This window comes from Heloderma suspectum, chromosome 7 (assembly GCF_057233095.1).
Source record: "Heloderma suspectum isolate Gila_16-S chromosome 7, 16-S_ref, whole genome shotgun sequence".
Classification (NCBI taxonomy): domain Eukaryota; kingdom Metazoa; phylum Chordata; class Lepidosauria; order Squamata; family Helodermatidae; genus Heloderma; species Heloderma suspectum.
In genome coordinates this window covers 86,061,514-86,349,871 of record NC_139464.1, presented here as the reverse complement: position 1 = coordinate 86,349,871, position 288,358 = coordinate 86,061,514, and positions in this window count along the sequence as shown.

Below are 288,358 nucleotides of genomic sequence, written 5' to 3'. Positions count from 1 at the left end.
AATTAATTGGAAAATCCTTGTTTATTTTACTTATTTTAATGGGTACTATTGTCCCCGTCATCACTTTATACAGATATTCTCTAATTGACATGTTTAATAAAAAATTATGGCTCTTACTCCAGGGGTGTCCCAAATTTCCATTGGAATATTCTTTCCAATACTTTCTGTCCACTTAACCCTATAATCTTTAACCTGTTCTAGTTCTATTAGTATTTTAAAACTAATTCATAGATCTTAGATAATAAATTTTCTTTATGCCTAGGGATGCTGGAGAAATCCTTTGTGGACTCAAATAAGGCCGGATTCCCAAGGATTCAACTTGCTGAGTCTACAGTGGACCGGCTCTCCTTATCTCCACACCCACAGGCCCCTGCGCAGGATGGCTTCCAAGTTTTAAGAAGACAAGGTCCATGAATGGAAGCTGCCATCTGCGGACCTTGGGAAAATCACAGCTATAAATTGCATATTTTATGCCATTTGCAGCCATAAAGCACTTACATCTATGTAAATTGCAGCCATAAAAGCGCTTTTACAGCTGCAATTTACGTAGATGAAAGTGCTTTACGGCCACAAATGGCATAAAATACACAATTCACAGCCATAATTTTCCCAAGGTCTGCAACTGGCAGCCAAACTTGCCTTTTTAAAAGCAGAAAGGTCAGGGTGCCCCACAAAATCTGATGGGCATGAGCAGGGCTCTGGGGAACAAATGGTCTGGATTTCCTTGCAGCGCCTCCCTCTCCAGACCAGACTTCAGAGGGTTTGCCCATCCCTATTTATGCCTCATTGTCAGTTGCTCAAACCCTGTCATATCTCATAGCTGTTGGTTCAGTTGAAAATATTCAGTGATAATTGATTGAATTTTGAAAAAATCGAACCATGGAAGGGAAACAACACTTAATTTCAATTTAATTCTGAGTACAGTACTATATTACTCTGCTCCAAAAATTCTTATACCTAAGAAGGTTATTTTTCCTTCCAGATTTTATAATGTGAGCTTACTCTGCTTCTAATTTTTCTAGCACTGAATTTCAAAGGGGTTACAGGAAGGCTTAGCATATTTTTATATTGATCCCATACTCTTAATAAATTTGAAATTAACACTTTTTTGCCCCAGTTGTTCCACAGGTATTAATTCCCCATAACATTCAAACACATTTTTATCTGTTGATATTTTGAAGGTTGATGGATATTTTTAAGTGCATATTAATTTATGGATCCAAATAAATGAAGTAGTCCTCTCTCTCTCTCTCTCTCTCTCTCTCACTCTCAGGAAAGGTGACATAACTAGGTAGACTTTCCAAACAGGATGTGAAAGCAGTGCCATGAGACTCTCCTGGGAATCTGTTGTTTTTGTGGGTAAATACAGCTCTGTAATGGCTGTGTATACTGCTCTGGGCATGTATATTGGAAATTTTCTGTCTTTGACAGTGAAGCTTTATTTTTCCATGCTTTAGGCAAACACTGAAGGTGTATATGAAACTTAGCCAAGAATGCTGTCATGTCTGTCTTGAATAATTACTGAACAAATATGTTCATTCTCAGGATGCATTATTTAAAAATCATATAAAGCACACATGTCAGTAAGCCTACAGAGATCCATATTGTTTTCTTCAGCACTCCACACGTAGCTTCTTGAGAGCACTTGAATTAGGAATGGTATTGACTTGCCCACCCAAAGTATAATTAACAAACACTCAACTGTTTGCTTTTTATTCACAAAAAAGCGTTGCTAACTGCAAGGCTTGTTGTTGTTGGTCAGTCGTTAAGTCATGTCCAACTCTTTGTGACCCCATGGACCATAGCACGCCAGGCCTTCCTGTCCTGCGCTCTCTCCCGGAGTGTGCTCAAGTTCATATTCATTGCATTGGTGATACTATCTAGCCATCTCATCCTCTGCCGTCCCCTTCTCCTTTTGCCTTCAGTCTTCCCCAGCATCAGGATCCTTTCCAGAGAGTTTTCTCTTCGCATTAGGTGGCCAAAATATTTTAGCTTCAGCTTCAGTATCTGTCCTTCCAATGAGCACTCAGGGTTGATTTCCTTTAAGATTGACTGATTTGACCTCCTTGCAGTCCAGGGCACTTGTAAGAGTCTTCTCCAGCACCACAGTTCGAAAGCATCGATTCTTCGGTGCTCAGCCTTCCTTATAGTCCAGCTCTCACAGCCATATGTTGCTATGGGGAAAACCATAGCTTTGATTATACGAACCTTTGTTGGCAAGGTGATGTCTCTGCTTCTTACTATGCTGTCTAGGTTGGCCATAGCTTTCCTCCCAAGGAGCAAGCATCTTTTCATTTCATGGCTACAGTCACCATCTGCAGTGATCTTGGAGCCCAAGAAAGTAAAATCTGTCACTGCTTCCATTTCTTCCCCTTCCATATGCCAGGAAGTGATGGTGCCAGATGCCATGATCTTCTTTTTTTAATGTTGGGTTTCAAACCAGCTTTTGCAATCTCCACTTTCACCCTCAACAAGAGGCTTTTGAGATCCTCTTCGCTTTCTGCCATTAGGGTGGTATTGTCTGCGTATCTGAGGTTGTTGATAATTCTCCTGGCAATCTTAATTCCGACCTGTGATTCATCCAACCCGGCGTTTCTCATGATGTACTCTGCATATAAGTTAGGGATGTACGAAAATCACTTACCATTTCGCGGATCTGCTTTGCGGGGGGGGAGGGACGGAGCACCCAGATGGCTCTGCTCCACGGGGATTCAGCAGCCGGACATCCGGCTGCTGGGCAGCAGGGATGCAAATGGCAGCAGCCGTAGCTGCCGCCATTTGCGTCCCTGTACTTAACCGTGATAGGCTACGTAAATATTTACATAGCCTATCATAGCAAAGTAAAAAAATACGTGTACGCGAATGGTGGCGGCTACGGCAGCCGCCATTTGCGTTCGCTATTTTTTGCCGTTCTAGCCTACGTAAATATTTACGTAGGCTAAAAAAAAAAAGGTAAAGGTGTCCCCAACCAGTCGTGTCCGACTCTAGGGTGTGGTGCTCATCCCCGTTTCTAAGCCGAAGAGCCAGCGCTGTCCGAAGACGCTTCCGTGGTCATGTGGCCGGCATGACTGAACACCGAAGTGCATGGAACTCTGTTACCTTTCCCGCCGAAGCGGTACCTATTTACCTACTTGCAATTTCTTGCTTTCGAACTGCTAGGTTGGCAGAAGCTGGGACTGAAGACGGGAGCGCACTCCGTCACTCAGCATTCGGGTCTCGAACTGCTGACCTGCCAACCTTCCAGTCTGAAGTTCAGCGTCTTAACCACTAAGCCACCGCAGCCCACTACATAGGCTAGAACGGCTAAAAATAGCGAACGCAAATGGCCGTAGCCGCCACCATTTGCATACGCTGCTCCCAGCCTCGGCCAGCCAGGAGACCAGCCGCACCCGCCCCTGCCGCCACTGCTGCCCTCGCCGCCCCTGCCACCCCTGCCACCACCCCTTCCACCGCCGTCGCACCTTCCACCGCCGCCACTGCCCCACTGCATCTTCCACCACCCGCGCCACCCCCGCCACCCCCACCCCTGTCACCGCCCCTTCCACCGCCGCCGCACCTTCCACCGCCGCCACCGCCCCACTGCATCTTCCACCGCCTGCGCCACCCCCACCACCCCCGCCCCTGCCCCTGCCACCCCTGCCACACCTTCCGCCCCTGCCGCCGCACCTTCCTCTGCCGCTGCACCTTCCGCCACCACTGCCACTGCCGTACCTTCCGCCACGACTGCCGCGCCACTGCCGCTGCCGCCGCACCGCCACTGAAGCCGCCGCCGCATCCGCATCCGCCACATCCACCCCAGGTAAGTGCCGTTCCAGGGGGTTCCGCAGGGTGGGCGGGGGGGCAGGAGGCTGTTCCACCACAGATTCTGGGGGGCCGAATGCCAGTGCATTCGGCCTCACTGGAATCCGTGGCGGAATTCTCCGCCATCCCTAACGTAAGTTAAATAAGCAGGGCAACAATATACAGCCTTGTCGTACTCCTTTCCCAATTTTCAACCAATCGGTTATTCCATGTTCGGTTCTTACTGTTGCTTCTTGACCCTCATACACGCTTCTCAGGAGACAGGTAAGGTAGTCTGGTACCCCCATCTCTTTAAGAATTTGCCACAGTTTGTTGTGATCCACACGATCAAAGGCTTTAGTGTCGTCAATGAAGCAGAAATAGACGTTTTTCTGGAATTCTCTTGCTTTCTCCATGATCCAGCGAAAGTTGGCGATTTGATCTCTACTTCCTCTGCCTCTTCGAAACCCCGCTTGTACTTCCGGTAGTTCTCGGTTCACATACTGCTGAAGCCTAGCTTGTAGGATTTTGAGCGTAACCTTGCTGGCATGTGAAATGAGCACAATTGTGCGGTAGTTTGAACACTCTTTGGCATTGCCCTTCTTTGGAACTGGAATGTAAACTGACCTTTTCCAGTCTTGTGGCCATTGTTGCGTGTTCCAAATGTGCTGGCATATTGAGTGCAGCACTTTAACAGTATCATCTTTTAGGATTTTAAATAGCTCAGGTGGAACACTGTCATCTCAGCTAGCTTTGTTGTTACTAATGCTTCCTCAGGCCCACTTGACTTCACCTTTATCATGCCCATCTTTGCACAAAACATTCCCTTGAGATCTCCGATTTTCTTGAAAAGATCTCTAGTCTTTCCCGTTCTATTGTTTTCCTTGATTTCTTTGCATTGTTCATTTAAGAAGGCCTTCTTGTCTCTCCTTGCTGTTCTCTGGAACTCTGCATTCAGTTGGATATATCTTCCCCTTTCTCCCTTGCTTTTCGCTTCCCTTCTTTCCTCAGCTACTTGTAAAGCCTAATCAGATGGCCACTTGGCTTTCTTGCATTTCTTTTTCTTTGGGATGGATTGAGTTGAACAGCCTCCTGAACAATGTTACAGACCTCCGTCCATAGTTCCTCAGGCACTCTGTCTATCAGGTCTAATCCCTGAAATCTATTCCTCACCTCCACTGTATATTCATAAGGGATATGATTTAGGTCATACCTGAATGGTTTAGTGGTTTTCCCGACGTTCTTCAATTTCAGCCGAAATTTTGCAAGAAGCAGCTCATGATCTGAGCCACAGTCAGCACCAGGTCTTGTTTTTACTGACTGTATAGAGCTTCTCCATCTTTGGCTGCAAAGTATATAATCAATCTGATTTCGATATTGACCATTTGGTGATGTCTGATCCCCTTCAAGGATCACTGCCTTGTTGTGGCGAAGGGCTTGCGTAACTCAGTGACGCCATAAGCTATGCCATGCAGGGCCACCCAAGACAGACAGGTCATGGTGGAGAGTTCTGACAAAATGTGGCCCACTGGAGAAGGAAATGGCAACCCACTCCAATATTCTTGCCAAGAAAACCCCATGGAACGTATCACAAGGCTAAAACTGCAAGGCTAGTGCATTATAGAAATGGGTGTTTTCTATGCAATGAATGGCTACAATCATGAATAACTCAAAAGAGGATTAAGTAGTTCATTTTACTTTGTTTTATGACACACTGTTTGGAATGCAATGAGAAAATGCAAAAGAAAGCGCAGTGTATCTCTCAGGAAAATTATGATTGCATGTACCATGAGCATAATGTACAAGCAGCAAGAAATAATGATGTGTACAGTTGCCACTAAAATACCAACTAAAACCCCAAATCTGAAGTGATAGCTCTTCTTGCTCTGGAAAAACATCTGAGAAATTCAGAGGAAAACCAGACAAATTTTAACAAGAGGAGCAACATTGATTAGAGCAATTTCACACATCCAACCATCTTGTTATCCTACTGAATAGCATAAAATGAAATTACTTTCTTGAATTTTGTCAGTCCCACATCAAAGGCTGCAGAGCAAACAGCAGTCATGAGATAAAAGGAGAGGTCCCGTTATGGATCAGCAACTGGTTAAAGAAAGGGAAGCAGAAAATAGGAATAAATGGACAGTCCTCACAATCGAGGGATGTAAACAGTGGAGTCCCCTCAGGATCTGTACTGGGGACCACTGCTTTTTGATTCATTCCTAAATCATCTAGAGTTAGGGGTAAGCAGTGAAGCAGCCACATTTGCCGATGACATGAAATTATTCATGGTGGTAAAAAAAAGGGGGGGGGAATGAAGAACTCCAGAAGGATCACTCCTAACTGGGGGAATGGGCATCAACATAGCAAATGCACTTCAATGTAAGAATTGGGCTAAAATCTAACCTAGGGATGGATGGACTCAAGTCCATCTGTGTTGCCAGGTGCTTGCCGAGCTGCTACTGTCTGTCTGCTCCTGTTCAGGTCCCTGGATGACCTGTTGCATGGTCTTTGGGTACCTTAGTGCCCAGCAGTGGCCTGACATCTCAGCGAGCCGCCATTTTGTAGCTTGGGTTTTTCCATAAAAGTAATTTTGTGTAAATGGTGGCTGTAAAAGGCCATTTACACAACATTACCCGTGTGAATGGAGCATTTACACTAGGGCTGTGCACTGCCTCGGTATGAAGCCCAAATAACGACATGAAGCAGGCTGATTTTGAGGTGTTTCATCAAGATACAAAGTGGATCAGACAAGCAACAAGGCACCCTGAAGCGAAGTGGCTCCTCCACGAAGCACCTCATCTGCCTTGTATATTCGGAGCTCTTCTTATGCCTTCTGAGCAGCCTAGACAGGCTGTCTCCAAAATGTATCAGCTTCTGAAAGATCACACAGAGGGGCAGGAGGAGGAGGAGGGAGGGAGGAAAGTGAGAGGATGTGGAGGTGCCAAATGTATCAATTTGAGAGAGATCCGGCCACCAGGTGAGATGAGGGAAGGGGAGAGAAGGAGGGGGAGAGGAGGAGGAGGAGGAGGAGGAGAAGGAGGAAGCTTTGCTGTGAGTCAGCCTCCATTTGCTCATTGTGAGAGAGGTGGTGTTACTGGAGAAGAGAGGGCTGTCTGAATGTTATTTGGCTAGAGCAGCGGTCTCCAAAGTGGGGTGCATGCACTGCGGGCAGGGTGCAAGACGATCCATTGGGGTGCGTGAGCCGCCTGATAATACAGCAGCCTCTCACTGCCTTGACAAGCTGCCATTGTGTGTAATGGTGACAGTGGTGGTGGCGGCAGCAGCAGGATGGGATGGGAGCTGAGAGGGAAGCTCCATGGCATTTCTCTCTCTGCTCCAGTCCTAGCCACTGGGAGCAACTGCCCCAGTCTCTGCCAGGCATTTCAGCAGAAGTCTTAACCCTTCCCACTCTCTTTTGGCAGAACAAAGCTGAGGAGAAAGCGCATGCTATGGGAACTGGGTAAAACGAGGATCCATGAAATCAAAAAGGGATCTGCATGATTTCATATGATTTGCAAAGGGGAGACCCACAAAAACCACCATCTAATCACAGAGCACATCTGCCTCCATGGACTGAACCAGAAAAACCACAGATCCTCCACTCATGGATGCAGCCACTGTGCAAAAACATGGATCTTTGGCAGGGATCCTCTCAATTTCATATGATTTTTGCGTAGCAAATCCCCCAAACTACCAACATATCACAGTGCACATCTGCCTCCATGGACTGAACCAGAAAAATTACAGTGCTGCCACTTGCGGGCACAGCCATGGCATAAAAACAGGGGAAAATGGCTCCCCTCATTCCCTGGAACAAGATGGCTGCTGGTGAGCATCCATAGGGCCCAGGAGCTGGCAGCAGCAGCAGCAGCAGCAGTGGCAGCAACCCGCCCCCATTGGCAGGAGTCGGCCTCCAACCGGGCACCCTCCCCTCCTTCCAAGGAAGGAAGAGAGCGCAGTTGGAGGTAGGGATGGTGGAGAATTTCTCCACGAATCTTCGGGAGGCCGAATGCCAATGCATTCGCCCCCCCAAAATTGGTGGTGAAATTCTCCGCCGGCCCCCCACCATCCCCCGGGATGGGACTTACCTCGTGCGAATGTCCCTCTCGGCGGCGGGTCCCGGCGGCGTTTCGGCGGGGACAGCGGCGGCGGCCGGTCTTCTGACTGTCTGCCGCCCCCGCCATTGCAAAATAAAAAAGGAAAGTAAACAACACACACACCCGTGATAGGCTACGTAACGATTTACGTAGCCTATCACGGCTAGATTTCCAAAGTCAGCCGTGATAGGCTACGTAAATCGTCACGTAGCCTATCACGGGTGACTGAAAAAAAAAAAAAGCGCATACGCAAATTGCAGCGCCCATCGGGCATTGCCATTTGCATTCCTTAGTTTGGCACATCTAGTCTACGTAAAGATTTACGTAGACTATGGCGAAGATAAGGGCAACGCAAATAGCGTTCCCTTATTTTCGCCGTAGTCTATGTAAACCTTTACGTAGACTAGATGTGCCAAACTAAGGAATGCAAATGGCGGCACCCCATGGGCGCCGCCATTTGCGTACGCACTTTTTTTTTTTTTCAAAGTCACCCATGATAGGCTACGTGACGATTTACATAGCCTATCACAGCTGACTTTGGAAATCTAGCCATGATAGGCTACGTAAATCGTTACATAGCCTATCACGGGTGTGTGTGGTTTTTTTTACTTTTTTTTTTTTCGCGGCCGGGTAGACGGGGCACTCCTCCCCGGCCTGAATTTTGGCTGTGAGGGATGGGGCGCCTCCCCCCCAGCCTGAATTTCGGCCAAGCGAGGCGGAGCGCCTCCCCCCCCTCGCCTGAACTTTGAGGGGAGAACCAAAGCGCCTCCCCCCCACCAGGTAAGCGAAGCAAGCTGCGGGACCAGGTAAGTCCCTTTCGTCCATCCCTAGTCCGTGTAGGGATGTCAGAGAATTCTGCGATGGATCTCAGTGAGGCTGAATGCCAGTGCATTCAGCCCCCGAAATCCATCGTGGAACGAAGCCCCCACCCCCCACCCCACGAAAGGCATGCGGCACGAAGTCCCCGTCGCCCCCAACCCACAAAAGGTGTGCAAAACGGAGCACTTACCTGCTTCCTTCTGCGCTGCTTTGCGAATGGCGGCCGTCCTACGGCCGCCATTCGCTTCCTCTTCATAGCCGTGATAGGCTACATAAATACTTACGTAGCCTATCACAGCTAACGCAGGGACACCATTTGCATCCCTGCGGAGGCCATGATAGGCTAGATAAGTATTTATGCAGCCTATCATGGCAGGGGGGAAAAAAACCAACGTACACAAATGGCAGCAGCTACTGCCATTTACATACACTGGTGTTTTTTTCCCCTGCCATGATAGGCTACGCAAATATTTACATAGCCTATCATGGCTCAATACAGGGACGCAAATGGCGGCTCTGACAGCCGCCATTTGTGTCCCTGCAGGGCTGCCCAGCGGCCGGATGTCCAGCTGCAAGCAGCCGGAGCTTGCATGCGCGCTTTTTTTTTTTTTTTCCAAAGTCACCTGTGATAGGCTACGTAACGATTTACGTAGCCTATCATGGCTGACTTTGGAAATCTAGCCGTGATAGGCTACGTTAATCGTTACGTAGCCTATCACGGTTTTTTTTTTTTTTACACTTTGTAATGGCAGCAGCGGCAGCCGGTCGTAAGACCGGCTGCCGCCTCCGCCCCCGACGAACGGCCGACGAACCACCGCCGGGACCCGCCGCCGGGAGGGACATTCGCCAAAGATAAGTCCCATCCTGTGGGGGTGGCAGGGGGGTGGCGGAGAATTTCACCGCCGATTTCAGGGGGCCGAATGCGTTGGCGCTCGGCCCCCCGAAGATTCAGGGAGAAATTCTCCGCCATCCCTATCACACACACACAAAAACCTTTTATGTCACAATTGTATTTATTTCACTTAGGGACAAACTAAATGTTCTGTTACTCATGCATAGTGTAGCTATCTGTGATAATTTTCCTTACTCTCATGTAAGCATGTATAGCCCCAACTCACATCAAGACCACAGCATTCCAGGAGGGGAGGGGCTACACCAATGAAGCCTTTTTTCTTTTCTTTTTTAACACCCCCATGGGGTGTGTGGAATTTTGCAGGAAAATGGGGAAAGTTTTCACCCATCCCCTCAGACCACCATGGTCCTGATCCAAATTGGGGCCATGTGCACTTACAAAAAAAATAGGTAACTAAATTTTAATTTTTTATATTGCATTTATTGTCTTGTATGCTATGGTTACAATTGTTGTGAACCACCCAGAGAGCTTTGGCTATTGGGCAATATAGAAATGTACTAAATAAATGAAGAAATAAATAAATATCACACATAGTTACACTATGCGTGATTAGCAGAACATGCAGTTTGGCCCTTAGGCTGCAATCCAGTGCCCACTTACTTGGGAGTAAGCCTCTCTGAACTTAATGGGACTTACTTTTCAGTAAACATGTATAGGACTGCACTGTCAGTATATGAACAATTCTGCCCATATCTTACAACAATAACTGAACCAGTGGAGGCTGGTGGCTCCACTTTTGGTGGGGCTGTGAATCCATTCTGGGTTTCAGTCGGGACCAGCCAGAACTCTAAAGGAGCTATCCAAGGTGCTGAGCCCCATCCACTATCCCCAAAATGCATTCAGCACCTTGGATAGCTATTTTAGAGTTCTGGCTGGTTCTGACTGAAACCCAGAATGGATTCACAGCCCCACTGAAATTCGAGACACCAGCCCCCCCGAAGTGAACTGCCTGTACCTAAGACCGTGGGCTGGCCATTTATGTTCTCTCTTTTCACCTCCTTGCTTCCTTTGGATTTTACAGATTTTTTAAAGATGCAGACCACTATTTATAGCCCTTCCTTTAGGATTATGCTATTCGTATAAGAAAAATATTCTTCCAATGCTGACGGGTGAGTTGGTGCTAGGGATGTACGAAAGTCACTTACCTTTTCGAAGGGTCACATTCGCGGTGGGGGGGAGGCGCTCTGTCTGGCCGACTCCGCTCTGCGGAGATTCCACAGAGCCGCTGGCCGGGGCCGCCCGCACCCTGCAGGGACGCAAATGGCAGCTGCTGTAGCTGCCACGATTTGCGTCCCTGTATTTTGCCATGATAGGCTACTTAAATATTTATGTAGCTTATCACGGCAAAAAAACAACAACAAAACAGCGGACGCAAATGGCAGCGGCTATGGCGGCCGCCATTTGCATTCCCTTTTTTTTGCTGTTTTAGCCTACGTAAATGTTTATGCAAATGGCATCCCTGCGTTAGCTGTGATAGGCTACATAATTATTTACGTAGCCTATCACGGCTATAATGAGGAAGCAAATGGCAGCCGCGGACACGGCTGCCATTCGCAAGTCAGCGCGGACGGCAGCACGTAAGTGCTCCGTTTCGCATGCCTTTCATGGGGGGGGGGTGCTTTGTTCTGCCATGGATTTCGGGGGGCTGAATGCACTGGCATTCGGCCTCACCAAGATCCATGGTGGAATTCTGTGATATCCCTAGTTGGTGCACCTTTTCAGAGGTGCTGGGGATAAAGGTGAGCTATAGAAGATGAAAAGGTTATTAACAATTTATTGCCATGGCCACTTCATTCATTCTGTTCCCCAGTTCTATTTCTTTCTCTTTTTCTGGTGAAATTATATTAGCGCTTCTATCATTTGGAAATAAAATTCTGGTTTCACAGGTACCTTGTTAAAAGGTATAATTTATCCAAGGAACAAAAAAGGGAAAACGTGCATCATTCCCCAAGTCCCCACTTATAGCCTAATATTTCAATGTACCTTGAAGTTATTAATAAGGAAAATTCATTAGCACTAAAAAAAACTCTTCCTGCTATAAATTTAGAAATAGAAGAGCTGCATGCTCATAATTATTCTCAAGGCCATGTGCCTGCAGTGAACTTACAGAGAATGAAGGGAATGAGGGAGTCATTTTTTTTTTACCTTATAGAACAGAGTAAAGAATATACCATAACAAATGTATCTCTACTTGCTAGTCTAGGCCTAGGCCAGAGGAGTAGATGCTGTGATGAAGTGCCTAACTAAAGGTTCCTAGCCTAAGGAATATGGTAAGACTACTAGGGCTGTGCACCGCTTCAGCCCAAAGCACAAACTATGAACCAAACTGTGCCACTTTGTGCCGTTTCTGAGGCAGGGTGGAGGAGGCATGAAACTGCATGAAGTGGGTCAGGCAGCCATCTTCTTCTTCCGGTGAGACCCATTTTTAAAATGGTGACTTCCTGTATTTCCAGAAATAAATCTTGCGCAAATGGGGGCTGTCAAGTACACAACATTAGTATAGCGCATTTGATGGCTGCCATTTGTACAAGATCTATTTCTGGAAATGGAGAGAGTTGCCATGGCAACTCCCTGGAAGAAGAAGACAGCTGCCAGCACATGTTCTGAGGGCCCAGGTAAGGAACTGGGGGTGGCTAGGCTTCTGGATTTTAAAAATGGCAACTCGCTGAAAGAAGACGGCTGCCAGCATGCATCCCGAGGGCCAAAGCAAGGAGCTGGGGGCTCGCGCAGCATGGCAGGGATGCCGGTGTGTGTGTGCTGAAGTGGGATTCACACATCCAAATCCTGCTTTAGCTCTGGAGGCCAAAGCAGCTTGTGTGTGTGGGGGGGCAAATCAGCCCAAAGCAGGTCGGGCCTGCCTTGGAAGCCCCGAAGCGGTCTCAGAGGTGGGCTGGGGGGGGGGGGTTCCCTGTACAGCCCTAAAGACTACCCTTAACTGCACATCCATCTTAAGGTCAGAGTTAAGCTTATGCTTGGTAAACAAAACTTGGTTTGGACTATTGTAATGTACTCTATGTGAGTCTGCCTTTGAAAAGTGTTCAGAAAATTCAGTGGCTCCAGAATGCTTTGGTCAGTTACAGGGAGCACATGTCTCCCTTTTTACAACAGCTTCACTGGCTACCGTTCCGTTTCTGGGCACAATTCAAAGTGTTGGTTATGAAGCCCTATTTGACTTTTGATTGGACTACCTGAAAGTCTACATTCTCCCATACAAGACTCCCCAAGTTTTAAGATCTTCCAGGGAGGTCCTTCTCTTGATCCCACCACCATTGGAAGCACATTTGGTGGGGACGTGAGGCAGGGTCTTCTCAGTGGCTGCTCCCAGGCTCTGGAACTCCCTGCCAAGAGATACTAGCTGAGTCCCCTCTCTGTGGTTGTTCTATAGCCAGATAAGGCATTTCTATTCAAGCAGCCCTTTGGTATGTAAACTGGTTTGCGGCTGAAGGGTGTTTTAACTTGTTGGGTACTGTTTATTTGTTTGTATTGTTGTGACTTTAACTGTGTTCTAATAGATTGTTTTTATATTGTAATTTGAGAATGTTTTATCTCTATTTCACTATTGTTTGCCAACTTCAGCACCATTTTTTATTTCGTGTCTGGAACTTGGGCCCAAGGTGCCTATATCACCTTGATCCTACCCATCAATTCTTAATTTTGGTGTCTTTGTTGAGACATAGTAACTGAACATCAACAGTTGTGGCCATTAGTTTAGTTCTGATTTCTATCTTGCTTTCTCAGGAAGTAGATACACCCTTTGCTTGACCCATACTAGGCCTGGTTGTCAAAGAAGTGTATAATTCCAGAGTTATGGTTGTTCCAAAGGCCCTCTCTAATAAACACCATGTTTGGCCTTAGGACCCATTTTGTCTCTCTCTAGGGTTTCCAAGCATGGCAATGCCTGTCTCCATCCCATATAGTTGTCCAGGTCTTCCCTTTCATACTGGACTGTCTTCTTTTCTTTTTTTACTTCAGTCCAGTTTAATGCCTGGAACCTTAAAGTGCATGGCATTCCAGGATTTCACACACTGTGTGCCATGCAGCTGTGGAGGGGTTTTGTTGTTGTTTTGCTGCAGTGGGGCTGGCTGGCTTTCTTATTGGCTGCAGCATCTGAGCACAGGATTGGGCCTGGGGAGGAGGATGCATGGAGGAGGAAGAGGAGCGATTGGATGCCTCTCTCAGCACAGACTGCAGCCAAGGAGCAGAAGTGGGCACTGTTGCAAACCTCAGAGCGAACTGCAGCTGCTGGGTTAACCAAGTGTTCTTTTCTCTCACAGGGCACAGCACAGTTGCCACCCCTGTTTTCTTCCCTTTATAACAAACCCAGAGCTGTCCCTGTTGACAGCATGTCAACTTGCCTGACTGGTGGTTGTGGGGGTAGGTGTTTCTTTACTTCAGCCTGCGGGAGGGGGTGGTCTGGGACTGGGAAGAATTAATGATGCCTCAAGGTCGCTATTTGATTGATTACACACTGTCTTAGCTATCCCTTTAGTTATTTCTTTCCAGAATGGGGCAAGGGATTGGAGGACAGCTGCAGTGCCTGGTTCCCCCAACCAGTCTTCTAACTCTTCTTTGGCAGCAGGGATAATTACCTAGTCTTTGAATTTGTTCACTTGGTGTCTCTCCTCCTCCTCCTCCTCCCCCTCCTCCTCCTCCTCCTCCTCCTCCTCCTCCCTTCTCCTCCTCCTCCTCCTCCTCTCTCTCTCTCTCTGCCAGAGGAAGGCAACCTGGCACCTTCCTGATATCTGAGTCTATAACTCCCACCAGCCCCAGCTAGCATGGTCAGAGATTCTGAGAGTTGTAGTCCAAAACATCTGGGGGGCATCAAGTTACCTATTTCTGTTCTATGCCCCATGAGAGAGAGACACAGAGAGAGCAGCCACTGGGAGGAACTACGTTACACTATCTCTCTCTCTCACACACACACACACACACACCCTTTCCCACTCTCTGGATGCTTCCAGATGAAGCTTCCAGATGAAGGTCCATCACCCTGCCTCATTCACAGATTTTTATGGGGAGTCCAGACAACAACATCTCCCTCTTGTAATCATGAGGGTCACTACTGATGGAGCTTTAGGAGAAAACAGCTCAAGCCATCTTCTTTATGACCTTCGTACCTTCTTTGTTCAGATGCAGAGGAAACCCTTAACTGCAGAAGAAACTCACTGTTGTGATGGCAAGGGTCAGAGAAGCTAATTAACACTGCACTACCAAGATCAATGGTGGAAATAATTGGTTTTTTTTCTTTGCATACCCATAGTCAAGTAACAGGGTTATGAGGGAAGTTGATGGGAGGGTGGGGATGAAGGGGGAAAAATAGAATGAGCTGGATAATATTAGGCCTAAAGAAATGAACGTTTTGCCATACAATTGCAAAATGGAGGCTATCCATGAAAGGAATGGATTTTTGCTAATGTGACAGAGCCTGTAGCTAGCAGCATGAAAGAGAAGGAGGGTGAGCAATCCAGCTAACCTAGCCCCTCCTGTGGTCATCATTGCTGCTGCACATGTCTTAAGTTCTTCTTGCTGCCTATACTAAAACAGTCCTTTCTCTTCAATGACGTTGTTGTCTCCTATAGGCTTGGACCTTTCTACATGAGGCATTTATCATGCACTATCGTTCTCTACTCATAGTTGTTTATGGGTTCTTTAGATAATGTCATGAACTTCCAGTTTCACTTCTCTGTGTAAAGAGCATGTTAGGCAAGTTCTTTTAGAGCAGGGAAAATGCAGCATTTAGTTGGGAAATTGAAAGAAAAAACTTTTTTCACTTGTGTATTTGCACAATTCTGCTATACCACAGTGCCACCTAAAGGTTATGTAGTGGAAACACTCCTCATGTAGTGCTTGGATGTCAATTCTATGACAAATCGAAAATAGATACAGCCAATTAACAGCCTCCTGTAAAAACCTCTTCCTTTCCATCCCAGCCAACTCCTAGCATAAGAACATAAGAAGAGCCATGCTGGCTCAGATCAAGGGTCTATCGAGTCCAGCATTCTGTTCACACAATGGCCAACTAGCCATCCTATTGGATAGGGTCGTAAGGCAGACAGGTGTAGAGTGAAAATCAAGGCATCTGATCAAGGTTCTGAAAAGCAGCGAACAATTATTGTAATGATATTTCTCAGTGGTGGTGGGGAGAGGTGGCTTTTTAAGAAGTTCTAACAGTTAACCATACGAGCAACTGGAATATGAAAATTATAGGAAAAAAGACATCCATCTAAACCTTGTCTAGAGAGTTCCCGTACCTGATGAAAGACCTAGCAATAAACCAATTTGTTTCAGCTCATCCTATCCATTGGCAATATAACTTCCAGCCTTCTTGCTTTCAGCTCAGCTTCTTTTATCCCTGGAGTCTGGGGTCTCTGCAGCATTCTTTGTTCTGGCTCCTCTTAGGGATGTATGGAAGTCACTTACCTTTCCGCAGATTATGTTCATGGTGGGGGGGAGGCGTTCTGTCCCTCCCCCCAGAATCCTCTATGGGGGGGGAGGCGAACCGTTCCTCCCCTGCGGAATCCTCGACGGCCGGCTGTGCTCTGTGGTAGCTCCGCGGAGCAGCTGGCCAGGCCCAGCCCAGGCCAGAGCCATCCACAGCCAGATTTCCGGCCGCGGAGGGCTCTGGGTAAAAACAAACAATCGAACTGCGTATGCAAATAGCGGTGGCTAAGGCCGCCACCATTTGCGTTCCTTATTTTTTGCCGTCTTAGTCTACGTAAATATTTACGTAGACTATTACGGCGAAAATGAAGGGGAACGCAAATAGCACAGTGGGCGCTATTTGCGTCCCTTTTTGATTTGCCATTTTAGCCTACGTAACGTAGGCTAAATCGGTGAATTTAAAAGGACGCAAATAGCTCCTGCTACGCTATTTGCGTTCCACTTTATTTTCGCCGTAATATTTCGCCGTAGTATTTTCACTGTAAGATGGCAAAAAATAAGGAACGCAAATGGCGGCGGCTGTAGCCGCCGCCATTTGCGTACGCGTTTTTTTTTTAGCCCAGCCATGATAGGTACATAAATCTTTACGTAGCCTATCACGTCTCTGTAAACAAAAAACAAAAAAAACCCTCCAGACTGCAATTGGTAGTGGCGGCAGCCAGTCGGAAGACCAGCCGCTGCAGCCACTGCCACCCGGAACATCCGCCCCAGGTAAGTCTCGTCCCAGGGGGGATCTGTGGGGGGCGGGGGGCAGGCTGTTCTGCCACAGATTTTGGGGGGCCGAATGCACTGGCATTCAGCCTCACCGAGATCCTTGGCGGAATTCTCTGACATCCCTACGTCCTCCTTCTGATTTCTCCTGTCCCTCTATCTGCTTCACTTATATTCACTAGTCCAACTTCCCTGCCCATTCCCTTAGCCAATCAGAATGGCAGTAGCATTTTGTTAAATTTCTAGTTCCCATAGCAACTCCTGTTGTGCCTTCCGTGCAAGAACAACTTCTAAGGAGAAATCAACAATTTCATAATTAGGAATGAAATGAACACAAAATGGCTGAACAGTTTTATTCCTTCAGAGCATCAAAGGTTATGCAGGTAAAGATAGCAAAATATGAAGTAGAGATTAATAATTGCAGGTATTTTTTTTTAAATCTGCCCAGAACATAATGAATAAATCTCAATATAAAACTATTGAATAACATTATTTGAATAACATTAGGGTGTGGCAGAGGGAAGGCTGAACTAAGTTCCAAGGTTCCTGACACCTGATTCAAATCGTGTGAGTTATGAAATTATGGAAATATTATTATTTAGATAAAATGGGAGAAATGTCTAATTTTATTCAAATGGTGCACAAGGAAATATATATTCTCATCAGATAGAAGTTATGATAGGCTGCAATCCTAACTATGTATTCTAGGGGGTAATCACATTGAAGTCAATTGATTTTACTTCTGAGTAAACATGTTTATTTGCTTTTGTCTTTATTGAACTTTTGGAGTGCCCAATAACTGGAGTTCTCTGGTGTGCAGGCAAATTTGAAACATAAAACACAAACAATAAACAATGATAAAGATGGCACATAATAAAATTGGGAGAAAACCAGCAGCAAAGGGTGAAAACAATGCAGCACATAAAACTTCAGTAAAACTAGCTGTTCAGGCTGGTAGTGAACATTCCACTTGGTGAGCTGCCAACCTTTTGGCTGGCAAATGTGCTACACTGAATCCAGGGTATGAAGTAATGCCATTGCCATTGCAGTACAAACAGTGGAGGCTGGTGGCTCCGATGTCTGGGGTGGTAAATCTGCTCTGAGTTTCAGTCAGAACTACTTAGATCTCTAAAGGAGCTATCTGAGGTGTTGAACCCTAACCCCAAAATACGTTCAGCACCTTGAATAGCTCCTTTAGAGTTCTGATTGGTTCTGACTGCAACCCAGAGCAGATTCACTGTTCCACTGACATCAGAGTCACCAGCCTCCACTGAGTGCAAACTATAGTAATATATAGCCTTATCATTAAAGATTATGTGCAGGCTACCAGGCCTCTGAATGTGGACTGTGGGGCTGTCCTCTGCCACAGCCCTTCTCACCAGACCATGCCTCTGATGATGCTTTAGCTGCCACAGTCCATGGTTAGTTTTCTGAGCTCCCATATTTCCCTGCTAGCCTGCTTCTGGTCTCTTTCCTTCGATTGATTGATTGATTGATTGCATTTCTATACCACCCCATAGCTGAAGCTCTCTGGGTGGTTTACAAAAGTTAAAACATTAAATACAATATAAAAAGTGTAAAAGCCATTTACAAAAAAGCACATAAAAGCAAATGAACAATATACACAAACAACGTATAATTAAAAACAACGTTGAACTATCAGACATAACTAAAGACACATCCAGGACCGATTAAAACTCTTCATGTGCTTCCAAATGCCTGGGAAAAGGGATAGGTCTTAACCTGGTGCTGAAAAGATAAAAATGTTGGCACCTGGCGGACCTCATCAGGGAGCTTTTTCCACAGGGAGCTTGTTATCCTTTGAAAAAGTAAGTGTGTCCCCCCCAATTCTACTGGCACCAATGTGGGTTACTATCTCTAACTGCAATGTGATGGGGTGATTCTGGGGTGGGGGTCATGGCTGGGGAGGGAAGGATTAAATCACCCTTTCCCATGCACTGCAGTTCTGATCAGGACCTGTTCCCCCTGTTCTTACTTTTGAGTAAAGAAAACACACACACATACAGAGTTGCACACTACATCTTTAATGCATTGTGTAGTTTGACCCTGAGTATCTCTGTGGAGAAGGCCCTGTACAGTAATATCTGTAGTACCTCGTTTATTTGAACATGGTGTACTCCACATCCCCTGTCTTGCTCCAGGAAAAATGAAGGTTGCTCATCACAGCAAGAAGGGGACATTGCAGAGACATGAACACCTGTATCAGATGTTAGTTTCTGCCTGTGGTGAAGGAGCAGGAAGTGTCATGTACAACTTGCATGAGACCCTTACCTGGTTTTCTCACTGGAATGTAATAGCTGAATAGGCCCAAAGAACAGAGTGAGCAATAACAATTAATGTCCACAACCAGGCAGGGTACATATGCGTACACTTCTCTGTCATGAATCACAACCTTATAATAGTTCACCAGTGTAAAACAAGTATGTGTCTTCCTCACTCAGACAAAGTTCATGCTACAGCTGTGCACAATTGGCATCTTGAATTTCTCCACCTTACTTGTGGTCAGAGAAATTCAGGAGACAATGTCACTGAATTTCTCCAGGCGGGGAGGAGAAATTCTCAACACTTTTTCCAAGGTAGGGCTCCCCTTTGGCGGGGCTTGTAGTACAGCTTCTTTCTTTTGGGGGTTAAGAGTTTTGGGGAGTTTTCATGCTGAAGCAGCATCAACAGTCTTGGCAGTTTGTATCCACCGCAACGCAGGTGGGGGCGGTGTGGGGGCACCTCCAGCGATGAGGTGGAGTTAGTGCTCTGTCAAAATCTGTCCTCCAATTTCCTCAAAGTTTTCTCCCCCTATGAAAGAGGCTTCCATTGTTCTGCCTCATTCAGGATGTTTTATTAGGTGTGTATACGGATGTACGAAAGTTCCGCCATGGATCTCGGGGAGGCCAAATGCCAGCACATTCGGCCCCCGAAATCGATGGTGGAACAGCCTGCCACCCTCCCGCCACCCCCCCGGGATGGGACTTACCTGGGGATCTTCCTGGCGGCGGCGGCGGCGGCTCCGGCGGCGGTTCAGCAGCGGTTTGGCGGCGGTGCAGCAGCGGTGCGGCGGTGGCTGGTCTTCCGACTGGCTGCCGCCACCACCATTTCCAGGTTTTTAAAAAAAACCAAACGTGATAGGCTACGTAAATATTTACGTAGCCTATCATAGCTAGATTTTAAAAAAACACCGTGATAGGCTACGTAAATCTTTACGTAGCCTATCACGGCTGACTTAAAAAACAACAACACGTGTACGCAAATGGCGGTGGCCATGGGCGTCGCCATTTGCGTTCCTTATTTTGGCATGCCTTAGTCTACATAAACATTTACGTAGACTAAGACGGCGAAAATAAGGGGAACGCAAATAGCGTAGATGCTACGCTATTTGCATTCCCCTTATTTTCGCCGTCTTAGTCTATGTAAATGTTTACGTAGACTAAGACGTGCCAAAATAAAGAACGCAAATGGCGGCGCCCATGGGCGCCGCCACTTGCGTACGCACGTGTTTGTTTGTTTTTTTAATCAGCCATGATAGGCTACATAAAGATTTACATAGCCTATCATGGCTGACTGCAGGGACGCAAACGGCAGCGGCTATGGCCGCTGCCATTTGCGTCCCTGCTAGCCAGCAGCCGGATGTCCGGCTGCTGGCAGAGCCGGCCGGTGACCCCACAGAATCACAGCCGGCCGGCCAGGATTCCGGGGGAGGGGGAAGAATGGAGTGCGTCCCCCCTGGCGAGGATTCCGGGGGGAGGGACGGAACGCCTCCCCCCGCACCATCAGCATAATCCCCAAAAGGTAAGTACTTTTTGTACATCCCTAGGTGTGTACAGATTACTTACCCCATTCTGCTAGGGCTGTCCCCTGGGGGGGAGTGATCCAGCCCTCACCCACGTAATCCTTCCCGGCCAGCTCCGCTCCACAGGGAGCCGGTGGAGCCACCGGCCGGGACCGCCTGCAGCTGGACTTTCATCTGCTGCTGGGCTGCGGCCACAAATGGCCGCTGCCATAGCGGCTACCATTTGCGTCCCTGCAGTAGCCGTGATAGGCTACGTATATATTTGCACAGCCTATCACGGCTAAAGTAGAATGGAAATGGTGGCCGCAGACCAGGGCAGCCATTCACGGGGCAAAGGTAGGCTCCGCCCCGGGGGGATTCTGCAGGGTGGCGGGTGGGATTGCTCTGTTCTGCCACGGACTCCGGGGGGCTGAATTCTAGGGGTGTACAAAACCCCACTTACCTGCATCCGTGGGGGGTCTGCCGGGGGATGAGGTGATCCATTCCTCCCCCTGGAATCCTCGCCGGGGGGGGGGGCGATCCGTTCCTACCCCCTGGAATCCTACCCGGCCGGCTCCACTCCGTGGCGAGTCCGTGGAGCCGCTGGCTGGGGCCGCCAGCCGCAGCCTGACTTTTGGCCACGGCCGGGCTGCAGCCACAAATGGCGTCATGCGTAGGGGACGCCATTTGCATCCCTGCTTTGCTGTGATAGGCTACATAAGGATTTATGTAGCCTATCATGGCAAAAAGGGAGGCATGCAAATGGCATAGAGGATACCATTTGAGTCCTTCCCTTTGGCCGTGATAGGCTACGTAAATCTTTATGTAGCCTATCACGGCCAAAGGGAAGGATACAAATGGCATCCTCTATGCCATTTCCGTGCCTCCCTCTTTGCCATGATAGGCTACGTAAATCTTTACATAGCCTATCACGGCCAAAGGGAGGTATGCCAATGGCATCCGCTACGCAGGACGCCATTCACAGCCACAGCCCAGACAGCGGCCAGCAGGGGCTGGATCCAGACCCGCTGGAGGTAGGTAGGATCCAGTCTGCACAGACTTCACAGAATGGCAGGGGGGGGGATTGCTCCATTCCACCACAGAATCCGGCCTCACTGGAGTCCGTGGTGGAATTCTGCACCCTCACTACCGGATTTTAAAGAATCCAGCCTCACTGGAATCCGTGGTGGAATTCTCTAACATCCCTATGTTTTATAATGTATTTTGTCATGTTTTTGAGCTTACCTAATCACAGCTAGCCTCTGAAAAAGCCTTATGGGAGGAATTACCTCATGGAACCATAAAATGGACTTTAATTGAAGTGTAGGAAGTTGAAGAGGCTACAGGCTGCCAGAGAGATGATTGTACAATGATAAACAGGACACTTGTGCTCACTCCTCAGTCACCTCTGAGGTAAGGTAAGCACAAGAAACTAGGGATGGCGGAGAATTTCTCCACGAATCTTCAGGAGGCCAAGTGCTGATGCATTTGGCCCCCCGAAAGTGTTGGGGAAATTCTCTGCCAGCCCCCCGCCCCGCCCCGGGTTGGGACTTACCTTCGGCGAATGTCCCTCTTGGCGGCGGGTCCCGGAGGCGGTTCGGCGGCGTTTTGGCGGGGTCGGGGGCAGGGGCAGCGGCCGGTCTCCTGACCAGCTGCCACTGCCACCATTACAAAATAAAAAAGTACAGTAAAAAACACACACACACCCGTGATAGGCTACGTGACGATTTGGGTAGCCTATCATGGCTAGATTTCCAAAGTCAGCTGTGATAGGCTACGTAAATTGTCACGTAGCCTATCACGGTTGACTTTGGGGGAAAAAAATGCGCGTATGCAAATGGCGGTGCCCCATGGGCACCGCCATTTGCGTTCCTTATTTGGACAGTGGTAGTCTACGTAAAGATTTACGTAGACTACGGCGAAAATAAGGGAACGCTATTTGAGTTGCCCTTATTTTCGCCGTAGTCTACGTAAATCTTTATGTAGACTAGACGTGCCAAAATAAGGAACACAAATGGTGGCGCCCATGGGGCGCCGCCATTTGCTTACGCGCTTTTTTCTTTTTCCCCAAAGTCACCCGTGATAGGCTACATGACAATTTACGTAGCCTATCACGACTGACTTTGGAAATCTAGCCGTGATAGGCTACGCAAATCGTTACGTAGCCTATCACGTGTGTGTGTGTGTGTTTTACTTTTTTTTTCATGGCCGGGGAGACGGGGCGCTCCTCCCCGGCCTGAATTTCGCCGGCAAGGGATGGGGCGCCTCCCCCCCCGGCCTGAATTTCGGCCCGGCGAGGCGGGGCGCCTCCCCCCCTTGCCTGAACTTCGGGGGGAGAACCGAAGTGCCTCCCCCCCACCGCGAAGCAAGCTGCGGGACAAGGTAAGTCCCTTTCGTCCATCCCTACAAGAAACCCAAACCTAGCCCGTGAGAATTTCTCCGAGATTTCTTCACCATTGAATTTCTTTTCAAAAGCAATTTCTCTTCTGTCAAATTGAATGAGAATGGTCAAAAACATGTGGGAGAAATTTTCGGCACAGCACTAGTTCATACCATCCTGGACCCATTTTATTTGAAAAGGGTGTTTGAGTTCAGTGAAAATTTCCTGTAACTTACTCAATAGATGATACTGGATCTGCAGTAGGCTAATAAAATCTTTCACTGAAGTGAGATTTTGCTGGGCTTTTTAAAATGCTGTCCCTAAAAGAATCAACTCATTTTTAAGAACCTTAGGTCTAATATCATCTGATTGAGACATTAGTTTCACATTTACAATCTGACTAAAATAGAATATTTTGGTGGCTTTTTCATGAAGGTGTATGCAAGCTGGCTAAGGGCATAAAAACAGAAAATAAAAGTTCCAAACAAAAATGATGAGATATAGTTATTTGCAAAATCATAGACTTTAGAAAAAATAAACAGCTTTACATGGATTGGAAGAAGCAATTTAAGCTGTGCAATTCCTATATTGTTTGTTAATATCAAATAAGACACTTAGCTCAATTCCAGACAGCCTATTTTCTTTTTAAAAAAAGGAAACGCCATCCAAACTGACATCTTGTAGGCTAAATTCCATCCCAACAGGAATTAAAATCACTGAGTCATTCTTAAAAAAAAAAAAAAAACCTTCTAAAAAGCAAAGATTAGAATAGAACAGTGCTAGGAGCCAGGAGGTATAGCTATAATTAGTTTTTAAAGAATGTCAATGACAGTAAAATAACAGGTTTAATGCATGCTAGCAAAATAGAAAAAAACTTAACTTCCTTCTATAGTAATGTGTAGTAGTGATAAACTGACCAAACAGCTGATGATTAATTTACTATTTAATTTGTTTTTCCTTCCTTCAAGCAACCCAGGTTAGTTTTAGCCTCAACCCCATGAGATAGGTTAGGATGAGAGGTAGCAATTTGCCAAGAGCCACCCAGAGAGCTCAATAGTTGAGCACAAATTTGAACCTGGGTTTCAACAACCTCGCCACTGCACCAGATTGGTTCTCTCCAATATTAAAGCCTTTGTAGATGTGAGTTTGTACGAGGGGACAAAATATGACTGTGTCTCTCCGTGGCATGTCACAAAACTCTGGAGGTCAAAAAACAACAGTTTTTGTGAGGCCCTATAAACTGCAAACATGAACACAGAGACTGGGTTTGCATGTCACAATAAGCCACAGTAGGTTGTGAGCCATGTTTGTTTCAGAGTGGCTTGTTGTGTTGTCTGAACCTGGCAGGGTGGCTTCAGCATGGTTTGTTAACCACACGTAAGCCACCCCTGAGAATCCATGGCTTCTTGGGTTGCTCAGGATGGCTTGTTGTGATGTCCTGGCAGGATGGCTTCAGCATGGTTTGTTACATGGGCTACAGAGTCACCTGGAAAGAGCAGTGAAAAACCTGACTGCTCTGCATGATCTTGCTTGCCGAACTCTGCATGGCAACAGCCTGGCTACTGCCGCCTGCCTCCCTCCCTCCCTCCCCCCCTCCCTCCCTCCCTCCCCCCTCATCAGTGCCCTCCACACCCTCTTCCTCTAGTTTCATGCTTCGTTTGACAGTGACTGGCTTGACATTTCTCTTCCTAGCAGAGCTATGCATGTATGCATGATTGACTTACCTTTGGCGCATGTGGCCCCAATTCAGGACCATGACAAGTCCTGTTTTCATGCTGAAATTCCCCCCCACACACACACACTGGGGGGGGGGTAAAAAAGGGGGGAACCCTCACACATAGCTCTGCTAGGAAGAGAAACATTACTTGTCTTTGCCTGCAAGGAGCAGTCAAGGAGGCTTTTTTAAATAAAGAATTGAAGGGATTGCTTGAAACCCTCTGGTCTTCAGGTCTTCTTCCCACTGACAACCAACTGTCAGCAACTAACCGACCCCTCACTAGGGATGCTGGAGGAATCTGCTGTGGACCCAAATGAGGCTGAATTCCGAAATCCAAATGAATCCGACCAGCACAGTCTGCAGCACACACCCCTACCTCCACATCCTTGGATTTCGCACGTAGTGGCTCTCCGTCTTTCTAAACGGTGTGATAGGCTAATGGCAGCTGCAAATGGTGTAAAATATGCCAATTCTGGCCATAATTTTCTCACAATAGGCTAATGGCATCCACCATTAAACTATCATACCTTCTAGGAAGATGGAGAGCCACCCATGAAGTCTGGTGGAAGCTCCAGGGCTCTGGGGAAATCTGTGGGGCCCCAAGTGGCCCAGATTTTCCCATGGTGGATCATTCCCAGACCAGATGTCATGGGGTTTGCCCATCCCTACCCCTGACTAACTGACCTTTAAAAAAATCTCTTGGCCAGATCCTCTGACCAATAACGTTCTTACCCTCTGTCAGGGCCCTCATCTTCTGGTTGTCATTTAGTGACCAAATCAGACTTCTTCTTTTTAATGGACCTTCTAATCATCAATCAGATTTGTTGACCTTTGACGAATCCTAGGGATGTACAAAAGTCACTTACCTTTTCGCAGATGTGATTCTCAGGGGGGGGGGAGGCACTCTGTCCTTCCCCCCGGAATCCTGCCTGGCCAGCTCCACTCTGCAGAGGTTCCGCAGAGCAGCCGGCCAGGGCTGTCTGCAGCTGGAGTTCCAGCCGTGGACTGGCTGCTGCGGACGCAAATGGCGGCCACTGTAGCAGCTGCTATTTGCGTCCAGCCAGGCTGCCATGATAGGCTACGTAAGTATTTACGTAGCCTATCACAGCAGGCAAAAACAAACAAACAAACAGCATACGCAAATGGCGGCGGCTACGGTGGCCGCTATTTGCGTTCCCTATTTTCCGCCGTTTTAGCCTACGTAAATATTTACGTAGGCTAAAATGGTGAAAAATAGGGAACGCAAATGGCGGCTACCATAGCCGCCGCCATTTGCATACACTTTTTTTTTGCTTGCCGTGATAGGCTACGTAAATACTTAGGTAGCCTATCACGGCAAACAGCAGGCGCAAATGGCGGACGCGGCAGCCGGTCGAAAGACCAGCCGCCGCCGGAGCTGCCGCCGCTGGAACATCCACCCCAGGTAAGCTTTGTCCCAGGGGGGAATCCGTGGGAGGGCGGGGGGGGGGGAGACTGTTCCGCCACGGATTTCAGGGGGCCGAATGCCAGTGCATTCAGCCTCACTGAAATCCGTGGTGGAATTCTCCGCCATCCCTAACAAATCCACTGTTGTACTATGTGCCTGACACCTATATAAACAAACAGTTTGTTTCCCTAGTCATTTTCAGACCATCAGCTTAAAGCCTCCCTCCCATAGCAACCATAACTAAGGCAGTTACTTATGCAACTACTTATGCCCAATACACAGTAAGTAGCAAAGCTGGACTTCTGGTCTACTTAGACACATTATAACCTCACTCAGAGGCTACTCACAGAAGCTAAAGAAACAGATAAAAAATACAGTGTTTCTTCACAGGCACTCAGTCATTGCAGATAATCTCCCTTGCCCAAAAATGTATGATAAGAATGAGGCATACATGTCATATTTAGCTCCTACCTCTCCAGTTTGCTGAGAACGTGTTTTGTCCTAAACTTGGACTAAATGGGAAACAAATCTCTGAAAACATGCATCTCACTGAAATCTGCATGTGGAAAAAAATCAGTGTAGTTATCATGTGATGGAAGTGTAATACATTCCATGTTGGGAAACAGATAGCATACACATGCTTAGCTCAATAATGTTTCAGGCTTGAGTAAAAAGTTAACAAATATCACATTTTCACAATGCATGATCCCTCACTTTTTCCTAAAAAAACCATGAACATGACTTATTGCAACTGGTAAATGTCCAACAGATCTACTTTTATACTGCCATGCCTTCTGTCTTTGAAATATATTGCTCTTTTCATTTCTTTTCCAAATAAGCATATAAATCCAGTTCTTCCTCCGTTGCAGCTGAGATATTGATTTCAACTTCTAAATCCAGAAAGCATCTTTCTCTTCTCTTCTATTTTATCTATTACTTCCTCTCTTTAATTACAGCACATGATCTATTGCTTGGAACTGAAGTTGGACCACCGAATATTTCAAACTATTAACATGATGCAACCCTGGGGATGTTACCTCATTATTTCTCACAGCACGCCTGTGCTCTAACATTCTTATTTTTCTCTAACATCCCTAGTGGTGTCCTCAGTTAAAATTAAACCACATAGACATTATATTAAGTGAGAAACATACTATGATAACTCAAACAAAATATAATACAAAACTCTCCACAATTGAAGATGATGGACTATATCCCTCATAGTAATATAATTCCATTACGTATAGCCTCTGCAGAGATATTGTCATGACATGGGGCCTTGGGTTAGAACAGCAATTTCTCTCTGACTTTGTATGTATCCTTTTGGACTTATTTTTGTCTGCATAGTGTTCCCCACAATGCAGATAGTCTAGTGCCTTTTCTGGACTTATATAGCCATAACAGTATGGTTGGGAGAACCACACAGACCTCATAGTACATGTGTGAAGCCCTCTGAAAGCTTCTCATGCTACATTTAGTGGGCAAGATGTAGTCACTGTCTACACTATGTGGATTTGCAATGATGCATAGAAAGAAACCTGATCTATCACAGCAGTCCACTGAAGTCTACAGATATAGAACACAGATCAATCACCTGGACTTTAGGCTCCTAGTGTAACATAATGTTATGGTATTCTAAAGGATATGCTAACTTCTTGTGAAAGCCAACACTGGAACAAGCGGCAAGCATTTGGTATTGTCAAAGCAGATAGCGCTGATAATCACTGCCAGTTGCTAATGAAGATCTGTATGATCATTGCCTATTAGGGATGGACGAAAGTCCCTTACCTGTCCTCGAAGCTTGCTTCGCGGTGGGGGGGAGGCGCTTCACTTCTCCCCCCAAAGTTCATGTGAGGGGGGGGAGGCGCCCCATCCCCCACCGGTGAAATTCAGGCTGGGTAGAAGTGCCCCATCTACCCGGCCGCGAAAAAAAAACAAAACAAAAAAACCACCCCCGTGATAGGCTACATAACGATTTACGTAGCCTATCACGGCTAGATTTCCAAAGTCAGCTGTGATAGGCTACGTTAATCATTACGTAGCCTATCACGGGGTTTTGTTTTGTTACTTTCCTTGTAATGGCAGCGGTGGCAGCCTGTCAAAAGACCGGCTGCCGCCCCTGATGAAAACCTGACGAACCGCCGCTGGGATCTGCTGCCGGGACCCGCCGCCGGGAGGGACATTAGTGAAAGGTAAGTCTCATCCCGGGGGGTGGCGGGGGGGTGGCGGAGAATTTCACCGCCGATTTCGGGGGGCCGAATGCATTGGCACTCGGCCCCCTGAAGTTTCGGGGAGAAATTCTCCCCCATCCCTATTGCCTATACAAAATTTTCTTAAAGGAAATAATAAAAAATGTACTTAACCATAGTCTGAATTACTCTGATATTTGTTGACAGATACCAGCATGTTTTGCCTATCTGTTATTTTTTCATAGAGTGTCACAATCAAAGGTTAGCCAAGACTTCTGAAACAGCAAAGCTCAAGCTAGGGATGGGCGAATGAGCAATGTTTCAGATCGCTTGGATCCTCTGAACATTGTCTCACCACTTGCCTCATGCCCAATTTGTGTTTGTGTTTGCAATCACTACTCACTCTGCATGGATGGGAAAACTGTGCAAATTGAGCATTGGTTGAATGTGAAATTTCTGCAAATTCCCCCAAATTTGTGCAAATTTCTTAATTTGTGCAACTTTCCTCCATAGACTAAAACAGGGCTTTCAGTCTGCTGGGGAAATTTGCAGAAATTTGCACAAATGTGAGCACATGTCCAGCGATTTGCAAACATTTTCAGCATAGGCTTGCACTTGCGGTTGTGCTCACATTTGGGGGTTTGAACAGGGCATGCTCACATGTTCTGTGCGCAAAACCAAAATTCTCATACATCCCTATTTCAAGCTCTTCCAGGCTTTCCAAATTCCACCTTGAAGCTCATTCCAACTTGTGTCTGCATAAGATTGCACATTTCGGTGTTTTTTTCTTTTTGCATGAAAATGTATGTGTATTTTCATGTATATTTCCCCAACTACTGTGTACATTTTAAAAATGTATACCCCCCCCCAATTGACTGTGTGTTTGTGTGCATTTTTCAAATGTGTGTATTTTTCATTTGCATTTTTTTTTGTTCTGCAAATTGCATCGCAAGCTCGGAAATGTATGGACTTCGACCACAGATTGTGTTCAGGGCCATGTTTGGTTTCAGGATATGTGACCTGACTGTATTCTGGTCAAAAATGAATTGAAATTGATCATACATCCCTACAGCAAATGGAATTATTGGTTGACTTGTGGAACTCTAAGACCACGCTAGAACTTGAGCAGGTAGGTAATGTTTTTTGGTGCTTTCTGTCTTCATAGCCATTACTATCAGAACACAGATACAAAGTTGCAGCTTTCAATTTGAGACGTCACTTCAGATTACATTTACCTTATTTGATCTAGCTAGTTATTTTTACAAGACTAAACACTGTTTGTCAAAATGACATAGTAAAATGGTAGAACTATCAGATATCAAATCAATTGTCATATTGGTTCAAGGAATTAGTTGTTCTCCAGTGACCTATCTATAACAGATAGGGCAATGCCAGATGTTTCATAGTAAAGGACTAAAATAAGCAAGATAAGAATGGTACACATATTGTGTATTTCAATTATTAAAAGCAATTTATATAATTATTTCAGCAATCATTTCAACAGTCCTAGAATTATCATCATCATATTGAAGACTACAAGCTGAGGGTGAGAAAACTGTGTCTTGCTTGAGGCTCCTAGTGAATTCATGGTTGAGGTGAACTCTAAGCTAGGGTTGGCCAAACACCACTGTGCTCACCTCAAAAATCTAATTGGGTTTTGTGAGCATTCCTTGAAATTTTCCTCCCAAACCTGAGAAAGTTTGTGAGTACTTGCTAGGAATCCGCAAAACACACAACTCCTGCCCACAACTCTTCCAAAATCACCAATCCCTTTGATCAAGTTCTGTAGTGATGTGAGCAGACAGGTATTTGGCCTATCAACTAGTGAACCAGGCTACCTCCTGCCACTGATTACCTTTCCCCCCCATTTGCAAACACATTTTTGAAATGTGTGTGTGTGTGTGGGGGGGTGAGACTGGCAGAGGAGCACTAGCAGATGGGGTGGAAAGCAAGCCCCAGACTCAAATGGAGTTGGATTGGACTCAAAATAGGTCAGACGTTTTCAAGCGATCTGAGGGTGCTCACTCATCATGACAGAAGTGGCTGCTGGTGTCCACTGGGACTGGTGGGAAGAAGATAGGGGAGCTAATAGCAGGCAGAGCCAGGGGTAGGCAGAGCCTGGGGTCATAATAGGTAAAGCCAATGGCAGGTATAGGTAGGGATGGCAGTAGCGGAGCCTATGGTAGGCAGAGCCAACAACAAGTGGAACCAACTAAATCTAGTCTTCTCTCCATCTTCCTCCCCTGCAAAGGGCACTAAGGACATGTAAGCAGTGCAATTACTTATCACCCCACTGCGGGAAGGAGGATGCTAGACTAAATGGACCTTCAATCAGATCAGAAGCCGTGTGTGTGTGTGTGTGTGTGTGTGTGTGTGTGATTGTGTGTGTGCGTGTGCGTGTGTGTGCAGAGAGCGAGAGCAATCGAGAGAGAGCAAGATCCTGATTGAAGGGGGGGGGTCTAATTCCCACAACAGACAAAACCACTCCTTTGAATCCACCTTTCTCTGCTCCAACAGAAACCTGTTTCGCAGAAAGGCAGCCTGAGGTTTAAATAATTGTTTAAAAAGAGAGAAATGTGCACAAGCCCAAAGGAGTGCTGGAGACTTGTTCAAGTAAGCTGGCTGACAGCAGCACCCTTCACTTGGAAAGGTTGATGGAGGCTGAGTGGGAGTTGGGGGCGGCTCTGGCAGGCAGAAGGGCATCACCCTGCCTGCCTTTAGCAATGGACAGTCCCTGAAAGGCAGCTATATGGAATGTCAAGTTCAGAGGCTGGATGCCACTGCATGCCAGTTGCTAGGTAACAGCAGAAGAGCACTGTTACCTTTGTGTCCTTGTGACTGTAGGAAACAGGGTGTTGATCTGGATGGACCCTTGGTCTGATCCAGCAGGGGTCTTCTTATGCTTGTTCCTATCCTTTTCAAATACCGGCTCCATCCCTAGTTATTGAATCAAGAACATCCAAGCTCATAGCTCACATTTTAGTCCCAATGCAGGCATCTGCATGCAACGTGGTTACAGCAAAACGTAAAATGGGACATTCCCGATCAGCTGAACACACTATAAGCCCCTATGGAGACCTTAATGCTCAATGCGCAAAAGTCTCCAAGGTAGCTGGGGACATGGGGACATTTGGATTGGGGCATTGTCCTCACATGCATCCTGTCCTCCATTTTGCTATAACCATGTTGCAGGCAAATGCCTGCATAGCACTCTTAAAGCAGTACAATATACCACTTGCGGGTGGATGGGGGGGAGAAATGACGAGACGACACAAATAGATTTTGGGATAAAATGGGGCCACACTTATTGATAGATTACAAGCTGCGAAGGAAGCACCGGCGGGCATGCAGCAAACAAGAACGACATGACAGGTGTTGAGTGAGGCATTCATCGTCTGGGGTGAGGTGTCCACCATCGCCCCCCCAAACAGACATACCCAATTTTGGGCTGGGAGGCCTTCCCCTGTCACCCCCCCCCTCGAGCCACAGAACCCAAGTGGGTTGTTTACCTTAAAGCTACAGGTGGCTGTGCGGAGAACCTAGTGTTCTTAGTCCATGCTGGGAATGCCCGCTAGGGGGCGCTTGCAGCTGTTATGCTGCTTATTGCCAACACGTATTGTGTATTGTATAAATTGGCTCGGGGTTCAGAGAAGCTGTCTGATCCAACCATTGGGTATGCCTGTGTGCTGTGAGTTACCCAATAAAGTACTCCTTGTAAGTAAACCTTTGAGTCTGATGTATCACTATCTTGGCACCTCTAACCTAAGAGTTCAACGCCCACGGCAGGGGTAGTACATTAATCTATATGAGATTATACTCACATTTATCCAAATATTAATGTGAGAAGTGGACCTTTCCTGGCTCCCAATTTGCTTTCCTTCATTGCATAGAGCATCTCTCAAAGCCCTTTGCTTTACTTACCCAGTTTAGTGTACTACTGGATAAGAGACCTCCATCTGTTCATAGGCATTTTTCCTTGATATGATCAAGCTGCAGAAGATCCATTTCCTCACGGAGAGAGTCAGTGCTACGTGGTGACTCACTCAGCCAAGAAACAATTGGCTTTCATGGTATGCCTTTATGTCAGTTGAAGATGTGAAGGTGAGGTAAAGACACCATTTTGTTTCTCTGATTGGTGTTTTTATGGTATATCACATTCTTTCACACATTTGCACTCCATTTTTGAGGCAAAAATAATGGAGGAAGTTTAACTTTGGGGTTTTTTTAAACTTAAAATAGTTAAACGGCACTTTAAAAAAGCACCTACTTACCACAGCAGCACTACTGGCCAGTGAGTGCAAGAGAATGGAAGCAGTCTTCAGAGAGTTTTTAGCACATTGCTTCATGGCAATCCAAATCCAGGAATGAACACCAAAGCTGTAAACTCTTTTAGTATTCTCTGATAGACTGTGCTCCCAGAACTGCAGGCATTTGGGGAGGGGATAGCAAGAAAAAGGCATTATCACATACAGCTGTTCAGTCACACTTGACGACATCTTTTTAATAACTAGGTGTAGCTCACCCTTGGCTTTAATCTTTACAGGCTAAGGAGAAATGAATAGCACTATTCTGAGTAAGAGCAAGTTGGCTGATAGAAGATACTAAAGTTTCTTCAGGAAGGCATTTTCAGTTCTGGCTGGCTCTAAGGCTGAAGCAGCCCTGAGCAAAATGCTGCCTCATGCCTCTTTCTTTTCTTGGCCCCCCCCTGGTGGTTAGCTTAAAGCTGCCAGTTCATATTTCCTTCAACACTATACTGAGTGCTGCATCATGGGAAATTTTTTAAATGGTGGCTGCCTGGCATGGGTGCACTGGGGCAGGCATCAGTACCAGCATAGGGCCCCAGCATCTGCTCACGGTGCTGGGTGGTGATGCTGGGTCTACAGGTTGGTATGTCTTTTTGTAAGTACACAATGTTCTGCTGCTTCCCCATGCTGACACACTGCCTGGGTTCACACACAACACAACAAGCTAGTGTATGGGTTGAGTATGGGTTATCATTAAGTTGTGGGTTGTTGTTGAATCATGGGTTATTTTGTTGTGTGAACCCAGCCATGCTAATAAACCATGGTTTGTTAACCACAAAAAACCTACAAAGAGAATCTATGATTTGTTGTTGGTTTGTGAACTGTGGGTTGTTCATGGTTAACAATTCATAGTTTGTTAGCCTGGCTGGGTTCACACAACCATCCACAATTCAACAGCAACCCACAATTCAACAACAAGCCATACTCAACCCATTCAGCCTGTACTCTGGCTTGTCGTACTGTGTGAACCAGGTCAGCTTAGTATGTAGCTTGAAGAAAATGTTAAGGTATGCTGATGTGGAGAAGAAACATTCAAAAAAGGGTTATGCCATTCTATCACAGCTTGCCAACTTCAACCCCTAGAATCCCTGAGGGGTTAGGCTGGCTACTTACACATCCCCCCAAAAGAGGATTTACTCCATCAAAAGAGAGGACAAAAAAAGGACAGAGCTCTTTATAATTCTTTCATATGCTAATTTATATGTATGTATGCAAATTCCAAAATAATTACTAGAATTTAAATAGAAATACAATACATCTCACCACAGTGAGTGGGGAAGACTGTGACTAGGGATGGACGAAAGTCACTTACCTGTCCTCGAAGCTTTTTGCGGTGGGGGGGAGGCGCTTTGCTGCTCCCCCCACGAAGTTCAGGCTGGGGGGGGAGGCTTCCCACCTCGCCCGGCCAAAATTCAGGCCGGTGGGGAGGCTTCCCGCCTCACCCGGCCAAAATTCAGGCCGGGGAGGAGGCGCCTCGCCTCGCCCGGCCGCGAACTAAAAAGTTTTTTAAAAAAACAACAACGCCCCCGTGATAGGCTACGTGACGATTAACGTAGCCTATCACGGCTAGGTCTGCAAAGTCAGCCGTGATAGGCTACGTTAATCGTCACGTAGCCTATCACGGGTGACTTTAAAAAAAAAAAGCATGTACGCAAATGGCGGCCCCCATAGGGAGCCGCCATTCGTGTTCCTTATTTAGTCACCGTAGTCTACGTAAATCTTTACGTAGACTACGGTGAAAATAAGGGCAACGCAAATAGCGTTGCCCTTATTTTCGCCGTAGTCTATGTAAAGATTTACGTAGACTACAGTGACCAAATAAGGAACGGGAATGGCGGCTCCCTATGGGGGCCGCCATTATCCATACGCGCTTTTTTTTTTAAAGTCACCCGTGATAGGCTACGTGACAATTTACGTAGCCTATCACAGCTGACTTTGCAAATCTAGCCATGATAGGCTACGTTAATTGTCACGTAGCCTATTACGGGGGAGTTTTTTTTTTCTTTGATTGGAATGGTGGCGGCGGCAGCCGGTTGAAAGACCGGCTGCCGCTCCCGCCCTGGACGAAGACCCGACGAACCGCCGGGCGGACCCACCGCCGGGAGGGACATTCGGCAAAGGTAAGTCCCGTCCCGGGGGGGCGTGCGGGGTGCAGGGGGGTACGGAGGATTTCTCACCGAAACTTGTTCGGGGGGCCGAACACATTGGTGCTCGGCCCCCCGAAGTTTCGGGGAGAAATTCTCCGCCAACCCTAACTGTGACAAGGTGACCTTCATGTTCAGGTGTTAACTGTGGTATAAATGGAAGTGTAACTAGGACTTAGAAAGTCTTGGATCCTAAGTTGTACTCCATTCCACCCCCAAAGAAAGAAAAGGGCTGTGTTCTCCACACTTCACCAAGGGCAGGTCTGTGGTGGGGACAAAACCCTTGAGAAGCCTTGTGGCACCTTAATGATTTACAGTTCTGTTGTACACTAAACATCATGGCACAAGGCACCAGGCCCTGACAAGGGTTGGGGTGAGAATGTGCGTACCTCAGATCTTTCTTTCTTTCTTTCTTTCTTTCTTTCTTTCTTTCTTTTTCTTCCTGATTTTTCTTGGTGGGGCTGGGGAATAAGTAGGCTTAAATTCACATTCATAGGGATGGGGGACATATCCAGGCAGTAGGAGAGGTGCTTTGAATTCCCATGTCCCCCTTTCCAGTGTTTCGACTCATTACCTCTTTTCCTTGAAAGGTGGAGAGTGCTTCCAGATGAAGCACTCCTAGCACTACCAATTGGAAGGTGTTGTGCAGCTCTTCCATTCCCCCCCCCCCCTTAATGGATTTACTGCAGCAAGAGAAAAGATGGAATAAGTTGTGGGAAAACAGGGGATGATTTAGGGATGTCGGAGAATTTCTCCACGAATCTCTGAGAGGCCGAATGCCAATGCATTTGCAAATGCGCATGCGCATACCCATGGGCACCGCCATTTGCGTACACGCTTTTTTTTTTTCAAAGTCAGCCATGATAGGCTATGTAAATATTTATGTAGCCTATCATGGTGTTTTTTGAAAATCTAGCCGTGATAGGCTACGTAAATCTTTACGTAGCCTATCACTTTTTTTTTTTTTAACTTGGAAATGGCAGTGGTGGCAGCCGGTCGGAAGACCGGCCGCCACCACCGCCACCGCCGAACCTCCACCAGGACCCACCGCTGTGAGGGACGTTCGCACGAGGTAAGGGGGTGGCGAGGGGGGTGGCGGACCATTTCTCCACCAATTTCGGGGGGCCGAATGCCAATGCATTCGGCCTCCCGGAGATTCATGGAGAAATTCTCTGACATCCCTACTCAAGACACACTGGAGCAGTTCCCATGCCATAGTGGGAGTGGAGCAAACTCAAAGCCATCATAACCTCCAAGGGCATTTTTGGCTTACAGAAATGCAATTTTGTTCTTAAATGCAATTCTATACAGACATGGACTTTTTGAATTACAGTGTGTCATTTGAGGCAAGATTTTACTGGGAAAGAAAACCCTAGCTCTCTATCTCCAATAGCACAGTTAATTTCTTGAGTGGGTGGGAATGTTTCTGATCTCACTTATGTAAAGGAGTACCAATAGCTGATTTATGTTTAAAGTAGGGATGGTGGAGAATTCCACCACGGATTTCAATGAGACCGAATGCACTGATATTCAGCCCCCCGAAATCTGTGGCAGAATGGCCTGCCCCCCTGCCCCCCCCCCGCGGATTCCTCCCGGGATGAAGCTTACCTGGGGTGGATGTTCCGGATGGCGGCGGCTCCGGCGGCGGCTCCGGTGGCGGCAGCGGCAGCGGCTGGTCTTTCAACCGGCTGCCGTGGCCGCCATTTGCATCCTGGTCTTTGCTGTAATAGGCTATGTAAGTATTTACGTAGCCTATCATGGCAAGCCAAGCGAAACAACAAAAACAAATGACATACGCAAATGGCGGCAGCTATGGCAGCCACCATTTGCATTCCCTATTTTTCGCCATTTTAGCCTACGTAAATATTTGTGTAGGCTATTACGGCGAAAAAAAAGGGGAACGCAAATAGCGTAGTGGGCACTCAGCGACCTCCCTGCTCACCCTGCTCACCGAGCCACCCTTCTTGTCTACACCAAGGACTCTAGCAGTCAAGCCCTTGTGCTTTATGTGCACAAGGGCTTGACTGCCAAGTCCTTGGCACGACCAGCCCCCAGGGTGAGAACACTGGCATGCCACTGAGGCCCTTCCTCCTCATGCCAGCTGTCAAGGGCCTCCCCATGCCAGCTGGAGGCAGGACGGGTCCCGGAGCAGCCAGCCTGCCCACACTCTCACCCTGGCTGCTGAGGTGCTGCGGTGCTCCCAGCCAAGCTCCGGGGCACTTGGTAGCTGGGTCTGTCAGCGCTCCAGGGCTTGGCGAGCAGGGTCCAGGAGGTTGGATGGGGGGAGTCTGTCAGACTCCATCCCTTTTTCGGACTCCCGTGCCATCCTTAATTGTCTTTGTATATTTTTGTGAGCCACTTGGGGGGCCTTTTTCACCAAAAGGTGGCATAGAAATAAACTAACAAGACATAACATAACACCTGTACAGTAACAGATTCATTAAAATTTCAGGCTTCAACCCAAAGAACCCAAAATGGGAAAGGTCTCTGGCCTGACTGAGGTAGAGTTCAGATTTTATAAGCCCCTTCCCAGCCAATGTGAATGTCAGCAGTCCCACTCTAATCCTGCCTTGTTTAGGATAGGGATGTCAGAGAAATCCATCTGAAAGTCAAATGGGATCGAATTCAGACACATCCGGTCCATGGAAAACCCCCCCCCCCCCAGAATGGGGCGCCCTGGTCTACTTACACCAGAGCTCACACAGACCTTTTTTTTTTTCTCCACCGAAAATTTTATGCAAGTATTTACAAAGGAAACTTCGCAAATCAGGATGAAAGACAGCGAAAGGGATTTTACGAAACTATTTAATAAATACACAGTTTCCTGTAGGGATGTATGAAAGTTCCACCACGGATCTCAGGGAGGCCGAATGCCAGCGCATTCAGCCCCCCGAAATTGGTGGCAGAACGGCCCGCCACCTCCCCGCCACCCCTGGGATGGGACTTACCTGGGGTGGATCTTCGTGGTGGCGGCAGCTCCAGCGGCGGCTCCGGCGGCGGCTCCGGCGATGGTGTGGCGGCGGTGGTGCGGCGGCCGGTCTTCTGACTGGCTGCCGCCGCCGCCATTTCCAAGTAAAAAAAAACAAACGTGATAGGCTACGTAAAGATTTACATAGCCTATCATGGCTAAATTTTTAAAAAAACACCGTGATAGGCTATGTAAATGTTTACATAGCTTATCATGGCTGATTAAAACAAAAAACAAAAAAACACATGTACGCAAATGGCTGCGCCTACGCTATTTGCGTTCCCCTTATTTTCGCCGTCTTAGTCTACGTAAATGTTTATGTAAACTAAGACGTGCCAAAATAAGGAACGCAAATGGTGGCGCCCATGGGCGCCGCCATTTGCGTACGCGCGTGTTTGTTTGCTTTTAATCAGCCGTGATAGGCTACGTAAACATTTACGTAGCTTATCACGGCTGACTGCAGGGACGCAAACGGCGGCGGCTATGGCCGCTGCCATTTGTGTCACTGCTAGCCAGCGGCTGGATGTCCGGCTGCTGGCGGAGCCAGCCGGCGGCTCCGCAGAATCTCTGCGGAGCACAGACGGCCGGCCAGGATTCCAGGGGGGGAGGAACGGAGCGCCTCCCCCCCAGCGAGGATTCCGGGGGGAGGGACAGAACGCCTCCCCCCGCACCATCAGCATAATCCCTGAAAGGTAAGTGATTTTCGTACATCCCTAGTTTCCTGCGACGACGCGGCTTTCTTTCGCTGGGAGGGACGGGGTCACGAACTGCAAGTAGCCTGCCTGAGGCTGAGTCACAAAGTGCATGTAGCCTCATCTCTTTTTGTATTGTCTGTGAAGGTTAGGTCAGGTTCAGGTGAGGTCAGGTGAGTGAGATCCCTCCAGGCCACCCCCCACCCCACCAGGAAGATAACGTCATTGAGGGGAGGGAACTCATCAACCATTTTTCCCACTTTCACACATAGGATGGCAGTGTGTGAGTGTCCAGCAGCTTCAGTTGCTCCAGTCCAGACTAGAGACCAGAGGCGCCACTGCTGCAGACAGAGTGTCTGTGTCCAGCAGCTGCAAGGAGTGTGTTTCTGTGTCCCCCCATTCTACGGCACTGCAGTTCAACCTATATTACAGTGAAGGTATGTTCTTTCATATGTTTACTTTACCTGAATATGCCCCTATGCTTAGTGATTTTTTGGTGGGTTGGAGGAGCAGGGGGAACTGGGAAGGCATCCTCCAGCAGCCTTTGTTAGGCCTGCCGAGAAGGACTCCATCCTCCTGGGCTTTCCAGGATTAATCCATGTGCTTTTCAACTCCATGTGCCCCTATGTACTTAGTGTTTCTGAGTGGGTTGGGGCGGGGGGAACTGGGAAGGCATCCTCCAGCACCCTTTGTTTCGGCCTGCCTTGAAGGACTCCATCCTCCAGCATCCTGTGCGTACTGTAGGCTTGTGTTTTTCAGGCTGCATGGATGGACTACATCCTCCATCCTGGGCTTTTCAGCCTAATCTGCTGTACAATATGTCCCTATTTAGTTAGCATTGGATGGCTGTATTGGTGTGGAACTACTTTTACACTGCACTATATCTGCGATTGTAGGCTGTTCACATGATTTCAGCTTTGCCACATGCATTTATGTCTCCTTCTGCCCAGAGACATGAACATGGAGAAAAGAGGAACCCATAGTCAATCCAGCACTCAAAAGAGGCGTGGACGCCCGGCAAGAACATACACCACTGAGGTTGCATTTCAGCGGTATTTTAATAATGAGATGGAAGTGGAGGAAGCCCAAGGCGTGACCAGCAGTGACAGCAGCCCCAGCAGTAGTCCACCCCGCACCCGTAAGCAGCGCACACCACCAATTACCGCCATAGAAAGTGGCACAGGCACAGCCGGCCACAACTCTAGAGGAAGAGGAAGAAAGTTCATGGATGGTGAGTGGAAGGGCAGTGTCTCCAAAGCGATGAAAATGTTCCCAAGGAGACTCTACAGCGGCGGAATTAAAGTCAAGATATCTACATCATTCCAAAGGATGAATCTGGTAAGACTCTGTCATCACAGGTGCTTGTAAATATCTGGATACAAATAAATATCTTCAAATATTTGAATAGTCCCTACATTAGCCTTCTGCAACCTGCAGCCTTCCAGATGTTTTGGGCTACAACTCCCAGCATTTTTTACCATTGGTCATGCCGGCTGGGGCTGATGGGAGTTGAAGTCCAAAACCTTTGGAGGGAACCATTTGGGGAAGGGATCTTCTGCTTCAACACCACAAAGCATACACAACTATTTTACATTCATTCATATTCATTGCTGTGAACATATTTCATATTATTAAAATGTTATATGGTACTCCAGTATTAAAGAAAACCCCAACTCTTTAAAAGAACTGCAATAATTTCTCAAACGATACACCTTTTCAGTGGGAAAACACTTCAATGTTTTGTTCTTGCTTTGTTTCCAAAGCCATTCATCATAGTTTGCTGTCTTGTTTGGCCTTGATCTCTTTTAACTAGAGCTGCAATGTGAATTGATTAAGCAATTACATTTCTGAGGATGTTTTTTAAAACAGGGCCTGACTACTAGGCACTACTCCCAGGGGACCACAAATGCACCCCGGAAAAAGGCAGTGGGATTTGCCAAGTATGTGCTCAGGACCAGCCCTATTATTAGGTAGCAGTGAGGTGTTGGGGCACAGAACTGGGGGTGCTCCTCAGACTGCCTTGTACCTCCTCAGCCAGCTTGTTGTCCTCTGGCATGGTGGAAGAAGCTCTCCCATTGTCACTGTTCAAATAAGATTCAGCTATCACTCTATTAGAGATGTACGAAAGTTCTGCCACGGATCTCGGGGAGGCCGAATGCCAGCGCATTTGGCCCCCCGAAATCGGTGGTGGAACGGCCCCCCCCCACCCCCCTGGGACGAGACTTACCTTGGGCGGATCTTCCTGGTAGCAGTGGCTCCGGTGGTGGCTCCGGCGGCTGTTTGGCTGTGGCAGCTGCGGCGGCCGGTCTTCCGACCAGCTGCCGCTGCTGCCATTTCAAGTAAAAAAAACCAAAAACATTTCAAGTAAAAAAAAAAAAAAAAGATTTACATAGCCTATCACAGCTAGGTTTTAAAAAAAATGTGATAGGCTACGTAAATGTTTACGTAGCCTATCACGGCTGACTTTAAAAAACAAAACGCACGTACGCAAATGGCGGCAGCCATGGCAACCGCCATTTGCGTTCCTTATTTTGGCACATCTTAGTCTACGTAAACATTTATGTAGACTAAGACGGTGAAAATAAGGGGAACGCAAATAGCGTTGCCCTTATTTTTGCCGTAGTCTACGTAAATCTTTACGTAGACTACAGGTACCAAATAAGGAACGCAAATGGCGGCTCCCTATGGGGGCCGCCATTTGCATACGTGCTTTTTTTCCCCCCAAAGTCACCCATGATAGGCTACGTGACGATTTACGTAGCCTATCATGGCTGACTTTGGAAATCTAGCCGTGATAGGCTACGTTAATCGTTACGTAGCCTATCACGGGGGTGGTGGTTTTTTTTTCCCCACAGCCGGGTAGACGGGGCTCTTCTACCCAGCCTGAATTTCACCGGCGAGGGATGGGGCGCCTCCCGCCCGGCCTGAATTTCGGCCGGGCGAGGCGGGGCGCCTCCCCCCCCCTCATGAACTTCGAGGGGAGAAGCGAAGCGCCTCCCCCCCACCACGAAGCAAGCTTCGAGGACAGGTAAGGGGCTTTCATCCATCCCTAGACGGAACGCCTCCCCCCCAGCATCAGCATAATCCGCGGAAAGGTCAGTACCGTTCGTACATCCCTAATTACCGCCTTCTTTGCCTCATCTTCCAAAGACCTCACGCAAAGTGGTCCGGGTGAGAAGGGCACAAAAGGCAACTTAGCTTAGAGGCAAATAGCGTTGCCCTTATTTTCGCCATAGTCTACGTAATCTTTACGTAGACTACAGCGACCAAATAAGGAACGTGAATGGCGGCTCCCTATGGGGGCCGCCATTAGCCGTACGTGCTTTTTTTTTTTTTAAGTCACCCGTGATAGGCTACGTGATGATTAACATAGCCTATCACGGCCGACTTTGCAAATCTAGCCATGATAGGCTACGTTAATTGTCACGTAGCCTATCATGGGGGCATTTTTTTTTTTAAGTTTTATTGGAAAGGCAGTGGCGGCAGCTGGTCGAAAGATCGGCTGCTGCCCCCGCCCCTGACGAAGACCCGATGAACCACTGGCCGGACCCGCCGCCGGGAGGGACATTCGGCAAAGGTAAGTCCCGTCCCGAGGGGGGTGCGGGGTGCAGGGGGGGTGCAGAGAATTTCTCCCCGAAACTTGTTCGGGGAGAAGTTCTCCGCCAACCCTACAAGTAATCAAACAAAGTCTTATCTGTGTGTCACCGTGCAATGAGTATCCGTCAGTGCGAGCAGCTGACTGACTCGGAGAACAGCGACATTGGCCCTCACAATGCTCTCCTCAGGGACACACACAGCAGCATCAGCAGTAGCATCAGTGGCGTTGTTCAGTCCTGGCTGGCCCCCTTAAATCTAACAGTGGGCTGTGTAGCAACAGACAATGCCTCCAACTATCTAAAAGCAGCCGGCATCACACAGCTAAACCACGTTCAGTGCGTTGCGCACTGTTTGAACCTTGTGGTGCGTTCTGGATTGGGCAACGCATCTCCTAAAATAGGCAAGCTACTTAAGGTGGCCCAATCCATTTGCACCCAGTTCAGGCAGTCCTGCTCAGCAATGGAGGCAATCGGCGCCATCCAACGTAGCCGTGGCCTTCCAGAACACAAATTCATTTTGGATGTGTGCACACACTGGAACAGCACATTGCATATGCTTCAGAGACTCTGTGAGCAGAGAGCAGCTATAAACGACTACATTACTGAGAAACAACACCACTCCAAATTTTTTGTCACACCACATCAGTGGCTCTGGATGCAAGACCTGGTGGACATTTTAAACATATTCAATGAATGCACAACGCTACTGAGTGCACACTATGACACTCTGGGCCAAGTTCTACCTGTGCTGAAGATTATAGAGGGGGTGCTGAGAAAATGCCATGCTGGCTTTGTGAGCGCACCAGTGCTGTAGGCAGTCAAGTCCCCAGTCCTGCAGTTAGGCTTGCTGAATTCCTTCTGCAGGAGCTGGGCACCAACAAACACATCATTTCAATGAGGGGGGACATGAAATATGTTGCTGCCTCATTCCTTGAACCATGGTTCCGGGATAGCACAACAAGGGTGGTGCTGCAAAACCAGAACCCTGACTTCCAAGGTTTAAAAACCTATTTGACAGAGAAAGTCATGGAGTGCTGCCAGAGAGATGTTGTGGATGAGAAGGAGCTGGGGAAGAGTGAGGCTAGTAGTACTACTACCTCCCCTGAAGATAATATCTGCAGCAGTAGCACCATCACCAGCAGGAGGGGCGATGATGATGACGCCACAGCAGCTGCACCACCAACATGACTTACAGACACAGGGGCATCTTGTTGAAAGTTCTACCTGTACTCCTCAATGGCAGTGGAGCTCGGTGTAAGTGGAAGCGGGCAGGGGGAATGTGCCAAAGCAGCCAGGAAAGGATCAGCTTATGATGTGGCTATCCAGGAACTGGAAGCTTATTCCAGAGAGAGTTTCTCGGGAACGCAGAGCAGCCCAGAGAGTGATCCTCTCCTATACTGGGAGACAAAACGTGGCGTTTGGCCAACATTGAGGTAGGCTGGGGCTTTCTGACTGGGCCAAAGTCACCCAGCGAGCTTCCATGGTTGAGTGGACTATACCCAGATCTCCAAGCTCTCAGATGAACACTTGCTCATGAGTTGACTTGAGTGCCAATGTCTTGGTAGAAAGGTGGGGTGGGTGGGGTGCAAAAATTCAGCAATCACTACATGAAGAAGGATGACATGCACACACCGAGAGGCTGGTCCTGTTGCTGCTAGGCTGGTGCCAGTCCCCTGTGTGTACTGTGCAGAGACCGGCAGCAGCATTTCCCTGGAAATGGACAGCATGTCAGGGTGTAATATGAGTTGTAGCCAGGCCTGCATAATCCTATGCATGTGGTTGTACAGGAAAAAGCAATGCAGTTCCTAGCATCTCTTCAACCAGCCAAAGTGCTTGGAAGATGATGGGACCTTTTTCTGTCCAAGTTCAACAAGCATAGGATTGCAGGCTAAATGTCAGGATTTGTTTGTTTCCACATGAGACCACAAAGAGATAGCTTCATTTTCAGTACATATCCTTGTTTTCATACTTAGTTAAGCTTGATGATGGGATGGGATGGGATAACTATAACTTACCAGGCATATGCCTCTGCGAAAATGGGGGCTGGCCTGTCTTGACCCACACTCTGTGGATGCACCAGTAGTAGGCGGGGGGATTGGACAGTGGTGCCCTCCTCTCGGCAGCAGCAATCCCCTCTCTGATGAAGGACTGCTTTAGTGCCTTCCATTTGGACCACAATTGTCCCGTCGTGCGATGGTGGCCTGCTCGCTCCATCCTCCTCTTTATCTGGGCCCAATAAATTTCATTGCGGCAGGAGCAGCTGCCAAACAACGCTGCCACCGCCTCGCTGCTCTGAATGTTGATGAGGAGGGCCTTGGTCTTCTCATGGTCCCACCTCCTGCCAAGCACTGGTGCAGCCATTTTAGAGCAGCCACACTACTACACACACAAACACACACACACCAGACAGCCACACACAACCACAACTTAACTACACACACACAGACCAACCCAGACAAAAACACCACAATGCACAACTACACACACACACACAGACCAGACAAAACCACCACAATGCACAAACAACACTGATACAAGGAAATCCACTAAGCACCACCACTAACACACAACCACAACCACACAACAGAACTCCATCCACAAATCACCACGCAGATGCAAACGCAGATGCAGACAACATTCAGGAAGTTAACAGGAAGTTGACAACAGATTTTGCGGAAGCGGAGCTGCAGCCCCATTTTTTTTTATTTGGGAGGCGGTTAGGTAAAGTTAACAAGACCAGTAAATGCGAGGAACATCAAGCACAAATACACAGAAATTAATAAAATCACAGTCCCTGTCCTTGTCCGAGAAAACAAGACAGCGGGGGAGCGCACAGAGGGCGGGAAACATTCCGGGTAGCAACAAAAAAAATACGTAAATAATTACGAAAATAGTGGGGAAGTTCCAGCCAAGGCAATCACAACAATGACGAGTGCGACGGAAGTTACGGGGGGATTCCCCCCAAGGGAGAAAATACAAATACATCAGCAATCACAACAATGGCGAGTGCGGCGGAAGTTACATAGGTTAAATTCCTGCCGACGGAAACTACATAAATATTTGCGACGAATACTCTTTCATAGGGATGTACGAAAGGTACTTACCTTTCGCGGATTATGCTGATGGTGGGGGGGAGGCGTTCCATCCCTCCCCCTGGAATCCTGGTCAGGGGGGAGGCGCTCCGTTCCTCCCCCCCTGGAATCCTGGCCGGATGGCTGTGCTCCGCAGCGATTCTGCGGAGCCGCCGGCCAGCTCCACCAACAGCCAGACATCCAGCTGCTGGCTAGCAGGGACGCAAATGGCGGCGGCCGTAGCTGCCGCCGTTTCCGTCCCTGCAGTCAGCCATGATAGGCTACATAAATATTTACGTAGCCTATCACGGCTGATTAAAAAACAAAAAACAAAAATGCGCATATGCAAATGTCAGCGCCCATGGGCGCCGCTATTTGCGTTCCCCTTATTTTCGCCGTCTTAGTCTACGTAAACATTTACGTAGACTAAGATGGCAAAAGTAAGGGGAACGCAAATAGCGTAGATGCTACGCTATTTGCGTTCCCCTTATTTTCGCCGTCTTAGTCTACGTAAATGTTTACGTAGACTAAGACGTGCCAAAATAAGGAACGCAAATGGTGGCGCCTATGGGCGCCGCCATTTGCGTATGCGCATTTGTTTGTTTTTTTAGTTTGCCGCGATAGGCTACGTAAAGATTTATGTAGCCTATCACGGTGGTTTTTTTAAATCTAGCCATGATAGGCTACGTAAATCTTTACGTAGCCTATCACGTTTGTTTGTTTTTTTTAAACCGGGAAATGGTGGCGGCGGCAGCCGGTCAGAAGACCCGCCGCCGCACCGCTGCCGCACCGCTGCCAGAGCTGCCGCCGGAGCCACCACTGCCAGGAAGATCCACCCCAGGTAAGTCTCGTCCCGGGGGGACAGGAGGGGCAGACCATTTCGCCACTGATTTCGGGGGCCCGAATGCGCTCGCATTCGGCCTCCCTGAGATCCATGGCGGAATTCTCTGACATCCCTAGTCTTTCACGGAATGGCGGAACGGGACAGGCGGCTGTTGGGTGCGGAGGATTTTTCAACGTTTGCTGCGGATTTATTTACGTAACTTCTGAGGCGGAAAAAAACCCCAGAGTATTTCAGGGGTTTGCGGACAGCGGAACGGGACAGAGGACGCAAACTGCAGAAGTCAAGCGGGACGGTACAAGCACAATTCGTACATCCCTAGTTTAGGAACCCTCCCAGAGTGAGATGGGCTATGGATGGAGGGTGAGCATTAAAAAAAATCCTATTTGAAATATTCAAATGCTTTTTTGAGAAATAAAAGGAACTATTATTCACTTATCTTCTAGATGCCATGACATTACACAGGGAAGTAGTACTTATTAGGCACTTCTAGAAAATACGTAATCTAAATGGATCTGTCTCCATCCTTTATAGGGGAGTTAAACTTCATTGTGCAGTGCCAGTGTGCAGATTATAAGTCCATGACAGAGCACTAGGGACGCATAAGAAATTCATCTCCGTTCCTTTTTTATCAGGATTTATGCAGTTTGCACCTCCCGAACCAAACTTGGACTCCAGCTCAATCTGCAGTCTAAGTCCGAGCTTGCATTTCCGAGCTTGCAGTGTGATGTGCAGACCAAAAATATTGCATCCTACAGCATGCGTACATTTGATAAATGTGCATGAACAAATGTGTACATTTGAAAAATGCACACAAATATGCTTTAATCAATGGGAGAAGAATGCGTACATTTCAAAGATGTGCACATTTGGAAAAATGTGCAGGAAAATGCACACAGATTTTTATGCAAAAAGAAATAAAGTTCACAGTCTGAGATGGACTCAAGTCAGAACAAGTTTTGCGATGAAATTCAGAGAACGTCAGTGAGCTCAAGGTTTGCGGATTCACACATCCCTATAAAGCACGTTTGCCAGTTCAGTCCCTGGCACTGGTACCTCATAGCAGGTCTTGGGAAAGACTCCTCAGTTCCTGAGAGCAAGACCCCAGAGAGCTTCTGCTGGTCAGAGCAGACAGTTCTTGAAGTCCTGAAGCAGAACAATAGCACAGTTTTCTATTTACCTTCTTCAGTATTTTCAAATGACTATTTGCAGTAAAACAACAGAAAATCATGGCACAGGATACTCTATATTTGGCAATTATGACCTCATCTGGCCACAAGAGACTGTCCTTCCAAACCCAATTTGTTAGCTGCCTTTATGCTCTGAGGCACGTCTAATGTAGCGATGGATGTTCCCATTATTCATTTAAAAGCCAACTCGGTTGGGATTTTATGAAGTTCTTTGGCCTTAATACCATTTTGTGGTAATGAGCTCTACAAGTTAATTAAGGGTTAATTAGTAATTTAGCAATTAATAATTCAGGGATGCCTAAAATTGAGCTTACCAATAGCACTGAATTCCTCAGCATTCGTACAAAGGGAAGGGTGATTCAGAGTCTCATGTTTAATTTACCCTTTTGTTCTCAATTTGACAAAGATTTCCTTTTAATCTGAATAGTTTCACAAAATTATCTCTAAATTATCTTATCTTCTGAAGCACCACATGATGTTAATGACCAATATTGCAACCTCAGTCGAATTAATGCCATCAGCAGTATGTTTAAGCATTTCATGTACTTTTGCCCAAAGGGGATTCCATGTAATAAGAGCTGATGCAGCATAGCAGCTAAAGCTGAAACCCTAAACACACTTACCAAAGAGTAAGCTCCATTGAACTCAGTGAGGCTTATTTCCAAGCAAACATGCAAAAGATTGTGTTGTATTTGTATGAGCCATAAGCCAGGAAGTCCCCATTTCAAAGCTCACCTCAGCTGTGAACCTTCTCCTTGGCATTTGGATAGCCATTGCGTTGCACCCAGATTTAGTCAGAGTGGACCCATTGAAATCAATTTTAGCCATGACTAATGTATGTCTCATGGATTTAGTCATAGGTAGAGTCTCCTGTACATATGACTAAATCTGGATCCAACCCATTATCTCTCAGCCTCCGTTCCTCCTCATCTTTCATATGAGTGATACTAATACTTGGCTGTGTTCAAGATTGTTGCATGGATTACAGAGATTCGGGATGCATGTGTATCCCTGTGCTTCCCCCAAAGCAATCAAAGCTTGGTGGGTGTTCCAAGCAAATGTTGCAATGCTCTTGAAGATGCTTGAGAAAAGCCTTGAGCTGCCACCACCTCTGCCTCCCATTTCCTCTGCCTTCCCTTCTCCTGCCCAAAGGTGAAGAAAAGTTCCTTTGGGAAGGAGAAGGAAAGGCAGAGGCAATGGCAGTGGCTGCAGGCTCTACCAATCCCTGGCAGAGTGTTGTTGTTTTTTCCGTTGGTAAAGAACTGAGTTCTAATTAAGGGTGCACGAAAGTCACTTACCTGGTCTCGCAGCTTTTCGCTGTGGGGGGGAGGCACTTCGGTGCTCTCCCCCCGAAGTTCAGCCCGGGGGGGGGAGGCTTCCCACCTCGCCCAGCCGAAATTCAGGCCGGGGAGGAGGCGCCTCGCCTCGCCCGGCCGAGAAATAAAAAGTTAAAAAAAAAATGCCCCCGTGATAGGCTACGTGACGATTAACGTAGCCTATCACGGCTAGATCTGCAAAGTCAGCCATGATAGGCTACGTAAATCATCACGTAGCCTATCACGGGTGACTTAAAAAAAAAAAAAAGCACGTACGCAAATGGCGGCCCCCATAGGGAGCCGCCATTCACGTTCCTTATTTGGTTGCTGTAGTCTACATAAATCTTTATGTAGACTACGGCGAAAATAAGGGCAATGCAAATAGCGTTGCCCTTATTTTCGCCGTAGTCTACGTAATCTTTATGTAGACTACAGCGACCAAATAAGGAACGTGAATGGCGGCTCCCTATGGGGGCCGCCATTAGCCGTACGCGCTTTTTTTTTAAGTCACCCGTGATAGGCTACGTGACGATTTACGTAGCCTATCTCTCCCGGAGCGTGCTCAAGTCCATATTCATTGCATCAGTGATGCTATCTAGCCATCTCATCCTCTGCTGTCCCCTTCTCCTTTTGCCTTCAGTCTTTCCCAGCATCAGGGTCTTTTCCAGAGAGTTTTCTCTTTGCATTAGGTGGCCAAAATATTTGAGCTTCAGATTCAGTATCTGTCTTTCCAATGAGCAGTCAGGGTTGATTTCCTTTAGGATGGACTGATTTGACCTCCTTGCAGTCCAGGGGACTCATAAGAGTCTTCTCCAGCACCACAGTTCGAAAGCATCAATTCTTCGGCGCTCAGCCTTCCTTATAGTCCAGCTCTCACAGCCATATGTTACTACTAGGAAAACCATAGCTTTGATTAGACAAACCTTTGTCGGCAAGGTGATGTCTCTGCTTCTTACTATGCTGTCTAGGTTTGCCATAGCTTTCCTCCCAAGGAGCAAGCGTCTTTTAATTTCATGGCTGCAGTCACCATCTGTGGTGATCTTGGAGCCCAAGAAAATAAAATCTGTCACTGCTTCCATTTCTTCCCCTTCCATATGCCGGAAGTGATGGGGCCAGATGCCATGATCTTAGTTTTTATTAATGTTGAGTTTCAAACCAGCTTTTGCACTCTCTTCTTTCACCCTCAACAAGAGGCTCTTTAGATCCTCTTCGCTTTCTGCCATTAGGGTGGTATCGTCTGCATATCGGAGGTTGTTGATAATTCTCCCGGCAACAGTAAGAACCAGACATGGAACAACCGACTGGTTCAAAATTGGGAAAGGAGTACAGCAAGGCTGCATATTGTCGCCCTGCTTATTTAACACAACATTAACACACACAATAACCTCCAACCAGAAAGAGGCCACCATTGAGCATGTCCACATGATATGCCTTCATTATGGGTTTCTAGTGGTGCAGCACCAACATTTATCTGAAGGAGATCAATTTTTGCTTGAAAAGATGCTGAAGAGTCTAATATGTGCAAAATAACCATTTTTGTTGTGTCATGGTCAGTTTTAAGTCTGGGGAAACAGACCACAAATAAGCTAAAGCCACTTTCCGCTGCCATGGATGTACAAATAGGGATGGCGGAGAATTTCTCCATGAATCTTCGGGAGGCCGAGTGCCGATGCATTCGGCCCCCCAAAAGTGTTGGGGAAATTCTCCGCCGGCCCCCCGCCCCCCTGGGATGGGACTTACCATGGCCGAATGTCCCTCTCGGCAGTGGGTTTCAGCGGGGGCGGGGGCGGCAGCCGGTCTCCCGACCAGCTGCCGCCGCCGCCATTGCAAAATAAAGAAGTAAACAAAAAACAAAAAACACACACCCGTGATAGGCTATGTGACGATTTACGTAGCCTATCATGGCTAGATTTCCAAAGTCAGCCGTGATAGGCTACATAAATCGTCACGTAGCCTATCACGGGTGACTTGGGGGGAAAAAAAAAGCGCGTACGCAAATGGTGGCGGCCCATGGGCGCCGCCATTTGCGTTCCTTATTTTGGCACGTCTAGTCTATGTAAAGATTTACGTAGACTACGGCGAAAATAAGGGCAACGCAAATAGCGTTCCCTTATTTTCACCGTAGTCTACGTAAATCTTTACGTAGACTAGACGTGCCAAAATAAGGAATGCAAATGGCGGTGCCCATGGGCCGCCGCCATTTGCGTACGCGCTTTTTTTTTTTCCAAAGTCACCCGTGATAGGCTACGTGACGATTAACGTAGCCTATCACGGCTGATTTTGGAAATGTAGCCGTGATAGGCTACGTTAATCGTTACGTAGCCTATCACAGTTTTTTTTTTCCACTTTTTCTTTCGCTGCCGGGGAGACGGGACACTGCTCCCCGGCCTGAATTTCGGCCAGGCGAGGTGGGGCACCTCCTCCCCCTCGCCTGAACTTCGGGGGGAGAAGCGAAGCACCTCCTCCCACCGCGAAGCAAGCTGCGGGACAAGGTAAATCCTTTTCGTACATCCCTATGTACAAAACAGTCCAGTTCCTGGCTTCTTTCTGAGATCCTGCATGTCTACCTTACTGTCAGATCATTTTTTCCTACTTTGGATTGGGACTGCAAGCCTTAGCATTCCCCATTAGAAAAAAGATGTGACATTGCTAGGGAGAAGGTCAGGAGTGGTGTATACAGCATTGCTTTCCCATCAGCCTGTAGTCCCAGTCCTTGGCAGGAAAAGATATTCTGACAGGGGTTAGGGTCAGCCATGTTTAGTTTTACCTTTGCCTGCCCAAAGATAAGCTTCACCTTCAGGTAGAGGAAAGGGAAGTAGGGCTGTGTTCCCCTCACCTCCAGTCTTTCTCTAAAACAAGTGGGGACAGTCCCATTTGTAAGGGCCTTGAAGGCACTGGAGGCTGGGGGCTCTGATTTTGGTGGGGCCGTGATTCCATTCTGGGTTTTAGTCAGAACCAGCCAGAACTCTAAAGGAGCTATCCAAAGTGCTGAACCCAGTTTGGGAATATAGTTCAGTACCTTGGATACTTCCTTTAGAGTTCTGCCTAGTTCTGGCTCAAACCCAGAATGGAATCACAGCCCCACCAAAATCAGAGCCACCAACCTCCACTGCTTGAAGGGTTGAGCCAGCCCTGAAATGATGATATATGACATCAGCCCTCCTCAACCTGGTGCCTTGGAGATGTTTTGGACTTCAACTCCCGTCAGTCCCAGCTAGCAGGGCTAATGGTCAGGAATGCTGGGAAGTGTAATTCAAATCAACTGGAGGGCATCAAACTGGGGAAGCCTGTGCAACCTGCTTTCCATACTGTGAGTGCTTTGTACTGTTATACACCGCAACAGCAAGCCTCCCTAAGGGTCATTTCGCACATTATGATTTCCTTACATATGGAGATGTTCTTAGTAAGAAAACAGGTGTTTACAATAATGTGTGATGTATGGCAAGAGCATAGTTTGTGTGAGAAGTACACCATTTGAACAGACAATTATTTCCCAGTAGGAAACTGCATTGTCTGAAATGTCCCTATATCAAAGAAGGGGAAAGCTTTTCAGTTTCCTGAAATGTAGCAGAATTTCCCAACTGTTGGCTATTATTAAATTCTCCTGAATCAAGAAAGGTTCCGGCTACCAAACATATTGTCAAACTCAAGCCAAGAATGAACTCTCAGGTAAAATTACTAAAGAAGTTGTGATGGTTCAGGATCCTGAAACAATAAGGATTAATTTGTGCAACAGCCTTGTGGTCTCTGAGTTCATTCATCTCTAATCTCTACACATTTAGAAAACAACAACAGCATGTGGTACTCTCCTCTTGGACTCTACTGTTCCAGAATGTAGGCGGGTCAACAGACAAAGAGCTTCTCTATGTGAGTGATTTATTGCACATTCATGATTGGTCACTCATGGAAGTCTGCGGCTTGTACACAACATCATTAACCTCCACGTTAAGTCCCCCATGCTTTCCCCCTTTTACCCCTTCATTATCCTGCTTTCAAAAAGCTTGGAAATAAGCTGTAATAAAAGTAATGGTGCGATATCAGCAGTGTGTAATGCCAGTGTAGCACTATAATTTGGCCACTAGGTGGCACTGTTTCATTGACTATATAGAGCAGTGCTGAGAAAGGAAATTTTCAGTTCCAAATCACATTTTCGCCGTCTAAAGAAGCCCATCGTAAACCTGGAAAGACTCCAGAAAAAGAAAGCCCCAGCAGGATGCAGGATTTTTGCTTAATGCAGAGAAGCCCAAATAATGCAATCCCCTTCCCTGCATTCAGAAAGGGTGCAGTGCTAGAAATGTGCCAACTGCTCTTTCTGAAAGTATAGATTGGCTTTTAAGGTCCAATTATGTGCATCTATTCAAAAGTAAGACCCACTGAGTCCAGTGTGACTTGCCTCCAGGTAAGTGAATTTAGGATTGCATTAATTATTGCACTTCTCAGCGGCTCTTCCCAGGCTCTGGAACTCCCTGCCAAGGGAAACTAGGCTAGCTTTATCTCTGGCAAAGCAGACATCTTCTTTCAGGCAACCTAAGCTGATTTCCTGGTGGAGTGGGTTTTAATATGGTGGATGCTCTTATTTCTTTCTTGTTGAAATAAATATTTACGTAAATAAATATTTACGTAGACTACGGCGAAAATAAGGGCAACGCTATTTGCGTTGTCCTTATTTTCGCAGTAGTCTACGTAAGTCTTTACGGAGACTACCCGTGCCCAAATAAGGAACGCAAATGGCGGCGCCCATGGGCGCCGCCATTTGCGTACGCGCTTTTTTTTTCCCCCCAAAGTCAGCCGTGATAGGCTACGTAAAGATTTACGTAGCCTATCACGGCTGACTGCAGGCCAGGGACACAAACCACCATTTGCGTCCCAGCAGGAGAAGAACTTTTGCGGCCGGAGAGGCGGGGTGCTCCCCCCCGGCCAGAATTTCAGGGGGAGGGACGGAGCGCCTCCCCCCCACCGCGAAGCAAGCTGCAGGACCAGGGAAGTGACTTTCGTCCATCCTTAGTTTTAGCCACCTTGAGAACTTCTTTTAATGGAAAGGCAGGATATACATTTAATAAATTAATGAAATAAATAAGAATCAGGCAGTGTAGAAGTGTAAATGGTACCAGATCTCACCTGTAATAAGCTCCATGAGCCCCAGATAAACTCCCTTGAAATTTCAAAATCCTCGCTGCTTATGCATAGCCAAACTTTTGACCCCATTCCCTTTCCCCCAAAGTGAGGTGTCTTCTCCTCTGTAGAGACATAAGGGGAGGGATGTCAGAGAATTCCGCCACAGACTGAAATGGGATTGAATTCCCTTCAATCTGGGCAACGGAATCTTCTGGGGAATGGCACCATGAGGTCCTGCGGAGCCAGCAGTCATGCGGCTATTTTTTGGTCATCCACACAGAGTTGTGAAATTTTCGTAAATAAAAACGCAAGGTAGTATATTTCGATAATAAATATATAACTTTAAAAAAAAGATGAATTGTTCTCACCGCCTTGTTTGTGGGTGTTCTTTTTCAATTGAAAACTTTCAGCCAAAACACTTCCTTCTCCTCGGGGCTTCTCAAAACAAGGCTGCCCTAGGTGTGCCTGAGTGATGCACTCTTTGTTTAAAGCAATTCTGTTGAAAGAAAGAAAGAAAGAAAGAAAGAAAGAAAGAAAGAAAGAAAGAAAGAAACCTTTTAAAATGACCATGCCCGTCTGGAGCCCTGCACAAGTATTATTCTCCCTGCTAGGCTTTCTATTTACACATCAAGCCTTGTTGGTGACATTGTGAGGCTAAAATAGAGAGGAGAACCAACTCTGTGCATGTCTACTAAGAACTAAGTCTTACTGAGTTCAATCATGCAACTTACTCCTACACATGTCAGCACCCCATTTGCCCCCAGCTCAGCTTTGTATTTCCACATCCAGCTCATTAGCAAACCTCCTGTTAGTTATCTCAGAAGACCCTTGGGTGAATGTGGGGGGGGGTTTCCAGGGAACAGCTGGATGGAGGGAGATTACACACACACACACACACACTAGAAGAATATAGTTCTTCATATTCCCTGGTAAGTTTATTCCTCATTTTGTCCATTCCCTGAGCATGTGCAGAGTGTGCTTTTTATTCAAACAAAGAGAAAGTTGCTCTTTCCCTTCATGCTGCATTTGTACAAGTGTGACTGCTTCAGAAAGAACTTTCCATTATACTGTCTCTTTTTCTTCATGAGTTTCATAAGAGAAGTATGATGTAGTGGTTAGAGTCCAGCCCAAAGTCACCCAGTAAAAAAAAAAAAACGTGATAGGCTACGTAAAGATTTACGTAGCCTATCATGGCTAGATTTTTTAAAAATACCGTAGACTACGGCGAAAATAAGGGGAACGCAAATAGCGTAGTGTCTACGCTATTTGCGTTCCCCTTATTTTCGCCGTAGTCTACGTAAATGTTTACATAGACTAGACGTGCCAAAATAAGGAACACAAATGGCGGCACCCATGGGCGCCGCCATTTGCGTACGCGCGTTTTTGTTTTTTGTTTTTTACTCAGCCGTGATAGGCTACGTAAACATTTATGTAGCCTATCACGACTGACTGCAGGGACGCAAATGGCGGCGGCTATGGCCGCCGCTATTTGCGGACCCGGCCGGCCAGGATTCAGGGGGGAGGGACGGAGCACCTCTCCCCCGGCCAGAATTTTGGGGGGGAGGGACAGAGCGCCTCCCCCCCGGCCAGAATTTTGGGGGGAGGGACGGAGCGCCTCCCCCCCACCTCGAATCACATTTCGTTAAAAGGTAAGTGACTTTCATACATCCCTACGTGCTGCTCACCAGACCCCAGCCAGATGCCAATCCTGCTCACCACATGGTCTGCAAGTTCCTGTTAAGCAGCGCAAGGCCTCCCAGTCCCTCACCGAGTTGCCATTTCATGCACAATGGTGGCTCAGCCTTTTTCATAAATGCCCATTTTACACAAATGGTGGCTATAAAGTGGCCCACTTACACAAGATTACAGGTGTTAATGGTCTATTTAGACCATTTACCCTAGGGCTGTAGGGTACACCTGGATTCACTTCAGAGGCTGATTTGGATCTTCTGAATCAGCCCTGATTCTCTTCCGACCAATTTGGACATGATCCAATTCGCTTTGGATTGGGATTGGAATTATTTGTATTTACATTTTCCCATTGACTTGCATTGGAAATGACCATAACTTTTTCAGTTTTTAGGATAAATACATGAAATTTGGTGACCTGGCACCCACAGTGGGGATGACTGAACCTGCAAGCAAGGTTCAGTCAGGCAAGTTGGCCTGTAAGTTTTTGTGCTAGGTGCAGGTAAAATTTGCTTTCTTCAAGGAAATCTCTCAAAACAAAGAGCTATAATTCTTCAGTGCCTCCACAGAAGTGCATGAAATTTGGGTACCTGGCAGCCTTATGGAGTTGACTGAACCTGCCAAACATCAGACAGTTTGGTTGCATAGTTTTTGTGTTAGCCATGCATACAATTTCCTTTTGTCAGAAACAAAAACAAAAGGTAAAAAAACTGTCAGCCACACAGGGGATTCGAGATCCCAATCAGAAAGTGTTTAAGGTAACAATTCGGAGGTCACTATCCCTAACCTCTGGTGTCGGGGTGTGTTTTGGGGGGGTTGTTTGTTTTTTGAAGGGTTTTTGTCTGTCTTGAATCTGCCACTGACCTGAGGCTCTCATTGAGGGAAGAAAGAGAAGTTAAACATCTCCTTGGCTGCAAATTGCAATACACATTACCTGGAAAAATCACACTGTCTGAACTCAGTGGGGCTTATTTATTAATTGCACTGCTGCACTTTCTCCACTTCATATAATTTTATAAACCTCCCCCCTTATTTACATACACACACAAGAACAAAAGAAAAACAGATACAGAAAGAAATAACTACCTACAGGATGAGGGGTGAGGGAAAGGGAAGTAACACTAAAGCCTAAGAGAAGAGAAAAGGAGTTGTTCCTTTTTTGTATTCTTTGATTATTTATAAGAATATAGATTGTTGAAAAATGGGAAGGGAAGGAATAGTAATTGAGAAGGTGGGGAGCCAAAGAACAAACAGTACAAAGCCAGGAAACAATGCTGGGATAAACAGCCCTAGAGATGTCACTTTCCAAGGCTCAGTTCCCCCCTGCTAAGCCACCCCTCTCCCCCTCCCTTCTCTAGCATGTTGTTACATTTGATCAGACAGCTTGCCTGGGATTTAGAATTGTCCAAAGCAATCCGAGGCACTTCAGATCTCTCTGACCTGCTTTGGACTGCTTCAGGCTTCTCCAAACCAGCTTCAGATTCAGACTGAAGCAGTCCAAATCACGCTGATTAGCTTTGGAATTCAGGATTCGAACCGAAGCAGTGCACAGTCCTAATTTACATCTGTAACTTTGCATAAATGGGCTGCTTTACAGCTTCCATTTGCATAAAATGGCCCTCTACGAAAAAGGCCAAGCCACCATTTTGAGGCTTGGCAAGGGGATGGGGATCCCATCTGCTCCGCGCCTCCCCCCCGGAATCCTGCTGGCCGGCTCTGCTCCGCGGGGATTCCGCAGTGCCACCAGCCGGCTCTGCCAGCAGCCGGACATCCGGTCGCTGGCTAGCAGGGACGCAAATGGCGGCGGCCGTAGGTGCCGCCGTTTGCATCCCTGTAGTCAGCCGTGATAGGCTACGTAAATCTTTACGTAGCCTATCACGTCTGACTTTAAAAAAACAAAACAAAACACGCGTACGCAAATGCCGACAGCTACGGCCGCCGCCATTTGGGTTCCTTATTTTGGCCTGTCTTAGTCTACGTAAATATTTACGTAGACTGAGATGGCAAAAATAAGGGGAACGCAAATAGTGTAGCGGACGCTATTTGTGTTCCCCCTTATTTTCGCCGTTTTAGTCTACGTAAAGATTTACATAGACTAAGATGGGCCAAAATAAGGAACGCAAATGGTGGCGGCCGTAGCCGCCGCCATTTGCGTACACGCGTGTTTTTTTTTTAAAGTCAGATGTGATAGGCTACGTAAAGATTTACGTAGCCTATGATTTACGTAGCCTATCACGTCTCTTTTTTTTTTAACCTAGCCATGATAGGCTACGTAAATCTTTACATAGCCTATCACGTCGTTGTTGTGTGTTTTTTTTAACACTGGAAATGACGGCGGCGGCAGCTGGTTGGAAGACCGGCCACCGCCGCCGCCTGGAATATCCGCCCCAGGTAAGTCTCGTCCCGGGGGGGGATCCGCAGGGGGGGGCGGGGGGGCAGGCCGTTCCGCCACGGAGTTCAGGGGGCCGAATGCACTGGCATTCGGCCTCACCGAGATCCGTGGTGGAATTCTCTGCCATCCCTACCTCTAGCACAACAGCAAACACTGTTGGAATTGCACTAGAGGTCGTTTATGACCATTAAGGTTAACATACTTTACCTTAGTGCTGGCACTGAATTAGATACTGTCCCATATTTGGAAGAGAAAGAATTTGAGATTTCAAAAAACTGAATGTGGGAGAAAGCTAAACTGACAGATTAATGCATCCCTAGTTGCAGGTGGCAGAGGGCAGGGATATGAGAAGAATCAAGGCAGGTCTGCTCAAGGTGGGCTGTGCTTGCTTTGATTCTTTGATTTTGCTCAATAAATGTGAGCAGTGTTGCTTACATAGTTGATATGCTGCATCAAATGTTCACCCACCTCTCGTCCTCAATGAGCACATGACAGCCATGAGGAACACTGCTTCCCAATCCCCCTAAAACTGACCATGCTGAACAGAAAATGGTGAATAGACATGGGTTCCATTCCATAACTTGCATATCAAAGGTAGGGGTTAATTTCTGGCCAGTAGAGGTTATCAGAATGTGGCTTAAAAACAGTGCTTTTTGCCTGCTCATAATATCTTGGCATGGGGCCAATTCTAATTCTGAACAGCTTTGGCAATAACATTTTTGCATACTAATCACAGTTTATGCAATTCATTTTGAAGTGCTTGGTTTCCAAGCATTTGTTTTATTAATTTTGTTAATTTCTTTACAATCTCAGGTTTGCAATTAAATGAATGGTTCTAAATGAGTGGGCAACGTCTTTCTCAAATCAGTGCAGCATCTGTAGCATAGAAAATCAAGCTCACTGGCCATACAACAGATCAACTGCACAGTGATAATAGCATTCTGAACCATGTGTGTGATTTGCCATTGCAAAATGAACAAAAAGCTTTAATGCTTACCAAGATTGAGACAGGCTGATCTGGCTGATGGTGTCGGTCAACATGTGTTGCTGAAGAAATGCTGGACTTCCACAGACTTGGTGTAATCCTCTTGACTTTTTTGGAACAGAAGTGAAAAAGGTAAATTGACTAAGGAGGCATCAATATTCAACTTTAATTATCGAATGAGAAAAGTTGTGACAGAGTTGAGGGACACCAAAGTTCTCACAACACTGTCATCGGCTAGTGATTTAATGGCAATTGACAGCATTTGTCATCTCAAATACCTTACAAAGTCCTAGAGATATGCCAGCCCCAGGGCTAAACTTTGAGAAAATGAACACTGTGACAATGCATTCAATTATCATAAACAGAACATGATCAGAAAGATATAAACTTCTGTTTTCAGGTTGATGAATCTTGATAAGATATACACTGCTCATGATGAAGATTTAAGTGCTGATATTGCCAGTAAATTAAAGACACCATGCTCCCCAAAGATAAAGTGATTGCAACCATTCCTGGTTCCAGGGCCCAATTTAAAGGATGTGATGTGCTCCTGACTCACCAAATCTGGTTATGCAGGATGGTTAGGTCTTTCAGAACCCTGGACAGATCAATGCTGGAACTCCCTCAAAAAGAGCTGTTGTCTCAGCAACATGCAGAGACCTTCTGAAGCCCTATGAAGGCTGGCAGATGTGGACTTGCTGTTAACTCTACCCCTTCTCGGGAGCTGTCTTCTTCTTAGGGATGTCAGAGAATTCAGCGACGGATCTCGGTGAGGCCGATGTCAGGGTGGACACTGAGCCCATAGAATCCCAAAGTAGTTCCAATTCTGAGGAAGAGGAGTCACTCCTGGGAGAGGAGCGCGCTCCTCTTTCCCAGGGCCAACAGCTGACGGAGATTCCTCCCACCGGCATTCCTAGCTTAGATAGCAGTCCTGGGAGTGACAGAGTGCGGGAAGCAGACTTGATGGATGTGCGTCGCTGACGCAAAGAGCGGCACCAAATGGAGGGCGCAGAAAGGAGGCGTAGTGCCCGGTTGGCGCGCAAACAACGGTTGCGCCCAGAGGCTCCAAGGGAAAAGGGGAGGGACTCTCCCTAGCCCTTAAGTTCAGGGTCTGCCAGTGATTCCCTTTCAAACGGGGACCAACTGTTCCAATTTAGGGCATAGGTACTCTGCTGCTCATATCTAGTTGCTAACAGTAGAGTTGTTAAGTTATATAAGAGGAATAAAGCTTTGAAAAGAATTCCTTTGTCTGTGTCTGGACTTGGCTACTGGATTAGACTAAGAGAGGCCTCCAAGGAGCCCTTGACAGCCGAATGAGTGAGGCCCCCGAAATCCATCGCAGAACAAAGCCCCGCCCCCCCACCCCACAAAAGGTGCACAGGACAAAGTCCCTGCCGCCCCCACCCCATGAAAGGCACATGAAACGGAGCACTTACCTGCTCCCATCTGCGCTGCTTTGCGAATGGTGGCTGTCCTGCAGCCGCCATTCATTTCCTCCTCTTCATAGCCGGGATAGGCTACGTAAATACTTACGTAGCCTATCACGGCTAATGCAGGGATGCCATTTGCATCCCTGTGGAGGCTGTGATAGGCTACGTAAGTATTTACGTAGCCTATCATGGCAGGGGGAAAAAAACCCCGGTGTATGCAAATGGTGGCGGCTACCGCCATTTGCGTACGCTGGGGTTTTTCCCCCCTGCCGTGATAGGCTACATAAATATTTACATAGCCTATCATGGCTCAATACAGGGACACAAATGGCGGCAGCTACGACAGCTGCCATTTGCGTCCCTGCAGGGCTGCCCAGCAGCCGGATGTCTGGCTGCGGGTGGCCAGAGCCTGCCAGCGGCTCCGCAGCTTGGCCGCGGAGCGGAGCCGGCCGGGCAGGATTCCGTGGGGAGGGACGGAGAGCCTCCCCCCCACCGCGGATTGCCTGGCGCAGAGCCAGGTAGGTGTTTCGTACATCCCTACTTCTTCTTAAAAGAACATTGTCTGATTCTGCAGCTGCTGGCTTCTGTGGTGTGGAGAAGGTTAGGGGTGCCCTCTGAATCTGAAGAGTCTAGTAAATCTACATCCTCTGTACTGGAAACTCCCAGAGTAGCAGATGATGGGCTACGGTGAAACCACCTCCTTCTCTGGGCCAGAAGGGGCAGGGAATGGAGGCCAGGGAACATGACAATAACCACATGTGCTGTTGACCCCACTGCACTGGGCACACTTTTGGCCCCACTCCGAGATATCCATGTGTTGACCTGGGTGTCTGAGCTGTTGAGGTTTATGCATGAGCAGTTGTCATGCATAGGCTTCCACATGAACAGGATCCCTTGCATAATTAGGAAGGAGGCTATATTGCCATCTCAATGTGTGTCTTTTGTAGGACTTTCTGCTTGCAATATTTCTCAGATATGGACAGATCTCTTTCTTTTACTCTCAGAAGAGCCTGCTGGAGAGTTTCTAGAGAGTATCCACTATCAGAGCACTGCTGGCCATGCAAAGCCCCCACAATCCCTGCCTGTAAATGACCACTTTGTGTGGCCATGAGAAGACCTGGCTGCAAATGCTTGCACTGGAGTCAATCCTAGACACATCAGGGGCTGGGTGTGCGGGAGGAAGGTGGGTTCAAATTCAGATTGACTCAGAAATGAGGGGAGCTGTCCACCCAGAGTTAATAGTACAGAAGTAGACTGCAAGACCCAAGGAAAGGTGGCTACTTCTTTTAAGGCTTTCATTTTCTCAGAAAGGAGGCAGAGTCTGTGATAGACAGCCAGGGTGGCAGGGGATCTAAGAGCTCAGTTGGTCTCAGAATTTATTGGAGCAAATTGCTGGAGCCTGGGAATTGAACTGAGTACCGGAGCACCCATCTCAGACCATGTTTTTCTTTCCCTGCTTCTTGACCATTCTGCATCTCCTGACTGCTTGTGAGATATAAGCCCTTTACTGATGGTGGCCGCCATGTGTAGACAAAACACATGGTGGGGAGCTGCACCTTCTAGGTCTGCCCCCAATGTCCTGTCCCCTGCTGGCCCTATCCTGAGGTCCATGATTTTGGTGTGATGTCTAAAAACCGGGGCCTATCAGCATATACCTGTACTACATGCACAGATTCCCCCTTTCAGATATTGTGCCAGAAGACAGGTGGATCAGAGTGGCATGAGATGGTGTGAGTGGGGCCATCCAGTGTGGTCCTGTCCTGCTGTTTTCCAGTCACAGATTAAATACATGGAGGTGGCTTATCAAGCAGCCAATCCCTTTTGGCAACCCCAGATTACCTCTGGATCAGCTCAGCCTGTCCATGCCATAGTTTGGCCAATCTGGGACTAGCAAATACTGTTTGGCCACATGACAAAGGCAACAGGGAAAAGCCACAACCTGATTTAGTACCCCAACCATTTCATTATTTTTGCAGCTTCGCCCTTTGGGTGGGCTTTGGTACTGGGAAGAACTTCAGTTCCATCGCTGTTCATAATATTTCCATAAAATTTGGTTACAAGTTAATGCCATTGGCAGCTTCCCTCCTATGCCAAATAGTAGTTCCAGAGGGCTTTGTGATTTTCATTGAGACTCTGGCATAACGGGGAAAGGTTTTTAAAAACCACAGTCCTGATCATGACCTCCACCCCTCAGTGTTGGCCATTTAACATTTTAAAAACATCACACATCACCAAACTATTTTTTTTTTAACTCAATGTGTTGTATGGGCCTTAATTTCACTACACGTTTCATGTAGCATGTCATTTGGTAAATGGGGAACTACTGAAGTAATTTTTAAGGTGCCATCTATCACATAAGGTAAATCAATGATGTAAGGATTATACAAGCTTTAGTATCATTTTCTTTAATTAATGACTTTATTTTGTGGTACAGTTGTCTGATGTTGTCTTTCTCTAGAGTTCATGGGAACTTCTTTACCCAAGTGGAGTGCTTGCACCAAATAGATTCATACTGATCAGTCTTCTTGAGTAGCTAAGCATGCATCAAGTTAAAAACTTCCCACTCCTTTAGAATTCTATATTGTAGTTAATTAGAGACAGAGAAGGACTGAAAATAGGATCTTAAATTGGTCTCTGTTGCATTCTATACTGAGGAGGTTGATGATGAGGCTTTGGACCAGCTCAGACTCCTCCAGGGCAGAATGGGTACCAAAAAAGTCCCACAAGAACAACGCTTGAGAGTCTGATCCTAATGAACCTTAACTAATTAAATCTTCAGGCTGCATTTTTAGCTAACCCAAATCTCCGCTCAAAAAACCTCTCATCTCTGCCCACTTAAAAAAGAATAAGAATAAGAACATATGTTTACTGAAAATCTAAGAACATAAGAATGCTCTGATCCAACAGGGGAAATGGTTTATCTAGTTTACCCTTCCCTCTATTTCCATCAACTGCAAAGCCAAACAAAGATAATATGCCTGTCTATTAATTCAGAAAACTGAGGCACATAGAAAATATGATCATGGAAAGGAATATGCAAAGGAAAGTAAGATGCCTGCTTCCTGCATCATCTCACTGGCTCCTGATTGAATGAGAATGCTGGACTGTATGGGCCCTAAGCAATTATTATTTTCTTAACATGGACATTGGAAAAAGCAGTAACTACAGAACGGAATCAAATTCTACAGTTCATTGACTATAATTGCACAGTGTGTATGACCATATACATAATTACTAATCTGAATGGGAGGTAAACCTAATACGTTTTTCACCTAGAAAAATTCATCATGAGTATACAGATCTTTCCTACAACTACCACATATGACAATATTTCAATTAAGTAATAAATTTCTAATGCACTATGGGTGTAAGAACATTGGCTACCTAGCTTTGCCAAAAGCTAATATGCTCTTGAGATATCCTAGGATATAGACACATGATAAGCATTCAGTGCAAGTCCATAAAAGTTGCATTAAAATTATTTTCAAAGGGCCTCAGTCCTTATAATGGGGATGTTACCTGCAGTACAACTGTCCCATTAAATCAGGATTCTGCCAAAGAGTAAGAGTTCTTAGTAAATATACTTTCTAGTTATGATCATTCTCTGACATCAAATACCAGACCTTTTATCTGCTTGAAGGTTATTAATAAAAGAGGCTGTCATACTGTTAGAACAAGTAGTGAAATGGCCAAAAAGAAAAAGTTTCAGGATTTCTGTGCTAAAGGTAAAAAATGAGAGCCGCCCTGATAAAAGATAAGAAAAAGGTGGACAAGAATTCTGCACTTAGACTGATACCATAGTACACCACTTATTCAAGCAACTTATTGTTGAAATTCATTAGAAAGAAGCATAACACGACGTGGAATTTATCTGAAGATCATGATACTATCAGTTTAAAATATCTGCCAGGAACAAATGAGATGAAATATAAGAAGTTTAAAAATGGCATAGTAACATCTGAATTGAGTCTTAGGAGGAAAGTTCAAAGAAAAGCTGAGGTTTCATACTGGGAATTGTTTTATACTGACCTAGCTGGGTTAATACGAAGTATCAGTTTGGAGAAGGTAGTTTTGTTTAGATTATATATGTCTACTCAGAAGTAACTCCCATTGAGTTCAGTGAGGTTTACTTCCAAGTAAGGATGTATAGGATTGCAGCCTTAGAGATAAAATAGATGATGATGTAATTCCTACATGTAGTGGGACTACTGAGAAATTCCCCGAATTTTAATTCTTTCAACTAAAGCATTGGTCACAAAACAAATGGAAGGGTGAGCAAGCAAGAAAGGAAAGAAGACCTGAACAAGGAATTTTGAGTGAAAATAAAGGCATGTCGAAGTTGTATCAATTGCTAGTAGATAACAGTTGCCCAAATACAACAAAAAAGCAACTTTAGCTTGAAAGGGAACAAAGGTTTTAATAGAAAAATTGGTGATAAGATTTGGCTGTGTATCTGGGGAAATGGAATGAGAATTTCCCCATGCTTAAACTTATTGCGAGATGAAATCATCACATGAATACAGTGTCCATCCATGGAGACTTGTTTATGTGAGCTGCCTGGGATCCAGAGAGCCCCTTGCATAAGTGGGAGGCAATTCCACTCACAGAAGTGGGGGATCCCTGATTCTCATTGGTTCACATTCATACCATGACACATTAAATGTCATTATGGAAAGTCCTCCAGGGGTGGTTTTTGGGGAGGTGCAAGAGGCTGCAGTGGGAAGGAGGGAGCAGAAAGTTGTGCATGAAAGCTCCTCTTACGATTCTCTGGATAGTGACTTCTCATGAGAAAATTCACTTGAGGCTACCAATATGAATTGCTGACTGGGCAGGAAGGCCTGGAGCCCTTTCTGGAGAGCATCACAAGGCAGCAGTGGATGCACGGGGACTGTTTAGTTTAGCACACTTGGCTGATGATATCATGGCCCATACCTGTACTGCTGCTAGGCACTCGCCATTCAACAGCTAAGTCCCTGCATTGTCCTGAGCCCATGTTTCTATGGATATTTTTACAACATTCTCCAGTAAGGCCACCAGGCGCCTTTCCCCACACAGTGACTCTCAGAAGCGTGGATGATGGTAGCCTCCAGTAAACAGTCTCATGAGCTGCCATGGTATCTGGACCCAAGCATGCATATAGATATATAGATATGAAAGAAATAAAGACATGGCAGGGCCCTATGCACTCTCAGAAATGGCTATAAAGACTTGGAGCACTTGAAAAGAATTTGAGACCCTCAGCTGAACTACAAACAAAAAAGGACAAACTATAGAGATTACTAGAGTATGTAAAATAGCATTACTGTTTCAGGAAAGAAAGAAAGAAAGAAAGAAAGAAAGAAAGAAAGAAAGAAAGAAAGCAAGCCCATGAGACACACACACTGCACACCAAGGAAAGGCTATGATGTGTCATATATTTCTACCTTGAGATCAAAACACAAGAGCGCTTGCCATCCTTGTGCCTGCCATTCATATTCTTAAGCACTGCCAATAAGCCCTTAAGACAAGCAACTCACTTGTAATGTACCAATTTCTATGCTTGTGGAACACGAACTGTTTCTTGGTGATAACATTTTATTTAATTATGTCTGTGAGCATCATAACTTATATTGATGAACTTGGATTTGTGTAGTTGTTTAAGCCTATAATGAACTAAATGTTACACAGAATACAATTTTCCTCTTCATTTACTTTAATTTATTCTGGTTGTAAATGCTGTCGCTTCCATGATTACGGAATAAATCTCACTGTACGATCAATTACTACAGTTAAAAAATTAGACTTAAGAGTTGTTTTGTAATTATGGACAGCTTTTGTGCCATTAGATCTCAGCATTATTTTTCATAAAACATTTTTTTAGTCCTAATGACACACATCATTAAAGTTAACACCCTGAGACCTTTAATATGAAAGCTTGTCAGAATATTACTTGTGTCTTAATTTGTTTTTGTTTTTTTTAAGTACATGTTAAATTGTATGTTTTGGCACATCCCAGAGAAAGAGGAGCATGCTTAAGACCACTTGAAACCAATGCAGAGTTAAACAGGTGTTTTTTGTTACTTAAGTGCACATCACCTGGGTCACAATGTACTCAGTATCATCAATATAAAATACTTTTAAGGTCCATTGACTTCATGGAGAGATTTAAGTCCTCAACTTTCCCACTTGAATTAATGGAGCTTTAGTGGTTAACTTTGGCAGTACAATACCCATCTTCTGGATTTTGCATGCCGCTGAAGACTTAGGAGAATGTCTCTACTTTTATCAGATCAGAATGTTAGTAGCAAGGGTAGGAGGTGCCCCTTCCTCCCTATAGACCTGGGTCTCTAATGTGCCTGCAGACTCCTATGTTGGTGCCCTCCAGGCTCCCTGTTTTTGCTGATTATTATTTTATTTCTTAAGATTTTTAATTACTTTCTTTTACAGGAGGATGACCTGATGCAAAGCAAAGGTCTCCCCTCCAGTGCCATCTTTACTGGGATTCAAAAGAGTGGCATTGTGTTTTGGAGCTCAGCATGGGCAAGTGACCTTTCTTTTAGTCTCACCAGTTTGCTTTGTAGGAAATGAGTGTTTTGTGACTAGCCATGCCCAACATGGCAGCCATTTTATGAGTAGGCAAGCCCCCATGCAACCATTTTGTGAGAATGCCCATGACATTCTCTTCAAATTCCAAATATGCCCACTGACCCAAAATGCTGGGGGGGGGGCTGCCATAGTGGATCACAAGGAGAGCCAGATAAAACAAGCCTGTTCCTAACATGATTATAACTGGCATGATTATAACTTTCCTATGGTGTGGCACTGGGTGACAGACAGCAGTGCATCCCACTTTCCACTCACTGCCTCGTTTAAGATAGATTTATGTAATTCCAGTTGCAAGAGCTTTAAATGGAATCTAATTAGAAACATTCTTCCAGTTGTTGTTTTTTAACATCTTAAGGGAGAGATCACTGCTAAGTAAACTTGAAGGTCATTACTGAAACAATATCGCTCATTCAAAGAAGTCTTGTGCAACGGATTCTCATGATGCATTTCATGAATACTATACAGTTGCATTTTCTGAAAGTTTTTATTTTCAGATGGCATTCTCAACATCATAACCATCATAGCATGTCACAACATGGAATGGGAGAGAATTTCGGTGAGTTCATGTTTTGATAAGAACTTGCCAAAAATGTGCTTATTTCTTCATAAATGGGAAGCGAAGGACATGTGATTTAAATAATTTGAATGTGGGAAGAAGCAAAACTGACAGATTCATGCATCCACACAGAGGGCTTTGAGTGCTTAGCTCTTCAAGGGTTGGGTTTGAATCCCTGTGCATTCAACCATCTTTGTGGTGCTGAATTAGGTTGCCACCTCTTTTTTCTGACAGGCTTCATGACAGGCAGGTACTAGGGATGTACGAAAGTCACTTACCTTGAACGAAATTTGATTCGCGGTGGGGGGAGACGCTCCGTCCCTCCCCCCCCGAAATTCTGGCCGGGGGGGGGGAGGCGCTCCGTCCCTCCACCCCCGAATCCTGGCCAGCCGGGCCGCAAATGGCGGCAGCCATAGCCGCCACTGTTTGCGTCCCTGCAGTCAGCCATGATAGGCTACGTAAATGTTTACATAGCCTATCACGGCTGAGAAAAAAAAAAAAAAACCCCACGCATACGCAAATGGCATTTGCATTCCTTATTTTGGCACGTCTAGTCTACGTAAACATTTACGTAGACTACGGCGAAAATAAGGGGAACGCAAATAGCGTAGACGCTATGCTATTTGCATTCCCCTTATTTTCGCCGTAGTCTACGTAAATGTTTACGTAGACTAGACGTGCCAAAATAAGGAAAGCAACTGGCGGTGCCCAGGGGCGCCGCCATTTGTGTATGCACAGTTTTTTGTTTTTGTCTTTTACTCAGCCGTGATAGGCTATGTAAACATTTATGTAGCCTATCACAGTATTTTTTTAAAATCTAGCCGTGATAGGCTATGTAAATCTTTACGTAGCCTATCACGTTTTTGTTTGTTTGTTTGTTTTTTTACTGGAAATGGCGGTGGCAGCAGCTGGTCGGAAGAACCGAACTGCCACCGAACTGCCGCCAAACAGCCGCCGAACCGCTGCCAGAGCCGCCACCGCCAGGAGGATTCGCCCAAGGTAAGTCCTGTCCTGGGGGTGGGGGGGGAGACCATTTCGCCACCAATTTCGGGGGACCGAATGCGCAGGCATTTGGCCTCCCCAAGATTCGTGGCAAAATTCTCTGACATCCCTAGCCAGGTACACAGCACGGTCTTCTCCATACTGGGAATAGCCTTGACAATTGGATTCGACCTATGCAGATGGGTGAGAATTTCATGTGTTTTTTGATATGAACATACAAAAAATACAAATGTCTTCATAAACAGGTCAGAAAGAGCTTGAGATTTACAAAATTCAAATGTGGGAGAAAGTGAAACTGACAGATTCATCCATCCTTAGTCACAATACATTGCAGCATAGAAAAGCACTTGTAACTTGATCTGCAGCTAACACTACATTATCATTGAGTGGAAAGACCGGTCTTTGCAGTTCCTAGACTCTAGAGGACAGCAAATGCAGCCCATGCTTGTTTTGTTGTAGAATGTGGCCGCCCTATTTTACCCTAATTGTACAGGGTTTGTATTTATTCAGAGTTTGCTAAGTTTCTGGAAGGAGCCCTTGCCTTGCTTCCGGATGTTGTGCTGTGCTTTTGTCCTGTCTTTTGAAAATTGTACCTTGTGTTCCTTTTGCAATCGCTGCCAAAGCTCTCCTGTTCTTGTGCCACATTTAACTTTGCACCTTGTATGTTCACATATACTGAAGTACTAAGCTGCTATATGGAACCTACATCCTTACTGCAAAGTTACTGGATTGCCCAGCTTGACATAATTATGTGCAAAACAGCTGAAGACATTCATGCCAACCAGATGAATGTATGCATATCATTCATTCATTGAGTTCTTGCAATGAGTTCTTTAACTTAGCTGCATTCAGTGAAAATGCATTCATACAAATTTAATTGCCCAACAACCACAGTTCTTATACACCAATCCTCAGTAATGAAACTAATAAATCTGAAGAAAGGTAGGTTGGGATGATAAGGCTTCAGTACACACTTATCTGATGGTAAGTCTCATTGAAGTCTATTGGCCTTACTTCTCCATAAATATGCATTGAACTACCCTGTAAATAAGGAAAACACGGCCTGTGGTAAATATTACCCCCCAAATCATATACATTTAATTCATCCATTCACACCATCCTGTCCATATTACTTCACATGCTGTAGGTACTAATGTTGCAAAATCTATTAACTGATCACTTAAATCTATCACTGATCACTTAAAAAAGGAAAATGGAAATTAATATACATTTGAACAAACCTGCTGTCTTAATATAAATAGGTCTGCCCTCTTGATATTTCATAGCTCTACAGAAGAAATAAAAGAAAATTATGCCCCATATATTAAATTTATAGTACCCAACCTTTCAGCATTCCAGAAAATGATTTAAATGTCTCAGAAACCAGATGACAAAGGCAAATCTTTAATTCCTGCTGAAGTCTACTCTATTTTTGAGTAAAGTTCTCTGACTTTAAAAGCCAAGATCCCCTACCTAGTCTGTTGGAGAGACACAGATTAGATGGTTCCCTCAATTTACTTTCTCCTCTGTATTTTCACTGAACCTAGTGGGATTTGAGCTGTTAGTGAAAAGTCACAATTGTCCTTTGGCTTTTATGGTAGAAACTTACCCATTCGAGAAACATCATGTTTGTTATGAAGAGGGATGGCAGAGAATTCTGCCACGGACTCCAATGAGGCCGGATTCTTAGAATCCTCCCACCTCCCAGAGTCCGTGGTGGAACGGACCACACCACTCCGCCACCCCATGAAGTCTGACCTGGCTGGATCTTACCTGGCACTGCCAGGTCTGGGTCCAGCCGGGTCAGGCCACTGCCCCTGTGCAGATGCAAAATGGTCTCTGGTGTAGCCTATCACAGCCAAAGGGAGGCACACAAATGGCGTCCACTATGCCGGACGCCATTTGTGTCCGTAGACCAGCTGCTGCCGGAAGTCCAGCAGCGGCTGGCCCTGGCCGGCAGCTCCGCGGATCCAGCCAGGGAGGATTCCAGGGGGAGGACTGGATCACCTCCCCTTCCCCCAGGCCTCCCACCAGATGAAGGTGAGTGGGGTTCGTACACTCCTAGTTACGAAGTTCCTTTGAACCACTATAGCTTCTTACAATTATATTCTATGGCATGAATTCCTCAAATTCTTCTATTTACTAAACTAGTTCATTAATACTCTATAGCGTTAAACTCTGAAAAGAAAAAAATGTTTGAGTGTTGGAGCCAAACTGCACATTCCTGACTTGGATTCCTGCATTGAGCAGGGGGTTGAACTCGATGGCCTTGTAGGCCCCTTCCAACCCTACTATTCTTTAAAAATGAAGTTATGTCTTTTTTCTAGGGCTGCACTCTGCTTTGGTTCTGGATCCGAATTTCAAACCAAAGCAAGGTGATTCGAACCAAATCGGTCTGGATCCAAATTGGATTTGGATAGGTCTGAAGCAGGTCGGATCAATCTGAAGAACTTTGGATTGCTTCAGACCGATCCAGACAATTCTGAACGCCGGACAGCCTGTCTAGGAAATGGAACAATTTGCTTAAGATTAGGGAGGGGGAGAGGAGGAGTTTGGAGGGGAAGCTAAGGCTTGGCAAGTGACATCTCTAGGTGCTAATAAGGCTGAATGTTTAACCCCACAAGTCTCCAGTCACAGTGGTGGAGGAGGGGTTGTATAAAACAGGAGATTCTGCTTTTGTTCCAGTGTGAGAGAGAGTTGGTAGGAGGCCAGTTCTTTATTATTGGACTGTGCTAGTGCAGCAGTTCCCAGTACCTACCCAGCCTTTTTCAGTTGCATTTCTTAGTCTTGCTTTTCTCTTAAATCCTACTTCTAGATTCTTTAAATACCCTTAAATTTCTTCCCTTTCCCTTAAATCCTTCTTGATTCTTTAAAAAAAATCTATCTATCTATCTATCTATCGTCTACCATCTATCATCATCATCTATCTCTTCTAGTTGTTAGGCTTCAATTTGTTTCCTTGCTTTACTGCTTGTTCTTTGGCTCCCCACCCCCCACCCTTCTCAATTACTATTCCTTCCCCTCCCATTTTTCAACTCTTCATCTATATTCTTATATTTTAAAAAATACCCCCCAAAACCAACCCACCTTTTCTCTTCTGTTAGGCTTTAGATAGATACTTAGTGTTACTTTTATTTTCCTCCCCACCCCCCTTAGCTTGCATAGGTAGTTTTTTTTCTTTCTCTATCTGCTTTTCTTTTGGTCGTGTGTGGGTGTGGGTGTGTTGTGTGAGTGCACCATACACATTGTGCACAAGCAAACAGTGTGTGGCCAAAGCAGTACACGCAATACACTTATGAAGCATCTTAGGGGTGCCACCAACCATGGTGCTGCTCTTCGCAGGGGCAGAGGTGGGTGGGGGCAAGGTGCTGGTGTGACCAGCAGCACTGGTAGCCCAGCTGGCTCACCCCCAGTCTGGATAATGCGCCCTGTCCTTTGGCAGCAGCAGCAGCCGGAACCCAGTCAGAGCAGTGCCCAGAGGTCAGTGTTTCAGGACACTTGTGCTGGCGGCAGCAGCAGCCTGGCAGGAGGCACATCTCCTCCGCCTTCTGTAGCGGGAGAGGGGAGTCCCCTGGTGGACATCATGCCAGAGGTGTCGGATGTCCTCAGCACGGTGGATGGTTGGGAGGAGGAGATCCTCAAGGTGTAGGTGAGGACCAACAGCAGGCAGAGGCTCACTCTCCACCACCCGACGCCTCCTCCATTGTTACACCCGGCTCCTTCTGAGGTGACCGCTGAGACTGAAGGCAGGCAGTCTCAGGCTCCACAGAAGCAGCAGAGCAGCATCATGTGGGACCACTTTGAGGTAGGAGTGGATCCCAGCACTGCTGTCTGCTGCCACTGCAGTGGGACTATGAGCAGGGGGAAATGGCCAGGGCACTACAGTACCAGCAGCCTACTCCTGCACCTAAGGAGGCAGCACCAGTCAGTCCTGATTGGGACAGAGGCCCCGAGGTCCCAGCAGACAGGTGGCAGCAGGGGCAAGCAGGGGACTGGAGGTGCTGGAGCTCCTGCAAGCTCTCCATTTCCCACCCCAAGAGGCTCAGGCAGGCCACCATGGAGGAGATGGAGTGGGGGAAGTATGGGGCCACAAGTTGGAGCTTCCAATGCCGTACAAGATTGCCAACTGCATCAGTGAGATGGTGGCATTGGACGACCAGCCATTCAGTCTCATTGCTAATGAGGGGTTCAAGAGGCTGATGACACTTGTGTTCCCACACTACAAGCTGCCATGTCACACCACCCTTAGCAGGTGGGTAGGGCCGTCCCTGTACTGGGCATGCAGGGAGAGAGTGCTGGTCCGTCTGTGTCAGGAGGAGGCATAGATAGTGCACTTCACCTTGGACATTTGGTCCAGCGAGGGTGGAGCATACGCTTTCTTGTCCCTGATGGCTCCCTGGTGGGCAGCCACAGGGATGGTAGCAGCCTGCACTTCTGGCACTGGGAAGGAAGGGAATTGCTGGGCCCTCCTTCACACACAAGTCATGGACCAGTCCCACACAGCAGCCTCTGCTACCCATGTCCTCCCACCACGCCACCCTCAGCACAGCAAATCAACCCTGAACAGGTGAGACACTCTTCTTAGCCTGTGCTACTGATTCCTCCACTGCAAGGGGGACTGTGCCAGCCATGAAAGTGTCTCTCTCCCTTTCTCTCTGCCTGCCTGCCTGCCTACTCAGTGCCTGTGTGCCCTCCTTGCTGATGCTGCCGCTGTCCTCTTCCGCTGCCAGCTTCTGCCACCCATACCATGCTGCACAGTTCCCCCACTGCCTGGGGGACTGTACCAGCCTCAAATGTGCCTACCTGAGTGGTAGCTGGCTGGTACTGCTAGTGGCTATGACTTAGTTCCCTGTAAGATGCCCCCCCTTTTTAAAGCAACACTGGGAAACTTTTATCTGTGGCAAAAGCCAGTTGCTTGTTTTTACCAGGGCGGGGGGAGACTGTTGCTTGTTTGCCTGTTCTTGTTTTCCCTTGTGTACATCAAAGGACCACGAGAAGAATATGATCAGGTTAGGCTATATGCTTTTTTTAAAAAGGTCGCTTCATCTTGCCCTTCCTTTTACAAATGGGAAAAAGAGCTGTCAAAATGATCAGGGGGCTGGAACAACCCCTCTATAAGAAAAGGCTTCAATATTTGGGCTATTTAATTTAGAAAAAAAAGGCAAATAAAGGGGGAGGTTTATAAAATTATATGGATTAGAGAAAGTGGAGCAGTGCAATAAATAAGCTCCACTGAGTTCAGTGTGACTTACTCCCAGGTAGGGATGGCAGAGAATTCCGCCACAGATTCCAGTGAGGCCGAATGCACTGGCATTCAGAATGTTATGTCTGATTTTACTCTTAGGCCAGTTTCCAACAGGGCCATTGTGCAAGTGATCCCTACTGCTGATTCCATTGCATAAGTGGGACCCACCACTTGCACAAGGGAGAGTTAGTACTTCTTATAGGCCCTGAAATGTATAGAAACACTCATTTATGGATGGGGACAGATAGATAGAGCTCCCTTATGCGAACTCTGCTGACCTGCCCTGTTCCAGAAATGAGCATTTCTGCTTATTTCAAGTTGCTCCCGGAAGTGCTAAATTTCTGTTGCACAAGTGGTGGTCCTCGATTGCACAACAGAATCAGCAGGGGGCACAGTGGCCCACTGGATACTTTGCATTGAGCTTTCCCCTGTGCCACCAAACCAAAATATAAAAGAGAGAGAGAGAGAGAGAGAGAGAGAGAAGTGTCCCCCTTTAAACAACCAGTGCTTCAAAATTATAGGTTAAATATTGTTCTCCTTTAATCAACTAAAGTAGATATTTCCAACCCATGGGCTGAGGAACACTGCATGTGAACGGTTTGCTGTGCTATGAAAAATTAACTAATAGAAGGCTGCTGTGATCACAAAGTGCCCATCCACCAAGAAGGCTACTTCTTGCATCTCTGTGCCTTATACCAGGTCCATCAAGCCAAGTATTTGTCCATCAAGCCAAGTATTTGTCCATCAAGCCAAGTATTGTCATCTCCATTGGCTACAATATTGGCTGCTAGCCATGATGGTTTTACATTACCTTCAATATTGGAGGCAGTATGTTTCTGTATACCAGTTGTGAAAGAAGGTGCTATTGCACCCTTGTGAGCTTCCCACAGGCATCTGGTTGGCCACTGTGTGAATAGAATGCTGGACTAGATATTTATTTAGTCCGATCCAGCACAGTTCTAATGTTCTTACGCATTTTGACTGGCAGGTTCTTGGACAGAGGCCTTTTCCAACACCCGAAACGTTTTTAACTGGAGATGCCAGGGATCAAACCTGGCTCCTACTGCATGCAAAGCAGGTGCTCTGCCATTGAGATATGGCCTCTCCCCACACACAAGCTCTGGCTTGCTTCCCAACCAGCCTCTGCAGGAGATGGATAGTTGTGTTGTGTCCCTACATTGGGAGTGATTGGCAGAATTACCCATCTTCATAGGGGGCTTCCATTGTACCCCGGTGCAACTGTCTACTCTAGGCAGTGACAGGAGCATGCCCAACACAGTGATTCATGCAGAAACACAGGGTGTGTATGGGGGGGAGGCTTCATTGTGGCCCTTATTTCTTCATACTCTAAAAGTAAACCTGGGGGTGGGGGGAGATGTAAAAGTCTCAGGTGCCTTTAATTTTAACTCAGAAAGAAAATGCTTCAGCTATCAGAGGTTTGGAGGACACTGAATTGACACTCAGTCCTCAGTCCTCTTTGCAAGGGGAGAAGAGCAGGCGATTGGTGGGAGGCTCCAGCCGCCTGTCAAGCCTGCACGGAGACCATGCAGATTGGACAGGCATGAGGGCAGGACTCACCCTCCAACTGCGCCCTCTCCCTTCCTTGCAAGGAGGGGAGGGTGCCTGGTTGGAGGACAACTCCTGCCTCTGCTCAAGCCTTCAAGGGTTCCTTGCTTGCAAGGAGCCCATGAAGGCTTGAGTGAGGCCAGCAGCAGCAGCTTGCAATGAAGGTGGACTGCTGCCATTGCCACCAGGGGAGCTGCTGCTGCCAGCAGCTCCTAGGCCCTCTGGATGCACGCCAGCAGCCATCGTGTTCTGAGCAATGGGGAGGAGCCATTTTTTAAATGGCAACTCCCTGTATTTCCAGAAATACAGGGAGTTGCCAGTTTAAAAATGGCTCCCCCGCCCTCCAGAACAGCAAGAGGGCTGCTGGCGCATGTCCAGAGGACCCAGGTAAGCAGCTAGTGGCTGGGTGGTGGCATGGCAGCTGGGCCTCTGGAGCGCTTTGATGAGACCCAATTCACTTTGGGCCGCTTTGGGTCCCCTCCGCCTCAACTCGGAGGTGGCCCAAAACAGCCTGAAGCACCCCACTTCAACTTGGAACTCGGGCTTTTGGCCAAAGCAGTGCACAGCTCTATTTTTCATCCCCATCTCTTCTGAACCCCCTTCCCCCCATTTAGCTGCTGTGGGTCCCATATATCTTTCTCTTTTCCATTCTAGTGGGATGTAGCCCTATTTGCTCTAAAGCAGAAGCTGAATGAATTGTTTACACTTGGTCAAAGAGGTCTGGCCCAGAGTGTTATTTTTCAGTAACAATGGTGTTTTGGGGTGGGGGTGGGGGTGGAGGGATGTTGCATTCTAAAGTACACATATTCACCAACATATTACTGTGCACAAAATATTTTTCTCCAGATAGTGCAGTGGGGGGCAGGGGGGATGTCCATCATGAGCTGCTGAGTTTCTTTAAGTGTACCTTCAACTTGGTAAACCTACCTCACATAGTTGCTGTGAAGATAAGAGGAGTATTTGTCAGTTGCCCTGAGAGCACTTGTGCAGAAGGGCAGGATTAAAAAATAAAAATAAAGAAATTACATTTGTATCCCGTACTGGAGCTCACTGGCCAAAGAATGTTTAGTTGGCACCATCACCATGCTATCCTTAGGGTATGGATGTCACAGTGAATACTGAACGGTGAAATCTTACATGTGCTCACGCCAATCCAGCTAGGGAGCATATGCACAGGGGAAGCAGGCTTCTGTGACCACAGCCTTAGCAGCTCATCAATGAACCATGTGAGCAAATGGCTACTGACAAGGAGTTCTGCCCTGATCCCACTTCTGGGATCATATCGCTGTTAGGGCACCAGTCACCTCTTCCTCTCCAAACAACTGATCACCATTTATTTCTTGGCATGAGTACAATGCACATCCCTAGTTCCTGACTGGGGGAACTTTTAAATCTGGATTGGTAGGGGGTAGGGGGAGAAATGTGTGGTGATGATAAACATTGACAAATGTATAACATTTAACTGACAAAGTGCATCTTCTAGGATAAAGAGGGATAATGGTGGCTGGTTGGAATAGAGATAAGAAGGACGAGAACTGCATGAAAAACTTGCTTGGTAAAGACATTCCAAGAGTGTGCTTAAGTTGACAATGAATAAAAAGTAGAAGAACAAGATGAAGTTTATAGTTCCTTTTATTTCTTTGAGGGTTTTTAAAGAAAATACTTAACATTATTTCTGCAACTTTACTGGTTTTCTTATGGTTTACTTCCCTACTTCAAATATATATAATTCTTAATATTGATGATTGCCCTAATGTGTGACCCCCTGCTGGATGCCCAGAGGAAGGCAAAAAACCTCCAGGAACTCTGGCCAATCTGCCCTGGAGGAAAATTCCTTCTGGACCCCATAAGTGGCAATCAGTGCTACCCTGGGCATGTGGGCAAGGGCCATAAGCAAGCAAACTTTTGAGTGTGCTAGGTAGGGGAAAAAGTGTCTCTGTTTCACATTTTAATGCAAATCTACCTTATTTGCACTTCCCCATCCAATGCATAGACTGAAATCCAGTTATCCTTCAATATTAGCACTTCTCTGAATTTTGCAATTCAATTCTCCAATTAAAAATGCATACAAAAATGCATAGATTGGGGGAAATGCACACAACAATGGATATATTAAGCAAAATTGGATACAAAAATACAATTAGGGGAAATGCACATGAAATGTATACTAATTTTCATGTGAACTTCGAAAAAAAATTGCAAACTGATGCTGAAACAGAATGAAGTGAACTTAAGTTTAGGAAAATAAGAAACTGAAATTTACAAATTCATCTATCCTATTCCCTAGCTGGTGCTATGTCTTGCTGCTTTCCCATGCAGAGTTCTTCTGATGTCCTCAGGCTCTATTATTGTCCTCTGTGGAAAGCTATCCAGTCTAGACAGTGCAATGTGGAAGTCATATCTTCTTAGTTCAGGCAGCCAATAGCTGCAGAACTCCCTGGTGAGCAGATCTGAGCACAGACTTCAGAGGGCCCAGAAGGCTTTTCATTCACTAGCAACCTTGGCAAACAGATATGCTGGTTCTTCCTACACTTTTCTTACTGGCTGTGGTCAGCTCTCATAAGGATGCAAATTGATAGCATTCCCCCACCCTGACCACTAAAATCTTGCTTCTCTTAAAGAACTGGACTCACAGATTCTTGTACTACCCTCCACCCAGCAAAGTGGCCTATATAGCCTCAGTCCCTAGCAGCAGCCACCATGCCACCAGCTGCACAAGAGGTGAGCCTTCTTCCTGGAACTCCAGCCACTGTTGTAGGGTTTCCAGATTATGTCCAGGCAACATCTGTGTTTTCCCTTGTTGGGTATCTACTAGCCTCTTTTTCTGTCTTCTCCCATCCATCAGAGAAATACTGAATGATGCTATGCTGTTCCTTTCATGTTTGATTCAACGGAGCCGGGGGAGAAATCCTTTTAGCAATTGTGAAAGTTTGTCCTATTATAAGCTATGACTAGAGTCTTGGAGATCCAGGATCCAGTCCTATACACACTTACTGAAGAATGAATCCCATCAAATTAAATGGAATTTACTTCTGAGTAATTATGCTTAGGATTGCACTGTTATATTCAAATATAGTTTGGACTTTCTTTTCATGGTATCTTGGGATAAAGAAACTTATTTTTTATCCTTTTTATCCAGTTTTAGAGATGTCTTCATTTCTTCTATGTTTGAATGCCTAGGGATTCTGATTTCCTGATGATTACACCTATTTTTTAATCTATGGCATGATCTGCCTTTGGATTTGAGCATTTGTTTGTTTGTTTGTTTCTTTGTTTGATGTTATGCCTAGTTTTGCTTAAGCTCTGTAGTGCTTTTACTGGAGAATAGATGGTTGGATGGATGGATGGACGGATGGATAGATTATATAAGAAATGGAGGATTCTTTGGAAAGAACAATGACACAGTGGTGATATATAGTCAATTATGCATATCATGAAGTCAGTCAGAATGAAAGCAAGGTTTCTAAATGGTTAAATACATTTGCCCATCTTCACAGCCCCCATCTTCAAAAACTGCCAAGAGAGGTGCTTTTTACAGTTGGCAACAACTCTGGCAAAAGCCCATTTTGTACCACCCAGTTTGACTCAGTCCTAATATGACCATCTGATGTGCTATATTATTGAACTGTAAGAGATTTGGCAGCAGCAAAAAGAATGTATTTTGGTGAGGAGTTATTCCTGGTTCAATCTATCGGACCTAGAAAAAGAACTAGAAAATAAAATAAAACATTCAACTTGATTATTTTTGTAGAAGGTGGGGGTAAAAATATCAGAAATAAACATTAAAGTATTACCTTACCATTCCTTCAGCTGGAAATGGTGCAATACTTTCTGGCTCTCCTAACAAGGCTGCCCAACTTTTAATTCCTATTCCAGATTCTTTAAGAGCTTCACTCAGAGTTACTCAGCTGGCAGCATCCAAATTTATAGATGTTTCATGCCTCAGGGTTTTTGTCCGCAGAGAAATAAGTTCACTGATCATAAGCTGGATACTTTGAGAGGAGAAAAGCATTTCTTATTTCATGATGGAAGTGATTTGTTCACCCCAAGATGGTATACAAACTTTTGTCTCTCTACTGATTTTGTAGATTGTACTCAGGAAGGTCACTGGATCCATTCCATTTCCAGAAATTCCAAAATGCTCATCACCTGTGCATTCACGGGCTGTGGTGTATTGATTGATAGCAGCATTATTTACAACCTGAATGCTAAAACATGGAGTTGGTTCATGGCTATCAGTGGGCCCTCCCAGTCCCATTTTGCCCCTAGACACACATGGGAACACAAAGATAACAATGCTCTTGAGGATGTAATTTCCCTTGCCACCACATAACCAGAGCCAACCTCAAAACATCAGAGATTAAGGGCTAATACAGCACAGGCTTTTATGTCCAGGTCCCACCTCACAGGTTATACATTTATTAAATCCATGCCTCTACATTACTGCAAAGATTCCTTCTGCTTAAGTGGATGGGAGATCACAGCCCATGTTTATGCACTAGCAGGGAAGATGGTGGCTGTTTCTAGGCTCCACAAATATTCATTTCTGCCCACAGTTGTCTGTGCTAATATGCTTTTGCTTTTTCCTACTAGCGGACAGCATAATACAGTTACAAAATTCTTAAGCTGTGACTTGTTGCCCTCCATTTAGATCAGATACACAGGAACTTTTTCTGGTGGGGGGACAGATTGACTCCCCCACCAGACCCATCTCAGACTAGATGATCACTGGACATGGGCATGGGCATGCCATGCTGAGAGATGCACAGAGTTCCATGCCTCTGTCTGCATGGATAAAAATTCTTGGTTCTAAAGGAAGCAAAAGCCAAGTGTAGCCAAATGTGTACCCTGGACTTTATGAAAGCCAATTTTAATAAACTCAGTACAATTATCAGTAAGGTCCCATGGCAAGTGACTCTAATGAGAAAAGGAGTCCAAGATGGGTGGGAGTTTTTTAAAAAGGAAATTCTAATGGCACAATTACAAACAATTCCAACAAGAAAAAAAGGTGGAAGACAACAGAAGAAGCCAATGTGGCTTCACAAAAAGCTTAGAGATGACCTGAAAACAAAAAAAGGACACATACAGGAAGTGGAAGGAAGGCCAAGCTACAAAGGAAGAGTACAGGCAGATAGCACAGAATTGCAGGGATGGCGTCAGGAAAGCTAAAGCTGAGAATGAGCTGAGGTTAGTGAGGGATGCTAAAAGCAACAAAAAGGCTTTCTTCAGATACATGCATAGTAAAAGACAGAGGAAAGAAATGGTGGTTCAACTATTAAATAAGGATGGTAAAATGATAACAGATGACAAGGAAAAGGCAGAAGTGTTCAATTCCTACTTTGGCTCAGTCTTCTCCCAAAAGAGGGTCTATGACCCCCCTGGCAAAGGCCAAGTACAGGGTGAAGGGGCAGGATTGTAGCTTGAGATCGATATGCATATGGTCAAGGAACACCTAATTACTTTGAATGAGTTCAAATCTCCAGGGCCAGATGAACTGCAACCTAGAGTAATAAAGGAACTGGCAGAAGAACTCTCAGAACCACTGTCTATTATCTTTGAGAAATCATGGAGGACGGGTGAAGTGCCAGATGATTGGAGGAGGGCTAATGTTGTCCCTATCTTCAAAAAGGGCAAAAAGGAGGAACTGGGAACTGCAGACCAGTCAGTCTGACATCAATCCCTGGGAAAATTCTGGAGCAGTTTATAAAGCAATCCATCTGTAAACACCTTGAAAACAATGCAGTGACTAGTCAAAGCCAACATGGATTTGTTGTCAAGAACAAATCCTGCCAGACAAATCTGATCTCTTTTTTGGATCAGGTTACCTCCCTTGTGGACTGTGGGAATGCTGTGGACATAATATATCTCGACTTAGCAAAGCTTTCAACAAAATGCCCCATGACATCCTGGTGAGCAAACTAGCTCAAAGTGGGCTAGATGAAACAACTATCAGGTGGATCCACAGTTGGCTACAGAATCGGACTCAGAGAGTGCTTATCAATGGGACCTTCTCAAGCTGGGGAGAGGTAACGAGTGGGGTACCGCAGGGCTCAGTCCTGGGCCCAGTGCTCTTCAACATTTTTATTAATGACTTGGAGGAGGAGGTGCAGGGAATGCTGATCAAATTTGCAGATGACACAAAATGGGGTGGGACAGCTAATACTTTGGAAGACAGAAACAAAATTCAAAGTGATCTTGATAGACTGGAGCGCTGGGCAGAAAACAACAGAATGACATTTAATAGGAATAAATGCCAAGTTCTGCACCTAGGAAAAAGAAACCAAATGCACAGTTACAAGATGGGGGATACATGGCTCAACAACATTACAAGCGAGAAGGATCTTGGAATTGTTGTTGACCACAAGCTGAATATGAGCCAACAAAGTGATGTGGCTGCAAAAAGGCAAATACTCTTTTGGGCTGCATTAACAGAAGCATAGCTTCCAAATCCCGGGAAGTACTAGTTCCCCTCTACTCAGCACTGGTTAGGCCTCATCTGGCGTACTGCATCCAGTTCTGGGCACCACACTTTAAGAAGGATGCAGACAAACTAGAGAGGGTTCAGAGGAGGGCAACAAAGATGATCAGGGGACTGGAAACAAAGCCCTATGAAGTAAGACTGAAAGAAATGGGCATGTTTAGCCTTGAAAAGAGAAGACTGAGGGGAGATATGATAGTGCTCTTCCAGTACTTGAAAGGCTGTCACAGAGAAGAAGGCCAGGATCTCTTCTCAATCATCCCAGAGTGCAGGACATGGAATCATGGGCTCAAGTTATAGGAAGCCAGATTCCGGCTGAACATCAGGAAAAAATTCCTGACTGTTAGAGCAATACGACAATGGAACCAATTACCTAGGGAGGTGGTGAGCTCTCCCACACTGGAAGCATTCAAGATGAGTTTGGACAGCCATCTGTCAGGGATGCTCTGTCTTGGATTCCTGCACTGAGCAGGGGGCTGGACTCGACGGTCTTATAGGCCCCTTCCAACCCCACTGTTATATGATTCTATGACTCTGCTAGCGTGGGGAACAGTGCCTGCTCTTCCCTGTGCTGGCATTGTCCTGGGCTTCACATGACTCCTGGGGTCCTCATGTGGGCACTGCATGAAGCCTAGGACTCTGCCAGGATCTGGAAGAGCATCTGGTCTTCTTGGCATCAGCAGGGTCCCCCGCACCGATCCAATGTAACAGCAGGGGTTCCGCACCCATTTTAGTTGTTCTCCATGCTGAAAGAGGCACAAAGTTCTGTGCCTCTCTCTGCATGGATATTGGATAAAGGGACTCTGGTGGCATGGGGAAGAATAGCCACTCTTTCCCACACTGGCAGACTCCCAGGTTTTATGTGGCACCTAGAGTACCTGTGTGGGTACTGCATGAAGTGGCTTTGCTACCCACATCTCCACTGTTATTTCTGATCTGTCAGATTGGAGATAACAGCATGGATTCCTTCCAGGTCAGCTTCCTCCAGGGAGCAGGGCTTGAAGGCCAATCCCCTCCCTCTGAAGGAACCCCAGAGACTCTGCAGGCCAGATCAGCAAGTCAGGCAGGTTGGATTAGACCCACAGGCTGGGTGTTCTGCACCACTGCTTTAGCCAAAGGAGATCTATTTGACTACAAAGTAAGAATCATGTCTGTTAACAGGAATGAGTGTGCTGTGAGATGCATTCCTTACCTTTAGATACTTCACTATATTCCTCCTGAATTGTTATGGGCCACTCCTTTCTCATGGGGATTGACAGAACACAAATCAACCATCTCTTTCTAGTTTCACCTTCTAGATTGAAATAAACATTTTAAGGGCACAATCCTATCTAGATAGGCATCCGCCTCCAAACTCAGAGGCAGCTGCCTTTCCAAAGCAGAGCAGGAAAAGCACAGAGGGGATCGTTCCTTCCGCACTTCTCCTGCCCTCCGTGCTTCTCCTGCCCTGCATTTTCAGCTAGACAGCCAATTGCGGCTGTCTAGCTGTGGGAGGATGGAGTGGGGAAGGAGGCTGCTGTACGACACATTGGATGTGTCGTACTAGCATTTCCTCCCTCCCTGCCCCAGAACGCCCCCAGACACGCCCCTCTTGCAAGCGCGGAGGACGGGGCTGTTCCGCACTGCCTCAGAGGCAGCACAGAATTGGTGGGAGGTCAGTTTGAGGAACAGAAAGGGAGGGAGGAACAGAAAGGGAGGTGGGGTTGCACTGTATGTGAAAAATACATATCTCTGCACAGAAATACAGGAGGAGGAGCTTGGTAGCCCCATCGAGAGCATCTGGGTTGAAATAAATGGAGCAAAGAATAAAAGGAACCTGGTGGTCGGAGTCTACTACCGGCCACCCAATCAAGGAGAAGCCAAGGATGAAACTTTTGAAAAGCAAATAGCCAATGTTTTAAGGAAGCATGATGTAGTAGTAATGGGGGACTTCAATTTCCCCGATATTTGTTGGGAGACAAATTCTGCAAAACATGGCCCCTCCAGGAAATTCCTGACTTGTGTGGCGGATAACTTCCTCCTACAGAAAGTAGAGGAAGGAACTAGAGGATCGGCTATCCTTGACTTGATCCTAACCAACAGAGATGACTTAGTGGATAAAGTAGCAGTTACAGGAACTCTGGGGGAAAGCGACCATGTTGTACTTGAGTTCTTGGTTCTAAGGGAAGCAAAAGCCGAGTGTAGTCAAACGCGTACCCTGGATTTTAGGAAAGCTGATTTTAATAAACTCAGAACAATGATCAGTAAGGTCCCATGGCAAACAATGCTAGCGAGAAAAGGAGTCCAAGATGGGTGGGAACTTTTAAAAAAGGAAATTCTCAAGGCACAATCACAAACAATTCCAACAAGAAGAAAAGGTGGAAGACAACAGAAGAAGCCAATGTGGCTTCACAAAAAGCTTAGGGATGACCTGAAAACAAAAAAGGACACATATAGGAAGTGGAAAGAAGGCCAAGTAACAAAGGAAGAGTACAGGCAGGTAGCACAGAATTGCAGGGATGGCGTCAGGAAGGCTAAAGCGGAGAACGAGGTGAGGTTAGCGAGGGATGCTAAAAACAACAAAAAGGCTATCTTCAGCTACGTGCATAGTAAAAGGCAGAGGAAAGAAATGGTTGTTCAGCTATTAAATAAGGATGGCAAAATGATAACAGATGACAAAGAAAAGGCAGAGGTGCTCAATTCCTACTTTGGCTCAGTCTTCTCCCAAAAGAGGGTCTATGACCCCCCTGGCAAAGGCGAAGTACAGGCTGAAGGGGCAGGATTGCAGCTTGAGATCGACAGGCATATGGTCAAGGAACACCTCATTACTTTGAATGAGTTCAAATCTCCAGGGCCAGATGAACTGCATCCTAGAGTAATAAAGGAACTGGCAGAAGAACTCTCAGAACCGCTGTCTATTCTCTTTGAGAAATCATGGAGGACCGGGGAAGTGCCAGATGACTGGAGGAGGGCTAACGTTGTCCCTATCTTCAAAAAGGGTAAAAAGGAGGAACCTGGGAACTACAGACCAGTCAGTCTGACATCAATCCCTGGGAAAATTCTGGAGCAGATCATAAAGCAATCCATCTGGAAGCACCTTGACAACAATGCCGTGATTACTCGAAGCCAACATGGATTTGTCAAAAACAAGTCCTGCCAGACAAATCTGATCTCATTTTTTGATCAAGTCACCTCCCTTGTAGACCGTGGGAATGCTGTAGACATCATATACCTCGACTTCAGCAAAGCTTTCAACAAAGTGCCCCATGATATCCTGATGAGCAAACTTGCTCGAAGTGGGCTAGATGAAACAACGATCATGTGGATCCACAGTTGGCTACAGAATCGGAGTCAAAGAGTGCTTATCAATGGGACCTTCTCAAGCTGGGGAGAGGTAACGAGTGGGGTACCGCAGGGCTCAGTCCTGGGCCCAGTGCTCTTCCACATTTTTATTAATGACTTGGAGGAGGAGGTGCAGGGAATGCTGATCAAATTTGCAGATGACACAAAATTGGGAGGGATAGCTAATACTTTGGAAGACAGAAACAAAATTCAAAGTGATCTGGATAGACTGGAGTGCTGGGCAGAAAACAACAGAATGGCATTTAATAGGGACAAATGCCAAGTTCTGCACCTCGGAAAAAGAAACCAAATGCACAGTTACAAGATGGGGGATACGTGGCTCAACCACACTACGAGCGAGAAGGATCTTGGAATTGTCGTCGATCACAAGCTGAATATGAGCCAACAATGTGATGTGGCTGCAAAAAAGGCAAATGTTATTTTGGGCTGCATTAATAGAAGCATCGCTTCCAAATCCCGGGAAGTACTAGTTCCCCTCTACTCAGCACTGGTTAGGCCTCATCTGGAGTACTGTGTCCAGTTCTGGGCACCACACTTTAAGAAGGATGCAGACAAGCTGGAGAGGGTTCAAAGGAGGGCAACAAAGATGATCAGGGGACTGGAAACAAAGCCCTATGAAGAGAGACTGAAAGAACTGGGCATGTTTAGCCTTGAGAAGAGAAGACTGAGGGGAGATATGATAGCACTCTTCAAGTATTTGAAAGGTTGTCACAGAGAAGAAGGCCAGGATCTCTTCTTGATCATCCCAGAGTGCAGGACACGGAATAATGGGCTCAAGTTACAGGAAGCCAGATTCCGGCTGAACATCAGGAAAAACTTCCTGAGTGTCAGAGCAATACGGCAATGGAACCAATTACCTGGGGAGGTGGTGGGCTCTCCCACACTGGAGGCCTTTAAGACGAGGCTGGACAGCCATTTGTCAGGGATGCTCTGACTTGGATTCCTGCATTGAGCAGGGGGTTGGACTCGATGGCCTTGTAGGCCCCTTCCAACCCTACTATTCTATGATTCTATGAGTTCTCTGGGAACCAACCTCGAAGCGCAGGCTCTGAGGTCGGTTCCCAGAAAACAGGATATCTATGGCCATCTAGCCACTGTCTAGCAGCCATAGGATTGCTCCCTCTGTGCCTTAAAGAGTTTCAGTACAAACCTCATTTAACTTACTTGCAGTCACATCCTGCTTGTTCTCACTTGCAATCTCATCCTACTTGTTCAAGCACACCACACAAACATAGAAAAGAGTTACAGATATAACGAGAGAGATGCTGAAATACTTATCTGGCTTGTGCTTTGTTAAGTTGCAGTTTGATTAACTTTTCTCCTTTTTTTTTCCATTTTGCTTTGGAGGTCCTACATGCCTCTACTTTGGAGCTGACTAATGGTCAGAGTACAGATATCAGATCTATAGATATCTCTGGATGCATCAGATTTTTTATCCATCCTAAAACTGAAAAAAATACACCTGATTAAATTGAATGCTACTTAAGACTCCTTGAGAAAGGGCATTTCTTACCTAGAGGTGAAAAATGATTCACTTTGCAAAATCCTGTTGTATGAGCTTCAGATCTTTTGGTCTCTCTAGGGATGTCAGAGAATTTCGCCACGAATCTCGGGGATGCTGAATGCCAGCGCATTCAGCCCCCCGAAATTGGTGGTGAAACGGTCTGACCCCCTGCCCCCCCTGGGACGGGACTTACCTTGGGCAAATCCTCCTGGCGGCAACGGCTCCGGCGGCGGTGCAGCGGCGGCGGAGGCAGCTGGTCTTCCGACCAGCTGCCGCCGCTGCCATTTCCAGTAAAAAAAACACAAAAAACCAAAAACGTGATAGGCTACGTAAAGATTTACGTAGCCTATCACGGCTAGATTTTTAAAAAATACCGTGATAGGCTATGTAAATGTTTACATAGCCTATCACGGCTGAGTAAAAAAAAAAACCACGCGTACGCAAATGGCGGCGCCCATGGGCACTGCCATTTGCGTTCCTTATTTTGGCATGTCTAATCTACGTAAACATTTACGTAGACTACGGCGAAAATAAGGGGAACGCAAATAGCGTAGCATCTACGCTATTTGCGTTCCCCTTATTTTTGCCGTAGTCTACGTAAATGTTTACGTAGACTTAACATGCCAAAATAAGGAACGCAAATGGCGGCGCCCATGGGCGCCGCCATTTGCATACGCACGGGTTTTTTTGTTTTTGTTTTACTCAGCCATGATAGGCTATGTAAACATTTACGTTGCCTATCACGGCTGACTGCAGGGACGCAAACGGTGGCAGCTATGGCCGCTGCCATTTGCGGCCCAGCTGGCCAGGATTCGGGGGTGGAGGGATGGCGCCTCCCCCCCCAGCCAGAATTTGGGGGGGGAGGGACGGAGCGCCTCCCCCCCGGCCAGAATTTCAGGGGGAGGGACGGAGCACCTCCTCCCCACCACGAATCAAATTTCATTACAGGTAAGTGACTTTCATACATCCCTACTCTCTGTACACAGACACTAAGCTGCAATGAACACTTATTGTAAGGACATCATCACAAGAAAAATGTGTTAATTTATTATAAATATGACCAAGGAAGCTAATAAATACAAAGCAACAACAAAATAATTAAAAACAGCAAAATATCACATTCAAAAATTGCATTTAAGATGTCAGAAGAGATATAAAATGCTTACCTTTCATTCTTGAGAGCAAAGGGCAACATGTATGGCTATTAAAAATTCATTGATTCATTAACTTCACAGCCTTCAATAATTTAAACATATAGTTTTATTCCATTCTCAACAATTTTATTATTTCTGGTGTTACTCTACATTTGACTGTTAGCAGCTTCAGAGAGGTAAGTTGTGCAGTTCTTTCACTGGGGAAAATTTCCCCCTTTCCACTTCCAAACAGCAGTCCTAGCTGAGTGAACAAGTATCTGATAATCCTTTAGAGTCATTGCAATTCTCACCTGTGCTATTCAGCTCTATTTTTATTTTAGTCTTGGCTGAAGTCCAACGATAAGCATATTGCTTGGTCCTTTTTCTTTGTTGCTATCTTCTTGAACATTTCAAGAGCATTTTGTTGACTCTTCTCCCACCTCATCCTTATATTTAGTTATTTATCTGTCACCTCTGTATCTGGCACATCACTGAAAGGAACTTAAAACAAAACCAATAAGTATAAACCACTAAAATCATACTTACAATAAAAAAGAAAGTAATAATGAGTGGTAGGCCATGCTCGTCGTCAGTTAATATCAAGGCCATTTTATTGCATTCAAATTCCCCATAGTATTCTGACAAAGACTCCTATGACGCCTTAAATATTAATAACTGTATTGTGACATAAGCTTTCATGTGACAGATCCCATTTCATTAGATGCACAAAGTGGGCACTTAAATGAACAGATGCACATATATTGCCTGTGTACAGAGAAACGGGGGGAAAGGGGGGTTACAAAGATTGTTATGATGTTATTTTTGGTTCTTTATTCATCTAGAGAAAATGTTGTCTTCAGGAATGATATAACATTGTAATGACAAAAAAGATACCTACAGTTATAATATCAGATAAGATAAATATGCATTGCAACTGGCTTCTAAAGCTACTTTTCTCTCTGCTCTCAATAAACAGGGGTGAACCTACAACTCCCATATGCCCTCGCCGTTGGCTATGCTGGCTAGGGCTGATTGGTTGTAGGCCAAAACATTTAGAGGGTCACAAGTTGCCCACTCTGCTATAAACAATGATCTGATATCTCATTAATCTGGCAATGAGGAAACTTAAGCACTCATCTGATCAGCTGCAACATTCTGAGTTGGGAATGGTGGGGCTGATTTCCATTTCTTTGGTAACCCAAAACAAGATGTTAATGTTTACTTATCCCACCTAAATAGTCTAATTCAATGTGTGTGTGTGTGTGTGTGCGTGCGAGAGAGAACGAGCATATTTTTGTGGTGCTACTCCCTATTGTGTGTTACAGTCTTCCTTTTTCCTCTAAGTCAACAGGAAACCAGGCTCCATCTTCCACATTTGTTTACACTAGGAGCTTGACCTATGGAGTCAGTCAGGGGAAATGCACTTGTAGCCTCCACTGCCCACTCACCCACCTCACCAGAACAATAACTACATCACAATAGACAATCACATCACATAGCACAATCACCATATCCTGAAAGAGTAAAGGGACATTTCCGCTCCCAAGGATTTGTAATGGACTGAAGTCTATCATTTCTGGCTAATAACCCCAGAAGTTGGCAATAAATGAGAGGCACTTACATGTGGGGCACTCACATTTCTAGATATGGTTTCCATCAATACATCTTATAGATAATGTATTACTCTACCAAGACAGCTGTTCTTCCTCCTCTAAGAACAAATGAACGCCTTTTACTTTTTCATTTTACTTATGAGAACAAAGCAGGTGTCTGTGTATCTGCCTCATAAAAATGAAATAAATAAATATTCTTTTTTAAATATCCATTTTTTTTTACATGGGAAGCCCATTTAGTACAGAGAAGTTAGGGTTTAAATACTTTTAACTGACAAACCATCCATCTTTTCACTAATTCTCTATGCAGCTCAATGTCAATAAGTGTTAAGTATTATCATAAAGGACTGCCAACTGATCAGAAGTAGGGATGTATGAAAGTCACTTACCTTTTCGCAGCTTGGCTTCGCTGTGGGGGGGAGGCGCTTCGCTTCTCCCCCCAAAGTTCAGGCAAGGGGGGGGAGGCGCCCCGCCTCGCCCAGCCGAAATTCAGGCCGGGGAGAAGCGCCCCGTCTCCCCGGCAGCGAAACAAAAAGTAAAAAAAAAAAGACCCTGTGATAGGCTACATGACGATTTACGTAGCCTATCATGGCTAGATTTCCAAAGTCAGCCGTGATAGGCTACATAAATCGTCACGTAGCCTATCACGGGTGACTTTGGGGGGAAAAAAAGCGCGTACGCAAATGGCGACGCCCATGGGGCGCCGCCATTTGCATTCCTTATTTTGGCACGTCTAGTCTACGTAAAGATTTACGTAGACTATGGCGAAAATAAGGGCAACGCAAATAGCGTTTGTGTACATGCTTTTTTTTTTCCCCCAAAGTCACCTGTGATAGGCTACGTGGCGATTTACGTAGCCTATCACGGCTGACTTTGGAAATCTAGCCGTGATAGGCTACGTAAATCGTTACGTAGCCTATCACGGGTGTTGTTGTTTTTTTTTTACTTTAGTTTTTTTTTTTTTTTTGCAATGGCGGCGGCAGCAGCTGGTCGGGAGACCGGCCACCGCCACGTCCCCGACGAAACGCCTCCGAAACGCCGCCGGGACCCGCCGCCGGGAGGGACATTCACCAAAGGTAAGTCCCGTCCCGGGAGGGGCAGGGGGCTGACGGAGAATTTCCCAACCACCTTCGGGGGGCCGAATCCATCGGCGCTCAGCCTCCCGAAGATTTGGGGAGAAATTCTCCGCCATCCCTAGTCAGAAGAAGTAGCACCACCTAAGCTGTTCCCTTAATGGCAACTTGATTTGCAGCTTTTCCCAGAAAGGAGAATAAATAAGCATCACATGCTAATGCCTGCAGCTCAAGCTGCTTTTAAAGGTGCAGCAGTAGCGGCTAGTAAAAAAGATGGCACCCTTAATGGCCATTGCGAGCGGAGATGGGTTAAAGAAGACGCAGACAACAAGCTTGGGTTGAAAATTGGGCCACATTTATTGAAATAGCTGCAAAGGGGTAACTAGGACGGGGATCTAACTGTGTCAGCGGCTAGCTGGCACTTCTTGGGAGAAAACATACCCAGCCTGAGGGGTGGCGGTGATCTCGCCATCCCTCCGGACTGCCCCTTCTGGGGGAGGTAGACCTTCCGGTGTCACCCCCAACCCGGTGCCGCACAACACCTGGGTGGGTGAGTAGGGTTGGTCTCCCAGGCAACCCTTATCCCCCTGCTGAGCCGCACAACCCGTTCGGGGGGCCTCTGGCATCACCTGTCACCATAAGGTGCCTCTGCATGCACACCATCCCTACTTTCCTGTTTTTGCCCATCCTAGCCGCCACAGGAGTCACAAGCCTAGAGCTTGTGAAACTCCCCCCACCTGCGCAGAAGAACTTCCCACAGGCCCCTTTGCAGATCAGACAGACATATGTTATTCACTAAATGAGACAGGCGGACACCATCCTACCTGTAACGCTCCCTCCATGTCCACAGAATTCCCTGGCGGGTGGTGCATCCATCACCTCATTCACCTGGCCATAAGCCATTTCTCTGTGCACTTTCGGACGTGCCCTGCTACTGGCAACGTCGTTCCATTCCTTCCCATTGATCCATGGGAGCAGTAAGAGCTGCAATAGGCTCCTTCCGGCCAGGTATGCCAGACCACCTGCATCTCAACCAAGGCCTGTTCGATCAGGTCCTCGCCTGGCTTACAGCCGAAGTCATTCCTCTCAATGTGCAGCACCTGGACCTGCGGAGGAAGACTAACAAACTTGGTGGAACAGAGTGAGGAGGGGACTCCCACCGCATGCCACGCCTATGAAGCCACTGGATCTCAATGTGACAGGGTGACAGAAGCTGAAGTCTGAAGACGACATACAAGCCCTTCATGCAGCTCCAGACATCATAATGTGCATAAGAGCACCCGTACCGGCATACGCTGAGTCTGCTGGTCTAAGGAATAAGCACATTAGGGCAAGCAAAGCGAAAATTGTGTCAGGGAGAAGCGGACAACTCAGGAACGCAGGCCGAAACGCTGTGAAGCCCCATTTTCAAAATGTCATAACATGCCTGAGAGACAAACCTCCAGCGGCTACCATGGAGACTACTTTAATGTAACAACAGTGGGTTCTGAACTGCAAATTACCTAGGCCTAGCAAGGTAAAGCTAATGTAGAAACTGCCCAATTGCCCTTAAGTCAACAGTAAACCGCTGAAGTGATAAAACGGAGGCCCCTCCTCAGACCCGTGGCATTCCATAAAACCCATAAGGTGCTGACAGGGCATAATCCGTTGACTTGCGTTTGGCCGTGGGCCAATGCCGTGCACTTGCCAAGTCAACCGATCAGTTTGATCACCAAGTATGTGAATGGGTTACATTGGGCTAGACCTGAAGCATATCAAGGCCCTCCGGGACAAGTCGGCCTTGCGAGCCCAGACCAACCCTGAATTCCGTGAAGGGAGCTATGTGGAACAGGGAAATGTGTTATTGGAAAGCTCACATGGAGGGCCCTTACCCCCGGAGACCGAAAGGGGGTATCCGGAGAGAGAGGGTGATTAATTTACTAATGCAGGCAACAACTGTGCCCAACACTATCTTGCATGCTGAACCCTAAACTCTGACATGGAGTCAGTGAAACCCACCTTTGTGGGCCGGAAGACTAAATGGCCAGCTTGCGACTTATGGACCCAGATAGTCTGCTGTTCCTTAAGGAGGCGTGACATTGTGGCCAATGATCTATAGATAAGGGCCATGAGTCCTATTGCTGAAGCTTTGCCTAATGCATGGTACCCCCACCTGCTCTGTCGCAGGTGGCTCCTGTACGGAGAGCCATGGAATGCAGGCTGGCATACCTGGCTTCAGTATCCCGATCTCCCATAGTACTGCAAGGATGGGATCTGGGAATGGAGCACCCTCGGGGCTAAGGCCCAGAAGACGTTGACCTAATTTCATGACAAGGCATCAACAATTGGGTTCGCCTAACCCGGCACATGGTGGGCCCAGAACCAGATGTTGTAACACTGACTCTGAAGCGCAAACATACTGACACATGACATGACACTCCAATTTCAGGAGGATGGAGATTGAATAACATGGTCACGTTGTCATACCGAAGGGGGGGGGGGGTTACTGATTTGTCTATAAAGTTATCCCAAAATGTGCTTGGCGGGGGCAGCAGGTATTGGATTGGCCTCACCGAATATTGATGTGGGAGACAGGCCCTCAGCCTTTGTGACCTAAGGGGCACCAAGGTAACAGGAAAGGGGAGCAATACTTGCATTAGGTCAGAACATTGACCACCGTCTTAGGACTCCATGTAGCACATGCCTATCAGGGACCCGAGGCCGGGATCCCAGATCAAGACAGCTGCCTCATCGAAGAGGTGTGTCGCACTGAGCAGAGATGATCAGGGATCTCGTGATTAACTGACTGGCCCTCAGGGAAGAGAGGTTATGAATCAGGATAAACTCCCTAGAGGATTTCCTGGGCAGCATTTCGAGAAAGGAGATCCCTAGAGTAGCTAACGGGGTGTGGAAAAAAAAAGGGGGCGGGACAAGAGGTGCATGAGAGCTGACTGCTACAAGGGAGCACTCACGACAGAAACTGGACGTGTCCTGGGAGTATGTGCTCCTGGGGCTTTATTCCCAGCACAGATATCAGTGCTGAAGCAGCGGACCCGCCATAGGCCGAGGGCCAGTGCAGGAGACCACCTGGTGCATGTGGCCACTGCCAGATCTTCTGCAGAACCCGGCCAGGAAGGAGTCAAAATTGGAGCGAAAGGTCCTGGTCCAACAGGTCCTTGCACGGAGAAGGGCAATGGCAGCCCTCCTGCGAAGGCCTCAACATAAGCTAGTCACACACCTCCTCAGGTGAAAGTCATTACAAGAAGGAGAAGCCCTGGTGACAATACAACTCACCGGATTAGCGTAGGGATCTGATATTCCCCTTACATGGATGCCCAAGCGGGCGGGGGCAGGCAAGGGATCCGAAATTAATCCAGCAAAGCCCTGTAAGATGCTGCGTTAAGCGGCTGGGGTTACTGGGGTGTGACTGATGGAGCTGCAAGTGGCCCGGGCGTCGTATAGGGAGATGACATTGGGAGGGACAGCCGCCCTGGGGAGGTAAGCTAAGGCGGCAACCCCACAGCCCTGAAGGTCACCCGTCTGGACAACTGGGGTGAGGTGCAGTCATCTCACCCATATCCAGGGCAGCCGTGTCCGGGTCCCTGGGAACAAGGGAGGCGATGCCACTTGCAGTGCTCCTGATGGAGATGCCCCATGAGGGTGGACCGCCTCCAGCTGTGGTGTGTCGCCTGGGTGAAACCCCAAGAAGGAGGATGTTGCTTGGATTACTGCTGATGGAGATGCCGCAGGAAGGTGGACTGCCTGCAGTGGTGGAGTGCTACCATGGTGAACCTGCGAAGGCGAGGTGGAGGCCTCAATGGCGTCCGGGTGCACTGAACCCAGGGACGAGCTGAAATAGAAAGAAGTAACGAGCGTTGGGTCTGCTGTCGTGTTCACTTAGGCTGGACCGCTATGGGTTTCTTAGGCCTGGCTGGGGAAGGGGGAAGGGATCCCCGAAGAACGCTCAGCAGCTTCCAGACGAGCAAGAATTGCCACCAGAACCGGGTCTGTTTCATCATCAAACTCAGAATCGGGCCTTGGCAGCGAACTCTTGGGGAGGGGAGGCAGGGCCCTACCATTCCAGAGTCCTACCCTTCCCATTCTTTCAACCTCGGCCCTTATTGGGGGGCATGATGTAGAAAGTGAGGTAAGCTTGGAACGACATTGGCAAGAAGAAGCAAGGGCACGGGTGCCTGGACCCGGTCCAACACACCAACCACCACCTCTAGAAGTAAATGCAGCAGGGGTCAGCGCACATAGCAGGAGGTTCCTGTGGGCTATTCACTGGACACCCTGGGCAACAGGCAGCAGCGCCGCCGCTACCACCAGACAGGAGGGGCACCCTCAGTGTCTGGCAGTGGCTGGAGAGGTGAGCGCAAAAACATAGATCCTCTCTCTGTATGTCTCTGTGTGTTCACATTTAAGACACCGTGTGTCTAGCCATTAACCTTAATAGCTTATAGGGCAGGGGTGGAGAATCTGTGGCTCCCCCAATGGCTCTGCAGGGGTTCAGATAGGGGTTTTCTAGCCCTACTTGGAAATGCCATGGACTGGACCTGGGACCTTCTGCATGCCCAGCCGGGACTCCAGACCTAAACGATGCCCCTGGAAAGGAGTCTAGAACCTGGGCCTCTCAAGTCCCAGTCCAGCACTCTAGCCACTACAACACAGTGGCTTTGAAGGGGGGCGCAGTTGCTGCCCGCTGCAAGTCCGGCACCCAAGAGGCGCAGCAAGGGCCCGCGGCCACGGGAGCTGCTCTTGAGCGCGGGCGCCCCCAGGAGGTTTTCGGTTTTGTTTTGTTTTTTGGTGTTTGTTTGTGTATTTGGGGGGGGGATGCACGTGCTGCCGCCGCGAGCGCCCCAAGATCACAGGAGGCAGCGATAGCCGGCTCTGATTTGCTCGGCGCCCAGGCCCGTGCGACCGCCAGCAAGGACAAAGGCGGGGGGGCTGGCACGTCGCCACCACAAGTGCCGGCACCCCTCAAAGCCGGTAACTGCCTGCAGCCACTGGCGCCACGCATGAGCGTGCGCCGAAAAAAGGGGGGGTTGGCTTTTTTTGTGGCTGAGTTCTCTGACATCCCTAGCTGCAAGTCAGGCCCTGTGGCATGCACAGCTCTGTTCTCCAGCCTGGAACATTGGAAGGTGCCTTATACTGGGTCAGACCATGCCCCATTTTTTTTTTTTTAACAATGGCTCTCCAGGGATTCAGGCAGGATTCTTTCCTAGCCCTGCCTGGAGCTGCCAGGGATCAAACCTGGGACCTTCAACTTGCAAAGCAGGTGCTCCCCCCACAGAGCTGCAACCCCTGGTGAGGAGGGGCAGGTGCTCGGCTGCCGGGAGCACGGGCGCCCCAGCAGGGGAGCGCACTAGGAGGCGCCCATGCACACACGCCCCCCGCCGCGAACTCCGGCAGCCCCGGGGCCGCAGCAGCGCAGGCGCGCAGCAACCGCCCAAGGAGGCGGGGAGGGCGCTCAGCCCCCAGGAGCGTGGGCGCCCCAGCAGGGGAGCACACTAGGAGGCGCCGCGCCTGGGCACGCCCCCGCACAGCCACCGGTGCTCCCGACAGGCGGCAAGCGCCGGCCGAGGGGGCGGTGCGCGCACACGCGCCCACGCCACGAGCACCGGCAACCCCAGGGCCGCAGCGGCATAGGCACGCGGCAACCGCCCAAGGAGACGGGGCGGGAGCTCGGCTGCCGGGAGCGCGGGCGCCCCAACAGGGAAGCCCAATAAGAGGCGCTGCACACGGGCGTGCGCCAGCACAGCCGCCGGTGCTCCCGTCGGGTGGCAAGTGCCGGCCAAGGTGGCGCCCATGCACACACGCCCCCCGCCGCGAACACCGGCAGCACCGGGGCCGCAGCAGCGCAGGCGCGCAGCAACCGCCCAAGGAGGCGGGGAGGGCGCTCAGCCCCCAGGAGCGCGGGCACCCCAGCAGGGGAGTGTCCTAGGAGGCGCTGTGCCAGGGCGCGCGCCTGCACAGCCACCAGCGCTACCGACAGGCGGCAAGTGCCGGCCGAGGGGGCGGCACGCGCACACGTGCCCCCGCTGCGAGCGCCAGCAACCCCAGGGCCGTGGCAGCGTAGGCACGCGGTGACCGCCCAAGGAGGCAGGGCAGGCGCTCGGCCACCGGGAGCGCGGGCGCCCCAACAGGGAAGCCCACTAAGAGGCGCCGCGTCCGGGCGCACGCCGGCACAGTCGCCAGTGCTCCTGTCAGGTGGCAAGCGCCGGCCGAGGGGCCGGCGCCCACGCACACGCGCCTCCCGCCGTGAGCGCCGGCAGCCCCGGGGCCGTGGCGGCGCAGGCGCGCAGCAACCGCCCAAGGAGGCAAAAACAGGGGGCAAGTCTCTGCCAGAGAGCTGCGCGCAAGGAGCGGGGCAACAGACGCCTCCCCCGGGTGAGTGCTGCCATCGCAGCTGCCGTCGCTCCTGCTGGCGCGACAAGCGCCGGCCGTGGAGGGGGCGGCGTCCGAACACGTGCGCCTCCGCCACGGCTGCCGGCAAAGCTGGAGCCTCGGCATGCGCGCCGAGCCTTCGTGACCAAGGAGGAGGGGGGGAGGGTGTGCTGTCGCCAGATGCATGCTGCTGGCACAGGTGACGGCCCTCCTGCCAGCGCAGGGCTGAGGCTGGGGTGGCACCCGAGCACGTGCACCCCAGCCACGAGCACTGGCAACCCCAGAGCTGCGGCAGGTGCGCCGACCCACTGCGGGAACCGAGGAGAAGGAGGGGGCAGGCGCGCTTCCCCTGCACGTGCCTGGGCCCTCAGCGCACACTGCCACAAACGCCAGTGCTCCCGCCGGTAGGGCAGGCACCGGCCACGAGGGAGGCATGCGGGAGCGCGTGCACCCTGCTGCGAGCGCCAGCACCTGGAGCCACGGCAAGCACCGGCGTGGCAGCGAGGTTTTGGGCACGCAGATTGCACGTGGAGTTCAAGTGGCTGGAACGAAGACGACGACGACGCCGGTCTTGGTGTCCTTCGTTGTTTCTCGGCGGAGCTGTAGTTCTCTCTAGCTGCGTTGAGCCAGAGAGCTGAGATTGGGAAGGGAGCTGAGTTTAAGGCAACTCAGCCTGCCCCTCCTTGCATGGTGGTGCCACTGGGGTGCACCAATCAGAGGCCCCTACGTCTTGTCACCCCACCCGCCCGCAATGGCCCCCCCCTTTCAGCCAGAAGAGCTGGCAACGGGGTGAGGGCATAAACCTCAACAATGGTGAGTTTAACTAGGGGTGGACGAAAGTCACTTACCTTTTCTCACAGCTTGTTCGCGGTGGTGGGGAGCGCTTCGCTGCTCCCCCCGCGAAGTTCAGGCCGGGGGGGGAGGCTTCCCGCCTCGCCCGGCTGAAATTCAGGCCGGGGAGGAGGCGCCTCGCCTCGCCCGGCCGCAAACTAAAAAGTTTAAAACAACAACAACAAGGCCCCCGTGATTAGATCTGCAAAGTCAGCTGTGATAGGCTACGTGTATCGTCACGTAGCCTATCACGGGTGACTTTAAAAAAAAAAAAGGGCGTACACGAATGGCGGCCCCCATAGGGAGCCGCCATTCGCGTTCCTTATTTAGTTGCTGTAGTCTACATAAATGTTTACGTAGCCTACGGCGAAAATAAGGGCAACGCAAATAGCGTTGCCCTTATTTTCGCCGTAGTCTACGTAAACATTTACGTAGACTACAGCGACCAAATAAGGAACGGGAATGGCAGCTCCCTATGGGGGCCGCCATTATCCGTACAAACTTTTTTTTTTTTTTTAAGTCACCCGTGATAGGCTACGTGATGATTCACGTAGCCTATCATGGCTGACTTTGCAAATCTAGCCATGATAGGCTACGTGAATCGTCACGTAGCCTATCAGGGGACGTTTTTGTTTTTTTTCCCTTTTATTGCAATGGCGGCGGCGGCAGCCGGTCAAAAGACCGGCTGCCGCTCCCGCCCCGCTCGAACACCCAACGAACCGCCAGCCGGACCCGCCGCCGGGAGGGACATTCAGGGAAGGTAAGTCCCGTCCCGGGGGGGGGCGGGGGGGCGGAGGATTTCTCCCTGAAACTTGTTCGGGGGGCCGAACACGTTGGCGCTCGGCCCCCCGAAGTTTCGGGGAGAAATTCTCCGCCATCCCTAAGTTTAACTGTCCTCCTTAGCAACTGTAACCAAGGCTTCTGTTAGCAATCAGGCCTCTAACCTCGGTAGAGGGCTGAGGCGTAATCTGCTACAGGTTTAATTCATGTTTCAAGCTGAGGTATTTAACCATATTACAAAATGTATAACCAATCATAACTCTGAACACCTGTCCTTTTACATATAATAGTAACAACAACAACAACAACAACAACAACAAATGGTTTCTTCACAGGCCCAGAGTCATGCCAATTATAAGAGGCTTTTTCACACACACACACACACACACACTAGGGTGTGTTAAAGTTTGGGTAAAAAACATGTGAGAAGGAAGTGCCATGGTCCTGTTTTGAATGGGCAGCCGTGCATGCTTTTACATGAGAGTAAAGAAAACTAGCATACAGAGCTACATGAAGTTAGCATAATGTAAAGTTTGGCCCTTCAGAACTCAATGGGAGCTATTGAGCCACCCCTTCATTTGCATGTTCATTTGCTAGCCATGACTCTAGGCTAAAGACCCCCAAACGCATGTGTTCCTACTTTACCCATGAACTAGGGCAAGTGGTAACATATCACTATTCTTTGCATTTCTTCTCCTTTCAGGTAGTGATAATGAGTAAACAGTTAATACCTAGCTCACTTTAACAGTGTTTTTGTTCTGCCCTGTGGGATATCTACTAAGGGAAATTGAAAAGAGAGGCAAAGAAGAGGACAGAAGTCAAAAGGAGGGTCCAGGAGAAAAGCAATACGTGGATGTAGACAAAAGGCTGTACTAAATTCAATAGACCTCATTCACGAATGAGTAAGTTTAGAATCATTCCCTAGATGTTTAAGCCACAATCCACGATCTACGACAGCAATGAATGCATCTCATTGTCTTCAGAAAAGACTTCTTTAGATAAAGCTATTCTTGGGAATAGGGGAGGAATCTGTAAAATGGCCTGATTGTGATGCAGAAAGACTGAAGAGATATTTAAAATGTACTTATACTGGTCTTTCAGAAGAAGAAAAAATCTGCTCCTTGCTCCCTTTCTTTAGAGCTGAGCTACATTCTGAGATGAAGAAAAACAATGGCCCTGCAGTTTATTGTATAAGGGTAAAATGTCTAGATGAAGCAGCTACTGGTGCATCCCTACAAGATAACAGGAAGTTGGCAGTAGAGCAGGTTCAACCTGTTTCTGATGGTTTATTTATGTACAGGATTTATATACCGCTCTACATTGAATAAGATTGCCCCTTCATGGATCACTGCCTTGTTGTGGCAAAGGGGCTTGCGTAACTCAGTGAAGCCATAAGCTATGCCATGCAGGGCCACCCAAGATGGAGAGGTCATGGTGGAGAGTTCTGACAAAATGTGGTCCACTGGAGAAGTAAATGGTAACTAGGGGTGCACGAAAGTCACTTACCTGGTCTCACAGCTTGCTTCGCGGTGGGGGGGAGGCACTTCGCTGCTCCCCCCGAAGTTCAGGCCGGGGGGGGGAGGCTTCCCTCCTCACCCAGCCGAAATTCAGGCCGGGGGGGAGGCTTCCCGCCTCGCCCGGCTGAAATTCAGGCCGGGGAGAAGCGCCCCGTCTCCCCGGCCGCGAACTTCAAAAGAAAAAAACAAAAAACGCCCCTGTTATAGGCTACGTAATGATTAACGTAGCCTATCACGGCTAGATCTGCAAAGTCAGCCGTGATAGGCTACGTTAATTGTCACGTAGCCTATCACGGGTGACTTTGAAAAAAAAAAAAAAGCGCGTACGCCAATGGCGGCCCCCATAGGGCTATTTGCGTTGTCCTTATTTTCGTCGTAGTCTACGTAAATCTTTACGTAGACTACAGGGACCAAATAAGGAACGCGAATGGCAGCTCCCTATGGGGGCTGCCATTAGCCGTATGCGCTTTTTCTTTTTTTTTTAAGTCACCTGTGATAGGCTACGTGACGATTAACGTAGCCTATCACGGCTGACTTTGTAAATCTAGCCGTGATAGGCTACGTTAATCATTACGTAGCCTATCACAGGGGCGTTGTTTTTTTTTTTTACTTTGCTTGTAATGGCGGGGGCGGCAGCTGGTCGAAAGACCGGCTGCCACCCCCGCCCCTGACGAAGACCTGCCGAACCACCGCCGGGACCCGCCTCCGGGAGGGACATTCGTGAAAGGTAAGTCCCATCGCGGGGGGGTTGCGGGGGGCGGGGGGGTGGAGAAGTTCTCCCCGAACAACCTTCGGATGACTGAATGCGTTGGCGCTCGGCCCCCCGAAGTTTCGGGGAAAAATTCTCCCCCATCCCTAAATAAAGAATTTTTGTAGACTACGGCGAAAATAAGGGCAACGCTATTTGCGTTGCCCTTATCTTCGCCGTAGTCTACGTAAAGATTTACGTAGACTACAGCGACCAAATAAGGAACGCGAATGGCGGCTCCCTATGGGGGCCGCCATTTGCGTACGTGCTTTTTTTTTTTTTTAAAGTCACCCGTGATAGGCTACGTGATGATTAACGTAGCCTATCACGGCTGACTTTGCAGATCTAGCCATGATAGGCTACATTAATCGTCACGTAGCCTATCACGGGGGCGTTTTTTTTTTTTTTTAAAAAAACTTTTGAGTTCACGGCCGGGCGAGGCGAGGCGCCTCCTCCCCGGCCTGAATTTCGGCCGGGCGAGGTGGGAAGCCTCCCCCCCGGCCTGAATTTCGGCCGGGCGAGGCAGGAAGCCTTCCCCCCCTGGCCTGAACTTCGCGGGGGGAGCAGCAAAGCGCCTCCCCCCCACCGTGAACAAGCTTCGAGGACAGGTAAGTGACTTTCGTCCACCCCTAGTTCTAACCAACATCAGTGCCTGCTTGACATCAACAGGCAGGGAGTTCCACAAAGAGGGAGCCAATACACTGAAGGCTCTACTCCAAGTGGACACCAAACAGATCGTAGTTCCTTGCAGAACTATCAGAAGTGCCCTATCTGATTATCTCAGTGACTAGGCAGGCTGGTAAGGGGGAAGGTCCTCTCTCAAAGATTACCAAGAAGAATCTGTTTCCTGTCAGTAAACTAAGGTTGCCAGATTATATTCATATAAAAAGGCTATTCCTAACATTACAGCCCCTATTTATTTCTATTATTTGTCATTTTTCATACTTGAATCTCAAATTTTTAGTTACCTTGTGTTACTATTTTTCTGACCCAGAAATTAATCTCTTTGTTAAGATTAGACTGTAGAATCCCACACTGTCGAAGAACATAATGGATGTCCCTTATTCCAGAATACTTCAACCACAGAGTATTCCTTGTTTTAGAAACTAGAAATGATGGGCAGGAAGAGCAGCGTCAAGCAAATCGATTTTAGAAAGTTAACTGTAAGCATTTTTGTAAATCATGGTTATATAAATAATATGTAATGGGCTTTTAAAATTAATTAAAAAACTTCAATCAATGTTAAAAAAATACAGGAGGTGGGAGTACTCTGAGCCACTTATCCAGTATCACATATCAGGGTTCTCAGTGCTCATAGAGAAGCACTGTGTCCCCAAAGGGACTGGAATCCAAATGCTTTTTTGTGGGTAGTGCAAAATGAGAGCGTGCAGCTGGGATGCATATCATTGGTGCTGGAGTGCATTCCAATAACACTCAGATTGCACTAGATGCCAGCCAGACCTGATGGCATGCGTATGGAGGTGACAGATGAGCACCTGATTGAACTTCACCGCCATCACCACGATGCAATCATGACAGCATCTAGGATTAATAGGTTAGAAGGTTAACCTTCTAGGGAGGTTGGGATATTATTAAAGATTAACAAATCTGTCAGTTTCACATTCTCCTATATTCATTTAAGTTCTTTACATCCTGATTATGAAGGAATTTGCACATTTTAGTAAATTCTTATCAAAAAAGGAATCAAACAAAATCCTCACTCATCTGTGTTAATCTGGTACTAAAAGGGTTAACAAAGAGTAAAGAGGGCTGATTTAATCTGGGGGAGGCCTACAAGAAGAGCCCTTAGAAGGCTCCAGACTTGTAACTAGGGATGGACGAAAGTCCCTTACCTGTCCTCGAAGCTTGCTTCACGGTGGGGGGGAGGTGCTTCGCTTCTCCCCCCGAAATTCATGCAAGGGGGGGAGGTGCCCCGCCTCGCCCGGCCAAAATTCAGGCCGGGTGGGAGGCACCCCATCCCTCACTGGCAAAATTCAGGCCGGGTAGAAGTGCCCCGTCTACCCAGCCACGAAAAAAAAAAAAACCCCACCCCCGTGATAGGCTACGTAATGATTTACGTAGCCTATCACGGCTAGATTTCCAAAGTCAGCCATGATAGGCTACATAAATCGTCACGTAGCCTATCACGGGTGACTTTGAAAAAAAAAAAGTGCGTACGCAAATGGCGGCCCACATAGGGAGCCGCCATTTGCGTTCCTTATTTGGTCCCTGTAGTCTACGTAAAGATTTACGTAAAGACTACGCTATTTGCGTAGCCCTTATTTTCGCCGTAGTCTACGTAAATCTTTACGTAGACTACAGGGACCAAATAAGGAACGCAAATGGCGGCTCCCTATGGGGGCCGCCATTTGCGTACGCACTTTTTTTTTTCAAAGTCACCCATGATAGGCTACGTGACGATTAACGTAGCCTATCACGGCTGACTTTGGAGATCTAGCCGTGATAGGCTACGTTAATTGTTACGTAGCCTATCACGGGGTTTTGTGTTTTTTTTTACTTTCCTTGTAATGGCGGCGGCGGCAGCCGGTCAAAAGACTGGCTGCCGCCCCCGCCCCTGACGAAGACCTGACGAACTGCTGTCGGGACCTGCTGCCGGGAGGGATATTTGTGAAAGGTAAGTCCCATCTTGGGGGGGGTGGCGGGGGGTGGCGGAGAATTTCACAGCCGATTTCGGGGGGCCGAATGCGTTGGCACTTGGCCCCCCGAAGTTTCGGGGAGAAATTCTCCCCCATCCCTACTTGTAACCAGCTTCATATTCCAGACTCTTGACCCCTGGGCGAGAAGACCGTGAAGTTTGATTCTATGCTAAATGATGTTATTTCACTAACTGAGACTTGAACTGAGATTTTGCAGGACTGTGTTTGAAGAAGGGGGAAAAATGCAGCTGTCTTTACAAGCGGCTTCACCGAGCTTGCTCAAGGCCACGGCATGCTGGCAGAGTGCCTAAGTGAGATGAACAGCAGAACTGAGCATGCTCAAATGCCTACTGAGAGGAGGAAAAGTACTGTTTTGACTTCCCGTGGTGACATCTGCTGATAAGAGAATGTCCTTACTCGATGCTAGTTGGGTGGGGAAGTGTAGCCCTGAGCATGAGCGACAACTAGGAGGAGGCGTTTGGGCAGATATGACCCAAAATGGCCAAATATAACGAGGAGTTCAAAGAAGATATACCAAAGAGAAATGCGTCAATCAAGATAGCATGCCCAGACTTGGGGTCATATGTTGGGACATTTCAAAGTAGTTTGTTTGTAATGGTGCCAGACACATGAAATTATGGGAGATAGATGGGACACCTTGTTTCTGATTGGTGAGCAAATGCTCTAACCACATGCACCACATTTTCTATTGGAGGCTGATTGTCTCATTGCTCCTTAGGCCCCACCTTTGACCAGAGCAGTGGTATAAAAGCCCAGGGAATGGGAGCTCCGGGATGGTGCTTTTTGTTCCTGCTCCTGCTCCACTTCCCTCTTTCTGCCGTGCCACCACCAGATCCATGGATTTAGGTAACTATGGACCTCTTTAGACTCTTAGACTTTGGAACTTAAGGTGATTTCTGAGTTTGGGACTTGGAGTGTTTTCTAAGCTTGGGACTTGGAGGTTCCTGTCAGGAAAAAAAAGATGGCAACAAGGTTGAATACACAGTTTCCAAACTCAACTGAACAAAATTCTCACCCATCGCCAGATGATATTTACTGTTAATTCTTAAAATTTCAGAAAGCCAGTGGGAGACACCTGGACCAACACAAATATTTGACATTTACTGATGCATTTCAAGGCCAATCAAGTGCCCTGATGAATGGCCAAGTATTATCTCGATTCTAATAATTTGTCAGTAAAGGTAACATTTACCATGAAATGATGATAAATGTCAAAACCTACATCAGTCAATCACTCTTTATTACGGTCGAATGACCAAAATAGCACAATAATCAACATAAAACATGTTGACCAATAACAGGAAATAAGACTATATATGTATAAAACCAAAAAATTATAAATGTTCTAGACATTTCAAAACCTAAGTTTTATAATGTAATAATTTCCAGCGTTTACCAGTATGCCATAAGATCATATGCCTCCATCCTTTACAAGTACATGTTGTCATTTAGCAGGACAGGCTGAATTACTTTTCAGAAGTTTTTTTTCTGCATCGTATTGTATTTTAAAACATTAAGGCTGCAATTTTATGCCCACTTACATAAGAATAACTCCCATTGATATCAATGTGGTTTACTTCTCAGTAGACATGTATAGGATTGCACGGCAAGGATCTGATAACAATAAGTTTGATAACAGTATGCAATTCATATTATTGTATTACATAGGGAGGGAACATGGGGTGGTCTAAGGAGGAAAGCAAAGCTAAGATTTCATCTCTTCTCTGCTCATTTTCATGCAAGCCTCATTGATTTCAGTGGGAGAGTTGTACACTTGCTTAAATCAATGAGATTCAGAAGTGCTTAACTCAAGCATAAATGGTGTTATATTAATACAATGGCATTTTGTGGTTGATGTAATAAATAGGTAAATAAACCAAATAGAGCTTGATGATGCAATTTGTAGTTTGAACTGTCTGCAAAGTTCTAAAAGAGAAACTTGCATCAAGAAGTGATCCAAACCTTTCCCCATTTTCCTGTGTTTACAGTAATTGTCTGCTTCAGATTGACCAAAAAGTCTTTTCAGAAGGAAAGAAATTGCTCAATGGTGATACAGTAGGAATTTTAAAACTAAACAGATGTGAGGTGTTTCTTTCAGTTTCAGCTAGAACATTTCTGTGAATTCTAATTGGCCTTGTCGTAGAGCCGGGAGCAGCATCTGCCCTACTGCTGTTGTTTTCTGGTGCTGAGCAAGATTAATCAATCTCCATCTGACACAATTCCTCCAGCACCACATATATCTGAACAACAAGACAAGCCACTTGATACAGAGATTTCTCTTTCCTGCAATGCGAGCTGCCAACAAGATCAAGGATTCTGGCCTCTTTCAAGCAGAATTTTCCGAGAGGCATCTAATCAGAAAAGGAGTATTGGTCTTTCCAATACTAATAGAATCTTTCCAATACTGATAGATTAATCTGATAGAAATTCATTGTTCTATTGTCAGGCAAAAGTTACATGCACTCTTATGTTGTTGTTGTTGTTGTTCAGTCGTTCAGTCATGTCCGACTCTTCATGACCCCATGGACCATAACACGCCAGGCCTTCCTGTCCTGCACTCCCTCCCAGAGCATGCTCAAGTCCATATTCATTGCATCAGTGATGCTATCTAAACAATATTGTTCTTTACAGCATCGGATTTTCTTTTCACCACCATACACATCCACAGTTGAGTGTCCTTTCGGCTTTGGCCCAGCCACTTCACTCTTTCTGGTACTACTTGGAAATTCCCTCTGCTCTTCCCCAGTAGTATATTATTGGACACCTTCCGACCTGAGGGGCTCATCTTCCGGCGTCATATCTTTTAGCTTTGTGATACGTTCCATGGGGTTTTCTTGGCAAGAATACTGGAGTGGGTTGCCATTTCCTTCTCCAGTGGACCACATTTTGTCAGAACTCTCCACCATGACCTGTCCGTCTTGGGTGGCCCTCCACGGCATAGCTTATGGCTTCACTGAGTTATGCAAGCCCCTTTGCCACAACAAGGCAGTGATCCATGAAGGGGGCACTGTCATGTAGAGAGTGCCAAAAGCTTGAGTTGATTAGTTGGGGGGTGGGGGCATCCTCCAGCCAGTGAATAATTCTGGACTGTTTATGCTCCAGTGGGATCCTATCAGGGACTAAAACCAGTGCCAGACTTGGCCTTTGGAAAAAGTGCTTCCTGTCAGTTTGAATGGTCTCTCTAAAAATAGGGAAAGCGTAAGTCATAGAATAATATAAATATGACAGAGATATTCCATTTTGGTATCGCATCACAGGATAGGAGTATCAGGCATCAAATGTCATCTTTGAGGAGCAAGAGAACAGCTATCTACTTAGTGCTTGTTAGGTATCCACTCATGGTATTTATTTCAACTCAAAATAGTAGGGATGCACGAAAGTCACTTACCTTGTCTCGCAGCTTGCTTCGTGGTGGGGGGGAGGCGCTTCGCTGCTCCCCCTGAAGTTCAGGCCAGGGGGGGAGGCTTCCCGCCTCGCCCGGCTGAAATTCAGGCCGGGGAGAAGCGCCCCGTCTCCCCGGCCGCGAACTTCAAAAGAAAAACAAAACAAAAAAACACCCCTGTGATAGGCTACGTAACGATTAACGTAGCCTATCACGGCTAGATTTGCAAAGTCAGCAAAAAAAGAAAAAAAGAAAAGAAAAGCGCGTACGCAAATGGCGGCCCCCATAGGGAGCCGCCATTCGCGTTCCTTATTTGGTCCCTGTAGTCTACATAAAGATTTACGTAGACTACGGCGAAAATAAGGGTAACGCTATTTGCGTTGTCCTTATTTTTGCTGTAGTCTACGTAAATCTTTACGTAGACTACAGGGACCAAATAAGGAACGCAAATGGTGGCTCCCTATGGGAGCCACCATTTTTTTTTTTTTTTTTAAGTCACCCGTGATAGGCTACATGACGATTAACGTAGCCTATCACGGCTGACTTTGCAAATCTAGCCGTGATAGGCTACGTTAATCATTATGTAGCCTATCACAGGGGCGTTGTTGTTTTTTTTAGTTTTCTTGTAATGGCGGCGGCGGCAGCCCCTGACGAAGACCTGCCGAACTGCCGCCGGTACCCGCCGCCGGGAGGGACATTCGTGAAAGGTAAGTCCCATCCGGGGGGGGGCGGGGGGGAGAATTTCTCCCTGAACAACCTTCAGAGGACTGAATGCGTTGGCACTCGGCCCCCCGAAGTTTTGGGGAGAAATTCTCCCCCATCCCTACAAAATAGGGACATTTCACTTTGGTTTTAACTACTAGGTACTCTGAAGCTCTAGCAGACTTAGTCTTTATCCACACATCTTTCCAGGCAGCAGAGGAACTGTGCTTGTGAACTTGCTGAACAGATGACTAGTGCTGTTAGCTTTGACAGTGCTAGTCACATGTTGGAGCGCCTTTTAAAAAGAAAATTTGGAACTGCGTCATGATATGTGGCTGTAATTCGATTAGGGATGTCAGAGAATTTCGCCACGAATCTCAGGGAGGCCGAATGCCAGAGCATTCGGCCCCCCTGAAATCGGTGGCAAAACGGTCTGCCACCCCCCCCCCGGGACGGGACTTACCTTGGGCGAATCTCCCTGGCGGCGGCGGTGGTCCGACGGTGGTTCGGCGGCGGCAGCAGCTGGTCTTCCAACCGGCTGCCGCCGCCGCCATTTCCAAGTTAAAAAAAAAAAAACGTGATAGGCTACGTAAAGATTTACGTAGCCTATCATGGCTAGATTTTTAAAAAATACCGTGATAGGCTACGTAAATGTTTACGTAGCCTATCACGGCTGAGTTTTAAAAAAACAACAACATGTGTGTACGCAAATGGCAGAGCCCATGGGCGCCGCCATTTGTGTTCCTTATTTTGGCACGTCTAGTCTACGTAAACATTTATGTAGACTACGGCGAAAATAAGGGGAATGCAAATAGCGTTCCCCTTATTTTCTCCGTAGTCTACGTAAATGTTTACGTAGACTACACGTGCCAAAATAAGGAACGCAAATGGTGGCGCCCATGCGCATCACCATTTGCATATGCGTGGTTGTTGTTTTTTTTAACTCAGCCGTGATAGGCTACGTAAACATTTATGTAGCCTATCACGGCTGACTGCAGGGACTCAAACAGCCGGCAGGATTCGCGGCGGGAGGTACGGGGCGCCTCCCCCCCAGCCAGAATTTTTGGGGGGAGGGATGGGGCACCTCCCCCATGGCCAGAATTTCAGGGGGGAGTGATGGGACGCCTCCCCCCCGGCCAGAATTTCGGGGGGAGGGACGGAGCGCCTCCCCCCACCGCAAATCAAATTTCGTAAAAGGTAAGTGGCTTTCGTACATCCCTAAATTCGATATGCCAACTTCACCAAAGGAGGTTATTTTCCACCCTAGCTTTCCCCCAAATTCATAACTCATTTGAATATTCAAAGAGATTTTATTACAGGCTAAAACCCTAACAGGTAGTTATGAGAGTTGTTTCTAATAAAATGTAGCCATTATACAATAAATTTAGTTAACCACATGACTCCTGAATTAAAATTCACTGTTCGTCTACTCAATATTGGATAGTGACCACGTGAAGGAACAGAACTGTCCTACATTTTTGCCTTTTCCCCTCTCCTACACTCCTACACAAACTCAGAGGCGGCTGACTATCCAATGCAGGGTAGGTGAAGCATGGAGGGGATCCTCTCCTCTGCACTCTGGCTGCCCTGCATTTGTGGTTAGACAGCCGATTTTGGCTGTTTAGCTGGGGACCTTGGAGCAATGGGAGGCAGGGAGGCCACACAGTGCATAGGTAGCATTATAACAGCACTTCCGTGGTCCCCGCCCCACCACCAGGAACACCCCCTTTTTGCCTGCTTTTGTGCTGCATTTATGAGTACGGAGGCAGGGAAGAACCTTGCTGCCTATGAGACAGCAGGGGAGGGGGCAGGGAATACAGTTTCTGGGAAGTGAGCTCAAAGTCCTGGCTCCGAGCTCGGTTCCCAGAAACTAAAAAATCCTATGGCCCTGTCTAGCGGCCATAGGATTGCTCTCTAAAAGATTTTTGTAATAATGGTGGTGGTGGTGGTGGTAAACTTTTAAACTTTGTTGTTTGAAACCTTGTGATCTCTTTTATTATTTATTTATTTATTTGATTTGTACCCCGCCTTTCTACCAAAAATGGCACTCAAGGTGACTTAGAATCACTGATAAAAACAACAATAAGCAATTACATTAAAAACAGAAATTAAAAACAATTCAAATTCTTTTCTCATTCGGTTACCCACCTCATGTCTAATAGCCAACCCCCACACTACCTAAAAGTTGACACTTGAGATCCAAGGAGTTTGAACACTGGTGTAATGGAGGCATCCAGAAGGGAAAAAAGATTTCCTCCTGGTAGCAGCAGAATAGGCCACTGGAAGGGAAGGGCAAAAGGACCGGAGCACACTATTTTTCCTGGGTTCCCTTCTACACACAGAACAGGGCATTGACAGTCCAAAAATCTTTTCTTAAATGTTCATGCAAGTGTTTGTATTCAACAGGAAATATGCCATTCAGTTATATTAGATCACTTCCCCCTTTTTTTGGTACTCTGTGTCCAATATGATAATTGCACTCTGGAGGAAAAAAAAATAAAAAAAAATATTCAAAATATTGACATTTCTCTCATTAAAGCTCCACAGGGCCAGGAAATGCTACTTCAGTATAGCCACACCATAGTTAGCACAATGTGAACCCCACAATGTGATGCAGATGGTGAAACAAATTCCTTGTGGGGATTGTAAAGTGAGTAACCTCTAATGATGTGTTTCAAATTGTAAGGGAAGGGGCTTGTAATTGAAGCAACAAGCTTCAACATGTACCTCCCTTGTGCCTCTTTGTCTTCCAGTCTGTTGATGAATTTTGGAGGAGGAAGGAGCTCGGAAGACCTGGGTTGTTTATTGGAACCAAAGAACAGATGTGTATGATGAGCATCTGGGGTAAAATAGAAATGTGTGCAGCTATATATTACACAAGAATTTCTTCCCCTATCATTCTCAATTAGCTTTTGGAAAGCACTGACTACAATGTCACCAGCTGCTTTCCCAAACAACTATGTGCTCTCTGGAAAGGGAAGCAGACCTTACACAATGGCTGCTGCCTGACATTTCATTCTAGCACCTTCAGATAAGTGCTGTTAATCCTGCCTTTCTTTGAAAGCCACGGCCATCTAGTTCCTAGTTTCTAATCTACATTATTCTTATTTATGCAGCGGAATATAAAAACATTACATCAGCTTTCACCTGTTGCATGAACTGATGCATGTCTTCTGCCCATGGCAGAAACTTCAAAACATCCTTCCTAAATTGGGGGACCAGATGCCAAAGAGGTCCTGTGCCTTTAAGAGTTGTGTAAAAGAGGGATTTTCAATGGAACCTGTCTGTCTATTGTTTTTGTGGGTATGGGTGTTATGTGGTGGTTGTGTCATTAACATTTGTCTGTATGGCTGTGTACTAGGTGTGTACAGGGCTATGTGTTTTACAGGTGTACGCTAGTATTTCGACACAAGAGGTGGACTTGATCATGGGTAGGATGGAGATTCATATCACCAATTTTCCACTCTTATGATTGATTGATTGATTGATTGATACTCCTATCCTGCCCGTCCCCTTGTCAGGATCGAGCCTGAGTCCCTGGAATGTACATTTCTGGACTTATTTCTTCTACTGCTTCTACCCTACCTGTAGCTTGTCAACCAGCTGCAGCCTGATCAGCTGCTATGAATATTTCCCATGCTTTCAGGGAAATGCATTATGCATGCAGGCTTTGCCTCAGGAATGCAAGCTGCCTCTGCAGTTGATTTCAGGCTCCAGGCATGACTCTGATGTTCCATCCTTCTTTGCCCCATAGGGCCCTGCCTCCTTTACCTACTTGACCCACCTGGTCTGAATCTTCATTTGCTTCACTTCCTGGAGAGCTAGAAACATGTCTTCCAGACCCTACTTTGCCTGCTTTGCCTGGAGTAACTTTCTGGAACATTGGGGATGTCATAGGGCTGGGTCTCCAGTGTGATGGCCATAGATACCAGTGTGCTCACAGACCCCTCTCTTGGCACCTGCCAGGCTCCCTCCCCATCTTTATTTTTATTTTATTTTTAAAGATCTTTTAAAATAAAAAATGGCATGCTGCAAAGTAACGTCTCAGCCTTCAGCACCATCTTTGTTTCCAAGAATGCCTCTGTGCACCATGTCACTCAGCCTCAACAGTCTGTCTTCTGTGAAATGAGTGTTCAAGTAGAAAACTGTGGATTCAAAAAAGTGGTTTAGTGTTTTGGAGCTCAGAGACCCCACTTTTGCCTTGGACTTACATTTTTCAGCAAGTTCCTCTTCTTTTAGCCTCACCAGTTTGCCCTCTAAGAAATGAGTGCTTTGTGACCAGCCATGTCCACCATGGCAGCCATTTTGTGAATGGGCAAGCCCACTATGGCAGCCATGTCATGAGCAAGCCCACAACACTCTCTCAACATTCCAAATGTGACCACTGACCCCAAAGGGTTGGGGACCCCAATCCCAGTTTGTGGTATCTCTTGCGTTTCATTCCTAAGACTAGCTTTAGAATACAACTCCAGGGCTCAGTCCTGTCAGTTTGCCCTAAGCTAGAATACTTGCAAGCTCAGAAAGCCTCAGTTGGCACAAGTGCAGCAGCAGTGCTCAAGTAACCATCTTATGCTGATGTAGTAAAGTAGAAGCTGTGAATGTAGAAGCATAGGGAATACAATGCTACCAATGTGTTGTCCCACTGGATGGACATTTCCTTGACATGCCACCTTCATTAACTTGGGCTGAATCTACACATAGCAGTTTTACCATTATCATACTGCAGTGATAACTACTGGTACCCATTGGTGTCATGTGCACCAATAGTTATCACTGCACTATGATAACAGTAAAACTGCTATGTGTAGATTCAGCCTTGGTTCTGGTTACCAGCCATGAGCATAGGATTGGACCATGTAAAGCCCATACCATTTAAATGTTTGACAAACTTTGGATTCATTCACCAAAATAGAATATTACCCTAATGACTGGAATCTCACCTTTCTAAGATGGGAACCAAAAGATTGTACCCAATAGTTGCATCCAGTGTTCGTCTAACTTAATCCCATCATTTCAGTGGGTCTTATCTAAATAGAATTAACATTGGATACAACCAAATAACCAAAAGGAAACTACAGCAGTTTATAAGCTTCAGGCTCTGCCAGTATAAAGGAATTTGTAGTTCCTGATTGCTTATGTGGTAGTGAGCCAGGATTCCTCCCAAGATCAATTACCCTTCCCCTTGCTTGTGAGGTGGGCGGAACTGGCAGTGAAATAGGGGTGGATCCATGCCATCATCAGGGTTTTGTGGCAAGCTCCTGTGAGGGTGTTTTGAGTAGTGGAAGTTATGCTTGCAAACCCAGTCAGTTTTTGAGACAAGCATTCCCTACTTCTAATGTATTGATCAGCATACAAGTAATCAATTTTACACAGTATGAAATGGCTAGGTGGTGGGAAGGGATGCAGATCAGAGGCAGAGTGCATGCATTGCATGGATTATCCTAGGTTTAATCCTTCACATCTCTGTTTAAAAGATCACAGGTTAGCAAAGCTGGAAAAGATGTTTGCTGGAAGCTCCAGAGATGTTGCTGTCATTCATGCAGGCAGTATATGCTAAATGAGCAATTGGCTTGATTTAGTATAAGGCAGTTCTTTATTATAAACAGAGAAGTGCTTTCTTGGTTATGTCACCCTGTTTGTGGAAGGCCCTCCCCCTGGCGCTGATCTTCCAATCATTTTGGTGCCAGATTAAAACATTTCTGTTTGCCTGGGAATTTTAAGTTGGTCACCCTGTTCTACCATGTCTGTCTGTCTGTCTGTCTATCGTCTGTACACATACACACACACACACACAATTCTTAACGTTTAATGTTGTTTTATTGTTACATTGTCTTGCATTCTGTGGTTGTATGGCCATATTTGGGTCACCACCCTAATATTTTTTGATGTATGGTAGTTAATAAAAATCCTAATAAATAAACAAATAAATATAGTTCCAAAATCCAAATAGTATAACACATTCATTAGACCATGTGGAGAAGCTAGCTTAGATGGGACCCTCTATTCTAGGGTAATCCCACCACTAACAACAAATGTGGAGGAACGTCTCTTCTTACTGGGGTATTCCTACTGCTATAGCCACCACTTGTGAAGGATCACCCCTCACACCAAGCAATCTGTCCCTTCATTTCCACTGCCGCCATAAAACTTCACCCCTTTTTTAATATACACCTTTTCCCTGAGCTAGCTGGTTATATTATGTTGTACTTTGTGGTTTTAATTTTTGTGAACCACCCAGAAAGCTTCAGCTATTGGGCAGTATAGAATTAAATAAATAAATAAATAAATAAATAAGGTGTGGGGCAAACTGATCAGAGGTATGAGGAAAGTAAACAAAGAAATATAGTATATTATTAAAATGGAATAAAACAAGAAACCTTATTATTTAAGGTTGCTGTTAATTTATGAATGTTTTTCTATAACAATACTTTTTAAAAAAGGGCTTCTCTATTGTTATTGTTACCACCAATCAGGTGTTAGAAACTCCAGTACCTAATCCTAACCAAACTGAAGGCAATTCCTCCATCCCAGTTAATTCACAGGCCTAGCATTGATGGCTTAAAAGGTAATCTTCTCTCTGGTAGGGTTTGACTTCCACCTGGAACCTTTAAGGCTGTTACCAAGCTTCCCCTGAAGTCCTCAGTTTCGTCCAGCAGCTGCTCTATCTTCAGACCACCGCCACCAGCTGACCGTCAAGCTTCAGCTCTTTCCACTGAAGGCTGCTCCAGGAGTCTTCCTCTCTTTACTTGCAGACCTTCTTCACCTTCTGCCTGGGGTGCTCTCAAGTAGGGATGTTGGAGGAATCTGTCCAGAGGCTAAAGTTTGCCAGGCTTTTAGCAGCTCACCTCCCCCACCCTGGACTTTGACTCATTTCGACTTCAACTCATTTCGACTTTGACTCATTTCGACTTCGACTCAAAGAGAAAAGTGCCAAATTCTTTGATAGGGCTAGCTTTTGTGGCAGCACATTAATAGTCAATTACCTGCCATTTTAGAAGAGCTTTCTGTGATGTGAACAATCAGAGTTTTTTCTCTCCTCAATCCTGCGTTAAAGTTAAAGGTATCATCTGTGTGATGAAAATCCACCTTTGATATGGACATGATTTGCCCACAGGTCACCCAACATAATGAGTGTTTTTCACTAAATTAGCATTTCATTACTCATTCCTAACTCATTGAATATACAGGTCAGCAAATGCAAGCCATAACTATGGGTGTATGCTTGTTTCACCCACAGTTAAAACTTTAATTCCATTAAAGACATGGTTGGTTAACTTTCTATACTCCATTATTGTCATGGCAAATGCTATGTATTATTAAAGTTTAATACTTCTAACTATTATGGAACAACTAACTCTTCAGAGTCAGCATAACCAAGTGAAGAACTGCTAAAAAAAAGATGCCCCCAACCAGTCATGTCTGACTCTAGGGTGTGGTGCTCATCCCCGTTTCTAAGCCGAAGAGCCAGCGCTGTCCGAAGACGCTTCCGTGGTCATGTGGCCAGCATGACTGAACACTGAGGTGCACGGAACGCTGTTACCTTTCCCGCCGAGGCGGTACCTATTTATCTACTTGCAATTTCTTGCTTTCAAACTGCTAGATTGGCAGAAGCTGGGACTGAAGATGGGAGCTCACTCACTCTGTCACGCAGCACTCGGGTCTCAAACTGCTGTCCTGCCGACCTTCCAGTCTGCAGTTCAGCATCTTAACCACTAAGCAGTTGGTAAACTTGAGTGGATTTGTGTGAGCTTGCATGTGTGTGCATGTGTGTGGTGGAAATGACATATTCCTGATGAACAAAAAGACACCACAAGTATCACACACACACACACACACACCTTCTATTGTCATATTCCTGAATACTAGGAAGAGCACTAGTAATTAAATATGGGAAGTGGGTTCTGTATATTTCAATAGTAAATCATTCACTTCAAACTACAGACCATTTTCTGCTTCAACCAAAATTTAATGAAACTTAGCAGCAGTAGCAACACTGCTGTTAAGGTAAAATGAATGGTTTTGTTTCACATTACTGTGTTCAGGAAACCATGTAAGTAGGCTTAGAAGATGTTCTCATTAATACTGCAGAGTTTCCATTTAATAGAAGACTAACACTTTTAAATCCATGGCCCCAAGGTTTCAGCTATTGGTTGTATCCAGTGGACCCAGGATAGCTAAATCAGATAAATGTGTAGATAATGAAGAAGAAGAAAAAAGAAATGTGTGTGTGCATGTATAAAATCCGTTCTCGAGATAATCGTTGAATTTTAGAAATATGATTAGTTGGGTTTACATGCTCCTCCTGCTGCTTCACACAAGTAATTTGCCCTCTTTGAGAATTCCTCCTCTCTCACTTTATTCCTGCTCTGAAAACTTCTACAAAGCCAGAAACTTCAACAACCAGAGGCCAGAAAGGAACATACAGGGGAATATCTGAGGGAAGGAGAATATTTGTGTTCTAGCAGCCCTCTGTTCTAGCAGCAGTCGCCTTCCCACGATTTGAACACTCCAGCAGTAGCCAGAGACCCAAGTGCCTTGCCTCACTTCAGCAGAAACATCAGTGCCTAACAGTGCTGTCCCCTACATGCCTAGACAGAAGTAAGCCCCATTGAGTTCCATGGGACTTATTCCCAGGTAAGCGTCTGTAGGACTGCAGCCTAAGTGGTACACACTTAGGGATTGTACTTCAGCAGGGATCAAGGGGAAGATGTCAAGGTTGACTTCCACACTGGCCTTCAAAAGTTTTACCTCAGTGGGTACTAGACAGTTAGGCTTAATCCTGAACAGTATCTATGAGGTTTAACTGATTTTTCTGTTCACTCTTTTAGGGAAGCTTACAGAATCCAGTTCTTCCAGATTCCTTCCTATAATTAGTGTTGTGCTTTATTAGATACAAGTGGGGGCCCACAACAAAAGGTTCCTTGAGTGTGTAGGTGAGGCAGCCTACCACATCAGAAGTGGGAGCTTTGAAGGCATGAATCAGGTTGGCTGACAGCCACCTTGATCTGTGCCTACGAGGGCTCTCGGGCATGCCTCCCAGTGCTGCAGCAGCCTCCTCCCTGAGAAGGGAGTGACAGGAACACTGATTGAGCAGGAGGAACCAGGAGGGAGGCAGGCGGGTTGGTCAGTGGTCTAATGTCCTCTGTGCATTCCTTGCCTCCTTTCTTGGTCTGCATGGAAGTGTACACACGCACAGTCTGTATTCCCATTTTGCAGGACTTTTCCTTTCACTTTAAAGAATTGATTTACTTCTGCAAACCTCAAGGTTCTTCCAAGTCTGCCAGTGCCTCCTTCTTGTGTGAGGGTGGGCTGGGTGGCATTGCTTTGGCTACATAAGCATCAGCAGCACTCCCCCTTCAACAATGGAAATAGAAGGAATTTGGGAAGAATGTTTAGCAGAGTCTAACTGATGGATATATAAATCTGTAGCTCTTCTAGTGGTGTATTTCCTGAATATGGAATAATAATAATAATAATAATAATAATAATAATAATAATTTAACAACAACGTGTCTGTGTATTGTTTATGCATCTATGTTGTATGACAGATTGTTATAATATCATAAAACAAAATAGCATAAGATTATTAAAACTAATAAATAAAACAATTAGTTGAAGCAAAGTTCAAACACTTGATCCCTGGTGGATGTCAGTACTTAAAAAACTGATGATTTCTTTTAACTGTCAGGAAGTTTATGGGTATCACATTCTTGTTTGTTTGTTTGTTTATTAAATCTTCCTGTGTTTATCAAGCACGGATTTGCATTTACTTTTCTCTTCATACAGTCAGGGCCAGAAATATTGGAAGAAGGATAACTGTTTTGGCAGTTGGCCTCTGTATACCACCACATTGAAGTTTTGAGCTGAGAACCACCTAGCAAAATTGAGAGTCGTGCAAAATTAGAGAAATAACTGTGTTCCAATCCACATATTAGTCAAGGTGGCAAGGAACAGGTCAGCTAACTGACCTGTTCTTTACCACCTGGATCTTGAGCATGCCTGGCTCATATTCAATATTAAATATCTGGGTTACATTTTTTAGGACTTTAAATATAGATAGATGATAGATAGATAGATAGATAGATAGATAGATAGATAGATAGATAGATAGATAGATAGAGATAGTCAGGGCCAGAAATATTGGAACAAGGATAACTGTTTTGGCAGTTGGACTCTGTACACCACCACATTGAAGTTGAAAGGAAATGCACCCAGATGGGAGCAAAGTCAGGACTTTCAGCTATAATTCAAGGGGCTTGACAAAAGTGGGACACTGCACAAACCATTCAGGAAGTACAGCCAGTGGCATACACGCACCCCCATTGTTGGTGGCTCATACGTAATGGAACGAATGCCTGACAAGCAGCTGCATGGCCAGGTGTGGCCTGCTTCCTGGGTACCCCATGACCAATCAAGCAGATAAAAGGCCTGGAGGTGGTTCTGACTGTTACATTTGCATTTGGTAGCTGTTCACTGGAACTCACAACATGAGGTCCAAAGAGGTGTATATGAGAGTGAAGAAAGCCATCATTAGGCTGAGGAAACAAAATAAACCCATCAGAGAAATAGCAAATACTGTGGGAGTGGCCAACACAACAGTTTGGAACATCCTGAAAAAGAAGGAATTAACTGGCAAGCTCAGCAACAGCAAAAGTCCTGGAAGACCATGGAAGACAACTAAAGGGGATGACCACAGAATTCTGCTCATGGTGAAGAGGAACCCTTTCACAACATCTAGCTAGGTCAAGAACGCTCTTGAGGAGGTAGGCATGTCATTGTCAACATCTACAGTCAAGAGACGGCTTTATGAATGTAAATACAGAGGCTTCACAACAAGGTGCAAACCACTGGTAATGCTCAAGAACCAAAAGGCCAGATTGCCAGCAAATACCTAAAAAAGCCTGCCCAGTTATGGAATAAGATTCTTTGGACTGATGAAACCAAGATTAACTTGTATCAGAATAATGGGACGAGAAAAGTATGGAAAGGGAAAGGAACAGCTCCTGATCCAAAGCATACCACATCATCTGTCAAACATGGAGGAGGCAGTGTTATGGCATGGGCATGTATGGCTGCCAATGGAACCAGGTCACTGGGGTTTACTGATGACCTGACTGCTGATCAAAGCAGAAGGATGAATTCTGAAGTGTATAGGGCTATACTTTCTGCTCAGATTCAGCCGAATGCTGCCAAACTGATAGGACGCCGCTTCATACTGCAGATGGATCATGACCCAAAACATACAGCAAAAGCTACCCAAGAGTTTCTCAAGGCACAGAAGTAGGATGTTCTTCAATGGCCAAGTCAGTCACCTGATCTCCACCCACTAGAGCATGCCTTTCACTTACTGAAGACAGGACTGAAGGCGGAAAGACCCACAAACAAGCAGCAGCTGAAGGCAGCTGCAGTCAAGGCCTGGCAAAGCATCTCAAGGGAGGAAACTCAGCATTTGGTCATGTCCATGGGTTCCAGACTTCAGGCAGTCATGGACTGCTAATGATTTTCATCCAGATATTCAAGGCGATCCTTAAGTTTGAAATGATGTTGGTTTGTTCCATTACTTATGAGCCACCAACAATGGGTGTGCGTGTATGCCACTGGCTGTGAATGGTTAGTGCCCCACTTTTGTCGAACCCCTTGAATTACAGCTGAAAGTCCTGACTTCGCTCCCATCTGGGTGTGTTTCCTTTCAACTTCAATGTGGTGGTGTACGGAGGCCAATTGCCAAAACAGTTATCCTTGTTGCAATATTTCTGGCCTTGACTGTATATTCCCCTACAGTTATGGCTCTTCAACCAGCTTCTCTTTGGAACACAATTCTTTCATTAGCTCTCTTTATATCCTCTACTTATTCTGCATTCTAACATTTTCAATGTTATCACTGGTGGCTTTAAGAGACAAGAGGAAAGGGATAAGAGAGATGTTTAAATAAGCAATGATAATATTGGTTACTAAAACAGTGAAAGTCTGCTCTAGGTTTGTGCTTTGACCCACCACTTGTTTAATTTCAACTTTATGTGGGCTAGAAACATTCTCATTTAGCAGCTGTACTTTCACTGCAGGAAGATGATGATCAAAAAGAAGTTAAGGCATATGTCAAATGTCTCATACTTCCCAGAAAGCTTCTTTATCAATCTTTCACTTAATTATTCCTGCACTATGTATTTTTAATTACGCCCCCCCACCCTCTCACAATGAATGAAAATGCAAGTTCGAATTTCTTAGTAAAGTGAGTTATTGAAAATTGCATCATAGAAGTACTTGAACATTCCATTAAGCCCTGAGGGACATTTTTCTTCAGGGGAAAGAAACTCAAGTTATTTTTATGATAAATCATACATTCAGTGGTTTGAAAAGTCATGTCATTAATACTTTCCATGTAGGCCAACCACTCTGGATTTCCATTTGGTTTTTTTGTTTGGTTTTTTAAGTACACCTCAGCTTCTTAATTAATATGGATCTATTTCACTTACACAAAGCAGATCTTCTGCCTATTGAGATTCACCTCACTATGCTGATAATAAATCCTTTATTTTGTATACACTATAGTCAAGTTTATTCAAGCAGCCGAGGTAAACCATTTTTACATATGAACTTTTAGCCAATGGGTTTTTAATGCACATCTACTTTATGATCCATTCTGTGCTGCAATGTCAAAATGTCTAAAGCATCCAACAGAGAAGTGCATTTCTGCCAACTAGTGTAATCTAGTAATATTTGTCCTAATCTAGAGACCTGTGAACATAAAACTTGCCCATTTAGAAGGAAAGCCACATTCTTTTAAATGTATGGCATTTTGTGCATATAAAGGAATGTGCATTTGGAATATGTTCTCCATTGAAATGAATGGTGAAGGAACTCTGGTGTGCATCAGAGCTCCTGTAGCCACAAGTGATTACTGCCTTAGGATTCTTATCTATTGCTTTTCTACATCGACACTGAAGGATTATTCTAGTACCCTTGAGGTCATAGAGAAATGCTTCAAAATGAGGGGATGGTATCAGAGAAAGATCTCAATACAGAGCAGTTTAGACAAGGCTTCTGCTTTATGCAATTGAAGAAAGTTCAATGCCATATGCAGGTTTATATCCCATTCTCATGGTTATTGATTTCTTTCTCCATATTGGTCTGCTAAGGCCACCCTTCCTAGCATCCCCCACTCTGTACCAATCTTTTTTTAAAACCCCATCATTGTATGTCATCCAAATCCTTAGAAAAACTTAATTTTGTGAGGAAAGTTAATTAAGAAAATTCAATTAATTAAGAAAATCATGGTAATCAAATTAAGTCTTTGATTGCCATGATTTGGATTTTTAATGCAATATATACATAGTCCAAGTGACACTCCCAACTACTGAAGTCTAGATTGACCAAGTTGATGATTTTAACCCTTTTCCTAGGAAGGTTGCCCCGGATTGACAATATCAAAGCCCACACAAGCTGATAAAATATTGTTTCAAAACTAAAGGAACCAATATTTACCAAACATATGAAGTGGCCTTACCTGACTCAGACCATCAAGCCTAGCAACATCTTTCCAAGATTTCAGGCTTTCCCCACTGGAGATGCCAGAGAGATGCATCATAGGTTGAGCTCTTCTTCCTTTTCATTATCAGAGGGTAGAACCTGAGGTTAATTAGTTAAGGTTACCAGTAAATAAAGAAAAGCAGATACTCTTCACTAAAACATATACATTAAAAGCTCCAGCATGCTTACACTGTTTGCATAACTGTCCATTTTAAATGCCAGAAAGAAATCATATGAAATCATATTTTTAATCCCCCCACCCAAGACAGGTCTTTGAGGTTGTCTAAAGGATTCACACTATGAGGGGTGGGGCCAGAGCTGGATTAACCACAGGATACAGTGGATCCTGGCCTCTCCTCTCCTCACGCCCTTCCTGGAGACGCTGTGGATGACCTCTACAGGGTCATCCAAGGTTGCTTTTGTGATCTCAGAAATCAGGCACTGCTGTTCTTTCTGCGGCGGACGAAGGATCAGATCTCAAAATCCCCCTCCCAAAGTTGTAGGAGTTTATACAGATTTGGGAGGGGGAATCTAAAAAATCCTATTTCCCTGAGACACTTTTTAAGGGACCATAGGATTGCACCCTAAAAGAATAAAACTTTAACAATAAAAAACAAGAGCATTAAAACAGTAAAACATTAAAACAACTACATGATTTAAAAGGGTAACAAAACAATCCTACGGCTTCTCAGAGAGTGTCCGAGGAGCCATAGGATGTTGCATATCCCACCTCACCCCAGGCTGTACACACAACTACAAACATGGGGGCGGGAATCCAAATGTGGATTCTCTCTCTCTCTCTCTCTCTCTCTCTCACACACACACACACACACACACCACCTGCCCCTCACAGCTATCAGAAGAGCTTCCTCAAAAGAGTTTGGGGAGGGTGAAAAGGGGGCATTTCAGTGGGCAGGGAGGGGAGAAGCCTGGATCTACTCCATTGAACAGCCTCTCTGAGTCTGTTGCCATCCCTGCCCACTGTGTGGTAAGTCAGCTAGTAAGTCGAACTTTTAACACTGGAGGAATGGGAGGCTGTAAAAGAGTCCACCTTATTCCTGCCCTGCCTGGCTCTTGCTAGCATGGCTTTGGATAGACAGAGGGCTCTGAGATCAGAGTCCTTTCTCTATTGAGTGTCAGTCTCTTAGAGCTCAATCCTATGCATGTTTAGACGAAAGAAAGTCCTACAACTCCTAGCTATGCTGGCTGGGGAATACTGACAGTTGTGGGACTTTCTTCTGTCTAAACATGCATAGGATGTGCCCTTAGGATTGTGGTCTAAATTAAAAAGATGTATCTTCCCACCCTTTCTAAAAACCAAGGGAGAGTGTGCCAATCGTATAAGGGAAGTATGCCAATCGTATAAGGGAAGTATGCTTGCCCAAACAACGTTTCCATAACCTGTGGGAAAAGCATGTGTTTTATCAGGCTCCAAAGGAGCTGAGGTAGAATAAGTTTCTTTAGGATTTGGGGAAGGGCTGTAGCTCAGTGGTAGAGTATATGCTTTGAATACCGGTGGCACCAGGTTCAGTCCACAGCGTCTCCAGGAAGGGCTGAGAAAGGCCCTGGTCTGAAATCCTGGAGAGCTGCTGCCAATCAGCATATTGTAGTCTAGGTGTAGGCAAGCTGGTGCCTTCCAGTTGTTTTGGACTACAATTCCCATAACCTCAACTATTGGCCATGCTAGCTGGGGATTATGGGTGCTGTAGTTCAAAACATCTGGAAGATGCCAGGTTGCCTGTTCCTGCTGTAGACAAGATTGAGTTAGGCTGCCTTACATATGTTTCTCTTATCAGCCTTGGTACAGAACCTTCTATCACAGACAGGTAGGAGCATACCTGTAAGGTTAATGGCAGCAGGACCTCTCTTCTGAAAAGGATTTAGATGGAAGGCTTGTAGTGCATTTCCAACTTTATTTTCTATACTGAAGTTTTGACAAACTTGATGGATTTTTGTTTAGAACAACACTGACAAGGATGATTAAATTATTATATTCTGGAGCAGATGATGATATATTTTCCTGGGGAAAAAGTATGCTTTTTGCTGTTCAATATTCTGCCAGGTCTGTTGAAAGAAGCTTTTCCATTTAAGCCTTCAAACAGTGTTAAAAGGTGTCACCATCCTGATAATTATGTTTTCAAATAAATTTAACATACTGATTTCCTTGGGGATGGTATTAGCCAATTTATCATTCAGGAAGGACCTGAATGCAACTTATTTGTGCATTCTGAGAATATATATATATGGCCCTGCAGTATGTATGTGTGTGTGTGTGTATTTATATATATATATATATATATATATATATATATATATATATACACACACACACACACACACACACACAGCATGTTTCCCCAAGCAGCTAAAAGTTCCAGGAGCAGCATTACCAGGTTTAGTTTCTATTACATGGAAGAACACTGTAGACCTATGGCAGCTTTCTAAGATTTGCTTTATAGACAAATGTGCAGTCAGAGCCTAAGTGACAAAGTAAGTGGCTAAGGCAAACTCTTGCAGTGCAGCCGATACACCACCCACATTAGATGAATTCACAGCTAGAGATTGGTGAGAATTTCATTTCTATTTGGTTTTTTATAACAATGTACCAAAATTCACAACCTTCTCCATATTCAGGACAAAAAGAACTTGAGATTTTGAACAAATGAAATGTGGAAGAAAAAGAAACTGACAGGTTTATCCATCCAGGCCCAAGGCTTTGAGTGCTTTTGCCTGAGTTTTGAATCACTATGTATTCAATTATGTTAGTGCTGAATTAGGGTTGCCGCCTGTTTTTTCTTGCAGGCTCCTCATCTTAAACGGTTGTACAGCAGGCAGGTCTCACATGGTCCTCTCCATGCTGGGAATAGCTGGACCTATTGAATTTGGCTGCTGAAGAGCATTTCATTTTAGTTTGCTTTTTTTATATTAGAATTTACCAACATTTGCCAAGTTCTTCATATCAGGAGAGAAATAACTTGAGATTTTAAAAAGTCAAATGGAGGGAAAAGCGAAGCTGACAGATTCGCCCATCCCTACAGTCACAGTTGTCTGCCTGCCTGCCTGCCTGCCTGCCCGCCTGCCTCTTTCTCTTCCTAATTCAGCTGTTGTCAAATTACTGTTTCTCACACACAAGTTGCCAAGGACTCATCAAGGACCCCAGGCCTGAAAATGAAGTGCTCATTTCAAAGGCCATTAACACCCATAAAAACCATAAACATTCTTCTGTCAAATCTCTGGTTCTAATGAGGCAACATTTTAGGGCAAAACCGTAGAGATCACAGTAAATTCACAACACTATGGGCCAGTTCATATGATTGCAGTGAGGGAAAGAAGCCATGGTAGCTTATTTCCCCCACTGTGCATGCTGGCCAGATTTCCTTAATTACCCTCGCGGGTGCAGCTTGCCATGTCATCCGAACCTGGGCAGCGTGGCTTCTTTGGGGGTGGGGGAAGCAACCCTCAAATAATCCAACAGCCCTTGGGGAATTTGAGGGTTGCTGCCCCCTCAAGCAAGCCATGCCACCTAGGTCCAGATGGTATGGTATGCTGCGCCAGTGAGGGTAATTCGGGAAATCCAGCTGGCAGCAGGGTTAAGAAGCCACCATGACTTGTTAACCATGCCAGTATCGTGAGAAACAGGTTTATGTCTGTGTGCGTGTGTGAGGAAAATGAAGCAACCAAACAGGGCTGCAAACAACTAGGCTTCAGATCTCTGAAGGATTCTACCAAACATTAAGTAATATGAAAATAAGTGAATGATAAAAACAAGATAGATCTAACCAGTGGAGGCCACGTCAATGTGGTGGTGTACGGAGGCCAACTGCCCAAACAGTTATCCTCGTTCCAATAATTCTGGCCCTGACTGTATATATTCAGGGCCAGAAATATTGGAACAAGGATAACTGTTTTGGCAGTTGGCCTCTGTACATCACCTAGGGATGGCGGAGAATTTCTCCCCGAAACTTCGGGGGGCCGAGCGCCAACGTGTTCGGCCCCCCGAACAAGTTTCGGGGAGAAATCCTCCGCACCCCCCCGCCCCCCGCACCCCCCCGGGACGGGACTTACCTTCACCGAATGTCCCTCCTGGTGGCTGGTCTGGCCGGCGGTTCGGCGGGTGTTCGAGCGAGGCGGGAGCGGCAGACGGTCTTTTGACCGGCTGCCGCCGCTGCCATTGCAATGAAAGAAAAAAAAAAAACGCCCCCTGATAGGCTACGTGATGATTCACGTAGCCTATCACGGCTAGATTTGCAAAGTCAGCCGTGATAGGTTACGTCAATCGTCACGTAGCATATCACGGGTGACTTTAAAAAAAAAAGAAAAAAAGAGTGTACGGATAATGGTGGCCCCCATAGGGAGCCGCCATTCCCCTTCCTTATTTGGTCGCTGTAGTCTACGTAAATGTTTACGTAGACTACGGCAAAAATAAGGGCAACGCTATTTGCGTTGCCCTTATTTTCGCTGTAGTCTACGTAAACATTTACGTAGACTACAGCGACTAAATAAGGAACGCGAATGGCGGCTCCCTATGGGGGCCACCATTTGCGTACGCGCTTTTTTTTTTTTTTAAAGTCACCCGTGATAGGCTACGTGACGGTTCACGTAGCCTATCACGGCTGACTTTGCAGATCTCGCCGTGATAGGCTACGTGAATCGTCACGTAGCCTATCAGGGGGCGTTCTTTTTTTTTTTTACTTTCGCGTTCGCGGCCGGGCGAGGCGAGGCGCCTCCTCCCCGGCCTGAATTTCGGCAAGGCGAGGCGGGACGCCTCCCCCCCGGCCTGAATTTCGGCTGGGCGAGGCGGGAAGCCTCCCCCCCCGGCCTGAACTTCGCGGGGGCAGCAGCGAAGCGCCCCCCCCCACCGCGAACGGCCTTCGACGAAAGGTAAGTGACTTTCATCCACCCCTAACATCACCACATTGAGGTTGAAAGGAAACGTACCCAGATGGGAGCGAAGCCAGGACTTTCAGCTGTAATTCAAGGGGCTTGACAAAAGTGGGGCGCTAACCAATCAGGAAGTACAGCCAATGGCATACACGCACCCCCATCATTGGTGGCTCGTAAGTAATGGAATGAATGGCTGACAAGCAGCTGCATGGCCAGGTGTGGCCTGCTTCCTGGGTACCCCATGACCAATCAAGCAGATAAAAGGCCTGGAGGTGGTTCTGACTGTTACATTTGCATTTGGTAGCTGTTCACTGGAATTCCCAACATGAGGTCCAAAGAGGTGTCCATGCAAGTTAAGGAGGCCATCATTAGGCTGAGGAAACAAAATAAACCCATCAGAGAGATAGCAAAAACATTGGGAGTGGCCAACGCAACAGTTTGGAACATCCTGGAAAAGAAGGAATTAACTGGCAAGCTCAGCAAAAGCAAAAGGCCTGGAACACCACGGAAGACAACTAAAGGGGATGACCGCAGAATTCTGGTCATGGTGAAGAGGAACCCTTTCACAACATCTAGCCAGAACACTCTTGAGGAGGTAGGCATGTCATTGTCAACATCTACAGTCAAGAGACGGCTTTATGAATGTAAATACAGAGGCTTCACAACAAGGTGCAAACCACTGGTAATGCTCAAGAACAGACAGGCCAGATTAGCCTTTGCCAGCAAACACCTAAAAAAGCCTGCCTGGTTCTGGAATAAGATACTTTGGACTGATGAAACCAAGATTAACTTGTACCAGAATGATGGGAAGAGAAAAATATGGAGAAGGAAAGGAACAGCTCCTGATCCAAAGCATACCACATCATCTGTCAAACATGGAGGAGGCAGTGTTATGGCATGGGCATGTATGGCTGCCAATGGAACCGGGTCACTGGTGTTTATAGATGACCTGGCTGCTGATAAAAGCAGCAGGATGAATTCTGAAGTGTATAGGGCTATACTTTCTGCTCAGATTCAGCTGAATGCTGCCAAACTGATAGGACGCCGCTTCATACTGCAGATGGATAATGACCCAAAACATGCAGCAAAAGCTACCCAAGAGTTTCTCAAGGCACAGAAGTAGGATGTTCTTCAATGGCCAAGTCAGTCACCTGATCTCAACCCAATAGAGCATGCTTTTCACTTACTGAAGACAAGACTGAAGGCAGAAAGACCCACAAACAAGCCGCAGCTGAAGGCAGCTGAAATAGGCCCGGCAAAGCATCTCAAGGGAGGAAACTCAGCATTTGGTCATGTCCATGGGTTCCAGACTTCAGGCAGTCATTGACTGCAAAAGATTTTCATCCCGGACCAGGTAATAAAGGTGATCCTTAAGTTTGAAATGATGTTGGTTTGTTCCATTACTTATGAGCCACCAACAATGGGTGTGTGTGTATGCCACTGGCTGTACTTCCTGAATGGTTAGTGCCCCACTTTTGTCAGACCCCTTGAATTACAGCTGAAAGTCCTGACTTTGCTCCCATCTGGGTGTATTTCCTTTCAACTTCATTATGGTGGTGTACAGAGGCCAACTGCCAAAACAGTTATCCTTGTTCCATTATTTCTGGCCCTGACTGTATATTCATATTTCCATTCCACAGGCAAGGAAACACAGATGGCAACATATGTGGAATGACTGCACACTGACTTAACAATAGAGAACAATTGAGCATCTCGACCACAAAGAGTAAATCAACAGAGGAAAGGCATCAGGCTTTAATCTGTGGAAAACTGGTGTTGTACATCTTATAAAATAAAAATCTTCCTCCTCCACAAGATTCCATTTAATTCCCTTCCCACCTCGTTAGTGTGTGTGTGTGTGTGTGTGTGTGAGAGAGAGAGAGAGAGAGAGAGCATTAAAAACAGTAAATGAGAGAGTTTTCCCTCTCAACAGTTAGCCAGCATTCCGTGGCCATTGACCATATTCATTCCTCATTTGGGATGTTTTTGGCATGCTCCGCCGCTTTGGGGTTTTCTTCCTAAAGATGGTTTTTATATACCTCTGCAAACTTTGGGGTTTTCTGCTGATACCTCCCTCTTGTGCATGGATGGTGCTGTTGATTATGTAGATTTGTTATTAGTATTATACACCGTCAGAGCAGCCAGGTAGCCAGCCAGATGGGTGGCTAATAAATCAAATAAATACATAAATAAAATAAACATCGGCACTCATGCCTGAACACCAAACTTAGAGGGAACGGTGGCAAATTCAATTTCAGTGAAGAACCCAGGTCCCAGCTTTCACCTGTGACTTTTATCCTTTCTCTTCCCTCCTCTCCTCTCACCAGGGGAGCGCACCTTTCTTAATGGCCCAAGATAGGAGTGTGGCAGCATCAAGAATGCTCGACCTCCCTGCAAAGCCACAGGGCAACCCTCCCTCCCCCACCTAACATACGCAGGTTTCTTGTGTGCCTCTAGGAAGGGAACAGAATGGCACAACTAGAGCGTTTCAGGCAAAGATGAATGAGCAGCCAGCGGTATGTTCCCAATATCATTTGGTAAAGACACCTTACTTTTCAATGTGATGTCGTCTTGTCCTGTTCTGATGATTTTCAATATGTCAATGCAAAATGAACACAAACAAAGAAAAAAATGGCTGTGGTGGTGACATGATGAAAAGCACACCACATAGAGCAGCTTTTATGCAATTGCAATCCAAGCAGTCATCACACTGATCTTGGCATAGGTGAAGATAGCTAACACACTTCCTGTTTGATACTTTCTTATGCAGAAACACTCGTGAGTAGCAAGCCCTCAGCTGCACCCTCATTTCTGGCACTATGTCAAACATTTCAGAAACTAGAACCAGGGTCTCCCACGTGGTACCCATGGGCACCAATGTACCCCCGGACACCTCTCTTGGCGTCCACCAGCCTGCCTGCCCCTCCTGTTTTTTTGTTGTTGTTTTTTCTTAAGATATTTTTAAATTTAAAAAAATTTAACAGAGAGGCTGGCTTGCAGCAAAAAAAAAGTGCTGCCCCCCCCCCCAATGCCATCTTTATTTGGGTTCAAAAGAGTGGTTTTTGTTTTGGAGTTCAGACCCCACCTCTGCCTTGTACTTAGGTTCCTGGGCAAATTATTTTTCTTGTAGTCTCACCATTTTGCCTCCTGGGAAATGGAACCTGAGCACACTCTGGGAGAGAGCAGAGGACAGGAAGGCCTGGCGTGCTGTGGTCCATGGGGTCACGAAAAGTCAGACACGACTTAACGACTGAACAACAACAACCACCTTGGCAGCCATTTTGTGAGAATGCCATGATACTCTCTCAAAATTCCAAATGTGCGCACTGACCCAAAAACGCTTGGGGGGGGGGGCTGATCTAGAAGGACACAGTCGTTACCTGTTAGCTCTATACTCTATGCAATTTGGGCATATCTGTAGAAAAGGGGGGTCCAAAATATGTTGCAGCATGGAGTGTTTCCCTTCAGCCAGCCAGCCAGCCAGCCAGTCAGCCAGCCATGTCCTCTGTCAGGATGCTCCATTCCATTTCCCTTCCATTTTTCCTTCAACAGGCAGGCAGCATTTGATGACCATGGAGCATGCTTTGTTCCTACTGTGCTGTTTTGGGGTTCCCCCTTAGATTTTCCCCCCTAAATATTTTTGTTCTTCTGCAAATCTTGGGGTTTCCCTGAGCCTGCTGATATTTCCCACTTGGGTGTGAATGGGATGGTACCATTTTGGCAACAGAAGTAATAATATTTACCTCTGAACACCAGAAATGGAAGGCATGATATGTGAATTTGTCTTTTGTCTTTTGAATATGGCTATTTGCACTGAACAAATTTATTATCAAACTGCACAACATATATTTTTAGAATTGCATCTAGAAACTAGAGAGCCATAAAGATTGCTCTGTTATGAACTTGAGAATGAAAGATGACACAAGACTTGATTGTTCTACTAAATGCCCTTGGTTCCAAGTAGTGCCTTCTTTCAAAATGAAATTCTCCTGTAACGATCCTCTGATATTCCTGTCAATGATACATCTACGCAATTGATTTTGTAGTGTTCTTGGCTTTTGCAACATGCTTTCTTGGCCATCCATCTTTTCAATTCTAGGAGACCTCTAATATATTATTGGTTAGATGGACTTTCCCCACTCTTCTAAAGTTTAAAAAAAACCCATCAGAATACTTTGGGGGATAGTTCACTTTCTAAGTTTCTTCTCTTCAACTTTCATCTCTATATTTTAAAGAGTTTTTTTAGTGTTATATTAGAAGTTCCACTCTTCCTTACCTAATTGACCATTAGTACTATTATGGGTGCAGAAGTTTTATATTAGATGGAATTTCATATTCAAAAATTAAAAGCATCTCATAAGAACTATGAATAGAGATAACACCTTTCTGAACAAGAAATTGATTTCTAATATTTGACTTTATAATTATTGGCAATATAAATCCATGTTCTATTTTTCTGCAGTAGTCTTCTGAAGCAAATTCTATATTTCTCTCTTTTTCTCTCTCTTCTTGTTGTGTCATCATTATTTTCAGGCTAGACAGATTGTAGGGGTAAGAGACCAAAGGATATAGGAAGCATTTCTGTCTGATATAATAAGACATAAGAGAAGAGTTTTGAAGGCAAGAAAAGAATTATATATATATGGTTTAACTACGCTTTAGTCTTCATCATAAGGTATCTGGTATATGGAGCAAAATTTGCATTCATCTATGGCTGCTAGCTTGATTCATAAATGACAGGGACAACTTACTAGAGGTGAGATTAATGGACTGTAGTCCATGAATCATGGTTCCCTATCTTCCTGGGCTGCCAGTAGTGAAAGAGCAATACCACTACAGCTCCGTTGCACTTGGCTTGAGGATACACCAATCAATGAATGAAAGGGAGGGGTGAAAGCAGAAAAACAGGTGAAAGAGAGGTGTGAAAGCAGAAAGCACCAAGCTCTCCTTAGTGTGGTGATAACTGACACAACTTATCAGTGAAGTAGTCTGACCTGGTTAACCACTGAAGCTAGATATGAAGACGTTTCCCAGTTAGCCACTGAAGCTAGACATGAAAAAGTTTCCTAGGAGAATTCATGATGTTTGGTGTTTTAGCTGTATATCCTCATAGTGATTGTTCTGTTATCCCTAATGCAGTGTGTGAAGGAAAACTGGAGCTAACCCCAACGTCCCTGCAAGGTAGGACAGGCCAAACCTGGCCTCAAGCCCCCCAAAACACCCAGTAACCACCCTCTCCTGCCAAGAGGCACTGAATTTAGTACTGAGGTTGAACAAAAAGGATCCAACTTGGAGTTGGATAACTGTTTATTATAGGAAAAGGGATGGAGGGGCGGGGAAAGTTAGAGGTGGTAAGTTGTACAGAGGATTACAAAGCTGAAAACTTGCAAGGAAAACCAAAGCATACACAGAGAGCCTTTATACCACACCCTCAAGCAAAATAACCAAACTAGCTAGCTTATCCTTTTACATATCTAAGTACAGGCCTCCAGGAGGATAGCATCCAGCTGACATCATACGGAGGGAGACACCATACCTCTCCCTTGACCTCCTTTTAAGGCCCAGCCCCCAGCAACCCAGGGCCGATTACTTTTAGCCAATCACCAGCGCAGCCCCCAAAGGACCACCTTCGCCCAGAAGAGGTAGGATTTTCCCACCAGACCCAGCTGTTATCTATTAACAGGGATTGCACATGGCTTTGCGCAACAGGGCCAAGGAGCTGTCAGATAGCACACTATTCCAGGTGGATGGCTGGGGTGTGATGCCTTGACCAACAGGCTGTTGGTCTTGACACAGGGTCTGGGAACCTTTTTCAGCCGAGACACCAAATTTCCGTTTGGGAAGGGTCTTGGGGGCCACATTCCAGCAGCAGGCAGGACTAAGGGCACAGGACAGGGACAAGGACCCATGTGATTCTTACCAATTTGGACATTTTCTCACCAAGCATACAAATGACAGCTCAATTCTATGCATGTCTACTGAGGAGTAAGTCCTAGTGCAACAGGTCCCATGCCTGACATTTCTGTTCTTTGGGGGGTATTTAAAGTTTTCTTGCCTTTGAATACCCTCCAGAAGAAGTTTGCAGGCCAGATGGGAAAACCCCCTGGAGTCGCATTCAACCCATTGGTTGGAGGTTCCCCATCCCTGCCCTAATGGATGCGAAGAGGGGTTACGAAAGCAGCAGCACCACTCCTACTTCTCCCCATGTGGGTATGTTTTTGTAACACGGTGCTTGGAGAAGAGTAGTGGGAAAGGGGCTCCCCCTTTAATGCACATTCACAGCTTTTGTTTTGTCTTAACAACTTCAGTGCCTAATTTGTAAGATTGTGTTGCAACACTGAACATTCACTGATAAGGCATCTCCAGTGCTGCAGTTGATTTATTGGCTCTGGAGTCCAACCCACTGTTGGATTGCATTTGTTTCCTCCTTTTTGGTTTTATGTCATCAGCTAGTTGTACATTTCTTTGGTTCCTGAGATGGATAGTAAAGTTGTATCACAAATTGTAGGAAGGAACAGTAATTCTGTGCTCCTTGGATTGCGAGCTGTTCTTCAGACCATGAATCTTTGCAATGGAGGACCGGTATACGTTTGAATACTTGCTACTGGAGGTCACACAGAATACATTCGGTAAATGTATTTTAAAAGTCACTACCAATTTAGTCCGGACAGATTTTTAGAACGTTGAGTAAAATATTTCTTCACGCATTTACATAATTTCAGAATTTATGTTGAATGACCCTTAGGGTCTTCTCACTTTACCAATTTCAAATGACTGTGACTTCATTAACTTATACATATGTAAATGATAGCAAATCAAGAGTAATAAAAGTTTATGCCAATCATTACAGAAACTGAATAGCTAACATCCCATTTTAGATATACCATAAATATTTTATTTAGCTTAGTCACTCTTCCTGGAATATATCTTAGGAACATATCTTTAGATATGCTAACAAAATGCAGAACTATTACTGGAAATGAATAAAGTATATAGTCATGGCTAGTACATAATGAATCAACCTATGTATGGTCATGATGCTTTTGACAGCTTCAATAGATTTCTTTAAAAAATAATACCTCTGATTGGAGATTTCTGATAATATTTGATTCCTGTTACAATAGAAATCAGTGGAAGCTAGAAAAATTTGATATGTCAGTCATTTTTTTTTGCTACTGTGTGGAACAAATGCAAATATAAGTAAAAGAAGTTAGTATCTTTGAAGCATCTTGTTAAAATTAGATTATTCCAAGCATCTAGAAAGTAAAGAGTGAATAAATGGTACAGATTAAATACTCAGTTTGAAGAAAAGGAAGTAATAATAAAATAAGCCACTGGTTTGTAAACCCAGTGACAATACAACCAACAGGTTTCCCTGTTCTCTTGGGGCTCAATCCAGAGATGATTAAGGTGTTCTATTTTGGGCTTTCTCCATGTGCCAGAAGTTATGGAACTATAGGTGTTTTGCTTATGAGCCACACACAATGTTCCATAAACTTGACCATCCATCTAGGAAGCACTGTAGGAAATGTCTGTACACTCTGGGTGGAATTGTACAACTGGGTGGAATCTGTCGACATAGCGGCCACTTAAAAATGCACCATGCAACAGCTGTAGCCACACAGAGAAGTTAGGGGTATATACCCCTCCATATGGCATGCATCTGTCAAAATCCCACAGAGACTTTGCCAAATTTGTTTTAAGGTAAAAAACCTAATAACAGTGTATGGATGTGATGGAGAAATACCAGCAGAACCATCTGTAGCCTTCAGCCAAAAGATATGCCCAAGATTACCATCCCCCCACAAATGGTGAGTGTGGTAATGTTGGGCTTACTACATGTCCTGAAGCTAAAGAAAATCATGTATCAATTGATTTGATGTGTACCCCATCTTTCTATCAAGAAAAATAGTGCTCAGTGCAGCGTACAATCACCAATAAAACTTTATCAAACAATAATAAAACAAATACATTGAAACACAACTAAAAATGCAGCAGTAACAGAATAAAAACTGCCTCCAACCCAACAGATCTGCTTACATGCCAAAGACTTGCTTGAATAAAAAGGTATTTGCATGCCAACAGGAGGACATCAGAGAGGGAGCAAACCTAGCCTTTGGGGAGGGAGTTCCACAGCCTGGGAATGGCCACTGAGAAGGCCCTCTTTCATGTCAACAACACCAAACACACCGCTGAAGGTGGCGGTCTTGAAAGAAGGGTCTCTCCTGAAGATCTTAAGGCCTGGGCAGGTTCATATGGGAGAAGATGGTCTTATAGGCCATAACCAGCACTTTGAATTCTGCCCGGAAACAGACCAGAAGCCAGTGAAGCTGTCGTAACAAGGGAGTCACATCCTCCATGTAACCAGCCCCAGTCAACAGTCTGGCTTCAACATTCTGGACCAGCTGAAGTTTCTGATATAGGGATGCACGAATCCCTTACCTGTTCCAGTCGGGGCATCTGCTGGGGGGGGGGGGAGGCGCTCCGTCCCTCCCCCCGGAATCCTCGACGGGGCGAGAGGCGATCCGGTCCTCCCCCACCCGGAATCCTGCCCGGCCGGCTCTGCTCTGCAGCAGCTCCGTGGAGCAGCCGGCCAGGGCCATCCGCAGCCGGACTTCTGGCTGCGGACGGGCTGCTGCGGATGCAAATGGCAGCCACCATAGCAGTTGCCATTTGCATCCTTCCAGGCTGCCATGATAGGCTATGTAAGAATTTATGTAACCTATCACAGCTAACCCCCTCCCCCCAAAAAAAACAGCGTACACAAATGGTGGCGGCTACGGTGGCCGCCATTTGCATTCCCTATTTTTCGCCGTTCTAGCCTACGTAAATATTTACGTAGGCAATTACAGTGAAAAAAAGGGAACCACAAATAGTGTAGTGGGAGCTATTTGTGGTTCCCTTTTTTTCACCGTAATTGCCTACATAAATATTTATGTAGGCTAGAACAGTGAAAAATAGGGAACACAAATGGCGGCCGCCGTAGTCACCACCATTTGCGTACGCTGGGGTTTTTTGGGGGGAGGGGGTTAGCTGTGAAAGGCTGGGTAAATTCTTACGTAGCCTATCACAGCTGCAAGGATGGCAATGGCGGCCGCGGCAGCCCGGCCGCGGCCGGCCAGGAGACCAGCTGCTGCCGCCCGAATCCGCCGCTGGAACTGCCACCACCGCCACATCCACCACATCCGCCCCAGGTAAGTTCCATCTCGGGGGATTCCGCGGGGGGGGGGCAGGAGGCCGTTCCGCCATGGATTCCAGGGGGCCGGATTCTAAGAACTCACGGACTCACTGGAATCCGTGGCGGAATTCTCTGCCATCCCTATTTCTGAACAGTTTTTGAAGGCAGTCCTACACAGAGCACATTACAGTAGTCCAAATGGCATGTAACTAAGGCATGTGTGACCATGGTCAGTTCAGACATCTCCATACACTTACGGCCAGTGCACAGAAATAGTATTCCATGTGAGGATTGCATGATGAGTGGTTTCCACTCTCTATCTCATGGGCGGGGAACTCGTAGCCCTCCAGATATTGTTGGACTCCCACTCCCATCAGCCCCAGACAATTATCAGGGGTGATGGGCATCATAATTCAACAACATCTGGAGGGTCACGAGGTGTACTACTCCTATTCTTTCTTTGATTTCCAGCTGATTATAGTGGTGCAGTGAAGTTGAGCCTTTCTCAACTAGGTGCCCTCCAAATGTGGCCTGTTGTCCAAAGGCCATGCTGGCTAAGAATGATGTGAGTTGTAGTCCAGCATATCTGGAGGGTACCAGGTTGGAGTAGGTATATATGAAGCATAACAAGTAATTTGGACTGGAAGAGAAGAAACACATACAATGCAGCAGGGGCAAGGGGTATGTTTTAAGAATGGTAACAGTAAAATGAGTTATTCTTCCTATCCTCTTCACAAAATAATTCATTCATTTAAGAACTAAGATTCCAAGTGAAGTGTATGTTACTGTTAGATAACAGTCAGCTCTGTTAGATAACAGTCAGCTCAGAGGGGCTTTTGAAAAGAAAAATAAAATTGATTGACTTCAAAGTTATAGAGAACCTTATCCTTTTACACATCATATTTCAAAATGTGTTTAAATAACAGAACAAAGCAGCTTTTTAGAAAAAGGGTTTCTGAAGAAGAGAAAACTACATAGGTTCTTTCTTCAAAATGAAAATATCCTGAAAAATGTCTAATCAGTTGGTTAGCAATGGTATTATTATGAATTTATCCCAGGTCATTTTTCAGTTTACAGAAGTAGAGCTACTTAGAAATATCCACCCAAATCCCCAATGCTCTTCCAGATTCATTCAGTGTTCATGAAAAGCTCTGAGTAGTAACCCACCCCCAGTTCTAAAGCCTAGTTGTCACTGAGTTAGCAAACCTGTGTCTGGGGCTGGGCTGTACTACTTTAGATGGCAGATTGGAGTTCACATACTACAATACTCCTCCATTTAAAAACTAAAATAATCAGTCTTCCATGAAGAAACCTGATGACATTGACAAGATAAAGGAATAGAAGAAATCAGAAACTGCATAGACAAGAAAAATAAATTAATTGGCGAGCTAATTCTTACTCAAATGTACGTTAGTTCAGTGACTTACACCAAAAAGCATAATGGTTCTTATGTGCAATGGAATGTACAGGACTCTTCTGGAGGGGAGCAGCAGAGATGCCCAAACAAGTGACAACACAGACAAAAGGAAACACAAACACTATCTCATTTTACAGTGCATTCCAGGAGGGAGCGATTGGCATAGCGGATGCAGACATCAGATCAGGTAGGACTTCGGTTTGTCAGGTTTTGCACATACACATTGATGACAATACTTAATGTATTGTTTAGCCCAGCCTGGTGTCCTCCAGGTATGTTATACTACAGCATGCTGGTGATGATGGGGTGATGGGGTTGTAATCCAACACATCCAGAGGGCACAAGGTTGGGGAAGTTATGGGAAACCCATAAATAGATATGGCTTTTAACCCATATCTATTTATTGCATTTCTATACCGCCCAACAGCCAAAGCTCCCTTAGATGCAGTTTTAGATGTAGCTTCAGAAGGTGTAAACCTGGGGAGATATTTTGCTTCCCGTCTTGTCAGATGCTCCTGTGGATTCCAGCAAGCTTTAGGTTATATGAATTGATGGCTTGTGTCTGATGGAGTAGAATTTCATAAGGGACAGAGTGTTGGGGCTTGGCTTTGTCACAGCAGGGGTTTGTTTGTTTGTTTGGCTGTGAGAGCTGGACTATAAGGAAGGCTGAGCGCCGAAGAATTGATGCTTTCTAACTGTGGTGCTGGAGAAGACTCCTACGAGTCCCCTGGACTGCAAGGAGGTCAAATCAGTCAATCCTAAGGGAAATCAACCCTGAGTGCTCATTGGAAGGACAGATACTGAAGAAGAAGCTCAAATATTTTGGCCACTTAATGCGAAGAGAAAACTCTCTGGAAAAGACCCTGATGCAGGGAAAGATTGAAGGCAAAAGGAGAAGGGGACGGCAGAGGATGAGATGGCTAGATAGCATCACCAATGCAATGAATATGAATTTGAGCACACTCTGGGAGAGAGCGCAGGACAGGAAGGCCTGGCGTGCTATGGTCCATGGGGTCACGAAGAGTCGGACACGACTTAACGACTGAACAACAAATGAAGGCGCATTCAATGTCATGTGAACTTCTACCAGGAGAACTGGAACAGCCCTGATCAGTTACTAGTTCACCATGTCATGGAGAACTAGGGATGGCGGAGAATTTCTCCACGAATCTTCAGGAGGCCAAGTGCCGATGCATTCGGCCCCCCGAATGTGTTGGGGAAATTCTCTGCCAGCCCCCTGCCCCCCCCCCCCGGGAAGGGACTTACCATGGCCGAATGTCCCTCTCGGCAGTGGGTCCTGGTGGCGTTTCGGCGGCGTTTCGGCGGGGGCGGGGGCGGCGGCCGGTCTCCCGACTGGCTGCTGCCGCCGCCATTACAAAATAAAACACACACGCACACACCCGTGATAGGCTACGTGATGATTTAAGTAGCCTGTCACGGCTAGATTTCCAAAGTCAGCCGTGATAGGCTACGTAAATCGTCACATAGCCTATCACGGGTGACTTTGGAAAAAAAAATGCGCATATGCAAATGGCGGCGGCCCATGGGCGCCACCATTTGCGTTCCTTATTTTGGCATGTCTAGTCTACGTAAAGATTTATGTAGACTACAGCAAAAATAAGGGCAACACAAATAGCGTTCCCTTATTTTTGCCGTACTCTACGTAAATCTTTACGTAGACTAGACGTGCCAAAATAAGGAACGCAAATGTCGGCGCCCATGGGCCGCCACCATTTGCATACGTGCTTTTTTTCCCCCAAAGTCACCCGTGATAGGCTACGTGACGATTTACGTAGCCTATCACGGCTGATTTTGGAAATCTAGCCGTGATAGGCTATGTTAATCGTTACGTAGCCTATCACGTTTTTTTTTTTTCCACTTTTTCTTTCGCGGCCGGGGAGATGGGGCGCTTCTCCCCGGCCTGAATTTCAGCCGGGCGAGGCGGGGCGCCTCCCCCCCAGCCTGAATTTCCGCCTGGGCGAGGCGGGGCGCCTCCCCCCCCTCGCCTGAACTTCGCGGGGAGAAGCGAAGCGCCTCCCCCCCACCGCGAAGCAAGCTGCAGGACCAGATAAGGGACTTTCGTCCATCCTTATGCTTTATGATTTTATAACAAATTTTATTTATGAACTAGAAAAGGTATGTTTAATTCTTGGCTCTAGTGTAAATATCCCCAAACAGATATACATCCAAAAGTAGTCTGGAACTACTTACTTGGAGAATTTCCCTTTCAACCCCTTTTATAGAGTTCCTGCATTGAGCAAGGGATTGGACTCGATGGCCTTGTAGGCCCCTTCCAACCCTACTATTCTATGATTCTATGATTCAATAAGTATGAGTGACCAGAAAGTCACTGAGGGTGGGAATGATATCTCAATGTTTCCTATTGAGTATCTTTCTTAATAAAGCCCAGTTTCCTGAACTGAGTGGTGGAACTAAGATCCGCTCCTTAATATTTTATCTTAATAAGCTGTGTTGTTTTAGCATATGTAGGCCACATCTAAATCCAGGCTTTTCAAAAAGCCTAAAATCTTTCTTTTCTTTTCTTTTTTTTTTGCGCATTTCACTGAGCTCCTAAATCCATTAACATTCAGTAAGACCCACTTAATATTGCTTCCATTGCGATGATTCAAAGGACTGAAGAAAGGGAGGAGATAAAGGCTGAAGAGAATAAGCATTAAGCAAAGCACATTTTATCTGAAAGCTAGGAGGAAACTATGCAGATTTATCATGTATGAAAAGTAGAAGGGCAAATCACCTACACAAAATGAGTAGAGATGAGGAACAAGCAGATTCCCTAGTTGTGCTTTTTGCTTCCATTGCTTGGTTCTGCCCCATGTTCTACTGTTTTCTGATTTTATATGAAGATGGCTACTTAATTTTGGAATTGGTGCATGCACAGCTACTTCCATTTATTTACAATATTCTTTTTCCTCTCCAAGGAATCCACATGCATAAGTAATAATGTGAACTGAGTGTACATTTTTTTTTTCATATCTGCATCAATAAAAAGCATGAATCTGGATGGGGAAGGAATCATAGAGCTCACCCTGCAGAGAATTACAATGCATATGGGGCTGTGCATTTACATGTGGAATAACTGTTATTTTCCAAAAGGAGACGCAGGTTAAAAAAGATGTGGAGAGTATTTTAATGTGCATATTCACTCGTGTGCATGATTTACAGGGAAGAAGAAAAATGTGAAGGAACATAGTCATCACCTGAATATCCACTGATATTTAGCAAGCCCAGAAATCCCATCACAAATCAAGGCCATCTATTTATAGTTCAACTGGTACCATTCCTCACAATACAGAAGAGTTAAAATAAGACATAAAACAGCATCAACAAGGGGCAATCTATGGCAGATGATGCACATGCATACAATCAATAGTTCATGCTTACACAAATCTCTTCTCTTTCAGGCCTACAAGTACAACATTTGCCACCTGATAAGTAGCATCCTTCCCGATTCAACAGTAGAAAGACAACCTTAACCAAATCACCAGAATGCACTAGCTCTAGAAGCTGGTCCTTTGTAAATGTTTCCCTTGCTCACTATGTAATAATATGCTGACTCAATCATCTGTGCCTGCAAAGACATTACCGATGTTCAGTGGACATAGTCTGACATCTGCACTCAAGATATTGGGTGGACTTGGAAGTAAGAATAAACCAGGATGTAACATTATGGGAATGGGCCTCGCCTCCTGCTAGTCTTGTGCATTCCCCTTCCCTTCTCCTATTCCAGCATGGCCATGAGGAAGAGATTGGAAACTTCTGCTTCTGTTTTAGATTAACTGCAATTTAGCATGTCATCCAGACCTTAAATGGTGAACAATCTCAATGATAGTTAGTGAAAACAAGCTAGCCTCATAAACTATGGGATGGTTTGAAGTTGCCTTGTTTCCACTAACCATAACTATGATTAACCACAGTGGGTTAGTTTTCATGGTCAAGCTGTCCATGATGGGCTCCAGCACAGCTGGGTGGCCATTTTGAATATTCAAGCCATAAACATGGTTTGTTCTGTCATCCAAATACAAACAGCCCATGGTTTCTGGGTGGTTTGTTAACCATGCCAACAACCCACCCTCACTGGGTTTGAATGACATGACAAGCCACAGTTGCAGCTGGAATATTCAAAAGTCACTCAGCATGTACCACAACCCACTGTGGCTTAAATAACCAGGTTTGCATCATCACCACAGCTTACCATGGCAGGTCAGCATGTCCAGGTGCAAAAGACATGACAAACTCCAGTGAAAGTTTCCAAAGTCCTCTTTGTGGCCATACAGAGGATGTGAGGAACACATGAGTGCGGGGGGGGGGGGGGATCATTCTCATAATGTTAAACTATGGAGCAGGAGGAGGAGGAGGAGGAGGAGGAGGAGTTTTCTATATAGAGTGAGTCAATCTATCAAGATAACTTTAAGACATGGTTTTAGTGAGACCTAACTGCAGTGAAAATGTTGCTGTCTGAAGATGTGCTACATCCAAGCTGAGGATTGGTATCAAGTTCCTGCATCCCGTTTATGGTACAGCCTCCCCAGAGAAGCTAGCTTGACACCATCTTTATGGTGTTTTGGCACTAAGTAAAAAAAAAAATTATTCACCCAAGCCTTTTAAATAACATGTGTTTTTGCCTGGGCTGCTCAGCTCAAAATCCTTGCTTTACCTGGGTTGGATCCAGATTTAGTCATATTTAGAATTAAGTTGGTCATTGATTTCAGGGCCTACTCTAAGCATGACTAAGTCTGGATCCAAGCTGCCATGTTTTAGTTTTAATAGTTTTTGGAGAGAGCAATCCCATCCGGATCAACAGTTGCCTCCGACCCCAGGGGTGGCTGCCTATCCAATGCAGGGTGGGAGGAGTGATGAGGAGTGGATCTCCTCCTTGCTCCCCCTGCCCTGCTGTCATGGCTAGATAGCCGATTTTGGCTGTCTAGCCACAGGACCTCGGAGTGTGGGAAGCGGCGGCTGGACAACACATAGGAAGTGTTGTACCGGCATCTTTGACCTCCCCACCCTAGCCCACCCCAAGGAACACCCCATTTTTCCCACTCCGCACCGCTAGGAATGTACGAAAGTCACTTACCTTTCTGCGGATTATGTTGATGGGGGGAGGCATTCCGTCCCTCCCCCTGGAATCCTCGACAGGGGGAAAGGCGATCCATTCCTCCCCCCTGGAATCCTCTACAGCCAGCTGTGCTCCGCGGCAGCTCCGTGGAGCAGCCAGCCAGGCCCAGCCAGGCCAGAGCTGTCTGCAGGCGGATTTCCGGCCACAGAGGGCTCTGGGGAAAACAAAAAAACAAACAAACCCACGTACGCAAATTTTGCATCCCTTTTTGATTCACCGTTTTAGCCTACGTAAATATTTACATAGGCTAAAACGGCGAATCAAAAAGGGACGCAAATAGCGCCCACTATGCTATTTGTGTTCCCCTTTATTTTCGCCATCATAGTCTACGTAAATATTTACACAGACTAAGACAGCCAAAAATAAGGAACGCAAATGGCGGCGGCCGTAGCCGTCTCCATTTGCATACACGGTTTTTTATTTTTTTTTAAACCCAGCCATGATTGGCTACGTAAATCTTTACATAGCCTATCACGTCGTTTTTTTGTTTTGTTTTGTTTTTACAAGACTGCAAATGGTGGCAGCGGCGTCCGTTCGGAAGACCAGCCGCCGCAGCCGCCGCCAAAGCCACCGCTGGAGCTGCCGCTGCCCGGAAGATCCGCCCCAGGTAAGTCTCGTCCCAGGGGGGATCCGCGGGGGGGCAGGGGGTGGCAGGCTGTTCAGCCACAGATTTCGGGGGGCTGAATGCACTGGCATTCGGCCTCACCGAGATCCGTGGCGGAATTCTCTGCCATCCCTACGCACCACTCTTCCAAGCACGGAGCATGGGGCTGATCTGGACTGCCCACAAGGCAGCGCAGGAGGGGATGGAGCTCAGTTCTCCAGGAACCGACCTATCCTATGGCCATCTAGGTGCTGACTAGTGGCCATAGGATTGCGCCCTTATTGTCCTATACTGTATTTATTCAGCTGTCACTCCATGATTAGAAACATGATTAATTCAGAACCACAAGAATCCATAGTTGAGATAGTATGGCAATGAAAATCCTTTATTCTGTCCATATTGTTACAGGTGTCAAGGAGTATGGGCTTTGACACATTCTCTGTTATGGAATACAGAGTTCAACTCTCTAAGGCAGGGCTGGTGCCCTCCAGGTGTTTTGTCCTGCAACTCTCATCCACTCCAGCTGGCATGGCCACTTATCAGGGATTATGGGAGCTGAGTAGAGATGAACAATTGCTGCAACATTCAGAAATACAGTCATAAAGAACACCAAAAGAAATGTGAGATCTCTTGTTAAATACACAAGGGATGTTTACATGGGCAGAAAAGCTAAGGGACATGCATGGGAGTCTGAAGCATATTTATTCAGAAGTAAGTCCCACTGGGCATAATGGAGCTTGCTCCATAGTATGAAGTGTGTTTAGGATTGCAGCCTTAGGATGTAAAGGAAGCAACTGTTGAGTTCTGTGGTATTATCCTTATGAATAAATTAGCACAGTATGTTCATATTCATCAAAGAAAGGACATAAATCCATCAATTACACATCTGGCCTCCTTTTTTTATCTTTTGGAATATCTTAAAACAAGATATATCTCTTAAGGGTTTTATTTTCATAAGCTTTTCATAAGCTTTCATAAGTTTCATATTGTAAATTGAATAAGTAAATGAATGCATCTCTATATATTTTCTTTTAAAATAAAAAAGAGAAGCAAATAAGGACATCACATATGATGCAAATTCTGAAAGTCAGATACAGAAATAAAACATTGTTGAGTCTCAGGGTCAACCAGGCTTTGAACTAGTTGTCATCTGGCTGAGATGCTGGTGTGCTTTGTGATAAGCTGCTCAGGGAGACTGAAGCAATACATGCTATAACATTTTGTTTTCAGGTCCCACTTCTATTGATTGTGTTAGCCGTTTCATGGATCCTTTAGAACAGGGGTGCTGAATCCCAGGCCCAGGGCCCAAATCCAGCTTACCTCGGGTCCCACTCTGGCATTAGGGGATTCCCCAGATGGCCTTGCACCATTCTCCTGACCCCACCCACTCTCCCTAGACCACCCATCATTTGGTGGGTTCTGTCATGGCCCCGCTGGAAGACTCCTCCTTGGAAGAAGAGCTGGAAGACTAGGAACCACCTGCCACAAGCAATGCCCAGGATCTGCCAGTAGACCAAGAGGAGTTGGGGCCCTCAGGGGTGACTACCATGAGGGCATCACCTGTAGAGGACAAGGACTCTGCCTCAGAGGTAGAGATGTACGAATCCCCTTACCTTCAGTCCACAGGGGGGTCCACGGGGGGGGGAGGTGATCCATTCCTCCCCCCCGGAATCCTTGCTGGCCAGGTCCGCTCGGTGGTGAGTCCGCAGAGCTACCAGCTGGCTCCATTCCACAAGCAATACGGCTGCCACTGCCATGCCATATCGCTGCTGAGCAGGAACAAGAAGTGATCCGGATGCAAACGGCATCCGCTACTCCGTTTTCGTCCCTGTTTTTCCTCACGATAGGCTATGCGTCTGTATTTATGTAGATATTTACGTAGCCTATTGCATGGAAAAACAGACATGCAAATGGCGTCCACTAAGCCGTTTGCATCCCTGTTTTTTCAAGCGATAGGCTACGTAAATATCTACATAAATACAGACATATAGCCTATCGTGAGGAAAAACAGGGACACAAATGGCATAGCGAATGCTGTTTGCATCCGGATTACTTCCTGTTTCTGCTCAGCAGTGATACAGACGGCAATGGCAGCCGTATCGCTTGCGGAACAGAGCTGCCGGCGAGGATTCAGCTCCGCGATGGTCCAGTGGGAGTAGGGATGTCAGAGAATTCCGCCACGGATCTCGGTGAGGCTGCATGCCAGTGCATTCGGCCCCCCAAAATCTGTGGCGGAACAGTCTGCCACCCCCCTGCCACCCCGCGGATCCCCCCCCCGGGACGAGACTTACCTGGGGCGGATGTTCCAGGCGGCGGCGGCTCTGGCGGCAGCTTCGGCGACAGCGGCTTTGGCAGCTGGTCTTCCGACCGGCTGCTGCCACCGCCATTTGCAGTCCTGTCATTTTAGGTGTTTTTTTTTTTACAGAGACATGATAGGCTACGTAAAGACTTACGTAGCTTATCACATCCCGGTTAAAAGAAAACAAACGGCATACGCAAATGGCGGCAGCTACAGCGTAAATATTACGTAGGAATTTGCGTTCCTTATTTTGGCACATCTAGTCTACGTAAAGATTTACGTAGACTATGGCAAAAATAAGGGCAACACAAATAGCGTGCCCTTATTTTCGCCGTAGTCTATGTAAATCTTTACGTAGACAGACGTGCCAAACTAAGGAACACAAATGGTGGTGTCCCATGGGTGCCGCCATTTGCGTACGCGCTTTTTTTTTTTTTCAAAGTCACCCGTGATAGGCTACGTGACGATTTACGTAGCCTATCACGGCTGACTTTGGAAATCTAGCCGTGATAGGCTACATAAATCGTTACGTAGCCTATCACAGGTGTTTGTTTTTTTACTTTAGTTTTTTTTTTTTGCAATGGCGGCGGTGGCAGCCGGTCAGGAGACCGGCCGCTGCCCCCTCCCACAACGGAACACCGCCGAACCGCCGCCGGGACCCACCGCCGAGAAGGACATTCGCCGAAGGTAAGTCCCGTCCCGGGGGGGGCGGGGGGCCGGCGGAGAATTTCCCAACCAACTTCAGGGGGCCGAATGTGTCGGCGCTTAGCCTCCTGAAGATTCGGGGAGAAATTCTCCGCCATCCCTACTGTAGCTGCCGCCATTTGCGTATGCCATTTTTGTTTTGTTTTTACCCAGCAGCCACTGCGGCCAGAAATCCGGCTGCGGATGGCCCTGGCCTGGCCAGCTGCTCTGTGGAGCCACTGTGGAGCAGAGCCAGCCATCGAGGATTCCGGGGGGCAGGACCAGATTGCCTCCCCCCCTGTCGAGGATTCCGGGGGGAGGGACAGAACGCCTCCCCCCCACCATGAACAGAATCGGTGAAAAGGTAAGTCACTTCGTAAATCCCTAGGTGGGAGCGGTGAATGGGATCATTCCGTCACAGACTCCGGAGGCCGAATTCCCTGGTATTCGGCATCATTGGCATCCATGGTGGAATTCTCGGACATCCCTACTCAGAGGTGGAGGCAGAGAAACCCTCCATGACCTCGGGAGAGATGCTGCCTGAAAAGACAGGCACTCAGAAAGAGTGCTAGACTGAGCCAGAGGCCTCCTGGTAAGATAAGGTCTACTTGCACATAGGAAGCTTGCTGACAAGGAGGACCTTTTCAGCTGCAGTTGTGACACCTATAGAGTAGATGGTTAGTCCCCTAAGCAAAGTCCTCACTGAGAGGGAGGGCTGAGAGAAGAAACAAACAAACAAAAATAGTTTGGTCTGCTGGGAAGCTGAATGCTGGAAATTATGATTATGGGTGCTTATCATCTTGTATAAGGTAAACTGAGCTGCTATTTGCATACAGCAGAATTGCAATGGGATGGGGAATAATTTTTTATATATCTTTGCTATTTGTTATAATTCTATTATTATTGCAGGGCCAATACTTTGAATTACAATGTTGGAGTTAGAAATTGTGGATTGTCCTGTGGACTGAATTTTTAAAAACCTACAAAGGAGACTACTACAATATTCAGCATCTGGAGAACCAACGACACTTTGGGACTGGCCTACCATGCAACCAAGAAATTCGTATTTTTGTTTGAACTCAGAGGGTCTAATTGCTGCATTAATTTCTATTGGGGAATCGTTGCATTTTGGTGTGAAATTTAATTCTTACTAAATGCATGTTTGTTCAATTGTATCTTTACAAGTTTTATTCTGATTAAGCCCCACAGGACTCACAGTCACTAAACAGCTCATAGCTGAGGCTTGGGTGTTGCTCTGACAGCCGCTGCATTAAAAAAAGCAGTGTAGGGGCATCTCTACACTTCCAGTTTATTGCACATTCATTGTGCAATAAACTGGCCAGTCACCAATTCAGCCACTCACTGAATTGTGTGGGTCCATTACATGACGTTGTCATTGTTCAGTCATTATCCCACCATTTCTGCCCACCTATCCCATGTTTTCCTCAGAAAAAAATGTGATATTTTTCCAAATATATGCAAATGGAGAGCCATGACCTCCCCGTGTATTTCTCCCCTAGCGCAAATGAATGGCTGTGCGTTGGCAGCTGTGGGTGGTTGTTTTGGGTTGTTGGGGGTGCAGTCATGATGGTGAAGGTGGTGATGGGCTGTGGGGTGTGTCGCTTTCCTGCGTCTGTGCCATTTTGGGTCCTTGCCATTTTGGGTCTACAGAGTTCCGAATAAGATGGCAGAACAGCAGTTCAGCAGAGCGTGCCGTCCTTCTAACCTTCTGGGATGCCCCCTGCTGTGCATTCCCAGCAAGTAAACTGCTGAGTAAATGGCAGAGATTGTCAAAAACACTGAATGGGAAGGGGGGCCAGGGAGAACGTGGGGGGGCTGTCTGCATGTAAGTTCCCATCCACCAGTAAGGGGAGGGAAAGGGGCAGGAACCAGAGAGGAATTATCGCTATATCACGAGCGCATTTAATGCTTCTCTGTGGAAAGGTGGTGATGCCTCTGAGTGGTATCACCACCCCTGTGAGAAGGAAAGAAATGAAAAATAATGCGACAGGGACAGCCATCTAAAGATAACGGCCCAGTCCTGCAATGATACTGGATGGGGAAAGAACTGGCACTGATGTGGAATTCTCTGCCTGTGTGATGGAGCCCTAAGGCTGAGAGAGCTGCAGGAAACAATATTGACCAGAACTTGAATCCAGCTTCCCTGGCCTCAACTGATTCTTTGTGTGAGTACTTCTGGACTGAACTCTGACTATCCTTCTGCTTGTTTGTTGTCTGCTGCATTTGCCTTGGGACTGTGTTGCCTGTTACCTGGACTGGACTCTGACCCTTCTTCCTTGTCTCATCTGTTGCCTTGGAACTTGTTTGCCTGTGACCTGGACAGTTGAGACCTTGCTTTTTGCCTGATTCCTGGTTGTGCTGACCACCATGGTAGGGATGGACGAAAGGGACTTACCTGGTCCCGCAGCTTGCTTCGCGGTGGGGGGGAGGCACTTCGGTTCTCCCCCTGAAATTCAGGCGAGGGGGGGAAGGCACCATGCCTCGCCCGGCCAAAATTCAGGCCGGGGGGAGGCGCCCCATCCCTCACTGCCGAAATTCAGGCCGGGGAGGAGCGCCCCATCTACCCAGCCATGAAAAAAAAAAAAAGGAAAGTAAAAAAGCAACAACACACACCAGTGATAGGCTACGTAACGATTTACATAGCCTATCACGGCTAGATTTCCAAAGTCAGCCATGATAGGCTATGTAAATCGTCACGTAGCCTATCACGGGTGACTTTGGGGGGGGAAGCTCATACGCAAATGGCGGCGCCCTTGGGGCGCCACCATTTGCATTCCTTAGTTTGGCACATCTAGTCTACGTAAAGATTTATGTAGACTATGGCGAAAATAAGGGCACGCTATTTGCGTTGCCCTTATTTTCGCCGTAGTCTACGTAAATCTTTACGTAGACTAGACATGCCAAACTAAGGAACGCAAATGGCGGCGCCCATGACGATTTACGTAGCCTATCACAGCTGACTTTGGAAATCTAGCCGTGATAGGCTACGTAAATCGTTACGTAGCCTATCACGGGTGTGTGTGTGTGTTTTTTTACTTTACTTTTTTATTTTGCAATGGCGGCGGTGGCAGCTGGTCAGAAGACCGGCCACCGCTGCAGCCCCCGCCGAAACGCCGCCGAAACACCGCCGGGACCTGCCACCAAGAGGGACATTCGCACGAGGCAAGTCCCATCCCGGGGGGGCGGGGGGCCGGCAGAGAATTTCACCACCAATTTCGGGGGGCCGAATGCATTGGCATTCGGCCTCCCGGAGTTTCGCGGAGAAATTCTCCGCCATCCCTACACCATGGTATTGAGAATATTGCAACTTCTTCTACAAGTTACAGGAAGGGGACAGTGTTGCAGTTAGTTAATGCATGGGCATAGCTAGCCTTAGGATCTCTATAGCCTACAGCGTGGTTCCTCCTTCCTGCTGCTCCCCTTCCCATCTCATTCTCTCTCTGCCTTCCACCATTACTGGGAGCACATGGCTTGCTCTCTCGCTCTTGCTTGTATAAAGGAAAACAAAATGGATTGATCAAACTGCTTTTGAAAACTTACGCTGTACCTGCATCTTATGTGCAAGAATACTTGTGAGTAAAGCTGTTTTCTTTCTTCACTAAAGAAAGGTATGGTCTCTTTTTAGCCTTTTGTGTGCCTGTGGGTCTGGTAAATGCCATTCTGCCTTTTTGTTTTTCTGACAACAGGCAACAATAGCAAATAAGTCCCATCACTTGGAACTTTTGGACCATTGAACCTGCAACTGCCAGGCTCAGACTATGGAAATGTGCCAGTTTCTTGGCCTTTGTGCAATGTTTTCCCCATTCTAAAAGGGTTTTTGTCCCCACCCCTTTTGCCTTCAGTCCCACCCACCCACTGGAATGAAACCTTCTCCAAAATGGAATTTGGCCTTTGGGCACAAAGAGGTTCAACATCCCTGCTTTAGAAGGAATAGAGGGGAGGGGGTGGAGAGTTGGTGTGATAGTGTGATTTCTTTTAGGATCTGTTGTTCATTCCCTCTATTATTTGGCTGCAGATTTTTATTGCATTACACATCATTGTGAAAATAAGCCCCTACTTTTCAAATATAGTGGTTAAAAAGTATTGCTTCTGCAAGTGCTAAGTAGGGATGGTGGGGGCACCCAATTCCATCTGAGAATCCAGCAGAACCCCCCTGCCCACACCCCTGGCCCCTGCTTGTTGAGCCCCTGCCCATGCTTGCGAGTGGCCCACACTCACACCAGTGGCTTCGTCGAGCTCTGTGGTCACAATTTTTTGAAAAATGAAATGGTGATTGCAAAAATGTGCATATTTGCATATGCATGAAAATGTGCATTTTGCAAATGTGCACTTTGCATACATGTGAAAATGCATATTTTTGCGAAAGCGGGCATTTTTGCGCATATGCCAATATGCATATTTTTGCAATTGCCATTTTATTTTTTAAAAAATGGCGACCGCGGAGCTCAACAAGGCCTGGGTACAAGCATGGGAGGGGCTCGAGTGTGGTCTGGGAACCAGCGAGTGGGGCAGGGGCTGGGTGGGAGCCCAGAGAATTCAGACAGGGGTGGGTTCAGACATCTCTAGTGGTAAGCATAGGCACCCCACCATGGATCTTCTTATTTGCACTCCCCATTTGAGTTCCCTGTTTCATGCCCCACACTTCCGCTTCTCCACAGAGAATTCTCCGTTCAGTCTTAGGTCTAACTAGCCATGACACTGATCACGTCATCATTTATGTGCAGCCACACATTTCTTCAACAGTGTGAGCCCAGACTGTTAAGTTTACTTTGTATTCCACTGCTGCTACTGGCCACTCACGCTTCTCTTTGTAAATCCGAAGATGAGCCTCCAAAAGCCCAGATGATGCCCCAACTTCCTTTACAGCAACTTCCTTACATGTGTCCATCATACCCATCCCTCCAATAATATCATTTGCAATCCTATGCAGACTAACTGGGAATATGGCCTGTTTAATTCAGTGGAGCTTATTTCTGAGTAGACATGTGTAGAATTGTGCTGTCAGCATCATTTCCCAGAAAGCTTCAAGCCATGGCTGAGGGTGGTTTCCAAACCTTTCTTTCCCAGCCCAACCCTTTCTTCCCCTCTAACCAATATACCACACTGTCTTGTCTTTCCACCATGAACTGTTCATCTACAGTCCATGGAAATGGCTCTCTGGAGGTTTTTAATGCCATGGGGAAGTGTGGGCTGGTTGTGTTACTGGGGGGCTGGTTGCAGTAGAATCACAGCAAATGCCAGGGACTGTAAATAAATGTAGAGGAGCTGAGGAGGACTGGTGAGCAAGCAGAGTTCTTCTTGCCCAATGGTACCTCCACCTCATTTCTGGCTCCCCCAACCCTTTTCCACAGCTCCGACTATCACCGCTTACCCTGTTGGGGGTTAGCCTGTTATATGATGCACTGGCTGGGTAGTAGGTACTCCTGGCGAGAGTTTATGATTCCCCTCCATGTTGTATCCTCACAACTGCCCTGCGAGGTAGGTCACATTGAAAAATAGTTGGGCAGCAATCTGATACAAGCTGACCTGGGACTAAGCTCCACTGAACTCAAAGAGGCTTACTTCTGAGTAGGCATGTGTAGTCTGTCTCCAGCTTCAGAGAAGGAGATCCCCTGCATCCTATGGTCCCTCAGATGTTGTCTAGGGATTCTGCCCTTACTATAAGCTTACGACATGAATCAAAAGTCAGTGGCCATGTCAACAATGGATGTACTCATGAATACGTATGCTTGCTAACTTGCCATCTGAAGCTTCTTGACAGTGAAAATGGTAAAATGAGACAGTGCGTGACATGGGCAGGTACTGTGAAGACCCCAAAGAGCCTGATAAGGTTCCAGCACCCTGTATTCGACAACCCTCTCATAAAGGACTTCTTTTTCTTTTTCATTTTTGAAAGTGTGTCCATAGCAACTGCTTCAAACCATGCGATTAATTAAGTCTACTTAAATCTTATGCTTCTAACATCTGTTATTTCAAGAACACTATAAATGCCTTAAATAAGGAAAAAAAGTGGGAGTGTTTTGCCAATATTGATTATCCTCACTGCTGCACTTTGTAAATGACTGACAAACATGAAAGAAGCCACTTGAAAACAGAATACATATCCATGCAAAACAAAAACCAGAGACACAGTCAGAACTATTTCGATCGAACAAATGATAGCATATAATTAGTTCATTTAGATTTAGCTCACTTTGTTTTCATACAAATTCACAAACGTTTTGTCCAACGTTGTCAGAGAATATTGTAGATGTGAAATGGCTTGGGCTATTTCATTTTTATATTTGTTGCAATAATATACAAGGAAAGCTGTATGTGGGCTGAGATACCAGCTCCTGTATATTTGATTTATGGAATGCTTATAAACAAGAGTCCTTTTTAGCAAATTACTGAGTGTATCTGCAAAGCCTCTGCTGTGATAATTTATATGCATTCTCAAGTAGATGGATTTAAAAAATAAATAAATCTGGCATCCATTTCTGAAAATGTTTAAGACATCATCAATAATAGAGGTATGCTAATTTCACAATGCTACTATTTTTATTTCCGTCACCTCCTTGGTAATATCCATTTTCTTATTAGTCCACTAGAGAGGAATGGAGAGTAGGAGATCAGAAATGTCAAGCCTGTTTATCAAATGTAACTAGAGGTGAATTTTAAAATCTGCATTAAATGTGACACCAGCATTAAATACATTTTTAGAAGTAATATTTAAAGTTATAAAAGGTTAATAAAAATAATAATAAGAACATACTTTTCCTGTAGAGGAAACTCATTTCTTTCTCTCTTCTCTGAACATGTCAGAATTGTGGTCAGCAGCACAACGTTTGATAGTAGAAAATTAGAATAGCTATATGTAAACTGTGCTCAGTCCAATGATCGCTTTCAGGCATGACTGCTCCTAAGTAGAAGAAAGAGAACTGCAGCAGTCCATGAAGGCCAGGATGATATACCTACCTGGCCATGCTCAACCAATTGGCCTTTTGAGGCTTCTTCCCCAGAATGATGCAGCCTTCCCACCCTCTGCTCTCACTGCTCTGAAGAAGCATCCCAAGGTTTTATTTGAGGGTCCTTTGAAGTTTGGGTTCCTTTACATTTTCTAAAGCAGAACCATTTCATGTCCTTGATTATTTCGACATAGCTGGTTCCACACGTTACAGAGGACCTGGTTGAAACAACTTTCCTGTGGTTAAACCTCTCCATGTATCATCCTTAAGAGCTAAAGATACCCGTGAGTTCCAGAATTGTCCAGATTCTGTGCTGGATCTTGTGGATCCATTCAAATTGGGCCCATTTCAGATAGATAGAGTAGCTGGATGTTTAAAATGAGTGTAGAAAGAGACCAATCAGGCCCCCACCACAAAATATGTGTGTATGTTTGGGGAAGGGGTTCCTTCAGAGCTCTCCCATCTCAAGGCTGGAGCCAATCCAGAGCAAGTGAAGGGGTGGGTGCGTCATATTTATCTGTCCCTTCTTCCATCTCCTGTTCTGGCCATTCCAATCCATTCTTCCTCCCAGCCAGCTTCCCGGGGTTTTTTCCCCTCCTCTCAACTGTCAGTCAGGATTTTGTGGAGATTTGGCATGCTCAGTCCTCATTGTGCTGATTTTGGAGGTTACCCTGAGACCTCCTCCTTCTTTGTAGCTGTTGATTGTGGCTACATATGCAATGGCACTCTGAGAAGGGTCATTAGCATTTAGGACTGGACAATGCTAGGCCTGCCCAGAAGCCTCTATTAAGCCCTAGTATGTGGCAGTGACACCACTGCTATATGCCAGGCCTGGAAGCCTCAGACCCTCCTTCAGCCTCCTAGATGCAAATTGGGTCCTCTCTATCCTTTCTTCACTAGGGCAGGGATGGCGGAGAATTCAGCCATGGATCTCAGTAGGGGTGTACGAAACCCCGCTTACCTGGCTCCGCCGGGTTCCGCAAGTGGGGGGAGGCGATCCGTTCCTCCCCCCGGAATCCTGCCTGGCCAGCTCCGCTCCGTGGCCAGGCCGCGGAGCTGCCGGCCGGGCCAACCCACAGTGGGGCCTCCAGCCACTGCCAGGTTGGTGTGGACGCAAATCGTGTCCTGAGTAGGAGATGCCATTTGTGTCCCTATGGTAGCCCGTGATAGGCTATGTAAATATTAACGTAGCCTATCATGGCTAAAGCAGGGACACAAATGGCCGGCCAGGGAGGATTCCGGGGCGAGGGACGGATCGCTTCCCCCCACCACAGTTGCCAGGTAAGGGATTCGTACATCCCTACTTTTTACTAATACCCTTTTTTTAAAACTGGTCCCCTATGCCATTTGCATTCCTGTTTTATCCATGATAGGCTACGTAAATATTTACACAGCCTATCACGACTAAAACGGGAACACAAATGGCATCTCCTACGCCATTTGCGTTCCCGCTTTAGCCGTCATCCCCAAATCCAGATTTCCGCCTGAAGTCCGTGGCAGAACGAAGCCCCCCCGCCCCACCACCCTGCGAAAGGCACGCGAAATGGAGCAGCTGCCTGGTGCTGTTCACGCTGCTTTGCGAATGGCGGCCGCGTCTGCGGCCACCATTCACTTCACGGTTTTTCCCATGATAGGCTATGTAAATACTTATGTAGCCTATCATGGCTAACACAGGGATGCCATTTGCGTCCCTGCAGAGGCCGTGACAGGCTACATAAATATTTACGTAGCTGTAGCTGCCACCATTTGCATTCCCTTTTTTTCGCTGTGATAGGCTACATAAATATTTACATATTTACACCGCGGATGTCATGAAACGAAACAGGTGAGTCGTTTCATACATCCCTATGCTAGGGATGGATGAATCCATCAGTTTTAGTCTCAGTGTCTTATTATTTCCAATCTTAAATTTGTTTCATCTCAAACTTTGAGAACTTCACTAGTCTTATGTTCAGTTTGGCTCAAACATTGGGAACTTTTTTTTTTTTTTTGGTAGCTTGCATGAAAATTCATAAGTACTGTTGTGCACATATCTTCTAATACATGCCCTTTGGGATTCATTTTGCCTAATGTACCTATTCTTTGCAAGCAATTTTCCTATTATAACGCCTTATGGTTTGTTCCCCAAACATACACATTTTGGTACATAGTTTTTGATTGAAGAACTCCACCACAAAATTTGAAGAAGTATGAATTTTGAAGGATAGCTAAGTTTTGGTTCAAATAGCTCTTTGAATGTGCAAAATTAGGTAAGTTTGCATTAAAATCTGAAGAAATTTCTCCCCCATCCTTATTCTTTATCCAGACTTTGCGGGACTAAGGGCCAAACTAAAAGTTCTCTCTAGAATGCATTGTAAAGCTATGTGTGTTAGATCTCTTTACCTCTGTGTAATCATGCATGGCCCTGATTCAAATCAGGACTACAGTGCTTCAGGAGAGGAGGCTTTAAGCTCCCTGCCCCCATTTTCATTCCAAAATTCCAGAAAAAATGGCTCAAATCCAATGGAGCTGTGTGGAACGGTGCAATCCCCCCGCCACCCTGCAAAACTTCCCCGGGACAGATCCTACCTGTTGTAGGCCGTCCACTGCCCTCATCTGTGGCTGCAAATGGCAGCCCCGGTCTGCGACTGCCATTTCCCTCACTACTTTAGCCTAAGTATTTATGTAGCCTATCACGGCAAAGAGCAAGGACACAAATAGCATCCACTACGGCGTCCCTGCTCTTTTCGTGATAGGCTATGTAAATATATATGTAGCCTATCATGGCTAACGCAGGAATGCAAATGGCGTAGCAGCCACCATTTGCATCCCTTCTACGGGTGTACAAAACCCTGCTTACCTGGCTCCGCTGGGGTCCGCAGGTGGGGGGAGGCGATTTGTTCCTCCCCCTGGCCCTGGAATCCTCGACAGGGGGGGGGAGGCAATCTCTTCCTCCCCCCTGGAATCCTGCCCAGCTGGCTCTGCTCCGCGGCCAGTCCGCAGAGCCACTGGCCGGGCCAACCCGCAGCAGGGCCTCCAGCTGCTGCTGGGCTGCTGCGGATGCAAATGGCGTCCTGCATAGGGGACGCCATTTGCGTCCCTACACTGGCCCATGATAGGCTATGTATATATTTACGTAGCCTATCACAGCTAAAGCAGGGATGCAAATGGTGTCCCCTACGCCATTTGCGTTATCACTTTAGCCATGATAGGCTATGTAAATATTTACATAGCCTATCATGGACTGGTGTAGGGACACAAATGGTGGCCTCTACGACAGCTGCCATTTGCAGCCGCAGCAGCCCAGCAGCGGCCAGAGCAGTCACCGCCACTGCCACAGCCGTTTCATCTGCTGCCGGAGCCACCGCCAGGTAGGCTCCATTTTGTGGGGCTTTTGCGGGGTGGTGGGGCGGGTTGCTCTGTTCTGCCACGGATTCCAGGGGTCCCAATTCACTGGAATTCGGCCTCCCTGGGATACGTGGTGGAATTCTCTAACATCCCTAGTCCCTGCTCTTTGCTGTGATGGCCTACGTAAATATATACATAACCTATCACAGCTAACACAGAGATGCAAATGGCGGCTGCTACAGCAGCCACCATTTGCAGCCTCCTCAGCCCGGCAGCGGACAGAGGTCCGGCTGTGGGCGGCCCCGGCCAGTGGCTCTGCGGACTCGCCACGGAGCGGAGCCGGCCAGGGAGGATTCCGGGGGAGGGACGGATCGCCTCCCCCCACCACAGTTGCCAGGTAAGGGATTCGTACATCCCTACTTTTTACTAAAACGCTTTTTTTAAAACTGGTGCCTTGGTATGTTATTTAACAATGCATGCACAAGTCTAAGGCCCCTGATTAGGCACATGGCTACAGTGGGGTTGGAAGTGGCCTATAAGACCATCAAGATCATCCCCTTGCTCAATGTCTTGTATTGGGGAAGTGAAATAGATGTTCCCTCAAACACAGTGTTTAAAACCAAAACAAAAAGCATCAGAAACATTCTCTGTTAGCAAACCCAAATGTGCAAGGTGCTTGATTTATTGCTGGGTATAAAACAAAATAAGGTCTTTTTAATGTAAAAAAAAAGTACCTATATTACGTTTCCCGCTGTTATGAATAATGCAGCTTTTAGTCCCTCCAAATTATCATGGAAATTTCATAGAGCTGGCACTGAATGTAGTGAGCATAGAGCGTTGCTGCAGGAATTAGCCCTGAAGTGTTGTGGATTCTTGCAGCCCCCGACAACTGTCTGAATGTAAATGTAATATATATTTTTATTCCCCCAGCTGTTTGCTTAACCACCTGGTCTTATATAAGTTAATGAGAATCAGATTTCAAATGGGAATGCTAATGCTCATCTCTGATACAGGAGTGAGATGAAAAATCTCACTGCACGCCTGCCAGAAAATGTTTAACTTGGGACTTTATTGTGCACTGAATATGTTCTGGATTCTCCCTCTTCATCCTTGTCTCTCTTTGCTTGCATCATTCCCAGAAGACACAATTTGACCTTAATGTATGTCAGTCACTTTATTTGTATACCACCTTTCCACAGACAATGTGTACAAGGCGGTTCACAAGTAAAATCATAAAAACAGTAACAATATCACTATCCATGGTAGATCAATATTAAAAATAAATGGTTCCATATCAAAGCAGTAGTAACAACAATAGAATTAATCTATGAAATTCATACTGTGGTGCCAGAGATCCCATGAACACAACTCCACTCATGGGATTCCCATTGGAGGAAGTGAGGGAAGATTATTTTTGGTGATTTCTCTCCTTCCCTGTGCAGGTCCCTGAAAGGCTGCCAAGAAAAGTTGGAGGACCCTTGGGAATGGCATAAAAGGCAGTAAGTAGTCTGCGGGGGGAAGGAAGAACAGGTGAAAACTGCCTCTCCACACCTTCTTTCAGCAGGAGCTTCCACCAGAACTCAGTCTCTTTCATGAAGAAAAGGAGCCAGTGTGATGTAGTGGTTAGATCTTGGACTGGGAATCGGGAGATCTGGCTTCAAGTCCCCACTTGGCCATGAAGCTCACTGGGTAACTTTGGGCTAGTCACTGAGTCTCAGCCTAACCTACCTCACAGGCTTCTTGTGAGGATAAAATGGAGAGAAGGAGGATTATGTAAACTACGTTGGGTTCCTTGGAGGAAAAAAAAGTGTGATATAAATGTAATAACAAATAAAAAATTCACAGAAGACACAATCTGGATCTAGTTCACACAGTGCCATAGATGGTTTATGTGGACTGCTATCAACAATCATTCTACAGTACAGCATATTTAAATCAACACAGATCTTGATTTCTGTATGATTTCTATATGATTGTTAGTTCTGCAAAGATCTGTCTTAATGGATGGCAATATTTAGTTTTGGTTCTGACATATATATTACACTTTCTGGCCTTTTGATGCATGGGTTTTTTTACATTATTTCTTCAACTATTTTTATAATAAAAACTGTTATTAAAAGGTAACAATAGATCTGTTACATTAAGAAAACAATACATTTGCTTGATTCATTATGCTATCCCATTTGGCTGCAGTCCCTAGCTGACACATGACCATTGGCTTGGCCCCCAACCACATATCACAACCAGGAGCAATAAATGGAAGCTATGTAGTCCTAGTATCTACTAAAAGCAGGATATCACATAATAAATCTCCAAACAGAGTTACTAGTGTGGGAATAGTACACTGTCTGTTTCAGGCTTGTTATTTCATAGAGAATCAGAGAATCATAGGGTTGGAAGGGGCCTACAAGACCATCGAGTCCATTTTGACAAGGAACTGGTTGAGGCTGGTTACGTTCACTAGCTAGGAGCCAAGGTAGAGCCAGTTTCAGGGACAGAGAGGTCAATGCTGCACAGTAAATGATCTCTTTACATTTAATGAATAATGTTTAACCAAAAGCTGCGAACATGGTTACAAGGGCTGATGGAACCAAGTCAAGGATACGATGCTGCTCTCTACAGACATAAGACAGTGAACAAGTTTAAGCAAAAAATATCCTATGATAAAGGGCACAGGACATTGTGGACATTGAACCCCAAGGATAATGTTTGTATTTTCAGTGGTAACTCCTGGGTGTCAGGGTGGACACTGAGCCCATAGAACCTCAGAGCAGTTCTGATTCTGAGGAGGAACAGCTGTCCGTGGGAGAGGAGCGCGCTCATCCCTCCCAGGCCCTGCAGCTGGCAGAGATTCCTCCTGCCGGCATTCCAGACATAGATAGCGGTTCTGGGAGTGAAAGAGCATGGGAGGAGGGCTGGCTGGATGCTCGATGCAGACGCAAAGAGCAACGAGCTATGGAGGGTGTGGAAAGGAGGCGTAACGCCCGTTTGGCACGCAAGCAACAGTCGCGTCCAGAGGACCCAAGGGAAAAGGGGAGGTACTCTCCCTAGCCCATAAGTTCAGGGTCTGCAAGTGATTCTCATTCAAACGGGGACCAACTGTTTCCAACCCAGGTCATAGGTTACTCTGCTGTTCATAGCTTAGTCGCTGGTGATAGAGTTATTAAGTTGTAAAAGGAATGAAGCCTTGAAAAGGATCCTTTGTCTGTGTCTGGAGTTGACTACTGGAGTAGACTAAAAGAGGCCGGCTAGGGCCCCCTGACACTGGGCTCAGAAAGCATGTTTTGTGTGAGCTGGCACCATGACCTTACTGATGGGATTATTTAGTAATGATGCCTGCTGTTAGAAAGGCAACCAGCACAGAAAAAACAAAAGGCAAAACAGAATGAGCATTTACCAGTCCCACATACACACAGAGGCTATCTTAGAATAATGAAAGGAGACCACACCCTTCTTTAGTGAAGAAAGGTAAGATATGTTTACTCACAAATGTTCTTGCACAAAAATATAGGTACAGCATAGAGTTTCAAAAAGAAGTTTGTTCAGTCTGTTTTGTGTTCCATTACACAGGCAGGAGTGAGAGCAAACACAAGTGCTCCCAGCAATGGTGGAAGTCAGAGAGAGAGAAAGAGAGAGAAGGGGTGGGGGGAGGGAGGGAAGGAAGGAAGGAAGGAAGGGGAGGAGCAAAAGGAAGAAACACACTGTACGCTATAGAGATTCTAGGGCCAGCTGTGGTCAAAATACCCATGAACTAACTGCAACACTGCCCCCTTCCAGTAACTTGCAGACAAGGTTGCAATATTCCCACCCACACTTACGAAGTACAGTCTCATGATGGACACTCCTATCGCAGCAACAGAAGACATTTGCTACTTGTTCCTGAGTCATGAGAGGAGGATAGGATGAGAGGTCAGCAGGAAGCTACAAACAAAGTGAATCAGGAAAGTGTCTCGGGAGACAGGATGGAGGAACAAAAAGAACTAGGGATGCCGGAGAAATCCTCCATGGACCCCAATGAGGCTGGATTCTATTGAATCCAGCCCATGAAGTCCGTGGAGGATCGGATCTCTTACCTCTGCCTCCCCGCGAAGTCATCGCTGGCCGGTTCCTGCCTGCTGCCGGTTCCGAAGCCCCAGCGATACGGCCACCATTGCCGTATCGCTGGCTGGACTGACAGACTGCAGATGCGAATGGCATCCACTACGCAATTTGCATCCCTGCTCTTTGACGTGATAGGCTATGTAAATCTTTACATAGCCTATTGCATGAAAAAACAGGGACACAAATGGCGTATTTGCATCCCTATTCCTTTGTGCGATAGGCTACATAAAGATTTATGTAGCCTATCACATCAAAGAGCAGGGACACAAATGGCGTCCGCTATGCCAGACGCCATTTGCATCTGCAGTACGTCAGTCCAGCCAGCAATACGGCAATGGCGGCCATATCGCTGGGGCTTTGGATCCGGCTGGTGGCTCTGCGGAATTGCCATGGAGCCAGCCATCGAGGATTCCAGGGGGAGGGATGGATCGCCTCCCCCTTGTGGACACTCCCTGCCGGAACAGCAGGTAAGTAATTCGTACATCCCTAAAAAGACCCATGACTATAGAGGAACCTGAAATAGCTTCGCATAGATCAAACAGAATGCACAGAACACTAGAAAGACTCCCTGAGCAATGTTGATGTTAAAAGTTAATAGCACACTTATTTGCTCTTTTTAAAAGGGAGATGTAGGAATACTGCACAGACTGGTTGTGTATCTGTTGATTTTCACAGGGAACTGGTTGAGACTGGTTACTCCTTAGCGAAGAGACAAGGCAGAGCCAGCTTCAGGGAGAGAGAGTGCCATGCAGCACAGTAAATGATCTCTTTACAGTTTAATATTGTCATGTCTTTAAAGAATCAGAAGTTAACCTTCTTCACAGAGAAAACAGTGCAACTAATTAAAAAGCTGTGTGTTTAACATGAACAGAGGGGTCATGTGAATCAGTCTTGGAATGCAGGATCCATTTGATGGGAATTCTTATGGGGACACCATGAACTGATATCAAAGCCAGGCCCACTTGCTATCACTATCCTTGATAGCAATCTGCAATTCGCTATGCCCTTTTAGGCTGCAAGCCTTCTTATGTAAGTCACAGGCTGCAGACAGATATTATACAATGCAGTATCTCCCACGCACAGCAGCCATATTTGATAGTTGATTCCAGTCCCAATCCTGCAATTATCTGTGCTTACTGATATGATCTTTTCCTGGCACAGTTCCTGACTTTTATTCTTAACGTCTTCCCCTGATATTACAATTTATTAATTTAAATGTATAATCTATACTATTTCAAAGACCCAAGGATTAGCATATTGCTCACCTTTATTTCCATTCATCCCTACAAATAACAAAATGAGGGTGGTCACCATTATTATTATTTCAGAAAGAGAGGCCCTTCTTATTTTCTCGCCTGTGAGAGCAGTCAGGTGGGTGATTACACGTGAGATGGCCTTCTCTGCAGCGGCCCCACACTTTTGGAACAAGCTACCATCGGAGGTCCGCCATGCTCCATCATTGCAGACTTTTAAGAAGGCCTTGAAAACATATTATTTTACCTTGGCCTTCTCATGATATGACTGCTATTGTTGCTGTTAATGCTGTTAACATGATTGTTGCTGGTTTTACTTTTGGCTTGTATTGTTTTTATTGTTTCTATGTTTTTATCACTTTTAATATTTTAACTGTTTTTATGTATTTTATTGCTGTAAGCCACCTTGAGAGGGCTTCAGCCATGAAAGGCGGCCAAGAAATATTTAAAGTAAATAAATACATACATTTGTATACCACAAAATAGCTGAAGCTCTCTGGGAAGTTCACAATTCAACACACTATTTTTAAACAATACAAACTACAGCATTAAAACATTGTACAACATTACAACTAGGGATGTCACAAGTGCCCAGTTGGGTCTGGGAGGCCAGTAGGCTTCCCTGCACCTGGTCCCCATTCTCCAAGCCATGAGGTGTTGATGGACCCGGTTGCCAAGCAGCTGGGAGCAGCCCAGAGTCCTCATTGTGGTGTGCGTGCCAACCTCTCTCTGCATCTCCTTCTTGCAAGGGGGAGATGGCAAGAGCGGTTGTCATGCGCACAGCAACGAGGACACAGGCTGTCTAGTCCTTGTGCACACAATGGTAGCTGTGGGGACTCTGGTGGCCACCCTTATGTGCACAAGGGCTTTATGGGCATAAGGGCTTGACTGCCAGAGCCCTCGTCACACAGAGAAGGGGCGGCTGTGGGTGTGCAGCTCTGCAGGGGGTGGTGATCCTTCCTCCCCTCTCATCCTAGCTACTGCAGTCAGTGGCAGCACCTTGACAGGAGGAGGAGGAGGAGAGGAAGGCCCATCTTGTCTTCTTCCTGTCAAGGTATTGTATGTGCTGTAGCTGGAGTGGGATGGGGAGAAAGGAGCGTCACCCCTGCCCTCCAAGCTGCATGCCTGCACCCATCCTTCCGCTGTGCAAGTTGCCATTATACATAAAAATGGCTGTGCCGGCCATTGTGCACAAGATTTAATTTATGAAAAATAGTGAGTCACCATTTTAATGTATAATGGTGACTTGTGCAGAGGGCAAGTAGCTCTCATGGCTCAGGGGGCGCGGTGAGCTCGGGGACTTGATAGGTGGATCTGAGCTGCGTAAGTGGGAGCAGAGGCTCGTTGAGCCCCCAGCCAACCCGGATGGAGGTGAGTCCGTCCATCTCTAATTACAACATTAAATCATAGAATCATAGAATAGTAGGGTTGGCCTACAAGGCCATCGAGTCCAACCCCCTGCTCAACGCAGGAATCCAAGTCAGAGCATCCCTGACAGATGGCTGTCCAGCCTTGTCTTGAATGCCTCCAGTGTGGAGGCATTCATGAAACATAATCTAAAATGAAACATAATCTAAAAATGGTTGAACATAGAAAATTTAAAAACAGTTTAAATAGTTTTTAGAAAAAGCTGTATGGATGAGGAATGAAAGACAGATTCAAACTTGCAGAAGTAATACTTGCTATAGCCATTCCTGGACTCCTGTCCTTCAGATTATAAGGAGATTTTGCATTTTTTAATGTTTCCTGACATCTAAAACTCCCTGTGTGTGGAGAGCTAGCATCAGTGAGAAGGACAGGCAACCCGCCACCTTCCTTATATGTTAGCAGCCCACATATAAGGAATTTTCTCCATGGTAGAACAGTTGAACACATGATTCATGATATACACTCTGAAGTTGTACAGTCCAAATGCAATTTTCACAATGCTTCAGTCGTCTGTAGTGGAACTGCAGTGCCACCATATTGAGCTGCAGTCCAGTAGCCAGGTGTCCTACTTCATAGACAACAGTCCTCTATTCGAAGGACAGTCCAGTCCAAGTCCAGTTTAAACATAAAGAACCATCTGAAGGGAGAGCAGCAGGGACCTTGAAGTTGCCCATCAACACTCAGCACCTGAATAGGAGACTGAGCAGGCACACAGGTCACCTGGTCACAGACTTCCACACTATGGTGAGATGTATTGTATGTCTATTTATTTAAATTATCATTTCTAGATTTGCATCTATACACATAAATTAGCATATGCAAGTGCTATGCAAATTGATGTCCTCTTTTTTGGTGATGCATACAAGTGGCCACCCTAAGCTACAGCTAAACTGATACTCCAGTTCAGGCCCAAGCCTGTTTTTCAATCTACAGGACCAGCTGATTAACATTCTCAGCTATAGCCATGTTCTGGGATTGATCTTCTTTCTGGCCTTGTCTCAACCCCAGGCTATGGCATTCTACTCCTGGCTGGGTCCTGACACCACCAAGTGTGTATTGCAAGAAAATATTAGCAAGAAAAATGTTCCTTTCTCATTATTTATTTATTTATTTATTTATTCTTCTTCTCCATTATAGTTAAAACCCAGCCACACCAGGCATGTGGGCCCTTGAGCGAGCAGAGCACAGAAGTATGCGATTAATTTTAAGATGAAAGCAGTTCCATTGAAATCAATGACATTATTAATTTGCCTATTAGTAGTTGTTTCCAGTGAAAAATAAAGCCCACCAAGAGGTAGAGGCTCCAGGCTGTAAGAAAGGCATACATGTCTGCTCTCAATCAGAACAATCAAAGATTAGATAATTAGAAAATTTTGCACAGGGAACATTCTCTATTACTTAGCATATCATTATTTAAACAAGGCACATACTATGTATCTAAAAGGAAGAATGAATTATTTAGAAATCTCTCATTTTACAAATAATGTGGCCATTTGACTTCAGTTCCAGAATTATGTTAATAATACAGAAGAAGTTTGCTGGAATCTTGTTGGAATCTCTGCACATTTCAGAGCTTTTACAAGGGTTTTCAGCATAATGCCTGGTAATTGTGTCAAGATTATCACCAGTGCTAGAATTACAAAGCCTAGAATTTATGGAGGGGTTAGTTTAAAAACATTGTCTCTTGCCTTTTCATCAAAATCTAGTTTCAAGGTACCTTACAATTTACTTCAAATTATACATGAATTTACACAACCTTAAGCAATATATCCTAACACTTAAAACAAGACAAGCTAACATCCAGCATATGCCAAGGAACAGCATTAAAGGGTAGATGAAATGATAAGCAGGGTAATATTATTTGCCAGGAAAGTCTTGGGAGAACTAGATAGTTTTAGAATGACACCAGTAAATAATGCCAGCACTGGGTGGATTGCCTGGGGAGCCAGTTCCACAACTGGGGTCCTACCACCAAATCAGTTCCATCCAGGGTTGGCCAGAGACATTTTGCTGCCTGAGGAGGAGCAGCAAATGCCCACCTTCCAGCCCTCCCTCCCACCCCGTTAAGGTACCTAACAACCCTGAACATGAATAAAGTTGGTTTAAAATGAATGTTTTATTTCAAATAAGAAACATAATCCACACTATTAGTGTCAAATATGTTGTTGTTGTTGTTGTGTTCAGTCGTTCAGTAGTGTCCAACTCTTCGTGACCCCATGGACCATAGCATGCCAGGCCTTCCTGTCCTCTGCTCTCTCTCGGAGGGTGCTCAAGTTCATATTCTTTGCATCGGTGATGCTATCTAGCCATCTCATCCTCTGCCATCCCCTTCTCCTTTTGCCTTCAATCTTTCCCAGCATCAGGGTCTTTTCCAGTCACTTTTCTCTTCGCATTAGGTGGCCAAAATATTTGAGCTTCAGCTTCAGTATCTGTCCTTCCAATGAGCAGACAGAGTTGATTTCCTTTAGGATTGACTGATTTGACCTCCTTGCAGTCTGAGGGACTCGTAAGAGTCTTCTCCAGCACCACAGTTCGAAAGCATCAATTCTTCAGCACTCAGCCTTCCTTATAGTCCAGCTCTCACAGCCATACATTACTACTGGGAACACCATAGCTTTGATTAGACGGACCTTTGTCAGCAAGGTGATGTCTCTGCTTCTTATTACGCTGTCTAGGTTTGCCATAGCTTTCCTCCCAAGGAGCAAGCGTCTTTTAATTTCATGGCTACAGTCACCATCTGCGGTGATCTTGGAGCCCAAGAAAGTAAAATCTGTCACTGCTTCCATTTCTTCCCCTTCTATATGCCAGGAAGTGATGGGGCCAGATGCCATGATCTTCGTTTTTTTAATGTTGAGTTTCAAACCAGCTTTTGCACTCTCCTCTTTCACCCTCAACAAGAGACTCTTGAGATCCTCTTCGCTTTCTGCCATTAGGGTGGTATCGTCTGCGTATCTGAGGTTGTTGATAATTCTCCCGGCAATCTTAATTCTGACCTGTGATTCATCCAACCAGGCGTTTCTCATGATGTACTCTGCATATAAGTTAAATAAGTAGGGCAACAATATGCAGCCTTGTCGTACTCCTTTCCCTATTTTGAACCAATCGGTTGTTCCATGTCTGGTTCTTAGGGATGTACGAAAGTCACTTACCTTTTCACGGAATCTTTCGTGGTGGGGGGGTAGGCGCTCTGTCCTTTTCCCCGGAATCCTCAATGGGGGGAGGTGATCCAGTCCTCCCCCCCCCCCCGGAATCCTTGACGGCCGGCTCCGGGCCGTCCGCAGCTGGATTTCCGGCCACGTATGGGCTGCTGCGGATGCAAATGGCGGTCACCGTAGCGGCCTCCATTTGCGTCCAGCCAGGCAGCTGTGATAGGCTACGTAAGAATTTACATAGCCTATCACGGCTAACCCCCCCCCCCAAATACCGAGCATACGCAAATGGCGGTGAAAAATCAGCAAATCAGCGAAAAATGAGGAATGCAAATGGCGGCCGCCGTAGCTGCCGCCATTTGTGTATGCTTGGGGTTTTTTTGTGGGGTGGGAGTTAGCCGTGATAGGCTATGTAAATTCTTACGTAGCCTATGACGGCTGCAAGGATGGCAATGGCAGTGGCAGCAGCCTGGCCGTGGCTGGCCAGTAGACCAGCCGCTGCCGCTGCCACTGCTGCCACCACCACCAAATCCACTGCATCAGCCCCAGGTAAGTGCCATCCTGGGGGGATTCCGCAGGGTGGCGGGGGGGCAGGAGGCCATCCTGCCATGGATTTCGGGGGCCGAATGCACTGGCATTCGGCCTCACTGAAATCTGTGGCGGAATTCTCTGCCATCCCTAGTTCTTACTGTTACTTCTTGACCCTTGTACAAGTTTCTCAGGAGACAGGTAAGGTGGTCTGGTACTCCCATCTCTTTATAGGAATGTCAGAGAATTCCGCCACGGATCTCAGGGAGGCCGAATGCCAGCGCATTCGGCCCCCCAAAATCGGTGGCGGAATGGTCCCGGGACGGGACTTACCTTGGGCAGATCCTCCCGGCGGCGGCAGCTCCAGCGGTGGTTCGGCGGCGGAGGTGGCCGGTCTTCCGACCGGCTGCCGCCACCGCCATTCCATTTAAAAAAGAACAAAAACAAAAAAACGTGATAGGCTAAGTAAATATTTACATAGCCTATCACAGCTAGATTTTTAAAAAACACCATGTTAGGCTACGTAAATGTTTACGTAGGCTATCACGGCTGATTTAAAAGAAAAAAGAAAAAATGCGTATGCAAATGGCGGCGCCCATGGGCGCCGCCATTTGCGTTCCTTATTTTGGCACGTCTTAGTCTATGTAAACGTTTACGTAGACTAAGACGGCGAAAATAAGGTGAACGCAAATAGCGTAGTGTCTACGCTATTTGCGTTCCCCTTATTTTCGCTGTCTTAGTCTATGTAAATGTTTACATAGAATAAGACGTGCCAAAATAAGGAATGCAAATGGCGGTGCCCATGGGCACCACCATTTGCGTATGCGCATTTTTTTCTTTTAAATCAGCTGTGATAGGCTACATAAACATTTACGTAGCCTATCACAGATGACTGCAGGGATGCAAATGGCGGCGGCTACAGCTGCCGCCATTTGTGTCCCTGCTATCCAGCGGCCGGATGTCCAGCCACTGGCGGAGCCAGCCGGCGGCTCCGCAGAATCCCTGCGGAGCGGAGCCGGCCAGCCAGGATTCGGGGGGGGGGAGGGATGGAGCACCTCCCCTCACCACAAATGTCACCCTTCAAAAAGGTAAGTGACTTTCATACATCCCTATCTCTTTAAGAATTTGCCACAGTTTGTTGTGATCCACACAATCAAAGGCTTTAGCATAGTCAATGAAGCAGAAATAGACATTTTTCTGGAATTCTCTTGCTTTCTCCATGATCCAGCGAATGTTGGCGATTTGATCTCTAGTTCCTCTGCCTCTTCGAAACCCAGCTTGTACTTACTGTAGTTCTCGGTTCACATACTGCTGAAGCCTAGCTTGTCGGATTTTGAGCATCACCTTGCTGGCATGTGAAATGAGCGCAATTGTACAGTAGTTTGAACACTCTTTGTCATTGCCCTTCTTTGGAATTGGATGTAAACTGACCTTTTCCAGTCTTGAGGCCACTGTTGAGTGTTCCAAATTTGTTGGCATATTGAGTGCAGCACTTTAACAGCATCATCTTTTAGGATCTTAAATAGCTCAGCTGGAATACAGTCATGTCCGCTAGCTTTGTTGTTAGTAATGCTTCCTAAGGCCCACTTGACTTCACCCTCTAGGATGTCCGGGACAAGTTCAGTGACTGCACTTTCATGGCTATGGGGGACATTCAGTTCTTTCCTGTATAGTGTATTCTTTCCACCTCTTCTTAATCTCATCTGCTTCTGTGAGGTCCCTGCCTTCTTTGTCCTTTATCATGCCCGTCTTTGCACCAAACGTTCCGTTGGTATCTCCGATTTTCTTGAAAACATCTCTAGTCTTTCCCATTCTGTTGTTTTCTTTGATTTCTTTGCATTGTTTATTTAAGAAGGCCTTCTTGTCTCTCCTTGCTATTCTCTGGAACTCTGCATTCAGTTGAATATATCTTCCCCTTTCTCCCTTGCTTTTCGCTTCCCTTCTTTCCTCAGCTACTTGTAAAGCCTCATCAGGCAGCCACTTTGCTTTCTTGCATTTCTTTTTCTTGGGGATGGATTGAGTTGCTGCCTCCTGAACAATCTTATGGATCTCTGTCCATAGTTCCTCAGGCACTCTGTCTATCAGGTCTAATCCCTTAAATATAGTCCTCACCTTCACTGTATATTCATAAGGGATATAATTTAGGTCATACCTGAATGGTTTGGTGGTTTTCCCTACGTTCTTCAATTTAAGCCGAAATTTTTCAATAAGAAGCTCATGATCTGAGCCACAGTCAGCTCCATGTCTTGTTTTTACTGACTGTATGGAGCTTCTCCATCTTTGGCTGCAAAGGACATAATCAATCTGATTTCGATATTGACCATCTGGTGATGTCCATGTGTAGAGTCTAGGGATGGCGGAGAATTTCTCCACGAATCCCGGGGAGGTCGAATGCCAACGCATTCGGCCCCCCGAAATTGGCGGTGAAATTCTCCGCCCCCCCATCCCCCCCGGGATGGGACTTACCTCCCTCGTATGTCCCTCTCAGTGGCGGGTCTCGGCGGCGGTTCGGCGGGGGTTCGGCAGGGGTGGTGGCCGGTCTTCCGACCGGCTGACACCACCGCCATTGCAAAGTGAATTTTTTTAAAAAAACACACACCCGTGATAGGCTACGTAATGATTTACGTAGCCTATCACGGCTAGATTTCCAAAGTCAGCCGTGATAGGCTCCGTAAATCATTACGTAGCCTATCACGGGTGACTTTTGAAAAAAAAAAAAAAGCTCGTACACAAATAGCGTTGCCCTTATTTTTGCTGTAGTCTACGTAAATCTTTACATAGACTACCCGGGCCCAAATAAGGAATGCAAATGGCGGCGCCCATGGGCATCGCCATTTGCGTGCACGCTTTTTTTTTTTTCAAAGTCACCCGTGATAGGCTACGTAACTATTTACGTAGCCTGTCATGGCTGACTTTGGAAATCTAGCCATGATAGGCTATGTAAATCGTTACGTAGCCTATCACAGGTGTGTGTGTTTTTTTAAAAATTCACTTTTTTATTTCGCGGCCGGGGAGACGGGGCGCTTCTCCCTGGCCTGAATTTCAGCCGGGCGAGGCGGGGTGCCTCCCCCCCGCCTGAATTTCGGCCGGGCGAGGCAGGGTGCCTCCCCCCCGGCCTGAACTTCGGGGGGAGAACCGAAGCGCCTCCCCCCCACCACGAAGCAAGCTGTGGGACCAGGTAAGTGACTTTCGTACATCCCTAGTAGAGTCGCCTCTTGTGCTGTTGGAAAAGAGTGTTTGCTATTATCAGCGTGTTCTCTTGGCAAAACTCTATTAGCCTTTGTCCTGCTTCATTTTGTACACCAAGGCCATGCTTGCCTGTTCTCCCGGTGATTTCTTGACTTCCTATTTTGGCATTCCAATCCCCTATGATAAAAAAGGACACCTTTTTTTGGTGTTAATTCTAGAAAGTGTTGTTGGTCTTCATAGAACCGATCAACCTCAGCTTCTTCGGCATCAGTGGCTGGGGAATATACTTGAATTACTGTGATGTTGAATGGTTTTCCTTGGATTCGTACTGAGATCATTCTATCGTTTTTGAGATTGTACCCCAGTACTGCTTTTCCCACCCTTTTATTGACTATGAGTGCTACTCCATTTCTTCTAAGGGATTCTTGCCCACAGTAGTAGATATAGTGGTCACCTGAATTAAATTCGCCCATGCTTGTCCATTTTAGTTCACTGATTCCCAAGATGTCAATGTTCAATCTTGCCATCTCATGTTTGACCACCTCCAGCTTACCTTGATTCATTGATCTGACATTCCAGGTTCCTAAACAATATTGTTCTTTACAGCATCGGATTTTCTTTTCACCACCAGACACATCCACAGCTTTCAGGTTTGGCCCAGCCGCTTCACTCTTTCTGGTGCTACTTGGAAATACCCTCTGCTCTTCCCCAGTAGTATATTGGACACCTTCCGACCTGAGGGGCTCATCTTCCAGCGTCATATCTTTTAGCCTTGTGATACGTTCCATGGGGTTTTCTTGGCAAGAATACTGGAGTGGGTTGCCATTTCCTTCTCCAGTGGACCACATTTTGTCAGAACTCTCTGCCATGACCTGTCTGTCTTGGTGACCCTGCATGGTGTAGCTTATGGCTTCACTGAGTTACGCAAGCCCCTTTGCCACAACTAGGCAGTGATCCATGAAGGAGAGTGTCAAATATATGGCCCCCCAAAACCCAGAGAACTAAGGCAGGACCAGAGATTGGCCAATGTGGTCATATTATGCCAGTACTTTTCCAGCTGCGCTAGCTAGGGATGTACGAAAGTCACCTTTTCGTAGCTTGGCTTCGCGGTGGGGGTGGAGGCGCTTCGCTTTTCCCCCCGAATTTCAGGCAAAGGGGGGGAGGCTTCCTGCCTTGCCCAGCTAAAATTCAGGCCGAGGGGGAGGCTTCCCATCTCGCCCGGCCGAAATTCAGGCCGGGGAGAAGTGCCCCGTCTCCCCGGCCGTGAAACAAATGTAAAAAAAAAAAAAGACCCCGTGATAGGCTACGTGACAATTTACGTAGCCTATCACGGCTAGATTTCCAAAGTCAGCCATGATAGGCTACGTAAATCATCATGTAGCCTATCATGGGTGACTTTGAAAAAAAAAAGCACGTACGCAAATGGCGGCGGCCCATGGGTGCCACCATTTGCGTTCCTTATTTTGCCACGTCTAGTCTACGTAAAGATTTATGTAGACTACGGCGAAAATAAGGGCAACGCAAATAGCATTCCCTTATTCTCGCCGTAGTCTACGTAAATCTTTACGTAGACTAAACGTGCCAAAATAAGGAACGCAAATGGCGGTGGCCATGGGCCGCCGCCATTTGCGTACGTGCTTTTTTTTTTTTTCAAAGTCACCCGTGATAGGCTACGTGACGATTTCCATAGCCTATCATGGCTGTCTTTGGAAATCTAGCCATGATAGTCTACGTAAATCGTTACGTAGCCTACCACGGGTATGTTTTTCTTTTTTTACTTTAGTTTTTTTTTTTTGCAATGGCGGTGGTGGCAGCCAGTTGGGAGACCGGCCGCTGCCCCCGCCCACGACGAACCGCTGCCGAACCGCCGCTGGGACCCGCCGCCGGGAGGGACATTCGCCAAAGGTAAGTCCCATCCCAGGGGGGGGGGATGGCAGAGAATTTCACCGCCGATTTCGGGGGGCCGAATGCGTTGGCACTTGGCCCCCCGAAGATTCGGGGAGAAATTGTCCGCCATCCCTAACACTAGCTACCAGTCCATGTCCAGGCCCAATTAAAAGTGCTGGCATTAACAATCAATGCCCTAAATGGCTTGGGGCCAGGTTATCTGAAGGACTGCCTCCTCCCATATGTACCTGCCCAGACCCTAAGATCATCTTTAGAGGTCCTTCTCCAGGAGCCCCTGCCAAAGGAAGTGAGGTGGGTGCCTACCAGTGTATTGGCCCCAGGAGTGTATTCAAGTCACCTGTAGTGTTAGAGGGGCCTAGAGATCCATAATGCTTGCTTAAGTTCATTATTAGTGCAATTCCTTGCTAGTAAGCCTCTGATCATGTGAAGATGAGTCAAAGGGCCAATACTGCGACATAGCACATTCCATACTAATTAGTGAATCAAGATGTGCCTGGGAAGCTAAGGTTGTTTGTCTTAAAGCTGCAGGTAGCTGTGCTGAGAACTAAGCCCTGCTAGTCTATGCTGGGAATGAATGCTAAGGGGCACTTGCTGCTGTTATGCTGCCTCATTGTTAACATGTATGCTATAAAACCCATGTTACCCCATGGTTCTGGGTTCAGAGAAGCTGTCTGATCCAACCATTGGGTATGCCTGTGTGCTGTATGTTACTCAATAAAGTACTCCTTGTAAGTCGTCGTCGTGTCGTGTCCAGACCAAACTCCGCTCTGCCAAAATGTAGCCACTGCCGCACCACACTGCGGTTCGATGAGGTGGTAGAAGGATTAGCCGGCACAATGCACCATTACCAGGGTATGCCTGATTGTACAACAATCTTCAAGGAGGCTCCTTCCATGTACCCCTCCTTGTAAGTAAACCTGGGTCTGATTTACCACCACTATTTTGGCACCTCTAAATTAAGAGGTCAAAGCCTACAGCCAGGGCAATACAGTAAGGAAGAAGACCTTTGCTGCTGTGGCACCCCAACTGTAGAATGAGCTTCCTAGACAGGATCGCCTGGGACCCACGTTGTGCTCTTTTCAGCACCAGCTGAAGACCTTTTTAATTTCCCAAGCATTTTAGCATTCTAGTCTTTTAGCTCTACCGTTTTAAATCTGCTATTGTACTTTAAATCTCTGCACTGGTGCTAGGTTTTATTCTGGTAGTACTTTTATACTTTATATATTTATAAGCTTTTATATTTTATATTGTATTTTATGCTGCACCATATAGCTTTAATTTTTGTGAGGTGCCCAGAGAGATTTGGTTATTGGTTGGTATATCAATGTAATAAACATAAATATTTGCCCTCAGCTACAGTACATCCTATGGGTTTGCACATGCCCCACTCCTTTCGCTGCATTTACACATGAGAAATTATTTTTATGAAATGATCCTATCCATGTTTATTCAGAAGTGCCAACTCATTTCAATAACATTTGTTCTCCATAAGTGTGCATAGGAGGTCTGTAATATACTTCAGGCTGTACCTGTGAGTCATTCCAAAACCCATTCTTAATCCTTGCCCAAAAAAGCCCCCTTTCTTACTCTCTTCCCTCCTCCCATTATCCCAACAGTCTCCCTTCCTTTCTTACAATCCCATCTGGCTCGCAAGTAGTGACAACCCAGAGTATGGGTTGTCATTGAATCGTGGGTTGTCATTACATGCAGACCCTGAACTATGCTTTCACTATGGGTTGTTAACCATGAACAACCCAGAATTCACAACCCAACAGCAAAACATGGGTTCTCTTCCTGGGTTGTTCATGGTTAAAAACCCATAGTTAAACCATAGACCTGGTTTGCATAATCACCATAGCTTAAACAAGCCATGGAAGCTTGTTTAAGCTGTGGCATGTGCTGGGCACAATTTGAATAATCACCACACAGGCATGGCTTGCTATGTCATCTGAAACTTGGTGACATGGCTTGTTGGAAGGTTAAACAACCCTAAAATAACATGAACTACTGTGGATTGTTTAAGCCAAGGTGATCATGCAAACTGGCCCATAGTTAGAGATGGGCAGATTACTCACTCAGTTCCAGCCTGGGACATCCGCTGGGGGGGGGAGGCGATCTGTCCCCCCCCCCCAGAATCCTCTCTGGCTGCAGCCGGACTTCCGGCCACTGCTGCTGCACTGTGGACACAAACGGCAGCCACTACGCTGGCCGCCATTTGCGTCCATGCCTTAGGCCGTGATAGGCTACGTAAGTATTTACATAGCCTATCATGGTCTAATGCAGGGACGCAAATGGTGGCTGCTACGATGGCTGCCATTTGTGGCCGCAGCAGCCCGGCAGCAGCTGGAAGTCAACCCGCTGCCGCATCCACTGCCAGGTAGGCCTGTTCCGGGGGGGGACTTCACGGGGTGGTGGGGGGATTGCTCCATTCCACCATGGACTCCGCGGGGGGTGGATTCTAAAGAATCCAGCCTCACTGGAGTCCATGGCGGAATACTCCAACATCCCTACCCATAGTACAGGGTTTGCATGTAATGACAACCCATGACTCAATGATAACCCACAATTCAATCCATACTCTGGTTACATGTGAACCAGGTCAAATACATATTTCACATATTCTTTCTTTCTCCCCATTACTCTGACCTGGTTTCACATCATAGTAACCCATGGTTTATTTAACCTATGGGTTGTTGAATTCTGGGTTGTTGTGATGTGCGAATCCAGCTGCCAACAAACCATGGTTTGTTAACCACAAACAACCCAGAAGAAAAACCAATGATTTATTTTTGGGTTGTGAACTCTGGGTTGTTTAAACCATGGGCTGTTGTTACATGTGAACCCAGAACTGTGGGTCATTCATGGGTTGTTTTGCCAAGCTACCGAGGCAGCAGGCAAAAGTGGTCTAAACATCCAGCTGCTCTATGTGCCAGTACTACAGCACTACAAAGGCATTTGGGATATAGGAGGGAGTGGGTCAAGGAGGAGGCAAACAAACAACCCAAGGATTTAAAAAAGAAACCACGGTTTGTTCAATCACCTGCCAGACTAACCCAAAGTAGGGCAACAAACCAAGGGTTAACCATGGATTAAATAAACTCTGGGTTAGTGCTGTGGGTAAACCAGCCCCCTCCCTCCCTCCCTCCCTCCCTCACACACACACACACACACACACACACTCACATAGAATCATGCATTCCATTCATCCAACATCCACTATTCCTTACCCATAGGCACTAAAATACATAGATTAGTATCTCCACTTCACTAGAAGTTACCAAAAATTGAGTTACGGAAATGAAAGACAAGGATGTCTATTGGAAACAATGACAGCTATTCATGGGTTCATTGGAAATAATGGGGCCTCTATGACAAATTTTTCTATGTATTTTATTTTTGACCATTTGTTGGCAGGAGGGGGAAAAAGAAATTACGTCCAAAAATTGGTGAATGGGGTGAGAATTTTGGAGAAATTTCTCAGCATGCAGGGCTTCAGTGTGCACCTTACTGTAAGGCAGTGGCTGAGGGACATGTGTGCACTGTTTGTTTTACATTTGTTCCATTCTGTGCTTCATAACTTCCCTGGGTGCTTGTGCTTCACAGAAAGCCCCCTAGAGGGCTTAACCAAAGACCCCTTGGGACTTCCCAGTGCTGCTGCTTACTGAGTTCCTGAAAGCTGAGCGAGACATTTGGGGTTTGGTTTTATTGTTTAAAGAACTTTTAATAAGAACAGCAACAACTCAAGTCAACTTTCAGGATACTCAGTGCTTACAGTCTGTGCCACAAGACAATCAAAATTCTGCACACAGAAAAGCTGGATTCCACAGCCTGTAGAAATTATGCAATTTGAAAACACCTGCATCTTTCCTTAATTTGCAAATCCTCTTCTGCTTCTAGTGGTCACAGGGAGTGATAAAACAGTAAGCTAGGCCCAGGCAAACCTCACCAGAAGCCTCTCTCCAGGTGTCATCAGGCCATTAATGGAATGCCCTCTCCAGAGAGTTCTGTCTGTCTGGAGCCCTTTGTGGATAGGTGGGGGGTTTACCATTTAGGCACCAGGTTGAGGCCCATTTTTTATTTCCCAATGTTAGATAAAAAGTCCTTGCTTTCGGTTTAGAAGAAAAGAATGCCAGGCAGGCAGCAGTGGATCCAACACTATTTTATTGAACGTTTTGCAAAACGGGTGCAGAGCAGTCTGGACCCCGAGGCACGTGTGCAAAAGCCCTTTATATCATATCGCTTCTAATGTTCTTACCAGTAACTAATGAAACAGTTAGTACATCAGCTCACTAAGTTAATATCCAATAAACAGTCACTATCAGCTTACCAAGCTGTTAGTCATGAGCGCGTCAGTATGATTCCCTTTTTGCTCCGCCTATATTTTCCCGCCACTCGGGCTCTTACGTAACTTGAGACGCCAACGATTATGGAGTCTCCTTTTTTTTTCTAACACCAAGGGTTTTAGAGTTTTATAGCATTTTTTAGTAAACCGTGAGGTTGGATTTATCTGCCATGAGCTTTCGCATAGATCATTTTTAATTCTGTTATCTGGTGATTTACTACTTGTATTGCTGGTTTTGCAGTTAGTCGTCTGACCTGCTGCTCTGAGTTAATTTTATTTGTTGTTATACTTTGAATGGAATTTTGGTTTTATGGATATTCATTTTTAGCTGCTTTGGAAATGTGCTTATAAATTTAAAAATGAGATGCAAGTCAAAAGAAAAAAGAATACATAGGGCTGGCTCCAGGCTTGAAGGGGCACTCAGCATTATTGGCTTTCCTGGCAGGCAGCAGCTTGAAGACACTATTTACATTTTCCACAATGCCCTAGAGAATCCCAATATTGTGTTGTTCTAGGGCATTAGAGTCACCATTTTAATATCCCATAATGCCTTAACGTATTTGGCATTTTGAGAGTACGTCATGGGCATTCACACAAAATGGCTGCCATGGTGGGTGTCTTGCCCTTCATAAAATGGCTGCCATGGTGGGCATGAGCAGTCACCAAAGTCAAACTGATGAGGCTATGAGAAAAGTAAGTTGGTCAAGAATTTAAGTACAAGGCAGAGGTGGGATCTGAACTCCAAAACACAAAGCCACTGTTTTGAACCCAAATAAAGGCATGCTGGAGGGCGGCACTTCACTTTGCAGCATGCCAACCTCCCACTTCAAGAAAAAATAAACATCTTAAGAAATAAAATTAAAATCAGGAGGGACAGGGATCCTGAGGGGTGCCAAGAGCGGTGTCTGTCAGCACATGGATGCCCACGAACAGTGCGTTGGAGACCCCAGCCCTAGAAAGATGCTATGTTGGAGGCACTCTGGGGCATTGTAAGAGATTTCAGTGGTGGCTTCAAGCAACCCAGTGCTCACTGGACAGCTGGAAACAGGGAAGGGCAGGCATCAGCAGTGATAATTACTGGGGCCCCAGCAGCTGTCTAAGGGTGTTGATATTGGCCCTGAGAATATAGAAATCCCCTGTCATGAGCCCTAGAACTTCTGCTCAGTCATCCTTTTGACTTCGGAGATTTACCAGGCATTTCTTTCAAGCCTGTCTGTGTAGAAATGAGTACCCTTGTTAAAAAGATATGCTGAAATAGAACCGTCAGGATGCCAATTTGCAGGCCCACTACTTAATTCCATCATCTGCAATGTGATCACAGAATTGCAAAATAATAAATATGCACTACTACCCATCTATGGTCCCCCGCCCCCCGTGAGATGCCATTTTATTGATTACGTTGCAGTGGCTTCTTTCAGAATGCCTTTCAGGAGGTGACAAATATCAGGAGGGAAAATGACCATTTTCGTTTCTTTGGTAAAGAAACCAGCCCTTCTCTTTACCTGGTAACCTATGAAGTATTTTGCCTGCCTTCAAAAAGATGTCACTGGAAATAAAAGGTATTTCTTTCAGCTGTTGAACCTGATGGGATGGCTCTATATGTATTTTGATTTTATTCCTTTTTTACTTGCAGGTCCAATAGATTTTAGGATATACTCAATGGGATAAGATCACATTGTATTAGATCTTTATCTTTCTTTATATACTGAGCTAGCTTTTTCAGTGGTTGGCATTTTCCTTTTTCTCTCCTAAGGGGGTAACTTTGTTCCTTAGGTGTTACAGATGAGTATTGATTTGATTTTGTGTCTTTTCAAGGACAATCTATCTAACTGGAACTCTCAGTTCAAAAACCGATCTCCTTTTTCAGTGGGTTTGTTTAAGGAGTGCTACATTATTGAAGGGGCCACGGTGGCTTAGTGGTTAAGACGCTGAACTGCAGACTGGAAGGTCGGCAGGTCAGCAGTTCGAGACCCGAGTGCTGTGTGATGGAGTGAGCTCCCATCTTCAGTCCCAGCTTCTGCCAACCTAGCAGTTCGAAAGCAAGAAATTGCAAGTAGATAAATAGGTACCGCCTCGGCGGGAAAGGTGACAGCGTTCCGTGCAACTCGGTGTTCAGACATGCCAGCCACATGACCACGGAAGCGTCTTCGGACAGCACGGGCTCTTCGGCTTAGAAAGGGGGATAAGCACCATACCCTAGGGTCGGACACGACTGGTTGGGGACACCTTTACATTTTTACATTATTGAAACATGAAAATTGGTAGTTTCATGCCTACAATCAAATTTAAGGACACTTTCATTTGGTTGGCTTTGTTTTTGTAAATCATTTTTTGCATTATGTTCCTTAGTTTATGTATTTCCCACTTTGATTAGGGGGAGATTTTCATATTGTTCAGGCCACTTTACATAGATTTTGTATCCTAGTGAAGTCACTTCTTTTGGGCTTCTATCTCTAGTTTTTGATGGAAAGACACTTCTGTGGCACCCTATCATCCATCAGTTCCATCAAACACCAAAACATTAGGGTAGGATTTCCTCTTCTCCCTTCTACCACCATAACCCCCAGTTGCCAATAGTTTCTTCTTGTAAAGCACCTCCCCAGCCATAAGTGGATTTGAAAGAATGTTGTTTTATTTTTTATTTATTTTAAAAAAATTATACTCCACCTTTCAGATTTATAGACTTCCAATACTGTGAGGGGGGAGTTAACAAAATAAAATATAGAATATTAAAATAATATTAAAATAGCAGAACTGGCTAAAACAACATTAGCAAACAGCAGCAAGAAGGAATAGTATGTAGCCTTATCTTTGATAATCTCTCTCTCTCAAAGTATTTTGAAACATTGGCACAAGGTTATTTATTTATGTTTTAAAAAATCAAAAACATAATGTATATTCTTATACTTACAGCAGAATCCTATACATGTTTACTCAAAGGTATGTCCCACTGAGTTCAGTGGGGCTTTCCCACACTCCCAGCTAAGTGGGTATAGGACTGCAACTTTAATATTTTATCGGGAGTAGCATCCCCACAGGGTCAGTTTCCTTCTGAGACAGTTGATATGCTCTAAATGAGGGGTGGGAACAGGTGGTCCTCCAGATTTTGTTGAACTGCAACTCCCATCAGCCCTAGCCAATGGTGAGAGGTCACGGGAGTTGCAGTCCAGCTACATCTGGACAGCCATTCATTCCCTATCCCTAAAGAGACTGAAAAAAGAGGTGCTTCTTATGATCCAGCAAATAGTAAAACATCTCATTTCAAACATTTCACTACTTGCAGCACTGCACATATTACCTTTGCTGTCCAAGGTCATGTGTGGGAAACTAGTCGGAAATGTTAAATAAGAATGAATGTTCAGAGTAAGACCTCTATTTTTAAAAAAGAGCAATCACCTCTTTTTGAAGCCTTTTTTAACAGAAGAAACATAGCACCAATGCAACAGCTGTGTGTGTGTGTGTGTGTGGGGGGGACATTGGAGACCACAAATCTAAGTTATTCAGCTGTAGATTTAGGCACAATCCTTTGCACATTTACCTGTGAGTAAGCCCCATTGAACATGGTGGAGCTTACCTCCAAGTAAACATGCATAGGAGTGAACTGATAGGCTGCTAATTAAAAAGCAGTTCAAAGAATGCAGACATTAAGGTTAAATACAACGTCCTTCAAGTGCATGTTCGCTCATACAATGTGACTTCCCCTTGTTCTCCTCCCCCTGCAGCTCCCCAAACACCCCACAGATTGACTCCAGAGGATCCCCCATCTTCCTGAAGCAGATATGGGGGTCTGCAGGGAGGAAATCTGCCCTGCCAGCAGTGTCCATTCCACTGGACCCCATTGGATCCAACCCTAACAGCTGAAGAAATTATTATTGATGGTAAGATGGAGTGCTCCCTTTGTAATGATCTCTTGCTCATTCAGATAAGTTATTTTCTCTCACACACACTCCCATCCATCCATCCATCCATCCTGTAGTTGGACTTCTTTCTTCACTCTAGGTTTTGGCAGAACTTTACTCCAACGGGAACTTTCCTCCCAGCACAAAGAGCAGCATCTGGAGAAGATTTTATTGAGATTATAGGGGGAGGAAAATTTTAAACTCCCGCTCCTGGAGCACTGCGGCCTCGATCCTGCTGGCCTGGTGGAGGAATCCTACACTGGCTATTTCTATTTTTTAAAGATGCGTGTTATATTATATGCACTAGCACATTTAATGTCACATGAAGTGTGGCCCTGAATGGCAAATCATGTCTGAGTACGGGAGGAGCCTCGAAACAAGTGTTATATGGGCATAAACTCTCCTAAAAGAAACAAGTCATGAATCTCACTGAGGATGTAGAACTTTTGAGCAGGCCTAAGTAAGTTCTTTGGATTCCAGCTATTGCAAATATTGCAAACTTCCGTACAACTAAAATTATGGCCAATATACTGTAATTGCCACCTGTCAACAGGGAACTAGAGAAACTTGTCGCATTAATTCTATCTGTGACCTACCTAAGCCAGTCGGAGTTGTGACTTGTCAAAGTGAATAAATACAACACCACCCTAGAACTACTCAGAGAGCTGTATAAATTACTTTTCATAAAAATATAAATATATAGAAAAAATGTTGATTCAGATTTTAAATCATTAATGCTTTCTCACATTTGAATACATTAATTAAATCTAAGCTATAAATTTTAAACCGCCTTAAATAGCCTTTTCAGTTTTATGGATTTTACAATTACTGAAACAGTTGCTATTAGCAACAGATCCCATTTTAAGCCATAACAAGCATCTTAGATGCATTGAGAGACTAAATTCAATTGAAATCCTAGCCAAACATAAGATTTGGCTTTCCAGTACTGCCTTGCAGAGTGGTGCTTACTAAATCTCTTTACAGCATACATAGTTATTCATCATTTGGTTCAGAAAAAAGGTAGTTGCGTTTACATAATAAATACCATAATACCATAAGTATTCAAATGCAATCCACATCTGTAAATAGTGGAATAATATTTATACCACATTCAGCAACAAGGAAAATTTCCCATAATTTCAAGGTTGGAGTCCATAAAGGATAAGGTTCATTATAGCCTACCAGAATAAAATGCTTCAAACACGTTTCGATTGCAAACCGATATATCCCACTATACCCTTCTTCTTGGAGATTTTTTTTCTTCTTGGAGATTTTTTTTCAGGACAGCTGATGTCACACTCTGGACACATATTGAAAGATTCACAAAAAAGGCTCATCATATGCAAATCCACTTTAAAAAAATTGTGGAGCTCAGCGTTAAAAAAACGGACGTGCAATCAGGCTTTTCTCCGCAGTCGATGTAGGCAGGAGTCTCTCTCACTTGACCAGCAGTCTGCTAGGAGAAAGACTGCCAAGGAGATGAGAGAACTAGATGCAATTGGCCCCATATTCACAAGCATACCAGAGCCATGTGGGATACTGTCAGGACTGAGCTGTAGGCAGAAGACAGAAAGGAGCTGGGAGTCGGGAGCTGAGAGAGGGAATCAAAGCTGAGGGACCAAGCTAGGAGCCATAGCCACAATTGAAACAGGAAGACTACTGTTCAGGCAAAGGATTGGCCCATACAGGAAGCCTTTCATAGCCCTTCCTGTCTAGTAGGGTGCAGTGGTCAGCCTGAATGGACAGGGCCAGTGCAAGGCCTGTAAATACTCAGCTACCATGGGAGATGCTCCAACCTGCAGTCCTGTGGCTCACTACATGGGGCAGCTGCACACAGCTGAGGTGTCCTAATTCTAGCTGGTGCCTTCTGACAGAGAGCTCCAGGGGGACCTGTTTGGCTCAGCGTGGGTCTGCAGAAAAGGTGCTATGTGGCGAGGTTCTGTTATTCCCATATTCTCTAGTCCATCCAGACCAAAGAGTGTTACTCATCAGTATTTGCCCAGGAGTGCATGCACTGAACAGTATTGCTTCTGATGGATGCTTGTTCTAATCTTCTAAACTACCAGAATCACCACTACTATTAGTGTCATTTGTTCCTATCAGTTATGAGTAAGGAAAGAGATTGAGGTTGACAAGACCTTTGCTGTCACAGAGGGAGAACAGTAGGATGGAACAGTCACATACGGCTGCAGCACAAATGTTGACTAACTAGTGCTTAAAGAGTTTCATCCCCACCACTATCCCCAGCAGCAGCAGCAGCCATGGTTGTCTCTTAATAGTAGAAAATCTAAACTTCCCCATCTCCCTTTAGGGCTGAGACAATTTTTTCTCATAGGAGTTTTTAAATATACCATTTTCATCACTGCAGTTTCTGACACACATGGCAGACCTTCTCTACATTTGCCCTTCTGTCTTTTTCTTTCACTTACATTTATTCTAGCCTGGTGTCTGAATCTGAGAACATTGTTCACTGATAGATTAGAAGGTTTCAGTACTCAGAGTGCTCTCAGCTCAGAGGGGAAGATATCTGTGTGGATCTGCCAAAGCACAGGTGGGCAAACTTTTTCAAACTGAGGACCAAGTTGTCCTGTTTTGACCGTAGCAAACTCTAACTGCAGTGAAGTCAGCAAACATTCAAGCCTACAGGTGGTTGCCCAATGGGCTTCAAGCTTTGGTGGTCTAAATCCAGGGAAGTCAGAACATAGGCAGTCAGTTAGACAATGAGGATCAGGCAACAGTAGGAGTGGTCAACATAACAAGCAAGAGGTCAAACACATTAAATCAGTTGGGTATATTATGCAGTCCAGAAGCAAGGTCATTAGGCAGTCCAAAAGGTCAGGAAACAGAGCATCACTCACAGGGCACCATTCAGGAGACAAGGCTAAAGCGGGATGGACAAAGTTGTTCCAACACTGGTGGGGTTTTCCCTGAAGGCTTTTAAGCCCAAAGCCTGCTGGACCCCACCCAGAGCTCACCTGCAGTAATCAAAGCCCCTTTCCACAGCCTTTCTCCTGAGGAGTCCCTTTCTCCTGAGGAAACCTTTTCTGGAGGTGAGCACTCCTTCACACAGGTGCCCTAGTAGCCTGTCACTTGAGGCAGCGATGCTCCTGGAGGTCAGGGGGTTGCTCAGCCTCTGCCTCAGAGGCAGAGTCCCTTTCTCCTGACAGGGATGGCCCTGCAACCATCTGAGGGCTCAGGCTCCTGTGGATCTGGTGGGAGTCCTTGGACTGGGGTGCCCTGGGCTTCTGGAGCTTCTAGCACTTCCTCTGAGGAGGAGTCCTTCAGTGAGGGCATGACACCCAGTTGGGGCATGACATGAATTCCAACCAATCTGTGAAAGGTCTTGTGGGCTGCATTACATCTGTGGGTGGGGGCAAAAATGTGATGTTACTGATTTTAGGTCTATTTGGAAGTAAGCAGGATTGAATCATTCACCAGAACTTTCAAATAGAATACAAAGCTTCTGCATATCTACTCACAAGTAAGCATGTCTACGCAAAACACAGGGCATAACTCTGTATGTCTACTCATAAGTAAGCAGGGCTGAATCACTCAACAGCTTCCTCCCCAGGCCCTGCCCTCTTTCCCCTGCAGGCAAAACCTGTAATCTCTGATCAGCAGCTGATCGGAGACAAGAGCTTTTCCCTGCTGCACAGTAACAAAGGCTCCCTTTCTCACTCCATGATAGGGAAATCTCTGATCTGAGATGGAAATACAAACTTTTCCCTGCCAAGAGATGATGTGGAGCCTGGGATAGACACTGTTGAGCCAGATGGGGAACCCCCACAGGCTGTATTCAGCCTGCGGGCAGCAGGTTCTACATCCCTGCTCCAGAGGAATCACCTAAAAGTAAAATGATACCAAATTTTCTTGTCTTAATGCTGATGCTTTATGATCTGACCAAACTCAAGAACTTCCTGAAATTTTACAAATTTGGGAAATTAGAATTTCAAAGGCAAATGGTTAAAATGTAAGTGAGAATTGAAAGCCTGAGACCATTCAAAGGGACTCTCTCTAAAGAACCTGGAAAAACACATGTTTTCAAAAACATAAACCTGAAAGCCAGTGGCAACATGCGTAGAACGGATTTATACAAGCCATTCTGGACAACATGAGGGCAAAACTGTTCATAAGCGCTGCAAAAGAAGCCAAGTGAAATGCAAATGAGCAGAAAAAAGGCCCCGTTATATAGTAGAACCTGACTGAAAGCTAAATCATGACCACAAGACCTGGGAAATCCACCTTTTAGAGAGGAAGAGGAGTAGATTATGAACTCTAGCAACTTAATTCAAAGCTGGTGAACAGGAAGTCCACCTGTGTTTGTGTGGAAACAAATGTTGCACTGCAAGAACCAAAGCTAGAGAGACTATTCATTATAGCAGATACAGTGAGAAATAATGGCTGTAAAACAAGGATTCACCGTGATGAATACCATCGTTAAACACAAAATAATGATGCTCACAAAATGTCACAGGTCTGGCTTATTTACTGTTGGGATTGACAGGCAGTTTCTTGTCTCAGTTCTGTGTCTGCTATATTTCCAAAGTATTTTTCAGCCAGGTGAAACCTAGGTAATTAAAAAATCATATGGCAATTAGTGCCCCAGCATTGTCATGTTCTAGCAAAAATAAATCATACTTATGGGTCTGACTCAAATATGCTACTATAAACAGCATGATAAAGTGTGTTATATAGGGCTAGTGCTAAAACAGATTTGTTAAAAGAGGAATGCTGGGACTACCAGGCCAATAACAGATGCAAGTGAACTGGAAGTTTTCAGTGACTGGACGCAAGAGGAGATTGGTGGATACTAGGGATGTTGAAGGTACCTGACTGGGTCTGGGAGTCCATCGAGCCCCCACCACCTGCGAGTCCTGGATTGCACCTCCTGAGTCCCTGTCCTTTCTCGCCCCCTGCTTGCGACTGCTCGTGCCCTCCTGGACTCACTGCGATCCCGTCCAGTGAGCACCCACCATTTTCCCACCTTTGTTTTCTGCATAAAAAAGCAAGTTTTAAAATGTGCATATTTAAATATACGCAGTTTGGGGCCAGGAAAACTTAGTACATGCAATATTAGAGGTATATCGCACTCAGGTCATGGGTGGCCTAAGCGCAGGTCCAGGGGTGGTGCAAGCAGGGGGGGTGCTTCAGCAGGTGCCCAGAGAACCTGAGCTGGGATGGGTTCTCACATCCACATACTACAATGATTTGTCATAAGGGGCAGAGATTATTGAATTATTATAATGGAGAACTTTAGATTTAAATGAATGGAATTTGACTTCAGCGCTGTATACAAAGATATTCACTAAAGAATATGCATAGGAACTGACCCTAGTGTGCTTCAAATATACCATACTGCTGTCATATTTTTGTCCATTTTTATCAGAAAATCGTGTCTATCCAACTTTTTATTTTTCCATTACTGGGATTTATTAACCCCCTTCCCGCCACTCCATGCACATACCCAGGAACAATTTTGCTTCATTACTGTTGAGAAGATCAGGAGATATTTCAGCAAAGTAATGAATGAATTTTGCAAGAAATAGAATTTCCATTCTAAAATCTTTATATACTCATTCTGTGTCATTAAGGTTTTTGAAATGTCCTAAAATGGCTACAAATCATGTTGGTCATTTTTGAAAGCCATCTGGTGGATTAATACTATTCAGGGATATAACAGAGTTCAAGAACAAAAAAGATTTTCTTTCTTTCTTTCTTTCTTTCTTTCTTTCTTTTGAGAAGCATTTGTTGTGAACATGATTCTATTTTTAAAAAATTGGAGTTGACCTTCTGCAACAATCCATCACTCCCTCTCAAATATTGATGGCTCTCCCAGCTCCCTGTTGGCTGAGAGGCCACTACATAGTCCTCTTGGTATTACATGCAACCATGTAGTAGACATAGATAAAGGGTTGGATCTGGATTTAAGCAGGATCAACTGCACTGGCAGAAGTGAACTTTCCCATCCCTCCCTAGAGTAGCCCCTCTACCCCCCTGAAAATGTTATACAGAGAGTCAGGAGACCATGCTCAATGGGGTGAAATGTGGGATGTGGGGGAGTTGGATCCCCAAAAATTGGTTGGAGGGACCTTCCATGATTGGACTCGTCCTCTTGTGGAAGGTCCCTTCCTCTCACAGAACAGAAGGTAGATCCTGAATCCAACCCAAAGACTCTCCTGTGATGGAGGATGTTTGCATTCTCTTTGGGTTCAGACCAATGAACATTTAGTCTTCAGTGGAGTGTCAGCTGGCTCAGTTCTGGGATCATGAGAGGAAATGGAAACCCTCACACTATAGATAATTTAAATACTCATTGGTTTGTGAGTGTGATGTTGATTCATATCAGGAGCCTAAGATGTTCATTTTGATGCGATGAGAATCATGTGAGGCAGAGAGTGAGGATGAGCCCATTGGTTCTACCTCCTCGGTCCCATCCTCATCACCTGTCTAGTATAAATGGGCTCATCCTGCCCTCCCTCTCACACGCTTCTAATCACATGTTAGGTGAACTTCTGAATAGGGCTAAACTGATATAGTATTCTGCTGATAATATCACACGGTAACATGTTTTAGTCAGAAAAGCCTACTGTTTGTGCAGCATTTGGGTTATAAGAGGAAAGACAAATGGAAAGGAGCACAGGAAAGTAAAACTTACAGTCAGGGTAGATAGGCTAGTGGCAGCCATGTTTATTTATCTATGTTTCTGTCCACTTATAAAGTGTGTGTGTGGGCGGGTCCTGCTTTTTATATGAAAAAGTGAAGGGAGCTTAATGCTTGATTTCAGTGGGTCTACTTTAAGTATGTCCAAGTCTGGATCCAACTCCTGGTATTTCCAATGTTTCCACAACAAGCAGCCAGCCAGCCACCTGTTTTGTCTACTACTAGCATCATTTTTAAAAATGATACTTCTTGTATGTCTTAATTTTAAAAAATACTATACTAGTTTCTTGGTTTAGTATTAAATGTATTTCTATTTTCCTCTATGGTCCAATTGACTATGTGAGTTGCTTCTTAAAATTCCACTGCAGTTCTTGGATCGACTCTGTTTACTCATTTACTAACTATATGCTTTGCATAAAAATTAAACTGATTTGGACAGTTGCATGAGTAAGTGTTTGGGTGCCCAGTAATTCTAATCCTTGAGGTCATTAATGATTCCTCACAAGAAAATACAGATCCACAGAAGTAAAGCATTGTTTTCTTAATGTACTACAGAAAAAGCCATAGCACACTTGTTGACTACTTTTGAAAGAGAAGGTCAAAATGGTAATTTATGTGGTGGTGGTGGTGATGGGGGAGCTAAATAAGATGGCTTAGGGATGGCAGAGAATTCTGCCACGGATCTCAGTGAGGTCGAATGCCAGTGCATTCGGCCCCCCGAAATCCATGGCGGAACGAAGCCCCCCCTGCCCCACCACCCTGCGAAAGGCACGCAAAATGGAGCACCTACCTGATGCTATCCTATGTATCGTACAGCAGCCTCCTCCCCTGCTCCCCACCCCCCGCAGCTAGATAGCCAAAATCGGCTGTCTAGCAGAAAATGTAGATCAGGAGAACCATGGAGGGAATGATCCCCTCCGTGCTTCTCCTGCCCTGCATTGGATAGGCAGTTGCCACCGAGTTTGGAGGCGACCGCCTACCTAGATAGGATTGCACCCTAAGTGCATCACTGTTGGAAGTCCGTCCCAAGGGAGGCTCCCTTTCCCCCTCTCGTATGGCCTTCCACTGGCAAACAGCTTTCCTTTTAGAAAAGTCCTTGAATTATACATTTGTCAGACTTCTTTTCAATTGTTCTGCTAATGATCTGTTTAATGCTATGCCTTTGCTGTTGTGGTTTTGTTCTGAGGTGAGTTCTAAATGATTTTGTATGGGTTGTTGTTGATTTTATCGTTCCCTTGTTACTGTTTATGAGATTTTATTCTACTGCTTTAGCTTTTTAAATGTTTACTTAATTTTACTTTAATTGAACTTGAATTTATTAACCACCTTGAAGTCTTGAGAATATTTTTTTAAAAAACAACCATGCACATAAACAATTTTGAATGATTATGAACACTGCAGCATTTTTTGCACACCATCTAACTAGGGATGCTGGAGAAATTTGAAATGGACTAAAATGAGCTCAGATTTCTAAGAATACATCCTGCAGAATCCGCTGCAGAGCGACCCCCTCAGGCCATGTGGAGTCCGTGGACTTTCAGATTACTTTGTTACTTTCTTGTAATGTACGCATATTTATCTGTAGGAAAATATGCACATTTCTGCTGAGGAAAATGGAATGTGGGATAATACGCTAAATGTTACGTACAAAGGTAAATTATGCAAATTCTTACAGAACCTCTTATGTAATTATTTGCGTATTTTCCCGCATGACGAAAAAAATATTCCATTTATTTATTTATTTATTGTTTCATTTCTATACCACCCAATAGCTGAAGCTTTCTTTGCATCCATCTGTGAGCGGACGATGGAACAAAAGGCACCTGACAATCCGCGAAACACAAGATGGAGTGGATTTTACACAGTCCGTACATCCCTACATCTAACACACCTAGGCTCCTTTGCAGTTTACACACACAGAGAGAAAAGCAAAGACCTGTTGTAAAGTGCTAATTAGCTTTCAAAGAAGCTGAGCTGTGCTGAGTAGGTCAGCAGTGTTACAAAATGCCATTCTGTCCCAGGATAGACCCAAGCACTCCTGTGGGGGCAGGTCGCATGGCAATACATTCCGTACATATCAGATGTGCACAGAAAAGCACTGGAGGCACCCGGAATAAAGTACTATACACAGGAATCAACGCAGTTGCATAGTACATGGTACTGTGTCAATAATACTGTTCATCTCAACGGGAGGTAAGTCCAGGAAAAGTAGCACTTGTAAGTGTTAATGTAGCAATCTTGCCATAGGAATTGTAAGCAAGCGTCCAACTTCTGACATGATGACTATACAAGACATCACTTTCCAGCACACTGAAGTTTACCAGTTCATTTCTACATAGCCTGAAAAGTGCTGGTGAATGTAGATGGTTCTGGCCCATTGCATTTGTAATGTGACTGCTAAAGACTGGCTCCTTACGAGCTGAAATTAGAATTACAGCTTATTGACAGCAGTGCAGGTATAGAAGTTTTTATTCATTAAAAAATAATACAAGTACAAATTGAATGGAAATGAGCTGGAACAAGAAACCAACAGACACATACTCTTACCTCAAAAAGGTGGAGAGGTCCAACAATATAGAGAGATTTACTGTTTAAAGCTAAACTACAGTACAGATTCTCAGTGGCAAACGATCCTTGTCCCAGTGGTCCCATTACTAAGTGATGACTATGACTCTTATTCTCCTCAGGATATGTAATAGGAAACCCCTTAATATGGCATTAATTCAGAAAGTGGGTAAATTAAGGTTTTGTTGTTAGCTTTATAGAGTTTTGATGCAGCTCTTGGTTTCAGTGACTCATCACAAGCCTTGTGGGACCAAGACACAATCTGAAGGGAGCTCAGGCAGCTCAGTCCACATTGGGGATGGACAAACAAAGCCCATGAACCTTATAGAACCAGCTGAGTGGTGGAGCACACACTTTACATGTGGAAGGCTCCAGGCTCAATCCCTGGCATCATCTCCAGTTAAAGGGCTAAGGGAGCAGATGATGGAGAAGACCTCTTCCTGAGACCCTGGGGAGCTAGGATTCACCAGCTGATCATTCACTAGATGATGGATACAGCAGAGAGCTGTTATCACATGGTGCCCACTTATAAATGTTCTGCAAGTTGCATGTGATCATTTGGGGAGCTGATTGCCTCTTGGGTGAGTATGCAGGCATATGGTGAGCTGAATTTTCTGAAGTCCCTGTGGTCCCTCATGTCTCAGTGCCTGCAAGATGATGGTAAAAATCACCTGATCACATGGTTACAGCTCCCCACAAAGTTGCACTTATCTGCCTCACAGTGGATTTTAACACCATCATGTTTAGAAATTTGGCTTTGTATTTTTATCTACATCAGCTTAATATAGATAGGCTTCCCACACTCTTAGTTTTGTGTTAAAATCCCAAACCACAACTATTGGTTTCTTTATAGATATGCTGAAAGACTCCTGTCTAGTGAGAACAACCCAAGACAGTGGGTCACAAGCTGTGCAGGCTTGGACTAGGTAGTGTGAGAGATTAATTAAAGTCATGCCCATAAAATATTAGAGAACTATCAACATAAACTTCTGTTTTCAGCAGATCCTGACAATGGGAGGCCAAAGAGGGCAAAGCAGAATGTGTGTATGTGGGGGGGGGGGTGCAGTGGAGCCAAAGAAACAAGATCTGAACAGATGTCAAGAAGTCTTTTTCACGTAGAGAATTATAGAAGTGTGAAGATGCCTCTGAGGCAAGACTGTACTGAGGCAAAACTCCAGGGTCATTAAAGAAACAATTATGTACCATCATGGGGAAGTAGTACACTAAAGAAAATTAGCTTTAATAAGTCAATTGGCTCTTACTAATTTGCTGGAAGACTTTTCTCTTCTTAAATCATATTTATTTGTTTAGGTTTGGGGATATAGTGTTTGCTTACACTGTGAGTAGGGAAATGCAATGAGATCTGGAGTGAAGAAGCATGAAATAAATATACATATATAGTAGAAACTTGGTTGATAATAGATTCTCTGCAGCTAAACATATGGGCTATGCTTCATGTGCTCAGCATTGAAATAATGGCTGATGTTATAGACAGAATTATGATAACATTATATGCAAGCCTACCCTATACACTGCTTTGTTTATCTAGCCTTTTGATTGTGCCAGATTTCACTACCATCCCTGCTTCTCCATGGTTATACCTCCACCCCCACCCCACGGGAGAAGCATCTGCTGCCAGACATTTTATCACCACTTGACTTGAGACAAGCTGACACTTCCCAGAAATCTTCCAAAACCTGCATATCAGCATTCCTGAGGGTCAATCTCCAAGTTTTGTTAACTATGTAGCATGCAGCTCTCTTTGTTTTTATTTTACTCAAAAGTAAGTGGGAGGGCAATCCAAATTGGGGGGATCACACTTACTTTTCAGTACAAGATAAACAGAAAGAGTGTTATGTGCTATATATTTAATGTAACATGTAGTTTGACCCTGAGTCTCAGTTTAATGTATCCTCACTCAACCCAGGGCAAGTGTCAAAGGCTGGTATCATTGGGTTCTTTCTGAGACTCATGCCACGCTGGGGAGCTCACTGACAGTCCTGGAACAACAACAACTCCCTCCACCTCCCTGTTTCTGCTAGTTTTCCTGACCTCTCTGAGCGCATCAAGCTATGAGAGAAGCAAGGAGGAGCAGTGACCTCCAAATGCCCTTGTCCTACTCCAAGTCTCCAACTAGTTTCAGTTCTCTGCTATGCAAAACACAGAGCTGATTACAATACAGAAATTGAGCAAGCAAAAGCCAAGCACAATTTTACCAGGCAAACATGGATTTTCCAGAAAGTCGTCAGAAGAGTAGCCAAGGTCAAACGCGCAGGTTATCAGTTAAGCAGAATCAAAGTCCAGAAGGCAGCATCAGGAAGGTCCAAAGGTCAATAACACTCAGGTCCAAACACAAGTCAAGGTCAAGCAAACAAGCTACCAAAGACAAGGAGCTGAAGAAACACTGTTGTTTTCAGTAAAGGCTAGAATGATAATGCTATGGATGGGCAGATCACTTACCCCATTCTGGATAGAGGGGTCTGCGGGAGGGGGAGGCGATCTGTCCCTCCCCCTGGAATCCGTCCAGGCCGGCTCGGCTCCTTGGTGATCCTGCAGAGCTGGCCGCCAGCTCCGTAGCACTGGCAATACAGCCGGCCGCCATTGCTGTGCTGTATCGCTGTGCTAAGTCAGGATGCAAATGGCATACTAGATGCCATTTGCGTCCATTTTTTCAAGTGATAGGCTACGCAAATATTTGCATAGCCTATCGCGTGAAAAAGCAGGGAAGCAATTGGCATCCAGTATGCCATTTGCAGCCATAAAGGTCTTAGTTTGAGCTAAATGCAGCCATTTCTGGCTGCGTTTACCTTAAACTAAGACTTCTACAGCTGCAAATGGCATACTGGACGCCATTTCCATCCACAGTCAATCCTCTCAGACAGCGATACGGCAATGGCAGCCATATCACTGCCACTTCAGAGCTGGCCAGCGGCTCCGCGGAATTGCCACGGAGCGGAGCCAGCTGGCCAGGATTCCAGGGGGAGGAACGGATCACCTCCCCCCTGCAAGCAGATTCCCCCCGGAGCAGCATGTAGGGAATCCGCCCATCCCTAACTATGCCAATTGCGTCCCTGTTTTTTCACGCAATAGCCTACACAAATACCTACATAAATATAATTTGCATAGCCTATAATTTGAAAACAGGGACGCAAATGGTGTAATGGATGTCATTTGCGTCCAAACTTAGCACAGTGATACAGCGACGGTGGGTGGCCGAATCACCCGTGCTGCAGAGCCGGCAGCCGGATCCGCAAGATCACCATGTGGAGGAGCCAGCCTGGATGGATTCCAGAGGGGCACAGAGCTGAGTGCTTCATTCCGCCATGGATCCCAATGGGGCCGGACTCTTGGAATCCGGCCTCATTGGGATATGTGGCGGAATTCTCTGACATCCCTACATAATGCATATTACCAGATCTGAAAGAGATGCGGGTACCAGACCACCTTACCTGTCTCCTGAGAAACCTGTATGATGGTCAAGAAGCAACAGTAAGAACCAGACATGGAACAACCGAATGGTTCAAAATTGGGAAAGCAGTACGACAAGGTTGCATATTGTCACCCTGCTTATTTAACTTATATGCAGAGTACATCATGAGAAATGCTGGGTTGGATGAATCAGAGGTCGGAATTAAGATTGCTGGGAGAATTATCAACAACCTCCGATATGCAGACGATACCACCCTAATGGCAGAAAGCAAAGAGGATCTCAAGAACCTCTTGTTGAGGGTGAAAGAGGAGAGTGCAAAAGCTGGTTTGAAACTCAACATTGAAAAAACGAAGATCATGGCATCTGGCCCCATCACTTCCTGGCATATGGAAGGGGAAGAAATGGAAGCAGTGACAGATTTTACTTTCTTGGGCTCCAAGATCACCACAGACGGTGACTGTAGCCATGAAATTAAAAGACGCTTGCTCCTGGGGAGGAAAGCTATGGCAAACCTAGACAGCATAGTAAGAAGCAGAGACATCACCTTGCCGACAAAGGTCTGCATAATCAAAGCTATGGTTTTCCCAGTAGTAACGTATGGCTGTGAGAGCTGGACTATAAGGAAGGCTGAGCGCCGAAGAATTGATGCTTTTGAACTGTGGTGCTGGAGAAGACTCTTAGGAGTCCCCTGGACTGCAAGGAGGTCAAATCAGTCCATCCTAAAGGAAATCAACCCTGAGTGCTCATTGGAAGGACAGATACTGAAGCTGAAGCGCAAATATTTTGGCCACCTAATGCGAAGAGAAAACTCTCTGGAAAAGACCCTGATGCTGGGAAAGACAGAAGGCAAAAGGAGAAGGGGATGGCAGAGGATGAGATGGCTAGATAGCATCACTGATGCAATGAATATGGACTTGAGCACACTCCAGGAGAGAGCGCAGGACAGGAAGGCCTGGTGTGCTATGGTCCATGGGGTCACGAAGAATCGGACATGACTGAACGACTGAACAACAATATTACCAGAGCCTTCTGAGCCATACCGCAAGTTCAGCTTCAGTACGTTACAAGCCTTACTCCTGAGGAGTTCTGTCCTTTTGAGGAGTCCTTCTTTGGATTCTGGTATTTCTTCTTAATGGAGCCCTGCAGATTTTCCTCCTAGGGTAACAACACTCCCTAGGACTGGGGTAGGGGGTCACTCACCCTCTATATCTAAAGCAGAGTTCCCTTGACCCATGGTCCTCTCCTCTGAGGGCCCAGGCTCCCCCAGATCTACTTAGATGATTGGTTCCATGGCATCATCTGTCTCTGGAAGCTCCTTGGAGGAGGAGTCCCCCATCAGAGGCATGACAGCCCTGCCCTCTCTGCATCTCTGGTAAGTGTAACTAATTGGGCCCAGAGCGACAGGCAAGCAAATGAGCTGTGACAACTGCCACAAAAAGGAGGAGTTTCGAATACTCCACTGAGAGGCCCACTCCAAGCATTTTGCAGAAGGGCATCCCAAAACCTAAAGATGGTATTGACTCAGCCACAAAGCTTCATAGGTGACCTTCAGCCTGTCATTCTTTTACATTCAAACCACCTCTTCCATTTAGAGTTGGTACCATCTCCCCAGTGAGAACGACAAGGTTCAACAAACATCCTATTCAGTCAGGTAAACTGTAGAGTGGGGGTGCAGAATCTCAGGCCCAGGATCCCAATCTAACCTTCCTGGGGTCCCAATCTAACCTTCCTGGGGTCCCAATTTGGCCCTCTGGGGTTCCCCAGAAAGCCACGCCCCCTTCTGTGGCCTCACCTCCTTCCCCTAACTACCAAACATTTGGTGGTTTCCCAAATTTTGTGCAGCTTTTTCCCATTCTGAAAAGGTTGAAATGCTTCTTCTAAGACATAGTTACAGGCAGTAAGAGCTGTAAGCTACAACGTGCTGGTATTTTTTTTAGCTCCAAATTTAGCCTGTGGTGCCACCCACCACGAGAATGCAGCCAAAATGGAATTCAGCTCTCAGGCTGAAAGAGGTTCAACACCCCTGCTCTAATGAAAACATTTCACTAGACATTTTAGGTAGGGGTGTACGAACCCCACTCACCGTTCTGGTTCGGGATGTCCGTGGTGGGGGGGAGGCGATCCGTCCCTCCCCCCAGAATCCTTCCCAGCCGGCTCCGCTCCATGGTGAGTCCACAGAGCCGCCGGCCAGGCCTGTCTGCAGCCGGACTTCTGTCTGCTGCTGGTCTGCAGCCACAAATGGCATCCGGCGTAGCGGACGCCATTTGCATAGGGATGGCGGAGAATTTCTCCCCGAATCTTCGGGAGGCCGAGTGCCGAGGCATTCGGCCCCCCAAAAGTGTTGGGGAAATTCTCCGCCGGCCCCCCGCCCCCCCCGGGATGGGACTTACCTTCAGCGAATGTCCCTCTCGGCGGCGGGTCCCGGCGGTGGTTCGTCGGGGGCGGGGGCGGCGGCCGGTCTCCCGACCGGCTGCCGCCGCTGCCATTACAAAATAAAAAAGTAAGTTGAAAAAAAACACACCCATGATAGGCTACGTGACGATTTACGTAGCCTATCACAGCTAGATTTCCAAAGTCAGCCGTGATAGGCTACATAAATCGTCACGTAGCCTATCACGGGTGACTTTGGAAAAAAAAAAAGGGAACGCTATTTGCGTTATTTTCGCCGTAGTCTACGTAAATCTTTACGTAGGCTACCCAGGCCCAAATAAGGAACGCAAATGGCGGCGCCCATGGGCCGCCGCCATTTGCGTACGCGCTTTTTTTTCCCCCAAAGTCACCCGTGATAGGCTACGTGACGATTAACGTAGCCTATCACAGCTGACTTTGGAAATCTAGCCGTGATAGGCTACGTTAATCGTCACGTAGCCTATCACGGGTTTTTTTTGGGGGGGGTTGTTTTTTGTTTACTTTTTCTTTCGCGGCCGGGGAGACGGGGCTCTTCTCCCTGGCCTGAATTTCGGCCGGGCAAGGCGGGATGCCTCCCGCCCCTCGCCTGAACTTCGGGGGGAGAAGCGAAGCGCCTCCCCCCCACCGTGAATCACCCCTGCGAAAAGGTAAGTGACTTCCGTACATCCCTACATTTGCGTCCCTGCTTTAGCCGTGATAGGCTTTGTAAATATTTACATAGCCTATCCTGGCAAATAGCAAGGATGCAAATGGCATCTTCTACGCTATTTGCATCGCTCCTCTTTTCGTGATAGGCTATGTAAATATTTACGTAGCCTATCATAGCTAAAGCAGGGACGCAAATGGTGTCCGCTACACTGGACACCATTTGCAGCTGCAGACAGGGGCAGCGGATGGCAGTGGACGGACCGGACCAGCCGGCGGCAGGTAGGGTCCATCCGGGGAGAATTTTGTGGGGTGGCAGAGGGGAATGGTCCATTCCCCCACGGACTCTGGGGGGGCAGATTCTAAAGAATCCAGCCACATTGGAGTCGGTGGCGGAATTCTCCGCCATCCCTAGCTTTAGGACGTTTTAATCATTGCCAAGTTTTTCTATATAAGGGCACAATCCTGTGCTTGTTTAGGCAGAAAAAAAGGCCTACAACTCCCAGCCTTTTCTCTGTCTAAACATGCATAGGATTGTGCCCTAAGGCACTTTGAGAATAGATTATCAAAAGGTGATATATAAGTATTCCAAATTAATAATAATAACACAAATCAGTAGGGTCTCTGAGTGCATCACTTCACAGAGAAATGTAAACTGGCACACTTAAGGGGTGCCATTAAAGAGAAAGCAAATTCTGCCTTTTATGCTTGGTGTTGGGCGACTGAGCCTGCACTAACAAGGAGCCTACAGATGGTTGCACTTACAATATACCTTTGTGCATGGCGCTTAATAAGGTACTTGCAGTATACAAGCTCTCCTTCTACACACATCTACTACCCAGCACATAGACAAGGACTTTATTAGATTGTTAATAAAGTCCAAATGTGACCTGAAATGCAATAGTAATGAATAACTAATCTGGATTTATCCATCATATGGAAAACGATATCTTGGAGGGGGCGGGCTGGATTCAATAACAACATTTTATCTATTGTAGCTGAAAATGTATGGGGAAACATTTTGCTTTTATTCATACGATGATAAGGGTAGCAAGCTGCGGTAAGGCTTTACATCATTGTGGCAGAACTTGTCAGTCACACATCATCAACTCTGCATCTGCTACAAATGAAAAGATTTCATGGGGAGGGGAGAAAAAGCTGTAGCCTTCCAGCTGATCATGCTCCATTCTCCTTTCTCTGCCCCTAAACAGGAAGCCAAATGTTTTCAGTACAATAATCCATTCACCATTTGAGTTTGTTTGTTCACAAATTAACAGAATATGCAGAGATATGTTTGCTATTCAAAACTGTTTGAAAGGCCTTTTGATGCAAACAAATTTCAGAACAGCAAGTTACTGTTTGCTTTCCCCCCACACACAAAAGGGGGGTACAAAAACAGTCCAAGCTAAGCAGCAGCCCATTCCTGGCAACTGAAGTCTTGTTTCTCATTTGCCAAAGCCCTGCCCCTGACATAACCAACTGAGCCCAGTTTGAACATTAAAAACATTATTTGGAGTAATTATCTTTCCATCAATGCACCCAAGAATGTTCCCCCCTCCTTCACAAGCTGGCTTGCTTCAAATCTACCTTCTTCACATTTGACCAGTTGTGAAGAAATAGCCAGAAAGAACTCCTGGTATAATTCACAAGGTTAAGGTTTTATATTTCTTTATTTGCAATGACTTATTTCCCTTGAATGTTAAGTCCCAATTATCAATTAATGCTAGTTCATACCTCTGAATTATGCTTGCTGAGGAACAACAGTATGAGAGAGCTATTCTAGGGATGTCGGAGAATTTCTCCATGAATCTCTGGGAGGCCGAATGCCAATGCATTCGGCCCCCCGAAATTGGTGGGGAAATTCTCCGCCCCCCCCCCCGGGATGGGACTTACCTCGTGTGAATGTCCCTCATAGCGGCGTATCCCGGCGGTGGTTCGGCAGTGTGGCGGCGGCCGGTCTTCCGACCGGCTGCCACCGCCGCCATTTCCAAGTAAAGTAAAAAAAAAAATGTGATAGGCTACGTAAAGATTTACGTAGCCTATCATGGCTAGATTTTCAAAGTCAGCCGTGACAGGCTACGTAAATCTTTACGTAACCTGTCATGGCTGACTTTGAAAAAAAAAAAGCGCGTACGCAAATGGCGGCGCCCATGGGCGCCGCCATTTGCATTCCTTATTTGGGCACGGGTAGTCTAAGTAAAGATTTACATAGACTACAGTGAAAATAAGATGTCCTCTTCATCATAGGGGATTGGAATGCTAAAGTAGGAAGTCAAGAAATCACCAGAATAACAGGCAGGCATGGCCTTGGTGTACAAAATGAAGCAGGACAAAGGCTAATAGAGTTTTGCCAAGAGAACACGCTGATCATAGCAAACACTCTTTTCCAACAGCACAAGAGACGACTCTACACATGGACATCACCAGATGGTCAATATCGAAATCAGATTGATTATGTCCTTTGCAGCCAAAGATGGAGAAGCTCTATACAATCAGTAAAAACAAGACCTGGAGCTGACTGTGGCTCAGATCATGAGCTTCCTGTTGAAAAATTTCGGCTTAAATTGAAGAATGTAGGGAAAACCACTAAACCATTCAGGTATGACCTAAATCATATCCCTTATGAATATACAGTGGAGGTGAGGAATAGATTTCAGGGATTAGACCTGATAGACAGAGTGCCTGAGGAACTATGGACGGAGGTCCGTAACATTGTTCAGGAGGCAGCAACGAAATCCATCCCAAAGAAAAAGAAATGCAAGGAAGCCAAGTGGCTGTCTGATGAGGCTTTACAAGTAGCTGAGGAAAGAAGGGACGTGAAAAGCAAGGGAGAAAGGGGAAGATATATTCAATTGAATGCAGAGTTCCAGAGAATAGCAAGGAGAGACAAGAAGGCCTTCTTAAATGAACAATGCAAAGAAATCGAGGAAAACAACAGAATGGGAAAGACTAGAGATCTCTTCAAGAAAATTCGAGATCTCAAGGGAATGTTTTGTGCCAAGATGGGCATGATAAAGGACAAAGAAGGCAGGGACCTAACAGAAGCAGATGAGATGAAGAAGAGGTGGAAAGAATACACAGAAGAACTATATAGGAAAGATCTTAATATCCCCGATAGCCATGATAGTGCAGCCACTGAACTTGAGCCAGACATCCTAGAGAGTGAAGTCAAGTAGGCCATAGGAAGCATGACTAACAACAAAGCTAGCGGAGATGACAGTATTCCAGCTGAGCTATTTAAAATCCTAAAAGATGATGCTGTTAAAGTGCTGCATTCAATATGCCAACAAATCTGGAACAGTCAGCAGTGGCCACAAGACTGGAAAAGGTCAGTTTACATTCCAATTCCAAAGAAGGGCAACGCCAAAGAGTGTTCAAACTACCGCACAATTGCGCTCAATTCACATGCCAGAAAGGTGATGCTCAAAATCCTACAAGCTAGGCTTCAGCAGTATGCGAACCAAGAACTACTGGAAGTACAAGCTGGGTTTCGAAGAGGCAGAGGAACTAGAGATCAAATCGTCAACATTCGCTGCATCATGGAGAAAGCAAGAGAATTCCAGAAAAACGTCTATTTCTGCTTCATTGACTACACTAAAGCCTTTGATTGTGTGGATCACAACAAACTGTGGCAAATTCTTAAAGTGATGGGAGTACCAGACCACCTTACCTGTCTCCTGAGAAACCTGTACGAGGGTCAAGAAGCAACAGTAAGTACTAGACATGGAACAACCGAGTGGTTCAAAATTGGGAAAGGAGTACGACAAGGCTGCATATTGTCACCCTGCTTATTTAACTTATATGCAGAGTACATCATGAGAAACGCCAGGTTGGATGAATCACAGGTCAGAATTAAGATTGCCAGGAGAATTATCAACAACCTCCGATATGCAGACGATACCACCCTAATGGCAGAAAGCAAAGAGGATCTCAAGAGCCTCTTGTTGAGGGTGAAAGAGGAGAGTGCAAAAGCTGGTTTGAAACTCAACATTAAAAAAACGAAGATCATGGCATCTGGCCCCATCACTTCCTGGCATATAGAAGGGGAAGAAATGGAAGCAGTGACAGATTTTACTTTCTTGGGCTCCAAGATCACCGCAGACGGTGACTGTAGCCATGAAATTAAAAGACGCTTGTTCCTTGGGAGGAAAGCTATGGCAAACCTAGACAGCATAGTAAGAAGCAGAGACATCACCTTGCCGACAAAGGTCCGTCTAATCAAAGCTATGGTTTTCCCAGTAGTAATGTATGGCTGTGAGAGCTGGACTATAAGGAAGGCTGAGCGCCGAAGAATTGATACTTTCGAACTGTGGTGCTGGAGAAGACTCTTACGAGTCCCCTGGACTGCAAGGAGGTCAAATCAGTCCATCCTAAAGGAAATCAACCCTGAGTACTCATTGGAAGGACAGATACTGAAGCTGAAGCTCAAATATTTTGGCCACCTAATGCGAAGAGAAAACTCTCTGGAAAAGACCCTGATGCTGGGAAAGACTGAAGGCAAAAGGAGAAGGGGACGGCAGAGGATGAGATGGCTAGATAGCATCACCGATGCAATGAATATGAACTTGAGCACACTCCGGGAGAGAGCACAGGACAGGAAGGCCTGGCTATGGTCCATGGGGTCACGAAGAGTCGGACACGACTGAACGACTGAACAACAACAACAATCACGGCTGACTTTGAAAAGCAAGCCGTGATAGGCTACATAAATCTTTATTTATGTAAAGATAAATATTTCGCCCAGAATTTCGGTGGGGAGGGATGGGGCGCCTCCCCCCCGGCCAGAATTTCAGCGGGGAGGGGCGGGGCGCCTCCCCACCTGCCAAGCATTTCAGGGGGAGAAACGGAGCACCTCCCCCACCCCTGAAAAAAGCTGCAGGACCAGGTAAGGGACTTTCGACCATCCCTAGCTATTTCCCGTATGCCCTGCTTTTGGGCTTCCCAGAGGCAGCTGGGAAACAGGATCTTGGACTAGATAGGCCTTTGGTCAGACCCAACAGGGCTCTTTTTACGTGTGTAACCATATGAAAGAAGTACTGGCTTTGGCCTGAGCGAGCTGTGCTTCCTGGGAGGAATTAAGAAGTGGTTGAGGGCAACAGCCTCCGCTTCTGGCCTGAAGAGAGAGAGGACACAGCCTGAGACAGCTCAGTGGAAAAGCTTTGTTTAAATAAAACTCAGGTTTGTTTGGAAGGCTGAGTTTGTGGGGTGCAGTACACCAGCTTCGAAACAATGTTCTTATCTTCTCACAGAGATGCTAAAACTCTGTCTGGGCTGTACCACTTCAGACTGCCGCTGGGAGTCTCTGATGATTAAATGCTTCTTCATACAAAATAATCCTCTCTTTCCAGTTAATGATATGTCAAGCAGAACAGTTATTAACTAGCATCATCCTAGTTTTCTATGTGGAGTGACTACTGTTGTGGGTGTTTTTTATGGAGGAATGTCCAATCATATGCCCCACCCCAGTCTGAAATGTTAAGATTTTACCACCTCAGTCCAAACCATGCCTCAGAGGAGCAAAACCTAGTACACACATTCAGAACACTATTTTCACATTTCATATTCAAAAACTACTCTTGTACACATTAGACTCATGTATATGGCCAAACTAGTTCCATATATTAATTTTCTTTAGAAAAGCCAAAGTAAACAAAGCCAGGGAACAAGGGGGATAATATACATATACCAAAATTCTGTCTTGCAATTGTCAATATATCTGTGAGTGCATTTTGCTCCTTAATGAGCTCTCTTCAGGCATTCAAACTCCATGCAAAGGTGGCCCATAAGTTAGGGCAGGCAGCGGGGCTGATCCCCAGTTTTGACCCTCTGTCAAACTCCCAGCCAGACATTCAAACTGATGTGTTGTTGTTTTTAAAGCTCTTCTTTTCTTTTCTTTCTTTGTTGTGTTCTGGTGATGGAATTACTGCTCCAACCTCTGTGTGTTTTTCCAGAGCGCATGTGTAAAAGGAGCAGAGTTCTGTGCATGCTCCTTTTTTCTCTTTTGCTCTGGCCACCTGCTCTAATCCTCTGGCATCCCAGGCAGGTTGTCGGTCCTCCTGCACTGCCTGGATGCCGTATATGGTCATACCTTGCTCCTTTCGCTGTCCTTCTCTACAAATTGATTTAATGAATTTGACTTAATGAATTCGCTTCAACCCCTCTTACCTCCAATTAGATAAAGACTATATATTAGCGATGTCAGAGAATTCCACCATGGATCTCGGTGAGGCCGAATGCCAGTGCATTCAGCCCCCCGAAATCCATGGCGGAATGAAGCCCCCACCCCCCCACCCCATGAAAGGCGCGCGAAACGGAGCACTTACCTGTTACCATCTGCGCTGACTTTCGAATGGCGGCCGCAGCGCGGCCGCCATTCGCTTCCTCATCATAGCTGTGATAGGCTACGTAAATAATTATGTAGCCTATCACGGCTAACGCAGGGACACCATTTGCATCCCTGCAGAGGCCATGATAGGCTACGTAAGTATTTACGTAGCCTATCACAGCAAGCTAAAAAAAAAAAGCGTACGCAAATGGCAGCGGCTATTGGTGGCTGCCATTTGTGTTCCCCTTTTTTCGCTGTTTTAGCCTATGTAAATATTTACGTAAGCTATTACTGCGAAAAAAAGGGGAACGCTAATAGCGTAGTGGGCGCTGTTTGCGTTCCTTTTTTTTTTCCGCCATAATAGCTTAAGTAAATATTTACGAAGGCTAAAACAGCAAAAAAAAGGGAATGCAAATGGCGGCTGTTGTAGCCGCCGCCATTTGCGTATGCTGTTTTTTTTTTCCTGCAGGCTGCCCAGCCGCCGGATGTCCGGCTGCGGGTGGCCCCAGCCGACAGCTTCGCGGAAACTCGGCGGAGCAGAGCCGGCCGGATTAGGATTTCGGGGGGATGTGCAGAGCGCCTCCCCCCTACCGCGAATCACCCGATCGAAAAGGTAAGTGACTTTCGTACATCCCTACTATAGACGCCATTCCCATGACTGGGATAAAGAGTGGGATCTCTCCGCAGTTCAGCTCAGCTACAGAGCAATCGGTATCCCCATCATGATGCACTGGCTGGGAGATTTAAACCTCCCCACCCAGTGTGTCAGGATGGGGATGAAAATGCCTCCCTTATCTGATCTGCATGAATCAGCAGGGGAGTGGGTGCGGCTGTCTGTGAAGCTGTGTGTGAATGTAAGGATGAAGGAGGAGTGAGAGAAAGAATGGTGTGTGTATGTATGTGTGTGAAAAATGCCAACATTGCTTCTGCTCACTTTGGAGGGTGGCCTCACCCACTCCTGGCAAACATCCCTCCCTCCCCACCAGGCTCATGGGCACCAGCCACACCGATCCCATGTAAACTGTGCTCAAGGAGGGAAGCAGGGATGAGTGTGCTACCCCCACCCCCTCCATCATTTTTCTCATCACCCTCTAGAGAGGAAGGGCAACTATGTGCAGCAGACAAAGAGTTCTAAATCTCTGGGAGATTCTCCATGGATAGACAAGGCTCTCCATTGCACACAGCCACCCTTCATGTGTAGAGTGCAACAAGAATGGCAATGGAGGTGGGGGCGAGGGAGATCTGGCATGTCCCCACTCCTCCTCCTTGTGGTTACACCAGATTAGAATGCCTGGACAGAACTGTTGTCTAGTTAAATTCCAGGCCAGGTATGAAAAAGCACTATGACTTCAGAAAAGGATTTGATTCGCGTTGTGTTTGCCTGTGTTCCCCCCACCCAAAAAGATATGTGTTTATTTGCTCCAAAAATATCCACTCACAGATTTTATCTGGAATTCTTGTAACAGATTTGCCTGAAACAAAACTTCCTTTTTATGGAAGTCATAAAAAGAGGCAAACAATTGTTTTATCATTTATCAAACAAATATAGTATCGACATGGAGTTGTCACAAAACGCATACCTGCATAAATAGCAGTCATATAATGTCATTGTTATTCTCAGCGTTGATCCATTTAGGGCACAATCCTATGCATGTTTAGACAGGAAACTATCCTACAATTCCCAGCATACCCCAGCAAGGGTTGCAGCATTAACGTTTACACTTAAGGCGTCCATTCTAGAATCATTTAAGTCCCATTGAATTCAGTGGTGTAAGTTAGTTGCCACTAGACTCAGTCCCATGAGTTTAAACCTCACCTTCCCTGTCATTTCTCTTCCCTCTCCCTCATGCTGCTCAGCAGATGGTTGCAAAAGAGGTGAACAACTCCTGGGAGTGTGTGTGTGTGTGTGTGTGTGTGTGTGTGTGATGAAAGAAAGAGACAGGGATGTATGTAAATGTTTATGGGGTGTGAATGGGATTTATATTTGTGTGTGTGAATGGTGTATGGGTGCGTATGTGTGCACAAATGGTGTGTGTGAATTTTTAGCTCTGGTCCTGCCCATGACCTCTCTGTGGCCCCACCACTGTGAGAATGTAGTGGGGGAGGTGGGGGACACTTCACTCTGCTGTAAACTCTTACTGGCTTTGGAAGACAATCTCTGAAATGTATCCAAGATCTGTTACTGGTTTCAGAAGAACCCATTGCGGCTAGGCAAATGGATCCCTTTCCCCAAAACTTCACCAATCATTTTGCTGATTGAGAAGTAAAATGAAGCATTTCAGTGATTTGGTTGACAAGAACCAAAGCATGGTGCAAAATTACTGGCAACAGTGATCACTCTCCCAGCCCTCGCTCTGATTTAGCTTCATGACCATCCCCTATGAATATGTCTGAAGCCAGAAGAGAGTGAGGACATTACTTGTTGTAATGGAGTCTAGTGGGTAAAAATAAATTCATATGTTCTTTAAAAAATGGGACCCACAAGTAGGGATGGGTGAACCCACCGACATGGGGCGGGGGGGAAACGCATGGAAATCTGGGCCACTTGGGACTTACTGGATTTCCCCGGAGCCCTGGTGCATCCACCAGATTTTGCTGCATGACTTTCCGGCTTTGAACAAGGCCAGATATGGTTATGGTAGCTGCCATTAGCCTATCTCAGGAAAATTACGGCTGTAATTATGCCATTTGCAGCCATAAAGCACTTACTTCTATTTAAATTGTGGCCATAAGCACTTTACAGATGCAATTTATGTAGAAGTAAGTGCTTTATGCAAATGGCGTAATTACGGCTGTAATTTTCCCGAGATAGGCTCGTGGCAGCTGCCATTAGCATATCTGGCCTTGTTTAAAGCTGGAAAGATGCCCTGCGTGGAATCTAGATAGGGATGTACGAAAGTCACTTACCTTTTCAAAGGGTCACATTCGCGGTGGGGGGGAGGCGCTCCATCCCTCCCCTTGAAATTCTCTCCGGCCAGCTCCACTCCGCAGAGATTCCATGGAGCCGCCGGCCGGGGCCGCCCACAACCGGACATCCGGACGCTGGGCAACCTGCAGGGATGCAAATGGCCTATTTACGTAGCCTATCATGGCAAATAAATATTTACATAGCCTATCATGGCAAAAAAACAAACAAACAGCGAACACAAATGGCAGCGGCTACGGCAGCTGCCATTTGGGTTCCCTTATTTTTTTGCCATTTTAGCCTACATAAATATTTACGTAGGCTACTATGGCAAAAAAAAAAAAGGAACGCAAATGGTGGCCACTACGCCATTTGCGTTACTTTTTTTTTTTTTGCTGTAATAGCCTACATAAATATTTTCGTAGGCTAAAACGGCAAAAGAAAAAGGGAACGCAAATGGCAGCCTCCATAGCAGCCGCCATTTGCATTCCCTTAGTTTTGCCGTGGTAGGCTACGTAAATACTTATGTAGCCTATCACAGCTTCCGCAGGGACCCAATTAGCGTCCCTGCATTAGCCGTGATAGGCTATGTAAGTATTTTCGTAGCCTATCATGGCTATATGGAAGAAGCCAGTGGCAGCTGCAGACGCGGCTGCCATTCGCAAGTTAGAGCGGACGGCAGCAGGTTAGGGATGGCGGAGAATTTCTCCCCGAAACTTCAGGGGGCCGAGCACCAACGTGTTCGGCCCCCCGAACAAGTTTCGGGGAGAAATCCTCCGAACCCCCCCGCACCCCGCACCCCGCCCGGGACGGGACTTACCTTCACCGAATGTCCCTCCCGGCGGTGGTCCGGCCGGCGGTTCGGCGGGTGTTCGAGCGGGGCGGGAACACCCGCTCGGGGTGTTCGAGTGGGGTGGGAACACCTGCTCGGGGTGTTCGAGTGGGGCGGGCTGCCGCCATTGCAATAAAAGAAAAAAAAACGCCCCCTGATAGGCTACGTGACGATTAACGTAGCCTATCACGGCTAGATCTGCCAAGTCAGCCGTGATAGGCTACATCAATCGTCACGTAGCTTATCACGGGTGACTTTAAAAAAAAAAAAGCGCGTACGGATAATGGCGGCCCCCATAGGGAGCCGCCATTCCCGTTCCTTATTTGGTCGCTGTAGTCTACGTAAAGATTTACGTAGACTACGGCGAAAATAAGGGCAACACTATTTGCGTTGCCCTTATTTTCACCGTAGTCTACGTAAAGATTTACGTAGACTACAGCGACCAAATAAGGAACGCGAATGGCGGCTCCCTATGGGGGCCGCCATTAACGTACGCGCTTTTTTTTTTTTTAAGTCACCCATGATAGGCTACGTGATGATTGACGTAGCCTATCACGGCTGACTTGGCAGATCTAGCCGTGATAGGCTACGTTAATCATCACGTAGCCTATCAGGGGGCGTTTGTTTGTTTTTTTTAAACTTTCGTGTTCGCGGCCGGGCGAGGAGGGAAGCCTCCTCCCCGGCCTGAATTTTGGCTGGGGCAAGGCGGGAAGCCTCCCCCCCGACCTGAATTTCAGCCGGGGCGAGGCGGGAAGCCTCCACCCCTGGCCTGAACTTCGCAGGGGGAGCAGCGAAGCGCCTCCCCCCCACCGCAAACATCCTTCGAGGACAGGTAAGGGACTTTCATCCACCCCTACAGCAGGTAGGTGCTTTGTTCTGGGCTCATTTCGCAGGGGGGCGGAGGGGCTTTGTTCCTGCATGGATTTCGGGGGGCCGAATGCACTGGCATTCAGCCTCACCGAGATCCATGACAGAATTCTCTGACATCCCTAAATCTAGAGGATGTGCAGGTAGGGATGGTGGAGAACTCCTCCACGGACTCCAGTGAGGCCAGGTTCTTTAGAATCTGGCCCCCTGGAGTCCATGGTGGAACAGACTACCCACCACCACCACCCGAAATCCCCCCCGGAACGGACCTACCTGGCAGCTCCAGCTCCGGCGGCTTTGGTGGTGGCGGCGACAGCAACGGCAGCAGCTCCAGGTCATCTTCCAGCCACTGCCAGGCTGCGGCCGCAAATGGTGGCTGCTATGCCGGCCGCCATTTGCTTCCCTGCCAAGCCGTGATAGGCTACGTAAGTATCTACGTAGCCTATCACGGCAAAAGGCAGGGATGCAAATGGCGACCGCTATGGCATTTGCGCCCCTGTTCCTGGCCGTGATAGGCTACATAGATATTTACATAGCCTATCATGGCTTGACAGGGACGCAAATGGCGGCCGGCGTAGCAGCCGCCATTTGCAGCCACAGCCCGGCAGGAGCCAGAAGTCCGGCAGCTCTGCAGTCTTGCTGCAAAGCAGAGCTGGCCGGGGAGGATTCCAGGGGGGAGGGATGGATCGCCTCCCCCACCACCGTGGACTGCCGGCCAGAACAGGGTAAGTGTTTCGCACACCCCTACGTGCAGGTGAGTAGGGCCAACCTGCTGCAGACTTGGCAGGACGGATTCTTGGGAATCCAGCCTCATTGGAGTCCACAGCGGATTTCTCCAGCGTCTCTAGCCACAAGCAGCAATCCCCACAGCCACCAGAACTATGAAAAAGGTGGTAGCAGCAAAATAGGTAAGTGGGAGCAGTTTCATAAACCTTTGATGCCCTTCCTCTTAAGCTTCACTTTCAAGCCAAGAAAACTTCTAAAAAGAATTTATAGCTCAGTTCTAATTGTGGTTGCCACTTACTCCTATGGTAAAAATTAAAGTGAAGCACTTGGGATATTGTTTTTATGATGGGAGATATAGTCCCCTGACACTGGGTGGCCTGGCCTCTATGGAGAGGGCTTCCATAGGGTGCAGCAACACTCTATGTCTAGAACACATACAGATACATTGCTTCTCCCTAAGCCTTGTAATTTATTAGTTACCACATATTTCATAATGATGGGCATTTGCACATATATAATATGTGGTACAATGAAGGGTGTTCTGAAGGATACAGCCAGTCCATTGGTTCTTTGTGCACAATCCATCCTACTGTATAAAAGGAAAATTAATACAGTTATGAAATATGTATGACTTCTTATGAGATATGGGGGGAAACCTGCAGCCTCACCAGATATAAGTAAGAGACCAATCCTATGGCCGCCAGACACTGTCTAGACGACCAAAGGATTTTTTGGTTTCTGGAAACTGAGGTAATCTGACGATTCTGACCTCAGCTTCCAGAAACCATGCCCCCCGCCCCCTCGTAGCTGGCACAGTTCTTTCCACGCCACCACTATCTCCATGCTCATAAATGGAGCAAGGACAGAGCACAAGGGGGGCGGCCCTGGGGGCAGGGAGGAGACTGCAGAAGCCGCTTTAGACAGCTTCCTATTGGGTCTCCAGGCCCTTTCCCTCTCCCTCCCTGGAGCCATGGCTAGAGACACAAAAACTCACATCTAGCCACAAATGCAGGCTGGCTGGGGCATGGGAGAGAAGATCCCCTCCATGCTCCAACTGCCCTGCATTGGATAGGCATCAGCCTTCGGGTTTGGAGGCTGACGTCTGTCTCAATAGGACTGTGCCCTAAAACAATTATTTAAGCTGATTTATTAAACTCTTCTCAAGATTGCCATTTACTTATTTATGTTTGTATCTGGCAATATCTTTAATCCTCCAACCTTGACTGAAGAACCCATTTCCAGATCAACAATCCACCATCTTCAGCAGGGCTGGGGAACCTCTTTCAGCCAAGGGCTGAATTACATTTTGGAGAAGCTCTCGGGGGCTGCATTCCAGTGCTGGGTGGAGCCAAAGGCAAAGGGGGGCCAGGCCAGAATACCAGCATGTTTTAGTTTAACAGCCTTACTGCCAGTAACAGGCATATCAACCTTTTTGAGTTTTTCTACATGATGCATTTATTGTGCATTTGTCATTCCCTACTCACAGTTGTTTATGGGTTCTTTAGATGACATTGTGACGCTCCAGTTTTGCTTCTGTTTTTAAACAACACTTTTGCCATGTATTTTTAGAGCAGGGAAAATGCAGTATTATTATTGAAAGTGAAAGAAAAGTTTTTCCCACTTGTGTAATTGAGCTGTTCTGCCATACGACAGTGCCAGTTACAGATTATGTCGTGAAAAGCAGGAAAGGAAACACTTTTTGACCAGGTTCACTCAATCACCACAGCCCATTGTTATTTATTTCAGTGGGTTGCAGTGCCCATGGGTGCCAGGCTGCTGATGGAAGCTCCCTACCATGGCTTCTCATGTCATCCAAACCAACCCACAATCCCATAACAGGCTATGGATTCTGGGTGGTTTGTTAACCACCCTAACAGCCCACCCTTGCCAAGTTTGGATGACATGAGACGCCACCCTAGGGATGCTGGAGAAATTCGAGAGGGACTAAAATGAGTTCAGATTTCAAAGAATCCAACCTGCCAAATCCACTGTGGACCAGCCTCCTCAGGCCACACAGAGTCTGTGGACTTCCGGATCTTTTTCTTTACTTTCCTGAAATTATAGGAAATATGCACGTTTCTTCTGAGACTAGCAAATATATTCAGGGAAAAGTTGAATGGAATGGGGGACAATACGCTAAATGTTACGTACTAAGGGAAATTATGTAAATTGTTGCGAAGCCTCTTACAGAATTGAGTATTTTTCCACAACAAAAAACAATTCGAATCCCTCTGTGAGTGGACGATGAAAGAAAAAGCACCTGACAATCCATGAAACAGAGACAGAACAGATTTTACACAGTCCATGCATCCCTAGCTGTACCTGGCAATGGTAATTAGGGAAATTAGCCAACATGGCTGGCATCCGCAGGGGTGGTTAACAAGTCACAGTGGCTTATAGCTTATTAACCACCTTTGTGTCATGTGAACTGGCCCTTGTAGTGCTCAGATAGCAATTCTGTGATGGGACTGAAAGTGGCTACAGTGGAATAACAGCCTCATCTAGAAATGCTCTTAGATTGTGAAAAAAACTGCACAAAAGCCAGGAAACCACCGAACAACTGGCTGTTGAGAGGAAGGGGGTGAGATCATTTGGGGAGTCCCTGGAGAGCCCCGGATCAACAGTCTTATTTTCCTTAGACCTGTTTTATTGTGCAGGATTAATTTGCCAAGATGCAGAGTGTGTGTATGTGTGTGTGTGTGTGTGTCTAACTATATCTCCATACACACACACACCCTATCTCTCTCTCTCTCTCTCTCTCTCTCTCCATATATATATATATATATATATATATATATATATACACACACACACACACCCCATATCTATCTATCTATCTATCTATCTATCTATCTATCTATCTATCTATCTCCAGATAGATAGATAGATAGATAGATAGATAGATAGATAGATATGGTTTTTCCAATAAATATGGTGTGTTCATTTGATACTGACAAAATCATTTTGATAGATGTTGTTTCTTTTCCATTTTTCAAATGCCTTGCTACCGTCTTAAACTATCTCAGGCAGGGGCTTGAACGTTTTACAAGTAGTTAACAGGAAACACAACTGACCTCTCTGTTTGTGATCTCTGTGTGGTTTCCAAAACAGGCTCACACCTCTTCCTCAAAGGGAGATATACTGGCCCATGTATGGGGGAACTATACACCCACCTTGAAGAAATGCTGCTGCCCTCAGCTCCTCCTTTCCAAGAGTACGGGTTCAACTCAACTCTGAGGAGGTTGTGGATAGCGTAGCAACTTTGGCTCTCTAGACACTTTCTGTATTTTCAGTGAATGAACTACATTGTAGATGCATAATTCTCCATCCCTTTAATCATGAAGGAAGGAATCCACCCTTTGATTGTTGTTCATACTTGGCAGTTAAACCTGGCACAATTTCATAGAGCTACAAACAGAGGTTTGTGGGCCTTTTGAATTGTAATTAATCCAATGCACTCTAATTCATGAAATTTCCAAAGTAGGTGAAGAACAACATGTTCTAGCAGTAGTTAATAATTTAAATAATTTAAACCATATTACCTTCATTAAACAGTGCTGTTAACTTAGTATAGGCAGTTGTTCTGTACATATTGAAACTCAGTAATTATCTCTTTAGACATTTTATTTGCAAGATCAACAATCACTAATGCATGGTAGAAGTTTGCTGCAGCTTAGAGAAGGAGAATACTTCTTGCAGTAAACTGGACTGGGTTGTACGGGAACTTTTTTTTTTTTACATCAGATCTCAAACATACGGAACGTGCTTGCTATATGCTCTTAGGGAGCTATCCTATGACCACTAGACAGCATCTAAGGGGCGGCCCTAAGGTATTTTGGATTCCCTGATCCAAGGTCGGAGACAGCGCTCTGACCTCAAAGGCGGGAATCAGAGCTCTGACACCCCTCCTCCACCTTGCAGCTGCAGCAGAAAGAATCACACCAGCTGCACTCTGAGGTCAGGAACTTGACCTCAGAGAATGGGAGAAGGTGTCATTTCAGTGGACAGGGAGGGGAGGAAACTGGAGTGCCCAGGATATGAGTTATCCTGAGGACTCTTCAGCTTCCTTCCCTCTCCCTCCAAAGCACCTCAGCTAGATGAGCAAAAAAGCCCATCTACCCAAAAATGCAGGGGAAGAGAACAGGGAGGAGAAGATCGCCTCCACCACTCCTCCCTCCCTGCATCAGATGATTGAGAGCCCCTGAGTTCAGGGGCTTATGATCATTGAGTGTACAACCCGTAAGACTGCACCCTCAATCAATAGTTTCATAATTTGTTCCAGGAGTCTGTGGGAAGCTTAGTAGAGGGTACCTCAGTGAGAAAATTAGTCATGACTGATAAGCTTGCCTATGTCTTCTGGTCTTCTCATTCAATGGAAAGGAATGTGGTGAAAGAGACTGCTGGATGCCTTCCAGGGCATAATCACATCATGTTGGGTGACAATGATGTCTGATAGGCTTGACCAGACTTCTGTGTGAAGTGACTTTGCACCTGAGGGGTGGGAACAATACTACCAAAACATACCAGTGTATTGGAGCTTGAAGCCCTTACTGCCAGTAACTAAGCTTTAGGAGAGACATTTCAATCTTTTAGAATAGTGGGGGGAAATGCACAAAAGCCAGGAAGCCATCAGTCAATCCATCAGTGATCAGGAGAAAGAGGGTGTGGTCATTTGGGGATCCTAGAGAGCTGGACTTGGAACCCCAGGTAGGCCAGATTTGGCCCCCAGGCCTGAGGTGCTGCTATAATTCCTTCTCCATGTTCATCACCACTAGAGATGAGCAGAACCCGCTGGTTGGGTTTCATAATTAATTTCATTATAGTAATTAATTACGAATTGGCTACTATATTTGTGTGTCTTCAGCATTCTGTGGTCTGAGCATGTTTTAAGATTGGAATTTCGGTCTTCTTTGTAATGTTCTATTGCAGAAGTCTGTCACAAGCTAGGTCTCATGGGGGTGGTCCCTGACGGGTATTAAAACTGGACTAACTAGTTCTGTATCTCCTTCCAGTCCAGGGCAATAATATTCCCATTAGCTTATGTGGACCATTTGATCTCCTATCCTTAAAAGACAGTTATGCTTCTAAGGGCACAATCCTGTGCATGTTTAGACAGAAAAAAAGGTCATGGCTGGCTGGGGCATGCTGGGAGTTGTAGGCCTTTTTTCTGTCTAAACATGCATAGGGCTGTACCTTAGATAATGCATTCCGACTGGACTTCGCTCCCTTAAAATTCCTTTGTCTACCCAAGCAATTTAAATTTTAAAAGAAGACAATTCTTTTCTGGCTACAACATATTTTCCAAAGCAACAGGATAGCATAATCCTCAGTGTATTTACTCAGAAGTTAGTCCTACTGTGTTCAATGGGATTTATTTCAAAATCATTGTGTATTTAGGACTGCAACTATATGCCACTTACTAGGGAGTGAGTCCTATTGAAGTCAGTGGGATTTACTTCCAAGTAAATATGCGCAGAATTAGGCTACATGAAACATTGGGTAAAATTACTGTAGAAAGTCTGTCCATCTTTCTGCAAGGGCAGCAGCCTCTCATCACTTTGGTGGTGGTGAATCGAGCTTTGAATTGATTCAAATAAAATACTGAGTACTGAATCGAGCTTTGAATTGATTCAAATACTAAGCACTGAATCGAGCTTTGAATTGATCCAAATACTGAGTACTGAATCAAGCTTTGGTTTGTTAGGACCAAACTACATATCACCTTAACTGCCTAGTTGTGCCCTTGAATGCAAGCTTCTTTTTCAGAAATTGCTAGCACAGGGCTCCCAGTCTGGATCAGCAGAGGGGGGCGGGGGCATTACTATGATCCCAATCTGGATGGGAGAGCATGTCTGCAATTTGCTTTCCAAAAACAGATCCTAATAATGTTCTAGTATTGTATTGCTCTGTTGGATATTTAATTAGAGATTGTTTTTTATTCCTTTATTATTGTTGTATTTTTGTTTTTGTTTTTATTTTTGTTTTGTTAGCCAATTTAGGTATCTCCATTTCAGAGAAGGAGAATAGGGTATTAATCCCTATATAAATAAATATCTTTATTGTTTCTCAGTCCTGGCACACAAAAACACATATATCTCCCTCCACCAGTTCAGGAGCTCCAGGGTAAGAAAGAGTTGACCCTCAGACTGTAGCAAAGAGCAATTCTTTATTGCAAGAAGGTTTATCATTTTATTTGACCAGAGGGCTTAGATGAGGCCTTATCTGTCCCGTTAGAAAGAACATTTGGCTCTACTTGTAATATACGTATTATTTATATCAGTGGCTGATCCAATTTGTCACTGTAGTTTATCTGCCACTCTCTTTCCATGCAGGCTACTGTCTGGGACCTTTGCCTGAACTCTTTTCAGAATATTAGAAGATTTGTTGCAGCACAAGGGGTATGGTCTACCTAGAGGAAAGCCCATAAATCATCAGATTTACAGATTACAAATGTACAGCGTTTCTTAAACCTATCTTTGATCTCTCTCTTTCTCTCTCTCTTCTTGCTTATGGGTATACTTAAATACTACAGCTTCATGGTATCTAGGAGCACTTTGTGTCTGATGGTCATTTTAGCATTTTCACAGATATAACTTCACCTGGGCAGGGTTTAATTTGAGCCATCACACATCTGACTTTCCTTAAAAATCTAATGTCAGGTCCAAGCTCTGGAATATGTTAGTCAAGTACAGAAGAGAGGGCATGTTCAGGGAGCCTCACCATTCCTCGGCATACTTGCTCAGTTTCGTCACTTTAACAAGCCCGTGCAGCTAGGGATGTCAGAGAATTCTGCCACGGATCTTGGTGAGGCCGAATGCCAGTGCATTGGGCCCCCCGAACTCCATGGCAGAACGGCCTGCCACCCCCCTGCCCCCCCGCAGATCCCCCCTGGGACGAGACTTACCTGGGGTGGATCTTCCGGGCGGCGGCGGCTGTGGCGGCGGGTCTTCCGGCTGGTCTTCTGCCATTTGCAGTCTTGTGTAAAAAAAAAAAAAAAAAAAAGTGATCAGCTATGTAAAGATTTACGTAGCCTATCATGGCTGGGTTTTAAAAAAAACAACCACCTGCGTACGCAAATGGCGGCGGCTACAGCCGCCACCATTTACGTTCCTTATTTTTGGCCGTCTTAGTCTACGAAAATATTTACGTAGACTATGATGGCGAAAATAAAGGGGGCCACAAATAGCGTAGCGGGCGCTATTTGCGTCCCTTTTTGATTCACCGTTTTAGCCTACGTAAATATTTACGTAGGCTAAAACGGTGAATCAAAAAGGGACGCAAATAGCGCCCACTATGCTATTTGCATTCCTCTTTATTTTCGCCGTCATAGTCTACGTAAATATTTATGTAGACTAAGATGGCCAAAAATAAGGAACACAAATGGCGGCGGCCGTAGCCGCTGCCATTTGCGTATGCGGGTTTGGTTTTGTTTTTTTCCCAGAGCCCTCTGCAGCCAGAAATCTGGCTGCGGACGGCTCTGGCCTGGCTGAGCCTGGCCGGCTGCTCTGCAGAGTGCAGCCGGCTGTGGAGGATTCCAGGGGGGAGGAACGGATAGCCTCCCCCCCCCGTCAAGGATTCCGGGGGGAGGGACGGAACGCCTCCCCCCCCCCCCCGCGGAAAGGTAAGAGACTTTCGTACATCCCTACGTGCAGCGCAGTCTTAAAGGTGGCTGCTCCCAAAGAAGTCCAACTGAGTCCAGAGTTAGTGTTAACACAGGGTTGTCCACTGGGAAATCTGGTTCTTTTTTTTTGCTCAACAGAGTTCCGCAGCGTGTATGGCTCAATTTGTGTTTGTGAACCTGAGCTGCAGGCTTTCCCCTGATCTCAGGAACTTTTTTTTGCACATTCAGGTTCCACAATGTGTGCAAATCTCTGAGCAACTTTGCAAATCTCTGAGCAATTTGTGCAAATTCAAGCTCAATGTGCACAAATTGCCCAGAAATTTGAGCAAATTGCAGAACCTATGGGAAAAATGCACAAAATGTCCAGAACAATCCACAAACTGGCCCAACCTGCTGCAGACTTAGTCAGGTGCCACAGTGGGAACTGGATTATTCTGACGTCCCTAATATTGGGTGATATTGTAATTCCATAAGGGTGGCCAAGGGTCCTCTTTTACAGAAGATAGATCTATTTGAAGGGCTGCCACAGGACGGTCCCCTATTTTGAAGGCATCTTCTATTTGAAGGGCTGTCCAGTCCATGTCCAGTATAAATATACAGAAGCATCAGATGGAAGAGCAGGGCCTTGAAGTTGCCCATTAACAGTGAGCACCTGGGCAGCAGACTGAGCAAGGCACACAGGTCATCTGGTCACAGTCTTCCACACTATGGTGAGATGTACCTAGGGATGGATGCCCATCACCACATCTGGGTTCTCTGGGTGCCCATTGAGCCCTTGGCCCAACTTGCACACCCCCAGACCCATGCCCGAGCCACCCCCAGACCCATGCCCGAGCCCCGCTCACTGAGCCACTCACACTCACCCCAGGCCCATCCAGCAAGCTCTTTTGTGGAAAGAAATGGTGATCATGAAAATGTGCACATTTGATATTACACAAAATGGTGCCATGAATGACTGATGTATGCAAGATTGCAGGTGTATATGGGCCATTTATGCCTGTAATCTTACGTATATTGGCCCTTCATGGAACCATTTTGCATAAGATCAAATGTGCTCATTTTCAAGATCACCTGTTTTCACAAAATGGCAATCTCAAAGCTCGCTAGACAGGCCTAGGGTGAGCATGGGTGGTTTGGTGAGCGCGGGGGGGATCTCAAGTAAAGCAGGGGGCTCAGCAGGTGCAGCTTGGGTAGGGATGGCAGAGAAATCTGCCACGGACTCCAATGAGGATGGATTCTTTAGACTCTGGCCCCCCGGAGTCCATGGCAGCATGGACTGCTCCCCCCACCACCACCCCGCAAAGTCCGGTCGGGACGGACCCTACCAGGTGCCAGCCGGTTTGGGTCCGCCGTCTTTGGTCCGCAGCCATCCACTGCCAGTCTGAGGACACAAATGGCATCCAGCGTAGCGGATGCCATTTGCGTCCCTGCCTTTGGCCGTGATAGGCTACGTAAATATTTACGTAGCCTATCACGGCCAAGGGCAGGGACGCAAATGGCATCCGCTACGCTGGATGCCATTTGCGTGGCAGCGGATGGAAGCCTGGCTGCAGACAGGCCCAGCCAGGGAGGATTCCGGGTGGGGGACGGATCGCCTCACCCCCCCTGCGGGCCTCTTCAGCGGACTGGTAAGTGGGTTTTGTACACCCCTAAGCTTGGGGCAGTGGGGGGGGAGTCCGCTGGACTCCCAGACCCGATTAGGCACCCGCACCATCCCTAGATGTACCATATTATTTAAATCATAATAATTATTTCTAAATTTGCATCTATGCATATAAATTAGCATATGCACATTTTATGCAAATGGTGTCCTCTTTTGTCTTCTTTTGGTGATGCATATCCTCTTTTTGGTGATTCACAAGTGTCCACCCTAATGCTCTTCCTCTATGCACATCAGGGTAACATGGGAAGCAAGCATTCGATATGGAAACCTATATATGCTGAGGTTCAATTCGTAAAATTCTCCCTCCTCAGTGGAAAAAAAGGAGCAGGGAGAAGATACCTGTCTTAACCGTATGTGAATACAGAACTCTGCACAGAGTACCTGCCTCACTTTAGGCACATGGAGTGTGGGGGAAAGAGCCCCATTTCACAGCAATGCATACAGGATTGTTGTCTAAGAAACTGTGTGAGCTCAACCAATGTCCTCCACAAAAAGAGTGTATGAACAGTACACTAGTAAGCTTTCCTGAATATCTTCTACTTGTGGCTCTCCAGATGTTTTGGCCTACAGCTCCCATCATCTCTCACCATTGACTATGTGGGCTAGGGCTGATGGGAGCTGTAGGCCAAAACATCTGGAGGTCACCAGGTTGAGCACCTGTGCTCTACTAGAATACCTAACACTGACTTGGTTCCTAAGTCCTTTGAATGGAATTATACTCATGGAATGGGGCTTTCTTGTCTTCCCCTTCCTACTGGAGCCCTTGTGCCCCCCTATCCACACCTAAAGGTTGGAGGATCCTCCAGAACAGAATGGGATGAAGCATGGAGATGCTGGCTGAAGTAGGATGGGGGAATCAGCAAAAATCAGGGACACTCCCCTCTTGCACCAGTGGAAGTGCCTTTCCAGTTTTGATCCAGCTCACTGTTCCCTTCCATGTATGAATGCCACATTAATAACTGTATATTTCCATACATCCATGTCAGTAGATGTGAGTTTCTTGCAAATGCGAAACAACAGCATTGCTCATTTTAGAAATTAAACTGTGCATTGCACCAGAGGAGATATTATGAATGGTTATGGAGCAAGCCAAGATGACAATAACTCTACAATAAGTTGTAGAGTTTTAGTGGGGTCAGTAATCAAAGAGCAATTATTATACACACTGTTGTGCTAACATAGGCCATGGAAAAACCCAGTTTTTATTAGCTAATGATTAGTTCAGCCCTAAGATCCAAATATTTTGTATAAGTGGCAGATTAATAGCAAGACTTGACAGAGTAAGCTCATTGTGATTCTCTAATAAATAATAAATGCTGGCAGAATTCCACAAAGGCTTTTATTTGGTAACCATAAACTACCCTCTCAATTTTAGCTGCTTCAGAATGTATGAAGGAATATATATATTCCTTTCCACAGTGTGATTCATTGACCAAGGTAGTCTGCAGTAACACTAGGGCAAAGTTCATGTTAACTAGGGATGGTCGGACCCATCTCCATCCAGGGCAGGGAGAGCTCGATGGGCTTCTCCCCCCTGCCCCAGCTCATGTGGCCTGGACCTGCTCAGCGAGCCCCCCTGCTCTCCCTGCCCGCCTGCCAAGCCACTCCTCCTCTCCATGCCAAGGACTCCGGTAGTCAAGCCCTTGTGCTTTATGCACACAAGGGCTTGACTGCTTAGTCCTCGGTGCAGCCAGCCCCCAGTGCTCTCTCCAGCACTCCCAGCCACTTGTTGAGCTCCGGGGCATTGAGCGGCCAGGTCCATCAGGGTCCATCAGGGTCTGGGAGGCCAGATGAGGGGGAGTCCATTGGACCCCACCCCCTTTTTGGACTACCGTGCCATCACTAATGTTAACCTTCAAGGAAAGCCAATACCTCACATTGGTTTGATCCTGAAAGAACATATGCTTCCAGGCTTCAACATGAAATAGGGCAGGACCTGTGCTGCCAGAATTGTTTGAGGTTTAGCACCTTTGTCAGCACAAGAGGCAAATTATTTCTGTGGATAAACCACAATCTATATTCTATGAGTAGGACCCAACAGTTTAATTACCTCAGTACTAGTATTTCTGGTACACTGGTGATGTTTGATCTTCAGACACTGCCTGTCAGAATGGGGGCACTGGGATGCATTAAAAAAGCACCAATATTTTAAGCAGAAGTTTTGAGAATTGTCCTGTCTTGCCATTTCTTTTTTGAAACAGTTTTGTGACAAAATGTCTTGCTGGCCCACTGTTCAACCCAACTTATTAGTTTTCCACTTTCCTCAAAGAAATGGATATATGTGCCCAGATGCTTTTCATTGGGACCACTTTGTGACTAAGACACATTCCCTATCTCAAAGCTGCTCATTTTTAATCTTAGCTTATTGAAATGCTGATGTCATTATTCCTGCAAATTGGTGGTTGAACTGATGGAAAGTTCTTTTGTCCTTTTAGTGTCTTAGGACTGTGGATCTATTTTTGCCCCAAGTGATAATGAGATGATTTTCAGTATCCATTTTGTTGTTCTCTTCATATAGATAGGGGTATGTGTGTGTGTGTGTGCGCATGTGTATAATAAGACTGTGTCTTCAAGGAACCCTTTCACATTAACGTGACTGGTGTGGAATTTCTCTGTATAGCAGAGGATTCTAAAATATGCATAATCAGTTCATGTGGATCACTAGCCAGTCATACTGTTTCATTACTTGTTGTTCAGTCGTTCAGTCGTGTCCAACTCTTCGTGATCCCATGGACCATAGCACACCAGGCCTTCCTGTCCTCCGCTCTCTCCCGGAGTGTGCTCAAGTTCATATTCATTGCATCAGTGATGCTATCTAGCCATCTCATCCTCTGCCATCCCCTTCTCCTTTTGCCTTCAATCTTTCCCAGCATCAGTGACTTTTCCAGTGACTTTTCTCTTCGCATTTGGTGGCCAAAATATTTGAGCTTCAGCTTCAGTATCTGTCCTTCCAATGAGCACTCAGGGTTGATTTCCTTTAGGATGGACTGATTTGACCTCCTTGCAGTCCAGGGGACTCCTAAGAGTCTTCTCCAGCACCACAGTTCAAAAGCATCAATTCTTCGGCGCTCAGCCTTCCGTATAGTCCAGCTCTCACAGCCATATGTTACTACTGGGAAAACCATAGCTTTGATTATGCAGACCTTTGTCGGCAAGGTGATGTCTCTGCTTCCTACTATGCTGTCTAGGGTTGCCATAGCTTTCCTCCCAAGGAGCAAGCGTCTTTTAATTTCATGGCTACAGTCACCGTCTGCGGTGATCTTGGAGCCCAAGAAAATAAAGTCTCATTGCTGCCCCATGTTAATCAAGAGTGCAGCCTAGAACACACCTAGTCCTTTCTCATTGTTGTGCATTTCAGTGGAAGATAAGTAATGGCAGGATAGTTCTCTTTCAGCCATTATTGATCTTATCATTGTGGAACTCCTGATGATTCCCCACAACACACTTGGAAAGAAATAAAAGACTGCTTCATCCTAGGAGGCTAATTACATACTATCTGTTTCTAACTCAGTGTTTATAATGTTTCCTTTTATGTCGATTACTGATCCTTAAAAAAAACAAAACAAGGTCACAGAAATGCAAGATATAATTATGATGCCCAGAAGGCTCAGAAAATAGGATATGTGTGCTTTTAATAGTTGTGTAGAAGTGAGAATTTTGGTAGCTGTAGTATGTCAGGTCTGAACTTCCCTCTTTAATACAACTACTAAAGGTGAAGGAACCCTGTTCTTTTATTGCACTAGATCATCTTAGGTACATATCCTCTGCTCCCATAGGTAGGTTTGATTATTGGTTAAATAGGTCCCAACCCCCAAGACTCTCTTTTGTCTTGCATTCATCCTAGGATAGAGACATGTTGCTTCATCTTTTAGCCAGCAGAATTGCTTTCCCTAGCAGATACACTCTTTGATCTTCCCAACTACATCAAAGGTTGGAAGATTTGGAGCAAGCTCTCTGCTCATGCACTCTCTCCTCTCCTCATGTACTCATAAGACACTTGAATTTTGATCAGATGTCTGAACCAGCAAATGGTGGTTTGAAGGAGCCCAATTCCATGTAACTATTTGGAAAGACCTAATTAGTACTTCCTAGCTAAATCTAGACTTGTGGGCCTTTGGAAGTGTGTTTAGCCCTACAGTCTTAAATATCTATTTTGCTGTATGCCAGTCATTATTTTAACATTATTTCCTGCTTGGGGATAGTTTTGTTTTTATGTTGAATCATTTGTTAATGAAATGCATCTTTGCACTATTTTATCTCTCCAGTTCACCACTCCAGAACATGTTTGGTTGTGGAGCAGTATATAAATGTTGTTAAATAAATACATTTTAAAACCCTTTAAAAACAAGCAAAACCCCATGGTTTGGAGGATTGGAAAACTTGACATCTGGATGTATCCCCATCTTTGGATCAATTTATTCTAGACATTAGACTAGCTATTTCCTGTTCTCCCACTGTTCAGATATGGCAAAGTGGACGTGCTGAATTTCCCAGCGTTGAGCTGATACATCTGACAAGTTATGTGGGAGCAAAGTTATAGTGAAAGCAGAGTATAAATGAGGAAGATTAATGGTTTGTTCTTATTGTTTTTCATTTGGTAATCTCTGTCATTATGGATTTTTATTGAGTATGTACTTATTGGTTTTTATTTTATCTGTTCTGTATGGTTTTTCTCTTCTATGTTGCCTTGAGGGGGTTACATCCTTAAAAGTGGCCTAAAAATAATTTTAGATAAAAAAATTCAGCTTTTAGAGCTTTCCTATAGCTAACGGTGATTTATAATTATCCAAAATACATAGCATGTGCTGTTTCAATGAGGTTTCCACCAGAGACATTTCCACTTGTCTAAGTTGAAGATTTTTAAACATTCTTCTAAATTAAGGCCAAAAGAGGAGCTATTCAGTTTGTATTTTTTTATATTATGAAATGGGTGCTATTTGAAAAACATTCTGCAACAATGTGCCTGGGATTAATTTGCAAAAATACACATTTTTGAATATCTAAAAATAGCGTTGCCAAGCAACAGAGTAAAAATATGAAACTATATCACTTGGAGGAGGTAAACTGCTTGTATGTTCTAAAAGCATATTCAAATGAATTCTGTCCTATAAACCTAGGAGTCATTTCTGGTGTCTTCTTTTTTCTTTTCCTTTTTCTAGTGTGTTATTTTCAGCTAGGATTCATGGTGCAGGCCCTTAAAAGCCTTTTCATTTGTGAAATGCTTGTTACGTCTGTCATGAATATGATTTGAAGATATTGGGAAAACGTTTGAAACAATGCCAATTTGCGTTTCATTATTCATTACACCACTGTGTTTGTATTAGTATTCTGCTGGGCTCTAGAGTAATATTGAGCAGTAGTTTTAGAGATGTTTCCAGATCTAGTTTATTCTCTTAAGCTTATGCCTTTGCACACACACCATTTCCTGAGGGACAGAGTGATATTGGCAGGCCAGCAGAAATGGTAATTGTGTCGAAGAAACACAGCGCATGATGAGGTGCTATAGTGGGAGGCAAAAAGAAAGTGCAGAGTTTAATTACAGTCTGCAGATCTACAAACTGTGAAGAAGGAGAAGCCTCTACTACGTATTTGGCATTGATTTGTGTGAGCCATTATTAACTTTGCAGCAGGCTCTTTAGCGTGTAGATAAAGCTTTCCGTAGTTAGAGTTGCACCTTTTTTTCCTGTACTTCTGTGCTCAATGCCCCCAACTGCTAAAATAAGTGTCACCTAACCAGTCAGAGGCTATTATGCAAAGAGAGAAATGGTGGGTATTTTTCTATATCTGTTGGATGGAACAGGCATAGAGTTTGGGGAAGGGGGCACATTCCTAGTCTCTGTTAAAATAAACTCAGAAAAAGCCAAGCTCTAGCCCTATCCTGATTCTATCAACAGGAACTGAGTCATACCTGCTGGCCCCACCCCTAGCCTCCATGAGTTGATTGGCATGCGTAATCTGGTATTCCACATTTTGCAAGATACCTGATCATGTAGAAGAGAACATTTGTTGTTGTTGTTCAGTCGTTCAGTGGTGTCCGACTCTTCGTGACCCCATGGACCATAGCACGCCAGGCCTTCCTGTCCTGCGCTCTCTCCCGGAGCGTGCTCAAGTTCATATTCATTGCATTGGTGATGCTATCTAGCCATCTCATCCTCTGCCGTCCCCTTCTCCTTTTGCCCTCAGTCTTTCCCAGCATCAGGGTCTTTTCCAGAGAGTTTTCTCTTCGCATTAGGTGGCCAAAATATTTGAGCTTCAGCTTCAGTATCTGTCCTTCCAATGAGCACTCAGGGTTGATTTCCTTTCGGATGGACTGATTTGACCTCCTTGCAGTCCAGGGGACTCGTAAGAGTCTTCTCCAGCACCACAGTTCGAAAGCATCAATTCTTCGGCGCTCAGCCTTCCTTAGAGTCCAGCTCTCACAGCCATACATTACTACTGGGAAAACCATAGCTTTGATTAGACGGACCTTTGTCGGCAAGGTGATGTCTCTGCTTCTTACTATGCTGTCTAGGTTGGCCATAGCTTTCCTCCCAAGGAGCAAGCGTCTTTTAATTTCATGGCTAAAGTCACCGTCTGCAGTGATCTTGGAGCCCAAGAAAGTAAAATCTGTCACTGCTTCTATTTCTTCCCCTTCTATATGCCAGGAAGTGATGGGGCCAGATGCCATGATCTTCGTTTTTTTAATGTTGAGTTTCAAACCAGCTTTTGCACTCTCCTCTTTCACCCTCAACAAGAGGCTCTTGAGATCCTCTTTGCTTTCTGCCATTAGGGTGGTATCGTCTGCATATCGGAGGTTGTTGATAATTCTCCCAGCAATCTTAATTCCGACCTCTGATTCATCCAACCCGGCATTTCTCATGATGTACTCTGCATATAAGTTAAATAAGCAGGGTGACAATATGCAGCCTTGTCGTACTCCTTTCCCAATTTTGAACCAATCGGTTGTTCCATGTCTGGTTCTTACTGTTGCTTCTTGACCCTTGTACAGGTTTCTCAGGAGACAGGTAAGGTGGTCTGGTACTCCCATCTCTTTCAGAATTTGCCACAGTTTGTTGTGATCCACACAATCAAAGGCTTTAGCGTAGTCAATGAAGCAGAAATAGATGTTTTTCTGGAATTCTCTTGCTTTCTCCATGATGCAGCGAATGTTGGCGATTTGATCTCTAGTTCCTCTGCCTCTTCGAAACCCAGCTTGTACTTCCGGTAGTTCTCGGTTCGCATACTGCTGAAGCCTAGCTTGTAGGATTTTGAGCATCACCTTGCTGGCATGTGAATTGAGCGCAATTGTGCAGTAGTTTGAACACTCTTTGGCGTTGCCCTTCTTTAGAATTGGAATGTAAACTGACCTTTTCCAGTCTTGTGGCCACTGTTGAGTGTTCCAAATTTGTTGGCATATTGAGTGCAGCACTTTAACAGCATCATCTTTTAGGATTTTAAATAGCTCAGCTGGAAGACTGTCAACTCTGCTAGCTTTGTTGTTACTAATGCTTCCTAAGGCCCACTTGACTTCACTCTCGAGGATGTCCGGCTCAAGTTCAGTGACCGCACTCTCATGGCTATCAGGGACATTCAGATCTTTCCTGTATAGTTCTTCTGTGTATTCTTGCCACCTCTTCTTAATCTCATCTGCTTCTGTTAGGTCCCTGCCTTCTTTGTCCTTTATCATGCCCGTCTTTGCACAAAACGTTTCCTTGAGGTCTCCAATTTTCTTGAAGAGATCTCTAGTCTTTCCCATTCTGTTGTTTTCCTCGATTTCTTTGCATTGTTCATTTAAGAAGGCCTTCTTGTCTCTCCTTGCTATTCTCTGCAACTCTGCATTCAGTTGGATATATCTTCCCCTATCTCCCTTGCTTTTCGCTTCCCTTCTTTCCTCAGCTACTTGTAAAGCCTCATCAGACAGCCACTTGGCTTTCTTGCATTTCTTTTTCTTTGGGATGGATTGAGTTGCTGCCTCCTGAACAATGTTATGGACCTCCGTCCATAGTTCCTCAGGCACTCTGTCTATCAGGTCTAATCCCTGAAATCTATTCCTCACCTCCACTGTATATTCATAAGGGATATGACTTAGGTCATACCTGAATGGTTTAGTGGTTTTCCCTACGTTCTTCAATTTAAGCCAAAATTTTGCAAGAAGCAGCTCATGGTCTGAGCCACAGTCAGTTCCAGGTCTTGTTTTTACTGACTGTATGGAGCTTCTCCATCTTTGGCTGCAAAGGACATAATCAATCTGATTTCGATATTGACCATCTGGTGATGTCCATGTGTAGAGTCGTCTCTTGTGCTGTTGGAAAAGAGCGTTTGCTGTGATCAGCGTGTTCTCTTGGCAAAACTCTATTAGCTTTTGTCCTGCTTCATTTTGTACACCAAGGCCATGCTTGCCTGTTCTCCCGGTGATTTCTTGACTTCCTACTTTAGCATTCCAATCCCCTATGATGAAGAGGACACCTTTGTTTGGTGTTAGTTCTAGAAGGTGTTGTAGGTCTTCATAGAACCGATCAACCTCAGCTTCTTCGGCATCAGTGGTTGGGGCATAGACTTGAATGACTGTGATGTTGAATGGTTTGCCTTGGATTTGTACTGAGATCATTCTATCATTTTTAGGATTGTACCCCAGTACTGCTTTTCCCACCCTTTTGTTGACTGTGAGTGCTACTCCATTTCTTCTAAGGGATTCTTGCCCACAGTAGTAGATATGATGGTCACCTGAATTAAATTTGCCCATGCCTGTCCATTTTAGTTCTCTGATTCCCAAGATGTCAATGTTCAATCTTGCCATCTCCTGTTTGACCACCTCCAGCTTACCTTGATTCATTGATCTGACATTCCAGGTTCCTAAACAATATTGTTCTTTACAGCATCGGATTTTCTTTTCACCACCAGACACATCCACAGCTGAGTGTCCTTTCGGCTTTGGCCCAGCCGCTTCACTCTTTCTGGCGCTACTTGGAAATTCCCTCTGCTCTTCCCCAGTAGTATATTGGACACCTTCCAACCTGAGGGGCTCATCTTCCGGCGTCATCTCTTTTAGCCTTGTGATACGTTCCATGGGGTTTTCTTGGCAAGAATACTGGAGTGGGTTGCCATTTCCTTCTCCAGTGGACCACATTTTGTCAGAACTCTCTGCCATGACCTGTCCGTCTTGGGTGGCCCTGCACGGCATAGCTTATGGCTTCACTGAGTTATGCAAGCCCCTTTGCCACAACAAGGCAGAAGAGAACATACATGCATACAACGTGTACACATAGACATAGGGTTGGATCCAGACTCAGTCATATATAGAATACATCCACTGGTATCAATGGGACTTAAGTTAGGCATGACTAACTAAAGTCCCATTGATTTCAGTGGGTCTACTGGATCCAACCCCTAGGCTCTTTGAACATAGAGCCAATCAGCGTGTGAAGATTAGGGACTGTGTCTACTGCCCTGATCTCTGTCCACAAATTGCTTCTGCTCACTGACCCGGTTTGCACAATCATGGCATGGTTATCAAGCCTTGGTGGCTTGTGAACCCTGCCACCATGCCAGCTGGATTTCCCTAATTACCCTTGTTGGTGTGGCTTGCCATGTCATCCAAACCCATGCAGCATGGGTAGTTCGAGGGGCAGCAACCCTCAAATAAACAGTGAACTTTTGTTAGGTTATTTGAAGGTTGCTGACCCACCCCCCAAAAGCCATGCCACTGGGGTTTGGATGACACGGAAAACTGTGCCAGCAAGGATAATTGGGGAAATCTGGCCAGCATTCAACAGGCAGGTGTGGCAGGGGAAATAAGCCACCATGGCTTATTTCCCTTGCTGTGTCATGTGACCTGACCCACTGTGTTTGGTTAACATTAAGTCATTGTTAATGTCAACATTGTTAACCATGGTCTGTTTCTGTAACCATGAATTGTCTTGTAGTCAAGCAAGCAATCAGTGGCTTATTTTCCCTATTTCTGGCTTGTTTCTCTCCTGCCCTTTTTGCCAACCTTCAGAGCAGTTTCATTTTCAGGCTGCTCTTGCCTCTTGTTTCAGAATGGTCAAAAGCCAGGAATAAGCTAACTGCTGCGTACAGTCATCACAACAAGACATAGTTTAATTAAGCCAGACTTTGTGAGCAACAACAAAGCATGGCTTCTATTTGTGGTTTGTTGCTGGTTAACAAACCATTGTTTGTTTGTAGGGTTGGGTTCGGACACAACCACAAGCCAGATTTCAACAAACCATACCAGGGCTTAGCATTACATGTGAACCAGGCCATTGTCTGAATAGGGCTTCTACTGAAACATTTTCCTTTGACTTGCTATTCAAGTGAATGCTTGCTAGCAGTAGCAGCATAACAAAATTTCCCTAAAACTGATGTCAAGTGGAACAATTTGTCTGCTTGCATGCAGAAATTTATTTAAAATATTTATACCCCATCCCCATTCCCATATTATATTCCCATGCCCTGGAAGTGACTTACAATATTTTGTTGTTTATTCGGTCAGTCGCTTGCTTCCGACTCTTCGTGACTTCATGGACCAGCCCACGCCAGAGCTTCCTGTCGGCCGTCACCACGCCCAGCTCCCCCTAGGTCAAGTCAGTCACCTCCAGAATAGCATCCATCCATCTTGCCCTTGGTCAGCCCCTCTTCTTTTTGCCTTCCACTTTCCCTAGCAATACAATATACTTACAATATACTGTATTTGAAACCCACAAAAAGAATGTTAGAGTCCTTCACAGGGCAGGACTCCCTCAACTGGGCTGCTGCTGCTGTCACTCACAGAGTCTGCCAATTCTGGCTCCAGGCAATGAATGCAAGAGACTTTGGGAGGAGGCGAAAGTGTTTACAAGACTCTACCCAGTCTTGTTTCAACTGTCCATAATGATTGTAGTTCATTCTTCCAGTGTAAGAATTGGCTCCCCATGAAATTGTGTCAGTTCCATCCATGCCAATAGCAATACCTCTGTTTTAGATGTTTGAGATGATGCAGTTTGCTTGCTTATTTAAAATACATATATCCTACCTTTCTACCTGATGACAGGTATCCAAGGTGGCTCACAATAAAACAAAATAGACACACAATAAACTTAAGATTTAAAATAATTAAATAACCAGGGAGTGATCAACATCACTGCAAGAAATGCAAAATGGTGGTTGCCAGCCTGAACACTCTCTTCCCCAAACCCTTTCCCATCATACAGAAAACTAGCAGGTTGAAGTTGGCTACAGGCGCTGATGCAAGATGAATGGGCCAATTGCATATGAGCCTCTCTGGAAGCCCTGTTTATTTTAACAGGTGTTGCCTACTGGGAAATGAAATGATGTGCCGTATCCTAAAAGGAGACATGGAAGGATAAAGCCTGGCTGTCAGTTATGTGTTCTAAAAGCTATTTATTATTTCTCAATTTGTATTTTTTCAGTCAGTCAAACCTTCTCTAAAAAAAAAATTAAAAAATGCTGGAGCTTTTATATCAAGTGGTTGTTGGTTTCCTTGATGTTAGACCAAGGTCTATGGGTTAAGTCTTCTCTCTTAGGAAAGGCCTTTGGACAGGCATCAAATGACGCTACATTTTCTATCATATATCTATAGATATATATCTATATTTATAAACAACAACCTATCTCCAAAGATGTGAAAATATCCCTGGGTGGCAAATTCACACTGCTGAAATAGAAACCCTCTTACTTGTTGGTATGGATGTGGCATTCTTGTGTGGACATGAAAGCACTGCTTTATAGTTGCTGTGTTCTGCTGGTCGACAGGCCTCTCTTCTCGTCTCTTTCTTGCCAGGGTTATTTCTCTAGTTTAAAGGTTCATCTGCCTTTGAGAGAACAAATACGCTGCTGGAAATTAGCCAGGAGGAATCTGAGGCTCAATGGAGCTCTGTGTTAAAAGAAACAGTAAGAGAGGGAGAGAAAAAAAAGTCCACCCAGTGTTTCCTCTACTATTTTTGTCTCTTTGGAAGCAGAACTCAGGACCCAGGTGGCCTAATTCTTACTTACACTAAGGCCCTTTTAAAATTGCTACAACTTTAAAGCTTCTTTACATTCCCCATTGAAACAAAGAGGTTTCAGTGTAAATCGAAATGAGTTTTAGAAAAAAAAATTCTTCTCCTCTTTTCACTCCCTGTCTTATTACGTTCATTAGTGACATGGTAGTGAATCGTAAACGCTGTGCTTCTATTTTTATTTTTGTTAATCAGGGATATTTTACTGTGATAAAAGAAACTTATATCCCAATTTAATAGTTGCAGAGGTCTCGTTCATGCAAGAGCTGACTGATGCATGACTTACTTAGGGAATGAAACAGCCCCAACCAGTGATATGTAAGATCCAATATAGGGTTCCACAGGTGATACAAAAAGACCATTTTTCTCTTTAGTCCAGCACAGGGATACTACCCTATACACCACTTTTCCTGGCAGGATCTCTGCACTTTTAACTGTTCATGACAGACAGAAATTCAACAAATGCAGCTTTCCTAAAATGGAGAGATATAGGAATTAATGCATCAAATATTCCTGGGAACCAGGGACTCTGGCGGGGTGGGGGGAGGGGAGAGATAGTAACCAAAATAGCATGACCATAGCCATTTACCCTAGAAAAAATGTCTGCTCTGGAATATAAATTGTATTATAAAACAAATCTCCAGATGGGCAAAATTCTTGCTTTCAAAGAATTGGAGCTCAAGTTTCATTGGGCTGTTTACTCAAACAGTAATTTTCAAACAGTAGATTTTCCTAATTACCTTCACTGGCATGGCTTGCCATATCATCCAAACCCAGGCAGCATGGCTTTTTGGCGGGGCAGGTAGAAGCAACCCTCAAATAACCCAATAACAGTCCATGGGTTGTTAACCACATCATGATCATGCAAACCAGATCAATATACATAGAGAAACAATAGTTAATGTGCCTAGAAAGACAATAGAATGCACCATTTTCTAGACACTTATTATGTTTCCTGTTTTTCTTTTAGTAGGTTTTTTTTTTCAGGGGGAAGGTGACAGTGGGTAGGGCTAGATTAATTCTGGATTAAGTAGCACAGGCATTTCACATTCAATGGATACTATATAATTGGTAATTGACTGATCAATGGAAATTTCGCTTGGGGCTATTTTTTTCTGGATGGAACCAAAGGAGGTAATGTGCAAAGCTATCACTAATGTAGTGAACAACATCTGTAGGAACAAAATTAGAAAACTCCAAGGAAGACAAACCCAGCTAAACAAGACATGAATTATACGGGGGGGGGGGGTGGAGCAAGCACAATATCTTAGCATTTCTTGCAAGAATCTGATTGCTAGAGTTAAGTACTCAACATTCGGCTTTATAATTAAAGAATAAGCCTCTTTAGCAAAGGCTTTGATAAAAGATAAGCCCCAGCTTCTAGTATGAAAATGCTAGCCTGCGTAAACATTAATCCATTTCTCTTTCAGTGTGGAGATGTGTGTTATTAACCCTGATGGATCTTTACCTTTTGTCAAACATGGTCAGATGGGAACGAAGGAGACAAAAAGTTAAATCACAGCAATGACCTTAATTTCACATTATCACGTCTTCCTCCAAGTCTACCTGAATATCCCCCCACCCCCAGCTATATTCAAATGAACAGCCACCTTAGCATAATGTTAAGGTAATAAGGTCAAGGTTAACAACAACAATTTAAAAAAACCTGTACTTCTTATGAATCACAGTTGTTTCTAAGTTTATCCATGATATTACTTTATGATGTTTGAAATTATGTCCGGCTGTTATTTCCAAAAAAGGAGTCCCTCTTTTCTGGCATTTGGTTGTAGCAATGGGATGAGACTGAGGAAGTGAAGGTATGGAAGTGAAGGTATGATGTCCTCTGCTTCAGAAGTAAAGACTAAGCCAGAGTACATGTTATATAACTGAAGGTTAGCTTTCTATTCATTCATGTTTAAGCAACAGGGCCCCATTTCAGACTGGGACCACCATGCACCAGGAGGGGAGGATTAAACCTCCCCCCCTCACACACACACACACACACGTGTTTTTTTTTTTTTTCAAAATTGGGGGCAGGGAAAAATGGTTTTACTCCTCCTCTATGGTGCATAGTGGTGCCAATCCAAATTGAGTCTGCATACACTTACACTAAGGTAATCAAAAAGTTCATCTTCAACTACATGATTAGCATGATATATAGTTAGGGTCTCACATCAATCTGGCTAAACAGGAGTGCTTTGCACATGGAATAGTCTGGCAGCAATGGGGACTTTTACCAGGAATGGTGTAGCCACACAGAGGGGATTTTGGCTCTGTTCACACTGAGGAGGGAAGAGATAAATCTCCCTTCCATGCACACCACAGTTTCAACCCATTTTCAGTCCGATACTATACGTATCTGGATTAGGAATAACTGGATTTGTCCATGCTTTTCATGTTCTAGAAAGAATGAGGATCACACACACACATACACACATGATATTCCAGTGTAATATTGCATTACATAATTTGAATGAAAGGTAGCACAGCACCGATTAGAATCTCAATAAAGACATTCCAGCCTCATAGTTACGACGGTGTCTCAGCCCCAAACTCTCCTCATCAGCCTGACCTGGTCAGGACTCTGATTTCGTGGCTGGTGGAAGTTTGGTTAAGGCAGGTTCTGTGTCCCCTTTTTTTATCTCTACACTTCTGTGAAGCCATATGTTGCTCCTCCTAATCTGCAATATGTAAATACCACACATTAGTGCCATTCCTAATGTTTTCCTACCATAATTTTCTCTAGGCATAGAAGATTCACTCTTGCTCTAAAAGAAAACATCCTTCTTCTACAAAACAAATTGTAAATAAGGTTTCTAGGGCGACGCGAGATGGAGGGCCCTGGGTTATTTATTTTAATAACTAATTCATGGTTCTGTTAGCATATTTTACTGTTGTAGCATTAGCAGCTGATATGCCCCAAGTTACTTTCTTCATTTATAAATTCCCTGAGAAAGCAGTAGCATAATATTATCAAGGGAACAATTTCTTCTGTTTCTCAGTATAAATCAGATGACACTGAATGATAACCATTTGTAGGAGATCCACAGATCTTCACTGTCTTTAATGGTTCTTTCATACATCCTGTCTCCTTTCAGATTCACTTTAATGGTCTATTCACAAAGTGTAAATTAGTCCTCAAAGCAACCCAGAGATACATCAGGGAGGAAAAACGTAGGCATAGAACAGGAACGGATCAATTACTGGAGAGTCCTACCACTGCTCTTTGTTAAGTCCAAGCACTTTCTAGACAAATATGTGAAATTCTCCATCTGTTATTCTTCTGGCTGTCATCATCTACATGTTCTAATTGATAATCTGCCTGTTGTAATTAGTGAGAACTAGTCTATCATAGAGGTGGGTCAGAGTAATACCCACATCACATCACTCATAGCAACATAGGGAGCTGCCCTGTACTGAGTCAGACCATTGGTCCATCTAGCCCGGTGCTGACGACACTGACTGGCAGCAGCTCTCCAGGCAGGAATTTTTCCAGCCCTACCTGGAGGTGCTGGGGATTAAAACTGGGACCTTCTGTATGCACAGTATGTGCTCTACCACTGACCTACAGACCTCGCCTGTTTCCACTCCAGGACTGCAGATATGCCACCACTACACCAATGGAACAGCCACCATATAAAAGGTGTTCTAAGCCTGGGAGGGGAACAGAAGTAGAAATTACAAAAATGGCAACAAAATGACAGACACGCCGCCAACATCCCTGGAAACACCGGCAGTGCCCATCAAGTAACCACATATGGGCAAGCAGCAAGCCCTTGGCCATTCTCTGTGTGGCCCACCGTGCCCAGAGTACGCTGACCAAGTGGAGGCTGGTGGCTCCGCTTCTGGTGGGGCGGTGAATGCACTCTGGGTTTCAGTCAGAACCAGCCAGAACTCTAAAAGAGCTATCCAAGGTGCTGAACCCAGTGTGGGGTTTGGGTTCAGCACCTTGGATAGGTCCTTTAGAGTTCTGACTGGTTTTGACTGCCACTCAGAGCAGATTCAAAGTCCCACTGATATCGGAGCCACCAGCCTCCATTGACAGCAGGTCCAGATCTGCCAGCCTTCATAGGGTTCAGAAGACCTCTGCCTGTTGATGAGACAACAGATCTTTTTGAATGAGTTGTATATGCTAGTGGTCCCTGGTTCAAATCCCACACTAGGAAAGGCGGGGAGGGCTCACCACACTTAGGTCTGAGCCAATCAGAAGGAGCACTACATGGACCAATCACCTGGCTCTTGCATGGACCAACCAGCCTTTTTTGGCCCACCCTCAGTGCTGGTCCATGTGAAAAATTCACCCCTCTTCATTTTGCCTCATAGGCCAGCCTTGTTGAGGAGCATCCTAGCAGGCCTAAATATCCTCACCCTCAGCATTTGTCCTTCGTCATTCCTGCCCCTCATCAGACCTCCCTCTCCCTCCCCTGCCAACTGACTTCCTCATACACTCTGGCACTACATAGCAACAAAGAAGCAACACAGGTGGCAATGCCAATGGCTTTACTGAACAGCAGAAGAATTAGTTTGGGGGAGTAAAATGGTGGCAAGGGCCATGGTTAGGGGAGCAAGGATTTTGCAATGCACATTAAACATGAACAGACTGTGACTGAAAGTTGGAAACGTAAATGGGGGTACAAGAAATATTTGGAGGGAAAGCCCACTCTCCTTTGAGACCCTCCTTCCCTGATACAACCTCTAGAAATGCATAAATATAATGGGCTGCCTATTCTAAATTCTCTGCATGAGCTAAATGGCTGCTGACAACATTTTCTTTATGTACATTGGTAGAACGTTCAGGAATTACTTCGCTATCTGGCATGGAGAAGGAGGCCATCTGCCTTAACAGACAGTTTGATAACTAACCACTGGGGGTTTGACAACTACGTACATTTATTTATGCTACCACATGGAAGCTGAGAGGGCAGAAAAGTGGAAGAAGGTGAGCTGTCTCAGTGTGTGAAGCAGAGGGACTTACTACAGAAATGGGTTGTGCCCCTCCTCTCTGCCTTAAGCTAACATTATCGGCCAGAGCAGCTGGTGCATTTGGCTGTGAAGTCACTATCTTTCCCACTGTGTGACTTCCAAACTGGGCTAGAAAATGTTAAGCTGATATAAAGAGAATCATTGTTACCATCGTGACTGTTTGTTTCCTTTTCCCATTAACTGTTTTGCCTTTGATCTTCTAAAAGCCATTTCATCTTCCTGTGTACGATATTTCCCCCCTAAGTGCTCTAATTTGGATCTGGCCTACAAACATTGCAGTCCACTTGAATTCCTCAAACACCTTAAATCTCTTCTAACAAATGCTCAGTTAACAAAAAAATATTGGTGGGGGGAGGGGCGGGATACAGAGCTTCCCAATAAGTCTTCCGCTGCACTCACTTCAGATTGTATTCATTTCTTCTTGGCTGCATGAGAAGCAACCATACGGTGTTGACTATCTGTAACAGGATCCACTATAGCTCACAGTAATGTACTCTCTTTTTCAAAGTGGGTAAGATTTTTCCTGTTGTTAGTCCATGAACTGTGGAGATGGAGTGGTTGGACAGATACAGTGCAGTTATGTCAAGGGCTGAATTTAAGGAAGGAGTGTATTTGTGATGTACCCAGGTGTCCTTTGGAGACTCCCTACCTCCTCCTCAACCTGGAACCTCAGGGGGTCGCATTGTAAGCCAAATTAAATGAGTGTCTATGTACCCCAGCTTTACTCCTGGGAATAAATCCACAATGAAATATCCCAATTAGTTACTAGCTGCCACCATATACTGAATTAACAGAGCAGTGGGACTCTAAAATATCATGAAAGGACATATCTAATTGGAGTACCACTTTGCCAGCACCCAGTCTCTGCCTCACCCAGCTCCTTAGGGTTGGTTCCAAGAGGACCAAGGGAATAATGTGGATTGAGACCTATACAGGTCCTGGAAAAATTCGATAAATACAGCTACTCCTAGCATGGACAGGACCACGTTGTATTGTATCCCTGCCAACCAAGTAGTTGTTAAAGAAGACAACCCTGTCAGAAAAAAAGAGGTGGCAACCCTAAGTCAGCACTTATATGATTGAATACATAAGGATTGAAGCTCAGAATCAGAGTCAGGGATTCAAACTCAGCATCCAAAGACTGAATGAATGAATCCCTCAGAGTTGCTTTGTCCCATATTCTTTTCATCCTGTTTATGGAGACATTTGTGGGGTTTGATAAGTTCTCATCAAAAAACAAACTGAGCAAAATTCTTACCCATCCCTAACCCTTACTCTGCACCAGGGGAAGCAAAAGACTCCTTCCAGTGCAAGTAAATATAACCCAGTGAGGAATGGCATAGCACACACTGTGAATGCCTATTTGAATGGATTTAAATAAGTAATACACACAAATGTAAAGTCACGAGTAAGGTCCTATAATGTCATTCTGCCAGCCAGTGAAGATTCTAAACTAAGAACTAGGGATGTACATCAAATTTGCCCAAAGGTCAGGCCCGATCAGGCCCCTTCAGACCATTTCTGGTACTTCCCAAGGCAAAGCAGACTTCCCTTTGAAGTGACAAAAACTGAAGCTGGACCCTCCACAAGGTTTCGCTCACAATCCAGCTATGGAAAGGCAGATCATATCTCCAGGAATAGTGTCTTTTACTTCCTTTCTCTATACCCTGTTGAGGGAGGGGAGATATTTTACCACGGACTCTCTGATCACTGTGCTTTGGGGCAAGGATGGGAACATGAGATGGCCATTCTTGCAACGCCACTGGGCCATTCTTCTAACACCACCACTATGAAAAAAAAAAATCTGCACCTATCCTTCTGAAATTTTGTGGGTTCCTTACTTAGTGCTACCTCTATGCTGTCTGTCATTTTCAGAAGAATGGTCCACAAGGAACATAGGGGGATAAGCACATCCTTGTTTCTAGATACCCTCAAAATGTAAAGGCTGCTCTTGCACAAAACCCTTGCACTTATTCCTTTGAAATCTGGCAAGCTCCATCCCCTCAGAAGGAGCAACTACACCTGCAAATTTCATTCAATTCTTCCAAGAAATTAAAAGTTATCTGCAGTTCCCTTAAAAAACCCCACAAAACCCACCAAGATATAAAGATGCTTAGCGCAAGAACCGCTACAGTTGTTTTTCTGAACTCTGGCAAGTGTATCCCCCTCCTAAGGCACTACTATACCTGCAAATTTAATCCACTTCAGACAAACAGAATATGTGATAGCTGTTTGTTTGTTTTTTAATTCCCATGATTGTAATGGGAGGCATGAAGCCTCAGATTTGTGAATCTTAACCCAAATTGAAGTGGACAGCCTCCAGAATGGTATGACCAGAATCGGGCTGTTTTCTGAAGTGCCAAATCAGGGTCCGAGTTGGATCTTGTGGTCGGTGCACACCACTACTGGGAACCATATTTAAAGCGCAATCCTATGCATGTTTAGACAGAAAAAAAGGCCTACAACTCCCAGCATGCCCCAGCTAGCATGTAGGCCTGTATGACTGCACCCTTAATTGTTTGAAAGAAATATTTCTGCTTTGTTTGCCCTGCCTCTGCCACTTTCTGTGTTCTGCCATTCTTCATTAATGATACACACGCATGCACAAACATCCTGCATTTCTTTACAATGTACTTTCAGCTTAATTTTGTAAATGGCATTTGATGAATTATTCTTCCAACAACTGAGCATTTCTGTTGGGTTTTAGGCAACCGATTTGTCATAGAGCAGACCCTATGCAGATAGATTGATGACCTTGTTTTTTGAAAAATGTAACTGCAAAAATAGATAGAGCTTTCAACTTTTCTCTTATAGCTTATTGTTTTATTGAGAGAATCCCTGTATAAATAAAACATGTCCCTTAATAGACTCTAATTCATTCACAAGGAAGTTGCCATTTCATCCCTACCCCAAATGACTAACAATTCTTTTTCTGTATGGTCTCAACCCAATGATGATCCACCTTGAGAGAGAAACTTTGGAGGGCATCCAGTTACTAAATATGCAAGAGCCTTTCAGCCACATTTATCTATTCTTCTTTGACTCATTCCCATTCATGGAAAACTCTGTCTCTGTCTTGGAGTAAATAGCTAGCACTTAAGGAAGCCAAATGACACCCATTTTCAGCAAGATTAGTTATGTCAGTGCAGTCAGTCAAGGATCAGATCCAAGAGATCTTAGGCAACTTTTTGGAGCCATGGACACATTTAGGAATTTGAGAAGCTGTTGTGGGCACCATCACAAAATGACTGCCATGGGAGGTGTGGCAAAGGATACCTAACCTGTCTAAAACACTGAGTACAAGGCAGAGGTAAGATAACACACTAAACACCTCCTTGAACCCACAGTGTCCAACACCAATGGAAACCTATCTCACAGTAATCCCAGCTGTTGGTGTTATTTATTTATTTTTAGTGGGAAAGGTAGGGCACCTTGGCAGATGCCAGGAAAAGTGCCCGGGGGTGTATTGGTTCCCCCAGGCACCATATTGCTTACCCCTGTCTTAGATCACAATCTGAGTTTTGGATAAAATTAGGAGTCCCCCTACAACTTAGTAGTATAAATGATCTGGGAAGTTTCCAGAATCAATTTGCTGGCACCAGCAAGAAACATGTGGAAAGCAAGTAGACCCAGACAATGATAAAATGGGGTTTGAGATTACTTAACCTGATAGTTGTTAAATTTCCTAATTGTTAATGAATTCCCATGTTTAACACAAGTTCCTAATTCTGTACCACAGTCCTAAGTATCTAATTATCTGCTTCCTTGTCTCTTAAAGTTGCAGTCATTCTCTTGAATCTGAACCAAAGGCTGGTGTGGTAACATGAATTTAAATTAACCACCATGGCACTGCAAACCACAAAGTTGTCTTTTTAGCAACAATGACAAAATCAAATGAGGGTTGTCTTTAGGTGTTTCAATAACGCAACTTTCCGAACTAAAGGAAAGTGGGTTGTGGGGGTGGGGCACCTTTGTTGATAAGTAGTAAGATCCCTCCAGTTTATTTTTTGTTCTTGCTATTGCATTTAGAATTACAGAAGCTGATTGGCTTGGGAGATACCTAGGGAAATTGTTTCCCAAAAGCTTTCACCTCCTCCACACCCCTCCAAAGAATCAGAATAATATGTGTTCAGTTTCTAGCACTAAATATAGGGCTCTGAATGACAAACTCTTTATTCCTTTGAATGAAGTTACTAGTTATTTCCCATTTCTTAATCCTATGCAATGTTATTTTCTGACTTAGTCTTCTGCTTTAAACTAAAATGATGCAACCATTGTTTTGTAGGGTTGATATACAGAGGGTTTAGAGCAAGGAGCAAAAGATGGAGATGTGCATCTTTCCAAATTTTGCCTTTATGTGTGGCATAGATGGGAGCTGTAGTGCCTCTGTAGCACCTCGTCCTCCTGCTGTATCAGGCACAGAGTACCCTGTGTCACAAACCAAACCAAGAAAAGGAAATGTATGTATATCTTGACACGTAATGTACAACTACCAGAAAAGTGAAAGGTATGCCAGTATTTCCACAACTTCAAAGTCACTACAATGAACTATAAATATTGAGCACAAAATTTATTTAAACTATGGATATAATCCCCAATTGTTTAAAAAGCACAACAGCAAAATCAAAATCTGTACTATACAATATAATGTGTGATAAATTCTCATAGAACACAGCAGGGGCTACATAGGAATGAGATACAGGTCACTATGTAGTCAATATGTAGTCCATAAGATGAAAATGATGGATTAGTAGTTCATATCACTCCTTGCTGGATGCCCATGGAATTGGTAACAGGAGAAAAACTCTCCATGATCTCAAAACAAAGCCAAACACATTTTGGCCTGTGTGGCCTTCCTAAGTGGCAGATTGGATCCAGAAGCCACTTATACAGTTCTTAATATGAAGGACAGCTATCCACGTTTTTGGTGTAGCAATATCAACAGTGCTCATTGCATAATCTACATTCAGTGTATCCAAGTCTGTTACCATCATTTTCATCTTAAGGACCACATCTTAGGGTCTGTATATTGACCTTTTTCATTCCTATGTAGCCTGTGCTGGGTTCTATGAGAATTTGTCACACATTATATTGTATAGTACAGATTTTGATTTTGCTGTTGTGCTTTTTAAATAATTGGGAATTATACCCATAATATATTTTTTTTTGCTCAATTTTTATAGTTTATTGTATTAGTGACTTTATTTATTGTATTTAGTTTATTGTATTGTGGAAATACTGGCATACCTTTGACTTTTCTGGCTGCTGTATAGAGCACCCTGTACCAGTGATAATGGGAAGTCCCTTTGGCAATTGGCATAGACAGTTATTTCTGTGTTGAGTTAGGCCAGGAGATACTAAGCAGGTAATAAATGGTAGCTTTATTGAGCTGGTTTATGATGGTACAGAGAAGGCAAGAATTTTAGTGTGTGGCAGGAAGACTGCAAAGATAGCTTTTTCATAGCTGTAATCAGAAAAAAGATTTACAAAGAGTCAGTATAGCAAAAGACAAGTACAGAGAAGGGCTGGCAGATATATCTACACTAGAATAATGGACGCTTTCTCTACCCACTGACCCACCCATAATAGAGAACAAAAACATGCAGAACATACACGAATATAACCATATTAGACTATTGTTGCAAAAAAACAATGAACATACATGAGTATAGCCATGTTAGTCTATTGCAACAAAAAACAAAAACATCTCATGGCACCTTAAAACTAATGAATTTACTCCAGCATAAGCTTTCATTGACTAGAGACCACTTAATAAGATGCATCGTTGCTGGTAGAGGTGTCGGATAAATCTGCAACGGAACCAAATGAGTTCGGATTTTCATGAATCTAACCCACAGATTCTGCAGCTGACCAACTTTCCCCATTGGGTAGATTCTGCAGACTTGTGGACCAGCTTTCTATCTTTCCTGAATTTTGTGTGTAGAAAAATACGTAAAATAATAATATTTTTTTAAAAACTGGCCAAAAATGTGCTATTCCTCCATAGGCTAAAGTATGAAAATACACATTTGGGGTGAATTTGTGCATTTTCGAACATGTGAAATTGCCCAAATGTGCATTTGCCCAAATGTGCATTTGTGCAAATTCAGAAAGAAAAAAATCCAATTCTGGCAATAGGCTGATGATGGAATGACAGACACCTGACAATCTGCGAATTTTACACAGTCCGTACATTCCTAATTGCTAGCGATTGTGCATCATTGCAAATAGTTCATGTAATTCAGGGGGCCCAAACCTCTTTTGGTTGGTAGCCACATTTGGAATGCTGAGAGTGTTGAGGGCATTCACAAAATGACTGCCATGAGGGTGGGCAGGGAGCTTGCCCATTCATAAAATATCTGCTATGGTGGGCACGGCCAGTCACAGAACACTCATTTCCCAGAAGGCAACAGGTAAGACTAATAGAAAAATAACTTGGCCAAGAACCCAAGTAGAAGTCAGAGATGGGGGCTGAGCTCCAAAACCACATATTTGAACCCAAATGAAGATAGTGCTGAATGGTAGCATTTTGCTTTGCAGCACACCAGCCTCCCAGTTAAAAAAAAGATAGGAGCGGCAGGGAGCCTGGCAGGTACCAAGAGAGGTGTTTGTGGGCACATTGGTGCCTGTGGGCATCACATTGGTGAGCCTAGGTCTAATTCAATATTACTGGTACCCCAGAAGTAAATATATGGGCTTAGATTAAAGCAACTGACTGTTAAGACCTTGACTGAATTCTAGGTTTGAACCCAAAGGAACTGTATCCAAAAGGTGCTTTCAACTGAAACTTTTATCAGCAGCAAAAATACTACCCCGCCTCTTCTTAGTGATTTTTTTTAAGGGGGGTTGCAAACAGTGAAAAGTGTTAAAAAGTTTTGCCCTCACTCTGAATTGGTTTTGTGATGTCCTTAGATATTCAGATCTGATTACTACATGGTATTGTCGTCATGTAAATTCCATAATCCCTCATTGGTTGGGCTCTCTTGACACAGGCAAAGGGGAAAATATTAGGAGCAAATGAGACTAGAAGCAACTACTGCAATCAGTACAAAAAGATGCACTGAATTTTTTTAGTAGGGAGGGGATATTTGCTTCCCACCCTGGCCAACCCTCCCCTCTTTGAAAATGTGTGTGGACAAACATTCATCAGACACACCTACTCAATTCACCTAGGATGATTGATGATGATTATATAAAAGATAAGAATATTTTGATGCCTATACGTTTCTTCCTGCATAATTGCACGCTTCTGACCTCAATGTTCTACAAATAGGAATTGACTTGCATTTCCCATTCTTGTGCTTTTACATTTTTCAGACACGGGGAATAGGAAACAGAAGTCAAATGTGCTTTCCCTCCCCTTAATCATTAGTGGTTGCCTGGCACACAGATTTCTTGAACTGAATTAGCCAGGGGCACTTGTTTTATATTTAAAACTCAATAGAATGCTGACACACTGAAGGGAGCAATCCCAAACTGACAAACGAGCATTTCAGTGGATCAGATGAAGAGAGATTCATTTTGTTTGTTTTATTCATTTTAGGAAGGAATAAAGTTGAATTCGTTTTGTCCCTGTTTCAAAATGAATTGCCCTTGAACTATGACAGATGTTCATGTTTATCTACACATTTGTGATCACTCAACTCTCCCCTGATTCCTGATTTTTTCATATAGGGGTAACCCCTTGCTGTGATTGTCCTTGCTCTTTAATGTACCAATCCTACAAATCATCATTCCACCTCCTAGTAGGATCTAGGGATGTCACAAGAGTCCGGGAAGGGGGTGGAGACCAGCGGATTCCCCCTTACTCACACAGCCCAGACTGTCTCACCAAGCCCCTATGCACACCTGGACCCACTCACCCAGCAGCCCTGTGCCTGGCAGGTGGGTCCAGCAGGATCTCCCCTCCTTGCAAGGACGTTCGCCCTTCTTGCAAAGAGCAGAGAACAAAGGGTTAATGCTGCCTGGCAAGCCTTGAGAGGCAGCAGAGGCAGAAGTCACCGTTAACCCCCTTTTCTCCCCTCCTTGCAAGGACCAGAGATTCTCCCCTCCTTGCAAGGAGCAGAGAACATGCGGTTGGCGCATCTCCTGCCCCTGGCCATCTGGCACCGCCTTGAGAGGCGGTGGAGGCAGGGAGTCACTGCTAACCCCTTGTTCTCCCTGATGGGGACTCCGGCAGCTGCCATTGTGCACAACAATGGTGGCCCCAGAACTTCCATATTTTTAATGTTGGGAAATGGTGTCTTTACAGCCACCAATTGTGCAACATTAAAAATACAGAAGTTCCAGAACCACCATTGTTGCACACAATGGCAGCTCACTACGAGGGTGGGAGGCCCCGTGGCCGTGGCTTCCTCTGGGTGGTCATCGGGCTGTTTAGAAGCTTGGACAGCGCCGTGGGTGGTGGTGGTGGCTTGGCGAGCACCCGAGGAAGCCAGGTGCTGGGGAGTCCATCCACCCCTAGTAGGATCTGCTCCCAAAGTTCTAGAACGGTCAATGCAGCAGATTTTTTTTTCCTTCGTGCCATAATGAGGAACGTAACTCCATAACTGCCTTTGACACTGATGTGCCAGTGCTTCTCTTCCAGCCACTGCAAGGCCCAGCTAGACAGTAACTCCATCACTCTGAAGGGTATCAAAGTGGAGGGACAGGGATGTAAGAGAATCCCCCTTCAGCCCACTTGTATGACATTCTGTGGGATTCTTTTAGCAGAAGGACAGGAGATGGGGATTTTCAGGCAAGGGGGGGATTAGTGATGGGTGGATCTACAAAGTCCATTTCTGCAGACTTTCTCCATTTCCTGCCTCCAAGTCCATTCCCTCCTGAGCTGTTTGTTTTGTTTGTTGTAAGAATATACATGTGTACAGATTTTTTTATTTCTGTATTTTTGTATTTTTAATGCACATTTTTGTGTGCATTTTTTCACATATGCATTTGTTGTACACCCATTGACTTTCCAAAAGTTTGTGCACATTTTGGAAATGTATTCATTTTTCTTTGCACACTTTTCAAAGTGTGAAATGCATCACAAGTCCAGAAATGTATGGATTTTTGAACACAAAATGTGCCCAGTCTGCATCCATTTCTGCGTTATGCAGATGGGAGAAATCTGTTGTTGTTGTTGTTGTTGTTGTTGTTGTTATTATTATTATTATTATTATTATTATTTCTCTCACATACTTAGTGTGGGTAAGCCTCCTCATAAATGCAGTGTTGAACTTCACAACTTGTGGTAATTCAGTTTAAACCAATCCATTGGATTTACCAGTAAGAAATATGAGTGACAATGCTTTGAGAAAAAGAAGAGGAATTCTGATATTATCACAGCATGAAGGGAAATGTCTGCTGTTATTGAATGAATGTTCTTTTTTGAGTTGCCGGAATTAAAGAATTACCATAAGAAAGAAGCATCTTACAGCCCTGCATTGAGCATTAACTTTTATGTTTCATTACTCAGCTAATAGTAGAGCTTTGTTCCAGCTACTGTGAAATGTGTAGATCCTCAGTATATTCTAAGGGGGACTTTGTAGTATTGCAAAGCTTCGTCTCTTGAAAGATTCAATAATTAGAACTGTTATTCACAAGAACAAACCCACTGAGGTGTAAATGACAGCCCTAAGTGTAATATATGATCCCAAAACATTTCACATATAGCATAAAAAGTAAAACTGAACCAAAACAGTCTTTTTAGTTTAATTTTTGTTTTTACTACTGTAAGAAAGCACTTCCATTTTTCTGGAGAGCTTATTTTTATGGCTCCCTCAAAATTTCATCTGCTCTTTCTTCAAGACATGGACCACTGGAAGGCAATATGAAAAAATTGCCACCACCCGCTGGGGGGTTAAGTATTCAGGTAACTGTGTGGCCCCACAATTATGTGACAGCAAATGTGTTGCAATGCAAGCACACTGCTATCTGACCTACAGAGGTATCATGTTACTCATTCTAGAGCCTCACAAGATGCAGTCATAATGTAGCTAGTCTACAGAAGTATAATAACAGCAGAATGTGGCCAACCTTCTGCTGTAGTCTGGAAGGAAGACCTGGCCCTGGATAAGAGAAAATTAAGAGGGGTGAGCATTTCACTTAAGTTTGTTTTTGATAAGAATTTACCAGAATTTGTAAATTTCCTTATATTCAGGATGAAAATACTTCAGGTTAAAAAATTTCAAATGTGAGAGAAAGTGACACTGATTGAATCATCCATCCAGGCCCAGGGCTTTCAGTGCTTAGTTCTTAAAAGTCTGTATTTGAATCCCTGCATATCCAACTATGTTAGTGCTGAATTACAGTTGCCACTAGGGCTGTGCACCACTTCAGCCCAAAGCCCGAGGTCGAAGTTGAAGCGCTGAGCTTTGTGCTACTTTGTGCCACCTCTGAGGTGAGGCAGAGGGAGCGCAAAGTAGCATGAAGCAGGTCAGGTTGTTCCGATGTGTTTTGGTGTGCTTCAGTGCGATCTGGAAGCCCAGCCCAGCCATGCTGCTGCCACCGCTGCTGCCACCAAACCCCCACCTCTTTACCTGGGTCCTCTGGACGTGCTCAAGCAGGCATCTTGCTTTTCTGGGGAAGGGAGCCATTTTTAAAGTGGCAGCCCCCTGTATCTCTGGAAATAGATCCTGCTCCCCCCCGAACAGCAATACAGCTGCCGTCCCCATCCAGAGGGCCCAGGTACAGAACTTGGGGCTGAGCGGCGTGTCGGCGGGGGAGCAAGTTTCAGATGGCCGAATCCCTCTTCAGCTCTGTAGGCCGAAGTGGGTTGGGCCGCCCCAAATTAGCCCAAAGCAAATCAGGCCTGCCTCAGAAGCCCCGAAGTGGCCTCCGAGGTGGATCAGGGGATCCATACACAGCCCTAGTTGCCACATGGTTTTTCTGACAGGATCCTCATCTTAAACAGTTGTATGGCAGGCAGGTCCAACATGGTCCTCTCCATGCTGGGAATAAGTTGGACCTATTGAATTTGGCTGGTGCTGATGAAAGTTTCACTTCATTTCATTTTTTATTTTAAAAGAACTTACCAAAATTCACAGATTTTCCATATTTTGGATAGAAAGAACTTTAAGTAATTTGATTGCAGGAGAAAGTGAATCTGACAGATTTCCCCATCCTTAGAGGAAATCTTGTTCCAACCCTTGCCTTCTGTCAGGATACCAGCATGATAACTGGACTCTCATTCTTAGGTCCTTTAAATCACATGTGCCAAGTAAGGAGGTAAGAAATTCCTAAGCAATAATATTTACCAGGCCAGTACCTATAGAAACAATGCTTTGTTCATGAAAATAATCAAAGGAGTTAACTATCTTTATCAGCCTCACACAGCGCAATAATTTTACTTTGGATCCTTAAGTCCTGCCTCTCAAGTCCCCTTGTAGAACTTTAGAGGCATGCTCACTTAGGAATCTAGGAAACTGACTAGTACTGAGTTTGCAAGAGAGCTTTACCAATCTCTACAGGACTGTGGTGTGTTAGGGAAGTATAAGAATTTCATATTGCTTCATTTTTTACTCAGATTTGCCCCATTTGCATCTCTGAACGTGAATACGAACACATTTCTTTTGGGAAAAGCTTGCATGTTCACATTTTAAAGATGTGCACTTCTAAACAGTATATTTTACAAAAACTATGCATTTTCAACCCAAGATGTATAGGATCCAACCCAAGATGTATAGGATTGCACTGTCAGCGTGGCAGAAGTGATTTGAACCTACATTTGCTTATTGCAGTTGCATTTGGTTTTCAGGTCAGTGAAAAGAGGTTCTGCCACACTGAACAAATGTTACCTCTGTCTCCAACATAACAGAGATTGTGATGGACTACTGATTAGGAATCACACTTTCCCCAACACTAGCAAAACATTCCTTTGATTCCACCCCCCCTCCCCGACAGGTCTCCTTTCTTGTTTCTTTATAATTCCACCTTTTGACTGAAAAACTGTTGCTCATATTATTATATCGTATTGCTGCCATTTTGCCATCACCAATATTCTCCTCTTCCCAGTTCACAAAAATACCCTGGCCCAAAGCCTTTTCTATTCTTCTCAATGTTAAATAACTGCTATTAGAATGTTTGCCTGGAATGGTATGAATATGTCACCCGTTTCCAGTTATCTAAGCTGCACAAGGGGTCATGGAGGAACACATAGATTTGTTGAAATTTCTAGATTCTCCCTGTATTGTCCCTGGGCTCCTTAAGAGTATACAAAATGTGTTGCCTGGCATCAGCTGGAGATTTATGTGCAGGCACTAATATCCTCAGGCACTGTTTCTATTACTACACAATCAAAACTGTACTCTGAATAACCACCGTCATTGGGTCACAAGAGAAAACCAGTGCTCACTACTGCTTTACCCTGGTCGCGACATCATGACTCCAAATCCTAGCTGGTTCTTTGCCTGAAGCCATAGAAGATCAAGGGGGCTTATTATTCAAACCCAAGGTTAGTATCTAGCTATTGGGCTGATTCCCATTTAACTTTGCTATACAGATCTCCCCCTTTTAACAAAACAGCATAGGACTATAATGCTATTTGTACAATTTTCTCTTTCCTAAAGGGCAATGAAATTACCATGCACAGTAGTAACTGGAATTCAGTTTTGCTACCAACTGTTTACTTCCCTTTCCTCTTGCTGCTGCTCTTCGGAAAACTCGGTTGTCCCCTTCCTCATTTGCTCTTGCATTAATGCCAGTCAGGCAGGGTACTTGGCAGTTACAGGATCCATATGTCAGTGCCTGAAATGGGTCCTTCTCCCCACCTCTCCTTTGAGCAATGATCTGTGTCTAGCTACCTGCAAGATCTAATTGCCAACGTTTGTTTTGCCTGACTAGAAAGGAGGTAAAGTAAACAGCCCCTAGGTTTGCAACACAGTGTCTGTCTCCCTATGAATGCAGCTGCTGTTGAGGCACTCCTTTCCCACATATATCTTTGAAATGTGTTTCAGAGGAATGCTGTGCATTTCTGTGCTTTGCAAATGAAGCCTTTTGCTGGTGGCTAACAAGATCCATATGTAGGTCCATCAAAAGATTGTGTCCCCATAGCCACATATCACTGACAACACCAACACAGGCCAAAGAGCCATTCAGAGAGCATTCATCAGAAATCGTGCATCAACTAGAGCCATTGTGCAACACAAAGCGTTACGTATCCTAGGGGAGGTACTGCGGCTTAGTTATTGTTTTGAACCTTGGCAGCTCCTCCTGTAGAGCTCGGCGTAGCAAGAGCGGGTGGAGCTTCTGCTAAGCGGTCACTTCTGTGTGTGCTGAATTAAAGAACAGTTGTGACTGAGGCCTGCTGATTCTGCAGTCAATCCTTCTACCTATACAACACAAAGGTAGGGATGTACGAAAGTTCCGCCACGGATCTCGGGAAGGCCGAATGCCAGCGCATTCGGCCCCCTGAAATCGGTGGCGGAACGGCCCGCCACCCCCCCGCCACCCCCCCAGACAAGACTTACCTTGGACGGATCTTCCTGGCGGCGGCAGCAGCCGGTCTTCCGACCAGCTGCCACCGCCGCCATTTCCAGGTTTAAAAAAAAAAAACGTGATAGCCTATGTAAAGATTTATGTAGCCTATCACGGCTAGGTTTTAAAAAAACACCGTGATAGGCTACGTAAACGTTTACGTAGCCTATCACGGCTGACTTTAAAAAAAACAAAAAACGCACCTATGCAAATGGCGGCAGACATGGCCGCCGCCATTTGCGTTCCTTATTTTGGCACGTCTTAGTCTACGTAAACATTTACGTAGACTAATACGGCGAAAATAAGGGGAACGCAAATAACGTAGACACTACGCTATTTGCGTTCCCCTTATTTTCGCCGTCTTAGTCTACGTAAATGTTTACGTAGACTAAGACGTGCCAAAATAAGGAACGCAAATGGCGGTGGCCATGGCCGCCGCCATTTGCATATGTCCATTTTTTGTTTTTGTTTTTAAATCAGCCGTGATAGGCTATGTATAGCCTATCACGGCTGACTGCAGGGACGCAAACAACGGCGGCTATGGCCGCCACCATTTGCGTCCCTGCTAGCCAGCGGCCGACTGGCGACTCCGCAGAATCGCTGCGGAGCACAGCCAGCCAGCCAGGATTCCGGGGGGGAGGAATGGAGCACCTCCCCCCCGGCCAGGATTCCGGGGGGAGGGACAGAATGCCTCCCCCCCACCATCAACATAATCCGCGGAAAGGTAAGTCACTTTCGTACATCCCTACACAAAGGCAATGAATTATTATTAGCTGCCATTCAGCTAATGGTAGAATTATATTACTCTTGACAGAGATTGCCAGTCCAGCTCTTGTCATCTTTCTTTGCATGGTGAGCATCTCTGAATATAACTGCGCTCTTCTTCCTTGCAAGTTCAAAGAATTCTGTACACTGGTCTGCTGTTTTATTTGATGCTATCTAAGGGGAAATTTTTTTTTTCCAGAGGAACAGCCCACGTTAGTCTGATGCAGCAAAAACATCAAGGAACCTTGTGTCACCTTAAAGACTAACACATTTATTCTGGCATCAGCTTCCATGGAGACTGGCCACTTCATCAAATGCATGAAGTGTTAACCTCAAATGGGCAGATTTATATATAAAACACACCCACCCACAGCATGCGTATATAAATCTGCCAATGCGGATTAGCGCTAATGCACACTTGTACGAGAGGGAAAAATTCTCATAACCCCCTAAAAAAAATACAATTCCATCAATGAGCAGTTGATGGAATGAAAGATGCCTGACAATATGCAAAACACAGATGGAACAGATTTAACAAAATCCATACATCCTACTTCTATGTGTTCGAGACTGAATGTCTGCAGTGCAAAGCCTTTTCTACTTAAGTAGTCTCCCCACATGTTTTAGAATCCTGGGATAGTATCTAATGTTAGTCCTACTTAGACTAACTTAATGTCATGACTAACTTAAGTCCCATTCATTTTGGTGGGTCTACTCTAAATAGGACTAACATTGGATACTGCCCCTGATCTTCCAGAGTTCTAAACGGTGCAGGGAGCCTATTCAGGAAGAAGACTCTCCACTAGGGATGGACAAGCTCACCTGCGCCTGAATTTCTGGGTGCTCACCAAGCTGCGGCCCAGCTCATGCTCCCCTGGATGTTCTCAATGAGCATCTGCGCTCACTAGGACCCTCTTGTTGAGCAGCCCTGCACCCAGCGAGGGTCCCATGCTGCTCTTGAGAGCTGCCAAAAAACTTGACAGCTCACAAAAGCAAGGGAGAGAAGAGATCCCTACGGGCAGCTGGGAAAGTGCCCTGTTACTTCCAAGGAAGCAAGGGTGACAGGCACAGGGAGGGGTGGGAGGGGACACCCACTCCCCGCTCCCCATGCCTGGCACTTTCGCTTCCTCAGAAGAAACTGGGTGCAGCAATTTTTTCTGATGTCTTCTTCCACCTTCAATGGATTGATGTGTTGTGAGAACCCAGCCACTAGGTTGGGGCTCCCACTTGGAGCTCTTGTTGTGCTGAAAAGGGGAGGGCATGTGGCAGGTGTCAGGGGTAGGCTCCCCTAGGGTTCTGGGACCTTGGCAGCTTACCTAGGATGCCCGATGCTGGTGCCTGCCCTGCTATAGAACTAAATTGGAATTTTACCATTGATTCCACCTCCAGCCCCAAAAGCATTTATGTGCATCTGCTTCTGTGGCTCTATGTGATGGTTTCTCTGTGGAATGGAAGGAGTGGGTTCATTCCCCTTGAGGTGGCCTACGGCTCACTAGCAGAATATATCCTTTCCATACAGAAGGTCCCAATTGCAATCCCCAGCACGTCTCAGCTCAAAGGCTCTTAGAAAGCAGTGCCATGGAAGGACACTCGTCTGATCCTTTAGAGAGCCATCCCAGCTCAGAGGAGGCAATACTGTTTTAGGTGGATCAATGGTCTGACTCAGTATGAGGGAGCTTCCGGTGCCTGCCAAGGGGGCCGAACGCGAGAGATTAACCTCTTTGTCAACATATCATAAATGTATAGTGGTCCTTGTGAGCATTCACACTTCAGCCAAAAACATTTTTCTTAAGTTATTTTATATATCCTCAATGACAAATTCACATTTCCTTGTTCAAGATTCCAGCTACCTTATGTTTTGGCTATTACATTTCCTTTTGAAATTTGGGTAAATACGTACATGTAAAAAAAAATTATATATGCATGGATTGTTCTGAAAAGGACAGAAGCAGTAACTCGCTCTAGCAAACTATTATTTATGACACATTTAAGACTGGTATTCACACTAGCTATCCAAGATGCTTCTTCAAAGTTTTTCTTTTTCTTTCATATATTACAAGAAGGTGTTACTATGCTTCCACTTCTAATTTTCATTTTAAACAAGACATATTTAGTGTTTGCTTTCATGGTGAAATTGAGCATATGCATTGTTTTTATTTTTGTAAGGCTTGATACGATATGACCAGAACTAAGCATGGTTGTGGAAGTAAAGCCAATCGTCTAATTGAATTAGTAAAGGAAGCACTTTTAACCTATTAATTAAAATATGAAGAAACATAACGTCATGCAGGTTTTATTTAGGGTTTTTTGGTGGGTAAACACAGACAAAAATTTGGTAATATTCAGTCCAGCTACCAATGGTAATAAACTGAAAAAAAATCTGAGGTTATTAGAAAACAAAATGTTAGGTGAATTGTGTGTTAAGCACACTTCTTAATTGTGGAGATCCTTTCATAAGAAAGATGTATAGTTGATTGTTGTTGTTGTTCAGTCGTTCAGTCGTGTCCGACTCTTCGTGACCCCATGGACCATAGCACGCCAGGCCTTCCTGTCCTGCGCTCTCTCCCGGAGCGTGCTCAAGTTCATATTAATTGCATCCGTGATGCTATCTAGCCATCTCATCCTCTGCCGTCCCCTTCTCCTTTGGCCTTCAGTTTTTCCCAGCATCAGGGTCTTTTCCAGGGAGTTTTCTCTTCGCATTAGGTGGCCAAAATATTGGAGCTTCAGCTTCATTATCTGTCCTTCCAATGAGCACTCCGGGTTGATTTCCTTTAGGATGGACTGATTTGACCTCCTTGCAGTCCAGGGGACTCGTAAGAGTCTTCTCCAGCACCACAGTTCAAAAGCATCAATTCTTCAGCGCTCAGCCTTCCTTATAGTCCAGCTCTCACAGCCATACATTACTACTGGGAAAACCATAGCTTTGATTAGACGGACCTTTGTCGGCAAGGTGATGTCTCTGCTTCTTACTATGCTGTCTAGGTTGGCCATAGCTTTCCTCCCAAGGAGCAAGCGTCTTTTAATTTCATGGCTAAAGTCACCGTCTGCGGTGATCTTGGAGCCCAAGAAAGTAACATCTGTCACTGCTTCCATTTCTTCCCCTTCTATATGCCAGGAAGTGATGGGGCCAGATGCCATGATCTTCGTTTTTTTAATGCTGAGTTTCAAACCAGCTTTTGCACTCTCCTCTTTCACCCTCAACAAGAGGCTCTTGAGATCCTCTTTGCTTTCTGCCATTAGGGTGGTATCGTCTGCATATCGGAGGTTGTTGATAATTCTCCCAGCAATCTAAATTCCAACCTCTGATTCATCCAACCCGGCATTTCTCATGATGTACTCTGCATATAAGTTAAATAAGCAGGGTGACAATATGCAGCCTTGTCGTACTCCTTTCCCAATTTTGAACCAATCGGTTGTTCCATGTCTGGTTCTTACTGTTGCTTCTTGACCCTCGTACAGGTTTCTCAGGAGACAGGTAAGGTGGTCTGGTACTCCCATCACTTTCAGAATTTGCCACAGTTTGTTGTGATCCACACAATCAAAGGCTTTAGCGTAGTCAATGAAGCAGAAATAGACGTTTTTCTGGAATTCTCTTGCTTTCTCCATGATGCAGCGAATGTTGGCGATTTGATCTCTAGTTCCTCTGCCTCTTCTAAACCCAGCTTGTACTTCCGGTAGTTCTCGGTTCGCATACTGCTGAAGCCTAGCTTGTAGGATTTTGAGCATCACCTTGCTGGCATGTGAAATGAGCGCAATTGTGCGGTAGTTTGAACACTCTTTGGCGTTGCCCTTCTTTGGAATTGGAATGTAAACTGACCTTTTCCAGTCTTGTGGCCACTGTTGAGTGTTCCAGATTTGTTGGCATATTGAATGCAGCACTTTAACAGCATCATCTTTTAGGATTTTAAAGAGCTCGGCTGGAATACTGTCATCTCCGCTAGCTTTGTTGTTACTAATGCTTCCTAAGGCCCACTTTACTTCACTCTCGAGGATGTCCGGCTCAAGTTCAGTGACCGCACTCTCATGGCTATCAGGGACATTCAGATCTTTCCTGTATAGTTCTTCTGTGTATTCTTTCCACCTCTTCTTAATCTCATCTGCTTCTGTTAGGTCTCTGCCTTCTTTGTCCTTTATCATGCCCGTCTTTGCACAAAACGTTCCCTTGAGATCTCCAATTTTCTTGAAGAGATCTCTAGTCTTTCCCATTCTGTTGTTTTCCTCGATTTCTTTGCATTGTTCATTTAAGAAGGCCTTCTTGTCTCTCCTTGCTATTCTCTGGAACTCTGCATTCAGTTGGGTATATCTTCCCCTTTCTCCCTTGCTTTTCACTTCGCTTCTTTCCTCAGCTACTTGTAAAGCCTCATCAGACAGCCACTTTGCTTTCTTGCATTTCTTTTTCTTTGGAATGGATTTCGTTGCTGCCTCCTGAACAATGTTACGGACCTCCGTCCATAGTTGATCTCCTGTGCTAAAATTTCCAAATGTCTAGATAAAACTTGCTCGGTATACTATGGTGCCTTTAACTGCAGCTTGATTTTGCAGAAATAAGCATATGAAGCTTTTCACTGTGTGGAGATAAACCTTATCACCACTTGCTAATGTCTGCAGACTAAGTGTCTATTAAAGGCACAGCTATAGGGGCCTGTTAAGAACATAAGAAGAGCTATGCTGGATTAGACCAAAAGTTCATCTAGCTCAGCATGCTGTTCACACAGTGGCCAACTAGTTGTTGACACACAAGCAGGACAAGAGTGCTTCAGCACCCTCCCACTCATGCTCCCCAGCAACTGGTGTACATAAGCATACCGCCTCTGGTACTGGAGGTAGCACATAGCCATCAGGACTAGTAGCCATGGACAGCCTTTTCCTCCAGGAATTTGTCCAACCTCCTTTTAAAGCCATCCAAATTGGTGGCCATCACTATGTCTCATGGTAGTGAATTCCATAGTTTAACTGTGCATTGTGTGAAGAAGGACTTTCTTTTACCTGTCCTGAATCTCCCACCAATCAGCATCATGGGATAACCTCGTTGAAAACTAGGCAAACATAATACCAGGCATAACTAACTTCAGGCTTCTGGGAGGAGTTTCCTTGTGTTCAGATATGTAGAAATGACCCCAAAGTTGCTGTCATTTCTTAAATAACCTAAAATGGCAGTGGTGTGATGACAAATGTTAAGCAAGTTCAAGATGCTCAATGGTCATCAAGAAATATGTTCTTTTCTTATAAATTTCTTGTATCAAAGCAATTAAAATTCAAATATCTCAAAATGGTGTGTCACACATGATATAACTATTATAATAACATCTATATACACATACACTGTGGACTTCATTAGTGTATGACCTAAAGAATCCAGCAATTTAGGATGCTTGAAACAAATCCATCAATATATGTAACCAGGAATGGACTCATGCTCTGCAGCTTCTGAGCTTTCATGTAAAAACCTTTAATTGTACTATTTGGGGAATTGTACTATTTGGGGAAGTATCTATGAAATTCTCATCCACTCTTCTAAAGATCATGCTGAATTCTGTAGCATTTTCTCTGCTGCCTTTCAGGGTCAGAATCAAAGTTCCCTTGCTCCAGATTCCATATTGAATGGATCAACAGTTTCCACTTCTCTGATTTCACACCACCAAATCCATGTTCAGGGAGTGGAGGACAATTGTGTAGCGTACAGTGGTTAATAAGGATGGGCAACACCATCCCAGTGCTGGTGTGACCCCACCATTGGTAACTTGTGGTGACATCTGGACCCAGCCTCAGACACAATCATACTCACTGGTTGATGCAGTACACTGGTGTGTCTTCTATGCAAGTATGTCTGAGAAATTGGTTTCAATTCATTTCTGACCAGACTTAACCCAGTTTGCACCTCCTGGAACTGAACGCAGAAACAAATGCAATCTGTGGTCGAAGTCCATATGTTTCTGAGCTTGCGATTCAATTCACAGAACAAAACAGGGAAAAAAAATGTGTTCCAAAAAAGCACATGAAAGGAATGTATACTTTTGCAGAATGCACACAAACAAGCTTTAATCAATGGGAGAAAAATGCACGCACTTCAAAAGTGCATACAGTTGATGCATGCACTTGGGGAAACGCACTTGAAAATGAGCACAATTTTTCATGAGACAAGAAAACAAGTCCCGCCATCTGATATGGCCTCTACAAAGACCCAAGGAACAGCAGCAGGCTCAGGTGGGAGCAGGGGCTCGAAAGCATGTTTGCTTGACTAGAAGGAAGGAAAGGAAAGGTTCCTCCCGTGCAAGCACCGGGCCATTACTGACCCCTAGAGGGACGCCGCTTACGCTGGCATTTTCACGGCAGACTATAGTGGGGTGGTTTGCCATTGCCTTCCCCAGTCATGACTACCTTTTCCCCAGCAAGCTGGGTACTCATTTGACCTCAGAAGGATGGAAGGCTGAGTCGACCTGAGCCGGCTACCCGAGACCTGGCTTCTGCTGGGATCGAACTCAGGTCGTGGGTAGGGATGTCAGAAAATTCTGCCACGGATCTCAGTGAGGCCGAATGCCAGTGCATTTGGCCCCCCGAACTCCTTGGCGGAATGGCCTGCCCCCCCACCCCACCCCCGCGGATCCCCCCCTGGATGAGACTTACCTGGGGCGGATGTTCCAGAAGGCAGCAGCTCCAGCGGCGGCTTCAGCGGCGGCTTCGGCAGCGACAGCTGGTCTTCCAACTGGCTGCCGCCACCACCGCCATTTGCAGTCTGTTCCCCCCCCATTCGTGATAGGCTACATAAAGACTTAGGTTGCCTATCACGTCTGGGTTAAAAAAAAAACACACATACGCAAATGGCAGCGGCTACGGCCACTGCCATTTGCGTTCCTTATTTTTGGCCATCTTACTCTACGTAAATATTTACATAGACTAAGATGGCGAAAATAAGGGGGAACGCAAATAGCGTAGTGGACGCTATTTGCGTTTCCCCTTATTTTCGCCGTCTTAGTCTACGTAAATATTTACGTAGAGTAAGACGGTGAAAATAAAGGGGAACGCAAATAGCATCCACTACGCTATTTGCGTTCCCTTTTCTTGTCTTCATCTTAGTCTACGTAAATATTTACGTAGACTAAGACAGCCATAAATAAGGAACGCAAATGGCGGCAGCCGTAGCCGCCGCCATTTGCGTATGCATTTTGTTTGTTTTTTTAACTCAGACTTGATAGGCTACGTAAGTCTTTACGTATCCTATCACAGCTGAATTCAGGGACGCAAACGGCGGTGGCTATGGCCGATGCCATTTGCATCCCTTCTAGCCAGTGGCCGGATGTCCGGCTGCTGGCGGAGCCGGCCAGCGGCTCCGCGGAATCCTCACGGAGTGGAGCCAGCCGGCCAGGATTCCGTGGGGAGGGACGGAGCGCCTCCCCCCCCAGCGGAACCCGGCAGAGCCAGGTAAGTGGGGTTTCGTACACCCCTAGTCGTGGGGAGAGTTTCAGTTGCAATACTGCCACCTACCACTCTGAGCCACATGAGGCTCTTTGCTTGACTAGAGAGACACGTAATTCTTTACCAACCTCACTAAGCACAAAATACTATTATTGACTTAGCACTACTTGTGCCATTCCAGATTTGTTGGATTACCAGGATAGGGTTTCGGAATATCTCTGCATTGACATACAGTCTTTCTTGTTCATCTCATACCCTAACCACCTGCATCGTGTTCTGCCAAAACAGCTGGGCACTGTCAGTCAAGCTGGATGAAATGACAGTAAATATTTTTATGCCCACTTTGGATTCTGTGTGTGTCAGTAATTGAGTTTTTGTATTCATACAAGCAAGCTGTACTAAGGTAACCCCATGCTTTGGTAACACAGCCTTCACCTTCTCTGAGGAAGCACTTAAAACTCTGGGCGCAGCATCACAGTGCACTGGCTCCATGTTATGCATTGTAAAACAATTGTCATGGGAGGGAAGAGGCAGACTGCATATTAGAGTTCAGATAGCAGTTAATTTCCTATCTGTCACCAAATCTAGTCATTGAACATCAGGATAATTGGAAGTAAGGACTGGTGGCTGCAGTAATTCTGAATAAACTAAATTTATACAGTGTAAGATGTCATGACAGACATGAAACAAAATTATGGCGCTATTGTACTAAAAATACAACACTGACACACTCATGGCATTTTGAAGGAATTTAAATGAATTCCCTCAAAATGTGTGTTTTTTTAAAATCATCTTTTAAATTAACATTCTTCAGGACTCTGGTATACACACTTAGTTCCTTGGGATCAGGGGTTAGTTACCCACAGCATTCTCTGATGTTGACATTTAAGGGTTTGCTCCTTTTACCTCAGAGCCCTGAATACCTATCAGAGAGCCCATCAATTTTTGGCTTGTTGTAGTTGCATATAAGCCTAAGTGTGCACATGGTGATAATGATTTTATCTAGGGATTTTATCAAGACTCAATGCAGCCCGAAGTTTGCTGGCAAATGTGGGGATAAGCTGAGGTGGGATCCCAAGCAAAAATGGCACCCAAAATTCCCAGAAACTGTTGCTGTTTCTGCAAGTCTCCAGAAAGTACCTCAGCACATGCCTTGCCACAAGCAGGCAAAGGCCTCCAGCATACCTCGCTTATAGATGACCTCATCATTATGCATCACCAGAGGAGGCTTCAAAGGCATAGCATACAGCAGGCATTTTGGAATCTACTGAGCCAGGGTTTAATCGGGAAGTTTTGATGGGCTCTGGATTTGCAAAGCCAGACCAGCCCTAACTTTTTCTGAGTGGAATGAAGCGATTCTGCCTATCTATAGACTTTGGGAAGGGAATGGCCACAGTGTCAAATAGACATGTTATCAGGGGCTGTGTGCAGATGTACTCAAATTTAGACCTAGACGGTTTGTGGTGAAAGCTGAAGGATGAAGTGCAACAAGAAAAGAAAAGAAAAAATACTGGTTTACCAGTCAAAAGCAAGCATTTAGGTTCATCGTTTTTTCTTTAAACTTGGCCTAGCCAATCCAGAGGGACTGTACTGCTTGCCACTCACAGGGCATATACCACTATTCTTTTATGTACCAGAAGAGAGCTCTGAGGCCTGGACGTGAATAATCCATGTTAGATCATTAGGATAGGTCCAGGACTAGATCTCACCTCTTTGTTAAAGCACTGTAGTCCCTAACACATGGTAGTCTAAGGCTGAAGAAAATAAAGCCACTCTGTTTTCAGTAAGCAAATAGCAGTAGACATACATTTGAAAGCTTTGTGTTGCCCAAATCAATTATCTAGTCAAAACAAGCAGTTAATAACACTTTCCTTTCCTCACTGCACCATAAATTGAAGAATACCAGCATTCACAAAGTACAGTATACACCTAGGTATAAGTTATTGCTTGAGAAAAGTTGTAGTTTCCCTGGTTCTGCAGTACTAACATAAGAACATAAGAAAAGCCATGCTGGATCAGACCAAGGATCCATCTAGTCCAGCATTCTGTTCACACTGTGGTCAACCAGCTGTCGACCAGGAACCCACAAGCAGGGCATGAGCACAACAGCACCCTCCCACCCATGTTCTCCAGCAAGTGGTGTACATAGGCTCACCACCTCTGGTACTGGAGGTAGCACATAGCCATCAGGACTAGTAGCCATCGATAGCCTTCTCCTTCAGGAATTTGTCCAACCCCCTTTTAAAGCCATCCAGATTGGTGGCCATCACTACATCCTGTGGTAGCGAATTCCATAGTCTAACTATGTGCTGTGTGAAGAGGTACTTCCTTTATCTGTCCTGAATCTCCCACCAATCAGCTTCATAGGATGATCCTGGGTTCTAGTATTTTGAGAGAGGGAGAAAAAAGTCTCCCTCTCCACATTCTCCACACCATGCATAATTTTGTAGACCTAGCATGTCTCCCCTTACCCTCCTTTTTTCCAAGCTAAACAATCCCAGCTGTTGTAACCTTCTCTCATAGGGGTGATGCTTGAGCCCATTTTAGTTGCCCTTTCCTGTGCTTTTTCCAGCTCTGAAGGAAGGGGAGAGACAGAAAGGAACGTGTTGGCCTCCACCAGTGGTCACAGGGCTAGTGGACAATGGGATGCTTCTTCCCCTGTCTCCTAGCCCAGGAAGAACATCATGGCAAGGGAAAAATCTCCTTCACCATGACCAGCAGCCCAAGAAGGAACGGCTGCAGAGGGCTTGCCGAGTCAGCAGCAAGCCTATACTCACTCTCAAGCAATGGGACAATGTACTCAGTGGGAGACTGTGTTAGATGTAAGATTGCATATTCCTTCAAATAATGTAATTTATAAACTTGACACTGCTGACAATTAGAGACATTGCCAAGATTCATATTCCTTGGCTCATACATTTGAACCTCAAGGGCTCATAATGCTCACCTCAAATATGAGCCGAGCATTATGACCCCACAATTCTTATCTCCCTTGGATGTTAATTTGAGCTGAAGAAGAATTCAACTCCTTCCCCCTCTCCCAGCCAGCATCTAAATCTCTACCCACCAACCAACAAACCTCTAAACCTCTTCCTCCTTACATCCCTGCCCCTTATCTGGCTGCTGTAAGTGACCTGGTGGAGGCAAGCAGAAGGGAAGAAAGATGGGAAGGACATCTCTCCCTCTTCAGGTGCCTAGGATGTTGCAAGTAGACTTGGGAAATGTCTTATTCCTAAGGACTACTGACATCAGAAATGGAACTATTTCTGGCAGCATTGCATGAGTGCTTAGGACTTAAGTAAACTGAAGATTTCTGACCCTGATTGTATGGTTCACTTTCAAGAACACCTACATTCAATTACTATATAAAAGAGCAAAGGCAGTTTTACTTGATGCTGTCATAATAATAAATCCATACCAAACACCAGGGCAGATCAGAATACTACTACTATAGAATAGGTATTAATTAAACACATTTGACATCAGAGACAGAGACAAAATGACAGCAAAGCTATAACAGTAGACTACCCTTGATCTAAAACGTTGTTTGCTTGGGAGAAAGGTAATTAAATTATCTTCCTTCTTGATGAAAACCATTCTTGTTTACTCAGGAAGTGGATATTAACATCACAGGAATTTATTGTTCCACTTTATCTAATAACCTGACCTACAAGAGACTTTGCCCTATGATTGAGCAGCCATAAATACACAACAATATCGTTCCTATTATTTCTACTAATCAGACCTTAAATGTTAGTGGTGTACTTTATCAGGCAGGGTGAGCCAGAGATCACATTCAAATAATGGGGCAGTGTGCAGCGGAGAGGAAACAGAACTTTTACTTTCATACAGAACTGTAGGTTTTGCTGCTGGACTCAAGGGTACTTCCTAATTCAATTGCCTTCATGCTATAAAAGGAGCTTCATGCCCAGATTTGCTGGCTGAGTAGCAAAAAGGTTCTGATATGAAAAGGACATTGGGCTACCTGAATGAAAGGAGGGAGTCTTCATTGTAGCAGTGTAGCTGAAAGCAGAAACTATGAGCACATGAGTCACACACTCTGCTCAGTCCCACAGTTCCTGGGTTAAACAACTGCCGTGATGTGTGAACTGGATTTCTGTGTTGAGGGAAAAGAGTAGCACTTGCAGAAGTCCTTGAACTAAGACAAGTGCATAGGAATCTGCCTTAAAAATGGGTAGATTTTCTCGTCGTTGCAGGCCATTCAAATACAATTATTTTTGAGGACTGGATTTTATGTATTTTGGCATGCTGGACTTGAACTTCACTTTACCAAATTCAATATGGCAACCAATATGGCTGTTCTACCTGCCTATTGCCCCAGGTTAGAGTATTTGTCCTTCAAGCCCCTTATATTTTCAAGATATGCCCTCACCCCGGTGCCAGCTTGTCTGGCTGAAAGGGGGGGCCATTGTGGGCGGGTGGGGTGACAAGACGTAGGGGCCTCTGATTGGTGCACCCCAGTGGCACCACCATGCAGGGAGGGGCAGGCTGAGCTGCCTTAAACTCAGCTCCCCCTCCCAATCTCAGCTCTCTGGCTCGACGCAGCTAGAGAGAACTACAGCTCCGCCGAGAAACAGCGAAGGACACCTTCCTGCTGGAGACTGGCTTCGTCTTCGTCTTCGTCGTCGTTCCAGCCACTTGAACTTTGCGTGCTTTCAGTGCGCCCAAAACCTCACTGCCACGCCGGCACTCACCGTTGGCTCGGCACACCTCCTGCAGCTCTGGGTTTGCCAGCGCTCGCGTGGGGGGGCGCACGTTGGTTTACTCCCATGCGAGGGCCCCCAGCGGTTGCCGAGTCAGCACACCCGCCCCCTCCTTCTCCTCACTCCCGAGGGCTCAGTGTGCCTGCCGTGGCTCCGGCTTTGCTGGCAGCCGTGGCAGAAGTGCACGTCCTCGGCCCCCTCTACGGCCAGCGCTTGTTGCGCTGGCAGGGGTGCCGGCGGCTGTGCCGGCAGCACACACCCAGGGGCGGCGCCTGTTGCCCCTGGTCCTCGTCCACGGCCCTCGAGGCTTCCCCTCGCTCCCCCCTTTCTCACCTCCTCGGGCAGTTGTGTGCAGGTATCTCCCCCTCGGCCGGTGCTTGTGGCCCGTCAGGAGCGCCGGCGGCTGTGCGGGCGCGCGCCCGGGTGCAGCACCTACTAGTTCGCTCCCCTGCTGGGGCGCCCGTGCTCCCGGCGGCCGAGCGCCCACTCCGCCGCGGCCCCGGGGTTGCCAGGGCTTGTGGTGGGGGCGCGTATGCGCGGGCGCCGTCCCCTCGGCCGGTGGTTGCTGCCTGACGGGGGTGCTGGCGGCTGTGCCAGCGCGCGCCCGGGCACGGCGCCTCCTGGTGTGCCCCCCCATCGGGGCACCTGCACTCCTGGCGGCCGCGCACCCGCTCCACCGCAGCCCCGGGGTTGCCGGCGCTTGCGGCCGGGGCGCGTGTGAGGGGGCGCCGCTTCCTCGGCTGGTGCTTGCCGCCTCACGGGAGCACGTGCACTCCTCTGCCGGGGCGCCTGCGCTCCCCGGTGGCCGAGCGCTCGCTCTGCCGCAGCCCCGGGGTTGCTGGTGCTCGCGGCGGGGGTGCGTGTACGCGGGCGCCTAGGCCGGCGCTTGCCGCCTGACGGAGGCGCCGGCAGTTGTGCTGGCACGCGCCCGTGCGCAACGCTTCCGTGTCCACTCCCCTGCTGGGGCGTCCGCCCTCCCAGCGGCCGAGCGCCTGCCCCCACCTTCATGCCTTTTCAGGCAGTTGCTGCACGCCTTTGCTACCGCGGCCCCGGGGTCGCGTCGGGGGCGTGTGTGCGCGTGTCCTGCTCCTTGGCTGGCGCTTGCCGCCCCTGCGAGAGCGTTGGTGGCTTTGCCTGCATGCGCCCGGGTGCGGTGCAGGTCGGTTTGCTCCCCTGCTGGGACAGCGGCTGAACGCCCACCCCCTTCTTTTCTGGCGCGCGCTCAGGCATGGTGCCGGTGGCTGTGTGCAGTTACCGGCTTTGAGGGGTGCCGGTGCTTGCGGCGGTGACATGCCGCCCCCCCTGCTTCTTTCCTCCAGCAGTCGCACGAGCCTGGGCGCCAAGCAAATTGGCGCTGGCTCTTGCTGCCTCCCATGAGCATGGGGCGCTCGCGGCGGCAGCACGTGCATCCCCCCTGAAGAACACAAACAAAACACACGAAAAATAAACAAAACATAAACAAAACATAAATAACCACCTGGGGGCGCCGCGCTCAGGAGCGGCTCCTGTGGCCACGGGCCCTTGCTGCGCCTCATGGGCGCCGAGCTTGCAGCGGGCGGCAAGTGCGCCCTCTTCAAAGCCACTGCGTGGTAGTAGCTAGAATGTTGGAGTGGGACTTAAGACACCCAGGTTCTAGTCTCCTTTCCGGGGGCATCGTTTAAGGCTGGAGCCCCTGCTGGGCATGCAGAAGGTCCCATGTCCAGTCCCTGGCATTTCCTGGTAAGGCTAGAAAACCCCTATCTGAACCCCTGCAGAGCCATTGGGGGGGCCACAGATTCTCCACCCCTGCCCTATAAGCTAATAAGGTTAATGGCTAGACACACGGTGTCTTAAATGTGAATACGCAGAGCCATACAGAAATAAGAACTATGTTTTGCGCTCACCTCTCTAGCCGCTACCAGACACGGAGGGTGCCCCTTCTGTCTAACGGTAGCGGCGGCACTGCTGCCTGTTGTCCGGAGTGCCCAATGAGTAGCCCACTGGAACCACCTGCTACGTGCTCTGTCCCCTGCCACATTTTCTTCTAGGAGTGGTGGTTGGTGTGTTAGACTGGGTCCTGGGACCCAAGCACCTGCTTCTTCTTGCCAATATCGTGCCAAGATTACCTCACTTTCTACTTCATGCCCCCCCCCCAAGAAGGGCCAAGGTTGAAAGAACGGGAAGGGTAGGGCCCCGCCTCCCCTTCCCAACAGTTCACTGCCAAGGCCCGATTCTGAGTCTGATGATGAAACAGACCCGATTCGGGTGTCAATTCTTACTCGTCTGGAAGCTGCTGAGCGTTCTTCGGGGATCTCTTCCCCCTTCCCCGGCCAGGTCTAAAAAAACCCCCGGTGGTCCAGCCTAAGCGAACGCAACAGCAGACCCAACGCTCACTACTTCTTTCTATTTCAGCTCATCTATGGGTGCAGTGCACTTGGACGCCATTGAGGCCTCCACCTCGCCTTCGCAGGTTCACCATGGCGGCACTCCACCACTGCAGGCAGTCCACCTTCCTGCGGCATCTCCATCAGCAGTGATCCAAGCAACATCCTCCTCCTTGGGGTTTTGCCCAGGCGACACACCACAGCTTGAGGTGGTCCGCCCTCATGGGGCATCTCCGTCAGGAGCACTGCAAGTGGCATCGCCTCCCTTGCTCCCAGGGACCCGGACACGGCTGCCCTGGATATGGGTGAGATGACTGCACCTCACCCCAGTTGTCCAGAAGGGTGGCCTTCAGGGCCGTGGGTTGCTGCCTTAGCTTACCTTAGCTTAGCATATCTATATGACGCCCAGGCCGCCTGCAGCTCCGTCAATCATACCCCAGTAACCCCAGCCGCTTAACGCAGCAGCTTACAGGGTGTGCTGGATTAATTTAGGATCCCTCGCCTGCCCCGCCTGCTCGGGCATCCACGTAAGAGACATATCAGATCCCTACGCTAATCTGGCGAGTTGTACTGTCACCAGGGCTACTCCTTCTCGTAATGACTTTCACTTGAGGAGGTGCGTGACTGGCTTATGTCGAGGCCTTTCGCAGGAGGGCTGCCATTGCCCTAACCTGTGCAAGGACCTGTTTGACCAGGACCTTTCGCTCCTATTTTGACTCCTTCCCGGCCAGGTTCGGCGACGGATCTGGCAGTGGCCACATTCACCAGGCTGTCTCCCGCACTGGCCCTCGGCCTATGGTGGGTCCGCTGCTTCAGCACTGCTATCTGTGCCAGGAATAAAGCCCCAAGGGCACATACTGCCAGGACACGTGCAGTTTCCGTCATGAGTGCTCCCTTGTAGCAGTCAGCACTCATGCACCTCTTACCCAATGCCCGGGGATGGTAGGGTCCCCTTGGAAAAGCCGAGGTAGTGGGAAGCTCTGGATGGCCCATGCATAGTTAGAACACGTCTTGACTTAGAACACAGTTTTTATGCTAGGTTCTAGGGACCCCCCTTTTTTCTCTAGGTCAACATAGGCCATCCTTACTTCGTAAGCAACATTTCTCCTCTCCAGGTGTCGACAGGTCCAGGAGAGGTTAACAAGGCAGTACTGGCGGAAGGGTTTTTAGCCCCCCCTTTTTTCTAAACCCCGTTATCTACTCTAGGGATCCCCCCTTTTCAAAATGGTGCCCAGGAAATCCTTTAGGGAGTTTATCCTGATTCGTAACCTCTCTTCCCGGAAAGCCAGTCAGTTAATCACGAGATTCCTGATCATTTCTGCTCAGTGCGACACACCTCTTCAATGAGGCAGCTGTCTTGGTCTGGGATCCCGTCCATGTGTCCCTGAGGGGCATGTGCTACATGGAGTCCAAAGACGGTGGTCAAAGTTCTGACTTAACGCAAGTATTGCTTCCCTTTCCTGTTACCGGTGTCTCTTAGCTCACAAAAGGCTGAGGGCCCGTCTCCCACATCAACATTCGGTGAAGCCAATCCAATACCCTTAAGGTTATTCTCGCCTCCGTCTGGACAACCTTCAGGTCCTTTAGGCACAGCGCCAAGCAGTTATACATCAGGCAAGGCTTCAACTTAGTAGTGCTTTAATGGCACCTCCTTCTGGAAGCGTGAGCTTCTCTTCAAAGCCAGACTGCGGATTCACATGTTCCGCTGCTACCTCCAAAGGGGTTTCAGATTCTTAGGGCAGGTCCGATCGTGCTGTGGGTAGTTGCCTGTAGAGTGGAGGCTGCTGCCACCGCCAAGCACATTTTGGGATAAGCCTTACAGCCAAGTCAGTAAACCCCCCCCCCCTTCGGTATGACAACATGACCACGTTATTCATTCTCCGTCCTCCTGAAATTGGAGGGTCATGTCATGTGTCAGTGTGTTCGTGCTTCAGAGTCATAACATCAGGTTCTGGGTCCACTATGTGCCGGGTTAGGCAAACCCAATTGTTGATGCCTTGTCATGAAATTAGGTCAATGTCTTCCGGGCCTTAGCCCCTTGGGTGCTCCATTCCCAGATCCCATCCTTGCAGTACTACGGGAGACCGAAGCCAGGCATGCCAGTCTGCATTCCATGGCTCTCCATACAGGAGCTGCCTGCATCGGAGCAGGTAGGGTGTGCAGTGCATTAGGCAAAGCTTCAGCGTTAGGATGCATGACCCTTATCTATAGATCAGTGGCCACATTTCGCGCCTCCTTAAGGAACAACAGACTATTTGGGAACATAAGTCGCAAGCTGGCCATTTAGCCTTCCGGCCCACAACGGTGGGATTCACTGACTCCATGTCAGATTTTAGGGTTCGGCGTGCAATATATTGTTGGGCACAGATGTTGCCTGCTTTAGTAAATTAGCCACCCTCTCTCTCCGGATACCCCTTTCGGGCTCTGGGGGTAATGGCCCTCCATTTCAGCTTTCCAGTAAGACATTTCCCTGTCCCACGTAGCAGCCTTAACGGCCTTCAACCCCCCCCCTCCTTAGGAATTCAGGATTGCTCTGGGCTCCCAAGGCCGACTAGTCCCGGAGGGCCTTGATATACTTCAAGGTACAGGTCTGGCCCAATGTAACCCATTTACGTATTTGGTGTTCTAACTGATCGGTATGGCAAGGGCATGGCAGTGGCCCACGGCCAAACGCAAGTCAATGGGTTAGGCCCTGTCGGCACCTTATGGGTTTTATGGAATGCCGCGGGTCTGAGGAGGGGCCTCCGTTTTTATCACTTCAACAGCTTACTGTTGACTTAAGGGCAATTTGGGCAGTTTCTACATTAGCCTTACCCTGGTAGGCCTAGGTAATTTGCAGTTTAGAGCCCACTGTTGTTTCATCGAAGCAGTCTCCATGGTAGGCGCTGGAGGTTTCTCTCTCAGGCACGTTAGGACATTCGAAAATGGGGCTGCACAGTGTTTCGGCCTGTGTTCACAAGTTGTCCGCTTCTTCCTGACACAATTTTCGCTTTGCTTGCCTAATGTGCTTATTCCTTAGACCAGCAGACTCGTCATACGCCGGTACGGGTGCTCTTACATGGGCATGTTATGATGTCTGGAGCTGCATGAAGGGCTTGTATGTCGTCTTCAGACGTCAGCCTCTGTCACCCCGTCACATTAGGATTCAGTGGCTTCACAGACATGGCAGGCGGTGGGACTCCCCTCCTCACTCTGTTCCACCAAAGTTTGTCAGTCTTCCTCCGCAGGTCCAGGTGCTGCACACTGGGAGGAATGACGTCAGCTGTAAGCCAGGCAAGGACCTGATCGAACAGGGCTTGGTTGAGGGCACGTCCGAAAGTGCACAGAGAAATGGCTTAGCCATGTGAATGAGGTGATGGATGCACCACCCGCCAGGGAATTCTGTGGACTTGGAGGGAGCGTTACAGGCAGGACGGTGTACGCCTGTCTCATTTAGTGAATAACATATTTCTGTCTGATCTGCAAAGGGGCCTGCGTAGGGATGGCGGAGAATTTCTCCCCGAAACTTCGGGGGGCCGAGCGCCAACGTGTTCGGCCCCCCGAACAAGTTTCGGGGAGAAATTCTCCACCCCCCCTGCACCCCCCCGGGACAGGACTTACCTTTGCCCAATGTCCCTCCCGGCGGCGGGTCCGGCCGGCGGTTCGGCGGGTCTTCGTCCGGGGCGGGAGCGGCAGCCGGTCTTTTGACCGGCTGCCGCCGCCGCCATTGCAATAAAAGAAAAAAAACCAAAAACGCCCCCGTGATAGGCTATGTGACGATTAACGTAGCCTATCACAGCTAGATCTGCAAAGTCAGCCGTGATAGGCTACGTAAATCATCACGTAGCCTATCACGGGTGACTTAAAAAAAAAAAAGTGCATACGGATAATGGCGGCCCCCATAGGGAGCCGCCATTCCCGTTCCTTATTTGGTCGCTGTAGTCTACGTAAAGATTTATGTAGACTACGGCGAAAATAAGGGCAACGCTATTTGCTTTGCCCTTATTTTCGCCGTAGTCTATGTAAAGATTTACGTAGACTACAGCGACCAAATAAGGAACGCGAATGGCGGCTCCCTATGGGGGCCGCCATTTGCGTACGCGCTTTTTTTTTTTTTTAAGTCACCCAAGATAGGCTACGTGACGATTTACGTAGCCTATCACGGCTGACTTTTCAGATCTAGCCGTGATAGGCTACGTTAATCGTCACGTAGCCTATCACGGGGGCGTGTTTTTTTAAAAAAAAAAAACTTTTGAGTTCGCGGCCGGGCGAGGCAAGGCGCCTCCTCCCCGGCCTGAATTTCGGCCAGGCAAGGCGGGAAGCCTCCCCCCCAGCCTGAATTTCGGCCGGGCGAGGCAGGAAGCCTCCCCCCCCGGCCTGAACTTCGCGGGGGGAGCAGCGAAGCGCCTCCCCCCCACCGCGAACAAGCTTCGACGACAGGTAAGTGACTTTCGTCCACCCCTAGGCCTGCGGGAAGTTCTTCTGCGCAGGTGGGGGGAGTTTCACAAGCAATAGGCTTGTGACTCCTGTGGCGGCTAGGACAGGCAAAAACAGGAAAGTAGGGATGGTGTGCATGCAGAGGCACCTTATGGTGACAAGTGACACCTGAGGCCCACCGAACGGGTTGTGCGGCTTGGCGGGGGGATAAGGGTTGCCTGGGAGACCAACCCTACTCACTCACCCAGGTGTTCCGCGGCACCAGGTTGGGGGTGACACCGGAAGGTCTACCTCCCCCAGAAGGACCAGTCTGGAGGGATGGCGAGATCACCGCCACCCCTCAGGCTGGGTGTGTTTTCGCCCAAGAAGTGCCAGCTAGCCGCTGACACAGTTAGATGCCCGTCCTAGTTACCCCTTTGCAGCTATTTAAATAAATGTGGCCCAATTTTCAACCCAAGTTTGTTGTCTGCGTCTTCTTTAACCCATCTCTGCTCGCAAGAGCCTATGCATCTTGCAAGTATACTAAGGATGCAATCCTATGCATGTTTAGATAGAAATAAGTCCTACAACTTGAACTTCCAGCAGACAGACCATAGAGAAGGCTTGTAGCTGCTACAGAAAACAGAATGGAGAAGGAGGAAGAGTGAGCATTCTCTATGTGTTTAGGGAAGATGTTCCATGGACTAGACTCAGACCTGGCACAGAGTATCACTTGCACTATCACAACCCCTACTTGGAAATGTATTGACTTATAATGTGACTTTAAAATACTATAAGAGTGCAATCCTATGCCCCCTAGACAGTGTCTGCAGGACATAGGATTCTTTGGTTTCCTGGATACGAGGTCGGAGCCCTGTCTCCAACCTCGGTATGAAGAATCCGTGCTCTCTCCCCCTCCCCCTCATAGCTGGCACAGAGAGAACCATGCTGGCTACCTCTCCACACTCAGTAAATGGAGTGCGGAGACTGGGGAAAAGGGGGTGTTCCTGGTGGTGGGGCGGAGAGGAGACCAGAGTGGCTGGCTTATGCCTTTTCCTATCGCCACCCCAGCCTCCTTCCCTCACCCTCCCCAAAGCCTCCCCCAATGGGCAAAATTGCCCATCTAGCTTAAATGCAGTGTGGAGGGTGTGAGGCACCTCCCACTCTGCATAGGCTACCCATAAGCCTCCAAGTTCAGGCACTTAGTACCCAGGGCACAACCCATAGGATTGCACCCTAACTTGACAAATGCACAATGGATTTTCACAAGAACAGGAAGCACTGTTCAATATTTTCTTGAATTTTTGAATGTGTTTAAAGAAGGTAGGGAAGAAATAAGGTACATTACTGGGCAAAAAGCGTTGTAAACAGGAAAAATCCATCAAAAATGGGAAAAACTTAAACTCTGTTTCAAGGGCATTTCTCAACAGAAGTGCCTGACATTAGGCATGCTTATGGTGCTCAGCTTCTAGATGCCTTATTCCCAATTTCATAGAATTTTGACAAATAGTATGGATGTTATTAGCACTTAGAAGAGCATTATTGGCTGCCAACTCGAATTTCCGCTAGAACCCCAATGCCAATTGCTTAGTTAAGGTGAATTTCAGATTTAACACTCAAAATACATACATAAAATCCAAACTTCAAACTAATTCTACTTCAATGGCCTACAGACAAGATATGATCTACTTATTATACCAGGTATAATTATTTGTCCATCTAGCCCAGTGATGAAGGAGCTCTCCATGGGCTCAGCCAGAAATCCTTCCCATCAGCTGGTCCTTGTGAATTTCTAGATGGTAGAAACTGAAGCTGGGAGCTTCTGCATGAAAAGCATGTGCTCTACCAGTGAGGTCTCCCCTAAAGATGAGGCCAGGATTTTGGGAGCAAGCCCTGCTTCCAGCCCCTGGGTGTTGATTGGACCTCATGCAAATCACATACGCTCACATCATGTGCATGAATAGACTCTGTGCACAAAGCCCAATGAATGATTGGAACTGAGGGTGGAACCAACAGTTATGATTCTGATACCCCATCCATGAGTCGATTATATGTACTTTATGAATATCTACATAGCCCTAGAATGACTGGAAGGCTACTATCATTGTAAACAGCAAGCCACCCAGAGGACAAATATTTGCATCTGAAGGACATTAATGGGTGCAATTTGACCTGAAAAATGCAAGTGCAGTTCAGTACATTCTATTAGCACATTTACAGAAAGCACTGGCATAAATATGAACAAGTCAACCAGCCAATATGTCTACCAATTATTAATATTTGGGCTTCAAGACCATAAAATAAGATTAGAGTTAAGAAAACAAGTCCTAACTTTAAAGCCCCTTCATGGATCACTGCCTTGTTGTGGCGAAGCGGCTTGCATAACTCAGTGAAGCCATAAGCTATGCCGTGCAGGGCCACCCAAGACAGACAGGTCATGGCGGAGAGTTCTGACAAAATGTGGTCCACTGGAGAAGGAAATGGCAACCCACTCCAGTATACTTGCCAAGAAAACCCCATGGAACGTATCACAAGGCTAAAAGATACGACGCTGGAAGATGAGCCCCTCAGGTTGGAAGGTGTCCAATATACTACTGGGGAAGAGCAGAAGGTATTTCCAAGTAGCACCAGAAAGAGTGAAGCGGCTGGGCCAAAGCGGAAAGGACACTCAGCTGTGGATGTGTCTGCTGTCTGGTGGTGAAAAGAAAATCCGATGCTGTAAAGAACAATATTGTTTAGGAACCTGGAATGTCAGATCAATGAATCAAAGTAAGCTGGAGGTGGTCAAACATGAGATGGCAAGACTGAACATCGACATCTTGGGAATCAGTGAACTAAAATGGACAGGCATGGGTAAATTTAATTCAGGTGACCATCATATCTACTATTGTGGGCAAGAATCCCTTAGAAGAAATGGAGTAGCACTCATAGTCAACAAAAGGGTGGGAAAAGCAGTACTGGGGAACAATCTTAAAAATGATAGAATGATCTCAGTATGAATCCAAGGCAAACCATTCAACATCACAGTCATTCAAGTCTATGCCCCAACCACTGAGGCCAAAGAAGCTGAGGTTGATCGGTTCTATGAAGACCTACAACACCTTCTAGAACTAACACCAAACAAAGATGTTCTCTTCATCATAGGGGATTGGAATGCTAAAGTAGGGAGTCAAGAAATCACCAGGATAACAGGCAAGCATGGCCTTGGTGTACAAAATGAAGCAGGACAAAAGCTGATAGAGTTTTGCCAAGAGAACACGCTGATCATAGCAAACACTCTTTTTCAACAGCACAAGAGACGACTCTACACATGGACATCACCAGATGGTCAATATCGAAATCAGATTGATTATGCCCTTTCCAGCCAAAGATGGAAAAGCTCTATACAGTCAGTCAAAACAAGACCTGGAGCTGACTGAGGCTCAGATCATGAGCTTCTTGTTGCAAAATTTCGGCTTAAATTGAAGAACGTAGGGAAAACCACTAAACCATTCAGGTATGACGTAAATCATAACCCTTATGAATATACAGTGGAGGTGAGGAATAGAATTCAGGGATTAGACCTGATAGATAGAGCCAGTGTGGTGTAGTGGCAAGAGTGTTGGATTAGGAGCTGGGAGATCCGGGTTCTAGTCCCCACTCGGCCATGGAAGCTCACTGGGTGACTTTGGGCCAGTCACAGACTCTCAGCCCAACCCACCTCACAGGGTTGTTGTTGTGAGGATAAAATGGAGAGGAGGAGGATAATGTAAGCTGCCTTGGGTTCCTTGCAAGAGGAAAAAAGGCGGGGTATAAATGCAATAAATAAATAAATAAAATAAAAAATAGAGTGCCTGAGGAACTATGGACGGAGGTCCATAACATTGTTCAGGAGGCAGCAACTCAATCCATACCAAAGAAAAAGAAATGCAAGAAAGCCAAGTGGCTGTCTGATGAGGCTTTACAAGTAGCTGAAGAAAGAAGTGAAGCGAAAAGCAATGGAGAAAGGGGAAGATATATCCAACTGAATGCAGAGTTCCAGAGAATAGCAAGGAGAGACAAGAAGGCCTTCTTAAATGAACAATGCAAGGAAATCAAGGAAAACAACAGAATGGGAAAGACTAGAGATCTCTTCAAGAAAATTGGAGATCTCAAGGGAATGTTTTGTGCAAAGACGGGCATGATAAAGGACAAAGAAGGCAGAGACCTAACAGAAGCAGATGAGATGAAGAAGAGGTGGAAAGAATACACAGAAGAACTATACAGGAAAGATCTGAATGTCCCTGATAGCCATGATAGCGCGCTCACTGAACTTGAGCCAGACATCCTAGAGAGTGAAGTCCAGTGGGCCTTAGGAAGCATTAGTAACAACAAAGCTAGCAGAGATGACAGTATTCCAGCTGAGCTCTTTAAAATCCTAAAAGATGATGCTGTTAAAGTGCTGCATTCAATATGCCAACAAATTTGGAACACTCAACAGTGGCCACAAGACTGGAAAAGGTCAGTTTACATTCCAATTCCAAAGAAGGGCAACGCCAAAGAGTGTTCAAACTACCACACAATTGCGCTCATTTCACATGCCAGCAAGGTGATGCTCAAAATCCTACAAGCTAGGCTTCAGCAGTATGCGAACCAAGAACTACCGGAAGTACAAACTGGGTTCCAAAGAGGCAGAGGAACTAGAGATCAAATCGCCAACATTCGCTGCATCATGGAGAAAGCAAGAGAATTCCAGAAAAACGTCTATTTCTGCTTCATTGACTATGCTAAAGCCTTTGATTGTGTGGATCACAACAAACTGTGGCAAATTCTTAAAGTGATGGGAGTACCAGACCACCTTACCTGTCTCCTGAGAAACCTGTACGAGGGTCAAGAAGCAACAGTAAGAACCAGACATGGAACAACCGATTGGTTCAAAATTGGGAAAGGAGTACGACAAGGCTGCATATTGTCACCCTGCTTATTTAACTTATATGCAGAGTACATCATGAGAAACGCCAGGTTGGATGAATCAGAGGTCAGAATTAAGATTGCTGGGAGAATTATCAACAACCTCCGATATGCAGACGATACCACCCTAATGGCAGAAAGCAAAGAGGATCTCAAGAGCCTCTTGTTGAGGGTGAAAGAGGAGAGTGCAAAAGCTGGTTTGAAACTCAACATTAAAAAAACGAAGATCATGGCATCTGGACCTATCACTTCCTGGCATATAGAAGGGGAAGAAATGGAAGCAGTGACAGATTTTACTTTCTTGGGCTCCAAGATCACCACAGACGGTGACTGTAGCCATGAAATTAAAAGACGCTTGCTCCTGGGGAGGAAAGCTATGGCCAACCTAGACAGCATAGTAAGAAGCAGAGACATCACCTTGCCAACAAAGGTCCGTCTAATCAAAGCTATGGTTTTCCCAGTAGTAATGTATGGCTGTGAGAGCTGGACTATAAGGAAGGCTGAGCGCCGAAGAATCGATGCCTTCAAACTGTGGTGCTGGAGAAGACTCTTACGAGTCCCCTGGACTGCAAGGAGGTCAAATCAGTCCATCCTAAAGGAAATCAACCCTGACTGCTCATTGGAAGGACAGATACTGAAGCTGAAGCTCAAATATTTTGGCCACCTAATGCGAAGAGAAAACTCTCTGGAAAAGACCCTGATGCTGGGAAAAACTGAAGGCAAAAGGAGAAGGGGACGGCAGAGGATGAGATGGCTAGATAGCATCACCGATGCAATGAATATGAACTTGAGCACGCTCCGGGAGAGAGCGCAGGACAGGAAGGCCTGGCGTGCTATGGTCCATGGGGTCACGAAGAGTCGGACACGACTGAACGACTGAACAACAACAACAAACTTTAAAGCAGAATCTTACAGCTTTACAAATTTCTCTGGTAAAACAACAACAGCAGCTGTTGTAAAGTCACAGTTACCTATTAATCCAATTAATCGTGTCAAGAAAAACAATAATCATACATACATTTCAGGTAACTCCATGAGAGGGTATGAAGTCCAGCCCTCCTTTTTTGTTGTGTCAGCATGTGGATGAGATTGGTAGGAAAATTCACTCAGCAACACTAACCCATCCACAAGCAGTCACTAGATGTTTCAAAGCTCTTATTTCATTTCAGACATCATCATCATAATAAAAAAAGCTGCTTAAGTGAGTGAAGCAGAAAGCATAAATAACCAAAACCATTTTCGGTGAATGCTGTGTTTGTACTTAAGGCATAATGTAAACATTTGCTGATGGCATACGTATCAGGATCTTAACATATTATTCCTAATACTTTTAACAGGGATTTTTAAAAAGTTGATCTTAACCTTTTAGAGCCTGATTCATAAGCGCAGAAAAAAATGTTTTTTGCAGGTTCTAGTAGAATATATAAATGCTATGTGTGTGGATTGTGTGTGTGTATAGCCTAAGGTGAGAATTAGTGATAAGGTCAACCCATTGTTATATAGAAGGTATTCAAGAAACTTTTCTAGACAAGCAGTGTGTGTGTTTGTGTATGTGTGTGTGTGTGTAAATAGATAAAATATAGACAGACAGATAGGATAGAAAATTGGTCTTGTTCTGGCTGCTTTCTTTTTTTCCCTTTCAGCAGGAGACCTGGGCTGAGGGAATTCAGAAGAATGAGGCTGCTGGTGGTAATAACATAAATCTGTAGGATAATGGGAGTTATCTAGAGATCATGACCAGAAGGGAAGAAGTAAAAGCAAGAGAGCAGGGAGAAAGGGGAGTAAGAAACAATTATGGGTACTGTGAAAGGGGGACTAACAATATCTGTGGAGATAGCTCCATTCCTTCTGGTGCCAAGAGCTGGGAGGGATGAAAACAACAAAGGTAGTTCAGGTGGAACTGAAATAAAATGGTGGCAACTGCAGAATGACTGTCCATGTGAGAGGGGAAAACAGAACTGCTGTGGGGAGAGAGAAGAGACAGTGACAAGAGCTGTTAGAGCTATCTCCATAAAGGAAATTCAGTTGAACTGAATTTGTGCCCTAATACTGAGGAAGTACAACCCTGTAGAATATTTAACTGCAATGATTTTGAGAGCCACTCTCATTGTCTGCAAACATCACCAGGATCTCTTTTAAGAGTCAAACTAGATGAGCAGATTCAGTTTCACTTGGCCAAGGTTCCCCAATACCCAGTCATGCTGGGTGTTTCCTGGCTCTCTAAGCATAATCCTCAGATTTCTTGGGAGCTTCAGCAGGTGGAGTTTGCTTCTCCCTACTGCTGGGACCATTGCCTCCCGATCGAGGCGCCAGTTCCAGTCCAGGCCTTAACACTTTCCTCCCCCTCCTCATCTGCTTCTGGCAGTTCTTCAGCTACCGTGATCCTTCCAGAGAAGTATGCAGCTTTTTGGGATGTTTTCGACAGGAAGAAGGCCGACCAGCTCCCCCCCCCACTGCCCATTTGACCGTGCCATTAACCATATTCCGGGGGTGACCATCTCTGCTGGCCAACTGTATTCGATGTTGGAGCCAGAACTTCAAGCTCTGTGAGAGTTTTTGGACACAAACCTCAGATGTGGCTTCATTCGCCCTTCCTCCTCCCCCCCTGCGCCCCTACCATCTTTGTGACCAAAAAATCTGGAGAACTCCGCCCGGTGCACGACTACAGAGCCCTCAATTTGGTCTCGATCCCTGACAAGAACCCCCTGCCCCTGATCCCTGAGATGCTGGAGTGCCTGGGGCGAGCCAAGATTTTCACAACATTGGACCTGCGTAGCTCATACAATCTCATTCGCATCCGGGAGGGGGATGAATGTAGGGATGTATGAAAGTCACTTACCTTTCGCGGATTATGTTGATGGTGGTGGGGAGGCTCTCCGTCCCTCCCCCCAGAATCCTGGATGGGGGAGAGGCACTCCATTCCTCCCCCCCCCCCGGAACCCTGGCTGGCCGGCTGTGCTCCACAGGGATTCTGCAGAGCTGCCGGCCGGCTCCGCCAGCAGCCGGACATCCAGCCACTGGCTAGCAGGGACGCAAATGGCGGTGGCCATAGCTGCCACAGTTTGCGTCCCTGCAGTCAGCCGTGATAGGCTATGTAAATGTTTATGTAGCCTATCACGGCTGACTTAAAAAACACAAACAAACGCGCATACACAAATGGCGGCAGCCACGGCTGCCTCCATTTGCGTTCCTTATTTTGGCACATCTTAGTCTACGTCAAGATTTACGTAGACTAAGATGGCGAAAATAAGGGGAACGCAAATAGCGTAGCGGATGCTACACTATTTGCGTTCCCCTTATTTTCACCGTCTTAGTCTACATAAAGCTTGACATAGACTAAGACGTGCCAAAATAAGGCATGCAAATGGTGGCAGCCGTGGCCACTGCCATTTGCATATGTGCGTTGTTTTTGTTTGTTTTTTAAGTCAGCCGTGATAGGCTACGTAAATATTTACGTAGCCTATCACATTTTTTTTAAAAACCTAGCCGTGATAGGCTATGTAAATCTTTACATAGCCTATCATGTCTTTATTTTTTTTTAAACTGGAAATGGCGGTGGCGGCAGCCAGTCGGAAGACCGGCCACCGCAGCCGCCACCACCAAACCACCGCCTGAGCCGCCTGAGCTGCCACCAGGAAGATCTGCCCCAGGTAAGTCTTGTCCCAGGGGGGGCAGACCATTCCGCCACCAATTTCAGGGGGCCGAATGTGCTAGCATTCGGCCTCCCTGAGATCCGTGGCAGAATTCTCTGACATCCCTAGATGAATGGAAGACCTGTTTCAGCACCCGGTACGGAGCGTATGAATACCTAGTGATGCCGTTTGGGCTCGCCTGCACCCCCCCCACACACGTTTTCGCGTTTTATGAATGCCATCTTCCGGGACTATTTGGATACTTTCCTTATTGTGTATCTTGATGATTTACTTATATTTTCTGAGGACCCCCATGCCCATCAGCACCATGACTCCGCCATCCTCCAGAGCCTCCGCGAGCACCATCTTTATGCCAAGTTGGAGAAATGTGCATTTGACCTAACCTCTTTGGACTATCTTGGCTACATTATCTCAGCTGACGGTATCAGGATGGATCCTGCAAAGGTTCAGGCTGTCCTCTCCTGGCAGGCTCCATTCACTTGTTTTCTGGGCTTTGCTAATTTTTACAGAAAGTTCCTGCCTAGCTTTGCTCAGCTGACATCTCCTCTCACGGACCTCCTTAAGGGCAGGAAATCTCCTTTTCATTGGACGGCATCTGCCCAACAGGCTTTCAAGGAACTTAAGAAGCTTTTTAGTTCTGAGCTGATCCTGTTACATCCCGACCCGAGGAAGCCTTTTGTGGTGCAAACTGATGCCTCTGACTTTGTGGTGGGGGCTGTGCTTTTTCAGCCAGATCGGGCCGGCGGCAGGTTGCAACCCTGCGCCTACCACTCCAGGAAGCTGAACATGTCTGAGAGGAATTATACTATCTGGGAGAAGGAACTGTTGGCCATCAAGTCTGCTTTGGAGACCTGGCATCATCTGCTGGAGGGGGCACAGCACCCAGTTGAAGTTAGAACCGACCATCACAACCTGAAACATCTTCAGACAGCCCATGCCTTAAATGAGAGGCAGATTAGGTGGTTGCTTTTTTTCCTGGTTCCACCTTAAGTTTTGCCATGTGATGATGTGAAGGCTTCTGACAACCTACAAGCAGATGCTCTTTCTCGTAAGCCAGACCTCCAGCCAGGGGGTGAGGAAAATCCCCCCCTCTCTGATTCTTCCCCCCGAGACCCTGGCAGCAGCTGCAGTGCCTCGCTCTTGGGAGGAGCTCCTTCACTCTGCACAGGCTCAGGATGCTTTTGTTCGCACAAAAGTGGAGGAATTGTGGCTAGCCTCTGCCCCCCCACCACTCTACCCCCTTCTCTTTGAGAGGTGGCCTGCTTTACCATTCTGGTCGGTCCTATGTGCCTTCTAGACCCCTCCATGAGAAGGTCCTCCATCAGCGCCACGTTTCCCCCATAGCTGGGCATTTTGGCTTCGCCTAAACCCTGCACTGAGTGACGTGGGATTTTTGGTGGCCTCGTGTGTGTCAGGATGTCAAGACCTATGTCACCTCCTGCCCAAACTGCCAGTGGGCGAAGGCCCCCTCAGGCAAGCCCACAGGCTTGCTTCAGCCCCTGCCTACCCCCTCAGGACCTTGGAAACTGCTCTCCCTTGACTTCATCACTGACTTGCCTCCCTCACATGGTAAGACCACCATTCCGGTGGTGGTGGATTTGTTTTCTAAGATGGCCCATTTCATCCCCTGCTCTGGGTTGCCCACAGCCAGGGAGATGACAGAGCTGTTTTTGGCGCATGTTTTCCAGCTCCATGGATGGCCTGAGGGTCTCATTTCGGATAGGCTATTTCACTGCCCAATTCACTGCCCATTTCTGGAGGGAGCTACTTGGGCTTCTCCATGTGATGCTCCGTCTTTCCTCCACCCACCATCCACAGACGGAAAGTCAGACCAAGCACACCAATGTGACTCTGGAGCAATATTTGTGCTGTTATGTCAGTTACCAGCAAGATGACTGGTTTTCTTTGCTGCCTCTTGCTAGGGATGTATGAAAGTCACTTACCTTTTCATGGATTCTGTTCATGGTGGGGGGGAGGCGTTCCATCCCTCCCCCCAGAATCCTCGACAGGGGGAGGTGATCCGGTCCTCCCCCCTGGAATCCTTGACGGCCGGCTGTGCTCTGTGGCGGCTCCGCAGAGCAGCCAGCTAGGCCCAGGCCAGGGCCATCCACAGCCAGATTTCCAGCCGTGGAGGGCTCTGGGTAAAAAACAAAACGCGTACGCAAATTTGCGTTCCTTATTTTTCGCCGTCTTAGTCTACATAAATATTTACATAGACTAAGACGAAAAAAAGAAAGGGGAATGGAAATAGCGTACTGGATGCTATTTGCATTCCTCTTTCTTGTCTTCGTCTTAGTCTACGTAAATATTTACGTAGACTAAGACAGCAAAAAATAAGGAATGCAAATGGCAGCAGCCATAGCCACCGCCATTTGTGTACACTTTTTTTTTTTTTTACCCAGCCGTGATAGGCTACATAAGTCTTTACGTAGCCTATCACTGATGTAAAAAAAAAAAGATGAGACTGCAAATGGCGGTGGCGGCAGCCAGTCAGAAGACCAGCCGCTGCCGCCGCCGCTGCCACTGCCACTGCCACCACTGCCTCCGAAGCCACCGCCGGAGCCGCCACTGTCCGGAACATCCGCCCCAGGTAAGTCTCATCCCGGGGGGGATCTGCGGGGGGCGGGGGGGTGGCAGGCCGTTCTGCCATGGATTTCGGGGGGCCGAATGCACTGGCATTCATCTTCACTGAGATCCATGGCAGAATTCTCTGACATCCCTACCTCTCGCAGAATTTGCTTATAACAATGCCTGCCATGTTTCCACCCAACAAACTCCATTTTTTGCCAGTTTTGGTTACCACCCCTAGGCTTTCCCATCCACCTTAGCTCCCTCTTCAGTGCCAGTGGCCCATGACTTTTTAGAGGAGTTGCGAGTGGTACACCACCTCTTACGGGACTCCCTCGAGCAAGCCAGGACAGCCTACAAGGCCTCTGCAGACCTGTGTTGCCAGCCGGGTCCGTCTCTGCAACTGGGGGTCTGGGTTTGGTTGTCCACCCAATACCTCCCCTTTCACTCGCCCACAAAGAAGCTCGCGCCTCGCCGCATGGGGCCTTTCCAGATTACGGCCCAGATTAACCCTGTTGCCTTTCGCCTGGCTCTCCCCCCCTCCATGATGATCCATCCTGTTTTTCATCGGTCCTTGCTGTCTCCCCTGGTTTCTGGCGACCCTCATTGCTCAGTCGGTCCCCCCCCCACTGCCAGTGCTGGTGGAGGGGGAGAAGGAGTTTGAGGTCGCAGAGATTCTGGACTCTTGCCTTTCTCACGGCCACCTGCAATATCTAGTGGACTGGAAGGGGTACAGGCCAGATAAGTGAACCTGGGAACCCGCGGAAAATGTGCATGCTCTGTTGCTGCTGAGGCACTTCCACCAGCTGTATACCCACAAACCCGGGGCCCCAGGGGAGGAGCACAAGGGGGGGCCTCATGGGAGTGGGGATGATGTCAGGGTGGAAACTGAGCCCATAGAACCCCAGAGCAGTTCAGATTCTGAGGAGGATCAGCAATCCATGGGAGAGGAGCCAGCTCATCCCTCACAGGCACAGCAGCTGGCAGAGATTCCTCCTACTGGCATTCCTGAGATAGATAGTGATCCTAGCAGTGAGAAAGTGCAGGAGGGGGGCTTGCTGGACACTCGGCACAGACGCAAAGAGCAACAAGCAATGGAGGGTGCAGAAAGGAGATGTAGCACCCATTTGGCGCGCAAGCAACGGCCGCCTCCTGTGGACCCAAGGGAAAGAGGGAGGAACTCTCCCTAGCCCATAAGTTCAGGGTCTTCAAGTGATTCTCCTTCAAATGGGGATCAACTGCCTACTCGGAGCATAGGCTACTCTGCTGTTCCTTGCTTAGTCGCTGGTGATTAGCATCTGAAAGAGTCGTTAAGTTGTAAAAGGATTAAAGCCTTGAAAAGAATCCTTTTGTCTGTGTCTTGAGTTGGCTATTGGAGTGTACTGAAAGAGGCTGCTAGGGCACTCCTGACACCCATGATCTCCTGATGAGCAACTAGGTAAAAGTGGGCTAAATGAAACAACTATCAGGTGGATCCACAGTTGGCTATAGGATAGGACTCAAAGAGTGCTTATCAATGGGATCTTCTCAAACTGGGGAGAGGTAACGAGTGGGGTACTGCAGGGCTCGGTCCTGGGCCCAGTACTCTTCAATATTTTTATTAATGACTTAAAGGAGGAGGTGCAGGGAATGCTGATCAAATTTGCAGATGACACAAAATTGCGCAGGATAGCTAATACTTCGGAAGACTGAAACAAAATTCAAAGTGATCTTGATAGGCTGGAGCGCTGGGCAGAAAACAACAGAATGACATTTAAAAGGGATAAATGCCAACTTCTGCACCTAGGAAAAAGAAACCAAATGCACAGTTACAAGATAGGGGATACTTGGCTCAACAATACTACAAGCGAGAAGGATCTTGGAATTGCTGTAGATCACAAGCTGAATATGAGCCAGTAATGTGATGCAGCTGCAAAAAAAGGCCAATGCTCTTTTGGGCTGCATTAATAGAAGTATAGCTTCCAAATCACATGAAGTACTAGTTCCCCTCTAGTCAACACTGGTTAGGCCTCATCTGGAGTACTGTGTCCAGTTCTGAAAGAACTGGGCATGTTTAGCCTTGAGAAGAGAAGACTGAGGGGAGATAGGATAGTGCTCTTCAAGTACTTGAAAGGTTGTCACAGAGAGGAAGGCCAGGATTTCTTCTCCCTCATCCCAGACTGCAGGACACAGAATAATGGGCTCAAGTTACAGGAAGCCAGATTCCAGCTGTACATCATGAAAAACTTCCTGACTGTTAGAGCAATACGACAATGGAACAATTACCTAGGGAGGTAGTGGGCTCTCCCACACTGGAGGCATTCGAGATGAAGCTGTATAGCCACTTGTCAGGGATGCTTTGACGTAGATTCCTGCATTGAGCAGGGGGTTGGACTCGATGGTCTCATAGGCCCCTTCCAACCCTACTATTCTATGATTCTATGACAAGGTGCTTGGACAGGTTCATGCAACCACTTCCGTATTGGATCTTTGCCCCTCTTGCCTAATAAAAACTAGCAGGGAGCAGGGATGTATGAATCCCCTTACCTGCCATCCGTGGGGGGTTCGCCGGGGGGGGGAGGCAATCCGTTTCTTCCCCCCAGAATCCTCAATGGGGGGGAGGTGATTTGTTCCTCCTCCCCGGAATCTGTCCAGGCCAGCTCTGCCTCGAACCTGCGGAGCCGGCCGCCAGCTCCACAGGGCTAGAGAAAGTTGATACGGCCAGCAGCCATTGCTGTGCCATATCTCTGTCTAAGTCAGTCCCCCAGATGCAAATGGCGTAGGTAGGGATGGCAGAGAATTCCGCCACTGACTCCGGGGGAGCCGGATTCTTAGAATACGCCCCTCCCGAGTCCGTGGTGGAATAGACCACCCCACCCCGCCAGTCCGACCCAGCAGGATCCTACCTGGCACCGCCGGGTCCGGATCAGCCGGGTCCATCCGCGGCGGTCTTCGGACGCAAATGGCGTCCAGCGTGGTGGACGCCATTTGCATCCCATTGCCTTACTGTGATAGGCTATGTAAATCTTTACGTAGCCTATCATGGTAAAGAGCAGGGACACAAATGGCGTCTCTTACATTTTACATCAGTGCTGCTTCACCAGGCAAAGCTTAGATATGGGATTTTGACTCGCAAGACTGAGCCGAATGGAAGAACGGTTTCTTAAATACCATTTAAGTTTGTCAAAAGAAGACAAAGTAAAATGTTTATTTGGAAATTAGCACTTAACAAATTACTAAAATATATGCAAGTTGTATCAGGATGCCACTTAGGAGATGGCAGTCCCCCCATCCCAACATAGAGATGCTATTTTTCAGACTAAAATATATTTATGTAAAATATTTATATCTAGCTTTTTAGTGCATTGATAAAAACATTATTTAAAAATAAACCACACACATCTTGATGTGACTGTACGTATGGCGGTGATTCACCTGCCAAGGTTGAATAGAAGCCAACTGGCATTCCCTTGGTTATCTACGGGCTTTAAGATTGGTAGTGGCTGAAGAGAACCAAGAAACATTTGAGAAAACCTTTGCCTTTGCCTTTGCCTTTGCCTTTGCCTTTGCCTTTGCCTTTGGGGCAGCTGAGCCTGATAGTCACTTGGGGAAAGAACTGAAAGAATGGTGCATGTGGAGGAAGAATTTTGGTTGTTTAATAACAGCTCCTGATGAAGTTCAACAAAATGGGATATTTCTGGATGCCTATATAATACATTTATCTCTCTGGGAATTTAGAACTTACCTTGGTATTTAATTTAAAAACTTCTTACCTATTTAGGAATTTAGAACTTAGTGCCTTTAATTCCAACACTGTATGTGTGTATTTTGGTTGTTGGATCTTTTGCTAGGGTTACATATTTATTAGTCTTTAGACCTTGTATATTTGGTCTTTATTTATTTCATTTTTATTTATTTATTTCATTTCTATACCACCCAATAGCCAAAATTCTCTGGGCAGTTCATGGTCTTATATTAGCGGTGTGCTTTTTTATCAGTGGTGTGCTTTTCAGCACTTTTTGTCTTTACTTGCAACGGTGTCTTCATTTTGTTTTGCCTGACTGTGCTTGCACATACACCTCATCTGCCACCCCATCCAGTCTCCCAGAGGGAAAACCTTACCTCAAGGGACAGAATGGGTTAGCAGGTCTTTGCACCTCCTTTGGAGATGGGGAGAGAGCTGCCAGGTTCTGCCTCCTTTCCCCGCGAAGAAGATGTTTCTTGTTTTCTACTGGAATCATGGAACTACATACCCCATGATCTCCAGAGGAAAATGATACTGGCACATTAAAAAAAAAATGGTTATGAGTTATTGCAAATCTGCACAGTTCTTCAGACATTCAGCAGTGTTCTACCATGGTGGGGTTTCAATGCCCATCTGTTTTGGAAGGCTGTGCTATGGGGTAGAAGGAAGGGTGTGTCCTGGGCCAGATCTACACCTCGTGTCAGATCAATGCAATCCCATCATAGTGATGCTATATCCCTCTTGCGGATTTATACCTCGTAGGACACACACTGACATCCATTAAGGTATTTTTGATAATACAGAATAAAAAGCAGGAATTAACACTAGAAAAGAGGCAGAGGGAATATGTAATGTACCCCAACAGTTATCAGTGCACTCCAATGCTGATAAACAGCATTAGTGTCGATCTAGCCCCGATTTCTGCTGTTGTTTTCAGTTCTGTTTTAGACATTCAGTGTTTATTTAGTTTAGCTTTTTTATTTAGTTTGTTTTATGATGGAGTGATATTGGTAAAACCTGAGAGATACTGAAAACCCTTATTCCTTTTTGGGCCTGCAGAAGACTCTGGTCAGCCTAAGCTCTCTGAGGTTTGAAGAATGGATTTATTTATAAAAAAATATTTATATCCCAACTTTCCATTGAAAAGAAAATGCCCAAGGCAGCTTGCAAAGTTATGTCCCACCACTGGGTTACATATACACCTCCCCTAACCTTGATTAGGACCAGGGAAATGGGCAGGGTTCCAGAAAGACAAAGTAGCTCAAGGAGAGAAGACATAATTCCTTAATAAAAACATGTTAGTCACTTACATGTTAATAAAAAGGAAGAATATTCTTTTCCCTTTCTTATTTGGTGAATGATAATTATTCTCCTATCTTGCATGCTGCATGGGTTCCAGTAGACTGCAACTCTGAGCTAGGATACAAATGTAGTTGCAGTTTGGTTAATTATGCAAATTAATCAGAAAGTGTTTTGTCTTCAAAGTTTGTACTTGTTAACATAAATCACCAAGAGTCTTCTCTGAAGCAATATTACATATGCCAAATCAATTTTCAGCTGTTAAATACTTCACTTCAGAACTCAATTGTATCAGTCAAAGAAGAAGTCAATAACAATAGTGCAATATTCCTGTGTGGAAATAAACAACAAAAAGTATATTTTAGAAATGGCACAATGCCTGTTTTACTCTAGCTATTCAACAAGTATCTCCATGGTCAGGATTATAAGCAGTGAGTTTTTGTATTTTAGTGATCTTGTTGGTGTGTTCTGTGTGTTCTTCTTTATTTTTGCCGATATTTTTAACTTTATTTCAAAATAAAATTCCATGTGGGGAAAAAGAGAGAGAAGGGAACAGCACCACCACTGGCTATGGCATGTGTGCCAATTCGATACATACTGAGATTTGGAGCATGGAAATTGGCTTGTAATATATGATCCTGCTTCATTCTCTAATCGGAGACATTTGAAAAATAATCTCTCTCTCTCTCCCCCCCTCCCCCTTTGTGTGTGTGTGTGTGTGTGTGTGTGTGTGTATGTATAAACAAACATAACCGTGGGAAACCATATAAACTACTTCACTGCACTTTTCTGTATTTGTCATCTCGACAGTGGAGAATCTCATTATTCATCTCATTTAGAAAACCATTGCTGCAAAATTGAGGTTCTTAGCTAGTCTCCAGCACTGCTGTAATTTAAAGGCATGGCATTACTTTGCTTTTGTTTAGAAGAAACTGAATATTGCCCTGGGCTAATTCTGCCACAATATCTCCAAAGATGCTTCTCTAGCTTATATTTTATGCGTTACATCAGTTATAAAAATCGACCAAACTCATTCAGCTGTTTACTGAAGCAAAAATACTATCACTGTAGTGATAAAGGGATAAAAAGAAGCAGAAAGGTCACTCCCAGTATGTCGCGTGTCTTAATACAATCTTGTATTTCAAAGCCAAGTTTATTTGGCAATTCAAGCTTCACTTTCCTGGCTTAAAGCAATAAGAAAGGGAATGTGCTGCTGTTTGACCCAGTTTCTATTCAGGAGCAGGAGACAGTCTGTCACAGGGTTCGTTCACCACAACACACTCCCTAGTGGTTCAGAGCTGAGCAATTCTGACTTGGAAAGTTTTATAGGGGCAGGCAATAACACATGACCCATTCTAGCCAATCGCTGAGGATTAGTCTTTGCTAATCGGGCAGGTTTGGTCAGTCCCTTTCTTTGTGGAAGGCTTGGTGGTGGTTCATCCTGTAGGATGATTCTCTGCCTAACGTTCTGCATAGGCAAGATTATCTGCAATGGCATTAAGTTCTGAGAGCATCTGTACCTGCATCTGCAACTACTTGTCTGTTTATTTGTTAAATTTCCAGTAATGGTGGGCATTCTTCCTAACAATCGCAGTTTTCAAATTCGTATTAACCTACTTAAGAAAGCAATGCTACAGAACCGACGCTCATTAGATGGAGGAGATCAGAACCCTCTGTCTATCCCAAGCCCTGCTGGCAAGAGCCTTGCAGGGTGGGAAGAACAGCAGAGAATTTTTTAGCCTCCCCATCTTCTGTTTGTGCTGTTTTCACTTGCTGCGAGTGGGGACAGAAGCTGAGAGGCTTGGAGATCCAGCAGTTCCATGACCTCTCCCCTGCCTGCCCTCTTGACTGGCCTTCCTGAGTGCATGACACTGACCTTGAGAAAGGAAGCTGACATGGAGCTTTCTGCAGTGGCTGGGAGGGGCAGGAGTAAGTGGGGAAGAAATCCCCACTAAGATTTTCCCCTCCAAGGTCACAGCATTATTGATGGCCTCAGAGGGGGAAATCTCGAGCATCCTCTGGCCCCTCAGATGCCATCTAGGCTCTCTAGATTGCTCTCAAGAGTCTTTCCTTCATCATGGGAGAAAAATGTCTGCAGACAAGGGACAGCTGGGTGAATAGCATGACTGGCACAGGAATATCTTGTTCCTCCCTCCTCTTTATTTGAACATCCAACTTGAGAAAGACATCTTTGTCTCTTACACTTACATAGCGTATTTTAAATAGCACTGTGCTGAAAATTTCTCCCACATTTTTTTCAACCATTCTCATTCAATTTGATAGAAGAAAAATCACATTCGAAAAGACATTCAATTCTGAAGAAATTTTGGAGAAATTCTCAAGGGCTGGTTTTGAGTTTCTTGGGTTTACCTTACTTAGGAGGAGGCCGAGAAATGAGCACAAGTGTCCTATCTTTCATTGTACAATTGGCTCTCTGGCAGCCTGTAGCCTCCTCAGCCCCTTTCATAGGGGAAGAAAACTTTCTGGAAATTGGAGGGCAGATTTTGGCAAAGCACTAACTCCATCTCATCCCTGGACCTTGACACGACACTGCCCTCCCACTTGCATTGTGCGGGATTCAAAATGGGGGCCAGCCTGCCAACATGGTTGATGCTGTTGCAGCACAACCCCCCCCCCCAAACCCTTACCAAAAAAGAAAGAAGTTGTGCTACAAGCCCTGCTGATGGGGAGCCCTACCTGGGAGAAACTGTTGAGAATTTCTCCTTCCCCTGGAGAAATTTGGTGCAGTTATCTCCCAAATCTCTCTGCCCACAAAGGCAGAGAACTTTGAGAGGCCATCTGTACACAGGTCTAATTTTAAATGCTGGTGGTTCTGAATAAAGATATTGCTTCACTTTGGATCTATATGGAAGGTGTTCATTTTGTTTGTTTTTGAGACTAGCATGACTACTACCAAGGTGGTTACAACTTTCATGATATGAGGTAAGATTTGTGTCCAAAACAGTGTGCACTGTTCCGGCATATCCACATGGGAGATTCCCATTCTCCTTATTCTGCCTTTGGAACTCACTTCCATATGCATGTGCATTCCACACCAATCAATAAATTGTCACTCAGTGATTCATTTCTCAGTTGCAAGCTATGTTTTTGAGAGGACACTGGGTGATGTGAAAGCCCTGGGATGTTCTACAGTGGCTATGGCTGTCAAGCATGCATCTTTAAACTCGCCTCCCCATGTTGTTGTTGTTGTTGTTGTTGTTCAGTCGTTCAGTCATGTCCAACTCCATGTTGTTGTTGTTCAGTCGTTCAGTCATTTGTGACCCCATGGACTATAGCACACCAGGCTTTCCTATCCTCCGCTCTCTCCCAGAGTGTGCTCAAGTTCATAACCTTGTGATACGTTCCATGGGATTTTCTTGGCAAGAATACTGGAGTGGGTTGCCATTTCCTTCTCCAGTGGACCACATTTTGTCAGAACTCTCTGCCATGACCTGTCCGTCTTGGGTGGCCCTGCACAGCATAGCTTATGGCTTCACTGAGTTACGCAAGCCCCTTAGCCACAACAAGGCAGTGATCCATGAAGGGTCCCCATACACCACCACATAGTGTAACAAACAGTGCCTGTGCTTGACTAGACGCTATGAAGCAGTCAGCGGAGGCTGGGGGCTCCTGTTTCAGTGGGGGAGTGAATCTACTCTGAGTTTCAGTCAGGACCAGTCAGAACTCTAAAGGAGCTATCCAGGTGCTGAACCAGTTCTGGGGATAGGGCTCAGCTCTTTGCATAGTTCCTTTGGAGGTCTGACTGGTAATGACTGAAACCCAGAGCAGATTCACCTCCCTACTGAAATAGGAGCCACCAGCCTCCACTGGAAGCGGTATAGGTACTTGTTTCCTCTGCTCTTTCCACCTATGTCAACCACATAGCTACTGCACAGCCTGAGAGTTCCCCATAACTGTCAACTGCAGGAGAGGAGATCTGAGCATGCAACATACAGATGTTTCTTGCAGAAACTGAATGCAATGAATACATGTCCTGAACACTCCCCCTCAAAAAACCGACCTGTGAAAAAGCCCACAGGAAAGCTCTATATGAACCTTAAAATCGTCCAGCTGAGACTAGGATAAAATTGTTACATTTTCTCAAAAGAAACCTGACAACATTTGGCACTATAGAAGAAAGAGGTTTCAGTCACAGCGAAAGCTGACGACCTGCTGTGTCATCAAAGTGCTTTGGATGAAGGGTAGCACATATATGGCAGCACTGCTATATATGTGGCAAAAACCATAGTGCTACAGTAGTATTTTTGGCATGTTATTTAATGAAGTGACAAGTATGCTAATGCAAATATTTAGGACTTAGGTACCAATTTGTCATGTTTTATATTCTACACCTCATTCATCCTTACCCCCTCCGAAGAGAAGGAGAGAGAACCCCCATGAAGTATTCCATCTCTATCTATAAATCACTGTCTATAAATAAAATTAGATTACTCTCTAGAAATGAAATTCTATAGCTGAGGAAAGTGATGCTCTTAAGAGAGTTGCTTTCTCAAGGTTACTCAGTGAATCTGTGACTGAGCCAGGATTTGAACTTAGCTCCCATTGTCGAAGCCAACATTCAATACACTAGTGCTCAAGTATATGGAGGTACAGATGCTTTTGTTAAGAACTGCATAATGAGTCTTTTGTTAAGAGCTGTATGAATGAAACCTATTACATCCTATAGAAACCCATTTCATCCCATAGAATAGTTTAAGGTTATGGAGAAATATTTCTCAGTTTCAAATGGCAAATGAGAAAATTGTGCATATATTAACAAAAGTTGGTTGCTTTTCCAAGGGAAGGAGACCTGAACTGGATCCACAATAGTTTATTCATATAAGAATAGGTCCAGGATCTGGCTTCACTTTTAGGATTCTTGCCTGTTCTAATCAAAATGGATGCACACAACTTGTCCATGAGCATGATTGCATTCACACCCATCTGTTGAGATGGCATGCTGCCTGTTCACAAAAAATAATGCCAATTTTAGTGGTTCATAGGTGCCAATCTAAGGATGAATGCAGAAAAGGGCAGACACTGAACACTGCAATATGTTAAAACAAAAAAAAGCAGTAGGACCTTAGGGAACCTTGTACACATGGCATGCTACATCCCAAGGATGCAACTTTTTTTCTCATAAATAAGTATTATCTTCTCCAAAGCCTCTAAAAACAAAATCTGCTTTGGAACTTACAGGCAATGTTAGAAGCACATTAGTGTTTTGTGACATTCTTAACACACTGCACATCACCCCACAGGTGCTATGTGATGCAATGTTGTGGTGGATTGATCCCCAAATGAATAAAATATATAATCCTGCTTATAACTGTGTACACTAATTAAGCTTCATAAGTGTAATTCATTAAAAGGGATCTCTCCAAATTGAACGCTAAAAATAAATTTTGAAAATTTCAACATTCAAAATTTCAGATTGGAATTCTGAAAATAAGGCCATTCTTGAATTCATGCAACATTCCATTTTAGTTGTAGAAAACTGCACTTTAAATAAAGTAAACTCTGTTCCAGATTTAAAAGTCTTTACAACATTCAGTCTGTGCAGAATCACAAGAAATCCAAAACAACTTTGTCTTTTTGTAGAGATTGTCAAGGTGGAGCTGAATTCCATGTTAAAATTTCATGATTTGGTTTCAAATAGCCATTTTTTTCTGTTTCTTTTCTAAAGGGTGACCTTTCTAGTAGCTATTAGTTCTGGAAGAAACATCAATGAGAGGGATGCATTGTCACTAGAAACCATCTACTTTCTATCATGGCAAAGTAATAAAAATTCACCTTGTCTGAATTTCAAAGGTCAATGATATCTTGCAGAGAGCTCAGGAACAGATTACTTGTCTTTTGAAAAAAGCTTGAGTGAAAGCCCACTGAAGCAATGGAAGGTCTAGGGTGAAGGTTTGAGGTGGATCCTTTGGAAAGTACTAAGAAAGAGAGCCAGTGTAATGTAGTGGTGAGAGTGATGGACTGGGAGCCGGGAGATCCAGGTTCTAGTCCCCACTCGGCCATGGAAGCTCACTGGGTGACTTTGGGCCAGTCACAGACTCTCAGCCCAACCTACCTCACAGGGTTGTTGTTGTGAGAATACAATGGAGAGGAGGAGGATAATGTAAGCCGCCTTGGGTTCCTTGCAAGAGGAAAAAAGGCGGCATATAAATGCAATGATAAATAAAAATAAATAAAAGTACTACTGTTATTGTTTGGAAGCTATTGTTTTACAAAAGGTTGTGACACGTCTTAAGTAATGCTTTTCTAATAACTGATTTTGAGAAGATTTTCAGCTAAGAGACAGACTATATTTATACAAAACATATGAAAGCAACCCATCTTTGCCTGTTAAAAATTCCAGAGGCACCTTGGTTAACAGTCTGAGAAAACTGGAAGAGATCGTAGTCAAATATTCAAGGAAGGAGGAACCACTGGTTTGTTTGTTTGTTTGTTTATTATTAATATTATTATTTATTTATTACATTTATATCCCATCCTTTTTCCTCTTGTAAGGAACCCAAAGCAGCTTACATAGTCCCCCTCCTCTCCAT